The 274,536-nt window shown below is 39.1% G+C and overlaps 13 protein-coding genes, 1 non-coding gene and 1 pseudogene across 20 annotated transcripts; 6 read left to right on the top strand and 9 right to left on the bottom strand.

The window, feature by feature from the left end:
* Positions 1-3,475: 3,475 nt before the first annotated feature.
* On the bottom strand, positions 3,476-4,666 carry LOC128739822 (uncharacterized). Its single transcript, XM_053835322.1, has one exon. The coding sequence runs from the start codon at positions 4,664-4,666 to the stop codon at positions 3,476-3,478; it is 1,191 nt and encodes a 396-aa protein (XP_053691297.1).
* A 12-nt stretch (positions 4,667-4,678) lies between these two features.
* On the bottom strand, positions 4,679-9,302 carry LOC128739821 (uncharacterized). Its single transcript, XM_053835321.1, has 2 exons — positions 7,701-9,302; positions 4,679-7,654 (listed from the first exon to the last, which is right to left on the bottom strand). Exons 1-2 carry the CDS (start codon positions 9,300-9,302, stop codon positions 4,679-4,681), a joined length of 4,578 nt encoding a protein of 1,525 aa, XP_053691296.1.
* A 4,704-nt stretch (positions 9,303-14,006) lies between these two features.
* Positions 14,007-57,088, top strand: LOC128739153 (phosphatidylinositol transfer protein alpha isoform). The gene is made up of 8 exons (XM_053834570.1): positions 14,007-14,581; positions 30,077-30,107; positions 50,292-50,403; positions 50,468-50,619; positions 51,199-51,276; positions 54,001-54,110; positions 54,184-54,363; positions 55,796-57,088. Exons 1-8 carry the CDS (start codon positions 14,565-14,567, stop codon positions 55,932-55,934), a joined length of 819 nt encoding a protein of 272 aa, XP_053690545.1. The 5' UTR covers positions 14,007-14,564; the 3' UTR covers positions 55,935-57,088.
* A 7,198-nt stretch (positions 57,089-64,286) lies between these two features.
* Positions 64,287-79,876, bottom strand: LOC128739143 (cryptochrome-1). The gene is made up of 6 exons (XM_053834546.1): positions 79,707-79,876; positions 69,853-70,138; positions 66,577-66,911; positions 65,856-66,517; positions 65,543-65,791; positions 64,287-65,442 (listed from the first exon to the last, which is right to left on the bottom strand). Exons 2-6 carry the CDS (start codon positions 69,998-70,000, stop codon positions 65,202-65,204), a joined length of 1,635 nt encoding a protein of 544 aa, XP_053690521.1. The 5' UTR covers positions 70,001-70,138; positions 79,707-79,876; the 3' UTR covers positions 64,287-65,201.
* LOC128744860 (U6 spliceosomal RNA) lies at positions 79,428-79,529 on the bottom strand. The gene has a single exon (XR_008412477.1). It is a non-coding gene; the product is annotated as a U6 spliceosomal RNA (small nuclear RNA).
* A 7,784-nt stretch (positions 79,877-87,660) lies between the features above and the next one.
* On the bottom strand, positions 87,661-93,789 carry LOC128739820 (uncharacterized). Its single transcript, XM_053835320.1, has one exon. The coding sequence runs from the start codon at positions 93,787-93,789 to the stop codon at positions 87,661-87,663; it is 6,129 nt and encodes a 2,042-aa protein (XP_053691295.1).
* Positions 93,790-105,042: 11,253 nt separating this feature from the next.
* Positions 105,043-145,597, top strand: LOC128739147 (ubiquitin-conjugating enzyme E2 Q2). Of its 6 annotated transcripts, none has more exons than XR_008412178.1 (9): positions 105,043-105,111; positions 110,222-110,802; positions 119,218-119,334; positions 134,317-134,613; positions 136,336-136,410; positions 136,482-136,773; positions 136,836-136,984; positions 144,003-144,255; positions 144,343-145,597. XR_008412178.1 is itself a non-coding variant. In XM_053834558.1 (8 exons), the coding sequence occupies exons 2-8, from the start codon at positions 110,641-110,643 to the stop codon at positions 144,111-144,113; spliced, it is 1,191 nt and encodes a 396-aa protein (XP_053690533.1). In that variant the 5' UTR covers positions 105,043-105,111; positions 110,222-110,640; the 3' UTR covers positions 144,114-145,597. The 6 variants fall into 6 exon arrangements, 4 of the variants coding, with proteins under 4 accessions (XP_053690533.1, XP_053690530.1, XP_053690531.1 ...); XR_008412179.1 differs by having other exon boundaries at positions 144,325-145,597; XM_053834558.1 differs by having other exon boundaries at positions 144,015-145,597.
* A 12,242-nt stretch (positions 145,598-157,839) lies between these two features.
* LOC128742992 (uncharacterized) lies at positions 157,840-161,022 on the bottom strand. Its single transcript, XM_053839493.1, has 4 exons — positions 160,948-161,022; positions 160,769-160,865; positions 159,248-160,712; positions 157,840-158,697 (listed from the first exon to the last, which is right to left on the bottom strand). Exons 2-4 carry the CDS (start codon positions 160,829-160,831, stop codon positions 157,943-157,945), a joined length of 2,283 nt encoding a protein of 760 aa, XP_053695468.1. The 5' UTR covers positions 160,832-160,865; positions 160,948-161,022; the 3' UTR covers positions 157,840-157,942.
* Positions 161,023-168,315: 7,293 nt separating this feature from the next.
* Positions 168,316-169,533, bottom strand: LOC128739819 (uncharacterized; annotated as a pseudogene).
* A 1,047-nt stretch (positions 169,534-170,580) lies between these two features.
* On the top strand, positions 170,581-184,655 carry LOC128741436 (ribosome-binding protein 1). Of its 2 annotated transcripts, XM_053837250.1 has the most exons (10): positions 170,581-170,829; positions 172,125-172,633; positions 172,703-172,864; positions 172,921-173,742; positions 173,873-173,948; positions 174,010-174,395; positions 176,978-177,076; positions 177,166-177,678; positions 177,739-178,009; positions 182,991-184,655. In XM_053837250.1, the coding sequence occupies exons 2-9, from the start codon at positions 172,214-172,216 to the stop codon at positions 177,856-177,858; spliced, it is 2,598 nt and encodes an 865-aa protein (XP_053693225.1). In that variant the 5' UTR covers positions 170,581-170,829; positions 172,125-172,213; the 3' UTR covers positions 177,859-178,009; positions 182,991-184,655. The 2 variants fall into 2 exon arrangements, with proteins under 2 accessions (XP_053693225.1, XP_053693226.1); XM_053837251.1 differs by lacking the exon at positions 176,978-177,076.
* An 8,103-nt stretch (positions 184,656-192,758) lies between these two features.
* LOC128744389 (ATP-dependent RNA helicase bel) lies at positions 192,759-216,971 on the bottom strand. The gene is made up of 3 exons (XM_053841370.1): positions 216,420-216,971; positions 193,961-196,178; positions 192,759-193,809 (listed from the first exon to the last, which is right to left on the bottom strand). Exons 1-3 carry the CDS (start codon positions 216,462-216,464, stop codon positions 193,667-193,669), a joined length of 2,406 nt encoding a protein of 801 aa, XP_053697345.1. The 5' UTR covers positions 216,465-216,971; the 3' UTR covers positions 192,759-193,666.
* Positions 216,972-217,246: 275 nt separating this feature from the next.
* Positions 217,247-218,253, top strand: LOC128743374 (RRP15-like protein). The gene is made up of 2 exons (XM_053839935.1): positions 217,247-217,355; positions 217,406-218,253. Exons 1-2 carry the CDS (start codon positions 217,319-217,321, stop codon positions 218,251-218,253), a joined length of 885 nt encoding a protein of 294 aa, XP_053695910.1. The 5' UTR covers positions 217,247-217,318.
* A 120-nt stretch (positions 218,254-218,373) lies between these two features.
* LOC128742884 (RAB6A-GEF complex partner protein 2) lies at positions 218,374-219,831 on the bottom strand. The gene is made up of 3 exons (XM_053839374.1): positions 219,628-219,831; positions 219,316-219,548; positions 218,374-219,256 (listed from the first exon to the last, which is right to left on the bottom strand). Exons 1-3 carry the CDS (start codon positions 219,753-219,755, stop codon positions 218,397-218,399), a joined length of 1,221 nt encoding a protein of 406 aa, XP_053695349.1. The 5' UTR covers positions 219,756-219,831; the 3' UTR covers positions 218,374-218,396.
* Positions 219,832-225,855: 6,024 nt separating this feature from the next.
* On the top strand, positions 225,856-227,600 carry LOC128742441 (ribosome production factor 2 homolog). Its single transcript, XM_053838808.1, has 3 exons — positions 225,856-225,953; positions 226,012-226,227; positions 226,289-227,600. The coding sequence occupies exons 1-3, from the start codon at positions 225,934-225,936 to the stop codon at positions 227,037-227,039; spliced, it is 987 nt and encodes a 328-aa protein (XP_053694783.1). The 5' UTR covers positions 225,856-225,933; the 3' UTR covers positions 227,040-227,600.
* Positions 227,601-233,774: 6,174 nt separating this feature from the next.
* LOC128744248 (ribosomal protein S6 kinase 2 beta-like) lies at positions 233,775-270,865 on the top strand. Its single transcript, XM_053841103.1, has 8 exons — positions 233,775-234,319; positions 265,355-265,711; positions 265,773-266,081; positions 266,147-266,308; positions 266,376-266,698; positions 266,755-267,040; positions 267,097-267,672; positions 267,996-270,865. Exons 1-8 carry the CDS (start codon positions 234,254-234,256, stop codon positions 268,359-268,361), a joined length of 2,445 nt encoding a protein of 814 aa, XP_053697078.1. The 5' UTR covers positions 233,775-234,253; the 3' UTR covers positions 268,362-270,865.
* The last annotated feature ends 3,671 nt before the right edge of the window (positions 270,866-274,536 follow it).

Here is a 274,536-nt window from a genome sequence, read left to right as displayed (position 1 = left end):
AAAACTAAAAGTTTTCAAATATTAAAAAAAATCAATAATTAGGGTGTCTCTAAAATAATTTTCTACGAAAAGTTTTGTAACTATTTGAACTGTTTTTTTGTTTTTTTTGCATTGGGATGATTAGGGAAAGTAGTAATCAACTTGTAACACTCAGCAATCCATAACGTTGAGCCATATATAAAAATAGATATGAAATTTAGAAAAAAGCACTTTCTCCAGCGTAAAATCATGTTTATTTACTAAAATTTTAATATCGAATCACTACGTTTCCGTAGTACTTATCTGGTACTTACCTTTGGCTGCTGAATGCTCAAGGATTTACTTGAAAAATATCTATACTGAGATAATCTCAGACGCGCAAAGAGAAAAATTACCAATTCGGCAACATTTTTTTTGTTTATTTTATTTAAACAGTTTTGGCAACCAGTCAGAATTGGATCAATCTTCCTATCTAGAGTGACTATCCAGCTTTTTACGCGCTATAATGGTGGCCGCTATAAATTGTGTTCATAATATGCGAACAATCTTTTTGACAACTCTGCATACATCAAATCTGGCACTCTTCTCTTGCAACACTACCGTGCTCTTTCTTTCGTTTACGTCAAAGAAGGAAAGCAAAACTGTGCGAAATGTAAACAAAACTATTGCCTTCCTTCTTTTGCGTAAACGAAAGAAAGAGCAACACTGCCGTACAGTAGAAGAGTGCCCAGTTTTGATGTATGCAGAGTTGTCAAAAAGATTGTTCGCGTATTACGAACACAATTTATAGCGTCCTCCATTATAGCGCGTAAAAAGCTGGATACAGAGTGGCGACAAGTCATCCCAAATGTATGCAATGTGGATTTTCCAAGGTTTTTCTTTCTCTTTTCTGCATGCGCGTTGGATAGGTCGTCTGCTCGATTGGAATGACACTGACAGATAATTATCATTTCAATTTTGACATTGTCGCCACTCTGTATATAGTCACTCTATTCCTATCCAGCTTTTTACGCGCTATAATGGCGGACGCTATCCAGCTTTTTACGCGCTATAATGGTGGCCGCTATAAGTTGTGTTCGTAATATGCGAACAATCTTTTTGACAACTCTGCATACATCAAATCTGGCACTCTTCTCTTGCAACACTACCGTGCTCTTTCTTTCGTTTACGTCAAAGAAGGAAAGCAAAACTGTGCGAAATGTAAACAAAACTATTGCCTTCCTTCTTTTGCATAAACGAAAGAAAGAGCAACACTGCCGTGCAGGAGAAGAGTGCCCAGTTTTGATGTATGCAGAGTTGTCAAAAAGATTGGTCACATATTACGAACACAATTTATAGCGTCCGCCATTATAGCGCGTAAAAAGCTGGATAATCAGCAGTAAGTTGCGTGAATCACGAGGTATGTTCCGTGGAACTTCGCGAATTACGACGCATATTTTGCAAATTGAACAAGACAATTGAATTTTTTAAAGCATTATATGATATATCGAGGGTAACTAATCCATATGTTGTTAGAAAATCAATAAGTTTTAACATTTCAGGTAGATTACAAAACTTAGTCTTCCTCCCTATCCAGCTTTTTACGGGCCATAATGACGGACGCGTTCGTAATATTTGAACAGCATTTTTTGTTAATTCTATCTTCAATTGACGTTAAAGTTGACCGGGTAAATTGAAAACAAAAAAACTTAATGCGTTTTCTCTTGCTCAAGAGCTTTAGCAATATAGTTCATAAGGAACTTACCTCTCGCCAGCACTCAAAATAGACCATTTTAGTCGAAACTGCCAAGCCAATTTCCTATTCTACAAACCGGACTTGTCGAATTCGCACATGTTTGAAATGTTTTCAAAACGTTTGTTTTGAAATGAAATGTCAAATTTTGAGTCGAGGACATGCTGTCGCAGACGTTCACTGCAGCTCGATATAGAGATGTCGATGGGGTGCTTAAAACACATGGTTCAATAAAATTCAATATTTTGAGTCTTTGCGCAAATCTGCGCAAAATGCGGTGATGATTTTTGAAAAGTAGACTAAATTCTACATAAAGTATGAAAAAATAACGGATACTTTCCGTTCTCAAAAAAGATGCTCAACTTTGAAAATGTGAAGTCACACATATGTCACTATTTTGAGATTTGAAGTAAATATATTTTAGAGGGTATCAAGTACATTTTCGTGCTAATCTTTCCAGCTTTTTACGAGCCATACTGGCGGACGTCACGGACGTATTCTTAATATTTGAACAGCATTTTTGACATTTCCCTAATAGAGGAATCACGTTTCCTTTGTATGCAGATATCTAACAAGAAACATTCTTAAATGAGTCTACCTGTAAATAGGTCGGATTTAGTTAAAGCTACGTTGAAACAACTCAAAATGCCCTTAAAGTGTGTCCACCTGATTATAACAACTCTTGCTACATACTGTTATGGGACTCGACAGCTCAAGTCGTAGTGAAAAAGGTGGAAGCTTTCGTTAAATATTTATCAATACCGGTAAATATGTTCAGCACCCGGGTAAAAGTATGTATCTAGCTTTTTACGAGCCATAATGGCGGACGCGTTCGTAATATTTGAACAGTGTTCCGGGACGGAACCAAACTTTCTGAAGCAGTCAACTATTTTTGTTAACGACGCTCAAACTGTAATATTTATTTTGGTTAATATACAGATTTTCTTAAATTCTACTTCACTTACAATAAAGTGGTTTTTTCTCCCACTTGCAACTTCCTTTTGTTTCGCTTTAATCGCACTTAATCCTATTTTGTAATTATAATTTTAATTCAGTTTACATTTCAGATCATTCTTTGGTATTTTAAACTTACGGTTTATTTAGGAATTGTTTAGTTGCCCAACTTCGGTTCAGCTACCCTAACGTCGGATTTATGTATTTCTCCCGCTTCGTTTGGTATTTTGCTGTTGCTATCGGAAAGTCTCCGGTTAATTTGCATGGGTTTGATTAACTACATTTCTTACTTACAATCTAAATTCCTATACTTTTGGAACTTTTGGCGAGAATTTTCCTTTTCAGGTTTGCACCGCGATTCACCGTTTCTGCAGGTAAGTAAATACAATGGTAAGTATCTTTCTTCGACTTTCATCACTAAATAGCTGTTTCTTTTCACTATCTTCTACTTACAGGCTTCCAAACAGAATTACGGAATGATTTTGTCCCTCCTACAACCAAGCGCAACACGATTTTATTCGAAAAAGGCTTTGAAAACTTTTACTTTCGGCAAACTACACTTTGTTTACTTTTAGTAGTAATCTAGCTAATTCACGATGGCGATTTTATGCTCCACTTCTAGTCTATATTGCTTTACTACTACCACTACATCTACACCTACTCCGTCCTCTCGTTTATTTACATCGTCTCTCTATCCCTTTCGTATCATCAGTACTCATTTGAGGTACCGCAGCGCAGTGTTGCCAGAAATGCTTCTGCGGTGTTGCAACACCCCCGCCCGTAACATCCGGTACTTCCGGAAATCCGGATTTACTGAACCTCTAACACCGCCAAGTTCACCACACCACGTCTTTGAATCTTACGGTCTGCAGTTCTTACGTCCACCTGTCGTACTCTTCCATCTGATCCCTTGATCACTGTCTCCACTATGCCACGCTTCCAGCTCTTCCGGTTTTTACCGTCGACCACGAACACTAAGTCGCCCTCTTTTAGCGGTTTCTGGTCGTCGAACCACTTTGATCGGCTGTTGATGGTCGGCAGGTACTCCTTGATCCATCTAGCCCACATTTTGTCAGCGAGATACTGCGATCGCTGGTAGTCATTTCGCAGTACCTCCGCAAGTTCCGTTGGCCCACCTTCCGTGTTTGTATCGGCACAGGTCACTGTTCCCCTGAGAAAGTGATTTGGGGTCAGCGCCTCCGTTTCTGCCGAATCTTGCGGCAAGTAGGTCAGCGGACGCATATTTATGATTTCGGCCGCTTCCGCAAGGATTGTCGCCAGAATCTCGTCCGTCAGCTTCCTTCCATCATCCAGTGCTCGCATTGCTGTCTTCACCGATCGCACCATGCGTTCCCAGATGCCGCCCATATGCGGCGTTCCAGGAGGATTGAAGTGCCAGGCGGTAGAGGGACTGGCCATACTTTCAGCACATTGTTGATTGATGCTCGCCATTCGGATCATTTCGTTGTTTGCACCCTGGAAACACGTAGCATTGTCGGAATATATATGACTTGGCGCCCCGAACTTGTTACGGAAACGAGTGATGGCCATCCGACAAGACTCCGTCGTCAAACTGTGCACAACTTCCAGGTGCACTGCTCTCACGGCTAAACAAGTGAATACGGCCACCCAACGCTTCTCCTTTCGCCGTCCGACTACTACTTCCACCGGGCCCAGATAATCGATACCTACGGAGTTGAAAGGCCGTCGATTCGGCGTAACCCGATCAACTGGCAATGGAGACATCCTCGGCGACCTTGGAAGGCATTTATGCACCTTGCACCATATGCATTTGTCAGCTACCTTCTGGATCTCCACACGCAGATTTGGAATTTGAAACCGCTGTCTCATTTCGTTGAAAACCGTCTCGGAGTTTGCGTGCCCGAACTCCTCATGGTAGTGTTGAATCAACCGCTGTGTGATCTCGTGTGATCGTGATAGGATGACCGGATACTTTTTGTCGAAGGGGAGTTCCTCGGCATTCGCCAGCCTCCCGTCCATACGCAACACGCCTTAGTCGTCTATCACTGGTGAACATTTGTAGATGCGGCTATTCTTCCTGACCTTCTCTAACGACTGCCCAGGTTGGCGTTGCAGATTGTTCGTGAGAATGCTCATCTCATCCGGAAAACTGTCCCACTGCACATGACGCCACAGGATTTTTTCTGCTCGCTTGAGTTCATCTTGCTTGAGGGGGGTTTGCACAGTTCCAGTTGATGAACATGCCGTATCTTTCGCCGCCGCTTTCACGAGTATTCGACACTGTTTCGTCGTAGCTCGTGTCGTTAAAGTCGATTCGCCATGCCGTTTACGACGGCAATTGTCGATGAAGCGCACCACCGTAGCCGTCACTCGTAGAAGTCTTGTCCACGAAGAAATTGCTTCTACATTCACCACTTCGTGGAACAAAACTGTCCCTCGTACTTCTTCCTCCGTTCCTTCAACAATCGACTCTTTCGTTGGCCACGTATCTTCTGGCCGGTACAGGAATTCCGGTCCTTTGAACCATACACCATCGCTTTGAAGCGGTGGGCCTTGTCCCCACTTCGTCAGTACGTCCGCTATGTTGAGTTTCGTCGGTATCCATCGCCAATCTGACACCTTAGTGAGCTCTAGGATTTCTCCAACGCGGAATGCTACGAATTGCTTGTAGCGATGTTGGTCGGAATTGATCCAGCTACAAACTGTACGAGAATCTGTCCAGAAGACGATGCGAGAGATGTCGTACGAATGGTTTTCCAAAACCGACTGACTCAAGCGGGCCCCGAGAACCGCGCCCATTAACTCTAGACGAGGGATTGACTGCCGCTTTATCGGTGCAACCTTCGCTCGCGACATCATCAGATTGCAACGTACCATGCCTCTCACCACCGCTCGCAGGTACGCCACGCATCCGTACGCATGTTCGCTGGCATCAGTAAAGATGTGCACTTCCAACGACTCGACTTCAGCGCGCTTCGCATCGCCGATGTAGCAACGTGGAATTCGTATGGCTTCCACTTCTGGCAACAGCTCGGTCCACTGCTTCCACAACTCCCAGCACTTGGTATCGATCTCCTGATCCCAATCGCAGCTGGAACGCCACAGGTGTTGGATGATGATTTTGCCGTGGATGGTGAATGGTGACAACAAACCGAGCGGATCGAAGAACCCCATCACGCAGCTTGCTACAATCCGTTTTGTTGGCCTCTTTTCTTCGAACAGGTACGGAAGTAACCCTTCGCGGTGCGTCGTGGAGAATGCGAATTCATCTGTGTTCGGATCCCAGATCACTCCTAGAACTCGCTCCTTCGACGTTTGTTTGTCCTGGTTAAAGTGTACTGGTGCGACTGGTTTCGTCTCTCCCAGACTCTGGAGCACTTCTGGCGAGTTAGACACCCAGTTCCGGATTTCGAAGCCTCCCTTTCGGTGTACCAGACGCACCTCTCGCGCCAGCTTTACTGCTTCTTCGACGGATTCAACGCTGTCGAAATAGTCGTCTACGTAGTGCCGTTTAATGATGGCCGCGGCTGCTTCCGGGTATCGACCAGCGAACTCGTCTGCGTTTTTGTTTTTTACGAATTGGGCCGAACATGGGGAACATGTCGACCCAAAGGTTGCTACGTCCATGACGTAGATACTCGGTGGATCGTTTGGATCCTTCCTATAGAGAAACCGCTGCTTTTGCCTGTCCTCGACGCGAATCTTCATCTGGTGGAACATTTCCTTCACATCTCCGCCGAAAGCGAGTCGCCATTCTCGGAAACCACAGAGAACCTTTACCAACGGTACAAGCATGTCTGGCCCTTTCAGCAGCAGCGAGTTCAGCGATACTCCTAACACAGTGGCTGCGGCATCCCACACCAAGCGTACCTTATCAGGTTTTTTCGGGTTTTGTACCACATTGAGTGGCAGATACCAGACCTCGTCGGGTGAAAATCCGGACAGCTCTTCCACTGTAGCCAAATGAGCGTACCCCTTCTCCTGATACTCGTCGATTTGCTTATTCACGTTATTCTGCAGCTCCGGGTTCTTCTGTAGTCGCTTTTCCAGTTGCTTCATTCTCTTGACCGCCATGGGATAACTGTCCGGGAATCGGGGTTCATCTGATTTGAACAGTAGGCCGGTTTCGAAACGGTCACCTATTCGTTTGGTTGTCCGCTCGAGGATCTCCCGGGCTCGTCTGTCCTCCGATGATTCCTGTGGTATCTCTACCACCGACTGTTCCAGAGCGTAGTGGCTTTTGAGGAGCTCATGTAGGTCTTCGTTCGTTATGGCTTGGTGATGGCCGATGAAATTACCAGTTCCAACCGTAGTAGAGTGACGTGGGCCGTATACGGTCCACCCAAGTTTGCAGCGAACCGCAATAGGTTCAACTGGTGCCCCTACCTTGGCTTCTATCGGAGCAAACGAGTGGATATTGTTCAATCCGATTAACAATTCCGGCTGACCGTCGTATGACTCGATTGGCAGGTCCCGCATATGAGGATATTGCGCGGCAAGGTCCTGGACATCCAGTCTTTGATGGGGAAGCATCAACTTTCCAACCGTCCGGACACTGTGCAGTAACAGCTTACCGTTGGTACCGCCACTGACTCCCGACGCCCAAACATTCATTCGCCGAGATTCCCTTTCCTCGCGTGTGACATCGGCCGTCCACCTAATCGTCAGTCGCTCTTGTACACCAACGACACCTAGTCGGTCGGCTAGCTTCCGCTCCAACAGCGTTACAGAGGCACCCTCGTCAAGGAATGCCAGTACTGTGATCGAGGTTCCACCGCAGTGAAGCTGTACCGGTACCATCCGAAACATAGCAATACAATTAGATCGGATGTGTGCACTCAGGCCAACTGTGTTTCCGACGGGATGCATTAGAGAGTTGTGGTGCTCCCTACAATCTCCGATACTACAGCGAATTTTGAACCTACAGGTACCGCTGTGCTCGTTGAGGCAGACGTGGCACAGTTTATCACGGGTCACTATCTTCAACCGATCCGCGTACGACAGCTTCTTGAAATCGGCACAATGACGAAGACGGTGTTCTGTGTTTTGGCACATTTTGCATGGCTTCAACCTCTTGATCGCTGGGACTGGGCGCTGGACTCTCCTCTGCATGGCAGTACAGCGCACCCTTTTCCTTCGGTTTTTTCTTTGCGAATGACGACGACCCAGTTTTGGACTGGTACGCTGGCATGAGATTTACGTCGACATCTGCCTCACAGGCATCTTCGACAATCTCCATAAGGAAATCCGTCAGAGTGCGAAGCGTCGGCTCTCCTTTGGTCTTCCGGTAACGCACCCACTCTCGTTTTTCCCGATCAGGAAGCTTGGCGACCAAAGACTTGATAAGCAACGGGTTGATGAGATGTTGCCGAAGATCCGCGGCTTCTAAGTGTCCACAGAGTTGTTCCACGGCATTCCCGAAAGGAACGAAATAACGCAGGTTATCTGGCTTAGGTGGCTCCAGTTGGTTAACTTTGTCCAGAAGACTCTGTAGTAGTTGTTCTGGACGACCGTAATGGCGACGCAGCTTCTCGATAACTCGCGGAATCGACTCAGGGAGGAGTAGTTGACCGGCTACCAATTCGAGAGCTTCGCCTTCGAGTGATTCCTGCAATCTCATTAGGTTCTCGTGGTTCATATAGCCACAGGTCTCGTTTGACGTTTTGTAGGCCGCATAGAAAAGAGGCCATTGCGAAGGTTTGCCCGAGAACTTCGGAAGTTTAAAGGTCAACCCCTTTCTCGCAGCTAGCTGAGCCTTTGTCGGTCCTACCCGCTTTTGACTCACTTCTTTCCCACTTTTCTTCTTTCCCGGTTTGCTCTTCACCGACGGACTGGACACTTCAGACTCTTCGTCCTCCTCTTCATCGTCTTCTTCGCTATCAGCATCTTCCTCGTCCTCGGTTTCACTCTGCTCCCCGTCCTCTTCACTGTCCGCACCGCCTGCACCACCGTTCTCGAATTCTTCGGCAAGCTTCTTTACGTTTGCTTTGGTCAGCTTCAACGACTTGTTTCCTGCACCGGACGATCGTGCTTTACCTTCATCGGCCTTCTTCGGCGTGGATTTCGGCACCTTGCTTGTCGACAACTTCACCAACTCTTTATCCAGATCCGCCATCTTCTTTTCGAACGCCCTTTGATTCGCTTTCATTCGATCGATCTGCTCTTGCTTTTTCCGAAGCATCTCCTCCTGGAACACCATCTGCTGTTCTTCTTCTTCGGCGCGCATTTTCAACTCCATTTCCATCTTCTTCTGTTCAAACGCGCGCTGCAACTGTTTCTCCTTCCTCTTTAGCGTTATTTCCGCCTCTAGCTCCTGAAGCTGTTTCTTCTGCTTCTCTTCCAGTGCTTTCACCCTCGCATCTACGAGAGAGGATCCCTTCTTCGATTTGTCCGACTCTTCGGTTGTTTTCCGACTTCGAGACGACTTCTTGGCATCCTTCATCTGCTGGGCTTTCTCCTGACAATCCTTGTTTTGACAGTACCACTTTTTCGGGGCATGCTCTACCTGGATTTCCACACAACGGCAATGGAACCAAAGGAAGCATCCATCGCATCCGATCATCGGCTCGTCGCATGTCGATGGACCGCATATTTCACATGGAGTTTGCGTCAAGTCGACGCTCTTCTCCGTTTCACTTTCGATGTCGGAAGGCATTTCGTGGGGAAGGTCCGAACTTCTCACTGTACACCTCACGTGTCACTTTATTTTTGAGAATGTTCCGGGACGGAACCAAACTTTCTGAAGCAGTCAACTATTTTTGTTAACGACGCTCAAACTGTAATATTTATTTTGGTTAATATACAGATTTTCTTAAATTCTACTTCACTTACAATAAAGTGGTTTCTTCTCCCACTTGCAACTTCCTTTTGTTTCGCTTTAATCGCACTTAATCCTATTTTGTAATTATAATTTTAATTCAGTTTACATTTCAGATCATTCTTTGGTATTTTAAACTTACGGTTTATTTAGGAATTGTTTAGTTGCCCAACTTCGGTTCAGCTACCCTAACGTCGGATTTATGTATTTCTCCCGCTTCGTTTGGTATTTTGCTGTTGCTATCGGAAAGTCTCCGGTTAATTTGCATGGGTTTGATTAACTACATTTCTTACTTACAATCTAAATTCCTATACTTTTGGAACTTTTGGCGAGAATTTTCCTTTTCAGGTTTGCACCGCGATTCACCGTTTCTGCAGGTAAGTAAATACAATGGTAAGTATCTTTCTTCGACTTTCATCACTAAATAGCTGTTTCTTTTCACTATCTTCTACTTACAGACTTCCAAACAGAATTACGGAACGATTTTGTCCCTCCTACAACCAAGCGCAACACTATTTTATTCGAAAAAGGCTTTGAAAACTTTTACTTTCGGCAAACTACACTTTGTTTACTTTTAGTAGTAATCTAGCTAATTCACGATGGCGATTTTATGCTCCACTTCTAGTCTATATTGCTTTACTACTACCACTACATCTACACCTACTCCGTCCTCTCGTTTATTTACATCGTCTCTCTATCCCTTTCGTATCATCAGTACTCATTTGAGGTACCGCAGCGCAGTGTTGCCAGAAATGCTTCTGCGGTGTTGCAACAAACAGCATTTTTGACATTTCCCGAATACATCGCACGTTTTCTTTCCATACATTCTTTTAGTTTTAAGCCTAGTATCGACCTGAAAAGAAATGGGCAAAAAGATAGGCCAAGAAATGCTGAAGAAAAGATTTTCCGTTTGCGATTTCTTTACCAGTATGCACCTCACAAGAAATATTGTTTTACTTTCAGATGGCGCAGTTTTACATGCTAGTGAATTGAAACGTCACTTTTCCGTACGGAATAATATCCGGCGCAATTATTACCACAAGAAAAAATGACAGATAATTGCTTGCCTTGCAGTTGTCAAAATTTCTTCGGTAAATACCAGGATTTTTTCTTGAGCTGTTTTCTTTTCAGCTGGATATTGTGCTTTACCGTGAACACGCGGAAAGAAAACGTTCGATGTATTAGGGAAATGTCAAAAATGATGTTCAAATATTACGACCACGTCCGCCATTATGGCTCGTAAAAAGCTGGATAAATATCAAGATAAATATGCATAAATACATTGAATAAATTTGAAGTAATTCGCCCCGTGTCGCACGTTTTCTTAGTATAATCAATATATATAGAATGCCAGTGTCGCTGGTGTTTCATGGATATTTTGGTGGCAAACATGTTGCTGGTTCGTGTCATGGATACGGGAACTACATTGTCAAATTGCCCAATAGAAAATTTTCCTGCCGACGAAATACCCCAAAACGACCAAATCGGGTGATTTATCCTACGTGATTTACGGTAAAGCAGAAGGATTTTTTATTGGGTTGCTTTTTTAGTTTGACAATCAGATTCCAGTTTCGAATCGATCACTCACACATATGCGCATACAGTGTAAATACGTAATTTTCAAATGTGTGATGTTTACCACGAGCACTGCAGCGACACTGGCATTCTATCCAGCTTTTTACGAGCCATAATGGCGGACGTGGTCGTAATATTTGAACATCATTTTTGACATTTCCCTAATACATCGCACGTTTTCTTTCCGCGTGTTCACGGTAAAACTAAAGGAATGTATGGAAAGAAAACGTGCGATGTATTCGGGAAATGTCAAAAATGCTGTTCAAATATTACGAACGCGTCCGCCATTATGGCTCGTAAAAAGCTGGATATATATCCAGCTTTTTACAAGCCATAATGGCGGACGTGTTCGTAATATTTGAACAGCATTTTTGACATTTCCTCAATACATCGCACGTTTTCTTTCCGTACATTCCTTTGGTTTTAACGTGAACGTGCGGAAAGAAAACGTGCGATGTATTGAGGAAATGTCAAAAATGTTGTTCAAATATTACGAACACGTCCGCCATTATGGCTCGTAAAAAGCTGGATTGATTCAACTGTTTTCTTCCGTAAATTCCTTACTTTACCGTGAACGCTCGGAAAGAAAACGTGCGATGTATTAGGGAAATGTCAAACATGCTGTTGAAATATTGCGAACACGTCCACCATTATGGCTCGTAAAAAGCTGGATTGATCATACTTCAAAAATAGAATAATTCATTTATGAATGTGATTGAAATCATTTCTATCCAGCTTTTTACGAGCCATAATTTTTGCCATTTTAGGCTGTGAACCATTTCGCGACATATTTACAATTTTTAGGTAAAATTTGACAGTTCCATGGCTATTTCTCCTCGACTGGTTAAAATCCGTTCAGAATGCGAACCATTTCATATTTGACAGATTGAGTTGTTTTACTCAATGAGAGCATATATCCAGCTTTTCACGAGCCATAATGGCGGACGTGTTCGTAATATTTGAACAGCATTTTTGACATTTCCCTAATACATCGCAAGTTTTCTTTTCGCACATTCCTTTAGTTTTACCGTGGACGCGTGGAACCATTTAATGGTTCACAGCCTTAGTAATCAGGGTTGCCACATGCACAGATTATTCTGTGTTTAACAGATATTGCCCGTTTCTTCGGTAACAAAACGCGCTGCTCACTTTTTTGATAGTTTGAAATCGTCGCAGAAAGAATCTGCTTGGCTGTATGTAAGTTATAAGTATATATTATGCTTGTCTATAGCACGTAAGCTATTGATTTACTTGACAAAATAAACGATATTTGCCCCCGCGACGGTTCTGACGACGGTTTCACCCGCGACGGTTATAATTCATCGCGTACGAAAGGGTGGGAAATTGATAATATTTGAAAAAAATCGCCTGTACAGAATCTGTATGCACAGAATACAGATTTAATCCAAATTATACAGATTAAACAGATTTTTGAGCTTTTACATGAGAGTGAATGAGACGGAAATAGTCAGCCTAATGACTCTCTATCTCTTTTACTCTCATTGTTTTGCATTGGACAGATTTTTGCACAGATATTTTTCCTCGCCGTACAGATTGTCAGATTTTTCCAACAAAAAACACAGAATTATATGTGGCATCCCTAAAGTAATATGTCGCACGTTTTGTTTCCACACGTTCACTATGAAACCAAAGAAACGTCAAATATTGTGCTTTGCAGCTGTACCTGGATAAATCCAGATTATTTTCTCTAATGCCAATGTATACGACAAATCAAAACAGCAACATTGCAGTTGTTGCTCTTTCTCTTTCTCACTCACAGCATTCGCTCGCATTGTCGCTCTTTTTGTGCCAGTCGCACTTTTAGACTGCGGTGTCCAGTAAGGTGCAAAATGCAGGATATTGTGGCTCGTAATAAGCTAGATATGACCAACTTAAGATATTATTGCTTATTTTCTACCCTTTCGTACGCGATGATTTATAACCGTCGCGAAACCAATAATATCGTTTCTTTTGTCAAGTAAATCAATAGCTTACGTGTTAGACAAGCATAAAATATACATATAACTTATACATACAGCCAAGCAGATTCTTGTTGCGACGATTTCAAGCAGTCAAAAAAGTGAGCAGCGCATTTTGTTACCAAAGAAACGGGTTCAACATCATATTGCAAATTGCATCAAAAACGCGAAATGCAAAAATCTTGCAAACAGTTTACAAGCAAAATGCTAGCAGCGAGCTGTCAAATATTTATGTCAACTTATTGCAAGTGTCAATCCCAATAAATTGACATGAATAATTGACGGCTCACTGCTGGAATTTTGCTTGCAAAATGTTTGCAAGTTTCTTGCATTTCGCGTTTTTGATGCAATTTGCAATATAGCTTATTGCGATTATTATCTAAAATTTTTCTTTCGTAGGTTTAGTTGTGCGCCTAACAGTTGCGCGCAGCTCTGTTCTGGTTGCTCGCAGTCAAAGTATCTCTTTTACACTCACACGAAATTTCGTAAGAAACTGTCAACGCAAGAGTGATGAGAAAAGCAACAATATTTCTCTCTCGCTCATCAGCTGAATGCTAGGGTAGCTTGCTTCGTGTTTGCCCGTTCAAACATGCACAAATTTTTTACAAACGCAATCAGCATTTAAATTTTATCATTCTCGGTTAACGTAAAACATTGTGACTGTGTTGTTTGTAAGTCTGTATGTAATAGAACAAAACGAATGTTATCTAAGCAAAGAATAAGAGCATAAACATAGAAAACTTACACGAGCTTACACTGTCAATAATACATGATTTACCTTTGCGCACAACTATATAAAGCTGAAAAACGAAAGATTTTCTCGGGAAGCACAATATGCTTATCCTTTCCTTGACCGCTCTATGTCGACCATGTCGACCGATTTTTCGCCATCACCTATATTTCTATAATCTTGTACTGTCATGACATCCAGAAGTTCTGCTGAACGTGGAAGCGGAACAGAGAATCATTCAGTTCTTTGAGTGATTCGGTTCAGTCGCGTTTTAAGCTAAGTGTCCAGCGTGTGCATTGTACATTGTCTCCCAAGCGGATTGTGCTGCTGTAGAGGACATTAATTCTCCGACCCATCAAATTTAGGATTCCGCGCGGGGATTTTCGTCGACAACCTATTAGTTCACAGGTTGATCAATGCTGCTGGTCGACGGTGTCAAAAGTGAATAAAGAAAAGTTGCTGTTGAGGGCGGATTCATCTCTACAATTTTTCAGTGCTAGCAGTCGAATAACCTGTCGTTCAAGATCTATGTAAAATTTTTGCATAATCAACAACGAATGAAAGGCTCGAATTGTAAAGCTAATATTTGATTGATTTCAAGCGTCTCTGAGAAAGTGCTAAGGAAATATAAGAAAAGATTCTAGTGTGAAGTGAATGCATTCATCTCCGGTGCAGGCTTTTTGGTAACCTTGCAAACTACTTTATTAGAAACGACCGCAATTTTAACAAAAAGTGTGAATCGCAAGCCAATCTTATAAGTTGCGTGACTCATTTATACCGCAAGTCAATTCCGGCTTAACACGTCAATCGCAGAAGATGCTGATCAAAGAGTTGTAAGTGTCGTATACTCATTCGATCCAGAAAACTGTTAATACATTTGTATAAATAGAATATCATGAATTTCTACTTTTCTTTAATTGTTACCAAGTGCATTATATATTTGTGTCAAAAACATCCGTCTATAAAGTAACCACGATGGCAAAATTGCAAAATGAAGAAAATTGATTTTTCTTCATGCATGGACGAAAGGACCGAAAAGCTGGCTGAGTGTCCAGGCCGAGTTGCCATATAATATGTATTTATTTTATTTACGTTGCTGATATGTACTATCTTGTGATTGTATGTATCCCGAATTTTACACCTTACTGGACATCGCAGTCTAAAAGTGCGACACTGTGAGATTGCTATAGGAAAAAAGATAAAGAGCGACAACGGCAATTTTACTGTTCTGTTTTGTCATACACTTTGGCATTAGAGAAAATAATGTGGTTTAATTATTCAGGTACAGCTGCAAAGCAGAATATTTGTTAAAAAATGTATTTGTTTAAAGTTTGGTTTAGATTCTCAGGCTTAGATCGCCTGAGGCAGACCGGCAAAACTTGAGATGTTATTATGAAACATAAGTTACAAAAAATGTAAGTTTTTAAAATTGTCTAATGTCCTGATAAACTATAGCAATTCTAAAAAAATGTAATACACATTGGATTTGATATGTTTTTGAATTTCCACTTAAGTCAAATCGAGTTAGGTATTCTGGTTGTCCGATATTTTCCGAAAAACTTAAAAAAAACTTATGACCAGCAATGGGAATTATTACTTTTTGATGAAATGTTTTCTGTATATGTTTCCGTTTTCGGTACGTTGTGTATTGAAATTCTAAAAACAAAGAGAGTTATCAATATATTTGGAATTTGTATTCCTATTTCTGCAATTTAAATTTGGTATTTTCCATTTTGACGATGTAATTGAGAACATCAACTGCAACGTGGAAATTTTGACATGCTTGTTTAACAAGTAGGTATTTATTTTGTCTTATGGTTTATTTTATTTTTAAACAACTGTTAGCTGTTATTGGATGATTTTGATTCCTGGCAACTTTGCCATTTTTTATTAGACGGCCTTGTCATTTTGACAAATCATGCACCTTTTTATGTTGTTTCCATTTTACATCGCCTGGCTTTGCTGATGATGGTATATTGAGAGGTATGATAAAATTTAGTTTCCGTGTGCGTAATAGTTTTCGAAGGTTTTCTTGCTTTTTTGGCATACCAATAAATAAAGAATAAACACATCAGTTTGCGTTTATACCAAAATCAAATTGCGTTTATATTTCAGATTCTTTTGCAATAAGAGTCATTAAGATATTGGACATATTTGAGTGCGGGTGAAAACCTGGCAAAATGTTGCGATCTCTTGCGCTCTTTAACAAATTCCTATTCTGCTTTACCCCTACAGTCAAAGTAAATTGATATATACCAGGTATGTGACCATCGAGGGTTGCATTAGTGTGTGTAGAAAGAAGAAGAAATAGTTCTGAAATATGGTGGAACTTGCATGAAAATTAAAACTAAATTAATTGTAATTAATGAATGCAGCTATATTATTCCAGACAAATATTTGAACATTTACAATGAAATGTAAGGAATATATTTTAAAGTCATTTGCACTTGTAGCCTTCTTTATTATGCGTAAAAAATTTGAGAACATGGGTGACTAACTATTTCGATGTGCAATTGAAAAATGAATTAATGTTAATGTAATACTTCACGATCAATACGGTATACGGTTGCTTGAATTAAAACACGTTCCATCCAACATTTTGCTTGCATGATGCTCTTGAATATCTGCCTTTGATGTCTTCTTTTAAAAAATAGTTTTATTCGAATAGATGCTTGTGCTACTGCTTGAAAATCCTTAAGTTGAAGTCACTGTTCCAAGATGATACCTTTTTATCATAAATTTACCCGTCTCAACACTACGTAGAAAACGATAAAAAGGAATCTTAGATTGCTACAAAACGGTCTTAGAAGATAATTAACACTTTAAAAGCTTACCAGAAATCAGACGAAAAATATCGCGGGCGGATAACAATGTTGCTCATGCTGCTTATTGAACAATCATGTCCGAGCATTTTAAAAAAAATCTTTTTTGTTTTACTACTTGTAGGAAAGCGATATAACGACATTTCTTTGAGACATCTTGATACCGCTCTGACGAAAAAATTTCCGCTTGCAATTTGGAATGTTGCACTTCATTGTATTCATGAAAATACATACTAGAAATAATGTTCTAAGCATAAACATAAAAGCTGTAAGAAAAAAAAGACAAATCTTGCGTATCCAACGATTTTTTTAAAAAATTAACTAATGTTCCATACAAAATGCTCGAAATCTCAGAACTAGTGTAGATGTGTTAGTGCAAAGTGTATATGACAGCTCGCATTGTCATATACCTCGTATATATCAATTTACTTTGCCCTACAGTAAACTTTTGGAGGTGGCAGCAGCTTATGTTCGTCAACACGAATTGCATCGGCTATCGTTCTTCTTATTGGCCTTGCCAGCGTTGAAAGAGATTTCGTAGGCTGCTCGCACTTACAGGAAATCTCGTGCCGAACTGTCAACGCGTGAGTGTTGACAAAAGCAAAAATACTTCCCTTTCTTTTTTTCTCACGCAAAACCCTGAACAATATTAGCAACGCTGGCAAGGCCAATTGAGTAAGAATTTACCTCTTGATGTTAATGGACGGTTTGTTCGGAAATCGAACCAAAACGTCAAAGAGTCACTCATTTGGTAAATCTGAGAATGTTAGAATGTATTGGTAGCAAAAGATCTGAGCATGTGCTCGGCAAGTGTGTTCATTTTGCAGCTTCATAGTGTAAGTGCTAGCGCCGTAAGCGAATGTATATAAAACCAAACAAGATGTAGAGTTTCAAGATTAGAACTTAGAAGGAGAATAACAAAAATATGAAGGTTGGACATGATTTTTGCGATAGTTTACGACGACTTGTATGGTGAATCACGTTTTTATTTGCTTTTATATTTTTAAAGAAGCTGCATATTGCATTGAATCCCATTCTAGTTGCTGTATTGCAACAGCGAGCGTTGTTTACATGCCAAAAATTAAAATTCGTTTGCATTCAAAATTTAATCTACGCTGGATAATAAATTGGTGCATGAGATGAATGAAGAATGGCGCGCTTATATAAATATAAAAATAAATATTACAATCAATACCTAATGGTCTCCTATCCAGAGGTCAATTCATAAACGGAAACTCGAAAACCCTTATATAACCTTCCTAGGCATACTTTTTTAAATACTCAAGCATGAGAAAATCAAACACTGGCATATCTACATTCAGGCTGTGAACCATTTCGCGAAGTTTTTAACTTTTTGGTTAAAATTTGACAGTTCGATGGTTATTTCTCCTCGAGAGGTTAAAATCAGTTCAGACTGCGAACCATTTCATATTTGACAGATTGATAGTTAACTAACAAACAGTCTAAGTTAGTTAGATACTGATGAAGGTCTCACGTCGAGACCGAAATACGTATTTATCCATAAAACACAGTAGTAGAATTAAAGGATATAAATAACTTTTTGTTTTCTTTTTTTTTATTGGATTGATAGTTGTTTTACTCATTGGCTCTCAGAACTTGGTTAAAACTAACCATGCTCCCGAGTAGGGTTATTTTCAAAAAACCATCGTACTGTCAAATTTTAACCAAAAACCAGCGCACTGTTCCACTGTGCAACCTTATCAGGCGTGCTGATCAATACCGACGCCTGCCACGTCCGAATGCGGTTCCTGGTGGGATGGGAAAGAATGTTAGTCCAATACTTGTTGCTAATAAAGACCAGGAAAACCTCTGCATCTTCACAAGCATCAAGCTTGTGGCTGCTGCTGATTGAAGACAAAGAAGCAAAATAAACTTGCGTGTTTTTTGCTTACTACAGAGCTCAGTATAGCCTAGGTGCTACATTCCGATTTAGTATTTTGTCCTTCTGTTTTAATACGACAGATTCGCAGTCTGTAAGAGTACGGGACAATTGTAGGACTAGTGCTACAAATCCTTTGGCTCTTTCAGTCGAGATTCGAACATGTGACGTCTAATAGCTTCCCGATCAGATGACTCTAACAAAAATCTTACAGAATTGTTGCTCAAGTTGATATTTCTATCAAACTTTGTTTTAAATGTTTCTACGAAGATTCTATCTCGTTCTGTTACTTATAAATCGCTTTGTTACAATTTGGTTATACAGCAAGATAGAATACTGATTTTTGTTACTCATATGGATATAAACTAGATCAAATCTTATTTTGATATATTTGTGATATGCCTTGAGCAAATTTTGTTACAATTTTAGTTATTATAACTGCTAACGAGACCAAGTTTATAACCAAAGCAAAGGAGACTTTGTTATAAAATGCTTATCATTTAGAACTCATCCTGGTATAAATTTGATATATTCATTTGATCGGGTTATTAGACCGCCGTATTAGATTGCCGTACCTCGAGGCCAACTGAGAGGCTCAGACGTTTTGCTTTTCTAACACTGCAAACAAGCGACAGCGACAGCGCAGTTATTAACTATTTTATTAATGCGTGTTCTTTTAATATAACAATAACATATCATCAACAACAAGTCCTCAAGACTTAAGTTTTCTCCTAGAACTTTGTTAATAGCTGGATGCGCGAGACAAATTTCTATACTGAAATACTCCGATTCCGATTGGTACAAATTTTCGTTTTTGATATCACAAAATAGCTCACCTACCATAAATACGGTACAGCAAGATAATATTATTATTATAGTGTTTGTTTTTCTCACTTTACGCTATTTTACGCTGCACATATACCAATATGGTGTAAAAAGTTTTCTTTAATATTCGAGGTTTCTTCGCGAACACCAGCCTCACGTAGTTCTACGCCAACTACGTGGTCATGTCTGAAACACAACGTTTCTGATTTGATTTTTACTATTATTTTTTATCAAAGCATTATGAAAACGTCGAATGTGGCCCAATTTTATTGTAATTACTAGCTGACCCGACAAACTTCGTATTGCCACAAATTAACCTGTGTTGTACATAAATCATGAATCTCGGATGATCTTTGTCACAATCTCGAGTTTTGCAAGCCCCCCAGTGGGCGGCGCTTCCGACGGCGGGTCACCGGCAACACTCGCGACCGTCTCGTCCTGAACGATCTAGTGTTACTTTAGATAGTTTTTGTGGTCTTGTATTGACTAATGTTTTATGGAAGAGTCTCGAATTTCTCGAGTTCGATTAGTTTTTGAGTTTCGCAAAAATTTCTGTTTTATTTGTATGAGAGTCCATATCCCCCTACCACAGGGGTGAGAGGTCTCTAACCATCGTAAAATAAATTCAAGACTCCAAAATCTCCCACATGCCAAATTTGGTTCCATTTGCTTGATTAGTTCTCAAGTTATGAGGAAATTTGAATTTCATTTGTATGGGAGCTCGCCTCTTAAAAGGGGAAGGGGTCGTAATTCACCATAGAAAAAATTTCTGCCATCTAGAACTTCCACATGCTAAATTTGGTTCCATTTGATTGATTAGTTCTCGAGATAAGAGGAAATTTGCATTTCATTTGTATGGAAGCCCACCCTCTTAAAGGGGAGATGGGTCATAACTCGCTTTCTAAAGAAGAGAGGGGTCTCAATTCACCATAGAAAAAAATCTTGCGTCCAAAACCACTTACATGTCAAATTTGGTTCCATTTGCTTGATTAGTTCTAGAGTTATGAGGAAATTTGTATTTCGTTTGTATGAGAGCCCCCCCTCTTAAAAAGGTAAGGGGTCCAAATTCATCATAGAAAAAATGGTTGCCTCCATAAACACCCACATGCCAAATATGGTTCCATTTGCTTGATTAGTTCTCGAATTATGAGGAAATTTGTATTTCATTTGTGTAGAAGCACCCCCTCTTAAAGTTGGGAGGGGTCCTAATTCACCATAGAAAATATTTTTGCCTCCAGAAACCTCCACATGCCAAATTGGGTTCTATTTGCTTGATTAGTTCTAGAGTTATGACGAAATTTGAATTTCTTTTGTATAGGAGCCCCCCCTCCTAAAGTGGGTAGGGGTCCCAATTCATCATAGAAAAAATTTTTGTCTCCAAAAACACCCACGTGTCAAATTTGGTTCCATTTGCTTGATTAGTTCTCGAGTTATGAGGAAATTTGAATTTCTTTTGTATAGGAGCCCCCCCTCCTAAAGTGGGTAGGGGTCCCAATTCATCATAGAAAAAAATTTTGTCTCCAAAAACACCCACGTGCCAAATTTGGTTCCATTTGCTTGATTAATTCTCGAGTTATGAGGAAATTTGCATTTCATTTGTATAGGAGCCCCCCTTCCTCAAGTGGGGAGGGGTCACAATTCATCACAGAAAAAAATTTTGTCTCCAAAAACACCCACGTGCCAAATTTTGTTCCATTTGCTTGATTAGTTCTCGAGTTATGAGAAAATTTGTATTTAGTTTGTATAGGAGCCCCCCCTCTTAAAGTGAGGAGGGGTCCTTATTCACCATAGAAAATATTCTGGCCCTCGAAAACTTTCACATGCCAAATTTTGTTCCATTTGCTTGATTAGTTCTTCAGTTATGAGAAAATTTGTATTTTATGTGTATAGGATCCCCCCCTCCTAAAACGGGGAGGGGTCCTAATTCATCATAGAAAAAATTTTTGTCTCCAAAAACACCCACTTGCCAAATTTGGTTCCATTTGCTTAATTACTTCTCGAGTTATGAGGAAAATTGTGTTTCTTTGGTACAGGAGCCCCCCCTCTTAAAGTGGGGAGGGGTCCTAATTTACTATAGAAAATATTCTTGCCCTCGAAAACCTTCACATGCCAAATTTGGTTCCATTTGCTTGATTAGTTCTCGAGTTATGAGGAAATTTGTATGGAAGCCCCCCCTTTTAAAGAGGAGAGGAGTTATAATTCCCCTTATAAAGAGGGGAGGGGTCTCAATTTACCATAGAATAAATTCTTGTCACCGAAAACACCCACATGCCAAATTTTGTTCTATTTGCTTGATTAGTTGTCGAGTTATGCAGAAATTTGTGTTTCATTTGTATGGGAGCCCCCCCCTCTTAGTGGGGAGAGGGGTTTCTAGCCATCACTAAAACCTTTCCTGGCCCCAAAAAACCTCTACATGCATATGTTCATGCCGATTGGTTCAGTAGTTTTCGATTCTATAAGGAACATACGGACAGACAGACAGACAGAAATCCTTCTTTATAGGTATAGATAACAGTTGAACAAAGATAAAAGAAGAGGAAAGTTTCATAATCCGCTTGTCGATCTTTTGAGTGCACAAATTTTATGAATATTAAGCTAATGATAATAATGACCATTAACGCAAGCATAAGATGACTTATAGGGGGATTGTCGTCAAACTACATAAATGCAATACATTTCAGATCCATCTGGTACCGTCGATTCGGGCGAAATTGATCAGTCGGGTGAAATTGATCACCTTGGACCAACGAGTAAAAAACTCTTTATTCTACGTTTATACTGATTCATAAAGCTGAATATGCACCCATCCATATAAAGATTGAGTTACAGGTTAAAGTCACTTGGCTTTCAGCAAGATTGATCTTGTAAATGTCTTGATTTTTTAAAATTTACTATTTTGATCGAATCGCAATTTTCAACATGCCCGATAAAACTCCTTGCTGTTAACACAAATTTCGTTGCAGAAGGAAATTTTGATAGAACTAATTCGATTCTCTAATTATCTGGCTGTGCTTTGATAATTTCCATGAATAAAATTATGCGACAGAAATTGTTTGATTTGACCTTTTACGAAATAAAACGATTGATAACATCGTGAACTGAGGCAACATAGATTTCTAGATCGCTATGGGTGCGAAATGGAGCTGCCACCTGCGAAAGTTTATTCTTTCTGTGAAGCAGAATGGAGATTTATAAAAGGGTGCAAAAGACAGACAATACTTCGCGCAAATTTTACAAACGCTCCATATAGCAGTTGCATGAGAGTGCAAGAGATCGGTTTGTGCTTACATAGCGAAATGCAACTACACATTCAAAGAGACAGTCAAGCTCCCGTATATGAGGAGAATTAAATTATTTGTTTCACTAGATTGGTGAAGATTGTGTACGAAAATCGTACATTTACACATATATACAGCAATGTTTAAACAAAAACAAACGATTACGATGCTAAAATTGGCTTAATATCTTATCTAACGTTCATATTTATTTAGCAGATGCATCAACCATGCTAATGTAGAGCTGACTGTTTGATTTTTGTGCTAGTTGCTGTACGCGACATTGTTGCCTACATACAGGCAATATCTCTATTACGCCAGATTTTATACTTCACGTTAGGTTATTGCTGTCAGAGCGTATGGTTTAATAGCAATATCGTCTTGATTTCTACGTGATCAATTTCACCCGTTATTTGTAAATTTTCAATTTCACGATTACATTAAGTTTTATCTAAAATAAAACTATTTATATAAGATATAGATGATACTGTCGTGTAGCCAGCACTACAGTACTTATTTTAAAATTGAATCATCTTCCTAAATATGTTTCTATTCAAAGATATTTAAAAAATACTCGAAAAAGTGATCAATTTCACCCGAATTCACGGTACTAGTTGACGATAGTTTTATACTTTAACAGCTCATCATGGCGTGATCGGAATTAGATACACCTGTGATCGGAATTAGAATCACCCCTTATAATTGATGATCGGAATTAGGTGCACTGATACATCATACTTTGATGCATTTTTTTTATCTTTCGGTAAAAAATTTAGGTATTTTAGTATTTTTCCATGAAACATAATTGAAAATACTTGCTAAAGACACATACCGTGTAAATAAATATCAAAGCTATATTTTTCAGTAGGGACTCAAAGATGAATTATGCCTTAGGTGATCCGAATTAGGTGCTTTCACGGTTGCATCGATTGGGGCTCGGGAGCTTTTCCGAAATGAAAAATTCTAAAACGACATGAAAGTATATTAAATTATCTCATGTTTGACAGCGTTCAAACATAAAAGTCAAGTTTTTAGTTTTAAGTGGAAATGGAATTTTAAAAAATCGCTGCGCCAGGAGCTCTATACCCTGGATAATGCATCAAAATTGTTTATGAAAAATTTCAGCATAATTCATTAATTTGTATGAATAGAAAAGTTCGGGCTTCCTTTAGCTGCGTAAATCCTACGGCAGTAGTAAAGGAATACATTTTACGCAATCTTCCGCTTCTTGCACCAACTCGAAGGCATGGTGTCAAGAACACTTATATTGTCATATTTAATTGGTAATAAATCAGAAAATTTATTTGGACGAATGAATTTTACCGGCATGTTTTTTCAATCACCTACATTGATAATAAAACTGCTCATTATTATTTATTTAATTGTTATAAACGTGATAGAATATATATAATTTTGATTTAAAAAAGTTCTTAGCGATAAAAATAGTATTGAACAGAGATAAAACGTTGGGATGAGAACCTTAGTTTTCTTTGTATATTGTCACGTAAGTTATCCTCGTCGGTAAATTGTTGGCATTGAGACGATCATACTGTGTACGAAATAAGGCCACCGATATAGGTCCCGATGTTGATATCATCCCCTTCTACTTAGTTGCATTAGCTACATTTTTGATACTCAAAGCTGGAGTAACAGAGTGATTCTCATGCAGCGAAAGCAGTCAAAGGAAAAGGATTGGCATTCATTCGGTAGCGCACGGAAGATGTGATGGCGGGGGTAATAGTATTCAAGTCAAGGTTAATTTTACTCTATCCTCGTCCCCCTTCTTCAGTTGAAACGTAGAGTGATTGTGTGAAGCTGGTCTTCACTGGTCTAATAAAATCACTGTAATGTAAGGCACTATACTTTTACTCATCTGAATTGCTAATTCTCGTGATACATTTGTAAAATTTGAGCAGGTTTATTGTCAACAGTAAGATTAAAAAATGGTAGAAAATGTGAGAAAAATATGTTTAATGTTGTCTTGTATCGCTCTAGTGCTCAAACATTAAGTCTTTCAGTCGTGTCTTCACACCGTTTGTGTAAACTACTTTCTCAGCACATATATTTTACTTCATATGCGCCAAGTGTCAATAACTTCCGTTGATTGCGGTGGTAGTGTATCCAGCTTGCGAGAAGCTCTAGAATGACGTACATCGAAGAATCTGTCGTGGTGTTTACTATACTGGAATCTAAAAGCATATGATAATCACAAAAAAAAACGGAAGATTATGGGTACATTGATCAAACTTTGAAGTACACTAATTATGAAGGATTACGTAAGCAACTTATTACGGCACATGCTTTTAATGTCACAAATGTGTTCTTGAGAAAAAAAACGCTTCTGGTTTTAGTCATAACTTTAAGACCTATTTTTCATCAAGTAGTGTTACTGTTAAGACGTTTTACTGTATTTTAGTTCTGTCTTCAAGTACATTAGGACTAGACTCCTCCATATAAGTATGTTATCATATCCCATAATGTATAGAATGATTTTTGTTATTTCATTACGGGCAGTATCATAACTAACTCCGTATGCATGGCCTAGCAAACGACCCTATTAATCTAGTTGCTCAGCGCGAAACGTTGTAATTTCAAACTCATACAACGGTCGCCTTTTGACACGCAATTATTAACTGTGTATGTAGTTGTCGGATGAGAAAATGCTAAAAATAGCATTGTATACAAATAGAATCATGATTTTCATGGATCTCCCATCGGTTATAGAAATTGATAAGATGCTTTATGTTGACTGTAAGATTGTTGTGGTAGAAGTTCATCCATAGTGATCACTATTAGAGTATAATGTCTACTGCAATATACATATTGTTTCTGCTAAGATTTTTTTATAATATGAAGATTTCACATGATATCATGTGAATGCTGAGGAAAATTTATTCTAAATTATTTAATTTATTGGGTAAAAATCCACCGTCGAATTGTATGCAAATGATGAATTGTAGTAAAAGTGGCGTAAAAATATTGTTAATATTTCGTCTCAGGGTGAACAACGCTGATAAATGTAATGTTGCCAAAATCGAACGCTTTTAAATTTTCATTCTACTTTCAATATTGACTGTAAATCCAGTAAATTGAAGAGTTACAATGTATTATATCATCAAACATACTTTGAACTATCAGGATTGCATGCCTGAGCAGAACCAGAATAGAATGATCTCGTTCCAATGCATCTTAATATCGCATCAAAGTACTAGTTTCATCTATGCCAATGATTTTCTTCAAGTTTTATTACGAAATTTTGCACAGAACTGACCAAACCAAGCCAGAAATTACCCACGAGGCCTGCATAGTCTTGGAATGGCCAGTATTAGAATAAACCTTTTTGGGATGTCAGTTTTGTTCAAAACGGTGTGATAAAAACAGACGTTCCAAAAATGACGTGACGTACCGACACTGTATGAGATATCCCGTCAGACATAAGAGTTCCTTCTTCTGAGTGTATCTGTTATTAGTTTTTTTTGTATCTCTGTAATTTAAATCGTTTTTTGTCAAATAAATAGCACCTAGCTGAACGTTCACATGGAAGGTCACGGTGATCTCACTGTTTTGGTTGTTATTAAAGGCAACTAGGGAATTGCCTTTCCAAGACAATTAAGACTTATATATTGTCTCTTGTGCGCATTGTTACCGGTTACAGCCAATTAGCTATTAAGAAGATGTGGTAGCATAACATTACACAACACAATTGTATTCGTTAGGTTAATTATATTTATACGAATCAATTATACTCAAATTCTAGGTGGTAAAAAGAAAATCAGATGTTTATTTATAACAGTTGGCTACAATTAACGAATCTGTTCACTGCTCGTCAGTCAACTTGTCGACAGCAGCCAATCAGTTTGAATAGTACATTTCTTGAAAAATAACTATAATAGAACACGAAACAGATTATATTGCAGCACAACAATTCGTGCCATCGGGGTTCTATTGTCCAAGATACCTTTAAAACGATTATATGAGATTTTCTGCACGCCCGTCGTGTTCATCAGATTCAGCCTTCTAGAATTACACGAACGACTGAACAGCCGTCCTCCAATCACCTCGAACACCTGTTGAGCGGGCATCTTTCTCGACAGCGGATATGTTTCCTGCTCTGCTAGCTAAAGATAGTTTTGACTGCTCTTTCGTCAAGCATTCTGATCACATGCCCAGCCTAATGTACCTGCCGCGCTGCATTACTTTCACTATAGAAGCTTATTTGTGTACCTTGATGCAACGCAGTGTTCATGCTTCCTGTCCGTACAGAGTTATCGGCAGTATTAGTGTTCTATAGAGCGCTAGTTTGGTGCGAGTTTGCAAATTATGGAACATAAGCTGGTTGCGTGATCCGAGGAAAGCCCTATTCGCAGCTGCAACTCGTCGTTTGATTTCAAACCTTACGTTATTACTGCTTGTCACGAACCAATATATTTGAATTCCTCGACTACTCCAATTCATTTCCCATGGTCATCCAATTCCACCTCGGCCCAAATGCTTTTTGTATTCACGCATTCCATTCTCTGCCAACTAGGGTAACCAACGTATTTTGGACCCCATCAGCAGCTGTACATAATTTGGACACCTCCAGTAAAATCAAATGGAAGTGTCCAAATTATGTACAGTTGCTGAAAGGGTCCAAAATACGTTGGTTACCCTACCATGTATTTTGTTTGGGCAGTGTTGATGATGAGCTCCAACCTCGCTGTTTCCAGTGTAAAAGACCTAAAAGGCTCTTTCAAGTATCATTTGGGATCTCGTGATGGTGGTACCATTCCTCTGCAAGTTTCTCCTTTGTACTGCACTTTTCAAGGCAATGTGGATTAACAGATCCGTAAGAACGCATTTCCTTGCCGCAGTTTACACAACGACATGAAAGCGACCATGGTGTCATCCGCTATTCTGATACTTGATTTGGTATTTGGACCCATCTAACGTCATTCGAATCAGTTTTATCAGTTTTGTTGGACTCGGAAGACCACGTTCAAGCGTTATCTACTACAGCTTCGCTCGACTGCATCGTATACCGCCTTGAAATCCGCAAACACATGAAAATGAAAAGTCTGTAATTTATACCCCCGGAACTTATCTAGGTGCATAGTAAACATTCGGTCTGTCGTACATGGATCTTCTCGAAATCTCTTCGACGAAAGATTCCGCTAATAGTCTAAATCTAAAAAATAGGATACAGAAGAGCATTTTATACGCCGTATTGAGTTATGTAATGCCTCAATAGCCCACCACCTCTAGTTTCTGATAATAAATAACAGAACGGTTCGTATGGTGTCCTATTGTTCCTATAATCGAGTCGATATCTCTTATTGTACATCTACTCAACCACTCTGTACAACCACTCAATCATTCGTCCGGCACTCTTCAAAATTCGGTTAGGTTACCATCCTTTCCAGCAGCCTTGTCGTTCTTCATCTCACAGATTACTTTTAAAATTTGTGTTAACGTCGGTACGTTTCCTTCTTATCTGTGTGTTTGTTCATTTGATGTCCGCTGTGATTTGGGCAATTATTCCCCAGAAAAGCTTTTTTGCACCTAATTTGCATTAAAAGTATAAACTTCTACAGAAAGTTCAATATTGTGATATTTGAGATTGACGGAAATTTAAAGTTATTGAGCAAAACCTATCGCATGTCTGAAGAAAATTGTGGCATTGCATCGGAGAATGTGTCATGTTTATTTCCTTACCTAATATATTTTTCACATCCACATTACATTGAGAACAATCGAATATTGGGTTATTGAAAATAATTCATCAGCCCATTCAGTGTCAAACGTACTCTGTTTTCGGTACCATATATTTCAAGAGATATTCCACTGCTGCTGTCGCAATAACGCTTTATCGAATTTAACGAGTAGGTATTAATTTACATACTTTAGTAAGTGGTAAAAATTATTTACTGATGGCACCGAAACAGTAAATATTATCATTAATATGCGGATAGCACGTATATATACATGAAACCAATTAAGCAGTACAAAAAGTCATTAGAGACGTTATCAGCACTGTACCAGTAATATTACATCAAATCAGTGCTTCGTGTTGCTATTTGAAAACCAGTTTAACACTGAGCGCAGTTTTAACTGGGCTTTATTTTAATCGAAACCTACTTTCATCCAGTGAATAGCATGAGCTTCCATCAAAAAGTTTTGAAAATGATGCTCAATCATTCGTCGATTATGAAATATTTTATACATGTTACCTAACTAACTTGATTAATGATGACTTTTATTGTAAACAATTTACTTCAACAAGCTTTTGAGTAATAAAGTGATAGCTATTACTTTTTCGCTGCATCAATTCATCTTCGCAGCCAGCTGTTAAAATACAGGACAGCTGCAGGGCAAGCGCTGCGATCCTATTGACTCTTACAGCCTCTCTCAGCCGAGATTTGAACCTACCACGACGGGTTTGCTAGACAAGCGTCGTACCTCGAGGCCAAGTGGGAGGCTGTGCATCAGCATTGGTTGTAAAATGTTGACATTATTTTTTCTTTTAAAGTTATTGAGCTTCTTTTGGATAGTTTTTTCTCGTCGAGTCGATTTTCCAAAAAGTTACTGAAATACTTAGGTGTATAATTTTTTTCATCCACTATGGTTAGGTCGTTATAAATTTATTTAGTATAATCATAAATTTATATAATTATTCAATGACATTACGGTATTTGCACTCCACGCTGCGTGAAAACTCATTCCGTTTTTGTATTCAACATTATCTTCAACTTTATCTCAGTTATGCACTACTTTCCGATCTTCTATCTCGCTATTCGGTATCGGTCAATGAAAATAAATTAGCTGAAGGCTAAAGGCTCGAATATAAATAATCTACCTGTCTTTTAATTTTTTTCTGATCGCGTAGTGTCCGTAATGTTGCCATGATGTCTGGGTGAGAGAAACTGGATGAGAAATATTTTAGTCTCATTCACGCGTTGACGAAGGTGTGGGTGATGGTATATGTGATTCAGTCACGTCTCTTTTGGGACGTAAAAAATTGTTCGCCCTGTGTCAGCGTGCTCTTTGCTCTAACCACGGATATGGTAGTTCACTTTATGTGAATTTATGTGCTGAAGTAAAAATGCACGATGTACCCTGTCAGGCTACCTTTTCAATTATTCTTGAAATAGAAATATTCTTGAAACAACTAGCTAGTTTTTTTTTCTCACCGATCGGTGAAAATCCCACGTGTGCTGATGAAAAATAGTGCCGCAAGCAATAAAATCAATATACAATCACAAGCACAAACCAGCTGCGTTTTTATAGAAGGTACTTATTCGCATCGCGCTGGTCAATGCTTTAAATTGTTCAAATTCACAGGACTTTAAGGGTTTTTGCTTTTCTGTAGTTCCGGACATTTTTCGTATATACTTCATACTATAAATCCAAACTGAATGGATCAATAGTCTAAAACATTACATATTAACCAACAGCATTGTTGAAATTTGTTCAAATATTACTCAGTTTTTTTTTAATGCTCTTCATTTTGTTTTTCTATCGTTTTAGTCGAGTAACACTGCCACTGACGGTTGAAGAGGTAAGCGCTTTAGAATGCAGAAACTCAAAGCTAACTAGCTGATTACGGTGCAGACAACCCGCTGTAAGAGAATGGTGTTAGCTGGATGGCTTCTACTGTTTCCGGTGGCCACTGCAGATCTAACTTTTTGTATAAACATCGCACACATGCACTGCACTGGAGGTGTGGGTTGTTAAAATGAAACCAGAAAGCACTTCAATCGTTTTGAGTGAGTTTAAGATTTGCAGACAAGTTTCTAGTGGAATTGCGGGAAATGGAGCTAGATTTTGGCAGCGGTATTTACGGATAAAGAATGTTTATAAAATAAATTAGCTAAACTGATGAAGTTCAATGGGAAAGTCAGATTTGTTATTAGAAACTTTATTTCTTTCGTGGAACCAAAACCAAATGACACATTCCGCGGGCCGGTATACCAATCAGACATTTTATAAAAGTTGCTTTTAGCATAGTTGAATATTTTTCCATGATTGGGCAATGTTTGAACCTTTAAAAACTGCCATAATTGACATTCTAGCATTTTCGAAAGTTATATAAAACGTACATCGAAAATAAATGAAATTTACAAGAAATAAATGATTTTTCGTGATATTTTTAAAAATGTTGCTACAGTGCGCTAAAACATTTAATAATATCACTTGTTTTCGACCAACTTACAGAGGAATATATGCTGAATCCATTCCAAAAATAGTTTGGATGTAATTTTGCAGTTATTTTGTATTTCAAGTGGATTAAATAGGGCCATTTTTTTGCGTTGTAACGTCACGAAAAAGGTGTACTTTTTCGCTTTCGCAGAAAAGTACAAATTCGAACAATCTAATAATCCGTATTCTCTTTCTACTCAAAAATACCTTTAAAACGGTGCCTAAAGAATGAAGATAAGTTAAGTAGAACCTAAGTTACAACTGATTGAAGCTTGCGTTGTAACGTCACGGCGGGCAGCCGAACGGATCCAAAACAAGTGCGACATAAGTAATAGCATCAAAACCTATGTCTTAAGGTAATAGTTGCATAATAGTTGCTCCAGGAAAGTTTCTTCATTTAAAAAGCACTTTCTAGTGATGAAAAAACATTTGGACATTAGGGTGTCCCTAAGCAGATACAAAAATTGTTTTCTCTTTTTCAAGTCAGAAATGATTGCTGTCTACAGAAAATTTGTAGAAAAACTAATTTCAAGAAATTTCGTTGATTGCTGAAGGTTTCTATTTCTTACATGAAAGAAGTTATAGAGCCAAACTCTTAGGGACACCCTTAAAAATAGTTTTTTTTTCGATCTATCTCTTTAATAACACTTCGTACGCCTTTTAGATGTTCTAAGAAATTGGTAATCGAATTAAATTACACATTTTCGTCGAAAATAGTAGAGATCTATCTTTTTTCCTTTAGGAGCTATCCCTTGTTTCGTTTATTTCTACATGTTCACCTACGGTTGCCTTCATAATAACTTTTTTTAGATTTTCCACAGTGTTCTACCCTAAGTTGTACATGGTGGAATACAGCATAAATTGACTCACAAAAAACAAGTGAGTTTAGCTGCTCATAGCTGCTCTCCCTCGAGATACACCCCCTTGAAGAGTACATGTAAAAAAAAACAGTGATAGCTTCTAAAGGGAAAAAGATAGAGCTCTACTATTTCCGACAAAAATGGGCAATTTAATTAGATCACCAATTTCTTAGAACATTTGCAAGGCATACGAAGCGTTATTAAAGCGCTAAACAAAAAAAAACTATTTTTAAGGGTGTCCCTAAGAGTTTTTCTCTATAACTTTTTTCATGTAAGAAATAGAAATCTTCAGTATTCAACAAAGTTTCTTAAAATTAGTTTTGCTACAAGTTTTTTGTTGACAGCAATCATTTCTGACTTAAAATAAAGAAAATATTATTTGTATCTGCTTGAGGACACCCTAATGTCCGAATATTTATTCACCACTGGAAAGTGCATTTTAAATGAAGAAACTTTCTAGAAGCAACTATTATGCTATGTCTTAAGGTTTCGATGATATTACTTATGTCTCACTTTCTTAGAATTACTCCTACTGCGCGACGTAATTTGTGAACAACCCCAAAATTACGAAGTCAAAATGGTGTAAGACATACTAACAATACGTCTTTGGATTATCTGTTATATACAGAAGGCAGCAACAGCGATAATTAACGAATATGAACTGAATAGATTTTTCGTGACGTCACAACGGAGCTACGACCCTCTCTGTGTAAAACAGAGCGTTGTAACGTCACGAAAAGTAAAAGCTCGTTAAAAATTAACTTCACTGATTATCGGAATTCTGTACATGGCAAGTTGTTCAGTATTCATCTCTTATCAAATCATAGAACAAAGTTTTTAGATAAAATTTGAAAGAGAGCAGAATTTTCATGTTTTTGAACAGAAGAACCAACAGACGAATTTCTGGCGCGTTGTAACGTCACGTTACATATTTGCTTTCCAAAACAATCTAGGTAAAGCAAATGCTATTAATTTGTACACTTTTAATAGGAAATTTTATGCTCTTTCCAAATATATAATAATATTTGGGGGTTTCTCAACGATTTTCCCAGCTGAAGCACAAATACTGTGCAAAGAAGAGTCAAAACGTTGTAACGTCACGGCGGAATGTGTCAAATGAATATTGAAATTTGTTTCTTACATTCAAAAAAGTGAAAGCGCTTTGGTGTTAGAACCAGTTTGGTAACAACACGCGGTGTTTCTTTGGTAACAACACGCGCTACTAACTTTTTTGACAGCTTGAAATCGTCGCAAAAGGAATCTGCTTGGCTGTATGTACGTTATAAGTATATATTTTGCTTGTCTAGCACGTAAGCTATTGAATTACTTGACAAAATAAACGATATTTCTCGGGTACTTTTTTATTTCGACGTATCTGCAAATGAGAGATTCTCTTCGTGTCTGCTCTCATCCGCTACGGCGATACTAATCATTAAAAAGAAAATTTTCAAAACATTTGACTAGCTAGTGACTCCGGCAACCGATTCATGCAAAGCTGATGTATTAAAATGCATTAGTATCGCCGTAAACAGCGCAAGAGAGGAGGCACGAAGAGAATCACTCATTTGCAGATACGTCGAAATGAAAAAGTACCCGAGATTTGCCCTCGCGACGATTCTGGCGACGGTTTTGCCCGCAACGGTTATAATTCATCGCGTACGAAAGGGTGGGAAATTAGCAATATTACAAATGATTTAACCACTAAATTGACTGCTTGAATTGAGCATCCCGAGCAGACACGGAAGGCAAAGTAATATGTATCAAACTGTGTTATAGAAATCGAACACATCAAAATTTGGTCTTGTTTTGGCTGACAGTTGGTAAAAGAATAACTACTTGTGTTATTTGAATAACAAAGTAATAACATGACGGTATTTAGAGTTTGGAATAACATATTTTAGTATTATTAGGGTATTGAATATCAAGTGCAGTAGCCAAGGATGGTTCGATCACTTCGACTCAATTTTGATTCATTTGACAGTACCGTCTAAGCCGAGCAAAATTTGACAAAGTTGTTTGTGGGACATTTGTAGAACTAGTTATTATCTACAATTTTGCTGAACAAAGTTTTGCTGTACCGTTTGTACTTACGATGCTACAATGCTAGTACCGTCAAATGGGGTAACTTGCAACAGCGGGGTAACATGCAACAACGGTATATCAATCCAATTAACTGTACTTTTTGATCTGTTACTTTAATTTTTAAACTATATCAGTCACTGATATAGTTGGCTGGTAAATGGCTTGGTAATGCGTACCATCGGTGCCTTGTGCACTGGGCATAAAATAGACCCCACAGTGGTTCATAGCCTCTTACCTAGCAACTCCTACCCCAACCTCCTCGTGGTACCAGCCGGGATACGAGCAACCTCGGGTGGAGATCGGGTAACCAACCCCGGTGGAAACCAAGGTCGTATGCTGACAGGGGGGGAGGGCTCCTTCGAGCTACGTTGGCCCTCCGGCGATACTGTGGGGTTGGTTGCGGGCTTTGCAAGCCTGAACCACTAAAAAAACCAAAGCAATGGACTCCGTAAGTAATAATAATAACTCTAATCGGAACAATCGGCAAAGACCCAGGCGACGAAAACGGACTAACGATTGGAAATTAGGAACATGGAACTGTCGGTCTCTAAATTTCCTCGGAAGTACCCACGTGCTTTCTAAAGAAGTGAAGAGCCGCAAGTTCGACATCGTAGCGCTGCAGGAGGTATGCTGGAAAGGAACGATGGTACGTACGTATAGAGATGGTCATACCATCTACCAGAGCTGCGGCAATACACACGAGCTGGGCACAGCTTTTATAGTGATGGGCGAGATGCAGAAGCGGGTGATCGGGTGGTGGCCGATCAACCCCCGAATGTGCAGATTAAGAATCAAGGGCCGATTCTTCAATATAAGCATAATTAACGTGCACAGCCCCCACCTCGGAAGTACCGATGATGACAAAGACGAATTTTACGCGCAGTTGGAGCGTGAATACGACCGCTGCCCAAGACATGATGTCAAAATTATCATCGGGGACTGTAATGCTCAGGTTGGTCAGGAGGAGGAATTCAAACCGGTGATTGGACGGTTCAGCGCTCACCCGCAAACGAACGAAAACGGCCTAAGACTTGTCGACTTCGCCGCCTCCAAGAACATGGCCATACGTAGTACCTTCTTCCAGCATAACCTCTACCATCGGTACACCTGGAGATCACCCAACCAGACAGAATCACAAATCGACCACGTTCTGATAGATGGTCGGCACTTTTCAGACATTATCGACGTCAGAACCTATCCGGGCGCTAACATTGATTCGGACCACTACCTAGTGATGGTAAGGATACGTCAAAAACTATCTGTTGTGAACAACATACGATACCGCCGCCCGCCACGGTATAATCTAGCGCGACTGAAGCAACCAGAGGTCGCCGAAAGCTACGCGTTATCTCTCGAAACCGCGCTGCCGGAAGAGGGAGAGCTGGATGAAGCCCCTCTTGAAGACTGTTGGAATGCCGTGAAAACAGCCATTAACAGCGTAGCGGAGAACGTCCTAGGCAGTGTGGCACCGAATCGACGTAACGAATGGTTTGACGAGGAATGCCAGCAGATATTGGATGAGAAGAACGCAGCGCGGGTACAAATGCTGCGTAGAGTCACCCGTCAGAACGTGGAGCGATACAAACAGAAGCGGAGGCAGCAAACCCGACTCTTCAAGGAAAAGAAGCGCCACCAAGAGGAGAAGGAGTGCGAAGAACTCGAACAGCTGTACCGCTTTCACGACACACGGAAGTTCTATCAGAAACTCAACGGATCTCGCAAAGGCTTTGTGCCGCGGGCCGAAATGTGCAGAGATAAAGATGGAGGTATCTTGACTGATGACCGTGCGGTGATCGAAAGGTGGAAGCAGCACTACGATGAACACCTGAATGGCGTGCAGGCGGAAGACCATGATAGCGGAGAAAGTGACCACATTGGTGCAGCAAGCGACGAAGATGTGCCACCCCCATCGATAAGGGAAGTTAAAGAAGCCATCCAGCGGCTGAAGAACAACAAAGCAGCGGGAAAGGATGGCATTGGAGCGGAACTTATTAAAATGGGCCCGGACAAGTTGGCCAGCTGTCTGCATCAACTGATTGTCAAGATTTGGGATACGGAACGACTACCGGAGGAGTGGAAAGACGGGGTTATCTGCCCTATCTACAAGAAAGGTGATAAGCTGGATTGTGAGAACTACCGAGCCATCACTATCCTGAATGCCGCCTACAAAGTGCTGTCCCAAGTCCTCTTTCATCGACTATCGCCAATAGCCAATAGATTTGTGGGAAGTTACCAGGCCGGCTTCATGGAGGGTCGGTCTACAACAGACCAAATCTTCACCCTGCGGCAGATCCTCCAGAAGTGCCGCGAATTCCGAGTCCCCACGCACCACCTGTTCATCGATTTCAAAGCCGCATATGATAGCGTAAACCGACAAGAGCTATGGAAAATTTTGGACGAAAACGGCTTTCCGGGTAAGCTTACTAGACTTATCATGGCTACGATGGATGGGATCCAGTGCTGTGTGAGAATCTCGGGTGGATTGTCGGACCCATTCGAATCTCGCAGGGGACTTCGACAAGGAGATGGTCTTTCCTGCCTGCTATTCAACATTGCGCTTGAAGGTGTTATAAGGCGAGCGGCGATCGAAATGCGGGGCACGATTTTCAATAAATCCAGTCAATTTATCTGCTTTGCTGACGACGTGGATGCTGTCGGCAGAACATTTGAGGCGGTGGAAGATCAGTACACCAGACTGAAACGCGAAGCAGAGAAGATTGGATTGCAGATAAATACGTCTAAAACGAAGTATATGCTGGCGGGCGGGACCGAGCGCGACAGGGCTCGCTTGGGCAGCACCGTGGTAATCGACGGGGATGAGTTCGAGGTAGTCGACGAGTTCGTATACCTTGGCTCGCTGGCAACAGAGGACAACAATACCAGCCGTGAGATTAAAAGACGTATTATCAGCGGAAGTCGGGCCTACTACGGACTCCACAAACACTTGCGGTCGAACAATCTGAGCCCCCGTACAAAGTGCACATTGTACAAAACGCTAATTAGACCGGTTGTCCTCTACGGGCACGAAACGTGGACATTGCTAGAAGAGGACCTACGAGCACTCGGAGTTTTCGAACGGCGGGTGCTAAGAACCATCTTTGGCGGAGTGCAAGAGAACGGTGTATGGAGGCGAAGAATGAACCACGAGCTCGCGCGTCTCTACGGCGAACCAAGTATTCAGAAAGTGGTTAAAGCTGGACGGATACGTTGGGCAAGACATGTTGCTAGAATGCCGGACAGCTATCCTGCAAAAATGGTTTTCGCATCAAATCCGGTAGGAACAAGACGAAGAGGGGCACAGCGAGCGAGGTGGCAAGACCAGGTGGAGCGAGATCTGGCAAGCACTGGGTGCCCGCGGAACTGGAGATCAGTTGCCATGGACCGAAACAGATGGAGAAATTATACTGCGCAGGCCTTGTCATAAGACGTTAGGCCAATTAAGTAAGTAAGTAAGTAATCAGTCACTGAATCTTGTTTTTAATAGTTCAAAGAAGCCTTAGTTACTGTTATGTTGATTGTTTGCTATTTCGGTGATTTTTAAAAAATCCCACAAGATGATGTCAAATTCTTCGTCAATTTTTCGTCTGTGAAACTTTTGTGTCCCCCACAGCACTTCAAATAAAAGAAGCTTAACATACATTTTTTATAGTAAAATGAATATAAGGAAACAAAATAATTGATTTATGATGACTAATTTTATTTATCCTGCTTGTTACCACATTATTCATAAAACAAGTACTTAAACGGGGTAACTTGCAACAGCTGGTAGATATAAAAAGCTGTGTTCTGTTAGCTTCACGAGGCAAGCTATATTCAATTTTGCATCAAGCAATACTAAAGCACAACTGAAGAGTGTAAGATATTTTCGGAAAGTCGGAAATTTGCCAGTTTTTCTCTGGATATACCGAAAATGGCCATAGAAGAGGCTAATAAGAAAATATCCTCACTGAGAGAAATCGACCAGCAATATAACAGTGTCTAATGACGATCACTCATAACGTAATGAACATTAATATATTACGTAACCAAGATATCGATGATTTTTAACTCCCTCGCTCCACTTCGTGACGCGATTTTGCGTAGTGGATATATACGACGTGTAATGAGTTGTTCCCACAACTCCCGCTCCCCTCAGTGCATTACGTAATATGTGAATGGTCCTTAAAGAAGACAGCTCAATCGAATTCAGACAAGGAATATCAACTGCAAGAATAATATGAAAAGTTTAATTCGTATATTCCAGTACGTGGCTCATTAATTATTTTCACCAACGTGACATAGGACGTTTATGCGTATATTCATTGCAAAAGCATTAAAAATCGCACGTCGGATTATCATTTGCATATTCAAGTCAAAAGAAACTCATACAAATCATTAAATTCGTTCAATTTCCAAAATCTATTGCTTGTTGCAAGTTACCCCGTTTAAGGGGTTACTAGTAACAAATTAGTTAAAAAATTCTACAACAGCCAATATTAATCGCAAATTTTTTCTCAATATTTGAAATTGTTCTATCCTAGACCTAATAACTTTGTATTAATTAAATGTCCTCACATGTACTACAGCTAGGTTCTTACTTGCACTCATAGTTGAGAACTGTTGCACGTTACCCCGTTTTACGGTACCTCAATAGTGACTAAATGAAGGTTTATTTCATTTCATTACAACCTTAAATACAGCAAAACTTTATTCAGCAAAATTGTTGATAATAACTAGTTCTACAAATGTGCCATATGAAACTTTGTCAAATTTTGCTCGGCTGAGACGGTACTGTCAAATGAATCAAAATTGAGTCGAAGTGATCGAACCATCCTTGGCTTCTGCATTTGATATTCAATACCTTAATAATACTAAAATATGTTATTCCAAACTGTAAATACCGTCATGTTATTACTTTGTTATTCAAATAACACAAGTAGAATTATAAAAAAAACATTTTATAAAATATATCTAATGTCTCCTGGTCGGTGTTAAGTCTGACCCAAACAAGTTCAATAATGTGATTTTGAGACAAACGCGTTCAAAGTTTGCTGCTCTGTATGATTTATAGCGATCAATCGTTCAAAATCAATCTCACAACTCTGGCTGTTTGGAACATTTATGTAGTCTGATTAGAGTGAAATGTAGAAAATTAAAACATTCTTGATCGTTTACTGTCATTAACTCATTTTTTTAAATTTTGCGACTTGGTCCGGTCTGATTTAACACCGACCATTTTAAAGTCAGAATAAGATATGATAACACAATCACTCTTAAATACCTTTGGACACTTTACTTTTTGTTCTTACAAAGTATAAAAATTACCTTCGTGCCGACCGGTTTCGGGTAAGTAGTTACCCATCTGCGGGACCGAGTCCAACGTAGATGGGTAACTACTTACCCGAAACCGGTCGGCACGAAGGTTATTTCATACTTTGTAAGAACAAAAAGTAAAGTGTCCAAAGGTATTTAAGAGTCATTCTAGTTCTTACGTTAGCACGACTACGTAATTGAAGTTATAACACAATCAGTTATTAAACTCATCTTACTACCAATGTTCTAAATATCTATTCAATAACAAAATGTGTTATCAATATATCTCCATATCTACTCAATAACAAAATATAGCATTATACTATACTAGGTATATCATAGTATATATATACTAGGGTAGATGCTCCAGTAGTTGTGGTAGTACCAGTAGTGGTGGAAACTCGAAATATATCATAATTTTGGCGGATTTCGAGATAATTTCAGTTTTCTATTGTTAAATATTTATTTGTTAACAGTTTTATCTAAGATACACAGTTAAAATTCAAGAGCCTGGTGCAAAAATTACAAATTTCTTTTCAGCAGTCCAATAGAGTGCAATTGCTTAAGAAATTCGTAACAATCCATAGCATTTTAACAAGCCTACGTTGTTATCCACATGCTGCCATGCTCATTGCAAGCGTTGCTAAGGCGGTAAACAACATTCCACTATTATAGGCAAATTTTCCACTATTATAGGAACATTACCACTACTTTAGGAGCACATACTAATGTCAGGAAAATCAATATTTTAGATATATTAACCAGCAGAATGGTATAATTTTGGTATGTATTTAAAGCCAACACTATGGTGCACCATATTATCATGTAGTTCAATTGAAAACTGATGAATTGAGCGTTTAAATTGTCTTTACACACTACCCCCCGACATAATCCCTCCATTACTGGAGCATCTACCCTAAGTATATATAGCTTTAAAATTCAATCAAAGTGTAAAATTTAGCTTTTATTCCTTTACCTTGAGTTTTTCCGAAATTTACAATGTATGTCATTCAGTTCAGTTCAGTGAAGATTTCCAGTTCAGCTGCCGAAATTACTTCAAAAAACTAGAACCGCTTGAATTAAAAAAATCCTAAAACCTTCATTCCGCTAAACGCTAGCTTCTTTTCAAATGTTTCTCCGATCCAAACACTAGAACTAACACAGGTGAGTTTTCAAAAGGTAAACAAGTGTTAATTTTTGCTAGACATGACAATGACATCATTGATATATTGCCGATCGTAAATCGAATTATATCTGCCAAATGAATGTGCCAAAAACAAGTTTGAAATAATTTTTTTTGCGTGCGCTTTAAAAAATTATGCTCCAAAAACTTTGTCTGATGTATCGTTAATTTTGAAACATCCTATCCCAATATATTTATATAAACGTGAACGAACATCGACATCAGCGTTACACAGCAAATTATGCTTTACATAGTGGTAAGAAGATCTCGAATCATCATTTTTTATGGGTGGCAATCAATACAGCGCATTTTACGTCATAATGCGACCACAGCTGTTGAGTTGTTAGACCGAGGAGATTAACACATAAACAGCAGCAATGTGTATTGATAGGCAATGATATCAAACAATTTCCGCACGATGTAGCCAATCCCTTACTACAAAGTTCAATTGGTATTTAGTTTGAATTTAGGGGATTGGTTAAAAATGGTCATGCTGATTATAATTATGGTGATGGTTTGTAGGTAATCTGAATTGATGATAAGAATGGTTATCATCGAACCACTTCAGTAAGATACTCTTAGAAATAGGTACATCCTTAATACAAGCACGCTGTGAACGTTGAATTTTATAATGCATTACGAATGTGTAACGAATCAGTAAGTAGCAATGTGACAGCGATTCAACTTATTTGGAGCGTTAATTTGCTAGCTGCCGTGAATCTGAGTGTACGATCTGATCTGTACGAGATCTGCATGAGTAAGCTTTTGTTTTGCTCCTGCGATGGTTAGCATTCCCAGCAGTAAGCTTTGCATGTTTTTCCTTTTGTGTACGATTTTAGTGAGAAACACATTCGTTATCAAAAGCATATGGTCAGCTCAGCAGTGGCATTTTAAGGAGTTGACTATCAAAATTACACAATAGCCGAATTTAACAAGAATGTTCTAAAGTTAAAATTAAAAAAAAAAATTAGCAGACCGTCAATTGGGAGTCTATCTCAGGAAAAGTCACTTCAAACGCAAAGTAAGTTGAATAAGTTACCACAACAAGTAAAAGTAAGTTTAAGAGGAAATATTTATCTTTAACATCGCCTGAAGCTCTAGTGTACAGGTTTTTGGTAATATTGAACTGTGCATAATTTCCTGTAACGCATTTATGTTTGATTCATACCAATAACATTTTCTTGAATGAATTTTATCAATTTTATATTGAACTAGCTGACCCGAGAAACTTCGTATTGCCACAAATTAAACTGGGTTGTCCTAAATCTTGGATCACCTTTATCACATTCTCGAGTTTTGCAAGGAGTTCATGGATGTTTTAATATACAAATTTTCCTCACAGTAAAATAGAAAACAACTCCCCCCATTGCTTAGCCTGATAAAATAAAGCGGATAGCATTTAAATATTCGCCATCATTACAAACCATTTCGCCGAATACCATTTTGCGGAACACCAATTCTCGGTTGACCATCACGGGGAATGTAGAGTTTCGCAGAATACCATTTCGCGAAAAACTTTACACGGGATGTACCAGTTCACGGAAAATCTTTTCGTAGAAAGTACCATTTCGCAGGGGTGGCCCAACTGAAGAAAAGTAATAGAGGTCAGTAAATCTAGGAAAATAAATAAACCTAGATAGAGGTGATCTATACGGGGGGCTGTCCTCCCCCCCCCCCCTCCGCAGTGGCCGGCGCTTCCGACAGCAGATCGCCGGCAACACTCGCGACCTGTGTCCGTCTAGCCCTGAATCATCTAATGTTACTATCAATAGTTTCTGGTGGTCTTGTTATTGACTAATGTTTTATGAGAGTCTAAAATTTCTCGAGTTCGATTAGTTTTTGAGTTACGCCAAAATTTCTGTTTTATTTGTATGACAGTCCTTATCCCCTACCACAGGGGTGAGGGGTCTCAAACCATCATAAAAAAAAATTCCTGCCTCAAAAACCCCCCACATGCCAAATTTGATTCCATTTGCTTGATTAGTTTTCTAGTTCTGAGGATATTTGTATTTCATTTGAATAGGAACTCATTCTCCCTATATTGAAGGAGGGAGGGGTCATAATTCCCCTCCTAAAAAGGAGAGGGATCCTAATTCATCATAGAAAAAATTCTTGCCTCCAAAAACACCCACATGCCAAATATGGTTCCAATTGATTGATTAGTTCTCGAACTATGAGGAAATTTGTATTTCATTTATATAGGAGCCCCCTCCTAAAGTGGGGAGGGGTTCTAATTTACCACAGAAAAAATTCTTGTCTCTAAAAGCCTTCACATGCCAAATTTGGTTCCATTTGTTTGATTAGTTCTCGAGTTATGAAGAAATTTGCATTTTATTTGTATGGAAGCCCCTCCTCTTAAAGAGAAGAGGGGTCATAATTCCCCTCCTAAAGAGGGGAGGGGTCTCATTTCACCATAGAAAAAATTCTTGCCTCCAAAAACAACCACTTGCCAAATATGGTTCCAATTGATTGATTAGTTCTTGAATTATGAGGAAATTTGTATTTCATTTGTATAGGATCCCCCCCGTCCTAAAGTGGGGAGGGGTTCTAATTCACCACAGAAAACATTCTTGCCTCCAAAAGCCTTCACATGCCAAATTTGGTTCCATTTGCTTGATTAGTTCTCGAGTTATGAAGAAATTTGCATTTTATTTGTAAGCGGGTTAAAATTTTGTTCCAGTTGCTTGATTAATTCTCGAGTTATGCAGAAATTTGTGTTTCATTTGTATGGGAGCCCCCCCCCTCCTCTTAGTGGGGGGAGGGGTCTCTAACCATCATAGGAACCTTCCCGGGTCCCAAAAACCTCTACATGCAACTTTTCAGTTCAGTGAAAAGTTTTCACGCCGTTTGGTTCAGTAGTTTTCGATTTTATAAGGAGCATCCCGACAAGCAGACAGACAGAAATCCATTTTTATAGGTATAGATAACTTTTTTCTTTTCTTTTCAACGACGTATAGCAGTCGGCTTTTTACTTTTCTGTTGGGGAAGAATAAATGCTTAATGCGAGAAATGAAGATTCAGGCAAACTGAAAATTCTTGATATTAGGCCAAAAATATAGACTTAGCGAAGGTGAGAGTCGAACTAACAGCTCCCAATCTCTAGTTGAGCGTGTTGTTTAACCAATTACACCACTAATTGGCCTAATATCAAGAATTTTCAGTTTGCCTGAATCTTCATTTCTCGCATTAAGCATTTATTCTTCCCCAACGGTATAGATAACTTTTAAACGGTAAAACCAATTCTAATGAAATTTCGCAGATATATTCACAATGTTAAAACCTCCCATTTGATGCCAAAAGAATTGAAACTAGATGAATTATCGTGGTTAACATAGTTATAAATTATTGTAAATTTCAATGTGTTGTAAACGATTACTCATAACCTTCGATTTACACGTCCAATCAAAAAATAATTCAATAGTGATATAAAAGGCTATATTACCTTTAGCATAAGCATAGGATACCACCCGTGTGCTGCCACTCCGTTATTGACCAGGACTGATGAACATTGCAAAATGATAGTTGGAAAAACCATGCTAGAGGCAGCAGGATATTCCTCATTGTGCTAAAAAAAGGCTATAGGTATTACCTTTCAAAGGAAATTAATGGTGCATAAATTGGTTGGGCCATCTCTGAGATACTGGTCTACTTTTGGGGTTACATAAGTCACTCGCAACACGATTTTGTCGAGTAACTCGACGAGTCAACCGCTAAAAAGCTAGTTACTTAACTGTCAGGAAGTAACGCCTGAGCTTGCTTTGTGTTGATCGTTTATGAAGCCGCAGTGCTGTCCGTTTTTTCCGTACTCGACACTCAACAATGACTGACTCAAGTCGAGTAGCTCGACGTGGTAACCCATAAACTTCATTACATGCGAAGTGACTGAGAAAATGTTCGAAGATGTAATCGATTCACAAAGTCGGAGGTCTCCTATAAAGCAAATTGGCAATTCCATAAAATAATAGACCGAAATTGAAAATTTAAAGTTTATGCATATACTCAATTCGTCTCATATAAAGCAAATTGGCAATTCCATAAAATAATAGATCGAAATTGAAAATTTAAAGTTGAAAATACTCAATTTTACTTTTCGAATGAGTTTAAAATAACTTATTTGCTATTCGTTTAGGGTAGATGATCCATTAGTTGCGCTACTAAGCACAATATAACTTCATTTTGCTTGTTTATTGAGGTATATGCTTGTGGGATATAAATTTATCAAATACAAGGTATTTGTCACAAGGCAAGACAATTGCTTTCGTTGTACGAGAAGCTTTATAAAGAAAAAATAAATTTTCCGATTCAATTATATTGTACCAACAGTTGCGCTAATGTTTCCTTAATTAAGTTTGATGTTCCTTTAATTGTGGTATTCCATATACATTGCTAGGTTGCTAAGTGAAAGAACATCGTAGCAAAACTATAGATGAGCGCCTATAGTTGTGCGCTTCAACTGCGCGTTGGATTTTGGAAAATTAACATTTTAGCAAATAATGCTTTAATTTTAAATGGTGTAGTCCAACTACCAATACTTCTAAAAACCTGTTTTATATAATGAATGGAATTGTTTTATCTAAACTGCTACGGTGACGAAAATATGCATTAATAATGAATAGCAGCGCAACTATTGGTACTACCACAACTATTGGATCAAGTACCCTATACAGGATGATTGTGAGGAACGTGCTGCTCGAGCCAAAGATGCTGATACCCTATACAGGAATAAATGCAAGCATAATTCAATGTTAGTTATGTTTTCAACAATAATTGTTTATTTTTTATTTATTTATTTACAAGTGTTCGACTAATTCGTACAGACTCTCCCTACATAGGTATTACTTATTCTATGTTTAAAGGTTATTTTACTAATGTTAAAATCATAGCACTCTGAGATATTGTCAAACTCTCTACAGCAAACGTTAAACGGATTAGTTTGGGCATTTTGAGTACGATACACAGGAAGTCGAAGGAAATGAGGCTGGCGAGTAGGCCTTGGAGGCACGTTGATTGGAACACGGCTCAGCAAGTCGGGGCAGTCGATATTATTGCCAAGAAGGTCGAAAACAAAAAGCCGTTGCAGCAGTATCCTTCTAGTTCCTTCTAGTCTAGTTCGATTCGATTTATTTGCACAGCATGATAAGGTTGTAAGTCATCAAATAATAATCAAGTGTCTGAATCAGAATGGCATTTGTTTTTATGCATACGTAGATCATCGGTTACTTACTCGAATGTTGAAGAATCAATAATAAAAGAAAAATGAAACATTAAAAACGATAAGCAATCACATTTTATACTCATGTTTCAGCTGACAAAAGCTATGAGTTATCAACTCACCATTATCGGCTCCAATATTTACCAAACCAGAAATAGTTGGAGTCGTGTTGCAGGTCTTTAGTGGGCCTTCAACCATTTCCCGATTCATAGTACGCAATTTCAAATATGATAAAAATTGAAACGTTTCAAAAGACTTAATTTTTTATTAGTTGATTTTAGTACATATAACAATTGTTACAGTTCATGTGAAGCAAATTGAAATTCATCATCTGTAAAGGGTCTCTGAGATCAGTTTTCTATGCGAGTCCAGTAAATAAATTACATTTTGGGAATCATTTTGAAAATGTACTTTTTAGTGACTTTCAGTGACAGTTTTTGTTTGTATGCCAGAAGGGCATTGGGCTAAAAGGCCACTGCGACCATGACTAAAATATACATATTTTAAGTCGTGACTGCGACAGTCTTAATGAACGTGGCAGGCCCCGATTGTTATACACAGCTTACGGATTGCTCATACCCACTGATGGAGTTGAACCGGAAAGTTGTAATCCTGTGCCTAGTTCCTAGTAATCCACTGACTAGTTTACTCCATGATACAGTACTCGCAACCATTTCCCCTTCAAATGAAATAACAAAATACCTGAACTGTCAGGTTAAACTATTGCGACTAATGCAGCATACAACCATATGGAATGTTAACTTTTTAATAGCTTTATCAGAATTTTTACAATTCACAAAACTACAATCTTATAATTTTTACAATTTTTTATATTTTGTATTATGTATTTTTTTGTAACATTTGTAAAACATCCATGGTATATCAAGAAAGATAGATCGGCCAGGTCAACTGTTCTGTCCTGTCATTGGAAGACATAGGCTACATTTTTCGACCAATGATAACGGTCTGAGCCTCATAAATTTCGCCGTGGCCGAGGATTGGCCATCTGTAGAACTTACTTTCCTCGTATGAATATTCGCAAACACACCTGTAGGCATTCAAATGGAGACTCTAGCTCTCAGATCGAATATGTCGATCATTGATTGACAGTCGACACTTTCCGGGTGTAATCGATGTACGGTCTTTTCGGGGACCAAATATCGACTTTGACCACTATCTCGTCGTATGTAAGACTCGCGCAAGGTTGTCGAACGCACTAACAGCATAGATGCCATTTTCACAGATTTTTTCACACGCATAAATTTGGGACCTACCAATTATGTCAGTTCCTGTTAGTTCTGGTTCAACCTATGTGTCTGATCATTAAAGTACTTCATAAACTATGTATATTACAGAAAAAAATATACTAGAAAAATTAAATATTGCGGAGGAAATGATAGGGTCCCAAATTTATGTGTGTGTGAAAAAATCTGAGAAAATGGCATCTATTGACAGGACGCTACGTTTCAACATCCAGTGGTTGACGGGAGATGGCGTGATAGCGGAATACGTCAGAATCAACGAATCGCAGAACAGTAGGAAGAAAGGGAAGAAGATATAAGTGAGCTGTGGAGGAACCTTTATGGTGCCATTGAAACAACTGCGAGAGGGGCGGTAGGCACGACGCGTAGAAGACAGCGTAACAGCTGCTTTGATGCGAAATACCATAGAGTGACAAATGAGAAGAATCAGGCCAGGAGTCGCATGCTCATTGCGTACCCTTCCTTCAATGCTTTCTCTACTTTACCCACCTCTCGTCCCACATGACAGCGCTATCCCCAACTATAGCCATCCCTGGCGCAGCTAACCAGTGCATTTTACAATAAGGGTTATTTTTGCACTGCCAATAGGCCTTATTGGGATAATATAGAATTCAGCTGAAGGAAGGGTGATGAGGGGCCTGAGAATAAACCCATGCTAAAGTCACTTTGACATCGAATAGCCTGATTCTACTAAGATTCGAACCCACGACCATTCGCTTTTCAAAGTAGACTCGGTAACCTTGCGGCTACAGAGCCTCCCCCCCATGCTTTTGCATTCTATTCGGCCTATAAGGTGCTTTCCCGTATCCTATTCATAGACTGAGACCGTTACCGGAGTCCTTCGTCGACGAGTACTAAGCTTGTTTTCGTCTGGATCGCTCCACGACGGATCAGATATTTACCCTGCGTCAGTTACTACACAAGTTCCGGGAGTATAACTGACATACTCATCATCTGGTTGTTAGCTGAAGTTTAAGGCGGCGTACGACGTTATAGTCAAACGAAATGAGCTGTGGTAGATAATGCTAGGACATGATTTTTCGAAACTAATTGTGCTTATACGTGCGATGCTGGATGGGTCAAAATCATGCGTCAAAATAGCGGGTGAAACATCAGCCGCTTTCGTGACGTTGAATGGACTGAAGCAATGGGATGGACTCCGTAATCTGCTATGCAACATTGCTTTAAAGGTGCAAAACGATGAGCAGGCGTGGAAATGGATGGTACTATTATCATGAAATTTCACATGCGGAATAAATTGAAGAGTAGAGGTGGTACTGGATGGGGAATGAATTGCAGCCGCGAGCCGGGTTTTCCATGGAAAACCTAACCAGCTGAGGTCCAGTAATTTGCAAATTCGCACAAAACTTGCATTCTATAGAACACTAATCCTACTGGTGGCCTATTATAGACATGAATCAGTGACGCTAAAGGAGACCGGTCGACGAGTGCTTGGGGTGAGTTTTGAATGTTGAGTGTAATTCTGCAGTTTTGAGTGTAATTCTGCAATCAATACTTGGTGGCCAAATGGAAAAAGGTAGTACATGGGGCAGGCTGGGCACGTGACCGGAATGTCCGAAGAACAGGCAACACTATTTTCAGCAGAGAACCATTATGTTACTCTCCGAAATTTATCTATTTTCGCCATCTGGCTTTACCCATAAAAATGGATTTCTGCCTGTCTGTCTGTTTGTCGGTATGTTCCTTATAGAATCGAAAACTACTGAACCGATCGGCGTGAAAATTTGCATGTAGGGTTTTTTTGGGCCGGGGAAGGTTCTTATGATAGTTATAAACCCCTCTCCCCTAAGAGGGGAGGCTTCCATACAAATGAAACACAAACTTCTGCATATTTAGGGAACTAATCAACCAATTGGGTGTTTTTGGAAGCAAGCATTTTTTCTATGGTGAATTGGGACCTCTCCCCTCTTTAGAAAAGGAGTTATGACCCCTCTCCTCTTTAAGAGGGGGCCTTCCATACAAATGAAATACAAATTTCCTCATAACGTTTTCCCATGCGCCTCAATAAGACAATCAGTCATTTGAGGATGAGTGAATAAATAAAAAAATAACTTAAGAACTAATCAAGCAAATAGAACCAAATTTGGTATGTGGGGGATTTTAGAGGCATGAATTTATTTTATGATTGTTTGAAACCCGGGGCAGCCCCCCGCAGAAAGCTCCTCTGTCCAGGTTTATTTGCTTTCCTAGGTCTACTAACCTCTACTACTTCAGTACTTCCCTTCAGTTGGGTCCGAACGAGCGTCAGCGAGTGAGGAGAGGATCACCCATGCGAAATGGTACTTTCTGCGAAAAAGTTTTCCGTGAAATAGTATATTCCGCTCAAGGTTTTTCGCGAAATGGTATTCGGCGAAATGTTATACAATCACGGCGAATTGCTATTCGCTTCATTATCCGCTTTCTGGCTAAGGAATGGGGGGAGTTGATTTTACTTTACTGTGAGGAAAAATTGCAAATTTGTATATTAAACTACCCATACTTTCATAGTTACGTAACTGCCAAAATGAATCATCTAAGGTTGACCTCCTCAGACACTTGCATTCTGACTTGAAACATTCGAGATTGTGACAATGATCACCCGAGATTCATGATTTATGTACAACACAGTTTAATTTGTGGCAATATGAAGTTTGTCGGGTCAGCTAGTATTAGAATAAATTAGTCCTTAAATTGCAAAAAAAAAAAATCGATAAAACAACAATGCTGATCCATTAGTGAAATATATACATACGAAAAAAAAGTTATCAAATAGTGAAAAATTGCATTTTTATATTGTTTTTATGCACAAACCATCATCATTTGTTTTGCTTCATATTTTAATTATTGAATTGGCATTCACTTGATTACCAAAGTTACAAAATATTCTGAATGAACGCTATGAAACTTATTGCATCTTTTGATTGTTTGGATAAACTTGGGAACCGCCTGACCTCTCGACCTCGTACAGTTAGTAACCAAATGCATGTCGCGATAACTCCAGTAATAAAATTCTTCACGCTCTCCTACCACTATACACAGCATTGACTATTTCCCCTCAGATCTACTCAAACGCATCGTATTGTGTCTTCTTTTTGTGGGAAAACTCTACTGCTTGCTGGTCACCAGCTGATTCAGCTTCGTACGTTCGATAACACAAATACACAAAACTTCAGTTTAAATTCCACATCGAGAGCCAGCAAGCTGGAAATTTTCTAGATTTAAGAAAGAAGAAAAAAATCGCTGTGCTGTTTCCTTTTCGATGAGCCGATTTTACACGAGTCACGATGATTACTTTACCTACATACACTAGAAGTTAAAAGTTTCAATAAAAAACGACAAATCCCCTACGTCAAATTCAATCAAATTTAAATCAAAACTTTCGTTTACTTTTTGGGAGAGTGACTATTTAAATCAATATCAAATATAATATTTAATATTTAATTGTGTACTGATGACATGAAAACGATACTAAAAATGGCAAATTAAAATCTTTGCAAAGCAGACGCGCTACGTGCTTTGGTAGAAACAGTATAAGTGATCCAACAAAGCTGCCAACATTCGTGTGGCATTAACAGCCAATTACAGCTATCAAAACTCCGAGTAAAAAAATAGTATAGCTTTTAATTGTTCGTTATGTTTCTTTCTTTTATAGTACCAAGTGGCGCAGCTCTACTCAGTAGCTGAGGTGTCAAAGAATGAAACTGGCGGTGGCGAAGGAATAGAAGTGTTGAAGAATGAACCTTTCACCAACTATCCACTGCTAGGTATGCAAGGCGGAGCAAGTAATTCTATGGACACAGCTGAAATATCTTCATTTTTTCCTTCTAGGAGGCAAATATTCTTCCGGTCAGTACACCTATAAAATCTATCACCTGGCATCAAAAGTACCAGCATTTATTAGACTATTGGCACCTAAAGGATCGTTAGAGGTGCACGAGGAAGCATGGAATGCCTATCCTTACTGCCGAACAGTAATTACCGTATGTATTATTCCTGTGTTTTGTGTTTCCATCGATAGTAGGAGACATACGCAGAGAAAAACCGGAAATTTCAAATTTGTAATCTCAATCTTCCCTCGGTTTAAACAATAAATAATTCGGTGGGCGCACAAAAATAAAGCCTGCGTACAGAAAAGTTGCCATTTTCTGGATTACGTAATAATTACGCTACTGTTTGCAAGTTTATTTCAAATTGCTTTCTAAAAAATCACATGGCAATGCAATTTAATCTATTTTATACTGTGTTAGACTAGTTATTGGGAAAAATACCGTTAATCTTAGTTAATATTTTAAATGTTTTTAGTTGGACTTTTAAACATGTCTTAAGAAATTAACCAAATTTATAGTTTATCAATTATAATTTCGCTAGTTGCTAAACAGAAAATTAATTTTGATTGTTTCTATGAACTTAATTTGTTCATTAACTGACGAGAACCGCAAGCGACATTTGTACGCCTCCGAATTGTTAAATAACGCACTCCTCTAGCTCTAGTGATAGTTAAGCAAACAATATTTCAAATCTTTATTGGCAAAGTTCTATTATAATTTTAAAATACACAGAACCCGAAATGGATGAAGGAGAAAATGATTTTGATGGTGGAAACATTACATGCCGAGGGAGATGGAGAAATGGAAAACGTAAGTCACCTATCTGTTTAGATAATACTAACATCCTTCCCTTTTCTGCTCTCTTTACATGCGTAAAATCGAAAATCCTGTTCTTTTACGCTCGCTATATGACAAACTAAATTGGGCAATGCGGTGGATTTTGGTGCTACTAATTGGTTCCTGATAACATTGCATCCTTCCGGAAACGTACCACAATGTATTGTGCGCATTAATCGAATATATCGTGTGTGCGTGTGCTTCTATGTATGTGACCCTAACCCGTCACCTGTACTACCGGTGTTGGTGAAAACCGTTGGATCTTGACCTACGTATTGTGGTTGTTGTATACTTGTGCGCTATGTGATGTGGCTTTATTATACTCATCATTCAAGAATCCTGGTTATATGAAGGAAAATTTCATCATTTGTATCGAATCACTCCATGTTGCCGATGTGGGTGATCAGAACAATGTGAGTGGTGTTCAACAGCTTTAAAACAGTAAACATATTGTTTTGTAGTAAAAATAGCTGCCATAGAACTTAGCATATCTTTCGCTGATTGCTTCACACAATTCCATATATTGACTAGTAGTTTTTCTTTTTATTCGTGGTTATTTTAACACATTGTGTCATTTGTGACATATCGGTGAGGGGTTCGAACTTAGGTTATCAACGTAATTGGCCTTAATGTTAAGAATTACTCTAGGTCAAGGATGGTTCGATCACTTTGACCCTAACATGACAAAGTTATAAATGGGACTTTTGTAGAACAGGTTATTATCTATAATTTTGCTGAATAAAGTTTTGCTGTATCTTTTGTAATTACTACAATGCTAGCATCTTATTAGTGACTAAATGAACGTTCAATTAGTCACTGATGAATTACTACCGTTGTAGCACCGTAGCTACAAACGATACAGCAAAACTTTGTTCAGAAAAATTGTAGATTAGAACTAGTTCTACAAAAGCCCGATATTTAACATTGTCATATTTGGCCTGGCTGAGACGGTACTATCAAATGAATCAAAATTGAGTCAAAGTGATCAAGCCATCGCTGCTCTAGGTTAGCAGCCAGCATTTAGTTAATTGTTTCGTTTCATAACTGTTTTGATAACCATAACAGGTTCATCGGTCAATCAGTTTAGTTTTATAATCACATCATTCTAGGACCTATGTAGTCATTTTGGAATTTAAAATCGGTGCCTATTTGAAAATCATGTCCAGTATTTTGCTAAATTCCTGAATAATGAAGGCAATTTTCAACTTAATTTTGATTTTTATATTTGTTTTAGTTTAGTTTATTAACATATATGACGTATAGGTACGTTTAGTTTATTAACATATGTAACGTATACTGAGTCTGTACCTCTTAAATTTTAACATGTAGGTATTTATAATAAGTCGTCGAATGATTACATCTCTACATCTGGTTCGTTGATCTATGGAGGCACCATCATGTAAAACAATTTTACAAGGAATATGGAAACTCTATGCTCAAAATGCAATTTCTAGCAAATAACATTTGTTTTTATATGTTGGAAACAAGTATTGAGCGTTGGAACTCACACTAAACGAGTCAAATTATCGGAATGTAGAAATCATTCAGTGCTCACACAAGCTATCTATTGAAATCAGGCATCTGTTTTATTTAACATTCCTGGACTTTAAGCAGCTGAATAGCTACAAATGGCAGCCCTTTTAATAATACTGCCGTGTGTTACCCAAAAATACTGTAAATCATTCTGAAGAAATTGTTTGTTAGATTTTTAGACCTCCTTTGTCCATGCTAAAAAGTGTTGTGCTAGGTAATACTAAAACAATGTAAATTATTCAGAAATTAGCTCAGAGTCTCAGTGGAATATCCAGTAATAAGTGGAACTGAAAGCCGTGCTTGAAGTAAATAAAAAGTACTTTGTCGTGAATAAAGCTGTGAGCTAGAGTCAATTTTGAACATATTGAATAATTTTGAACATATTGAACAATTTTGGACCTATTGAACATCATCTAACTAATTAAGAAGACGATCATTCAACGATCGAGTTTAATGAAGGTTTACTCCCTTAATAGACCATTTTCCTGCAATTTCGAGTTTTTAATCGCCTTTTAGTTTTAACCTGTTGTTTCATGATATAACAGATATTCGGGAGTGTACACAGTCAATCCACAATTATGCGTTGTTTTAGCTTTATCTGCCAAATAATGCGTGAATATTATAGCAATCCTCCCAGTTGGCTTCGAGACATGGCCTAATAAGTCAATTGTCGTATGTTCGAATCTCGGCTGGGAGAGGCTGTTAGAGTCAATAGGATCGTAGCAACTGGCCCTGCAATTGTCCTGTACTCTAACAGCTGGCTGCGAAGTCTGTCGTATAAAAACAAAAGGTCAAGTTTCGATAACGGAATGTAGCACTTAGGCTTTACTTTATTTTGCTTTGCTATTATAGCAATTGATTAATAAAATTGTTACTCATAATAGCACTAATAATTTGATCAATCATTTGGTATATTTAAACGGAAATTAACAGCTAAAGCTAAAATGACCGACAATTGTGTGTGACCCATGATTGTGGACTGACTGTAATTAGGAACCTGAAATCTTCATGCGTGTAGATAGCAGAAAATACCATAAAGTCTAACAATCACATGTCTTAGTTACTAATTTGCACGGTTGTTTGCTTTATTCGTTACAATTCGTGGACAAAAATTTGTCATTATGTTGAAGCAAATATTTTTCTTTATTGTTATACTATCAACAGGCTCACGAGCTGCCAGCAGAGAAGCTGAAACAGCGTGAAGTTGTGCATATTGATATTGCTAATGACCCAGTAACCGCCGCTGATTACCGAGAAACTGAAGATCCTACCAAGTAGGTTTCATCTAATTACTTACTTGAATTGGTTATTATTGAATGATTGTTCATGCTTGTATTTTACTTTTAGATTCAAATCGCAAAAAACCGGACGAGGGCCGCTGGTCGGTCCAGATTGGAAGAAAAAGGTGCAGCCGGTTATGACCTGCTACAAGCTGGTCACCTGCGAATTTAAATGGTTTGGATTGCAATCGAGAATAGAAAGCTTTATTCAAAAATCGGAGCGAAGACTGTTTACAATTTTCCACCGGTAAGAAGCTTTTCATTATATTATTTTATCACTACTTGTCGATTCAGTTTTTCTAGCTTCTGTCCCAATGTAAGAGCACCACAATACAAATATTGATATACAAGACACAACGCGTATCACTCTTACAAAACTAAAACTAAATTTAAATAAAAATAATAAACAAAACAAAACTTTAAATAAAAATAATAACAACAAATCAGGTCATCTTTGCCCATCATCAAGGTATAATGATGATGGGCATAGAATGCCTGAAACCGGCCGACGTGAAGCAAAAATAATTTTTTGTTATTTTTATCTTCAATCAATCAATCAATCTAATGTATACCCAGCCAATTTGATCCTGGTGTTTGTTACAGCTAATCTCAAACGCACATCTTGTCTTGTTTTAATATTTACTATGTATAATTCTATATAGGGCACGGGAGGGTATTTTCAGCTCATTATGCGATGGCATTTATTTTTTCGGCCTATGGCCTAGTTCTAGTGGAAGAACAGGCGGTTTTGACGTTCTTTGAATAAAAAATATTAGATTACTTACAGTCTTGAGAAAATAGTTATAACATATTATAATTGTATGTCGGCAAAGTGTGTTTCTTGGCGAAAGAATTTAGAAACCTGCTGAAAATACCCTCCCGTACTCTACTTGGTATATGTTTATACAAAATAAATATTAAATCGGCCAAGCCCACTGAGCAACATTAACCGCAGAGATGATTCTTAAAATGTATCAAGATCAAACATAATTTGATCAATGATACATTTTCGAATCTACAGGGACAGATGAAACGGGGACAACAGCACCATCCGTTCCCACATTTATATTTATACATCACTAGTTGACCCGACAAACTTCGTATTGCCACAAATTAAACTGTGTTGTACATAAATCCTGAATCTCGAATGACCTTTATCACAATCTCGAGTTTTGCAAGTTTGTGAGGAGTTCATGGGTGTTTTAATATACAAATTTTCCTCACAGTAAAATAGAAAACAACTCCCCCCATTGCTTAGCCTTATAAAATAAAGCGGATAGCATTTAAATATTCGCCATCATTACAAACCATTTCGTCGAATATGCTAGCAGAAGATGCTTCATAAGCTAAAATGAAAAAAAAAATAATTAAAATAACTTATATTAGGCTTAAGCAAGGCCGTACGGCTCCGCCGTCTGCCCAAAACCGTGGTTTTGATAACAGGCAGCCGGGAACCACCCAGCATCGCACCTCCTAGCTTGGCTACTCAATAGAGCATTACCAGGTATGGCCACATGCAGGCGCTAGGTAGGGGCTTGGGATGGCTAGAGCTATGTTGGACGCTCCTCATTTGCCTTCCCCATTTCTTACCCTTTTAGCAACTTTATTCAGTGAACATTAAAAATCTGTAAGCGGCAAATTGCAAATACGTTCAACCGTGTTTCATTAAACAATTTCAGACAAGTGTTTTGCTGGATGGACAGCTGGCACGGCCTAACCATGGAGGATATCCGTGAGTTGGAAGACAAAACCAAAGAGGAGTTGGACAAGCAGCGCCATGTCGGTGAGGTGCGCGGAATGCGTGCCGAAACAGATTAGACTGCGCAGCAATTAAGCGCCGATTATTTGGTATTTTGGGACAACAACACAACACACCATCCTGACGGTTTATTACGGCATATGGGAGCATAAACGCTGGATGAGAGGTATAGACATTTATATTAGTTGTAAATTTACAGAGGGCAGGATGAAAAGAAAAACAACAGTTATTAAACACAAAAATAAACAGGAAAACAGCTATACATATTCAAAACGTATCGCTACGAACATTGTAAGACACACACCCAAAACTAGTGACACAGTTACACATACAGATACACCGAAAACACCTGTATTAGATACCATGTAGTAAGTCGTCAGTAAATTGAAGACTAATACAAAAAGAGTTATGTTTGAAGAGAAATCGGTACAGTAACAGCAAATCTAGCACGTAGCATTTAGAAGAGGTGAATGCAACATGTTAGGCGTTAGTATTCTGAATGATAAGTCAGTGAAACAGTAACTGCAAATAGGATACAACAATCAGCTAACTACATATTTATGATGAGAGGCAGAGAACTACGTTTTAAGTTGAATGAGTATAATCATGGTCCAAGAGTCCATGATGGATTTAGTCAAATTTGTTTTTAAATGCTAATACTAATTTAATTCAATTCGCGCCCATGATAATGCCCAACGTTTTTATTTTGATATTTAGTAGATGCCTATTAAGTCACACACACACACACTTACGCACTTATTTGAGTTTTATTGAGTTTTGCTATTATTTGTTTTAACGGCAGTGAAATATTTAGAAAGCCTACAAACAATAGTCGTTTGAAAGCACATCGTGCTCAGAAGCGTGCGCGAGAAGCAAAAATAAGGTTAAATCGAGTGTGTGAGCTATTTTAGTCCAATCGACGATATTCCGTCGATTAAGATGCGTATGTAGACTCAGTTCTAGTAGGCAAAGTTAACTAAAGCAAAAGCAAAGCAAATCAATTCTTTCCATTAAAATTAATGCGATTTAGTGAAGTACATAAAACTACAGCGACAAGCGATCAATGGGGATCCCAGCTGATCTCGGAATGTACAATAAATCCCCTCTTTTCCGGTATACTAATAGACGAAAAACTGAAGATAAAACATGCTATCCAAAAAAAAGTTGTTCCGATAACATTGGTAAGTGTTATATGAAATTAAAAATGGAGTTCGAGGAAACACATGGGTTTTTATTTTACGTATGTATATTATAGTATATTAAAGCTACAATGTCTTGTAATTCCATCGCTATTTTGATCGTCGCTATCTTCTTGTCTACAAGGTCTTCGAAAAAGTTTTGCTCGATCGGTTAAATCATAAGGGTGGCCCAAAAAGCTTAAAGAATAGAACCAACATGCGAGATATATTTCCATATTGAGATGATTAATTAAACTGCTTATAGTCTGCTCAAAACACCCAAACGTTGCTTTTGAATAGTGCGTAACCATAGGTTTGCTTACGTATCACTCCATGTCCGCCGGTCCGATTACAAAATACATGAAATCAAAGATCTCCGCTGTTGGTGGTTACCTGCCTTGGCTTTTACTTTTCGCCAGGACAGGTTTTCGTCAACAATCCAGATGTCGTTGGCTAAAGTTGCGTCGCCATGAGTCTCTGGGTCATGGGTCTGCCAATTTTTCGTTGTCCTTTCAGATTCCGGTCGAGTGATTTTCTGCAGATCTCATTTGCTCTTTTCGTCAAGGTGTGTTCGATCCACATCTACCATCTAGCATGTTCACGAATTTCTATTGCTATCATCCGTTGATGACATCGACGATGGAGTTCCTCGTTGGCTATCCGGTTGTCAGGCCACCAAATACGAATGACATGCCGTAGGCAGCGATTGATGAATACAATAAAGCAAAGCAAAGCCATGGGTATAAACGTCCTGTTGAGAACTTGACCCTTCTTTATCGACAGATTTCGCAGCCGGCAAAAAGAGTACACGACAATTACGGAACTAGTGCAACGATCCTACTGACTCTATTGCAGCACCTCCCACCTGTGAATGCAGTAGGATTTCGAATTTGTCATCAAATGCGTGTCGTCTATGTTGCCAAAATCGATACCCTTTTTGTATATGACAAAATTGGATATAAATGCGTTAAAAATTGACCATCAACCATCAACGATTTTTCTACGATTGCAACCATTTTATATCTATAAAGCTCGACAAGAGCTGTCCATTTTTTTTGTCGGAAGATTTGACCACTGCAACCATTATTTTGATCTATTATGGTATAAGAGTTGTCCATCCATGTAATTAAAGTTTTTGGAGTTTAGTTGAATATGAAACCTGAAATTAGAGAAAAGAAGACAACTTTTTCCGAATTAAATTCAACTATTTTATATTTATTCCCGACAGATACGTAATTCGCCAATGACTTGCAGGCTTCACAGGTCGAAAACAGACACAGAATTTCAGACGATCCATGCAAGTTTTATACACCCTGCGCTAAGACGTAATCCTACGACAATAGAAATAATTCAAAACTGTCTATAACTACAAACTTTTTTTCATTATTAAGGGCATCATTTTACCGTCATTTAGAATATGTATGAGTTAACTGATTGATGTTTAAGCTTATTTTTGGAAGTAAAATATGTGCTGCCAAAAACGAATACTTTTGTTGCCAAAATTAGTCCGTGCCAAAATCGAGGTATGTCAAAATCGAAATTCCACAGTTTTTGCATTTTCTCCGTTGAGAACACCTTTTACAGACGTACAGTCATACGGATTTAACGTTTAACCCATTTCCTCCCAGCGTTGCAAAAACGCAACGCGCTTTCATTCGATTCTAGAGAAGGCCCGATTTAAGATATCAACTTGGACCCTGAGAAACAAAGAAAGATTGGAAAAAAATCTAATCGACCTGTTTTTGCTCAAAGGTCAGATGTTACATGTAACATAATTACAGCTGTGACAAAACAACAGGTTTTGCTATTTTTCAGACAGTTAAAGAAAAATGCTCATAAAACTCGATTTTACCTCTATTAACGCCTGACCTATCAATCAGTTTTAGTAAGAATCGGTTGCTTGCCAAAATAAACTTTGTTTCATAATTTTGATTAGGGTAAAAGCACCAGTTTTGGCCATAGTTTGTCAAACTTTCAAGGATATCGATCATGTTTAAAAAAAACGAATAAACTAAATATGTCTAATATCATTAATAGGTAATTTTAGTCTTAATCTTCATAATGTATAAGTTTATTTGAGGGAAATTTACTCTTTTGTTTTAATTTTTGTCGAATGAAAAACCTCTGCTGGGTTCCTATTTTGGCCATAGTGTTCTTGTATTCGCCACTCTGTGTTCCTATTTTGGCCACCCTGCTGACAATGTATTGCAAAACATGTTAAACAACCATGTAATCTATTTTACTGAATTAGTTATCTTTTAATATGCAATTGCAACGGATCAGTAATGCTCCAGGAATTTTAACCTTTACTCGCCCTCATTATTTGTGCAAGTTTGCAAAAATTGGTTTTCGAGAAAAAAGTCAAAACAACAATTATTTTTTCTTTATGCTCAAGTTTATTTGAAATTATTTCTAATCGTTTAAGCAGTTTTCAGTTATAAATGCGTTTTTGGAGCAATATAAGCAAGTATGGGAAATCTTTTGGATAATTTTCATGGTCGGTGATTCAACAACTTCTGCTTTACTTTATTGCTTGCTATGAATGCATTCAGTCAAACAAAGTTATCCGATTTACGACACCGTAAATTAAGAGCGTTTACCATAAACCACTACTGCAAAAAATGGCATTCAACTTTCAGCTGTCCATAGGACAGATTCTTAAGTTATCGTAATAAATATATTGATACATTACCTACAAACATGTGAAAAGTGTGTAACAGCCTTATGACAATTTTCTTAAAATCTTGTGATCGTGAAGAGTAATTATCACTAGGTATCGTAAAGAAAAAAGCAATTAGCCTTTCTAACGATGCTGTTGTTTGAGCCTCTCAACCCATGTGTAGAAAAATCGTCGCTTATACCGAAAATAATCAAAACATGTTTAAGCTATTCTAGAAATAGATTATATTCCAAACAATATTTTGAAGCCCGATACAGTACTTCCCTATGTAATCGTGGAACATTAGAACCTATCGAGATATGAAAGTAAAACTTGACCTTCCATTTGAGGAAACTATATGTGTTATTTAATATATTCCAGTATTTACATGGCTTTCAAATGGCTTTTCAAATTATAAGTGGTCATTCAACCCCGTTCTCTTTGACCAAGTCCCCATGTACAGAACAAAGCTTGAGCGACTTTTTTTCCTGAGACGCTGTCCTGAAGGATAATCAAATCATTTATCAAAATAACCATGATTCCTTCGTGGTTTAACCACGTGAAAGCTTCCACGTCCGCCTTGCTAGCTCGGGCGCTGGCTGAAGTTACAGTTTCGGGAGTCCGAATTGATAGAATTAATGACGGGCCACAAACGTAAATAAAAGTTACCAAAAAATGTGAATATTTTGAACAATATGGAAATTACATGGAAAATTGTTTATGAATGGAGTATCACGAGGGTTTTTGGTAAGAAAATCCTTCACATTGAATAACTACGAACGGCGCTACACTGGAAAATCGCGACGTAGCATTTTTATAAGCAAGGAAATAATCTTTTACTCCTCCTTAGACAGTATCGTTCCGGTATCCCGTGTTGTGGTTTTCTGCCACTTGCCACGGTATCAAATTGTAGACCTTAGACACCGTATATTTTACGGGTCACGTGTTCCAAAGACGTTGATGTATCCTGAACACAGGATTGAAGCGTACTTTGAGTGTACGCCTGACAGGCAATGTTTTTCGATAAAGCCATTGTTTTGTGTACAATCTTGAACAAAGAATATCAAATAATTAATAACTTTATTGATAAATTATTCAATTTAGGAACTCACTGTCTTCCAGCGGTAAAACAAAAACAAATTTTGGAAATCCGCGACCACAATTTCAAAACTAAATAACTATAGACCTTTCGTATGGCGAAAACGGGCATATGAAATATGAAACCGCTTTGACGTATGGCCAAAAGCGGTACAGCAAAAGCTTTTGGCCTCCTTTGACTAAACATCTTTTATTTTTATAAAAACGGGTGCTTTACGTTTAACATATGATCGATATGGTTTGAAAAATAATCCATTATACCTTATGTGAAACCCAACGAAAAATAAATAATTTTGGATAATAAATGTAATGTACTTAAAACTGCTCTCGTGTTATGCTGGTAGTAGGTTATGTGGGAAATTAAGGGCGGCTCTTTTTATTTCTGCGATATTCATAGAATAATAGTTTTCTTGTATTAGTTTTCATATAAGTTTTACGGAAAAATATCAGAAATTTGATTTAGTTTCATCTAAAGTTGTGTTATAAGCCATATATTTCATCCATTAACACTTAAACACAAGTGTGGCCAAAACAGGTGCTATGGCTAAAACCGGTGCTTCTGCCCTATTTTTGTAATTTTAAGATAGGTTCGAAGCTTTGCGTTGCGAAAACGCAACGCTAGGAAGTAACGATATTCAAAATTTGCAACGGGAACGTTTGTTTTCGTTCGTTCGCTGCGTTGTTTCATTTGATGTCGTTGCTTTTTAGTAAACAAATGAATGTAAATCTTATCTTTCGTTTATTTAAAATATTCCGGAAACATTATAAAAGTTTACATAACATAGAATTCGCAGCTTCAAACACTGGTGGCAGATGGAGAAGCCGTTGTGATACGAGCGTAATAAAATTGTTAAAGTACCTTTGCCTCCGGAGTCCGGAATATCTGAAGGAATTGAGTGATGGCAACGACAGTTTCATGGACCCAAATTTAATGTTACAACCTTTCCGGAACGTGTTGCTGGCATTTTATCATCTGCGATGACGATGCTTTCTATATGCATAATAATGAAGGTATGCAAAAACGATATACCCTTAACGCCCAGCGTTGCGTTTTCGCAACGTAGCGTTGTGGGACACAGGGTCAAAATTAAAAATGCATGTCAGCGGCTTTTTCTTAGTTGACCTGAAAGAGAATTTTCCTGAAAGTTTCAACTTTCTATCCCTGCTGGTAAAAGTGTGGGGCTTAATGGGTTAAGTTGAAAATTCGAATTTAAGTGTGTAAAGCGATCTGGTTTGAGTGTCAAATATTTTGCAGACCTGAAAAGGCACCCCTGACATTTCTAATTCGTGTGCCTATGCCAGTCTTGGTACCACCATCGAGCATTGTCTGGCTACTAAGATATCGAAAAGCTTGCACCTATTCAACCTATTGTTCCGCTACTGCGAAATTGGTATGATTATGAGTGTTTCGCTACCATAGACTTTATACTTTGCTACATTGACTGTGAGACCTGCTCCCGGAGAGGTCTTCTAACTTACCCTACATCGATTCGGCGTTGTGCGAGCAAGACATTGTCATCTGGGTCAAGGTCATTTAGCTGCTCCATCATTAAAAAATTCCAAGGCAATCCTCGATTTTGTGTACTGTCAATAGCTCCAACTCCTTAAGTAACAGCAGCGGTGATAATATACAACCCTGTTTCACCCTAGCAGTAACCACACGAGAACGCCTTGTTTTGAGCCTCCATGAGATGGACTAGCTTATCTCAATCTCCTTTACGCCTAACTGCGCCTTAGATGTTTTCGTGGTTGAGTCGGCTTTTTCAAAGTCAATGAACATCAGCAAAAAATAGTTCTGGAATTCGTTGATTTGCTCCAAATTAATACAGAGCGTTGTGATGTGGTCTAGATATGATCCAGCTTGCTGTCGCCGCAAAGTAGCGTCGATCTTCTCCTGCATTCGGTTTTCGCCTCTTTCCGCTCGTCCACCAAGTTTTATCCGTAATCCACCCCCTCCGACTGCTGCGCACTTTGCTGAGAGTTTCGTCACTGGTTGTGATGAAGCCGTTACTGCTTGATACTGGTCCATTGCTCAGCGACAGTTCCACCAGGTCAGGGGCTCAAGTCGTTCGGTCCTTTTCTCCTCGGCAACTTTCTCCTTTAGTCGCGGGATACGTGCAACGCACAAGCGTATCTCAGCGATAACAAGGTGATGTTCGAGTGCAATATCAGCGCTGTAATTATTGCATACTTCAAGAAGGCTCCTTCTCTATTTTCGGATGATACATATGTGGTCGTCATTTTATGCGCTGGTCTATAGGGATAGAGCGATCCACCAATGACCATGTTGTTATTACCATAAAACTCTGCGAACAGCTACCCGTTTGCGCTCATCTCAAGGTCCGTGGTCTTCGATATTTTCACAATTTCATGTTGAGCTGGCTGTAGAAACTCTCTTTCTCTTGCAGCATCTGTTGGCGCATAGCACAGGATCGCAGATTTCTAACTTGTTTACTAAAATCTGGCCACGATTATCCTTTCGTTTATCGATTCCCCCTTCATCAGGACCGCATATGCCTCTGGGCTTAATAAGAATCCAACTCTTCCCTCTCGAGTAACATTTCCATCTTGTATGCCAGAGTAAAGCTAGATTTGCCCGGACGATGCCTTGTGTTTTCAAGTATACGGCCAACGGACATCACTCAGCCCCAGGATTTTAGACGTTAAGTGTTAATTTTTGCATACAGTAGGTTGTTAGGCTAAAGTCCCTATTTCACTAGTGGGGCCGCCATCTTAGAGTAGGCGGGTTTGCCTCCCTGTCTGCGTACGACAACCAAGTTAGTGGACAGAGATGGTAGATTTGCATATTTTCACTCTTGCAAGCGGTAACCATGAGCCATTTTAAAACTATCGTACAGATTTATGCCGAAGAGTGGCAAAAATATGTACACAGATATGGTTTGTGGACTTGCTAATCTAATCGAATCTAATCTCACACTAACGCAGCCAATTCTTGAAGGCATCCTGGAAAATGACGATTACTTGAATCAATCATTTTTCTTGTCAACGGCCAGGCCAACTGGGATATAGCGCCTTATTTCGCTCTCTGAAAATAGATTAGTTTGCCAAAAATATTAGTTTAAATCATATAATACTTGAAAATAAAGTCGTGTGGTTTAATGGTTGCCTAAAACTACATTTGTAAGGTTAGGAACTGAAAACCGCACGACCACACACCTCCTAGCTTGGTTACTCAATTATACAAATTGAAGTATTTCCAGGTATGGCCACGTGGAGGCGCTAGGGGCTTGGGATGGCTAGAGCTCTGTTGGGCGCTTTTTCCTAGTTGCCTTCCCCATTTCATACCCACAGATATAGTTTGTGGACTTGCGAACGAAAACAATAGTTAAAATCTTTAACAATTTTCAAGAAAACTTAATTGGAAATTTTTCTTGGGTATCGCTGATTTAAAAAATACATAATTGAATTTTTTCTTTTTTATTTCATTTTATTTTATTTTATTTTAATTCCTAACCTTTTAGTGATAAAAATTTCACGATAATGACTGAAACGAATCAATTTCTCTGAGTTTGGGATTGAGCTTGCACTTGGGTTCGGGCGTGGGTTTGCTTTTGGGCTTGGAATTGGACCTCAACTTGAACTTGAATTTAGTTTTCGACTTAGACTGAGACATGGACATAATCTTGGCTAAGCGATTACCTACAATTCTAGTCGATGTTTTATTTGTTAATAGATCCATTTGCATAAAAGACGAAGAAAACATAAAGAAATAATTAATAGTATTACACGTTTAAGACACTTAACACGTGATAATTCAGGGCGTACGATTTTGGCATATTTTGTATGTAGTGATAAGCATTACGATATACCGTGCTCCAGTGTCATTACTATGAGAGTTAATCGATCATCTACAAAACAAATAGAAAACTACACAAGTTCTTCTCTCCAGTTACATCGCACGTAACATACGAAACCCTTTTCGTTTTTATTTGAAGAAAACTTATTTAATAATACATGAATTTTTTTTTTAGATTTTTAAGAAATGCAATTTAGTGTTTACAAGAAAATTCACTGTCAAGCTTTTCTATTCCGCCACATCCTTCAAAACTTCTTGCGACAATCTATTCTTGATATATTCACTTGTTACAATTATTACACTAAAAATTTGAAGCTACAAGGTCGCATTTATAATTAGATTAGGTATGAAATATAAATTAGATTTAAAATACAACAGACGAAATGTTCATGATGTTTTGGAATGGTATTGACTATATTTATCTCATTTAATACGATAGGGGTACCGTTTGAAACGTGGCTTGTAATTCATGCTCTCAATGCAGCTGGCATAAAACAATAGCTACCGGTATCCCTTCCGAACTCTTATATGCTCTGTCATGTGATTTTCTCAGCAGGAGGCGTCAATTGGTTGCCTAACAATCGGTGACTACATCTTCAGGCAACCAGAAAAATTGGCGAATTTCGTCCATATTTGAGGGACGACAGTGCGGAGGTGTCGATCCGCGCTCCATCAGTTTCTGACGAATTGACTTCATGGTGTTCGCATTACGTTTACCTGCCTCTACCAGGTCGATCATTGGCGAAGGGTAGTCCGTGCCAATGATGCATCCACATTCTTGCTGTATTTTCAGGGGTGCTTTCCACGGTTCGTGACTAGAAAACATAAAAAAACAGCCATTGTTGTATTACATAACAAACAAGAAGTATGAATCAGGCGAAATTAATGTAACTTTCAAGGAGTTTTTGAACTTACACGTAAATAGTGGGAAATTTTCTAAGCTCTGGTAGATAGCGTTTAACGTATTCTCCCTTTGGATCTAACCGTCGGGCTAATACTATAGGAGAGGTACATGAGGATGAGTCGAGCAGCTTTTCGAAAGCCGATGAAGAAACCCACATCCAGTTACCGGCACATACGGACCAATCGGCATCTAGTAGGTGCTTCAAAAAATATTCTAAGCCAGCCTCCCAGCTAATCCACAATGCACCACGAGTCAGAAATCTAAAGCAGAAAAAAATTATTAAAAAATTTCATAAAATGTTACCTAGTGCCTAAAAATACTCACGTTGCAGTGATATTTCTCAAAATATGATGCAGCCAGCCTTCGGCTAACAATTGTCGCATAGCCGCATCGATCATTGGATATCCGGTGCGTCCTTCCTTCCAGCGTTGCAGTGAATCGTCCTTAGGTTCATACCACGGAATGTTAAGGCAGATTGGGTTCGCTTCCATTTCGGCATATTTTGGATTGTTCATCGACATAGTATAAAAGTACTCACGCCAGATTAGCTGTCCGGTAATATGATGGCCTCCGGGATATTGGAATGCACTGTTAGCTTGCACCTTTTCGAATAAATCGTGTACACACCAATAGAACATCCGTACTGACAAACACCCAAAGCGCAACGCAGCACTCAGTGATGTTGGTGGACCCACAAACTCTGGTTTAGCCTGGTTGGGTAAATAATATCCATCGCGAAACGCTTCTTCTTCCTGGCTCAGTCGACGGCTGAGTGACTCAAGTGATTTCGTTTCTCCACCTAACCACCTTAGATGCGAGATATCCGGATTACCTTCATAGTAGATGCCAAAGTCCTCCGGAGTAGGGTTTGTCGGAAACAATTTTAGTTCGGTAGCTAAAATTGCCGGTATCTTTCCAAATTCGCAAAACTCAAAACTAGGAGCCGAAACCGGCCGAGGTGGTTTACCAATTATGTTGACCGTGTGCTATGTTGAAAGATAGAAACATTACGATTATATTTGCGTGCTATCTAGAACCAACTTACCAAGAACATTTGATATGTTAGCGGTGGAATGCCACCGTTAACTTTGATCACTTGCTCGGGATCCCACAGCGTATGGGACACTTTCTCTACACACCGAACATCCATGGTCTTGCAAAGGTTCTTGATATTTTCATCCCGCTCCTTCCAGATAGGTTCACAGTCTTGTTCGAAGCAAAGCTTTCGAATGTTTAGCTCTTCAAACAGGCGTCGCATCACGTTAACCGCGTTACCTCGTAACATGTACAGTTGCCCTCCAATTTCTCGTAGCTGTCGATCCAGATCGGCCAAGGACTCCAGTAAATATTTCATACGATTGTACCCAACGAGCTTTGTACCTAAAAATGCACAATCGTTTTAAGTTATTTATGCATCTTATGAGAAGGGAAACGTAATTTTCATCAATGGGACAAGAGATTTGGATCAACCCCATTCTGAGGAGGGAGAAACGAGGCTAACGGGGACATTCGCTTATCGTATCCCAAGTAACAATTTGGGTTTTATTACACTCTTATCATGGCATTTAAGACCAAAATTGGTCTTGAAGACCACCATAAGAGTACAATAAAACTTACATTGTTGCTTGGGATACGATATTTCTCGTCACCTTAATGGTATTAGGACCAATACGCTGATGCCGCTTAAGGATAGAGCTGGTCAGTTATTGACCGATTATACGCGCCATCGTTAGTTGAAATTCAAGCATCAGTCCAACGATTGAAGTCAGAACAGCACCAGGAAGTTCACCAGCACTTCAGCTGGAATACCGACAGTTGACCCAGTATTGTCTGCATAGATAATGCATCATCTTTTTGGCAATGTCTAGGAAACCGCGCTAGAATCCGCAAGGGGAGCTTAGAAGAGGTGGACTTAGAGGATCATTGGCGAGGCTCTGCCAACCGTATTCAGCTTCTCCTAGCCGCAGGAAACCAATAACCGTGAAAAAATTGAATCAATTTCTTTCTTCTGTCTAAAAAATCAGCGGACGGCGGTAAGTGGCGTAGTACCCTATGCCCTTCGGGCAATTTTATTCTCAAACGGTTTTTTCGACACAGTTTGAGTTTTTTCGATTTGATTCGAGTTCACCTAAAACATATTAAAGAGATCAACCCCGGTATAGTCAACTTGCGTTTAAATCCCAACCAAATAGAACCTAACATCACGAATGGCCTAAGCTGCTAACGAAAAAAAATATATGGGGCAATTGGTTCACAAATATTTTGAATAAATGCATAAACCGCTTGGAGAATTGAAATCTGCAATTAAAAATACTGAGATTTTCACAAAAAAAAATTAACCTGTTTTAAACAAACAACAAAACAGCATACGTCGTAACTGCGCTTAAATTACTGGAATCACGTTTATATGATGACTAGCTGACCCGACAAACTTCGTATTGCCACAAATTAACCTGTGTTGTACATAAATCATGAATCTCGGATGATCTTTGTAACAATCTCGAGTTTTGCAAGCCCCCCAGTGGGCGGCGCTTCCGACGGCGGGTCACCGGCAACACTCGCGACCGTCTCGTCCTGAATGATCTAGTGTTACTATAGATAGTTTTTGTGGTCTTGTATTGACTAATGTTTTATGGAAGAGTCTCGAATTTCTCGAGTTCGATTAGTTTTTGAGTTTCGCAAAAATTTCTGTTTTATTTGTATGAGAGTCCATATCCCCCTACCACAGGGGTGAGAGGTCTCTAACTATCGTAAAATAAATTCAAGACTCCAAAATCTCCCACATGCCAAATTTGGTTCCATTTGCTTGATTAGTTCTCAAGTTATAAGGAAATTTGAATTTCATTTGTATGGGAGCTCCCCTCTTAAAGGGGGAAGGGGTCGTAATTCACCATAGAAAAAATTTTTGTCTTCAAAAACACCCACGTGTCAAATTTGGTTCCATTTGCTTGATTAGTTCTCGAGTTATGAGGAAATTTGTATTTCGTTTGTATAGGAGCCCCCCCTCTTAAAGTAGGGAGGGGTTCTAATTCACCATAGAAAATATTCATGCCCTAGAAAACTTTCACATGCCAAATTTGGTTCCATTTGCTTGATTAATTCTCGAGTTATGAGGAAATTTGCATTTCATTTGTATAGGAGCCCCCCTTCCTAAAGTGGGGAGGGGTCCCAATTCATCATTTAAAAAAAATTTTGTGTCTAAAAACACCCACGTGCCAAATTTTGTTCCATTTGCTTGATTAGTTCTCGAGTTATGAGGAAATTTGTAATTCGTTTGTATAGGAGCCCCTCCTCTTAAAGTGGGGAGGGGTCTTTATTTACCATAGAAAATATTCTTGCCCTCGAAAACTTTCACATGCCAAATTTTGTTCCATTTGCTTGATTAGTTCTTCAGTTATGGGGAAATTTGTATTTCATGTGTATAGAATCCCCCCCTCCTAAAACGGGGAGGGGTCCCAATTCATCATAGAAAAAAAATTTTGTCTCTAAAAACACCCACGTGCCAAATTTTGTTCCATTTGCTTGATTAGTTCTCGAGTTATGAGGAAAATTGTGTTTCTTTGGTACAGGAGCCCCCCCTCTTAAAGTGGGGAGGGGTCCTAATTTACTATAGAAAATATTCTTGCCCTCGAAAACCTTCACATGCCAAATTTGGTTCCATTTGCTTGATTAGTTCTAGAGTTATGAGGAAATTTGTATGGAAGCCCCCCCTTTTAAAAGAGGAGAGGAGTTATAATTCCCCTTATAAAGAGGGGAGGGGTCTCAATTTACCATAGAATAAATTATTGTCACCGAAAACACCCACATGCCAAATTTTGTTCTATTTGCTTGATTAGTTGTCGAGTTATGCTGAAATTTGTGTTTCATTTGTATGGGAGCCCCCCCTCTTAGTGGGGGGAGGGGTTTCTAACCATCACTAAAACCTTTCCTGGCCCCAAAAAACCTCTACATGCATATTTTCATGCCGATTGGTTCAGTAGTTTTCGATTCTATAAGGAACATACGGACAGACAGACAGACAGACAGAAATCCTTCTTTATAGGTATAGATTATTATCGTCACATATCGTCTTTGTATGTTGGAACAGTAGTTTTATTATCATTTTTTGGCCATAATGATAATTCTGTACGAATTGAAGGTGACTTCAGACCTGTTGCGAGACCCGCTGAATTTGGTATATTTGTGTTATAATCTAATACAATTGTACTTGATAATCCAGTTTCGATTGGAGAGTGACGAGACCTTGGTATGTGTGAGGAATAAACTGTCAGGCATTAGATAATAAATAGGTAACTAAATACATAGCTAAATATACACTTACCTGCACTTTCGCCATCGAAAATAAAAATCGGAAATATCCGAACCGGTTCCGTTACATCGCCACAATCAGAGCGTAGGGCCTCGAGTAAACTTGGATTGTCATGTAATCTGAGCCCATGACGAAACCAGAGAATGTGATTTACTGTCATTTTTTTCTTCCTTATTCTACCGGTGGATGTTTGGTACTGACTAAACCAGGGTTCTAATAACTCGTGTATCGAATTTTCTCCTCGAATAGCTCAGCGAAGAAAACGAGTAGATTTTAGACAATCACAATCAACGAAAATCTATAATGAAAATAAAATAATATTTTCAATCTCTTATTGTGTGTTATTGGTATTTGCAAATGCTTCTAATAGAATACTGTAGAATAGAGTAATTTTACACTAAAAATCTGATACCCTGACAAACGGTTGGACGAACTTATTGACTGCATGGCAGGAGGCTTTCCATCAGGTATTTTGCTCCACTAAGAATTTATATGTTTATTTACTAAAAGCTAGTAGAGAGGCTTGTTGGACCAAAATGTTATTACATGATATGTTCAATTCAAACTTCAACGACTCTGTTTTTCAATCACCGGTTTGATATATTCTCTCCTCTATCGACGGTACGTGATTACAACGATTGGCTGTATTGCAATAGCGTTGAACATGCTTTCTTATCTTTAAGATCTCTGCATGTGGTTTCTGGAATACCTTTCCCGATCAGAACGATATAATAAATATTACAGAATGAGTTCTGTTTTTCATGTTTTTTATAACCTAACCTCCTTTGTGTTTTGTTATAAACTTGGTCTCGTTAGTAGTTAAAATAACAAAAATTATGACAAACCTCTTCTATCAAAATTATTTGATTTAGATTATATCATGATTAGTCACAAAAACTAGTATGTTATTCTATATAAGAGAACGAGTTTCAATTATATATAACAGAACGGAATTCAATTACAACTTTTAATATGACGAATTTTTTTCGATCATGTTCATTATTATGAACTAGGATAGTAAAATTAACACGCTACGATTTAGTAATATTTTTGTTAAAACAATCTGATCGAGCTTTGGTATGTATATTATGATTTAAAGGAGCTGGTTGTGAATAAGTGAAACTGAATGCGTGAAAACATGGTAATGAAATGTATGTAAACGCAGAATCAAATATTAATTTTAAAATACTACGCGCATGAATAGACGACACGAAAGAGCATTCCCAGATGTATACAAGTTCTGGTCAAACGTACGTCTTATGAATTTGATTTATCGATATTCGTTGCGTCTTTAAGACTTGACCATTATTTATCGACACAGACTTCGCAGTCGGTTATTCGTGTACAGGACAATTTCGGAGCAAGTGCAACGATCCTATTGACTCCAGCAGCACCGCCAGCCGAGATTCGAACAGACCACGACCAGCATCGTTTGTTAGACCAGCATCGTACCTTAAAATCAACTGGGCGAGTAAAAAAGTTGTAATTGAAGTTTAAAATTTGTCTGATTTTTCATTTTGCGTAATGATTTATCGGATGGTTAAATCTAAGGCTTAAACCTCTGGTTTGCAGAAATTTTACAATTTCGAATGAAATAACTGTTCTAGATTAATTATTACATTAACTTCAAACTATGATGACTTACTTATGAGGAAATTTGTATTTCATTTGTATAGGAGCCCCCCCTCCTAAAGTGGGGGAGGTTTCAATTCACCATAGAAATAATTCTTAACTCCAAAAACACCCTTCTTCTTCTTCAGCAGCAGGGGTGGCTCGTGCTGTTTCAAGCACTCGTCTCCATTCAACTCGGTCTTGGGCCACTCGTCGCCAATTTCCTAGTCATCTCAGAAGTCGCAAATCGCTTTCGACCTGGTCGAGCCATTGTGCACGTTGGGCCCCCCTGTTCCTGGTGCCGGTGGGGTTGTTGAAGAGGACTGTTTTCGTCGCACTGTCGTCCGGCATCCTTACGACGTGTCCGGCCCACCGTAGCCTGCTAACTTTCGCTAGAGATGTACGATGGGAGTCTCCCCACTCTCCGCTTTCAGTTTGTACTCCGCCAAATATCGTCCGCAGCACTTTCCGCTCAAACACGGCAAGGGCGCGTATGTCCTCCGTAAGCAGCGTCATGACTTCAAGTCCATAAAGAACTACCGGTCTAATAATGGTTTTGTACATTGTTAGCTTCGTGCGGCGGCGTATGCTTCCTGATCGTAGCGTTTTACGAAGGGCAAAGTAGGCCCAATTTCCCGCTTGGATGCGCCGCTGGATCTCTCACTAATGTTGTTGTCCGCGGTCACCAGCGATCCCAAATACACGAACTCCTCTACCACTTCTAGTTCGTCGCCGTCAACGATTACCGTCCGTGGGAGGCGCGCATTTGTTTCCTTTGAGCCTCTTCCTTTCATGTATTTGGTCTTCGACGCATTTATTTTCAGCCCAATTCTCCTAGACTCCGCTTTCAGTCTGGCGTAGATTGCCTCCGCCGTCGCAAAGTTCCTGGCAATGATATCGAAGTCATCTGCAAAGCCTAGAAGTTGGCTACTCTTGGTAAAAATCGTGCCTCTCGTTTCGATGCCCGCTCGTCGGATCACCCCCTCAAGAGCGATGTTGAACAGCATGCAGGATAGACCGTCACCTTGTCTCAACCCTCGTCGCGTCTCGAAGGAACTCGAGGGTGTCCCAGAGATGCGTACGAAACACATCACTCGATCCAATGTAGCTCTGATGAGCCGCGTCAGTTTATCCGGAAAACCGTATTCGTGCATTATCTGTCATAGCTTGTCTCGATCGACTGTATCGTATGCTGCTTTGAAATCAATAAAGATGTGATGCGTGGGCACGTTGTACTCCCGACATTTCTGCAAGATCTGTCGGATAGTAAAAATTTGGTCCGTAGTTGCACGAGCCCCCATGAAACCCGCCTGATAATTCCCTACGAAACCTTGTGCTATCGGTGACAGCCGGCGTAACAGGATCTGGCAGAGTACCTTGTAGGCGGCGTTTACCAGCGTAATACCACGATAGTTGCAGCAGTCTAGCCGATCACCCTTTTTGTAGATGGGACAAACCACTCCTTCCATCCATTCCTCCGGCAGCTTTTCCTCCTCCCAAATCCTCGAAGTAACCCAGTGTAGAGCCTTTGCTAGCGTTTCTCCGCCATGTTTATAAAGCTCTGCCGGTAGACGGTCCTTCCCAGCGGCTTTATTGGTCTTCAGCAGCCTGATTTCTCGTTTGACTTCTTGGAGATCAGGTGCTAGGACATCACTATCTTCCATGGGCGCTCCTAGGTTAATTTCCGTTCCGCCTCCTTCTGCGACTTCGCCATTGAGGTGTTCATCGACGAACTGCTTCCACCTGTCGACCACCTCGCGCTCGTTTGTAATTAGATTCCCTCCCTCGTCCCTACACATGTCAGGTTTCGGTGTGTAGCCCTTCCGAGTTTGGTTCACCTTCTCATAAAACTTGCGCGTGTCATTAGCTTGGAATAGTTGCTCTAATTCTTCACGATCTCTGTCCTCCTTTTGGCGCTTTTTTCTCCTCAGGATCGTGGTCAACTGGTTCCTAGCTCGTCGGTACTTGGCCAGGTTCTCTCTAGTGGCAATACTTAGATAATTCGTGATGTTAGAGAAGAACCGGCCCTCTATGAGAACGTGGTGAATTTGGTTCATTGTACGTTGGTCAGGTGATCTCCAGGTAGGCCTCGGGAAGCTGCGAAGTTTATACATCGTTGGCCGTTATCGTTTGTGTCGGTGTGCAGGCTATGGGGCCCTACCACCGGTCTATACATTTCTTCCCTACCGACCTGGGCGTTCATATCCCCGATGGCGATCTTGATGTCCCGTGACGAGCATCTGTCGTACGTTGCCTCCAGCCTCGCGTAGAACGTTTCCTTCTCATCGTCGGGTCTACCTTCGTGCGGGCAGTGCACGTTAATGATGCTATAATTGAAGAAACGGCCCTTTATCCTCAATACACACATTCTCTCGTTGATCGCCTTCCAATCAATCACGCGATCCTGGATTCCGCCCAGCACTACAAAGCCCGTTCCCAGTTCGTTGGTAGCGCCACCGCTCTGGTAAAACTGGGCCTTTCCGCCACGGATCTTCCATACCTTCTCTCCTTTGCGACAGATTTCCTGCAGAGCTACGATGCCGAGTTTGCGGGGTTCCAGCTGTTCAATCAGCACCCGCTCGCAACCTGCGAAATTTAGCGATCTGCAGTTCCAAGTCCCGAGTCTCCATTCGTCGTCCTTATTCCGTCGCCTAGGTCGATGCCGAATATTCCGCTCCGTATATGCTTGAATGTTGTTAGTTTATGTTTAATTTAGGTGTGTAGCCGTACTGGGGCAACACTACCGAGTCTCGTGATGGGGCTACCATCTTATAGTGCCGAGACTCACTATACCTCCTTCCCGGTTAGTATACGACCCTAGTTTCCACCGGGGTTGGTTACCCGATCTCCGCTAAGGTTACTCGTATTCCGGCTGGTACCACGAGGAGGTCGGGATCGGAGTTGCTGGATAAGAGGCTAACGACCACTATGCACAGTGGGGCGACTCCATACAAATGCTAGCCAAGCAAAAAAATCTCTTTAAATCTAGGATAATATGTGGTTCTAAGTAATTTTGGGGTGCTGAGCCCGAATTTCAGGTTTATTTTGCATTAGAACGTATATTTTTTGTGTTAGGGAGATTTTTCAACTATTTTTCAAGTATTTTTTAAGTATAATGACGTATAAGAAATGAGGGTCATTCAGAAAACTATTGCAGATGGATTTTTATTGGATAAAACATTATATAAAACAATACAAAGTAAGTATGAGCCTGTGACACTGCGGAATCGAGGGCAATGAATTTGCTGACAACCTAGCAAGACAAGGATCAGCTCAGCAATTTATTGGTCCTGAACCGTTTCTGGGCACCTCCACATCCGCCGTGAAAGGCGAACTGATGACATGGGAAAAGCTAGAAATAGCATCCCGTTGGAATCAAACACAGGGTTGTAGACAAGCTAAACAGTTTATCTACCCAAACCCTGCAGTAGCTAAAAAACTACTCCATTTAACTCGTAGTGAACTACGCACGATCACGGGACTCCTAACAGGACACAGCCCCGCTCTTTATCATTTAAAGAATATCGGCAAGGTATCATCTGACACCTGCCGCTTTTGTAACTCAGAACCTGAAAGTTCAGCGCATCTGCTCTGCTATTGCGGAGCTCTTGCATTATCAAGGCACAACTTCTTAGGAAGTTTCCTTCTTACTCCATATCAGGTATGGAGCCTAAATCCCAAAACGATCATTGGCTTTATAAACCATGTAGTACCGAATTGGGGCACAGGATTACAACTATTCCGTTCAACTCCATCAATGGGTATGAGCGATCCGTAAACTGTGTACAGCAATCGGGGCCTGCCACAAAAGACGATCATTAAGACTGTCGCAGTGGCCTTTTAACCCAATGCCCTTCTGGCTCACAAAAAAAAAGTATGAGCTTTAATAATCAACACTAAATCCATAGTCCAATCCATATATCCAAGTTAATATTAATCAAAAATCTAAACTTTTCCCCTTATTAGTTTTCTTAATCTTCTTTATGTCCATCTTCTTTTTTTTCTTCTTCTTCTTCTGCAGAATCACCCGTTTTACGTTTCGTCTTCAATAGTAATATAGCGTTCTCAGAAAGATTATTCTAATTACATTTTTCCGTTTTTGAAGAAGCTATAAGCTTTATCCTAAGGATAAAGATCCTAAGACTTTATATAAGGAGAAATAAGAAGACGAATAATTCTATCACGATTTGTATTTTCACACTCATTTTTGCATGTAAAATATTGTCTTGTGTTTTGATCGCTAGTTTTAGCATAAGGCATAAGTGTAGTGGCTAGCATTCACGCCTCTCACACCGAGGATCGTGGTTCAATTCCCAACCCCGCAGAAGTCACGAATGACCCGAGTTGTTAAAGTGACTATAATTAAACAAAAAAAAACTTATTTTTATGCTTCTTCTGTCATTCGTCCTATCAGCAATATAGTTGTCTAGATTCATTTATGACCGCGAATTCAAATTCTTTGCATTGCAGTGGACGTATTATATGAGGACTATACCCTGACAGGTTTTTGGTATACAAACAATAAGTTTCGAATTTTTCTGAAATAATGAGTTCAAGAACTTGCTATAAGAAAATTTCTCAACCTTTTAATTAATTTCATATCTATACCCGTGATTTCAGAACTAATACCAGGATTGGCAAAAGATCTACGAGCTGTATTTCCGTCATTACTATCGCTGTATCCTCCAGATTTCCTTCAACCTCTAAAATCTAGTCAATATGCAATATGGACCATACATTCGAAGCAGCTTATCCAACTATGTAAAGGAGATATCCCATAATTAAGATATCCTACGTTTACTTTGAGTGTTTGCATTTTGTCTATATTGTTGAATTCTGATATAGTAGCCTTACAAGCGTAACATCCATGCTCTGCGCTACTCTGCGCTAAATGAGACTATATCCATTTAAAAGCTCATATTTTACGCTAACTTTTACCGGTAGTGTCAATAGTGGCGAACCTTGGCTTCAAAACTTTTAAGCGTGTTTTACGCGAAAATATGGCACTTTTTTAATGAAAATTAAAATTGTGGCATACTATGATAAAATTACTGCATACTCAATCAATGGGCTTTATTCAGCTATATTTTTTGAAGAACTTTTCCTTAGACACCGTTGAAATCCGAGCTACCATTAGACCTCTAGCATGTTTTGAAATATTGGGTTATTTTTCAAAAAAACGCTAAGCTGCTGAGATAGCATACTTTCAAGATTCATATAAAATTCAAATTTTGTCATATTGATCTAAAATTTTGGATTTGAACACTTCAATAGTATAGAATCACAGGAAAAATACAACGGAGAGTCGAAAAGAACTTTCATTTTTTGGCTGCTGGCCAGCGATTCCCCACTGTGCTATGGGGTCTATATTCCGCATTATCCAGCCGTTTACCAACACCCACATGTCAAATTTTGTTCCATTTGCTTGATTAGTTCTCAAGTAATCCAGAAATCTGTGTTTCATTTGTGGGGGGAGGGGTCTCTAACCATCATAAGAACCTTCCCTGGTCTCAAAAACCCCTAAATGCAAATTTTCACGCCGATCGGTTCAGTAGTTTTCGATTCTATAAGAAACATAGAGCAGACAGAAATCCATTTTTATAGGCATAGATTTGTATGGGAGCCCCTCCTCTTAGTGGGGGAGGGTTCTTTTGCCATCGAGAAAACCTTCCCTTGCCCCAAAAACCATTGGCGGAACTAGCGCTCATTTCTAGGGGGCGGCTATAGCCCCGGAATTTTTTTCGACCGTTTTATTGGTCGGCCAAGTCAATTTTTCTAGGAGGGGTAAATCTCTCCTAGGGGGGGCTTAAGAGCTATCCTTGCCCCCCCCCCCTCCCCTAGTTCCGCCAATGCCAAAATCCCCTACATGCAAATTTTTTCACGCCGATCGGTTCAGTAGTTTTCGATTCTATAAGGAATAGGGACGGACAGACAGACAGATAGACAGAAATCCATTTTTATAGGTCTTGATTGCCTTGCGAATATATGCCCTCCTAATACTGGCGTCATCCTAATCATACAATCACTTTCCGTTATTTTTGTTCCATAATTTTCGTCAGATTACGTTTACGTTTAAATTTCGTCGTTTTCAATTGTTTGTATATATGTTATGTATATATGTATATATGTTTGTACAAATATCTTAACATTTATCCCATACATTTCAACGAACAGAAAGGGTACAAATAAATGGAATTGGGAAATCTTAGAGGCAGCTGTATCTGTAGTCACGTGGCAGTTACGGTTGCCGCCCACACCGCAGGATTATATCGAAGCGTCACAACCGGATGCGTGTAATAACTTTCCTTCGAATGTTGCCGACGGCTATGTTGCGATAGAACCCTCTGGAGACTGCAATCGTAATAGAGCTAGAAGCATCACATTCGACACGAAAACGTAACAGTTTGTGGCACACATCATAATAGCAAACATACCTGTGGTGTGTACCCAACATAATTATTAATGTGTCGAAACGCTTCAAGTATCTTTGGATTGAATTTCATTTAAATGATAATATAAATAATTTATCTTTGCTGCGATCAAATTTTCAATAAAATCGACCATTTTAATACAGGCTGTTTAAAGGGCCAATAAACGTTAAAAAAATATAAAACATTGTTTCAAAAAGTTGTTACTTATAAAATAAAATTGCAGACAAAATTCACTCTATAGGCTTTATAGATTTTGCGCGGATACAAGATAAAACATTTTCAGAAAACATTTGGAGACTCGCAGTAGCTGGTGGACACCGGAGATATGCCGGGTTAGTCGATTTCTTCTACTATGGAAATTTATTAACATTAATATTTTGTCACAAAACCAAACTTCATTCCCAGCCATTAGTTAGTGGAAATAGAGCGGTAATCCATTGAGGTACAACCGAATTGTAGCCATTTCAGCAAAATGGCATCTATCACTTTGTCCATTTTAAGACATGGCGCAATCCTGCATGTCCGCAGTTTGCCCTGGCAACTCTGTAGCAGGACCTGAGTACCTGCGATAAGAGTCGTTTATGAGCATGTCCGAAATCTTATCAATATGGGTGTCAAACTTCAAGATTTTCAAGACTCGTAAAATCTTGAAGTTTGGCCCCCATATTGATATAGTTTTTGTTTTTTTGTCATGTTCCAAAATGACTATAAAGGTAGCACGTTACTGACAACATTTCCAGAACTGATTTTGTAGGTAGAGATGTTGAGGTAGAGTAATCTTTGATATGGAATGATGTGAAATAAATGACTCAATAAAACTGTTTGTGCAAAATTGTTCACATAATGCATGTCCTTCATTTTATTTTGGGCAGAATTGAGAGAACCAAGACTGACATAGTCCCTTTACAGGTCTGCGAAACATCTTGCGCTTAAACTAGAAGACTCTACACACTAAAATCCAAATTTTCAACTCAAACGACGAATTCGTATTGCTGTACGCCTGCGATACGTGGTGCGTCTCAGAGGAGAAAACTTCAAAACTATAGGTATTTATCAATCACTGCCTGTGATATATCATTCATGCCTGGTGGCCTGACAACGGGATATCCAACAAGGAATACCATCGTCGATGTCATCAATGGCATACAGGAACAGGAATTCGGGAACGTAGGTGAAAGTAAATCGTACGCAACTTGAGGACGGTTACTGTTGACGAGAATCTGTCCTGGCGACTGATAAAAGCCATTACTAACTAGAAAAATATGCTGATAGTTTTTTGCGTGGTCTTTTTGGGCCGAAGCGGTAAAATGGCTAGGACAGGAAATGAGTCTCTGCATCAACATCTTGAACATCCGTTGATTCAGATGTTTAAAGCCTAAATTACCAGTTGATTAAATCGAACGAATATTTGTTCATCACTCTAAATATTGCAACTTCTCATCGGTCAGTGTGAAATTTTTTGTCTATATTTATTATTCACTATTGAAAAAAACCTCTACTAAGAGATTGTGAGACTAGATTTTTTGCAGATTGCATTGCTCAATTTGTTTTTTTTAGCGCTTCACGACTTTGCGTGCTATCCTTGCGCAGGGGCCATGCTAATCGCCATGTATCGTTCCAATTTAAGATTTAGATTTTTATGAATTATGATCATAGCATAAATATTTTTATCAATACAATTTCATATGTCCAAAAATCAGTACATAGTTCGTTTCTGGGGTTTTATGAAAAATTAAAATTTTATGTTTAATATTCTTGCCGGCTTGACAAAGTTTCAATCCGCTTGTATTGATTTTAAACTCAAATTCATAAAAAGAAGCTCACCTGAAGACCTATAAGTTGCGCCAACAGATGTTTCCTAGTAGACACACTCTGCTAAATACGTATATATAACTAAGTAAGGGTAGCTACTTTGCTAGGTTTCGTAAACATCAATTGTATGCACTGAGACACTGGTCGTGTAAATACTTGATACAGAGAGCAGCAACACACGTACTACTTTCTCGTGTAACGTTGTAACGAGAAATGATCACAAATCTACAAGTGGCAGTCGACAGAATAGCAAATGCGAAAGCCTGTTTGGCGCATGCGCCCTCAGGTGCATTATATAAATGTTTCATTCATTCTACCCTTTGCTGGCTGGGAATAACACAAACACAATTGTATGATATTCTAAACTACCCCAAACTTGTAATTAAGCGGTGTTTGAGCATTATCAGTATCAATGTATCGACAATATACAACAGTATAATTGTTATCCAATGATTGGATTACATCACATAAACAACACTCACTGACTGATAAAATCTGAAAACAATTTTGTCATCGGGATTAAATTTGAAGCAATATGAGATTAGGTTTATTTTTAATATTTTGCCATTTATTAGAAATTTTAAACACAACACAACAAAATTTAAATTTCCACAGAAGAATTTTGTTACTGGAGTCCTAAGACAGGACTCTGCTGTGCAACGAACAACAATCCGTGAAATATTTATCACTAAGAGATTGGGAATTAGCGAACAAAAAGAAATCCAAGATTTAGAATATAAGTTTTCAAATTTTGTTGGTAGTTTTCCACCACCGTAGCAAATTTTGCGAGTAAGCTTTTTCCTATTCACATTTTTTTGACGTAGGACTACGTCTTACGGCAAGTTTGAGATAGGGTGTCATTCCAAAAAATCGAAAAATGCGAGCGTCACGAAAAATGAAAGGTTTTAAGCGCTAATAACTCAGCGGTTTTCCGATCAATTTTCAATATTCTTACACCAATCGATCGGAAAATCTTCTAAGAATTGACCCAAATGAAGAAAAGTATGGATTGTTGATGTTGAACTATTGAAAAATTGAAAATAATGAACCTATGTTTTACCAGAGTTCTCGCTTCGTGATTGGTTGGAAGATTCTTTACGATGATCTAAACCTATACCAATTTGATATCTGTGCTTAGGAAGTAAGCCAAAACAAGTAACAAAGTTTCCTCATTTCAACAAGATTTCTTAACACCGCGGTCACCTAGACCATTTTGATGTCCTTGCTTGGGAAGTACTCCAGAGAGAGTGACAAAGCCCCCTCGTGCCAACAGATTTCTTACGAACGCGATTAAACCTAGTCCAATTTGATGTCTGTGTTAGGGAAGTGTGCCAGGAAAAATTGCACAAGTTCGTTGTCCCGACAGATCGCAAATTCTTTACTGCGAGACGATTAAACCTAGACAAATTTGATATCTGTGTTGGAAAAATGTGCTACAGCTGTAGTGTTCAGTTATAATACGACTCTTATGAATACGCATGCTTGCCGTTTCATTAGAAGTGTAGTGAAAAGATGTGCTGTTGATAAAATAGGATTGAATTGGTAAAATCCCTTCAACGTGGGAAACCATGGACAATAAAAACAATCTTTAATTTCAGTGAGGTAGCAGGAAAGCAATAGTTTGTGTTCTTGATTTTGTTAAATTGTTTTCAAATGCACAATCTTTTGAGAATGCAATGTTACTACTTTGATAAATGTTACATACAACGCATGTAGCATGTATATATGTTGCATACAGCATGTATACATGAAGAATCGAATGATTACAAGCATGAATACATGCTACTATCACTACAAAGAAACTTACGTAGTTCTGCGTCACTTATATATGTGGTCGTGTCATGTACACAACCCCTCTGATTTTTTATTTATTTAGTTTTATTTTATTTAGTCTTAAGACGCAGTATAATTTTTCCATCTGTTTCGGTCCATGGCAAGTGGTCTCCAGTTCCGCAGGCACCCAGTACTCGCCAGATCTCGCTCCATTTGGTCTTGCCACCTCACTCGCTGTGCCCCTCTTCTTCTTGTTCCTAACGGATTCGAGGCGAAAACCGTTTTTGCCGGATAGTTGTCCGACATTCTAGTATCATGTCCTGCTCAACGTATCCGTCCAGCTTTAACCACTTTCTAAATACTGGGTTCGACGTAGAAGCACGAACTCGTGGTTCATTCTTCGCCTCCACACACCGTTATCTTGCACTCCGCCAAAGATGGTCCTTGGCACCCGCCGTTCGAAAACTCCGAGTGCTCGTAGATTTTCTTCTAGCAGTGTCCACGTTTCGTGCCCATAGAGGGCAACCGGTCTAATTAGCGTTTTGTACAGTGCACTATATACCGTGAACGTACAATATTCTGCGCAGTTAAGACATTTTTATGATTCTTCCGCTAGTATAAGTATTCTAGACTTAAATTAATAACGGTGATAACAGCAACGTGTAGTGCTACGGTCTATAGTATCTGGGAAAAAACATGGGAATTAAAAGTCGACCAACAATTGAGTATATTTTTTGTTTTGTAAACTTATCCACTGTGCCTAATTCTGCGCACTTTCTTGCCCATGTTCCTAATTCTGCGCACCCAAAAAGTAACAATAAACACTCATACCATGTTGTTTATGTCTTTATACGCTAAAAGCACGTCAAAAATCCGGCATTAGCCATTACCATAAATAAATCCATGATTTGGTGTTCTTGTGCTGTCCAGGCGGCACAGGAATATTGTTATCATTTTGATTGGCTTATTTTAAATATTTTATTGTCGTTAACATATAGGGCGAATTGATTCGGGTTTTCTGCATACTGAATATTACACTTTAGACAAATATTAAAAATTGTGTTTTCATGTAGAAACCACTTCGCCACTGCCTGACAGCTCCATGGACATTAAAAAAAAATCAGAGGGGTTGTGTACAGGACACAACCGTATATATAGGTGACGCAGGACTACGTAAGTCTCTTTGTAGTGATAGTAGCATGTATCCATGCTTGTAATCATTCGATTCTTCATGTGTACATGCTATATGCAACATATATACATGCTACATGCGTTGTATGTAACATTTATCAAAGTAGTAACATTGCATACGTTCAGGCCTCAAAAGATTTCAGAGTTATTTCTATGTACATTTGGAAACAATTTAACAAAATCAAGAACACAAACTATTGCGTTCCTGTTACCTTACACAAATTAAAGATTGTTTTTATTACCCGTGGTTCCCCACGTTGAAGGGATTTTACCAATTCAATCGTATTTTATGAACAGCACATCTTTTCATTGCACTTGTAATGAAACGACAAGCATGCGTATTCATACAGAGTCATAATATAACATTTTTCCAACACAGATATCAAATTCGCCTAGGTTTAATCGTCTCGCAGTAAAGAATTTGCGATCTGTTGGGACAACGTAGTTGTGTTAGTTTTTCTGGCACACTTCTCTAACACAGACATCAAATTGGACTAGGTTTGATCGCGTTCGTAAGAAATCTGTTGGCACGAGGGAGCTTTGACACTCTTTCTGGCGTACTTCCCAAGCAAGGACATCAGAATGGTCTAGGTTTAATCGCGGTGTCCAGAAATCTTGTTGAAATGTGGTAACTCGGTCACTTGTTTTGGCTTACTTCTCAAGCACAGATATCAAATTGGTATAGGTTTAGATCATCATAAAGAATCTTCCAACCAATCACGAAGCGAGAATTCTGGTAAAACATAGGTTCATTATTTTCAATTTTTCAACAGTTCAACATCAAGAATCCATAATTTTCTTCATTTGGGTCAATTCTTAGAAGATTTTCCGATCGATTGGTGTAAGAATATTGAAAATCGATCGGAAAACCGCTGAGCTTTACCGCTCAAAACCTTCGTTTTTCGTGACGCTCGCATTTTTCGATTTTTTGGAATGACACCCTATGTCAAAACTTGCCGTAAGACGTAGTCCTACGTCAAAATTAGAAAACATGGTTCCATAAATTGGCGCTCGTATGTTCGGACCCCGAGTCACAACACAGGATCCTAATCAATGCAATTTAAAGGTTGAATTTTCATGCCTCAATACGTCAGCCATTTGGGTGAGGTATTCTTTCGCGATTTCTTCGAAGGATACATTACTGCGCAGAATTTGGAACATGAATAAAATATCTGAGCCTAAATCTGCGCACTACTGCGTCGCATTTTTCCAACGAAAGCAAGGCATGCAATCACTCTTTTTGTCCAAAACATGACTACAACTAATTATTCTTTCTGACTATGCTGGGTAATTTGATCATTGCAAGGAATTTCGATCATAAATTTGTTAATTTTCTAGCATGACAGGTTTAGCGTTGGCGCTAACGACGTTGTTTTCTGACATATAAAATACTTTTAGTTTCAGTTTAAATTATTTCGCTATCAAATATTGTGGCCCTTTTGTGAATAATGGCGTAATATTCAATAGGCATGTATAAAAAAACAACTCAATGGTCATAGTTATGCGCAATGTTGAAAAATGCATATATTAAGAAAAATGCGCAGAATTAGGAGCGGTCACGGAACTAATTACATTGAAAATATGCGAAAATATTACATTGAAAATATATTCCGGGAGTACCGCAGGGTAGTCATCTAGGGCCATTGCTTTTTGTACTATGTGATGAACAGGCTTCCGGATATGTTGTCCAATGCTACAATCTTAATATACGCAGATGATGTAAAAATCTTTTTACCTATCAAGATAGACAGTGATTGTCTTAAGCTACAACTTGACGTGGATAACATTGGAATATTCTGTTCGAATAGCGGCTTGAACATCTGCCCAGATAAATGCTCCGTTATGACTTTTTCCCGAAAACTACGTCCAATCGAATTTCAATACTCCTACAACGGAATCGTTTTGCCACGCAAGGAAACCATTCGTGACCTAGGAATCATATTTGATCGTTCACTTTCGTTTACAAGTCACATAGACAACGTTATTAAAAACTGCTTAAAGCTATTCGTTCTTGTGAGACGATACGGTCGTGACCTTAAGGATCCATATGCAATACTAGCAATATATGTAGGCCTTGTGCGAAGTCAATTAGACTTTGCAAGTGTAGTTTGGCGTCCGCAATATGTAACCTATATACAACGGATAAAGACATTCCAAAAAAAGTTTGTTCGTTTTGCGTTGCGGAACTTGAGGTGCAATGGAGATGAACTACCGACGTATCACGACCTATGCTCTCTAGTCAACATTGACACAATCCACTGCAGACATAAGATTGCCGACATAGTGTTCTTCACAAACATCCTATCTGGACGAGCCGACAGTCAAATGCTTGCTTCAAGGTTGCACTTAAATCCCAGCCAAGTTGCACTTCGGAATACCCGGGTGTTTAATCCACCTCATCGAAACAGGAATTACTCCCAACATGAGCCAACTTGTCGTTTCATGAAAGCTTTCAACGATCTACAGCATATAGTGAATGATACCATGGCACCAGCGAATATTAAAAATAGGCTTAGCTTGTATTTTAGGGGACAGTTGCATCCCATTTGAGTTTTTGACGTAGGACTACGTCTTACGGTAAGTTTTGAGATAGGGTGTCATTCCAAAAAATCGAAAAATCCGAGCGTCACGAAAAATGAAAGGTTTTGAGCGCTAATAGCTCAGCGGTTTTCCTATCGATTTTCAATATTCTTACACCAATCGATCGGAAAATCTTCTAAGAATTGACCCAAATGAAGAAAAGTGTGGATTCTTGATGTTGAACTCTTGAAAAATTGAAAATAATTAACCTATATTTTACCAGAATTATCGCTTCGTGATTGGTTGGAAGATTCTTTGCGATGATCTAAATCTATACCAATTTGATATCTGTGCTTGGGAAGTACGCCAAAACAAGTGACAGAGCTTCCTCATTTCAACAAGATTTCTTAACACCGCGGTTAAACCTAGACCATTTTGATGTCCTTGCTTGGGAAGTACGCCAGAAAGAGTGACAAAACCCCCTCGTGCCAACAGATTTTTTACGAGCGCGATTAAACCTAGTCCAATTTGATGTCTGTGTTAGGGAAGTGTGCCAGAAAAAATTACACAAGTTCGTTGTCCCAACAGATCGCAAATTCTTTAGACACGGCGAGACGATTAAACCTCGGCGAATTTGATATCTGTGTTGGAAAAAAGTGCTACAGCTGTAGTGTTCGGTTATAATACGACTCTGTATGAAGGTGAAATTAGTCATCATCGAATCTGCCAATTTCAAAAGCAGTTTTTTTGTTTGAAACAAAAATTCGGTTTATGAAAATATATTCGCTGTGTTCAGAATGGCAAGAATAATGCAGTATATACATTTTTATAAACACAATCCCCCTTTTGGGCCGAAAAGCTGCTTCCGAAATTGGGCTTTCCGACGAAAAGTCAATGACTGCTAGTTTCCCGTGAATACGCATGCTTACCGACCGTTTCATTATAAGTGTATTGAAAAGATGTGCTGTTGATAAAATAGGATTGAATTGGTAAAATTCCTTCAACGTGGGGAACCATGGGTAATAAAAACAATCTTTAATTTCAGTAAGGTAGCAGGAAAGCAATAGTTTGTGTTCTTGATTTTGTTAAATTGTTTTCAAATGCACAATCTTTTGAGAATTGAACGTATGCAATGTTACTACTTTGAAAAATGTTACATACATCGCATGTAGCATGTATATAAGTTGCATAGAGCATGTATACATGATGAATCGAATGATTACAAGCATGAATACATGCTACTATCATTACAAAGAGACTTACGTAGTCCTGCGTCACCTATATATGCGGTCGTGTCTTGTACACAACCCCTCTGATTTTTTTTAATAGTTAATGTTCATAGTTACTAAGTACTTTTTTTTATTGGAAAACGGGCTTGAAGCCTAAACCTTAACTGAGCAAATAAATAAAGCTTGTCAAGCAAGGAGGGGTGCAGTGGGGAGGTAATAACGAAAAACTGATAGTTCAAAATGCTAAATTGCAAGCATGCGTGGTAAACGCAGAAAATAATCACGCTAATAATGTTCGCGTGGGACTCTAAATAGGTGGAAACTCCGTAATATAACTATTTAATTTTTTGACTTTTTTAAAATGGCTTATTTTTCAAACTTTTGAAATAGGCAACTTTGACGGCTTGTTACAACATGATATTTTTTTCTATCAAAATTTTATTCCCAAATCATAAAAATATAAACAATTTATCACAAAACCGCTTTTAAGCACGTGCTAAAATGTGAGATTTTATTTTCGGCAATCTTGGCTGCTACTTTATGTGGAGCGCTTCTTATGTGCAGTGTGCACTTTGTATGAAGGCTCAGATTGTTCGACCGCAAGTGTTATTATTACTTACGGAGTCTATTGCTTTGGTTTTTATTGGTTCAGGCTTGCAAAGCCCATTACTAAACCCGCAGTATCGCCGGAGAGCCAACGTAGCTCGAAGGAGCTCTCCTCTCCTATCAGCATACAATCTATCCTATTGTAAACCCCAAAGGGTCTGTTGCAAACGGCAACAACAGAGGGGGATTTCTTCCGCTACTATAATACCAAAATCAGATACGGATTTGTAGGGATAGTAGCGGAAGAAATCCCCCTCTGTTGTTGCCGTTTGCAACATTTTATAATATTCGTTTAGTCCCCTTCTGTAGTTTTTATATTTGTATCTTCGCAACTGGAGCCCAAACGCTACCGTACTTTTGTTCAGGTTATGTAATTTAGTAATAGCACTTGCGTAGGCTACCGATTAATATTAAGGATTTAGATAATCAATTTAAATATAAGCCAATATTAGCAGCAAATTTAATACACTGGATGGGTTTGGGTTTAGTGCCCGAGAATTATTCTCTATGATCGCCTGTGTTATGATGACTCACCAGAATGATGACAGACCTCTTCATCGTCACTGACAACTGCCTGTAGCATCGATCTCGTTGCGAGGTTGATCGACTAATCGAGGGGGCTATTTTACAGTGAGATGCGTGGTCAGCTAGGGATGGCCAACACTCCCCCCGGGTAAGCCGAACGCCTGTTCGCCTTGCTCTCTTCCGCGTCGAACGTCCAGAACCGCCAGTTTTGTTACAGGGCGATCGTATACGCCACTCGCAGTTCTAACTGTCGCTGATCGGATTCGACCGTCCTTGCTGGGATGAGTTGCGATGACCTTACCTTTCGGCCAACAGTTCCTGGGTAGGTTGGAGTCTACGATGACCACTACGTCGTCTAGCGCAATCGGCTTCGTATCGACGAACCATTTCGTCCGTTTTGTGATGTCGGGAAGGTAGTCGGATAACCAGCGCCTCCAGAACTGGTTGGCCAGCGCTTGGGATGTACGCCAGTTTTGCTTCAGGAGGGCTCCGCTGTCATCCAAAGAAGTAAAGGGTTTCGAACCATCGGATGACCCCACTAGAAAGTCATTCGGTGTGAGTGCTGGTGACGAATCCTCATCGATGGGCACATGGGTGAGCGGTCGGGAATTAAGTGTAGCTTCCACCTCCGTGAGCATGCTTCTCAATACCTCTTCGGATGGTTTTGTCAGAGGACAGATGGCCATTAAGTTTTTCTTCACACTTCGAATCAGCCGCTCCCAGCTACCGCCCATATGGGGAGCCAGAGGCGGGTTGAAGTGCCAACTCGTCTCAGCGGTTACGAAGTTGCTGCTAATTTGGTCGTAGTCAACTGCGTCCTGAAGCTTTTGGAGTTCTCGACTAGCGCCAATGAAATTGGTCCCCCGGTCGCTTCTAATCGTTCTTGGAGTACCGCGACGAATGATAAAGCTTCGGAGTGCAATTATGCACGAGTTGGTGCTTAGCGAGCTGACCAATTCTATGTGAATCGCTCGCACCGTGAGACAGATAACGATCATTCCCCACCTCTTCTCCGTTCTGCGGCCTATTACGACCTCCATGGGCCCGAAGTAGTCTACGCCCACGTGTGTGAAGGGCTGTGTGTAAGCTGCTAGCCGTTCTGCGGGAAGGTCGGCCATAATTGGAGGTTGTGGGACCGTGGATTCGTTTTTGCACCTTTGGCAGTGTTTTCTGACGGTTGCGTACTGGACGCGAATGCGAGGAATGACGTATCGTTGACGTAGTTCGTTCACGACAGTGTCATGGTTTTGATGATTGAACTTTTCGTGGTAGTGGGTAATCAACAGGGTGGTCACAGGGTGTACGGGAAGGATTACCGGTCGTTTTTTTTCTTCGGTAACGTAGTCGCAGGCAGATATTCTACTACGCATCCGCATTACTCCGCGGTCATCCAGCCAGGGTGATAGCTTGTACAGTTGGCTATTTTTGGGGATGATTCTATCCGCATCGTTTCGGTTTTTGGTAAGTCGGACTATCTCGTCGGGGTAGCCTTCTCGTTGAGCTAGGCGGAACAGAGAACCTTCGGCCTCGTACAGTTCCTCTCTGGATAATGGGCCGCCTACGGCATGCTTTTTCAATCTCTTGCGATGGCAATTTGCGATGAAACGGTGCACGTAAGCGGTTACGTTGGTTAGCCGTTTCCAGTTTGAGAAATTCGAGATGGTGATGACGGAATCGGGAGCGAGGTGATGAGCCACAAAGGAGGGCCGCAACTCGTTGACTGTATGTGCGGACTTTGAGGGAACCTGGGGCCATTCCGCTTCACTGTGGTAGAGGAAGTCGGGACCTCGGAACCATCTGGATTTCGGGGTAGTGTCGGGCTGCGTTTCCCACTTGGTGCCATCGTCTGCTACATTCAGTTTTGACGGTACCCAGCGCCAATCTGCTGCTTCTGTAACGTCGAGTATTTCGCTAACCCGAAAGGCAACGAATGTGTTGAATCGTCGGTGATCTGAATTTATCCAGCTTAGTACGTCGCGTGAGTCGGTCCAATAAAATTTGCGGTGTATTGGGGTTAAGAGGGATTGCGTAACCGTTCGTACCAACCTAGCACCTATGAGAGCTGCTTGTAACTCCAGCCTCGGGATGGAGTGGAATCTTAAGGGTGCCACCCTTGTTTTGGCCGCAACTAAAGAGCAGCAGATAGCATCATGGTATTCAAAGCGGAGGAACAGAGCTGCAGCTATACCATTCTCACTGGCATCTACAAATAGATGCAATTGTACATCAGAATTGCTAGGAATCGCTGGCGACCGAAGACACCGTGGAATTCTGACGTCTTCTATATCAGGTAACACTTTCAACCATTTTAGCCATTTTTCGTACAGAGTGTCGGGGATCTCCTCATCCCATTGAACGCCGGCTCGCCACACTTCTTGGAGAAGAACTTTGAGAAACATAAGAAAGTGCGAGATCAAACCTAGAGGATCGAAGATGGTCATGAGAACCTGCAGCATCTGTCGTTTTGTCGGCCGACAACGTCCGGTAAGCAGATCAGGATTGTAGCGATTCCATCCTATTTTGTACACGAACTCGTCGGATGTTGTGCACCACCACATGCCGAGCACTTTCTCCGTAGCCATTGGTCCCACTGATAAATCCATACTCTTCTCTGCAGTACTGGTCTCATTTAAGACAGTCAACACTCGTCGCGAGTTGCTCGTCCAGTTACGAATTTCAAATCCACCCGCAGAATGCAATTGTCGAACTTCTTGTGCCAGACGAATAGCATGCTCAGGCGTCTCGGTACTGAACATCGCGTCGTCCACGTAATGGCGTTTCTTTATGATGTCGACTGCCTCTGGAAACTCTCCTATAAAGCGTTCCGCGTTTACATTTTTTACGTACTGAGCGCAAGCTGGGGAGCAACTAGCTCCGAACGACATTACGTTCATTACGTACACCTTGATCTCGCCAGCATCGTCCTTCCAAAAGAACCGATGACATTGTTGATCTTCCTCTCGCATAAGAACCTGGTGGAACATCTCCTTTATATCCCCTGTTACGCCCACACGATATTCACGGAATTGCAGCAGTATCGCAAACAAGGAGCACAGCTGGTCGGGGCCTGTTAACAGAGTTGAGTTTAGAGAAACACCGAAGACTTTTGCAGCACCGTCCCATACGATTCTAATTTTCCCAGGCTTATTGTGGTTAAAAACCGGAAAGACGGGCAAATACCACACTCTTGGATAGTTCCTGCTCAGCTCTTCATCGGTAAGTTTACGCACGTATCCTTTGGCTTGGTACTCCAACATCTTCTGCTGCAGAGTACGGGCTAGTTCCGAGTCTTTCTGCAACCGCTTTTCGAGGTTGTGGTAACGACGTAGTGCCATTTCCTTATTGTCTGGCAAACGGACACCATCGTATCGCCATAAAAGCCCGGTTTCGTACCGAGTACCATTGAATTTGGTAAGCGATTGAAGAAGTGAGCCGGCTCGTTGATCTTCTGTTGACAGCAAATCTTTACTCATTTTCATAATGCCCAGACTATCTATCGAGAAATACTCCTTGACCATTTGATGTACGCCTTCATCAGATTGATGACCGCAATCACTGACGTGAAACGTATAGTGGACGAAGTTTGAGGCAGTATCGGCGCTACATCCACCACAGATTGTCCACCCAAGTCTAGTTTTGACGGCAATAGGTTGATCCAAGCTTCCTTCCTTACTTTTAAGTACGAGGCTGACTGGAGCATGTTTTAGGCCGATAAGGATCTTCGGGCGAACATCAGAATACGATTCGATGGGCAAGTTCCGACAGTGCGGATACTGTTGGGCAATCTCGTTCATGTCGAGGGATTGGAATGGCAATATAAGCCGTTTCACGGTCCGGACTCCCTTGAGTTCAAACTGCTTGGCATGATTCTGAGTTCCAGTGATTTTCAGGTCCACCACACACGAGCTCTCCTCGTTACGTTCGGTACCTGCTGTCCATCGAAGGCGAAGCGGGCTGACAGGACCCTCTAGGTTTAATTGGTCAGCTAGATCTTGATCCATCAGAGTTATAGCGGAGCCCTCATCGAGAAAGGCGTACGTTCGGGTACATTCACCGTTTCCATACAGAATAACAGGAAGATAACGAAATAGTACGGCATTAGCCGCAGACTGGTGTGTGTTGCATCCGTGTGCTGTACTAGTTCCTGCTAGGTTGGCGGGTGGGGCAGAAGTTGACGGCTTGCTCGGTATGTAGTTTAGCGACCTATTGTCGTTGTGAAGCAGCTCGTGATGATAGAAGGTGCAACCGTCTTTCCCACATGGCTTTGCGTTGCATTTCCCTTCGTGGCGGCAGAGACAGCGACGACACAATCCAAATTCTCTCACGGCAGCCCACTTAGAATCTCGAGAGAGCTGAAGAAAGCGTGGACAGTTCGACGCCGACATACACCCTTCGCAGCACACCGGGCAACTGTAGGTACTAGGCTTCTTCGATGTATTTTCGTTAGCACTTGACTCGGAGTGAGTATACAGGAAAGTACTAGTCTTCCTTGACGGGTTGGTCACGGTTTTTGGTGGGTCGTTTTGCAGTGGTATAGACGGTATCGTTAAGACGCTGGCTGCTTCTGCAAGTGAGAACAGCCATTCCCCAAAGGTTGCTAGGTTTACCCTCGGAAGCGTTAGGCGGTATCGAGCCCATTCTAGCTTCAGAGTTGGCGGTAGCTTGGTTACCAATTGGTGGAGAAAGGAGACGTTGTACATATAGTCCTCTAAACCGCATGCATCGACCGTTGCGCAGAAGTTCTGCACTTTAACCGCGAGATCAACTAGCATCTCCAACTTGTCTTCTTTGATCACCGGAATAGCATTTATTTTTACAATCAGCGAGTTAACTATCGCTTCAGGCTGACCATATAGCACCCTCAACGTGTTCATTACATTGGCTACATTCGTCGGATGCATCAGGCAGCTCTTAACAGCCTCGTATGCCGTTCCCCTGAGGCACTTTTGCAGGCGGATTATGTTTTCTTCATTAGAGTAACCACACATTGCTGTGGTACTCTCGAACGTGGAGACGAAGATCGGCCAATCTTCAGGGTTTCCAGAGAACGGCGGGAGATCTTTAGAAACAGCCTGCCTAGAGGCGAGTTGGATTTGCGAAGGAGGAGTATTGTTGTGCCAGCTCTGTTGTAGATTATACGATGGGTGATTGCCGTTACCACGTAGATATGACACGTTGCTTTGGCGAGCGACTGGCTGTCCCAGCTGGAGGTGATCGCGCGTTGCTTGAAGTCCTGGTTCAGGTATGCAAGAAGATCCGATTCCAGGGGAATTTGATACAACTTCGTAAAAGCTTCTAGCCCCATACAATGGGGTACTGTTTGGATTCCCGGGGTGTTGGGGGCCGATACGAGGCTGTCGTTCGCCTGCATACGCAGTGGAATGCTTAACTGTACCGAAATCACGGACCACCTGATTATCACGTACACCATGCGTGTTGCGACGTCCATCGACAGGATTGAGCAGGTTAGAGGGTGTTCCACCGTTGACAGTAGAATTCCCTTTAGGGATAAATGGTTCGGTTGCACATTCAGTCACCTTCCCGTCAGGCCCGAGATCGTTAACATCCTCAACCCATCTCCGAACTCGGCTACTAGCTTTGCTGTGGCCCGAGCAGGAACGTTTCGACATTTGCTCCAGCAACTCATACTTCTCCTTCAGGTAATCGCGGTGTTTTTTGGCTTGTGCCTCTTCGAAGGCCCGTTCCTCCTCCAGCTTCATTAATTGCAGCTTCAGTCGTGTCTGAGATGACGCTTTGGAAGATGCTGGCTTCTGAGGTACTTGCTGCGACTTCACAGAGCGCGCGTCATCACTGGCGGAGACCACTATCACCTTTGGTACACCGGTACGTTGCTGGTGCTTTGCATTCCGATCCACAGATGGCGCCTTAGTGCCTTGCATCCGTTCTTCAATGGCACTGACTTCTAGGCTGACCACTCCTATGCGATGACCCGATGTCGAATGTTGTTGCTGAGTTGCCTTGGCAGATTGGCATTTGTGGCAAACCCAGCTCTGGTTTTCGACCTCTTCAGTGACACCCGCACACATGAAATGGCTCCACTTGTCGCATTCGTCGCACTGGACCATGTCCATGGTGTCAGGGTTATCGCAAACCTGACACGAACACCCTTGATTGCTTCCACTAGCAGACGGCTCCAACATATCACCCACTGTGACCACCTCAACCACTTGTTTCCTCTCACTGTTTGACTGTTTGTCGTTCGCGGACGATTTACTTCGTGAACCGGGCATGATTCGACTCACTCGCGTAAACGAATATTATAAATCGTCCGCTACTATAATACCAAAATCAGATACGGATTTGTAGGGATAGTAGCGGAAGAAATCCCCCTCTGTTGTTGCCGTTTGCAACATTTTATAATATTCGTTTAGTCCCCTTCTGTAGTTTTTATATTTGTATCTTCGCAACTGGAGCCCAAACGCTACCGTACTTTTGTTCAGGTTATGTAATTTAGTAATAGCACTTGCGTAGGCTACCGATTAATATTAAGGATTTAGATAATCAATTTAAATATAAGCCAATATTAGCAGCAAATTTAATACACTGGATGGGTTTGGGTTTAGTGCCCGAGAATTATTCTCTATGATCGCCTGTGTTATGATGACTCACCAGAATGATGACAGACCTCTTCATCGTCACTGACAACTGCCTGTAGCATCGATCTCGTTGCGAGGTTGATCGACTAATCGAGGGGGCTATTTTACAGTGAGATGCGTGGTCAGCTAGGGATGGCCAACAGGGTCCATTAAAGGAAAATGGACATTCCAATCTGTTTTCGGAAAATATGGAAAATATAGTGATTTGCAACATAAGATGGTATTTTTGTCAGCTTACTAGAATGTTACTGATATTGTAAGTGCTATTAGCTGCGTATTCTGTAATGCCAAAAATTTAAAATAATCCATATAAGAAGTCAACTCTAGCACTAAAAGTGTCTACTACTGGTAGTTATACCCTACTTTCAACTATTTTTAATCAAAATTTTTGTTATGTTTAGTCACGCGGTAAAAAGTATAGTTACTATAGAGTAAGGAAGGGTAAAAGTGCGATGAGGGTAAAAGTGCGATTCAATGATTTATCAGTGCGGATTCCGAGTAAATTGACTACATTGACATTAAAGGGTGACTACTTTGACAGCTTGAATCTAATGTAAACTTTGGTTGCTTACGAAGCATAGTTGCTGAGTTATGTGCAAATGTTATTTTAGGGCGGTTTAGATGTAATTTTTTGTAGCAGTGTTCCACATCACATCATTCATCATCATTCACATATCTGTTTTGAAAATACGGTGAAAAGAGTTTACAAAATATATTTCGCTTTTCCATAATTTAATCGAACCCCGTCAAGCGCCTAGCGGGGTAAAAGTGCGATTCACGGACGGGGCAAAATTGCGATTCAAGGACGAGGCAAAAATGTATAGCTAGTTATATACAGCTTTTGGCACTATATTACAGATACTAGAAATGGAAGATCTGCAGAAAACTGTGTGCTCTACAGATGTTGGTCGAAGGAAAACAATGTTTTTCCGCTGAAGTAACAAAAAACAAACGTTTGAGAAAGTTTCGATCTGTCGGAGGCTTCAATTCACCAGCGCAAAATAGAAAAGGTGCAAATTGAGAATATTCCTTACCAAAACATACCGCAGATTGGAGATAATAAGGTTTTGTTAGCTACTGTTGTGCTAATTTAATGGATTCGAGCTTCGCACTTTTGCCCCGCGGTATTCGAACTTTTGCCCCGCTAGTGGGGTAAAAGTGCGAATCGGCACTTGATCAGAAGAATGAAGAATTTATACAGCAAAGTTTCGTTAATTGGTGGTTCGTTAATTGGGCGGTTCGTTAATTGGGTGTTCGCTAATTGGGCTATATGACAACTTGAATGTCAAAATTGTATGGAATTTTCGAGTTTAGAAATTTCTAACAACTGTCAGTCGACCCAATTAGCGAATCAGCTGGAGTGCAATCGTGGCCCAATTAACGAATTCAGGCTGTATTACAAAACACTATTACCGCAGATGATTTATAGTTGAATGTAAAGACATTGAGTTACTGCATCACTATAAAATATATTCTGTTGTTGTCCTTCTTTATATCTCACGATAATTGATGGCAACTTAAAACATCGCACTTATGCCCCGCCCTACTCTATATAGTTCAGCCAGGCCAGGTTATACCAGGCGAATTGGCATCCCTGATTTTTAAAATTAAATTTGAAATTATGGAGAAATGTACAGGTTTTTACGGAAAAATCTCCAGCGGGTGTTGAAAATGACTAGTTCTATAAAATGTGTTTATTAACATTAATCCCACAATTCGAATTTTGAAAAACGTTTGGCTCCGCTTTTGACGTTTAATTGGCTCCCGATTTTTGTATCCGCCGAACTATATATATAGTAACTATAGTAAAAAGCTACTAACTAATAAGTGTATCCAGTTTTTTCGAATACAGTTTTTAAAATACCCACAACTCAAAAGCGAAAGGTTGAATCAATAAGGTGTTGTAGGAAGTTAAACGTAGTTATATTTGAAATTTTATAGAAACAGTGGAGCAACTGGAGTAACATATGAAAAAAACATGTAACATAAAAAATTAAATCTAACTTTTTCTCCAAATATCTCAAAAACGGCTGCATTTAGAAAATAATTATGACCAATTTTGTTGTAAATGACATAAAGAATTATTATTTGTATTACAAATTCATATATTGCTTAAAAAATCCCAAGTTTGAAAAAAATCATGAAAGTCGTTGTTCTGCGAAGTCCGTCCATAAAAGTTGCACCATCTTAGAGTAACTTTTAAAAGCTTGCAAATTACTTCTATTTTTTCCAAAAAAAATAAAAAATTTCAAAAATGTTATATTTTTGATATCTTGATTTTAAGTTTTATTTTCAAATTTTTGAAAAATTGGTAGAATATTTTTTCAGTGGATATTTTTTTCATGACATCAAGTTTTAGTATAGTGACTATATATATAGAGTGGCGACAATGTCAAAATTGGAATGATAATTATCTGTCAGTGTCATTCCAATCGAGCAGACGAGCAATCCAACGCGTATGCAGAAAAGAGAAAGAAAATATAAAATAAATACGCATTGCATACTTTTAGGATGACATGTCGCCATCTACGGGGTGAAGTGGCTGTCAAATTCATACATTTTCGATGTCCCACGCATAGGTACCAAACTGTTAATTTTGACAGGAGCCAAAAAATTTGCTGGGAATTTCCCTTTACCGAGGACCATTTGAAAGTTGCTCTCTTCACTCCTACATGAGAAAGAGATAACAACACACCATGTCCTTGGTCGCTACTCTGTATATAGTCACTCTAAGTTTTAGCATAGTTTTATAGTTTGCCACTCACAGTTAGAGGGGTTCTCCATCGTAGGATTACTCGTTGATTACATAAAAACTTTTTACACACTTCTCGTCACACGTCTCGTTCTCTGCGTTAGTAGAACCAGAAATCACAGCAACTGCAGCAACTAGAATAATTGATAGGTCCCAAATTTATGCATGCACAAATATCTGTATTTGTGGCAGCTCTGATCAGCGTTGCTACAAGTGCACACGCAGAAAAATGATGATAGTTTGAAACAACAATCCCCTGTTGTTGAGTTCAACTTGTATCATATTTTTGAATCAAAAAAATATTGTTTAAACTGAATTCATACTCCTTTTGCTTCTACTAGATCATTTATAAACCCAAAAGTACAATTTTTTCTTTGATAGAAACTAGCAATTATTCGAAATAATAAACCTTATTGTTGAACTAAAAAGTCAAACAGTTAGAATGAAAAAAATATCTGGGTTAGCCTTCAGTCTTTTTTTGTTGAATTTATACAGAATTTTTTTGCATTTGCAATATTTTTTCCGCGTGCAGATATTTGTGCTTGCATAAGTTTGGGACCCTGCCATTTCCTCCGGAGTATTTTATTTTCTCTGTCTAATCTTTAATCTATACCTATAAAGAAGGATTTCTGTCTGTCTGTCTGTCTGTCTGTCTGTCTGTCTGTCTGTCTGTCTGTCTGTCTGTCTGTCTGTCTGTCTGTCTGTCCTGTGTTCCTTATAGAATCAAAAACTACTGAACCAATCGGCGTGAAAATTTGCATGTAGAGGTTTTTGGGGCCAGGAAAGGTTTTAGTGATGGTTAGAGACCCCTCCCCCCACTAAGAGGGGGGGCTCCCATACAAATGAAACACAAATTTCCTCATAACTCGAGAACTAATCAAGCAAATAGAACCAAATTTGGCATGTGGGTGTTTTCGGTGACAAGAATTTATTCTAGGGTAATTTGAGACCCCTCCCCTCTTTATAAGGGGAAATATAACTCCTCTCCCCTTTAAGAGGGGGGGTTTCCATACAAATTTCCTCATAACTCGAGAACTAATCAAGCAAATGGAACCAAATTTGGCATGTGAAAGTTTTCGAGGGCAAGAAAATTTTCTATGTTGAATTAGGACCCCTCCTCACTTTAAGAGGGGGGGCTCCTGTACAAATGAAATACCAATTTCCTCATAACTCGAGAACTAATCAAGCAAATGGAACCAAATTTGGCATGTGTGTGTTTTTGGAGACAAAATTTTTTTCTATGATGAATTGGGACCCCTCCCCACTTTAAGTGGGGGGGGGCTCCTATACAAACGAAATACAAATTTCCTTATAACTCGAGAGCTAATCCAGCAAATGGAACCAAATTTGGCATGTAGGTGTTTTTGGAGGCAAGAATTTTTCCTATGATGAATAAGAACCTCTCCCCACTTTAGGAGGGGGGGCTCCTATACAAATGAAATACAAATTTCCTCATAACTCGAGAACTAATCAAGCAAATAGAACCAAATTTGGCATGTGGGTGTTTTCGGTGACAAGAATTTATTCTATGGTAAATTGAGACCCCTCCCTCTTTATAAGGGGAATTGTAACTCCTCTCCCCTTTAAGAGGGGGGGCTTCCATACAAATTTCCTCATAACTCGAGAACTAATCAAGCAAATGGAACCAAATTTGGCATGTGAAGGTTTTCGAGGGCAGGAAAATTTTCTACGATGAATTAGGACCCCTCCCCACTCTAAGAGGGGGGGCTCCTGTACAAATGAAATACAAATTTTCTCCTAACTCGAGAACTAATCAAGCAAATAGAACAACATTTGGCATGTGGGTGTTTTTTTTGGTGACAAGAATTTATTCTATGATGAATTGAGACCCCTCCCCCCTTTATAAGAGGAATTATAACTCCTCTCCCCTTTAAGAGGGGGGCTTCCATACAAATTTCCTCATAACTCGAGAACTGATCAAGCAAATGCAACCAAATTTGGCATGTGAAGGTTTTCGAGAGCAAGAAAATTTTCTATGGTGAATTAGGACCCCTCCCCACTTTAAGAGGAGGGGCTTCTGTACAAATGAAATACAAATTTCCGCATAACTCGAGAACTAATCAAGCGAATTGAACCAAATTTGGCATATGTGTGTTTTTGGAGACAATTTTTTTTTCAATGATGAATTGGGACCCCTCCCCACTTTAGGAGGGGGGGTCCTATACAAATGAAATACAAATTTCCTCATAACTCGAGAACTAATCCAGCAAATGGAACCAAATTTGGCGTGTAGGTGTTTTTGAAGGCAAGAATTTTTTCTGTGATGAATTAGGACCTCTTCCCACATTAGGAGGGGGGGCTCCAATACAAATGAAATACAAATTTCCCCATAACTCGAGAACTAATCAAGCAAATAGAACCAAATTCGGCATGTGGAGGTTTTTGGAGGCAAAAATATTTTCTACGGTGAATTAGGATCCTTCCACACTTCAAGAGGGGGGGCTTCTATACAAATGAAATACAAATTTCCTCATAATTCGAGAACTAATCAAGCAAATGGAACCATATTTGGCATGTGGGTGTTTTTGGAGGCAACCATTTTTCCCATTATGAATTAGGACTTCTTACCTTTTTAGGAGGGGGGGGGGGGGCTCCCATTCAAACGAAATACAAATTTGCTCATAACTTTAGAACTAATCAAGCAAATGGAACCAAATTTGGCATGTGAGAGTTTTAGATGGCAGAATTTTTTTTATGTGGTGTATTACGACCCCTTTCCCTTTTAAGAGGGTGGGCTCCCATACAAATGAAATACAAATTTCCTTATAATTTGAGTACTAATCAAGCAAATGTAACCAAATTTAGCATGTAGGAGATTTTTGAGTCTTGAATTTATTTTATGATAGTTAGAGACCTCTCACCCCTGTGGTAGGGGGATATGGACTCTCATACAAATAAAACAGAAATTTTTGCGAAATTCAAAAACTAATCCAACTCGAGAAATTCGAGACTCTTCCATAAAACATTAATCAATAACAAGACCACAAAAACTATCTATAGTAACACTAGATCATTCAGGACGAGCCGGTCGCGAGTGTTGCCGGTGACCCGCCGTCGGAAGCGCCGCCCACTGGGGGGCTTGCAAAACTCGAGATAGTGACAAAGATCATCCGAGATTCATGATTTATGTACAACACAGGTTAATTTGTGGCAATACGAAGTTTGTCGGGTCAGCTAGTATAACATAAATACTATAGTTTATGGAATACTTTAAAGTTCAGGAACAATAATAGTAGCACCGGAACTCACAGGAACTAAAACAATTGATGAGTTTGGGATTTATGTATGCACAAATATCTGTACTTCCCGCTTAGGCGCGTCCGGCAGAATTCGAACAAAAATCTGGCAGCGAAAAACTCTCTGCCGGATTTCTGGCCACCGTCACCCGTGAAAACTGGCAGGAATGACATATTCGATTCGGGCAGAAATTTCGGTTTGCGGTTTTTCTGCCGGATTTCTGTTTGATTTCTGCCAGAGGTTTCGAATAAAAACCAGTTTTGTATCGATTCAGCTTTTCCTCCTTTTTTGGAGGGTAGCAGCAGCGGATTGTAGCAGCAAGAAGTGCGCAATAAACAGGTTAACAATTAAATTATACATGCTTTGTCATGTTCCATATTATTCTCTTACCTTTTGCCTGAAACTGCAAAACTGATGAACCACTTCTCTCCTGCTTCGAAGTGTCACATTTGACATAAAGAGTATCGGGCGAAAAATGAAGCCTGGTTCTGTTCGATTTCTGCCAGGCATCCGACTTTTTCGTAAGCGGGTTGTGGCAACGCTGGCTCTGATACAAAGATTTCATCTTTGCACTATCTATAGAATGAGCCATTTTGCCCACCACTACAATCTGCACTACCATGCCCAAGGAGCAAAACGGCAGCAGTTAAAAGAGCAGGTGTAGAATAAGAGTTGCGTGGTAGCATCCAGTGCTGAATAAGCGAATTTGCTGAAGTGCGTGTTGTTTAAACGTTATATCCCACATTTTTCCTAGCTTTTAATCAACATCTACATGTTGTTATTTAAATGTGGAACGAGAGTCGAATAGGCATTGTGCAAACGTATCAGCAGCACAGCTAAGAGCAGGTGTGGAATACCGGTCGCTTAAAAGCTACCGTATCAGCTAAGAGCAATTGTGGAGTAAAAGTGGAATAAGAGTGGAAAAAGCATTGCGCAAACGTATCAGCAGTATTGCAGAAAGCACGTGTGGAATAGTAGTGGAATAAGGATGGAATAAACGTGGCGCAAACGCTGCTGAGAGCAAGTGCAGAATAAAAGTGGAATAAATGTTGCGCAAACGAATCATCAGCATTGCTGAGAGCAAGTGTGGAATAGTGATGGAATAAGGGTCGAATGAAAGTTGTGCAAACGTATCTGCTGCATTGTTGAGAGCAAGTGTGTATTAAAAGTGGAATAAGGGTGGAATGAAAGTTGCCCAAACGCACCAGCTGCATTGCTAAGAGAAATTGTGAAATATGTGTCGATTAATCGTCGTACAAACGTATCAGGTGTGTGCAGGTGTGGAATAAAAAGTGCTTGATGGCAGCTTGATAACACCAATAACTTGAATGACACTTTATACTTTATACTTTACACTTTATAATTTATATAAATAAATTTATATTAGGTACACTTTATTTCTTTTTTTTACAGATTAAGAATAGAAAAAATTTGCATAACCACTTTTAGCCGAGACAAATCTTTGCTGGTTGTGGCAATCCTTTTATTTGTTGTTGTCTGGACGGTATGTATCTTCTCCCTCGGCGTGTCGTTATCCCTCGTCCAAGGCAACCAGCTCTGCTTGACACTTTGCGACTTACTCACAATAGATTTGCTCAGCCAGATGAATTCCGTCGGGCTAAAGCCGCCATAATTGTTATGATCGGGTGGCATAGTGGCGATACCACCACTGCTGGTAGCGCCGTAATCGTGTAACTGGCTCCCGCTACCGGTGCGCGAAAACACTACTGCTTATCGTGCTATCCACTGCTGCTTTTTGTTTTTTGGATGAAAAAAAAACTAAATCCGACCCGATGACAAATATACGTTCACAGACAGCGAGCAGCGACTTAAAGTAGCGATAAGCTCAGGAAGCAGTACTATCTACGTAAACTAATGACGGGGTACCAAAAGTACTATTCCTCTGCGGTGCTAGCACGAACCACTTCTGCTGTTAACTAATCACTGCTGCTGCTAACTAATTACTGCTAACTAACTGAACAATCGCACACAATGTTCGCAGCTAGCCGAAAGTTCTGGATTTCCAGTTTCCAGTGAATTTCACTCAGTAGCACCGCTCACCGTCGTCAATATTCAAGAGAAAAAAAAACCTTTGCATTGTGAGTGTGTTATGTTGCTGGTATTGCTGGTGGTACAAGCGAAATACTTTAGCACAAATAGTTTATTAAATGTTTAACATGTGCAGAATAAATACTTCTAAAGCAATCTTGTACAGCAGATGCCAAACATGATTTAAGAAACTACTCTTCAGCGCTTAAATGTATTTTAGCCCAGTGTTGTTCCACGCTTGACAAACTTAAACTGGTAAATACACATCGGCTAAAAACTCGGCGCCTGTCATCTGTCAGATTATCTCAGATGTGTTCGTCGATGGCTTCCGATCGTCAGGATGTAAGTTCGAATCCGGATGAATGAAAAAAGTATAATGGCAGGCTTGATAAATTTTGAGTCAACCAACGATTTCCTACTAAGTCTCTCATTAAATTATAAAAATACGAATACAAAAGTGAACATGAAAATAACGAAACCCACAAAATAAAATAACAGTAGCTACTTCCTGCATATTTTATTCTTTTTGCTTGTCTAAATATTGAACTGCTGTGCAATAAACGTAACTTCAGTGTCATTAGCAGCAGTTTAATAAACATCTCTATGCGTACTGAATAAACGTTTTACTATACGTTGATTAACAGTCATACAAACGCATCTTCCACGTCCATATTCAGCACTGTGCTGTTTAAATTCTCCAAAACCAACTGTATAAGCATTGAACAGAGGTGTTTAGATATACTTTAAAAACAGCTATACTGCATGTGCTGCATAAAAGCTGTCGGTGAAACGTTCAATAAGCGAAAATTGTTCCTTGGGTGTGCCAAGTTTTGTATGCACTGCGTCGTATTTTAATATTCGGGAACTCAAGTAAGAGATTGGTAAAAGTAATTTACTGATTTGGTTATCTGTGTTATCTGTCAAATAATAAATTGAACGAAGTCAAACGACCATGAACCTGCACCATTAAATAGAAAGTGTTCATGCTCTTTAGGTTTCGTTAAATGTGAAATGATGGACTTGGCAGTTCTCTTAATTGAGTTTCTCTAGTTCATGGGTAGCATGAAGAAGAGTTCATGCTCATTTAGTTCCATAAGGTTTTGCAAGGTGACGTCACGAATGAACCGGAATGAACGCAATTCACCCATTTGACATCCACTCGTGGTGTTGGGAGCACTGCACTGAGCGCAACTGACAGAGGATAGATTGCGGGATGCGTTCTCAAGCGGACGTTGACAGATAGGTATGCTCGATAAAATATAAACAAAAAACATAGATTAATAGAAGGAAAAAAAGTGATGTGAAGAAAGTAAGTAGGAAGAAAAGTTGAAGATTAAACGGACATTTTGTGGTTAAAAGCGCTAAAAAGTTAGTTAAAAGGAAGAGGATAAATTGTGCCTAGTTAGCGGCGAATTTGCTTAAAATTAACTATTGTTTGTGGCTATATTTTCTAGTGAGTGAGATACGAAGAGGAAGTATTATTATTCTACTTACAACTAAAACGAAATTAAAACTTACAGCTAGAAGATTAAAAATTTGTACGACAATTAAAAGCTGGTGTGACGATACAATACAGAACACGTTAAAATCAATCGATTTGCTGCTCTAAAATAGCTGGAAAAGAGGTTATATCTGCAAGAGGGAATAACGAAACTAAAATTGTAAGTCCACATTTTAAAAACAGAAAAACTTAATCTAATACCATTTATTTTATAAATAAACATTTAGTTTGATCTGCTATTATTATAAAGCCGATTCAGAAACGGTTTCGCTTCGTTCAAAAACAGTCCGAACACGTGGTTTGTTTACTATTTGTTAGACGAACGCGATATGCATAAATTGAAGTTAAATGTTTTAAAAGCGTATTGTCCAGCAGTATCGCCCTCTAAACTACTCGGAATGGCAGTTTTTGTGCTTTTCTGACCGCCGTTAAGGCCTTTAAGCAATATTCAGTTTCATCATGTTAACCCATGTTCTAAGTCCATGTAAACAAACCACTGATAGACGTCAAAGAAGTGAGGTTATGCCAAGGGGTCGGTCACTCGACACAGCCGTTTTTATGTTAGGCGACTTGAAACGAACCGAGCTGTGCCGATGCTGTACCGAAAGTGCCGAATTGCAAGATTTGTTAAATTCGTTAAAATCTGATAGATCTGGCAACCGTGCGAGATGATTTTGACAACTGGCAGTGCTCCCATTTCATATGTAAAATTGAACCGGAGGTGTGTAAAGCCCTGTAAATGTTATTTTTATAAGGCTTTAGAGGTGTGCCGTTTGATATCTCTGCAGTGCCGGGGCACTATGTGCTGAGTGTCCGACCCCTTGGGTTATGCTCGCCCGTGCAAAACCTTATTATATGCGAAGAGTTGCATGACCAATCTCTTATTTTAGTACACTGGGAAGACAGAAAGAATTTATCGAGGAGTTTAAATATGCTCGTTTAGTTATGTAAAATGCAAAATGAGTTACGAAGCTGTTCTCTAATGTTAGTGTTATTTCTAATTTCCTGTCATTTTGTTTTATTATATTATATCATAATGAAGCTAATAATGATCATAATAGCTTCTTTAATATTTTCGGAACAAAATAAGACAATAAATAAAAATATGCAAACACTGCACAGAAGATGTAATTTTTGTTTCTGGAACCAAGTGATGAACCCTTCGTTTTTCGTTAAAAATCGCTATTGCTGTTGTCCTACTTTATCAATCACTGTGGACGTATTAAGTTATCCTTCTCTGTTGTATTAAGGCCCTGATCCGGATGATTGCGATGCGAATGCCCAATGCACCTCACTCAGTCGTTTCGTTATTCTTTATTGTACGCAGTGTTGGTTAGACGTATTTTCTCGTTCGAAATGGTAGTGTGAGGATTGAGTAGTCGGATGGTGATTTTCGGTGCGTTTTCCGTTCATAATTGCTACTGCTTGAATATAATGCAAGAAGAATAGTGAAATCTGATTTATTCAATGAATAGCAATGGCTGAAATGTATATGGTTTTATACGAATAAGTGCCAATAGTTTATCAATTTTGATGAATATCAAGGGTTTCTAGGCCCATCATCAAGAAAAAAAGTTTTCCGTGTTGCTTTTTCTGCGTGTTCTAGTAGTGTTGGTGTGGTAAATTGGAAGAAAGAAGAAAAGGAAGATTTTCCTAGTTACACTTACAGTAGTTGTGTTATGTTTAAGTGCATTGTTGCCAAATATACTGTTTGCGTCGACTGCATTAATCTTAAATTGACCGAGAATTCAACTAGCCGGAGCACTTGGTTTTAAATATAAAAGTGTTTAAATAAACATTTCAATTTGTGTAAAATTGTATAAATAACGTGATGTGGAGCATTTCATAGTATTTTGAAAGGAACAATTGGCCGGTGATAAACCAAACCGGACCAAGCCGTCAAATTTATATGAGTTAATGACAGTAAACGATTAAGAATTATCCAAGCTACATTTTACTCTAATCAGACTACATAAATGTTGCAAACAGCTTGAGTTATAAGATGATGTCGGACGATTGATAGCTATAAACCATACAGAGCAGCAAACTTTGAACGCGTTTTTCTCAAAACCAGAGTTTTGTCACTTGGTTCAGTCTGACTTAACGCCGACCAATTGAGACTCCAGAGAGTTCGAAGGACTCGATTCGGGTATACTCAAATCCCGGTAGAGTACCCGGTTGACAAAAAACATTTTTAGGTCAAGGTTGATAATCGACTTTGCTAAAAAGAACTCAGATTTGGGTAACCACATGAACTCAACTGAATTTGTATTGAACATCGGGGTAAATTATGCTTAATATCCCATTTAATGTGCTCTGTCAGTCTACCGAATAATCGTTATACGTAATAATGAAATATTAAGCCTTATTATGTAAGTCACATCGAGCAACTCGATTCGACCCGCTCACTGTTCAATGTCAAGTGCGGGGAGAACGGGAAGCATAGCGGCTCTATGACTGACCAATACAAATTTCAAGCAAACTTCATTTGCTGAAGCTGAAGTCACCAGCATTTTAGCGATCAACTCAGTCGAGCTACGCGACGGAATAGTGTCGCGTGTGACTTACATACTACTAAAAGTAGACCAGTCGAGAAAAGTGACTTACATCATAAGGCACATAACCACAATTCTGATATGTACATATTAGTTGCTGAGTTGTTACAAAACCCAAAGCAGCATAAATCGGAATAAACATATTTACCATACCGACGTTAATGAGAACTATTTTTAAATTAAAACTGGGATGGACGAGTTGGTAAACTCTTAAATGAATTTATGTGTAAATATTGAATGAGCTAAGACTAGGTTGAAGCTACTCATAATGCCCATATAGATACGAAGTGATTATACAAGATTCTGAGCAGCTTTTGAACCAAAAAGTTGGTAGTAGAAGCACAAAACCTTGTTTTTTTTGTGTTTCTAAGACCGCTAAGACCATCGTTGGTTCATCTTGCCAACACAAAACTGTTATTTATCACAGCAATTAAATCGATTATTGGTAGCAAGTAACCAAAATTTATTGAATTTTCTACTTAAAATCTAAGTTGGACCACTTTAGGGTTGTTTTGAACAGTGTTAGCCAAGTTATAGCTAATTCCAAACTATTTAGTGATAAACTCATTGAAGACTATTGCATGAATTTGTGATTCTGCAATTATTTAATATTAATAGGAGGACCCGGGGCTTGATATTAATAGGTAAGGGCAAAATTGCCACTGGTGGGGAAAATGGGGAACGCGGATAAATGATTAATTTTACACTCCGTCTATAGGAATTAGATCCAGTTAATATGCCATATTGAAAACAATACATATAAAGACGAATAAGGTATACTTATTTTCGGCGTAACTATTATTACTTTTTGCAAATTTCAAAAAGCAAAACTTGATTTTCAAGTCTGCGTATATTTTTTATCAATCCAGTTTCTACAACCGGTAACGGCGACTGGTGGGTAACACTTTCTGGAGGGTACAGTTAGGTGTTGGTATTCATTGCAGGCGCGGTTACTATTGGCCTATTCGAGAGAAACTTATGCGCTGACGTTGGTGGTCTTTAGAACTAGCCGAACGGTGAGAAAGTTGATAGTTTGCTTGAAGAATCGGAAAAAAGTTCACTTTTTTAATTTTATTAATGTAGTGAAACAATGTGCAAGCGAAATTATTTTTGCAAAATGTAAGAAAATTGAGTACTTCATTTTTGGTATATACTTTTCAGTGGTTTGTTTACAGTATATACGAGAAAATAATGTTTTTGTATATTTGTGCGACAAAAGACAGGTTATATTTCACGACAAAATTATATAAATCCACGTGCTCAAGTGGTAAAAAGCTTGTTTTTTGTGAACTTAACATAAACCAGGTTATTGCAAGCAAGATACTGGATAACCAAAGAGAACATTCATATTTTCATGCAATGCCGGTGCAACGTGGTTCGCCAGGACTGACAGATGTTTGAATCTCTAGAACTTTGACTTGAACCATTACAAAACAAGCATAAAGATTTTGCAAAGTAGCCCGTGGTTTAACTCTTCAACAGTAAGTAATCGTTTGCTCGCACCTTAATTTAAAAGCTTCCAGAGTTTTCATTTCTCCATTTCCAAATTTTGCATGCTTCTAGAATGACAAGCAAATGTTTAAAATTAAAATAAGTTTGTACAACTTGAACTATCGAAAAACAACCAAAAGAAGGTATGCTATCATAATGCTTACCGATGCTGGGTGTATGTATTCAATTTGTGAATTATCCAACTTCTGAACATCTCTGAATTGCATATAACTCTAATAATGTATATAATATTTTATCATTTTATCATATTTTATGTCATAAAAAATGATGGTCATGCTTTGTCATGGAGCAGGATTATTTTCGAAGAAGGTGAAATAACTATCAATCTGTCAAATTTTAACTAAACTTTCAGTTCTTTGACGTTGGATTTTTACTGTATAACAGCCATTTTCGTGAGAAGGATAATGACATTGTCCGTTGTAAAGTAACATATTTTTTCAGACTGTTACATACGCACTTGTGGTATTCTTTTTTCTCAACAACTTTCTCAAATTTTTGTCAGTCACACAGAATTTATATATTATAAAGTTCAAAAAATTTCTTACTATCTAAAAATATTACCCAATCTGATAATTGATTTAAAGGTTTAGAAAAGTGATTTTACTGTTTATTCATGGTCAGGAAATATTAACATGGAATAAGAAGCTATATTGATTAGGTGGAAGAAGAAAATTGATGAAACAGTCTGGTATATCTCTGTCCAAAGGTGCATTTAGATGGGCAACATGTGGCATGCAACTTTTTCAAAACGGTTGTCCGATGTTTTCAAGCAACTATGGCAACGTATCGCAAATGTTCGTGTGGTGCCAGAAGCAACATTGTGCAACAACTAGCAGTATGTCGTATACCACATGTTGCCAAAAACTTGCCCAGTTTAAACGCACCTTAATGTAATTCGTGGTGCTTATGTTGCTGATACGTTTACAATTGGTAAAATAGTATAGTTATAATGGAGTTAAAATAAAAATAAGTCCTGATCGAGTAACTCTAAACCTCTAAGACAAACTGCATTACTGTGTCCATCATCGGTCTTATGTGGCAATGTAAAGGTCCAGACACAATGCATACGGATTTTACTACATTGCGGAAATTTGACAGAAAACCTATGGAAAAACTGTCAAATTACCGCAACGTATAGTAAAATCCGTATGCATTGTGCCTGGGCCTTAAATGCAAACAACGTAACTAACGCCTAAACTAGTAAAAATGATCTTTATTTAGAAATGATGAATTTAATATTAGATTCCGAACTAAATGAAAAGCTATCTTTTAAATTATCGTTATTAGGGTGGTTTACTTGGTGATTTATCTATTTTTGACAGGCGTTACGCGCTGAAAGAGAGGAGCCAGCTCAGTGACAGATTGATTGTTTTCGTTTTTTTCTTATATTTGATGCAAAAAATTCAAATAGCACCATCTAAATCAAGTCAGCAGGCTCCGGTTGCGAGGGGTTTGAAACTTCATTGCAAATAAATACCTTCCCCTGTTTTATTCAATCAACTATAATATCCCGGTTCACAGTGACAGTTTAGTTTTACCCGACAGTTCAATGCACAGTCACAGCTGGCTCCTCTCTTTCAGGTTACACACGTATTTTATTTGGACACTTCCATTTGATTTGCCAAAAATGTCCACAATAAACTATGCGTAACGCCTGCCCAAACTAAGGCTGTGAACCATTTCGCGAAATTTTTAACTTTTTAGTTAAAATTTGACAGTTCGAAGGTTATTTCTCCTCGAGTGGTTAAAATGTTAAAATCAGTTCAGAATGCGAACCATTTCATATTTGACAGATTGATAGTTCTCGGTCCCGATTGATAGTAGACTCGGCCCCGTAGATGGGTAACTACTTACCCGAAACCGGTCGGCAAAAAGGTAATTTTTATACTTTGTAAGAACAAAAAGTAAAGTGTTCAAGGCATTTAAGAGTCATTCTAGTTCTTACGTTAGCACGACTACGTAATTGAAGATTGATAGTTATTTTACTCAATATAAGCAAATATAAGGTGAGGATGAAGTTATGTTTCTATAACAGCGAATTTATTTATTCATTCCAGGTTGGAATTGGATGAATTTTTGGTGTTCATTTACTCCTATTTGATACATAAAATTTATCTCATTTCATTTCGGGTTGAATAAACAAATTTGTTATATGTTAAACATCCAGACATTGAAGAAAAAATATTCAAGGAAAAATCAGTGAAACACATCGAAGCTTTTTCCTCACCTGTGGCATACTCATTGGCTCTCAGAAGCGAACCATCGAACTGTCAAAACTAACCATGTTCCTGAGCAGGGCTATTTTCGAAAAACCATCAAACTGTCAAATTTTAACCAAAAAGTTAAACAAAATCGCGAAATGGATGGTTCACAGCCTAAATAAAATTTATTTCATTTCCTTTCATATTTTCAACATTTCCGGCAACACTGTAATTATAGAAACTCAGGCTTTCTGGGCTTTCCATTGACGGCTCGCAAAAAACAGCAGTTTCGTGTGGTGTGTCATAAAGTGAAGGAAGTGAAGGAGCATAGTGTCTGAAAGTTTACTTGAAACGAGGGTAGGAAAACTTCGATTTGTACGATAAATTGCTAGCCCCAGAATCCAAAAGTATAAGACATGTGTTAAGAATTCTTAGCTCATTAGCAAAATACGTATTGTTTCGGGGTAGCGCTGTAAATTGCTACTGGAAATCAAAAAAATATTACCTATTCAGTGTGTGAAAACAAAGAAAGAACCATCACCAGGAAGAAGTGATCGGTCGTCATCGGCAAAATCGAGAGTCTGTCCTAGTTGTGGCGAAGAAATTCCTGGCAGTGATAAATGTGCTGAGTGAAGGCAGAAAAGGGGTTTATAGGAAATGGCGTGTTTAAACACCCTGAAACTGGAGATAAAGACGCTGGAGCAGATATTCACCAAAAATCATGAACGGTTCCAAATCCTTAATGCTTCGGTGGATGAGTTGAGTTGCCGTTTCATTGGCCGCAACGGAAAGCAGTACGACATTCATGCTAATATTACGGTGAGTGCGCTGAACCTTGGCTTCGTTTTTCTCTTTTTTTGTCTTGTGAGCTAAAACATACTTCGCACATTGCTCTTTTCAATTCATTCTCTGTCTCAATTGTCGGTTCTCGGAATCCGTTTGCTTATTCGTTCGTCTATTGGAATTGCCTGCTTGAATTTATATCGACAAAAATATGGTTATGTGAGCGAAAGCCTTATTTGCCTTATTTTGATTTTAGGCTGTCGCTGACCGAAAACGTTTTGTCAGTTTGGTAAATCTGCAGATTATAAATTGAAAAACGCAATGTGAAAGTATTTCGAGGTTTGGTTGGTTACGTTGAGTGATTAATTTTCTTAATGAATACTGGTAGAAATAAATCGATTAATTGTTTACACATGAGTTTTATCAAATATTACAGTGACATAAAAATGCGGACTAGGCCCACAACGCCCGTGTATTTGACGTAGAGATAACAAACTATTCTGTTCAATTTTTTAGTTTGTCCTTCGAATCAGAAAAACAATTTCGTATAAATTGTGTTGCTCTAAATTTGATGAAACTCTACTTATCTACTTAGCAGTAATGATGTACTACCGAAAACACAAGCATTTGAGCAAATTGAGTGTGGTCCTGAACTCTAGCAGTTGGCTGCGAAGTCTGTCGAAAGAAAATGGAAGGTTAAGTTCCGAAACTTAATGTAGCACCCTTAGGAAAGTGCTGCCCATAACCATGCGTGCTGACCTCGAAAAGTTTAGCCGACAAAGTGAAGCAGCATCGTTATGATTAGGAACAAATTCAAAATGTTAATATCTAATTTATTATTCTGCTGAACCTTCGAGCATAAAGTAATTTTTGGGCTCTGCTTAAATCCTTGAAGTGCTCGGGACTTTAAACAACAGCACATATTACTATAAGAATTAGAGCGTTTCTTTTACATTCCTTATATTTGAGATGTTACTGAGTCACTCTCAAAATATAAATCAAAATAACATTTGATATTTAACAGTTTTAAGTTGATTTTCCTATCAGACCGTGGAACGACACAATCGGATTTGAGCAATCGTTAAAAACTCAGATGTCAGATAACGAAAACGGAGAAAGTATCCATGTGCTTTTCGAAGAAGTGCAGAACCGGAATTTCGATCTCGTATCGCTGCAGGAGATATGTTGTAAGGGGACGATGATACACACGAACTTGAAACAGTTGGTATTGTGATCGGCGAGATGCACAAGGGTGTGATCGGGTGGTGACCTAATATCTCCCGAATATGTAGATTGAGAATTAGGGGCCGAAATTTCAACGTCGGCGTAACCATAATAATGAGAGCACCGATGATGAAAAATACGAATTATACATGACATGATGATGACAAAGACGAGGACAGTGAACGTTCATTGAGCTATTATGGAGTTAGCAGCATTGTGGCACCGTGAATACAAAAAATAAAGTAAAACTTTTTTCAACAAAATTGTAGATAATAACTAGTGCTACAAACTTTGTCAAATTTTGCTCGGCTGAAACGGTAAATGAATCAAAATTGAGTGAAAGTGATTGAATCATCCTTGCACGGATCAGGAAGGCCAGGGGTGTCTTTGCAGGTATGCGAAGCATATGGCGTTCAAACCAGATCACTCTACATACGAAAATCCGAATTTTCAACTCAAACGGTAAATCCGTATTTATGTACGTGTTTAATTACGTATGTGGCCATGTCCACCGGTCCGGCAGAACAAAGGGATGAAATCAGAGATCTCCACTGCTGACGGTTACCCGCCATGGTTTTTTCCTGTCGCCAGGACAGGTTCTCGTCTACAGTCGTTGGCTAAGCTGCGTCGCCATGAGTTTCTGGGTCTGCCTCTTTACCGCTGTCCTTGCGGATTCCAGTCGAGTGCTTCTCTGCAGATCTCGTGTGGTACCTGTACACCTGCGAAATGCGGTACGTCTCAGCGGAGACAACACAAAACTAGATATTTGTTAATCGCTGCCTGCTATATATCATTCTTGCCTGCAGACCTGGCAACTGCATATCCGATAAGGAAGTAGGTAGGTAGAAGTAGATCAAACCGGTGTTGAAGAAAGAAGCGAACGAGATCTGCCGAGAAGCACTCGACTGGAATCCGCAAGGACAGCGTAGAAGAGGTAGACTCAGAGGCTCATGATGACGCAGCTTAGCCAACGACATCCGGGCTGTTGGCAAGAATCAGTCTTGGCGCCATTTTTTACATTAAATTTTACAAAGAAGGCGAAAAACGTAAGCCAAGCTGGGCCCATCAGTAAACTTGAAATTGGATTTGACACTTGAAACTGAACTCGACATTAGATTCGACTGTGGATTTAAATTTGAATTCTAACTTCAACTTTGACTTTAACGAAAAAGAAGAAAAGATGACTAAAAAAATAAAATTTTGTCTTCTTTTTCTTTTTTCTCAAGCTGTATTTCGTTTACAAAACTCAAAAGTTATAAAAGTAAAAGTCTTTGCCAAGCTCCTACCAATAAAACAAAAAAAAAGTTTATTCCAATACGTTGTGTAGTTTCTGAGGAAAAGGTACATAAAGTTTGAAAATCGTGGTTTTTCAGGAGCGGCGTTTTATTCCGTCGAGGTTGTTCCACGCCGCACTGGAATGTTTATGTGTATGATCGTTTTTCGGCCACTTCCCGTGGTCGGATCATTACAAAATTACTATCAAAATAAACGGAAAAGATTGCAGAACCAAAATCTGAAATTAAAAAATAGTAGAGTTTTTAAAAGTTTAAGAGGTCTATGTCCCCTTAAATATTAAAAATAGGTGCACTGAGTGCAGGACAGCCCTGCAGGACAACTCCAGACTTCCGTGTTATACTTGGAGGAATTATTTTTCTATATACTAATTTTTTTTAAAGAAGGTGGGGCACGTGGTCCAGCCTGGGCATACAAGTGGGTAATCTCCGTTTTTTCTACTACGCATGAAATTTGCAGCGAAACTAATGGAATTTTTTCGGGTGGTGATAAAAAAACTAAGACAACTAATTGAGTTTGATAAATTTTCCATGGATGGTTATTATATTAGCTTACTTGCAACCAATACGCCCTCGCGATTGGCCTTCCAACAGTTAACCGAAACATTCGCCATGGCGGACGAAAACATGCGTGTAGGCATATTTTTGAGTTCTTTCTTCGTTTTATTTTTGGAGTAGATGTTACACTTCAGATTTACCCAGAAATTCTCGATGAAACGCAGCTGAAGCACGTTGGGCGGGTTCGCGAACTTGGATACCAGCCGCTCCATATCTAGTGGGCCGACGCCAGATACGGCTAGTAGACCGCGTATTCGCTCTTATGGTATTTCTAGATTAACAACGCAACTTCCGGCAGGCACTTCGTACTATAAAATTCCCCGTTCACCGGAACTTCACCCGTTCTTGAGGAACTTTGTGTGTGAAATGAACATTACCTCGGAGCTCTCTTCTTTCGTTGGGGAAGTAAAATGCGAAATGCCCTGCCAGTCGTTGCCATCCAGGGTGAGGTCTCGTCGTTCATCACCACCGCCACGTCGTGATTCGCCGGGAAAATCGTGTTGACCATCTTATTCAGCTGTCTTTGCCTGCAGCTCCGAGACTTGTGGACGGCACTGCCACTTCCTGACATGTATGTCCATGTTCGCCAGGTACTTTTTCACTGGTTGCCGTTCACCGACTTCCCGATCAATCGCACTCAGCGATGTAACCACTTTTCCCTCGGTCTTCCTCTTCAACATCCTTTGGTGCTTCTTGTCGCTCAGAGTCGTCGGCTGGCCGGAACAGGGATTTCTTTCGATGCTCTGATTGTTGTCCAATAGTGCCGAGATGTTATAGATGCCGGAACGGGTGTATCCGGCGTCCACAAAGTGCCGCACGATGTTCGTTTTCGACGCGTCGGGGTACCGTTCTTTGAACGCGCACACTTCTAAACGGAGTAGCTTCACTGTTTTCGCCATCACGGTTAGAGTTCGACTGATAGAGCTGTAGATTTGTTATGCAAGTAAAATAATATAATAACCTTCCATGGGAAATTTATCACTCTCAATTAGCTGTCTTAGTTTTCACCATCACCATCCGAAAAAAGTACATTTATTTTAATGCATACGTTACTGAGTTTACGTGGCTTGGGTACATACCGTAAGAAGCGAAGGCCGCCCCAGACAATTTTCAAAAGGGCGTTGAAAGTGTTTTGAACACAGCGTGACTGTCAATCGAATGCAGATATTAAGCTATTTATATTTCCTTTGAAGGCAGATATTTTAAAATTCTATTGCAACAAAAATAAGATCGATAATTATCGACTTATGTCGTAGAAGAGGGGGGAGGATGTTCTCAGCTGAAAAGAAAATTTGTAATAAATGGTGTCCCACCTCAAATTGCATGACGGAAAAACGCTGTAGAAAATTACCTAGTTGACCGATATTTTTCAAACTTTCAGACAATAAAAAATAACCCATTAGTAATCTTTTGACATATTTATTTTATTCAACTTCAATGCCATAACCGTATGCTCGCACCTTACGCTTAACTCCATTCATAAGGTTCTGTACATCATCTGGATGCAGCTTCTTCTGTACGGATATTCTATTTTTCTTCATGTATTCCTCCGATTTGACCTCCTTGGGATGCTTCAGTAGTGCCTGCTTCATAATGGTTCAGTACTTTTCGATGGACCTTAGTTCCGGTGCGTTGGGGGAGCCCATGCCTTTGTGTACGAAAGTAACCCCCTTGGCTTCGTACCACTCCAGGACATCCTTTGAATAGTGGCACGAAGCTAGATCCGACCAGAAGTCCATAGGGCCCTCGTGTTGCTTCAACAGAGGAAGCAGACTCTTCTGTAGACATTCCTTGAGGTAAGTCTGCCCGTACAGTCCCGGTAGTCACGAACGGCGCACTTCGTTTGCCACACGAGCAGATTTGAAAGTTTCAGCTTCCTTATTTCCTCCGGAATATCAAACTTGTGCTGGAAGCTGCAGGCTCACAGTTGAGTGCTCAATTCCGAGTTTTTTTTCTGATGTCCCGATAAGATGGTTGAGGATTTTCCAGGCGCAAAATCAATTCGCGACGTTGCTTTTCGGGTGACGTCATTTTTTTTCAATTTTCGAAAAACTGACAGCGCTAATATGCAGTGTCAACACTCAGTGTCAACACTCTAAACTACAGTCAGTCCACAAATATGGGTCACACACAATTGTGGGTCTTTTTAGCTTTATCTGCTAATTTACGGCTAAATATCACCTAATGATTGTTCAATTTATTAGTGCTACTTAAGAGTAACAATTTTGTCATGTAGTATGTAGTATCATGTAGTATAATATTCACGCATTAGTTGGTAGATAAAGCTAAATTGACCCATAATTGTGTGTGACCCATGATTGTGGACTGGCTGTACCTCCTCAAATTTTCAAGAAAAAAGGAAAATTAAACGCTTAAGAAATATTTTGTAATTACTATCATGTTAACTAATTGCAGATTATTTTTTATGAATATAACTTAAAATTTATCGCGTTCCTAATAGAAAACTATCAAACTCACTTTGGGGTCGGTGCAATAAATTGCATGTCCAAGTCCAAACAATGGACAATGAGTGTCCAACTATAGAACAGTGCGGTTTTAGCACTGTTTAACGATTGGGCATTCAAGTGTTGTCAAAAAATCGCGTATTTTTCCACGAACAGTTCATTTATTCGATGCAAATCACCTTGTAATGTGATCATATTTTGCATCTGATTCAAAATTTTATGATTCTGTCTATTTATAATTATTTGTTTCGAAAAAATAATTAAAAATCAAAATTCAGTGGCTTAGCTGTGCGATCATTGGCAAATTACCCTAGTATAATAAGTGATGCAATGTTGCATAATGTAATTTTCACTACAATAAAATTAAAATTGTTCTAAATTATTTTACCTTTCTAAGCTCATAACATCTTACCCATCCTATCCTTTCGAATGACTCTTTATCTTTGTAAACCTTAACATCTCGTTTTATCCAGCCTTGCCTAGCAACTCGGTTTGGTTATGCCGAATCAATTGTAATGTTGAAATAATATAACGCTAATACTGCAAAATGAACAGAATTTGAACAATATAAAATGAACTATACCTGTAGATCATCGTTTTCATTGGTAAGATTAAATCAAATATGTAAAGCTTAGCAGGCTTGCAGCTGATAGAAAGACTCCATTTTAAACCAAAAATTCCAATATAGGTATATTGTATGATAGTCTTTACATGCTTACATATATATGAAAAATGAGTATTGTTATAAATGAAAAGAGAAAAACGTTAACCAATGCTAGCATTACTATCAGTAGTATTCAGTTATTATTAGTAGTCGATGATATAAAATGTTTTACCGATTACTCTATGTGTACCATTATTCTGTTTGTTTTTCACGCATGGCGCATGGCGTCTAGTAAATGTATCGTTGCCTCTTCAGTCGGACAGCTTCATGGTAGCTTGTATTATATTGTGAAATAATCATTATGCACGGCTAGACGGGCAATAGAAGAGGTGATTTAAGCAACATCAACAGCTGAACAAAAAAACAAGCAAACTGATTGAAAAAGTGTAATTCGTTAGTTTTTTTATATTCAGGGACGTTTAGATTTCAGTCTCAACTAAATTAAGGCTAGCGAAACCAAAGCCAAATTAAGGTGGGTTTGGTGAACATTACTATTTTGCATCAAATTTCATCAAAAATGAATTTTTAGATTTTTAGAAATAATGTTTAACTTTTGTTAATAGTTGTTAATAGACAAATCATAAGTGAAACGTTTACATTGTACACCCGTTGATTCAGTTTAACAAAACCAATCTAACAAAACCAGCTGTCGTATGTTCGAAACTCGACTGGGAGGGAAGGGACAGTTAGTGTTAATAAGATGGTAGAATTCACTCCAAAATTATCCCATATACTAACATCTTAGAATAAAAATAGGAAACTGTTTTATTCAATGCTACTTGTAAACACAAATAAGTTTGTTCATCCGAATTTGATTACTACATTGATATTGTTCAGCCAAAAAAGGATAATTAGAGGCTCATACATATGTGTCTGTCGGTTTATTCGATGAACTGCATGACGGACGGTGTCAAGGACCTTGGCCCATTAGGCTCAATTCAATGTACCGGAATACGATAAAATGCATTTTTATTTAGCAAACCATGCAAGCGAGACGAAGTCAAAGCAGCAGCTGAGTGTACATGTACGCAACGGACGAGCATGTGAAAGTGTGAGAGAGAGCATTATGCACTTCTCAGCAAAAAATAAGCAAAAACAAAATGCACCATATGCCTTCATGAAGCCATGCAAAGATCGCATCCAAATTCAAAAGAATGATATGACCTTGCTTCGTAAAGAGACTACAATTGATCTAGGAAAGATATTAGTTTATGGGTTATATAATTTACTTTTATGGCTCTACTTTACGGTCTAGCACTTTCTAGTCGTCGAAACTTACATATTTAGCTTTTGGAAACATACTAGAAGTCCAAACATACTTAATGAATAGCAATAAACAAGCAAGTCTAAGTCTACCGTGTGCTCGAATAAAATGGTGCCTCCTCAGTGGATGAACCTGAACGTCTCAAAATACAATGTACTTCGCACAAAAGAAAAAAATTGACTTCAAAACGATAACAGGGACTAGCAGCGTGCGAAGCAAACTGTTCATGAAACAGATGTTACGATTTGTTTATAAATATGTAAATAGTCGACGTGCATGCATCTACATTTGGTTTGAGAATTTGGTCTCAAATCGGAAATTTAATATCAAACCGTATAGCGGTCAATTTAGTCACGCTTTTTACTAAAACACTAAACAATAAATAAATACAAATTATATTTTTCAAATTGAAGTGTAATTACTGTTTCTTACCTATTGTAAGACCTGTACCATTCGTTAAATGCTGCGTGCTGCTTTCATACCATTCGTGGATAAGGAATTAGATTCCATTCCCATTACCTCTTTATAACAGATAAATTGTGTATTTTTCAAACATATTTTTTAAAATTATATAAGACGGTTAGAAATTTCCACCGTTCATACCGGTGGTGGAAAATTCGAAAAAATTATCTAAATCATGTACAAATTTCAATTTTTTTTTCTTGTCCGCCAATTCCTAATTTTTAGGTGATAAAAATTCACGATAGAGTTGTGACCAAAAAACTAGCGACCATTATTTAATTCGGAGTCCCTTCGGCCCAAACTGTATTTTTATCTTACCACGCTTGTGCATTCTTTTCTCTACTATGGGATATTGTGGGAAGCCGGTTAGAGATCAGCTAAATCTTATAAGTTGAATCACATAAGTTGATATTAAATGACAAATTTATTTGAATTACATTGCACACCCAAAAATATAGTTCATACTGCATGCTCCAATTTTGACAACATAATAGTAATAACACATTTGCCTTTTCATTACAGGAAACATACCCCTCCACGCCGCCAGTATGGTTTGCAGAGAGCGAAGAAACCAGTATAACCAACGCTGTACAAATACTTACAAACACCCGTGGCCACGATAATCATGTTATAAATCAGGTAGGATAAGCATCGTAGAAAAATCGAAACCTCTTGTGATTCACTACCTATTATTATCATCAGTATTTATCTTTTGTTGAATACGTTTGTGATTTACAACTGAACTGTTGAATACTTTAAGCGAAACTGCATTCAAAGTTTATTTTTCGACCAAAATTTTACTCTTCCAACGTGTCTATGTGTAGGGTAATGTTAACCCTACCGATGGCAGTGCCCAGTGCTTGTCTTTAGTAAATTTGATAATGAGTAATTCTCGTTGAAACGGGAGCAATACTGACACGTGGTCTTTAAATATTGGAACTCAACTTTTGTAATTGATAAAAAATGAGAATTACACTTTTAGTACTGTAAAACGGGATAACATTAACCATCGGGGTAACATTGATCAGTTCAGGGAAGTTAACAAAAGTTGTTTATTTCACTTATTTATGAGAAGGGTCTAACTGATCAACGTGACCCCTTTTTACTGTATCTCGAAACAGTAGATCCCTTCTTTTTTAGAATTTTTTTTTCATGTTGGGTATTTTTATCACTGCGACCATTTGTTTGATCTATTGTGATATATTCCCCGTTTTATTATAGCTATGTTGTCAAGATGACGCACCACTAGCAGAAGTGATTGTCATTGTTTGACTAATAGCATTTGTCCAGCCCGGTGATGCACTTCGGATGAAGTGCACTACTGCGCTGGGAGTTGTTCTCCAAATATCAGAGGGTTCTAACAGCCCTCTTTCGAAGAACCTTAATCTTTTATTGAGAATTGCCGGACATCGGCATAACAGGTGTTCCGAGTCTTCTTTTTCTATGCCGCAAAAGCGACATATATCATCATGAAGTTTTCCCATTAGCTTCAGATGATAGCGGCTCGGACAATGTCCTGTTATAAGACCAGTATAAATGCTTAGATCTTTCTTCGAAAGCTCCAGTATTTTGCGAGTAATTGAAACGTTTGGAGATATGAAACGTTTCGACTGCCTAGCATTGAAAGTGTTATTCCAATTTGATTCCACTTTCGTTCATTCCCATGCTTTTAGCTCCATTTTTAAAGCAGAAGCAGATAAGCAACAGAAGGGCTCAGGTCCTACAAATTGATGAGATGATCCGAGTCTTGCTAGTGCATCAGCTCTCTCATTTCCATCAATTCCACAGTGACCTGGGACCCAGTACAAGTTGACTTGGTTACGACGAGACAATTTTTGGAGTGATTGAATACATTCCCAGACAAGTTTTGATGTGCATGTCGCCGACTTTAGAGCGTTTAGAGCTGCTTGGCTGTCGGACATGATGCATATATTTGAATGTTTATAGTTCCTGCGCAAGCACACAGTCGTACATTCTAGAATTGCTTGTATTTCAGCTTGGAAGACAGTTGGCCATCTGCCCATAGAAATTGACATGTCTATTCCTGGCCCAGTGACTCCTGCTCCCACTTGATTGTCCATTTTTGAACCATCTGTATAGAAAACTGTCGAGCCTGGACGAATATCGGGACCACCATCTTCCCAGGAATTTTTAGAATTAATCACCGTACACTTTTATATCTTAAATTCGTTTTAGACCAAACCTCGTGTTTTAGTCTTGACCTTGATATGCGGTCAGGCATACATTAATTTTTTTTTTTTTTTGAAACTGGTTCTACAATTGATGAAGGGACGGTAGGGGAAAGTAATGCAGAATTTTTGAATGGAGAGGAAAGCGTGGAAATTCTTCATTACTTTCCCCTACCGTCCCTTCATCAATTGTAGAACCAATTTACGAATTTACGTTCGCCAAATGGCCCGACAGATGAATTTTTAGCAAATTTTGAGATCTATATTATGCGATATTTCATAAATTTGCAGTGAAATAACTAACAAATGACATGGTCATGTAAAGAAGACGAACAGAGTTTTCAAATGGAGTAAAAAAAATTTTTGGCTGACATCTTGGGTTTGGTCGCCATATTGGTTTTAATCGCCGTTTTCACCATGAATCCCCAAAACGATTTTTATTTTAAGACCACCATTGGACATTCGAGAAAAATGCTAGGAAATGTAATTATCAAATTAAGTATGCATTAACAGTAACTAAATGAAACATCCAATTGTCTGTAACAAGGTTCACAATTTTCATATAGTTTATTGTGATATTTTCAAAAGTTGCTATGAAACAAACAACAGACTGTCGTCTGTTTTGAAAAGAGCCTTCCTCTCTCAAATGAAATATAGTGCAAAAAATATTCACGGCCATATTGAATTTGGCCATCATGGCCACCAATCGCCTTTTATGGCATAAGCACCAGTTAGCTCACCAGAACCGCCCAGTTAGCTTCGATGTACTATGGTCGTCTGACAAGCCAATCGTCGTATGCTCGAATCTCGGCTAGGCGCTGCTGCTAGATAGAGTCATTAGCGGAACTAGCGCTCATTTGTAGGGGGCTATAGCCTCCGCCATTTTTTCGCCATTTTATTTGGTCGGCCAAATCCATTTTTCTAGGGGGGGGGGGGGCTAAATCCCTCCTAGGGGAGGGGGGGGGCTTAACCCCCGGCTGGATCCGCCAATTGATAGAGTCAGCCTATAGTGCTAGCCCTGTGACTGTCCTGTACTCTAATAACCGGCCGCGAAGTCTGACGATAAAGAAGGGTCAAGTCTTAGAAGACGTTTAAACCCACAGCTTTGCTTTGCACCAACCGATTTCAAGTTAAGACTTACCATTGGAACGCTAAGAAAAATTGCTATGGGGGAACTGTTGGTAAGACGAACAAGGTGGGTAAGACGGACAGGTGGTTGATTTTACTACTTAAGCATAAAAAATGATAAATGTTATGATGGGTATCCAACCTTCGTGATATCTCATGATGATATCATGCTTATTATTTATTTACTAAAAATAAAAAATAAGTAAACTTATCCAATTTAATTCTACTATGTGTATTTTATTCACGACAGATACGTATTTCGCCTACGACTTGCAGGCTTTCTCAGTGTCTGTTTTCGAACTAAAAGTTCGTTTCGAACTAAAAGTTCGAAAACAGACACTGAGGAAGCCTGCAAGTCGTAGGCGAAATACGTATCTGTCGTGAATAAAACACACACAGTAGAATTAAATTGGATAAGTTTTCTTATTTTTTTATTTTTAGGTTTCGTATTCTACTAAGACGCTCCAAAAACTTCAGTCATTTATTTAATGTCTGAACATTCCCATCATCATTTAAAACTTTCAAATTTTGATAACACACAGAAAAACAGAAAATCGAAAGTGATTCTGCGGGCGAATACAACTTTTATGCCATCGAAATCAAGGAAGCTTTTTGAGTGGTTTGATTCTAAAATGTTACCCATAAGCATAACATCGAGTATTTTGATTATTTGCCTTTTCGAGTAACGTCTGCATTGAATACATTCACTCACAATAATTTTCACGTCGAAATTATAGGAAAAGTTTTTTTAATTAACCCTCCACACCCCCCCGTTACCAAAAAGTTCACACAGAGAGCCCCCTGGTATCGGACACTTACAGAGCTCAGCTAGTAGGAAATGCCGGACAGCGAACAAACTAAACACAAATTTATAGCTGAGGTATTAACAAAAATGGTATAAATACTAATTTTATTACACAATGAGTGTAATTCCACCCAGTGGAATTTATGATTCCTTTTAAGGGGCTCAAGTTATGTGAATATTTTCCATCCTACTTTTCCTGCACTATTTACGCGAATTTCAGGTAGTTCGCACGCATACTACCTAATGCATTAACATGAAAATCAGGTGGATGTTATTATTTTTTCCTATAAAAATCAGCTGAAAATCTCCCTGTAATCTAAGAAATCTACGTGATTTTTCACGTGGAAAGGACCTTTCCGGAAAGGATTTAAAAAAGTTGTTAGAAAAACTTTTCTTTAAATATGCCCATTTTGCAATGGAAGAATTGTAGACCATATAATTATGCCATTACAAATATTTTATAAAGTTTTTGTCCTTCCGGTGTTGAGCCACTAAAGAAGGGGGGGGGGGGCGAAAAAAACAAAGATATTTTTAATCGAGCAAAAAAATATTGTTTTTAAGCATTTTTATTTAAAGTTTAAATGTGAAAGCTGCTCCAGAGAATCATCATACAAACTATTTTTTTGCCCCCCGATTTTTCAAGCCAATTTCAAAGGGAGGGGGGGGGGGGTGACAAAAACTTTAAAAATAATTTGCAATGGCCTTATCTATCTTCAGAAAAAATTTCATCAATTTCTGAGATGGTCTTTTTTGGAAAATCGATTTTTAATTTTTAAAATGCTTTTTTCTCGGTGTAGAAATCAATTTTTATTTTTGTCAGTATTTTTTTATGAAAATTCAGAAGATTTTCAAAAAGTCACCCATAGATCATTTTTTTGTAGGTCCTGTAATTTTCGAGTTATATTTTTACCTTTGTTATACTATAACAAAGGTTTAGGAATTGGTCGAAAAACACGAAATTGATCCGAGGCCCGGAGGGCCGAGCCACATATACCAATCGACAGGGTTCGACGAACTGAGCAATGTCTGTGTGTGTGTGTGTGTGTATGTGTGTATGTATGTGCGGGGCGCAACTTTTCTATCGCCTGTTTCTCGGAGATGGCTGAACCGATTTGTTCGCTATTACTTTTGTTTGAAAGGTATTATTGCCTAGTATATCACTATTGAATTGTTTCAAGGTCCGACATTTCGTTTAAAAGTTATAAGTAAAAAAGTAAAAATTACGTGACATGATTTTCTCCGGACCCAAATGACCGATTTCAACGATCTTGGTATCGAATGAAAGCTCTTATTAACACTAAATTTTTCGGATAAATTTTATTGAAAACAAACAATCAGTTTAAAAGTTATGCTTAAAAAACCTGTTTTGACAAGGTAATAATTATCGCCTGTTTCTTAGAAATGACTAAACCGATTTAGACGCTATTAGTCTCATTTGACAGCTAACATAACCTGATAGATCACTATTGATTTGTTTTTTGATTGGACGTTTAATTTGAAAGTTATGATCAATTGAATACAACACATTAAAATTTACAATAAGTTATAACGATTTCGTCAAACATGATTTATCTAGTTTGAATTATTTTGGCATCAAATTAGAGATTTTAATGCTACAAATATATCTGCAAAATTTCAGAAGAATCGGTTTTGCCGATCAAAAGATATTAACCCTCCAACACTCGCGCCAACTTTTGTAATACGGGTTATTCGCGCGCACAATGGCCCAAAGCCAAAGAGACATGCGCACTAGAGTTTTGACTGGGAAAACTTGGTTTTAGGTTTATGGAACCTTTGGAAGAATTTCTTAAAATTGAAAGTTCTATCGTCTGGTGCAATTTAAATTTTGATTAATCCCCCTAAAAGTGGAATAAAAAAATTATTTTTCTTCAGTTTCAATATAACACATTGATGTATTTTGCAAAGTTTCAGAGTATATTATTACAAGAAATTTTGCTGAAGACAGCAACCCCCTATCTCTTCAGCGAAGATAGAAAAATATTATTTATTGTATATGAATTAGTGAAATCAGTTTTTTATTTTAGCTCTTTTCGTAATTGTTGTATGACTTTTTCATGTATTACAAAGTTGCACAAATAGGAAAAATACACAACTTTGCTGAATATAGTATACCTCTATGTTTGCTTGTTTAGGAACTGTAGAACTTTGATTATAAAAAATACCCTAATTTTGACCCCGAATTACTCGACTACCAACAGACGGATACATTTTAAACATTTTACATTATTGCTGATTGTTTTGATGCATACAGACACCATTTTTCCATATGAAGAAACGAGAGAAAATTCCAGGCCAATTCCGGTACACCTCATATGCTGATTGCTTCATTTCTGTGATGTCAGTTTATGCTGATCAATTTTCCCAACAATTTAAAGTATTAATGCATTGAATAATTATGACATTTTGCTCATAACAAGTTTATTGAAGAATATACGTTAGTTACACAACAATTTGTAACTTTATAACAATATGGCGTTCAAAAACCTACACGTGTTATATAAAATACAACAGCGTGAGTAACCGAAGGTTAATAAAAATTGATGAAATTTATTCTAGAAAACTTTATTGGTGTGAATCAAATAGGCATTACAGGAAATTATGCATAGTTCAAAAATCTATAAACTAGACCTTTACTACGCAATGTATATGTTAAAGAATAATATTTGCTCTTACAACCTACTTTTACTTGCACTTACTCAAATTATTAACAACTTACTTATCCTTATTCAGCAATTTCATGAAAAAAGGATCTATCAAAATTTATAAGTGGTCATATTTTGTTCAAATTTTGTAAACGTATTCAATTTTCAAAAATTTTATGTAAGCCAACGCACTATGCAACGTTAACCAATAGATGGATTATACTCCGAAGACGTGTCGGTTTCTATCTCAAATAGCAAGTAAGACCGTATAACAAAGGTTCCTTTCACCACTAGGTGGATTAAATCGGGTTTTTATAATAAAAAAGAGAGAAAAAATTAAGCCCTTTCCAAATGTTTGTCTAGACCAATTTTCGAAAAACTAAGTATGCAAGGTTGTTTATTTACATGAAATTTTTACACACAAAAAGTTTCATTGAAATCTGAGAGGGTGCTGCCAACCCCTTTCCCTTAGACGAGTTGGCGTGAAATCCGTCATATGCTAATTAAATTCTATGTATTCCTATGTATATTGGGTTTACCCTTCCTCAAAGCTTGCTCTACTACCTACTCGTTTCTAACTGCCAGTACTATCCCATATTACAACTGTCCCTGTCGAAAACCCATTGCGTTCTTCTGGCCAGTACACTTAAAGTATAGGGTCAGGTGGGGCAAAACGGGTCACCTAAGGAAAGTACCCGATGCGTTTTTCTACGAATTCAATTTGAATCCGCTTATCATTTATTTAGATGGTGTCACTAATAATCTCTTCCGAAAAAATCAACAAGTCTGATTTTTCGAGGATTATATATTTTTTGTGAATACATTTAAAAGACATGTTATTTTAAGCTCTCAAAAAGTACGGGACAAGACGAGTCAAAATGCGGGGCAAAATAGGTCAAATAACAAAAAGCGAAGTTTTTTGTATCGAAGTCCGTTATGAATTCTTTACAGAAACAAAATTATTCATTGTTGCTGAAGAAAAACGGCTTACATATTTCAAAATTGGCGACAAAAATAAATAAAACGAAACAAAATAAAAATTATATCAGACAAAAAGTTAAATGTCGCAAAACTAACCTTTTGCCGCATTAACTGTTTTGAGGATAAAATATATGCCGGGCCAGCTAAAAACTTACTTAGGTGGCTTGCCGTCCTAAGACAAAGCCTGTTGAACAAAGTTTCTCCATGTAACTTGGTTGAGGGCTACCGCTCTCCAATTTTTCGGACACCAAGTACTCTCCGCCAGATCTCGCTCCACCTGATCTAATCATCTTGCTCGCTGCGCTTCTGGTCGTCTTGTTCCTACCGGATTTGAGGCGAACAGCATCTTTGCAGGATAGTTGTCCGGCATTCTTGCAACATGCCCTGCCCATCGTATCCGTCCAGCTTTAGCCACCTTCTGGATACTGGGTTGGCCATAGAGCTGTGCGAGTTCATGGTTCATCCTCCGCCTCCATACTCCGTTCTCCTGTACGCCGCCGAAGATCGTTCTTAGCACTCGTCGTTCGAAAACTCCGAGCACTCGCAGGTCCTCCTCGAGCATTGTCCATGTTTCATGCCCGTAGAGAACAACCGGTCTAATAAGCGTCTTGTACAGGGTGCACTTTGTACGGGGACTTAGTAAGCCCATAGTAAGCACGACTTCCGCTGATGATACGCCTCCGAATCTCACGGCTGGTATCATTGTCCGCCGTTACCAGTGAGCCAAGGTAGACAAATTCATCGACTACTTCAAACTCATCGCCGTCGATCAATATAGTACTGCCCAAGCGGTGTCGTTCGGCCTCGGTTCCGCTGGCCAGCATGCACTTTGTTTTAGACGTATTTACCGTTAACCGTAGTCTGGTGTACTGTTCAGCCATCACCACAGATGTATGTTCTGCCGATAATATCCATGTCATTGACTAGACAGTTTGATGAGCTTCCTGGGGAAGCTGTTCTCGTCCATGATTTTCCATAGCTCTTTCCGGTCGATGGTATCATATGTGGCTTTGAAGTCAACGAACAAATGATGCGTGCGAACTCTGTATTCACGGCCTTTTTGGAGGATCTGCCGCAGTGTAAATATTTGATCCGTTGCAGAGCGACCTTCGACGAAGCCGGCTTGATAAGTTCCCACAAATCTGTCCGCAATTGGTGATGGTCGGCGGAAAATGATTTGGGACAGCACTTTATAGGCGGCATTGAGAACGCTGATCGCTCGATAGTTTTCACAGTCCAATTTGTCGCCCTTTTTATAGATCGGGCAGATAACCCCATCTTTCCACTCCTCCGGTAGCTGTTCCGTATCCCAAATTCTAACGATTAGTGGATGTATACAAACGGCCAGCTTTTCTGGTACCATTTTAATAAGTTGTTTCTGGTACAACTTTCGCGTTTCTTGAGAACGATGCAGCCGCTCCAAATCCGCATATTCCTGCTCTTCCAGGTAGCGCTTTTCTCCCGAAAGATTCGGTTTCGCTGCATCTTCTTCTGTTTGTGTCTTTCCACGTTCTGACGTGGGGCACTGCGCATCTTGGCCGCCCGCGCAGCGTTCTCCTCATCCATCACCTTCCTACATTCATCGTCAAACCAATCGTTCCGCTGATTCCGGGCCGCATGCCCGACGCTCTCCGCTACACTACTGATGGCTGTTTCGATAGTGTTCCAACAGTCCTCGAGAGGGGCTACGTCCAGCTCGTCCTCTTCCGGCAGCGCAGCTTCGAGTGAATGCGCGTAGTTTGCGGCGTTTGAGTGAATCCGCTGGTGTGCACTGAACCTTCCAATCATCGGTTTGTATTCCTCCTCCTAGCCGACCTGAGCATTGAAATCCCCGATGATGATCTTGATATCGTGTTTTGGGCAGCGGTCGTATTCACTCTCCAACTGAGCGTAGAATTCATCCTTGTCGTCATCGGTACTTCTGAGGTGAGGGCTGTGCACGTTGATGATGCTTATATTAAAGAATCGGCCCTTGATTCTCAATATGCACATTCGAGAATTGATTGGCCACCACCCAATCACCCGTTTCCGCATCTCGCCCATCACTATGAAAGCTGTACCCAGCTCGTGTGTGTTGCTGTAGCTCTGGTAGATGGTATGTCCATCTCTGAACGTACGTATCGTTGAGCTCTTCCAGCAAACCTCCTGCAGCGCTACGACGTCGAACTTGCGGCTCTTCAATACGTCGGAGAGCACTCGAGTGCTCCCTTGGAAGTTGAGAGATCAGCAGTTCCACGTCCCGAGTTTCCAATCCATAGTCCTTTTCGTCGCGTGGGTCTATTCCGATTGTTACAGTAAGAATTTCCTTGTTTTTCGTTCCGTGCTTTAGTATTTTTCGTGGTGACGGCTTGCAAAACCTGCTACACCAACCCCCTGTTTCGCCGGAGGGCCAACGAAGCTCGAAAAAGCCCTTCTTTCCTGTCGGCATACGACCTTGGCTTCCACCGGGGTTGGTTACCCGAAAACCCGATCTTCACCAAAGTTGCTTGTATCCCGGCTGGTACCACGAGGAAATAGAAATAGGAGTTGCTGAATAAGAGGCTATGAACCACTGTAGGGTCTATTTTATGCCAACACGTGCACGAGGCACCGACGGTACGCATTATTCAGCCCTTTACCAACCAGCTAAAAACTAGTCACTTATTTAATAACAACAATAAAGAAACTCAAAAATATAATAAATGGACAAACATAGGGTGCCACACAAGTCTTTTTAGATGTGACCCATCTTTCCCCATATTGAGCTGATAGAACAAAATACATCTTTATTTAAAAGTTTTGTAGTATATAACAATTTTTGTTATCCTATGTGGTTTTAGAAATGATAAAAGTACACAGAAAACATGAAATGAAGCGATTTTCCATTCAAATTTTTCTATCGAAAACGGGTAAAAGATAAGTTGCGAATTATGATGATTATAAAAGAACATTACTTTAGGTGTACTACCTAGTCGCTTTTTACGCGACTATTTTTACGCGAATTTTTCGGAATTTACGCGGTTTTTTACGCGATTTTCGGAATTTACGCGGATGTGCTCAAAACGTCTATTTTTTCGCGTAGTGTTGAAATCCACAAGTTCGCGTAAACAACGACTTGACTGTATATGAAAAAATCGTTGGCTTGGATTAAGCTAAAACTTTCATGTTAATGCAACTGACCTATCTTACCCCGTGACCCGTCTTACCCCACCTTATCCTATAAGTGACTTTTGCACTGCCAAGAGGTCGCATCGGGGTTATATAGAATTCAGCACAATGAAATGGTACTTATTTCGCTTAAATCCCTTTGGATCAGGTGAATCTCATTGGATCCCCCTTTTCTCACTTCTCCCTGTTTTTCTTCTTTCTCCATCTCTACATCTCTCCCTCTCTCTCCCCTTGTCTTTCTCCATCTTACTCTTCAGCTCTTTATATTTATCTATATATCTATCGAACTCTCTTTCTATGTTTTCTCTCCCTCTCTCCTCTGTCCGTATGTCTCTCTAAAGTTCCTCTCTCACCTCTCTTTGTTAAAAATGCTAAATGGCAGAAAACCAACCCCTATCTCTCTTTCTTCTCTGTCTCTCTCTCGCTCCCTCTTTCACTTTTCTTTATGATAATTCTTCATTCACACATCCTTCATCCAAGCCACCATCCAATCACACCCCTGCTACTCAATCATCCACCTACGGTTCCTCAACCTAGCCCCATCGCTCATTCACCGACGTCTTCACCCACTTGCCACAACACTTACTCACCGACCTCACTACTAATAGAATTATGCATCCATCCATCTTATCACTCATCTAGTCACCAAGCTCACCACTATCTCACTCCATCACTCATTCACCTTATTGCCGAAACGTCCCACCACCACCTTTCCACACCAGTTTTTCTTTTAGCCTCTCCTAGACACTTGTGCGTCTGTCTGTTTTCGCTTTGGAAATTCACATAATGCAACAGACACCAGGCAGCTTTCCCTTACACGGATCTCTCCTCCTTGAGCCCAGCCCAGTTCTTTTCGGAAAAGTAAGAGAAACAAAGCACTTATTTTTTATTTGGACCTTCTCCCCCTTTCAGGGGCCATTCTCCTATTTGACAACGAAAATGAAATGGCAATAAATATATTTAGGTCATTCGTATATTAATCCAGTTTTTGTACTTTATGTGGGTCATCCCCTACGATAAAACTGAACCTTGTCGTGGTGTAGGGCTTTTTAACTAATCAGTGAACATGAACAGTGAAAATGAACAGCGGTCACGTTTACTTCTGAATGTGGGTATATATCAAAATACTTTTGTGATTTCAAGTGGGACTCGGGGTAAAGATTTACCAAATGTGATTGTTGCGTTGTTCAGAAAGTGCTTTTATTCCGTTTAAGAATAAGGCCAGTATGGGGATCTCTGACAATAGATGAAGTTTTCTGGGATTCATCCCTATTTATCACAACTGTCACAAATATCTCCGAAAAATGTCGGATTGATTGAGTTGGTCGGGGGCTTAGGGTTAGTAAGGGGATGTAAGCGGGATACCAGATCCGATTGGATGCCGAAGGACCACTCTGTAATGATTACGGGTAATAGCACTTCTTAGGTAGCAGATGGGAAAATTGGGTCAATTCGTGTCGCGTGTTCGAGTTTCGGCTAGGCGGTGCTGCTAGATAGAGTAGGATTTTTGCACTGGCCCCGTGGCTGTCCTGAGCTCTGATGGCCGCCCGCGGGCTCTGTCGATGGGAAAGGGTCGAGTCTTAAAGAGACGTTTAAGCCCAGAGCTTTACAGCACTTTGGTCTCGAGGGTTGGAAGGCGGGCGAGTCTCTATATTTTGAAGCTTCTGTCGACTACCGCGAACGTCCAGCTTGTGCTGCGCTCAATTTACTTTGTATCGTGGGAATACATTGTGAATGCTAAGGGGATGAAAGATTAAATTTGCCCTGATAAGTTGATAACCACTAATGCTCCTAAATTTGTCTTACCTATTGGTTCATTTGTGGTTGTTTGTGTTGGAAAACTGAAAGCGGGCGCGCGGTTGAAGACCGGTGTCAGGCGGGGCTGACGAATCCTCCACTTCTTCACTATACCACATATTGCAACTCGAGTGGTACAAAAAGTCCAAGCACATTTACAAATTCGATTCGATTTTTCTTCTCATCATTATCATCATCATCGTCATCATCATCATTATATTTAAAATATGACATTCCGGCCTTTGGCAGAGAGATCTTAGAGTCAGTTCGTGGAGTCCGCGCAGGGCCGAAACGCCTCCGCCTGCGGGTATAGGCGAGACGGCTATGCTTGGGGCTCTACCTGTGTTTTAGTGGGCGACAGTGCCTGTCTCGTCAGGTAGAACTGATGTTTGAGGTCTCCCTGACACTTTGTTGACATCACAAAAGGGCCCAGCGCAGAGTTTTATACGCTACTAGCTGACCCGACAAACTTCGTATTGCCACAAATTAACCTGTGTTGTACATAAATCATGAATCTCGGATGATCTTTGTCACTTCTCGAGTTTTGCAAGCCCCCCAGTGGGCGGCGCTTCCGACGGCGGGTCACCGGCAACACTCGCGACCGGCTCGTCCTGAATGATCTAGTGTTACTATAGATAGTTTTTGTGGTCTTGTTATTGATTAATGTTTTATGGAAGAGTCTCGAATTTCTCGAGTTGGATTAGTTTTTGAGTTTCGCAAAAATTTCTGTTTTATTTGTATGAGAGTCCATATCCCCCTACCACAGGGGTGAGAGGTCTCTATCATAAAATAAATTCAAGACTCAAAAATCTCCTACATGCTAAATTTGGTTCCATTTGCTTGATTAGTACTCAAATTATAAGGAAATTTGTATTTCATTTGTATGGGAGCCCACCCTCTTAAAAGGGAAAAGGGTCGTAATACACCACAGAAAAAAAATTCTGCCATCTAAAACTCTCACATGCCAAATTTGGTTCCATTTGCTTGATTAGTTCTAAAGTTATGAGCAAATTTGTATTTCGTTTGAATGGGAGCCCCCCCCCCCCTCCTAAAAAGGTAAGAAGTCCTAATTCATCATGGGAAAAATGGTTGCCTCCAAAAACACCCACATGCCAAATATGGTTCCATTTGCTTGATTAGTTCTCGAATTATGAGGAAATTTGTATTTCATTTGTGTAGAAGCCCCCCCTCTTGAAGTGTGGAAGGATCCTAATTCACCGTAGAAAATATTTTTGCCTCCAAAAACCTCCACATGCCGAATTTGGTTCTATTTGCTTGATTAGTTCTCGAGTTATGGGGAAATTTGTATTTCATTTGTATTGGAGCCCCCTTCCTAATGTGGGAAGAGGTCCTAATTCATCACAGAAAAAATTCTTGCCTCCAAAAACACCTACACGCCAAATTTGGTTCCATTTGCTGGATTAGTTCTCGAGTTATGAGGAAATTTGTATTTCGTTTGTATAGGACCCCCCCTCCTAAAGTGGGGAGGGGTCCCAATTCATCATTGAAAAAAAAATTGTCTCCAAAAACACACACATGCCAAATTTGGTTCAATTCGCTTGATTAGTTCTCGAGTTATGAGGAAATTTGTGTTTCATTTGTACAGGAGCCCCTCCTCTTAAAGTGGGAAGGGGTCCCAATTCACCATAGAAAATTTTCTTGCTCTCGAAAACCTTCACATGCCAAATTTGGTTGCATTTGCTTGATTAGTTCTCGAGTTATGAGGAAATTTGTATAGAAGTCCCCCCTCTTAAAGGGGAGAGGAGTTATAATTCCTCTTATAAAGAGGGGAGGGCTCTCAATTCACCATAGAATAAATTCTTGTCACCAAAAAAAACACCCACATGCCAAATGTTGTTCTATTTGCTTGATTAGTTCTCGAGTTATGAGGAAATTTGTATTTCATTTGTATAGGAGCCCCCCCTCCTAAAGTGGGGAGAGGTTCTTATTCATCATAGAAAACATTCTTGCCTCCAAAAACACCTACATGCCAAATTTGGTTCCATTTGCTGGATTAGCTCTCGAGTTATAAGGAAATTTGTATTTCGTTTGTATAGGAGCCCCCCCCCCTCTTAAAGTGGGGAGGGGTCCCAATTCATCATAGAAAAAAATTTTGTCTTCAAAAACACACACATGCCAAATTTGGTTCCATTTGCTTGATTAGTTCTCGAGTTATGAGGAAATTGGTATTTCATTTGTACAGGAGCCCCCCCTCTTAAAGTGAGGAGGGGTCCTAATTCACCGTAGAAAATTTTCTTGCCCTCGAAAACCTTCACATGCCAAATTTGGTTCCATTTGCTTGATTAGTTCTCGAGTTATGAGGAAATTTGTATGGAAACCCCCCCTCTTAAAGGGGAGAGGAGTTATAATTCCCCTTATAAAGAGGGGAGGGGTCTCAAATTACCCTAGAATAAATTCTTGTCACCGAAAACACCCACATGCCAAATTTGGTTCTATTTGCTTGATTAGTTCTCGAGTTATGCAGAAATTTGTGTTTCATTTGTATGGGAGCCCCCCCTCTTAGTGGGGGGAGGGGTCTCTAACCATCACTAAAACCTTTCCTGGCCCCAAAAACCTCTACATGCAAATTTTCACGCCGATTGGTTCAGTAGTTTTTGATTCTATAAGGAACACAGGACAGACAGACAGACAGACAGACAGACAGAAATCCTTCTTTATAGGTATAGATTAAGCGACCAGTTGGATAACCCGAAAAAAAGGAAAAAGTTTTTGTACTTTATGTGGGTCATCCAATTTGGTAGATTTCATGTTCTGTTGTTTGTGTATTATTGATTGCTCGAATACATTATACTAAACGCTCCATTTTTTTACGCCAAATACTGCACCTAAAGTCAATTTCCTTTACTGCTTGCTCACTGTTATTTGTTCTATTTCTATTATCTCTTCGCAGGTCGACATACTACTACGTGAACTGTGCCGGCTTCATACAGTTCCACTACCTCCAGATTTGGACAACCTAAGGATACCGTTTCAACCTCATGCACCCGGCACACCTTCACCACATCAGGCAGCCTTCCAAGGGGCTCGTCAATTGCATCAACAGCAGCAGCAACAGCAACAACAACAGATCGACGAAATCGATTCGGACTGTGATGACATCGAGGATGTGGTGGGTGAAAGTGACCAGGAAAGTGAAGGAGAGGAAGATCTTCCACTCGAGATGGACGACGGTCGGAATCCGTCTAAGGTAAAAAAAATATTTTCGCATAAGAAATTACATAGTTTTGATTTAATCAAACATATTTCTTGGTATTCTGTCTTCATGTATTACCTGCTTATATTTTACATTTACTGTTTTGTTGATATTCCCCCGGAAGGAAACTGAAGGCCATTTAACGGTGACCGACAAAAGCTAGACTAAGAACACACACGTCGACCCATAAATAAAACAAAAGTTATTGTCAATTAGCCGGGGTTTACGGTTTAGCTTGTCTTGTTTGCCGCTAGATTCAGTAGCAGGAAGAGTTATAATTTGTAGGTTTTGCATAAAGCCTTTTAATAGTAGCATATATTTACAATGCCCTTTCATACATAAATCAATGCATCAAGCTGCAAACTAGCTGTCGATGTCAATGCTGTAGGGGAACCCGTGGCAAAATGAGCATCCTGCCTCGATCCGCAAACCACTGTATTTTTATCGAATGAAATGAAAATTTTCTGTTTTGCTAGCTCGAATGCCAAAGCTCCAAGGCGGTCACTCCATACCAACATTTTTAATTTCAATGATATGCTAACCTTTCCTCTTGTTTCTGGCTAAATATGGATGGTCTTAAGCGGCCTCATTCCATTGGTACTCGTCGTTTATTCATGCCACTTTGAGATATCATACCAGAATTTACCTCGACATGCCATAATTTTATGCGTCTTCCAATGGAATGAGCTTCTTCATTTAACGCGTCAATGGCAACTCGAAGATCATTACTAATTCACTGTTTTCGTTCAGAAATACGTTTATGACGATGGAAACAATTAAATTTGTCGATTATTTTTTTGCAAGCTATGTTGCAAGAGTGCCCTCTTGCTCGGAGAATGGTGCTCATTTTACCCCGGTAAAACGAAAAAGTTATAAAAATGAAGGAATTACTAGAAATTATTTTGAGACGACTTAATTGATATTCAATCGTAAAATAGTTCAAATTTATAAATAAGCTTCTTGTATTATTTTATTATGCTTATTTTCTGTCGGTAAAATTTTATAAGAAATCATAGCTGTCATACCGATTATTGGTTTCATGGAGTTTTTTTTCTAACAAGCGCATGATATTTATGTTCAACACTAAAACATTACTTTGTTTCTACATAACTAAATAGCTTGTGGGAGTTTTTTGACCAACATCGGGGTGCCCATATTATCCCCGCTCCCCCACTGTTGTTGCTTTGCTAATCCATGCAATGATAAAGCCAGTTCGTTCACTTTTCCCGAACTGGGTTCAATTAATGGATTCGGCAAAAGAGTAGAGCCTGAATTTCGATTTTTAATATGATTTTTTCAAATACCTGCAAGATCAATATATTATGTAAAGCACACAAGATGACTTAAAACACTGTGTTAAATTGTATTATTCCTGCTTATTTCGTTTGTTTGTGGGCTTTGTTATTTTTTGCATTATGCACATCGACGCGTTAGAAGAAAGGACTATTTTAAGCATTCCACTATTCCGTTTTTTAACGAATGAATCTATTCTTCTGCTTTAGCCGCATTTCTTTATTCTGGCCATACGGTCCTAGCCAGAATTTTATAATCTCTTAGGGAAAATGCAAAGAAATTTGTGGGAACTGTTTTGCGCCATGGGTATAGTCATTTGTCAACTGAAGTCATGTTACAACTTAAAAAATGTTGAAAACGCAAACAGAAGTTTTTCATTAATAACAAATCGTTTTAAAAATTTCTTTTGTTTCGCTTTCGCAGAAAGACGAAATGGAAGTGGAACATTTAGCAACGCTAGAAAGATTACGACAAACTCAACGGCAGGATTATTTAAAGGTAAATTTAGCTTTAATGATTTCATGATCAAACTATCATTAATGATTTCTTTCGTACTTGGCTTGAAACAGGGTTCGGTTTCAGGTTCGGTTCAAGCCACCGACCGACTGATGAAGGAGTTGCGAGATATTTACCGATCCGATTCGTTCAAGAGCAACATGTACTCGATAGAGCTGGTTAACGACTCAATTTACGAATGGAACATCCGACTGATGTCCGTCGATCCCGACAGTCCTTTGCATAACGATCTCGTGCTGCTGAAGGAAAAAGAAGGCAAGGACAGCATCCTGCTCAACATTATGTTTAAGGAGACATACCCGTTCGAACCACCGTTTGTGCGCGTCGTGCATCCGATCATTTCCGGTAATATTGCAGTTTTGAGGGGTTTGCATCTTTTTTATCCTTAAATTTATGTTTTGTTCTAGGCGGTTATGTCTTGGTGGGAGGTGCAATCTGCATGGAATTGCTCACAAAACAAGGCTGGAGCTCCGCGTACACCGTGGAAGCTGTTATCATGCAGATAGCAGCTACACTAGTCAAAGGCAAAGCGCGAATACAGTTTGGCGTAACAAAGGTAAGAAGATACTTTAGTTGTAAGTTACTGTTTTAGAAAATTATTAGCGTATATTTTCGTCGTTATAACAAAATCGTATGTAATACAGCAATCTGTATTATCTGCTTATCATACTGTCGCAAAGACCATTAAACAATATATCGAAACCTACACAAAAATAACTTAATCGAATGACAGAGATACACACAGTTATTACCCTCGATTATGACATTTTCTGGGTTTCAAAATGTTTTGGACAGCGATCCATGTTCATTCCATGCAGGAATGTTTGTTTATTTGTTTTTTTAGTACCATAGCATATATTGTTGTGGTAAAGTTAGAGAAATTCATTGAATAGAATCTATCATTCGAATTCCTAACTCAATTTTTAAAGAAGTCTCGCGAATTGCGCCTGTGGGAGAGATTTTCCGCCTCCATACGAACGGCGATCCCTTGTGCTGACGTTTCCTATAACTCTAGAGTCTCCGTTCGATAGCCGTAGCATCTCGAAACCACTTTCGGGTCTGGTATGTCACAATTGCAGCTGCCATTCGCGTTGACGGCATTAAACGATCTCTTGCACTCATAAAAATGCCCGTATGTACGTGTGGGTGAAAATCTGCCAAAATGTTTCGATCTCTTGCACTCTTTAAGAAATTCCTATTTCGCTTCACCCCTACAGTAAACTTTTGGAGGTGGCAGCAGCTTACGTTCGTCAACGCGAATATGAGCCCAAGCTCGGTTTTTGGCGTCGGTCACTCGCTGGTAGGCACTCTGCGTCAAACCGGCTGTTGGAAACGGCAAATGGCTTCAGTTGTGCTACAGATGTTCGCTAATGTTTTTTTCGCTGCTCGGCCAGATTATCTCAAACTGGCGCAAGAGTTTTTTTGTGAGTATGCTACAGCAACTCTTTCCGCTGATAATAGCATAGCATAGCATAGCATAGCATAGCATAGACAACCGTACACATCATGGGTGGCTGATATGATGCACCCGTAAGTACACCATACACCTGGCCATGTCCTTACGATTGTAGAAATGGGTACGTTAGTTGACCACCTACTTTAAGAGGATGCGCAAAAACTCACGCAATCTTCATAGGTGTTCTTGTACCCAGTAATATACGATATGAATAAAATATTAAAAATAAAATGAAATTTATGGAATGGAAATGGAGCATATATGGGAAAAATAGAACAATCTCACCATCAATCCTTCAAAGGATAAATAATTGCGTCAGTTTCCATCATTCTAATATCCAATAATTAATTTAATTTTTCCTTACGATATCCATGTGCTTGTTACGATTAGAGTCTTAATTGTACAATAGAAAGTGCTTGATGAGCTAAAACGAAACAAATAATTAAAATAACATATTATACTTACCTGCTACCAAGGCCGTGTGGCTCAGCCGTCTGCATCTGGGAACCACGCGGCATCGCACCTCCTAGCTTAGCTACTCAATAGAGTATTACCGGGTACGGCCACGTGGAGGCGCTAGGTAGGAGCTTGGGCTGGCAAAAGCTATGTTGGTCGCTTTCTCGTTTGCCTTCCCCATTTCATACCCAGCAACTCTTTCCGCTGATAATCACCAGATATTCAACCTTGTCTTCCGGATTGGTTTCAATTTGAATACGATGGACAGCTGGACGCGAATCTTACATACTACAAGATAATTGTCTGAGTCGCCGTTTAGCCCCGAAAGGATCACACGTCTGCGGCATTCGAAATGTGCCGACCAGCAACCAGAACGTGATCGATATGAGAATAAGCTCTCCATTATGGTGTTTCCAGGTATGCTTCCGAATGTTCCGGCGAGCAAAGTAGGTGCTACAGAGGGTTATTCCAAGCAAAAAATCTAACCGAGTCTATACCGTCGCTATAAAATATAAAATTTTGCCATAGACCATATCGCGGACTACTGTTTCATGGAAAGTACTATTTCGCAGAAAACCGTTTGGTAAACCATTCTGCCGACTATTTAGCGGAGTACACTACTGCTCGAGCATGGTCGATCATGCTCGATCATGGATTCATAGTTGACGTAAAAGCCAAAATTACAAAAATGCACTCAAACAACATTTGTTTGTTCGAAAATATTCGAGAAATTTGGAAAAATAGAGCTACTCTGCATAGTTGACGTAACTCCCCGCATAATCATCTACCATAGAAACCTGCTTTTCATGGGTTTTACGCCAAGTTATGAGAATAAGCAGTCTATTTATTCGCATAAATTGGCGTATGCATTTTTTTAAATACACTAAACTAGATATGCATTACGAAATCCCATCGGCCCTCTTTTGACTAATAATCTCTACTAAATTGACAGAACATTTGATAGGAAAAGTAAACAGTTAAGATTATATGGCCTTAAATATTTTTCCCGATAAAAATGCGCTTTCTGAACAATGATGGTGTAGGTCGTTATGTCAACTATGCATCCATGGGCAGACTACTCTGCGGGAACCTCTATAAGAGTAAATTGGTTTACCGTGCAAATATTGTTGCCGAAAAAAGGTATTTTCTGCGTAATAGTGAATTTGTACCTCGTTCTCTTCTTCTTAATTGGCATGCTGTCCTACGACATAGATCTGATGAACAAAATTTCTACTACTGCTCTCCAATTCCATGGACACCGTGTACTCTCCGCCAGATCTCACGCTACCTGGTCTAACTATCTTACTCGCTGCGCCCGTAGTCGTCTTGTTCATACCAGATTTGAAGCAAACACCATTTCTGCAGGGTAGTTGTCCGGCATTCTAGTAACATGCCCAGCCAATCATATCCGTCCAGCTTAAGGCACCTTTTAAATACTGGGTTCGCCATAGACTGTGTGAGTTCATGGTTCATCCTCCGTCCTGCTGTACGCCGCCGAAGATCATTGTGAACACTCGTCTTTGGAAAATTCCAACCACTCGCTGGTCCTCCTCGAGCATTGTCCAAGTTTCGTGCCCGTAGAGAACAACCGGTCTAATGAACGTTTATATACTTCTTACGGGGGCTTAGTCTGTTCGACTACAATTGCTTGTGAAGCCCATAGTATATTCAAGACTGATATACAAGGCTGATAATACGCCTCGGAATCTCACGACTGGTGTCATTGTCCGCCGTTACCAGTGAACCAAGATAGACAAATTTGTCAACTATCTCAAGCTCACCGCCGTTGATCGTTACTCAGCTACCCAAGCGGCATCGTTCGGCCTCGGTTCCGCCAGCCAGTAAGTACTCTGTTCTATGTGTATTTACGTTTAGCCCAATCTTTTCTTCTTCGCGTTTTAGTCTGATGTACTGTTTAGCCACCGTCACAGAAGTTCTGCCGATAGTCTCCATGTCATCCGCAAAGCAGACAAATTGACTGGATCTGTTGAAGATCGCGCTCCGCGTGTTGATATTCGCTACAACTTGGAGCGTTATATAAAACAGCAGGCATGAGAGACCATCACCTTGATGAAACCATCTGTGTGATTCGAATGAACTCGACAATCCAATCGAAATCCGAACACAAGTCTTTGTCCCATCCATCGTAGATTGAATCAGTTTGATCAGCTTCCTGCTTAAATCGGTCGTTCTCGTCCATGATTTTCCGTGGCTCTTTTCGGTCGATGGTATTATATGCAGCTTTGAAGTCAACCAACAAAGGGTGCGTGGGAATTTTATATTCACGGACTTTTTGGAGGATCTGCCGCAGTGTAAATATTTGATCCGTTGTTGACCGACGATCAAAAAGCCGGCTTGATAAACTCCCACAAATCTGTTAGCAGTTGGTTATAGTCGACGGAGAATGATTTGAGACAGCACTTGGTAGGCGGTATTGTGAACGTTGATCGCACGATAGTTCTCACAGTCCAACTTGTTGCTTTTCTTGTAAATTGGGTGGCTAACTCAATCTTTCAAGTTCTCCGATAGCTATTCCGTATCTCAAATTCTAACAATTAGCCAGTGAATACAAACGACCAGCTTTTCTGGTCCCATTTTAATAAGGCTCTGCTCCGATGCCATCTTTTCCAGCCGATGTATTGTTCTTTAGCTGCGTGATAGCTTCCTTAACCTTCCGTTACTCGCTTCAACTTTTGTAACACGGATACTCGCGCGTTGTATTTTGTACAACACTCTTTATCTCGGAATATCTCGGAATCTTGGCTATATAGAAAGTTACTGTCTACAACAAAGTTAATCAACAGGTCAAGACCTTTCGGTTGAGGGATAAAATTTTATAAGTTTGTCACCAGGCGGCGCTAAAATGTACTGCAAATTGTACACTTTACAATTGCGGCCGTATACAGCTTGTTGCATTCGGAAAGATCATTTTATCGTTCCTAAATAAGATAGCATTCTATTGACTAGATTTTTTTTCTAGAAGTTATCATGTTTTCTTAGATGTTTTTCACATAAAACATAGTATGATATCATTTCTGGTGTTGGCATCTTGGAAAGTAGGGCTGATGTAGCGTTTTAATTCGCTTGGTCAAGAATGTTTAGAAAGTTTACCGCACAGTAATGACACATAGTGAGAAAATTTGAAACTTCCGTTCATCAGCCTAGCGTTTTTGGTCTATTACAACATTTTCTGAAAACAAGTCCTTACAAAAAAACAGATTCCGTAGATATAACACAGTCAGAAAACTGACCCATATACTAGCGGCTTGAAACCACGAAATTGTGAACTTTTTCACACCTGCGGAACGATCATCAACTGATGAATAACTTTACTGGATACAGAAACCATTTTCCCTTATGAAGAAACGAGAGAAAATTCCAGTAGGGACCAACTGCGATACCCCGCGTACCGCGCTTGCATCATTTCCGCGATTTCGGTTTATGTTGATCTATTTTTCAGAGCAATTTAAAGCATTGATCTATTTAATAATTATGTCATTTTGTTCATAATGAGTTTATTGAAGAATACGCATTGGTTTGACATCAATCTGTTACTTTAAAACAAAATGGCATTCAAAAATCTACAAGTGTTGTACAAAATACAACAGCGCGAGTAACGGAAGGTTAACTTCGCCTATCGTTTGGGTTGGCACCTCTTCTCCATTTGTCGTACCGCACCGTTGAAATTGCTATCTCCGCCTGGGCGCTATTCAGGTGCTCATCGAAGAGCTGCTTCCACCTTTCGGTCACCTGACGATCGTCCGTCAACATACTGTCATTCTTATCCCGACACATTTCGGCTCGCGGTACAAAGCCTTTGAGGGATCCGTTTAGTTTTGGTAGAACTTTCGCGCGCTCTTCCAGCCAGCGCTTTATCTCCCGGAAGATTTGTGCTCGCTGCATCTTCTATCGGTGTTTTTCCACGTTCTAACGTGTGATATTGTGTATCTTGGCCGCCTGCGCTTCGTTCTTCTCGTTTATCACCCTCCTATATTCATCATCCAACCAGTCCTTCCGATGATTCCGTGCCACGTGCCCGATAGGGCTTTCCACTACGATGCTATTTACTGTTTTGATGGTGCTCCAAAAGTTCTCGAAAGGGGTTTGGTGCAGCTCGTCCCTATCCTGCAGTGCAGCTTCCGCGTTGTTTACGACGACGTCTAGCTGCTTCAGCCACGCGAGATTAAAACGAGGCTGGCGTTGGTTGGTACCGAATGTTGTTCACGACGGAGAATTGCGGGCGCATCTTAATTCCCACCAGGTCCAAATCAACGTTAACGCTTCGATAGGATCTGACGTCAATGATGTCTGAGAAGTGCCGATATTCGATCAAACATGGATTCTGCTTAATTTGGTGGCCTCCACGTGCGAAAATGTAGCAGCGACAGTGCGCTCTATTATCAAAAGCACCAGTTATGGTGCGTTTTTGGTTGGGTAGCAGCCGTGTTGCACTAGACGGTGTTTATAACAAGTCTGCTTGCCGGAGCGATCATGCCTCGAAGCTCATAGAACTCTTTCTGTTTCCTATGAATATAAAATAGACGCCACGTGCCACCCTTTTGCCACCACTGTTGTAGAATTAATGTCGTAGAATATTCTCAATTCACGTTTTGCCATTTTAGGCTTTCACAGTTCCTGAATTGCTACTACCTTGAATTTCGTTTTCCGCGACTCTTTTGCCAGGATATCCACGCGTGGCGGGTCAAGTAGAGTCCTGTTATTGCCAGTATCAAGTATCCAATAACCCTTGTGCTTTTCGCTCGCCTGGGTCCGGGTCAATTATTCTATTGTGGTTTGTTTTCTAATTTATTCGCTGTGTAGGCTTTTTAGACATGCCGTCTTATTGGGGGTGTCGCATTTCGATAACCAGTCGTCCGCTCCGAACCGGTCACTATTGTCCGTCGCCCCTTACCTAGGATGCAACCGCACATCCGGTAATGAAACGACAATTCAACTTGCAGTGGAATTATCGCCCCTGACCTGGGAAAAGACTTTCACTAATTTTGGTTGGAGAATGAACAAATTTGTTAGCAGTTTTTAGTGAAATAATCATATGGTGTATCTAGATATGGGGTGTACAGGGATACCTCGATATAAGACAACCTCGTTATAAAACAACCTCGATACAAGACAATTCGATATAAGACAATTTTTACCTCGATATAAGACAAATCCCTTTGGCATAGTTGGTAACGACATCAGAGCACATTTTTTATTCCAAAAGCGGCACCATAAATTTGTTCATTATTTCAAAATAATCCTAAAAATTGTCAACAACAAATAGTTCAAAAAACATAAACACACAACACCGAGTAAAATTGGTGACTGCTAATGCCAAATTTTTGTGAAAAAATCATGTTTCGATATAAGACAATTTCGATATAAGACAACTTTTTGAAATTATAAATTGTCTTATATCGAGGTATCCCTGTACTTAAAATTGTGGTGATATTATGTAACCATTAATAAATGGATAATAAATGGTCAATAAAATTGACCTCGTGATAACCCATGGATCGTGATAACCATGTAACCCGTCTTCATTCATGTCAGCAAATTCCTTATATTATGAAGATATAAGTTAAAAATAATCTAAATTTCAAAATTTTTACATAAAATAGTCATGCTTTCCACATCAACTAATATACTAAAGCAACTGTAGTCTTTTTCGCAGGGTCAGTACAGCTTGGCGCGTGCACAACAGAGCTTCAAGTCGCTGGTACAAATCCACGAGAAGAACGGCTGGTTCACCCCGCCGAAAGAGGACGGATAAATTACACGAGCAAACGTAGACCGACTGCGTGGGTGGGGTTGGTTGGATGGAGACCCACAACAACTAAGGTTCTTCCGCATTATGTTCATTAAAATAACACCTCTGTTCGCTATCATCGTCATCATAAGCGTTTCGTAAAACGGTATTCTGTCCAATCGAATGGCTGCATTATAACGCCATTGACTAACTATTAAATCAGCATAATTAGTAGAACTTTATTTGTTTGCAGTTCGTGGATTGATTTACCATCGCTAATAAAGAGCAGTGTGGAAGAATACATTAGAGAAAAAAACTGGTCGTCCAAACGAAAAGGCATTAACTTTCTATGTATTTGCTTTAAATTGAATGGATGATGATAATTCAAGATACAATGTTATTGAATGATTGCGTTGAAGTATGTCTGAAATATACGCGATAGTTTGAATGAATGTATGTGTAGAGAGAAACAGGCTGCATATGAGATGACGAATAAACTGTAATAGGTTCTATAAAAATCGAGTGTTCGTTTGAAACATATAGAATAGGCAATGAGATGAATACGTGAATGTGTATACATTAGAATTAGGAATAGAAACGTTATCCTTTCTCGCAATCTTCTTCAAACGGACGAGGACATCTTATTAAGAAGAGTTAAGTGAAACAATAAAAGTTACAAGTTGTTTTACTTCGTGAATAGGTAATACCATGGAAAGCAAAGAAAAAGTAAAAAGCATAACAAGCGAAGGATTCTCACTATCTCTTAAAGAGGTAGTGTCTCTTTTAATCTATTTCCTGTAGAAGAAATATTTCAATGGAATAAACGTGAGCTAAGAAAATGTGTTTGTAAGCTTGGACTGTTGTCAAATATGCGATTTAGGAAAGGCTGGAAATCTTAAAATTATAACGAGGAAGAATTCCCTCACAGGAAGTAAACTTATTAGGCTTTCTCATCATTTCGCACTTAGGACCAGGCAGCGGAGGCAATAAGTATAAAATACATTTTTATAAAACCTCAGGCAAAGAAAAGCTCTCTCTGCCAGCGGTTAGCAGCACTTGCTACAAAAACTCAGAAGTGTCGAAATGTAGGTAACTGAAAAAGTCTACGTATAAAATCTTTATAACAGCAATGAAATACCTACTGAAAGCAAACAAGAAGATTACACTATCAGTAAATCCGTGCGTAATACTAGATGCCTGCACCGGGCCAAATTTCGATACAGATATGAAATAGTGCTCCGGTAGAAAATATAATATTTGTCTTAAATTTAACGTATTGATTGGTTTTATATTTCATGAATATGATAGCCAGAAAGCAAACAGAAATATCAAATTGAATAAAAAGCTAATTTGCTTATTTTCAGCTTCTCGGAGGTCACAATCCACATTAAATAAGCTGGCTCTAGCAAAAATGAGATCCGATCAAGTGAAAAGTTTTCTTTTTATCAGACTGTGACATATGTAAAATATAAAAAAAGAAAACGACAAAAACAAGAAATTAATAATAAGGATAGTTTATATTAATAGAATAATAAACAAAATTTCTGAATTTCAGGAAAGGAAAAAAATATCGAAATATTGAATTTTGTTTTTGATACGAAAGTTCATCTGTTCTCATTTGAAACATAGTAATTTGGAAAATTCTCTCTAATCTGACGGTAGCGAACTTTGAGTCGACAAATCAGGATGATGGCTGGTTCGCTAAATTAGTTTTTATTTCGATGCTTGTTACATGATTTATGTAGTTAAAAACGTACTAGATTTACTCACATCGGCGTGGTCCGTGCTTTGGCAAGGAATCATCTTCTCTCAACTAAACTTTCGATTTAGTGTAGCCATTGTTCACTTTGCGCTACTCTGGTTCTGAAGAGAACCTTTTAAGTTCGATTGTTGTTCGATATAGGTACCTACTCGCTTTGTGACCAGCCCAGCGCAGTTTACTGACTTGCCAGATGTGCGATGCAGTAATGTACCAATGTGCGGTTTTTCGATGAAATTAAAAGAATCGGCAGAAAGTATCGACTTCCGGCAGAAATGTCGGCAGTACAACGTTTCCACGCATAATATTTTCATGGATTTCAGAGCAGCTTACGATACAGTCGAACGTGAATAGGTGAATGAATCTCCGGACAAGCTGACGCAGCTGATCAAAGAAAGTTACTGTAGAATGAATAAGTGATGTACTACGTGCGTGTTCTAGGGATATCCCGCAATCTCTTCGAATCACGAGGGTTGTGGCAAGAAGATAGACTATCTTGTATGTTGATCGACATCACCACTGAGAGTGTGATTCAGCGAGCGGATATTGAAACGAGAGTCATGATTTTTCAGTAAGACTTACCAATTCCTAGGCATCGTGGACAACAACGTGAGTAAGAAGATCATATGACGGCTTTAATCTGTAATCTGTAAATTTGCCCTCCGCTCCGCGTTTCGATAGAGGAGCGACGTTGCACGAAATTGACCATGATACGAAATACTAATCGAAACGGTCTTTACGGACTTGGGACTGTAACCATGCGTACGGAGCACATATCTGTACTTACTTACTTATTCAGCCGGGGTGGCTCTTGCCGACTTGCCGTATGAAGGATTCCTCTCTATTGTACTCGGTCCAAGGCTACTCGTCGCCAATTCGTTGCGGCTTTAGACACACGCAAGTCGGCTTAAACCTGGTCGAGCCATCTAGCACATTTGACCCCTTTATTCCTGGTGCCGGGGGGTTCTTGAAGAGAACGGATTTCGCTGCACAGTCGTCCGACATCCGTGCGACGTGGCCGAGCCACCGTAATCTCCCAACTTTCGCTAAGTGTACGATGGGAATCTCAACAAGTAGTGCCTATAGCTCGGGATTCGTACGCCTCCGCCACTCTCCGCTTACTGTTTGTACTCCGCCAAATATAGTCCGCAACACCTTTCGTTCAAATACGGCAAGTGCACGTATGTCTTCCGTAAGCAAAGTTACTGTATCAAGTATGTAGAGGACAACCGACCGATTAGCGTTTTGTACATCGTCAGCTACTTGCGGTGGCGTATACTGCTCCTTGATCGAAGCGTCTTACGGAGGGAAAAGTAGACTCGACTTACAGCTTAAATGCGTCGTTGAATCTCCTTACTTGTATTATTGTCGGTGGTGACCAACATTGGCGTAGCTAAGAACTTTCCCTGGAGGGGGCCTAGAGGGTGCCTTCCGAAAAAATTTTGATTATGATCTTGTTACTCTGGCTGTCACCGATAGCACAAGGTTTTGTAGGGAAATACCAGGCGGGCTTGATAAGGGTCCGCGCAATTACCAGATATGTCGGGAGTACAACCCGTCCGCGTGATTTCAAAGCAACATACGATACAGTCGATCGAGACCAGCTATGGCAGATAATGCACGAACACGGTTTTCCGAATAAACTGAGCAGAGCTACATTGGAGAGAGTGTTGTGTTTCATGTGCATCTCGGGGATACTTTCGAGTTATTTTGAGACGCGCCGAAAGTTGGGACAAGGTGACGGCTTATTTTCCATGCTATTCAACATCGCACTTGAAGGGGTGATCCGACGAAATCGGAATCTAGCACAAGTGTTCTAAACGTAAATGCGGTCAAGACCAAATAGCAAATACTCAAAGGAAACAAACGCGTGCCTCTCGCGGATGGTAACTGTTGTTGGCGACGAAGTAGAAGTGGCAGATGGGTTCGTGTATTTGGGATTGCTGGTGCACACGGACAACAACACTAGTAAGAAGATCTAGTTGCGCATTTAAGCGGGAAATTAGGCTTCCTTAGCCCTTCGCAAAACGCTAGGCATACGCTATTTTCGGTACTGCGGACGATATTTGGCGGAGTACAAAGTGAAAGCGGAGAGTAACGGAGACGTATGAATCATGAGCTACAAGCACTATTTGGAGAGATTGCCATCGTCATCTGGCGAAAGTCAGTAGGCTACAGTGCGACGAAAATAGTTCTCTTTAACAACTGTACCAGCATCAGGAACAGAGGGGCTCAACGTGATGGCTCGACCAGGTCGAAAGTGATTTGCGACTTTTGTGAGTGGGAAATTTGCGACGAGTGGCCCAAGATGTAGTTGAATGGAGACGAACGCTTGAAACAGCATGAGCCGGAGTGGCTACTAAGCTACTGACGACGACGACAACTAGGCTTTTGCGATGCCTAGTGAAAAAGAAAATATCTACACAGCGGGAACATATACACTGAGTTTTTTCCCGGTTTCCAATTCCAATGAGGAAAATTTCTGGAGGGGGCCTGGTACCCCAGGCACCCCCTCTAGCTACGCCAATGGTGACCAAAGATCCCAAATATTCGAATTCATCAAACACTTCCAGTTCATCGCCGTTAATAGTTACTGTCCGTGGGAGGTAAACGTTACTTTCTCTGGTGCCTCTTCCTACCATGTATTTAGTTTTCGACGCATTGATTTGAAACCCTATCCTAGCCTTCGTTTTTAGTCTCATTTGGTCTCCATGGTCCCTAGCAGAGGTGGGCACAATTCCGCTAATCCGCTAACAGCTAATTAGCTCAGCTAACATTTTGGTTAGCGGTTAGCGTTTTCGCTAATTTTTATAACCGTTAGCGTTTTTGTTAGCTTCCGCTAAATTTATGTACCGCTAAATAAACCGCTAACTTTTTTTTGGCAGAAGGAAAATTTGTGAGAAATGTCACACAGGCTTCGGTCGAGGGATTCCAAATTCCAAACTTTTGTACGTACTTTATCAGCCAAGAGCCGGAGTGGCTCTTGCCGTATTTAGAATTCCTCCCCATTGTACTCCTGGGGTGACATTGCGATTGTCGTTTCGAGTGATTTTTGTTCGTTTCGCCCATTCGTTTAACGTGGTCGAAACGAACCAAAATCACTCGAAACGAGAATCGCAATGTTACCCCTGGGTCCTGGGCTATTCGTTTCCAATTCGTTACGCGTCTCGGCACATGTAAGTCGGCTTCAACCTGGTCAAGCCATCTAACTCGTTTGGCCCCTCTATTCCTGGCGCCGGTGGGTCACCAGATTTTACTGTACAGTCGTTCGGTATCCTTGCGATGTGGCCTGCCCAGAGTAGCCTCCCAACTTTTTCCAAATAGTGACTACAACTCATGGTGCATATGCCTATGCCACTCTCCGCTATCCGTTTGTACTCCACCAAAAATAGTTCGCAACACCTTTCGTTCAAATACGGCAAGTGCACTTCCGTAAACAAAGTTACTGTCTCAAGTCCGTAGAGGACTACTTTTGTACGCGGGCTCAAATAAATCGATATTTAAAAAATTCGAGGCCTCCTACATTTACTAAAAACATCAAGGGAGATTTTTCGATTTTCTCGGACATCACTAGTTTTATAAATTCATAAGTGTTGGGCCAAGTATGAACGCAATAAAGTTTTCACAACAGGAAAAGGAAAATTATTATCTACAAAATATTTTTTACACATTATCTACCTGCTGATTCCTTTTATTCTGATTTCATTGTATTTTTACTAAAAACTTGAAATTTTATTACTAGGTACGCCACTACTGGTACGCTTACCGGTAATGCTCAAGTGTAAACCCAACAAAATGTAAGTAACTTTTTATTAAGCGATCCAGAGAAAATATTATTTGGAAAGGTTTTACAAAAATTTTCACAGCGATGGAAAACTCCAATGAAAAATTGAGAAATCTATGTCACTATGTAACACCTATGTTAAACCCTTTTAATGTGCTAATATGGTAAGCGATAATGTCCTTTAAACATTTTTCATGAATGCTTTGCACGGAATTAACTCAGGTATTTTTTCTTAGACCTTTGTAACAAAAATTTTCTTTTATTGCCGAAATCAGCGCTTATCAAAGTAATGTTGATACTACAGTGCTAACAAATTTAGCTGTTAGCGGTTAGCGTTAGCTTCCGCTAAATTGTTGAGTGATTTAGCGGTTAGCGGTTATCGAAGCTAACGTTTTGATTTGGCGGATTAGCTGTTAGCGAAGCTGAAATTTCGGTTAGCGGTGCCCACCTCTGGTCCCTAGTAATGATGGCAAGGTCGTCTGCGAAGGCTTGGAAGTTGGCTACTCTTGCTGAAGATCGTTCCTCTCGTTTCGATGCCCGCTCGCCGGATCACAGCTTCAATGGCGATATTGAGTAACATACAAGACAGTCCAATCCCTTGGTGCAACCCTCTGCGCGATTCGAAAGGGCTCGAGAATGTTCCCAAAACGCGCACATAGCGCATCACTCGCTCCAGAGTAGCTGTAATCAGCCGCGTCAGTTTGTCTGGAAAACCGTACTCGTGCATTATCTGCCATAGCTATTCGCATTCAACTGTATCGTATGCTGCTCTGAAATCCACGAAAATATGATGCGTGGGCACGTTGTACTCTCGACAGTTCTGGAAGATTTGTCGGAGAGTAGAAATTTGATCCGTAGTAGCACGGTTCTTCATAAAGCCCGCCTGATGCTGCTTTACGAATTCTCTTGCTATTGGGGATAGACGACGCAACAAAATCTGGGAGAGCACCTTGTAGGCGGCGTTGACCAGCGTAATGCCGCGGTAGTTACCACAATCTAGGCGGATGGATGGGACAGACTACACCTTCCATCCACTTCACTCCAATGAAGTGTCACAGCTAACGGTTCTTGGCCATTTTTGTAGAGCTCTGCTGGGAGTCAATCCTTTCCGGCGGCTCTATTATTGCTTATTGTACATTAGTTCATCGACCTTTTTGGGTTTCAATGAAACTTAGAAGTGGGGAAAAGCCCACTTGAGCTCGACACGCGTAAAAACCCCACTATCTTTTAACACTAATTAATTTCAATATTAACTCTACTCTACACTACACCACATACAATTACAATATTATTATAGCACATTTACCCATTCTTAACTTAGCGTCTTACAGTATTTGCCCTAGTCTATTCTTAAAAGTAAATACAACATAGTATAATTTTTGGCAATACGCAGTTTGTCGGGTCAGCTAGTTTTTAAATAAATGTAAATAGCGTCCCAAATCTTACTCAAAACATCAAACCTAAGTCTTCCCTAATATATATATTGTTTGTTAAAAGAAACTAGGAGCTTATCTTCTATGTAAATCGAGTGGGTCATAAAAAAAGACAAAAAAAATTATTCGGAACTTTTTCGAGCCAATATTTTTTTGTTTTCCTCCAAGAATCGGTGAAGGGTTTTTATGTATTTGATAAGTTTTGAAGGGCTCTTCAGCATCAAAGATTATTTACTTATCTTATATATAAAAATGGATTTCTGTCGGGATGTTCCTTATAAAATCAAAGACTACTGAACCAATCGGCGTGAAAATTTGCATGTAGAGATTTTTGGGGCCAGGAAAGGTTTTAGTGATGGTTAGACCCCTCCCCCCACTAAGAGGGGGGCTCCCATACAAATGAAACACAAATTTCTGCATAACTCTAGAACTAATCAAGCAAATAGAACAAAATTTGGCATGTGGGTGTTTTTGGCGACAAGGATTTATTCTATGGTAAATTGAGCTCTTTAGAAGAAGGATTATAACTATTCTCCTCTTTAAGAGGGGGGACTTCCATACAAATTTCCTCATAACTCGAGAACTAATCAAGCAAATGGAACCAAATTTGGCATGTGAAATTTTTCGAGGGCAAGAATATTTTCTATGGTGAATTAGGACCCCTCCCCACGTTAAGAGGAGGGGCTCCTATACAAACGAAATACAAATTTCCTCATAACTCGAGAACTAATCAAGCAAATTGAACCAAATTTGGCATGTGGGAGATTTTTGAGTCTTGAATTTATTTTATGATAGAGACCTCTCACCCCTGTGGTAGGGGGATATGGACTCTCACTCATACAAATAAAACAGAATTTTTTGCGAAACTCAAAAACTAATCGAACTTGAGAAATTCGAGACTCTTCCATAAAACATTAGCCAATAACAAGACCACAAAAACTATCTATAGTAACACTAGATCATTCAGGATGAGACGGCCGCGAGTGTTGCCGGCAACCCGCCGTCGGAAGCGCCGCCCACTGGGGGGAGGCAACTTCCCGCAAAAATCACTACTGTCTAGGTTTATTTGTTTTCCTAGGTCTACCTGGATTTCCTGGAACGAGCGACAGCGAGTAAGGAGAGGATCGCGAAATGGTACTTTCCACAAAAAAGTTTTCCGTGAAATGGTACATTCCGCAAAATGGTTTATCGCAAAATGATATTCGGCGAAATGTTTAACAATCATAGCGAATATTACTATCCGCTTTCTGGCTATGCAATGAGGGGACAGGGGAGTTGTTTTCTACTTTACTGTGAGGAAAAATTGCAAATTTGTATATTAAATTACCCATTCCAGGTAACTAATAAGCAGCAAATCAGCGTATCTGGCATTTTATGCTGCACGTTGTTGTATGTTAGCTTTTTGACGGCATAGGTGTTGTAAATTGGCATCCAAAATTGTATTCAAATTCTTCGTGTCGGTAATTAGCTGTAAATTAGCATTGTCAGCACTATAAGAAGGTTATCAGTAAAGTAACTGTATATTTTGCCAAAATAGCATTGAAGTAGCATTTATGGCGACTTAAATGCTTATTGGCCTATATTTGAATAGCATTGGTAATGCTTATTGGTTACCTAGGATGCTTTCATAGTTACGTAACTGCCAAAATGAATCATCTAAGGTTGAACTCCTCAGAAACAGACGGTCAAATAAACATTGATGTCCCTACCGGTCGCTATTGTCTTGTCTTGTCCATTATGTTCGACAGAAATTATGGTCTAAATTTGACGCTTGATGTTCGAGAAATACCATACGTACAAATAATATGGATTTTGTTTTTATTATTGTAAAAACAAAAATGTCTCAACCTGCAGCAGTAACGGTTTTTCGCAAATTTTTGGGACCTTCACGGAAATGACCATAATTTTTTTATTTTTCTAAAATCAAATATTTTGCAATTTTTTCTGTATAGACAATAGAAATACCTTTCCAATGATGTATAACACTCATAATTAAAACATTCTGATTAAGTTTTATGGACCGAAAACAAAAGTCTCAACCTGCAGCTATCTCCCCTGTGCATCAATTAATAATAGACTATTGGTAAACTACTCCAGTTAATTAAAAATGTCAGCCCCACCACCAACTTTTTTTTACTAATTCAACGCTTTTGGAACTTATGTTTAGTAATTCAGGTTTTTCTAAAAAATAGGAATGTAACTGGCTGGTAAACGGCTTGGTAATGCGTACTATCGGTGCCTTGTGCGCTGGGCATAAAATAGACCCCACAGTGTTCCACAGCCTCTTACCTAGCAACTCCTACCCCTACCTCCTCGTGGTACCAGCCGGGTCTAAATTTCCTCGGTCTCTAAATTTCTAAAGTGAATAGCCGCAAGTTCGACATCGTTGCGCTGCAGGAGGTATGCTGGAAAGGAACGATGGTACGTACATATAGAGATGGTCATACCATCTACCAGATCTGCGGCAATACACACGAGCTGGGCACAGCTTTTATAGTGATGAGCGAGATGCAGAAGCGGGTGATCGGGTGGTGGCCAATCAACCCCCGAATGTGCAGATTAAGAATCAAGGGCCGATTCTTTAATATAAGCATAATTAACGTGCACAGCCCTCACCTCGGAAGTACCGATGATGACAAAGACGAATTCTACGCGCAGTTGGAGCGTGAATACGACCGCTGCCCAAGACATGATGTCAAAATTATCATCGGGGACTGTAATGCTCAGATTGGTCAGGAGGAGGAATTCAAACCGGTGATTGGACGGTTCAGCGCTCACCCGCAAACGAATGAAAACGGCCTAAGACTTGTCGACTTCGCCGCCTCCAAGAACATGGCCATACGCAGTACCTTCTTCCATCCTTAGTACCAGATGGTCGGCACTTTTCAGACATTATCGACGTCAGAACCTATCCAGGCGTTAACATTGATTCGGATCACTACCTAGTGATGGTAAGGATACGTCAAAAACTATCTGTTGTAAACATACGATACCGGCGCCCGCCACGGTATAATCTAGGTAGTAGCAAATTTGAAAAAGGTTTACCTTTACGCTACTGGGTAATAAATAAATACTAAAAAAAATACTAATCTAGTGCGACTGAAGCAACCGGAGGTCGCCGAAAACTACGCGTTATCTCTCGAAACCGCGCTGCCGGAAGAGGGTGAGCTGGATGAAACCCCTCTTGAGAACTGTTGGAATGCCGTGAAAACAGCCATTAACAGCGTAGCGGAGAACGTCCTAGGTCGTGTGGCACCGAATCGACGTAACGCATGGTTTGACGAGGAATGCCAGCAGATATTGGCTTAGAAGAACGCAGCGCGGGTACAAATGCTGCGTAGAGCCACCCGTCAGAATGTGGAGCGATACAAACAGAAGCGGAGGCAGCAAATCCGAATCTTCAAGGAGAAGAAGCGCCACTAAGAGGAGAAGGAGTGCGAAGAACTCGAAAAGCTGTACCGCTTTCACGACACACGGAAGTTCTACCAGAGACTCAACGCATCTCGCAAAGGCTTCGTGCCGCGGGCCGAAATGTGCAGAGATAAAGATGGAGGTATCTTGACTAACGACCATGCGGTAATCGAAAGGTGAAAGCAGCACTACACGATGAACACCTGAATGGCGTGCAGGCGGAAGACCATGATAGCGGAGAAAGTGACCACATTGGTGTAACAAGCAATGAAGATGTGCCACCCCCATCGATAGTGGAAGTTAAAGAAGCCATCCAGCGGCTGCAGAACAACAAAGCAGCGGTAAAGGATGGCATTGGAGCGGAACTTATTAAAATGGGCCCGGACAAGTTGGCCAGCTGTCTGCATCAACTGATTGTCAAGATTTGGGATACGGAACGACTACCGGAGGAGTAGAAAGACGGGGTTATCTGCCCTATTCACAAGAAAGGTGATAAGCTAGATTGTGAGAACTACCGAGCAATCACTAACCTGAATGCCGCCTATAAAGTGCTGTCCCAAGTCATCTTTCAGCGACTATCGCCAATAGTCAATAGATTTGTGGGAAGCTACCAGGCCGGCTTCATGGAGGGTCGGTCTACAACGGACCAAATCTTCACCCTGCGGCAGATCCTCCAGAAGTGCCGCGAATTCCGAGTCCCCACGCACCACCTGTTCATCGATTTCAAAGCCGCATATGATAGCGTAAACCGGCAAGAGCTATGGAAAATTTTGGACGAAAACGGCTTTTCAGGTAAGCTTACTAAACTTATCATGGCTGCGATGGATGGGATCCAGTGCTGTGTGAGAATCTCGGGTGGATTGTCCGACCCATTCGAATCTCACAGGGGCTTCGACAAGGAGATGGTCTTTCCTGCCTGCTATTCAACATTGCGCTTGAAGGTGTTCTTATAAGGCGAGCGGGGCACGATTTTCAATAAATCCAGTCAATTTATCTGCTTTGCTGATGACGTGGATGCTGTCGGCAGAACATTTGAGGCGGTGGAAGGTCAATACACCAGTCTAAAACGCGAAGCAGAGAAAATTGGATTGAAGATAAATACGTCTAAAACGAAGTATATGCTGGCAGGCGGGACCGAGCGCGACAGGGCCCGCTTGCGCAATACCGTGGTAATCGACGGGGATGAGTTCGAGGTAGTCGACGAATTCGTATACCTTGGCTCACTGGCAACTGAGGACAACAATACCAGCCGTGAGATTAAAAGACGTATTATCAGCGGAAGTCGGGCCTACTACGGACTCCACAAACACTTTCAGTCGAACAATTTGAGCCCCCGTACAAAGTGCACACTGTACAAAACGCTAATTATACCGGTTGTCCTCTACGGGCACGAAACGTGGACACTGCTAGAAGAGGACCTACGGGCACTCGGAGTTTTCGAACGGCGGGTGCTAAGAACCATCTTTGGCGGAGTGCAAGAGAACGGTGTATGGAGGCGAAGAATGAACCACGAGGTCGAGCGTCTCTACGGCGAACCAAGTATTCAGAAAGTGGTTAAAGCTGGACGGATACGTTGGGCAGGACATGTTGCTAGAATGCCGGACAGCTATCCTGCAAAAATGGTTTTCGCATCAAATCCGGTAGCAACAAGACGAAGAGGGGCACAGCGAGCGAGGTGGAGCGAGAGCTGGCGTGCACTGGGTGCCCGCGGAACTGGAAATCAGTTGCCATGGACCGAAACAGATGGAGAAATTATACTGCGCAGGTCTTGTCGTAAAACGTTAGGCCAATTAAAAAAAAAAATTAAAAAGGAATGTAACTATTAGCAAATAAACCTCGGGTAATTTTTCAAATAGACCTACGTGACAATGAGAGATTCTCTTCGCATCTCTTCTCTTCCGCTTTTTACGGCTACATAAATGCATAGAAAAGAAAATTTTCAAAACATTCAGCTACCTAGTGACTCCGGCAACCGATTCATGCAAAGCTAATGTGTTAAAACGGATTAGTATCGCCGTAAAAAGTGGAAGAGAGGAGACGCGAAGAGAATCTCTCATTCTCACATAGGTCTATTTGAAAAATTACCCGAGAATTAATTTATTAAACGGGTGCCCATCTTTTGCTCCGTTGGGGTGCTCGTCTTGCTCCGGTATGTTTTAGACGAGTGAAAAAACAACTGTTTTCCTCACTTTCGGAGGATTTTGAAACGCGGACTTTTTTACAGCGATGTATATTTTTAGCAAACCGAGCTTCTAAATGACCTTATTTTACTTCCATCAGTCTTATTTGAGCAAGCCAATGTGATTTGATGTGTCGCAAGATGACTTATCATAAAAATGTCTCCGAAAATCGGGTACCGGATCTTCCGGGACCAATGCTGATGTGGCCATTTACTTTCATAATGTCTTTATTATACTTTCAATAGTCTTATGGGCCCTATTCTGTAAGTCACGTCGAGTGTCACTTTGCTCGACTAGTCGACTTTTGGTATTGTGTAAGTCACACGCGACCCGATTTTGTCGAGTAACTCGACTGAGTCCACCGCCAAAAAGCTAGTGACTAAACGGTTAGAAAATGACGCCTGAGCTAGCTTTGTTTTGGTCGTGCATTGAGCCGCTATGCTGCCCGTTCTTCTTGAAGTCGACACTCGACAGTGACTGAGTCGAGCCGAGTTGCTCGACGTGACTTACGGAATAGGGCCCATGTCATCAAGTTGATGTAATTCGGCGTGTCGCAAGATAAATCATCCTAAAATTCAAAATTGTCCCCTAAAACCGGGTACCGGAACCGATGGTAAAGTGACCATTTCGGTCCAAAATGTCCCCATTGTACTTCGATTAGTCTTATTTTATCAAGCCAATGTGATTTGATGTGCCGGAAAATGAATTATCTCAAAGTATACAAATGTGGGTGGATCTAGATCCTCACGCCCATCAGAGGGTTGGGATACCTAACCCCACTCTCTAAGTTGTCTTCTCAGGTGTCTGATAGTACTGTATCTTCTAAGGTGCTCAGCAGATTTCCCTACTCATAAAAAAAAGTATACAAATCCCCTTAGACCTGGTAGTGGGTGTTCTGGAACCGACGCAGAAGTGGCCATTAGTCAACAAATATTCCCTAGCATACCTTGGGTGCCAGTTTTTGACCATACCTTTCAAACGAGGTAAAGAAAACGAAATTCGGATTGAAAATGGATGAATGAGAGCAACTTCAAAACTTGACTCGTTTTCGACCCCAATGCATAATATGTAACTTTTTTCTAATGCATTAGGAAGGTCAATTGAAACTCTTTGTCATTGTCATTGTGTTTTATTGTGTCGGTCAAAGTCAGTGATAGTAAGTAGTTAACTTTTTTGGATCGCCAATAGAATATTCACAATAGCATAAATATTAAAGCGTGTTTTAACTATGCTTATTAGTTTCTTACCAACTATTCAAAAAATCAATTAAAATAATCTCTAGCAGGTTAGAAGCCTTGCACATACTTTTTTCTAGCTGTCTTACTTATGGTTTTGCTTCTTTCCAAATGCACACTTTTAAATGCCATATTTTTTGCAGCTTTATCTACGGGAATGGAAACCATGGGTATCGTCTCCTCAACCATTTCCACGGAATTGTTTTCGTCGTCACTTGGAGTGCCTAGCTGTACTATCGGTTTTTCTTCAACGATTTCATCTTGTAGTATGAATGGTTCTGTCATTTCTTCTGTTTGCTCCAACCAGTTAGAGATTCGATCGGTTACGTTGATTGGCAGTTCAGTAGACAGTCGTCGTTCCGGTTGAGCCACATTTGGTCTGAATCCCCATATCGATAGCATATCTGCCGCCAATAAATCGCGATATTGGCCAAGCTGTTCTACCGTCTGTTCCCAACGAGGTCGCTTGCGGAGAGAATGTTTGTTGTTAATTGATTCAGTGGATAAAGGATTAGAATACGAGGTTGATTGGAAAATTTTCTTAAATCCATGCAGGTTTTTAAAATCAGTCGCTACCGGCAGAGACACGTTGAGCGAGTTAAGTTGAACCATCCATGCTTGTATACTAGTTGATACTTCGGAGCTGTTAGATTCGCTCTGGTCGTAGATAATTTTCTGTTGAAATATGTCCCCTAGAGAATTCTGGAGCAGGAGATAAAGTTGATCTGAATCGGCTATTATGGCTATTCCAGAATGAAACAACTGCAGGCGGCGACGTAAAATTCTTGCGGGAAAGATGCATTTACCTGAAATTTAAATGGCCCTATTTAGCTAATCCGTTAGTTCAAGTATTATTGATGGTAATTGTGTTTATTTGTTGAATGGTGCGATGTTGAAAAATATTGCTCATAGAAATGAACCTAAGTACTGATTTGAACTGAACCAAAAAACGTGTCTTTTCTAGAGGATACAAAAATAAAAGGAATTGTATCAATCAGTGGTCGAAGAAACGGTGCAGAGTTCATCGTAAGGAATCGAACTTTGAGGTCTATTTTGCGACACGAGTGACGTGACAGTTCGAATTTTATTTGTGCTGTCATTTGTATCTATTGCGACGTATGTAAATCAAGTCACGTGCCGTGAAAGGTACTTTAGGAAACTCTCATGACATTCGATTCGAATCCACTAAAACTGGAGGACACGCAAATGGGAGGGAATCATAATGCGCCGAGTCGCGTCCATCGCCTCGCAGAATAAACTCTTTTGTTCGATAAATTATATTATGATTTAAAATAGAAAAAGAGACCATTTGAATGCCACGTGAACAGAAAAATAACAATTGTAATAAACATTTACCTTCGGTTCGCGCGTAAGCATATGACTCCTGTATCGAAAGAGGTTTTACCGGGATGTTCTTAGTTGCAAAACGTTTCGGTGGCACTTTTGCAAAACAACACAGTTTTGTATCACCGGGCAACTGAGAAGAAATCCAGACGTAATAATTTTCGTCCGAATGTAGAGCGAACCGAATCATTGTTGGATAATGTTTCAGGTTGTGGGTAAACGTAAGAATTTGTTGGAAGTCTTGTGTTTCGTTATCCGACGATTCCACTAAGCGCAAGAGAAGTAATTTATGAGTGGTTCCAATAAAAAGGATGCGTTCTTCTAAATTGACTTCTAAACTTGACGCTCTGTCACACGTCCATAGCCAACTTGCAATGCTGGAAGTTTTATCGATTATTATGTCTTTGCGGATAATTTTAACAAACCTTATTACTGTTCTTTCTAAACAGATAAGACGGTTTTGTCCAAAAGGTCGAATGCAAGACCAGCCATCATCGGCAGAATCTTCTCTAGCAAGCTGAAGTGATCCTAACACTACCATTTGATTGTAATTCCAGATTTTTAATTTTTTTTCCATATCTGACGTGCACATGACCCATCCGCTGGACTCAACTAGGAAGCAACTAGAAATAAATGGAACTTCCGTGCAGATAGTCTTTTGTTTTAATACTGTGTGGTTGGATCTCCCCCATAAAATGTTAATTTGTTTCTTCCGTCGGAAACCTATTTTAATGTTTCCTAATTCAGTTGATTGGCAGATATTAGATTTATCCGGTACAGACCAAAAAGTTTCAAATATGGGCCCACAATCAGCACCCAAATCATAATCCTTTGTATCACTTGTATCCATTAGTAAATTATTCGCAACATCAACAGGGATTATTTTGACGATATGCATCGTTTCGCCAATGATATTCACGATCCATCGAAACTTTTTCGTTTCAACGACAACCAAACTACCGCCGGTAAAATAATGGTCATAGCCGTATTTGTCTGAAAACCATTGATCTGGATCTCTTTCGAGTTGTTCCGCCAATTTGAAAAGCAAATTCGGGTAAATATTGGCACGTGTTTGCATTTTACGCATCAGTTTAAAAGATCGCTTTTTCCGTAGATAACTCAACTTCATTCTATTTAGTGTACTCAAGAAAGACTTTTTTGCTTTTACTAAATGATACATCGGGTCAATACGTTCGCTACAGTTACTTTCTGTACATACGATATGCTGAGATATGAGAGGAACTGGAAATGTTGTACTCCATGAGGTACGTTGAAAATGATCATGTAGAGATTCTTTCGTCACAATTCCTGGCTGTAGCGGCAGTTGAAGTATGTTAGAATGAACATTGTGGTCTAACGAATATTCTCGCGGATGCCCAACGTCAGCTTGGACAGATTTAAGATAGCTATTTGTCCATTGAATTGTTCGATCAGATTTAAATTCTGAGGTGTTTTTGCGACGTCGTTTTTGCGTAACCTTTAAAAGATATATTTAACTAGACAACAGAAATCACGGCCATTATAAATACAAACCTCAACTGTGACGGCAGTTGTTTGTTTTTCTCCATTTTTGGATTGCTCTCCCGAACAGGACATTGAAATCGAAACAAACGTAGACCTGAACCTGAACCTTGATTGCAATGAACCAGTAAATGGTTGTATAAAATTAACTAATACCCAAATTCATATGTTATTTAACACTTAATAACTACCTTAATTATTAAATTTACTTCTCCTTCGTTTTTGAACTCAAACTTGAACTTGAACCATAACAATAACAAAATATAAGTCTTGATAAGTTTGATACGTTTGATAAGTCAAAACCGTCAAAACGGTCAAAACCAGGGGCTGATATGACGTCACATTTTCGTTGCTCACATCCACTAGAGTGACTATATACAGAGTGGCGACAATGTCAAAATTGGAATGATAATTATCTGTCAGTGTCATTCCAATCGAGCAGACGACCTATCCAACGCGTATGCAGGAAAGAGAAAGAAAAACCTTGGAAAACCCGCATTCCATACATTTGGGATGACTTGTCGCCACTCTGTATATAGTCACTCTAACATCCACATAAAAAAGGTGGCAAACGCATCAAAGCGATTTCACAAAACGAATTTAACTGAAGATAGAATTAACAAAAGGGCGAATGTCGCAAGCGTAAACAAACCGAGTGAGGGTTGATTTTCCTATGCTAATCCAGCAAAAAATAACTCTCACTCGTTTTGTTTACATCTGCGACATTCGCCCTTTTGTTAATTCTATCTAGAACTAACCATTTTCACAGTTTCATGTATAGACCAAATCAAGGTGACGTCATCTGACAGATACTAGCGCCCTTGTTTACAAACAGACCGCAGAGTCCAAAAAAATTTCAGCTGTTAAACGGCAAGTTTGTTGTTTAAACAGCATTAGGACTAAATTTGAAACGCAATTATGCCTGTAACACGTTAAAACACATGCTACATTCGCTGTAAACGAAAAGGTAAATTTTCCAAAATGTAAACAAGGGCTCCAGTATCTGTCAATTGACGGTATGATGATTTATAGTCTATAGATCATTACACGGGAGCTCCTAACCACACTTTTTTGACAGCACTTGGTGGTTTGTTTACATGGTGTTAAAGTTTGAATTGAGTTTTCTATCTTTGTCCGGCAGATAATGATAAAAAATTATAGTTTTTATTTAAGAGAAAGCACCTTACATGCATTTTAAAGCACCTGATGCAGTAATCCTTCACGAAATTTCACATCGAAACCGCTGGATGTGACAAAAAACATGTAAACAAACCACCAAGTGGTGTCATTTGACGGCAAAATGACGTCATCGCAAAATGATCTATAGACCAAATCATCATACCGTCAATTGACAGATACTGGCGCCCTTGTTTACATTTTGGAAAATTTTCCTTTTCGTTTATAGCAAATGTAGCGTGTCTTTTAAGATTTTAAAGGCATAATGGCGTTTTAAATTTATCCTAATGCTGTTTAAAACAACAAACTTGCCGTTTAACAGCTAAAACTTTTTTGGACTCTGCGGTCTGTTTGTAAACAAGGGAGCCAGTATCTGCCAGATCAGGACACCTTGATTTGATCTATTGTGCTTCCCGAGAAAATATTTCGTTATTCAGATTTATATCCAGCTTTTTACGAGCCATAATGGCGGACGTGTTCGTAATATTTAAACAGCATTTTTGACACTTCCCTAATACATCGCACGTTTTCTCTTCGACTGTCAAACACCGTTCGTTAAGATAGGGATAGCACCCCGCTGATTCTTTGCTTATAGCGAATTCATAAATTAACCTGGCTCAGGTCGATTAGCACTCAGTTTTAATCGAAGTGCTGTCAAAGTGTTTATAAATTAACCGAGATTGCATCTCGGTTAAACTGACAGCTTTCAGTTTGAAGCGCAGGTTAAAACTGTCTAGCATTACGGTTTACGGGTCGATCTGTCAAACTGCCCGTATCGTTCGTAAATTTCGGGTTCGAGTTAGCACGAACCCATCAGGTTAATTTATGAATTCGCTATTAGATAACATTTGAAGATAGAATTAACAAAAGGGCGAATGTCGCAAGCGTAAACAAACCGAGTGAGGGTTGATTTTCCTATGCTGGTCCAGCAAAAAGTAACTCTCACTCGTTTTGTTTACATTTGCGACATTCGCCCTTTTGTTAATTCTATCTAAATTTGTTTTATTCTATTACGTACAGACTAACACAAACAACACAGTTACGTTAACCGAAAATGATAAAATTTAAATGCTGATTGCGTTTGTAAAAAAATTATCCATGTTTGAACGGGCAAACACGAAGCAAGCTACCCTAGCATTCAGCTGATGAGCGAGAGAGAAATATTGTTGCTTTTCTCATCACTCTTGCGTTGACAGTTTCTTACGAGATTTTGTGTGAGTGTAAAAGAGATACTTTGACTGCGAGCAACCAGAACAGATCTGCGCGCAACTGCTAGGCGCACAACTAAACCGACGAAAGAAAATTTTTTAGATATTTCGCAATATTTATTTCGCATCAATTGCCTGCCTGGCATTGGCTATGCGACGCTAAAAACTTGGCTAAAATCAAACTAAAATCACTGACGAACTGACATGACACATAGAAGAAAATTCTTCGAAAACCATCGTCCTGATCGTCCTACACATTTTGCTTGCACACTAGCGTCCTCTGTTATGCATGTTCCGGAGTAGCTTGCATTTTCAGGGTTTTACACTGATGGTTTTTTACATTTGCAGGGTTTTATACAGTAGGTTTTTTACATTTGCATGGTTTTATGCTGGAAACTTGAAGCAACACTCGAGTGCAGCGGTGTGGCCATGTTGCGAAACATCGTTTTTTGAAAAATAACTAGTTATTGAATGGACGATGGAACTAACGCGAGTGTCTCGTCTGTTTGTCTGTGCTAAAACTAACAAAACTTAACAATTTACCCAAGTAACCACAAGCAATAACCCCATATTGGCTGTAGCTCGGCATCGCTAATACCAGACAGCGGTATATCAGCAATTCGCATGGTTAAAACTTTTGTATAAACATTGCTAATGCGTTTAAGCATTATCGTAAATTAGCATTATTAAAAACACTATTCGCGTATATAATGTTACAATATGTTGCTTACAAGTTTTAGGACAAATCTTTAAAACATACCGTAAATGGTAATAAAATGCTTATACCTGACTTCATTTTTGCTTATTTACGGCCACTACTCATTCTCTGTTTCACCTAACTGCTGCTGTCTTTTTTCAACCAATTGAATTCTTAAATGAACTACGAACGACGATTTAAGTACGACTAATTATTGCGGAGTTTCCACCTATTTAGAGTCCCACGCGAGAACTATTAGCGTGGTTATTTTCTGCGTTTACCACGCATGTTTGCAATTTAGCAATTTGACCCAAGTAACAATTTCAGGCTGATCAAACGCTTTTATAGCTGATTTTATTCAACCTGTGGCTGATCTATGGTTTAGATTTAGAAATGAAAACCTTTTTTCAGCTCTTAAACATCTAAATCTGGTGATTTTATCAAGCTTCAGGCTTGCTTAATAGCTCCTTTCAAAGCTACAAAGAAGCCTAATAGAAACTTTTTTGTACTTTTAAATAGCCAATTTGCGCAATGCTGTCAATTCTATTTTTAGAACGAGAAATAGTTTTGCAATCTACTTTTCCAGTCGCTTAATCAACGCTTCATCAACCTTTATGCAACAAAAAAAAATCTATTTTTAAATTTAAAAAAAATGGAGTGCCTCATTTTATTTCGCCATCAATGCGATATTTTTTCGTTTCGAATAACTTTATAATTCGTACAAGTAGCTAGCTAATTGAAAATGCATGTCTTTTTTTCCGGGAATTGAACCCGCCATCTTTTGATCCATAAGCACTCACCGTATGATCCACCCCATTTGCATCTGTAGAACAGACAGTGAGAATATCTTTACACCTGAAGCCTAGCCCGCCTAGCGTGAAGCAGTCGATAATGTCGATAACTGACAAACTTTTGCTGTCAGCCAAATTGCGAAATTCTACACTCTTAAATGATTCTACCTGTAAATTGGTCGGATTTAGTTAAAGTTAGGTTGAAACTACTCAAAATGCCCTTAAAGTGTACAAACTCAGATTTTGAGTAGTTTTTCAACCAAAAAATTGGTAGAAGGAACTTAAAATTGCGTTATTTGTCATAGAGAATAATTCAATTATCGGTAGAAAGTAGCCAAAATTGGTTGAAATTTTTACCCAAAGTTTGAGTTTGTACACTTTAAGGGCATTTTGAGTAGTTTCAACCTAGCTTTAACTAAATCCCACCTATTTACAGGTAGAATCATTTAAGAGTGTATGATCTGACAGTATGTGTGCTGTGAGTCGAAAGAAAACTTGGTAGAAGTTTAGAAAGCCACTTTAACACCCTTAAGCAGACTTAAAGTAGTTTGAAAGCTGTGAGCCTAATGAAAGCTTCCACTCTACACTTTAACACCTTTAAGCAGCCGTAAAACGGTTTGATGTTTATGGCTGTTTATAAACAGATTTTTTAGTAGAAAACTCCGCTATTAAGCTTGTTTATCAGCTTTTGGGAGAGAACTGGTTTGAAAAACTTAAAGTAGCTTAAACATCGCTTATTTAAACACCATTTAAGTGCTTACCCAAGTAACCAAGAGTTCGGATAATGGTGTCTAAGAAGGGATATTAAGCTTTATGTATATAGATCAATAGCTTACTAAGCAGCTTCCTTTTTAAGTAATTAACCGAACTTTAAAGTTGCCCTGACTTCGCTGCATAGACTCCAATCCAGCTTCCTATTTGACGTTTTAAGAAGTACAAAAAGATGCTATATATGCTATAAATAGAATTCTTAGCATTTACGAAAGCAACCTTGTCAAAATAAAAAATGTTTTTAAAGTTTTATTTTTTACATTATTTGCATTACCGACGCACCCTGACGAACCCACCCGTCTATCTTTCGCCAAGTTTTATTTCAATCGATTTTTTTATTTCTCGTGGACACATTGGAGCTATAACATTTTAGAAATATTCAAATACCTTCATCCATAACATATACCTGTACCTGGGTGCGAACTCGGGTGTTCCGCGTGATAAAGCCTTTCCCTATCCATTGCGCTATCTGTAATGCATGCAATGTGGGTGAGTTTTACCGAAGTGTTTATTCTTGAGCATTTATGCGAGTTTGCTTTTAGTGGGGCAATTGAAAAATGATGCGCGCCAATAAGCCAGGAAATGATGTCGATAATGTGAGTGAAACCCGAAGGAATGCTTAGTTTAATTGAAGGATATAAAATTTTCAAATTAATCTAATTTAGATGAGCAGAACTAAGTTCTAACTTTTTTCTTAGTATTAGCTAAATTTCAAGAAGTTCTGCTAAATTTTTAGAAAATTTATAATGTAGCTTTTGAACAACCCCAGTACAAAGCGAATAGAAGTAAACGTCAATAATTTTATTCACTGTGTTCAATTTTTAGTAATATTAGCTTTCAAGTGTTTTTGTGGTGTAAATCCTTTGCATTCTTACTGACAGTGAGTCATCAACAGATAAAATTGTAAGAATGTCGTCATCGCATTTCGAACAAATGTTGAAAGAAGAAACGGATACGACTAGCATTTCCACAATCACAGCTACTCGTTTTAATATACCATCAAAAGCATCTCGCAACGACTTCGGCTGCAATTATTCAACTTTACAAAGCAGATTTGATGATGCTCCATTCATTGAGTCAACTAATTCGTATTCCAGTTATGCTGTTGCCCAGGAACATTTCTCGGAAGAACCAAACTCACAGCATAACAGCGAAACAATTTTAGAAGAGCATTTAATTACAGAATCAGGCAATGACGTGGTAGTGGGCTACCTACAGCAGATCATTGATATGCTACACAACACAAATTCACGTTTATCGAAAATCGAAAAGCGTATTGCCCATCAAGCGGTTCAGATCGACTTCATCCTAGATTCGCTCAAAGGAAATGCGACTCAAAATATATATACACCAGTGACAACGTTCAAGATTGAGCCTGTTAAAGATACGGATATGTTGACTAAGCTGGAGGATATGCTGCTGGACGAATCATACAAATCTGATTTGGTAGATTTAATCAATTATCAAAAATTTCGAATATAACTTTTTTTATTTCACATATAGATGCGATGGCTGCGGATCAACGTAAGCGGGGATTCAGCTGACAACCGAATGCTTGCAACAATGGATCTTTTACTAGAAAAAAGCTTCCAAGCAAAGTGCACCTGGACAGGGGCAAGCCGAAAGGGTCCCAAAGCTGCCATTATGCAGCAAAAAAATATCCTTAGGGTGTTTCAAGAAATCGGAACGTCCGAAACGGAAATAATTACACAATCGAAGCTGGCATCATTCTTCATGAAAAAGCTTAAAAACTCTTCAAAACGGTTGCAAACATCCGGTTTGCGGCGTGGCTCTCGTCACGTTGTTCGTAAACATGGAATACATGACGTTGCTAAGCCTGATGCAACCGCGGACTCAGTTGAGGAAAAATTCATCAGTGAGGATCATAAGTCGATAATAGAGGAAATGTATGACCACGATGGTCATTTGGATGACAAATGAAATAACTTTTTTTAAACTGGTGATCGGAAATGTATTTTCTTTTCGTTTATTTGCAATAAAAACAGTACATTTCACTGAAGTTTTGGAGCTTTCTTCTTGTCTTTAATTTCATAATTAATTTCATTTTTTGCCTGTTTGCTCTTCGAAAGTGTGAACTAGAGGAATGAATATATAATCATGTTTCGTTTGTATTGCAACCAGCTTACATTTGATTTGATTATATAAATACAACGAAACAGACTTATCTAAATTATTGATAGTTGTTGCAAAAATATTTAATATCGAAAGTTTAAATGGATAGTTGAAAAATTCCCATTTATTTTTTATTGTTAGTCCACGAATACTTATTGGATTTTTTGATTTATCTAAGTCAATAAAGCGAACAATTTGTTTATCATTTGTTAAAAACCCGAGGGGCAAGACACTGTTGAAAATATATTACTTTTCCCTATGGAAATATTTTTTCAACCTTAATATATTGACCTTTCCCACCCATAATATAACCTAAAGCCCTATAAAGTTACATCTATTTATACATTTATAGAGCTTTAACAGGGCCTAAAATATTAATATATGATAATATTATGAAGTGTCTTGCCCCTCGTAAAAACCAGCCATCTCTATCGGTATTGCTTAGAAAAAAGGATCGTCTAGGATAAATTTTAAAGTTCTGACCGCATTTCTCAAGTACCGGATATGATTGTTGTTTCGTAGCTTGCGGGTTTGTGTAGTATTCGTTTGATTGTATTTCAGACAACCTGTTTACTACTTGTTCTAAGCTTCGCGAACCACTTCGAAGTAAGTGTTTTATTTTCTGAAGTGCATTTTCAAATGGATACGCAGATATTGAAGATAGCGATCCAAATTTTTCAGTTTCATCAACAATGTGTTGCAGGTTGTGAACGTTGCTCGTTGCATAACGTTCCCCGTAAATACTCATAAAGTCTGATATAAATGTTTCTAGCATTTTTCTTGCTACGTGCCAATTATTCTTGTATACATCAGACTGTCGTCTGATTCGTCTGACATTGTTATGGAACAAAATAGAAGAAGATAATGATTATACACTTGTGGAGTAACAATGTCCTTCAGTACAACAATGCTTGCATAGTGAAGAAAACTGCTGAACTCGGAACCTTTCCAAAATAGTAGGTTATCCAAACCGCGAAATTTACGATGCACCTCCGATGGTAATTTAATATTTACCAGCATGCTGGAAATTTGATTGATTTGATGGCTAGATAGTTTCCTATTATAACCAAGAGTACCGTCTCTCCAACCGATAAGTAAGCGTTTTACGACTCCCAGGTCAATAAGATGCAATCTATCTGCAACAATTACATCCTCTATAATATTTAAATTCGGTATGTCCAATAGCGGAGTAGCAGTTTTATGATGGCGATCATAAGAAAACTTTCTAAATTCTCGATCTGTTCTCTTTTCGCTATTAAGCGATTTGAAAATTACTGTGCGTGACTCGTGTGAAAACTCGCCTTCGCACACGCATTTCAGGCAGCCATTCTTAGAATTGAAACAAGCGACGCCTAAAAAATAGAATGTTACATTACGATTGATTGGAACAATTTCACAAACCTTTAATAAAGGCACGAGCTGGGGAGTCGCAAATAAAGCATCTCAATCGAACCTCAACGTTGTGACCATTTATGGTTACACCATTTGCAATCACATTTATGAGTTCATCAACGAAAGGACGTAGGAAATCTTCGACACTACCGGGCTTCGATTTTCCGTAAAAAATTGCGATAGGCATAGGAGCAACGAAGTCTGCCATTTCTGAAATGTTGAAAAGAATTGGCCACATTTGCGATTTACTGCTCTTGGAAACCGGAATTCCATCTATATTAACATTAATAGAAATGCAAAGAGGACTTTTAATGTCACTAAAAAAAGAAAAATAAGAGGCTATTGTAAAAACGGGCTGAAGCTATAATAATATTGTTACCGAAAGTAATCCTGCAAACATTTCCGAACTCCATTATACCAATATTGTCCTCCTGGAATATTTACAATATCAGTTGTTGCAATACGATTAGTTTTTAGCAAAGTTCTAGCTGAGCGTGGTAACAGTTTTCCATCAGTTTTTGTTCTTATTATATCCATGATTAGATTAATAGATTCGTGTGATTGATTTGTTTTTAACGCCCAGTATCGAATACATTCTCCGAGATCCATTTCATCTGTTACTGAAGAAGAGGGCTTTGAAATATTCCAGTTGCTAAACAAATCAAGATCATAATCGCCATTGAATGAAATGGTATCATTGATACCACTGGAACAATACGAGTCAGAATCACTTTCGATACATTGATCCACTGACTCGCATAAAGGATTAATAGCCACATTTAAACACGACGACGATGGAGGTATTGCAAATGATTCCAGTCCTAATCAAATAAGAGTTAAACTAAAATCACAAACAAATGAAATAAAAACTTAACCTTACTTGTTTGATTTAATTGGTTTTCTAGCTCCCATTTGACTTGTAGTTTCCGCTGACGGTAATAAAATAGTCCAGATTTTCTAATTTTCTTGGAAAACTCCATTTTCTTCGACACGAAAATGATTTCTAAGAACTAAAAAGTTGCTTCTTGATTTCTATTAAAGTGGCCAGAAGCACAATTCAACACTTGTTAGCTGCTATGCTACTCCAAAACTTCATGTAGCGTCATTATAGCTTTTGAAGTATCGATGAGGTACTCACAGTACTTTTTTAAGCATTTAGTTCCACGTGCACCTGATGCACACTATTAATCAGCAAGAAAGTTCCACGGAACTGAATTTGAACCAGTTCTGAACTTTCGAGTTCGCTCTTCAAGTAAAATTCGAACTTTTGGTTGCTTGGGTACTTTATGCAGCTTTGATCGCCTTAAACCAACCCGTAAACAGCCATTGCTCTTGCGATTCAGCTACCGTTGTTACTTGGGCGATTTTTGCTACTAATTCCATCAAATGTCTTCTTCTTCCACACCTTTTTAAACCACATTGGTCGGGATTGACGGTCAAGTGTAATATTTCGTTTAAACGAAATATTTCACTTGACATTCTAACGCAACTGATAAAGAGAGAGACAGATCGATACAGCATATACATGCGTAACTGAGATGGGTAAATGCGATGCAGAATCAAACTCCACATGTATATGCGCCGATTGCTTCTGTGTTGACGTACGTTGTGTGTATTTGTTCTCCTACGTGGTCAATTTACGTGTGCAAGGCGAAGAAGAGTGTCACTTACTCCTGGTAGATTGTCGCATCCGTTCCGACGGTTTTGTGTATTTATTGGCCTTCGTTACTGCGACGGTGTTGCAAAAAGTGCAAATAAACTTTCTTTCCGGTGGATCTTACATATAGGAAACAATTAAAACATACGATCAAACGCTAGTGAAATTCGTCTGCAAGGAATTTACTTCCTCCGGCTTCATAGCGAGGTCCATCGGCAAGGCACTGCCTAGCGCAAAGAAGTAAAAATGTAAGTTTTCGTCTTCGGTGATAAGCCAAAGGTGGCCTAGAATTTGTTAAGTTAGCGCAATTAGAGCAGAATAACAGAATTATTCAAAATGTTAGTGAGGATTCCTCAGCAGGAACTATTTTCATTAAACGGCTGTTCTACGAGAGAGATACAGCCTCTCGGTACCGTGAAGCATGATGGCGGCCGTATATGAACATTCGTTTTTCGTTTTATGAGGAATGCGTAAATTTAGCGTATGTGAATAAATCATTCCTATTTCAACAAATTTTGGGATTAATTTGCCTTTTGTAATACACTACGTAAAATCTATCTTAATTAGCAAATCGATCGAATCCATCCGGATCATCTGAACTGAAGTGGTATAAGAATGACTAAAGCGAAGAAGTTGTGAAAGCGAATGAACTCTCCGTACGCTTGCCACTGCTCTGTGTAGTCATCATTGCACAGTCACCTATCGGCTATCGTTGCCTTCTATTCGCTCATGGTAACTATAAAACAGAAGAATGTGTAGATGGATAGAAGAATCAAAAAAGTAGCAGAGAACCGTCGTCGTCATCAGGTTTTTCTTTTTCATGCTGCCGGCAAATTTAATGCTAAAAGAATTTGTGACGGTTTAGTGTACTTTACTTATGGTGGATTAGCTAGTTTAATGTTAATTTTTTGTGCGCTAAGTCGACCGTTATGTATGTTGGAAATTCAATAGCACATTTTTCATAAAGATTTACAGCATGCATGATTCTCTGTATTAAACGGAATGCTAAATATTCTTAAGGCTAGGTATCCTGTTAGAAAAGTCAGGAATTACGTAAATAATATATTTTAAATTATATAGCATGACAATGGTATCATACCAAAAAAAAATTCAAATTCGCCAATAACATTTTGACTCAAAAGAAATTATGTGCCCAAGTGCATTATTATTTGCGGTGAAGGAATACTTACTTGAACATGTTAGTGTAGAATTCAGCATTGAAAAAAGTATTTTGACTGGTGACATACCTAATTATTTTCATTTTGTGTAGCGTAGAAATAGGTAAAACCTTAATTCATTTCAAAGCAGATGGTCTTTTCATTTTATGTTAGTTCATTATGACTGTTAGGTGAACGCTACATGTGTTTTAATAGTATCAAATGAATTTTACTTATTACAACTTTACAACCAACAATGCCTCTGTGACTTTAAGAAACGTCAACTTAATTACTCAAACATACCTATTAAACTGAATATTGCAAATTTGATAGTTTGATTAATCGTCTCAATAAAGTTTTCATATCTTAACGGTGATTTTTTTCAGTGTTCAGCTTCAACGTGTTATACTAATTTGTTATACCGTCAAGCGTGTCACCATAAAATAAGAACTGCGTGAAAGCAAAACATGCAAATATGGATCTGTCTATTTTTGTTGTAATCATTGTTGGAACCCTGCTTTCACTGTTAGGACTCCACTTCTTTCTGTTAAAACCTTTATCTGCGAAGTCATACGAAGAGATGGTTAAGGAGAAGCGTGAAATGCGTGAAAAAATTCTGGGAGCTGCTAACGAAAGCGGTGGAGGCACAAAGTCATCTAAGGAGTCTTCCAATAAGAAAGTTAAAAAGGCTAATAAAAAACCTCAACAGCAACAACAAAAACAAAAACCAAAAGAAGTTGAGCTGGATTCTGCGGAAGTAGAGAGCGACTCTAATTCATCCGAGAGCCCAATGGAAGAGGAAATCAACCCACTGACTTACGCAAAAAAGAAAGCAAATGCAAGTGTAGAATATGCTGAAACCGAAAGATTTGCATTGAACGAAGCTCAAGGGAAGGTAATACCGAAAATATGTTTATTATGAAAAAATATTGTCATGTCATTATATTTCAACTCATTTTATCAGAAAAAGGACAATAAACCAGTACAAGGCAAGAAAAATAAACCAAAAAGTGGTATACTGCTTAATAAAGCTGAGCCTGTTTTAGTTAAGCAAGAGCCTGCTCCGGAAATCAATCATTTTGAAGTGATTCATCCGAAGGATGCCATAGAAATAGCTCGTCAACAGGTTCGTCTATACGTTTCTAGTTAGTACAACAATTATAAATCAACTTTATTTTACAGAAGGAAGATGAGTCGAAGAACAAATCTCAACCAAAAGAACAACGCAAGAACAAAGCTAAGGAACAGCCGAAGTCATTACCAAAGACCAGTGCAGTAGAAGAGATTCCAGTTGTCCCAGTTGTTGCTCCCGTTGTAGTAGCTGAAGTTCTCAAGGCAGACATAAAACAAAATGTGGCTGTTGTGACTAATAAAGAAAAAACCAATAAAAAGAAGAAAAATGAAATAATCACTAAGCAACTAGCTGCAGAGGTACAGGACGCAGCTAATGTGCAAGCATTGGTCCAAATATTAGCGAAAGCAGACCTCCCACGTAACGATATACAGATCTTGATTGATTATTTGCTTAATAAGCAGCAAGATACTTTGACAAAGGATCCGTCAGAATGGAACGATCCGTCCGATCAGTTGCAAAAAATCAAAAAGCAGCTACAGGACAAAGACAATCAGCTGCAAGAAGAACAGAAGGCCGCAGTTGGTTTGCAGGGCAAACTCAAGGAACTCCGTCAGGAGTTGAACAATGAAAAGGTTCTTCACAGCTCGTTAGTTAAGGGGTATAACGAGGAATTGCACGCTAAGCGGTTGGAGTTACAAAATTTCCAACAGCAGTCTCAAATTATATCGGATAAATTAAACGCTGAAAAGCAGTCGCTTTCCCATCAATACCAACAATTGCATTCCAAATTTGTGCAACTCTCTAAAGAGCATGCTGCCGCCCAAGAGAATATGGCTTCTTTTCAACAACTGAATGAAAATCAACAGATGTTGCAGCGTGAACTTATGACTAAGGGTCAGCTGTTGAATGAAAAGTTGCAAATCGAGGAGGTAAGTGTAATCAGTTTCACTTTTTTTGTGTTTACGAACCCTATCTAATAAACAAGCAAGTGTACATGTCCTATCAAGTGAATTGTTGATAAGATTAGCTCTATTGATGTATTTTACTCTCGTTTTTTAGGAATTGCTCAAGAAAAATGCTGAATACGAGATGTTACTCCGTAACAAAGATGATTTGATTCAGCAACGTGTGCAGGGTGAGTTTTGAACGAAGTCAACAATAAACACATTGATCATGGTTTCTTATCTGTCCCATAGATATCAACGCATACGAGAGTGAGTTGCAACAGCTACGAGTTGTTGCTAGCCAGAAGGATGAGCTCGTCAAAACTTGCCAGCAGCAAAGCTACGAGATAGAACAAATTAAAGCACAAATGGATGACCTTCAGGCGAAGCAAAAACAAGCTGCGGCTGCCGTAGCGGCTGCGGCGGCGGTCAAAAATCAAGTTGAAGAAAACAACAAGGTGGAAATCCGCAATCTCCAGAATGCCTTAGATTCCAGCAAAACTGAATTGGTCGTGTGCCGTACCGAACTCGTCGACTATCGGTCTAAGCTGGCCGATCATGAGCAGCAATTGCAAGAGCTGCGTTGCCGCGAAGAAGATTTGCAAAAGCAAATCGAGGAACAAAAGGCCAAAAACAACGTAAGATTTTTTTTAGTTATTTTTTATCAATAGCACTGGTACTTACAACTTTCGAAATCATATTCTCAGTTATGTTTGGTCATGTTGATAGAAAGAAATCGATCGATTTACCCGCATGTTTTTACAAAAAATATTAGAGTTGGTCAATGCATGGCGTTATTACCACAACCTCTTAAATTTCGGTATGGAATGTGGCTCAAAAGTTTGTCCAACATAAAAAACGAGCAATAAATTCAATGAGTCGTTATTGTGTAAACCTTGATGAAACTCGCAACTGTCTCATGGTGTTATCAATTCTTGCATCGTTTTTATTGAATACTGTATTGATGATTTTATTAGAAACTACAAAATTTTAAAGTTTAATTTTAAAGTTGAACATTCATTCCTTGATAAGTTGATAAGCGATCCAGGTATGCATATGTTAAAATTAAAGTAACATTAATTTTTCAAAATATTTTATCCTATTTTTGCTTTTGCCATAGGCACTAACCTAGTACATAAGGTAAATGTACCACATTGAACCGCGTCAAACAATAATATTAACGTGATTTTTGGGGCGACTGACCGTTCAACGGTTTAAGCCCTGTAACAAAAAAAAAAAATTAACGTGATAAGCCTACCACTGGACTTGAAATTTTACTTGAAACTGGACTGAAGCTGTACTTCAAATTAGAATCGGAATTGAACTTTGAGGAACTATTGGGCTTGAAATTATACTTCAAATTAATCTTGAAATTTGATTTAAAAATCGGACAATCAAATATGTTATTGGACGTCAAATTGGCATGGAATTGAGCTTACATATTTAAACTAATGTAGATTTGAAACTTTTGTTCAAATTATACTAGAAATTGGACTTAGAATTCCACTTAACTTTGGACATGAAATTGATTTGAGATACCGTGACCGCTCCTAATTCTGCGCATTTTTCTTTATATAAGTATTTTTTAACATTGTGCATAACTATGATCATTGCGTTATTTTTTTATAAATGTCTGTTGAATATTACGCCATTATTCACAAATGGGTCATAATATTTGAGAGCGAAATAATTTAACGTGAAACTGAAAGTGTTTTATATGTCAGAAAACATCGTCGTTAGCAGCAACGCTAAGATTGTCGTGCTAGAAGATTAACAAATTTATGATCGAAATTCTTTGCAGTGATCAAATTACCCAGCACAATTAGAAAGAATAATTGGTTTTAGTCATGTTTGAGACAAAAAGAGTGATTGCATGCATTGCTTTCCTTAGAAAAATGCGATGCAATAATGCGCAGATTTAGGCACAGATTTTTTATTCATGTCCCAAATTCTGCGCAGTAATGTATCCTACGAAGAAAGCGCGAAATAATACGCAACCACACCCAAATGGCTGAGGTATAGAAGCATGAAAATCCAAGTAGAATCTTTAACTTGCATTAATTTGAATCCTGATGTGCTGTGTCTCGGGGTCCGAACCCACGAGCGCCAATTCATGAAACCATGTCTTCTATTTTTTTAATGTATAAAATATTTAAAATGAAGCAATCAAAATGATAACAATATTCCTTTGCCACCCGGACAGCACAAGGAGGCCGGAGCATGAATTTAATTATGGTAATGGCTAATGCCGCATTTTTTGCTGTGCTTTCAGCGTATAAAGACATAAACAGCATGGCAGGAGTATTTATTTTCACTTTTTGGGTGCGCAGAATTAGGAGCAAACATGCGCAGAATTAGAAACATGGACAAGAAAGTCCGCAGAACTAGGCACCGTGGATAAGTTTACAAAACGCAAAATATACTCAATTGTTGGTCGACTTATAATTCCCATATTTTTTACCAGATATTATAGACCGTATTACTACACGTTGAGGCTATCCACGTTGTTAATTTAAATCTAGAATACTTGAAATAGCGGAAGAATCATAAAAATGTCTTAACTGCGCAGAATATGGTACGTTCACGGTAGGACCTATTTTGACGCAATTAATTTGCTGGTTACAAAATTACTGTTAATCCTCCCTGTCCCATGGTAGCACGGGTGATCCATGACTTCCGGTACTAAAACCAGTCGAATAAATTTTTAAGGCATTTAAATAAGCATATTTTTATCTCAGAACCTAGTAGAAACATTGTTGTATAAGCTGCATAGTTTTGCTTTACAAATTGCTTATAAATAACATTTTCAAGTTGCCAAAAACTGTAAACTGACAAAATACCCTTGGGACAGAGAGGGTTAAATTTAAAACTTCTGACTTCCAGGTTACTTCCTGAGAAATTAGTTTGTTTTACATTAAATTTCATACGAACACGTGCCCCACGCCTTGGCATGTCAGTAATTGCTTGAAAGAAACATACAGCACTTAACAATTTAAAAGAAAGGTATACTAAAAGCTCCTCATTTTTTTAAATATATACCATAATTTTAATGACTTATGTAAATAAATATTAGCTTTCATTCTTTCGTTTCTATTCCAACTCAACCTGTATCGATCCGCTACCAACCTGTTTCCCCCATACCACCACATCACGATTACTTTGGATCATGATGAGCACCATTCAATTTTGTTCGACTGTATCTACTTTCTGTTGGCACTAGGATTTACGCATGAAGAACTGGAAACTGATAGAAGCACTTCAAGTAGTTCAAAATAACAGTACCAAAACAAGCACTAACACAAACCCCGGTATAAAGGTTGTAAGTTTCAAGTAGCCTTGTGAAAGTCACAATCGTTAAATTTTAACCATAGATAATTTGACTAACATTTTGATTGTACAATGTTTCAGGAACAGGCGGTATCCAGTAATAATTCAACAAATCACGTCAATGAATCGCCAGTCGTACCAGTGGACGTGGATAAAGTTATTCTAGAAGAACAGGCAAGAACTAAGGATCTCCTAATAAAATTGCTTCCATCAGAGATAGTTTCGTCACTGCCATTGGATGCAACCAACTTCCAAAGCTGGCTGGAGTCCACTGTCACCTGCATTCGGGAACAGCAGGATAACCTTCGAATTTCAAGCGCTAGCAACAGCAGCAACAACACTAGTAGCACCGAGGTGCATATAAACTGCAATAACAATAGCAACAATAGTAGGAGTAGTAATAATGCAAACAATAATAATAGTAGTTTTCTCGAGAAAAACGACGCCTACGCCGGAAAGGACGTAGATGGCAGTAGCAGTAGCAAAAACGGTACAGCTGAAGTTGATCCAGCCGATGAGTCGCAAATTTTGGCGACGAAAAACGAACAGCTGCAAAAAACCGTAGATCAGTATAAAATTATTATAGCAGAAACTGTAAGTTCGAAGCTAATTAAAAATTAGTTTTTTATTCTTAACTTCATCTCTTATTTACAGGAAAACATGCTAAAAAATTTAGAATCGAAGGTAATCGAACAGGATATACACTGGCGATCAGTGGTGCAAGCAAAGGAGAAAGAATTAAACCTGCTCAAATCGGCCGGTGCAATGCAGTAGTAGTTTGTTGTACTAGAAATAATGGTGACAAATCGAAGAATGCAAAGGATGGTATGGTTGCGTAAGAATCGCGAGTGCGCGTTGAGTTGACGAGATGATGAAGGCGAAACGGTTAGGATAGACAGTAACTTGGACACCACCATCGTTTAAGGTAAGTCCAATTTCCTGCAACCATATGCCACTATGCCATTGTTGAGGAAACTGAGATTTGATCACTGTTCTCAACGACACGATTGTTTCCAGTCTCCTTTATCTTTGGTGTTTTGTACTATGTATTATATTACGCTCCATTTTCTTTGTCTTAAATTTATGAATTCTACCCGTGAAATTGTTCTTGTTTTCGCAAACACTTATCCGATAAGCTACAGATCTTGCTTGTAAATGTGGTCTTGCATTCATATATGCATTTGCTATATTACTATTGAGAATGTAACATGCAATTTTTATCCATTGTTTCTGTATGTGATATCTTCAGCTTTAGCTTTCAGCTTATTCTATAATAGTCCATATACTCGACAGGATCGTCCTCCTTAGTCCAATTATTCTGCCTTAAGAGGAGACCCTACTCTGGAAGGTCGAAAAATAATAGATTTTCGTAAATTTTTTAAGATGCTAGAATTATAGTTAAGTGTTGGGGTATTCTGGATCATGGTTAAGGTATATTTAAAGATACCTATATGTTTTTTTTGGATACCAGAAGAGTGATCATTATGCTGGTGGCAGGTGAGCGCGTGGAAGCTCTCTAGAAAACAGTTCCTTGCTAGCGGTACGTGCCGGGAACCAACGGAGTATCGGAAAACAAACAACACCCAAATTGTTACGCAGCAGTTTTTGAAAATTCGAAAAATTACCAAATTGGCGACAATTTTTACAAAAGAGAGGTGTTTTTCCATCAAACATCGCCAAATATAGGTGATAAAAAATTGAGATATCAAAAAACGGCTACGTAACAATTTAGATAATTCATTTTTAAATGCTGGAAAAAAATTTCTGTCAAATCGGACCACTTGATTCTGAGATACACGTACCTACCGCCAACTGAAAAAAATGGTTTCGAGTAAAACGCGTTTAAAGTTTTGTACAGCGACGCACTTCCTTTGAGGTGACCCCACAGATTTTGCCGTAACTTTTCAACAAGATCAGATATCAAAAAATCTCTTTGGCATGACATTTCTGAAGGTATAAGCGTTTCGAAAATGCAAAAAAAAATAAAATTTGATTTGTCCGACTTTCCAGAGTAGGATCCCATGCGTCTTTTTCTGCTGGTGTAATATGGTCGGCGACTGTTGGTCGGCGGTGAGACCGAATCACAAGCGCGTTTCCACTCCCTGATTCCTAGTTGAAGGCTGACGTTTCTCTTTTTGGAGCCTCTTCTTCGCTTGTAGTCTCAGCATTTAGTTTGCGCGTTCGTTAATATATTTTTCGTGTCTCGTCTATCTCCATTGTTATTGCGTAACTCGAGGACCCGCCGTGACGCACTGATGCGAATGATGAGTGGTGGTGCGAATGATTCCACTGCAAGATTGAATATCGTTCCCTTAAAGAACGTTTCTCGACAGCCGTCTGCTGCGGAGTGGGCGGCTGAATAAAGAAACGTGCTGTCTCGAACACTGAAGCCGGGATGGCAACCCTCGCGGTAACCGTATCACGCGGTGCAGTATCATGGCCATACTAAGGCAGCCGAACTAAATATATTAAGTAGTATGAATAAACGAGTTTGCTTTACTTATAAGGTTTAGACGGGAAAAGCAAAGCAAACTCAAATTAACTAATGTTTATTTGAGCGTCTTAGTAGAATATGCTTTTTATCAAAGTTTTATTATACGCCCAGATAGGAACCTGTCAAAGCTCCATCCCATTCACTTCTATTACCAGAATGTTGGTGGTATGAACGCGAGTGTTTCTGATAACTTACCTGCTAGCATGCGCTGACAGTCAGCACGAGATATCTTTGCACTAAACTCAATATCAAAACTGTTTGCGTTCGTTTTGTATGCATCTGTATTCGCATTCTTTAAGCAGTACATCGTAGACGATCAACACGGTTTTATGCCTAAGTTCCCAAGCAACATTTTTGTTGTATAATAGCTTATTAAACGAATGTACAGCTAATTCCCGTGGAACAAGTGCTTGATAAGCTATAATACAACAAAAATGTTACTTGGGTTGATCCACAACAACCAATCTTCTAATTCTTACGCCCGTCCGGTCGCAGACGTATGCTATTTATACGAACCCATCTGCTACTTTCGATAAATTGAACCATCAAACCGCAATCGATAAACTGGGTGAGCTCAGAATCTGATACCTGTTGCTACGATGGTTTAATTCATACCTCTCCGATCGCCATGTAGAAGTAAACATCAACGGTTTGATCTCCAGATCTATCACTGCTTACTCTGAAATTCCACAAGGTAGCCATCTTGGACCTTTGATCTTCCTCGTCTTCTTCAACGATGTCAATTTCCTGCTTAAATATCTAGGACTCTCGTTTGCTGACGATCCTAAGCCTACGTAAAAGTTGAGAAACCGTCCAATGTCGCGGTTTTACAAGTGGATTTTCGCGAAATTTCGCTGCAGGAGCCTTGGATTTTATTATGCACATCGCTCAAGAGCTTCTACCAGATCTACTTTCTCAAAACTTTGTACCGTGCACTAGTCTGCTTCAATCTTGGGTACTGCGCTCTAGTGTACACTACCGCAGCTTTAGTACGATCTCTGGTTCGCAACGCCATTTCAAACGCTTCAAATCTAGCTTCGACTTGAATGGTAGCCGCGAGGTGCCGATACCTGATACTAGATACCTGACAGCAGCTCGTACACTCTAGGTTAAGTGTACCAGTAGCGTCATAAGTTTTGTTGATATTTTTACATCAATAAACAAATAAACAAATCGCTGCGATTAGTCCTACTCTGGATATTTTGTGGTATAGTCCAGTTTTTACGGCATTTCTTTTTGCTAGAAGTAATCGCCATTGAGTGAGTGAATGCTTATGCGATTGGGGTTCCTTTTGAAACTTGCTTTACGTCACCTACTCGTTCCTCACTCCATTACTATCTTTAATTATAGTCGTCCTTAGTGATGCCCATGACTTATTGCGTTTGTCTGTCCAGTACACTTAATTATAAGGGCGCCTTTTGCACGTGTCAAGAGGCGTCATCGGGGCAATATAAAATTCTCGCGTAAAGGTGCCTTTAAACTGGGCAATTTTTTGGCAACATGTGGTACGCGACATATTACTAGTTGTTACTCAAGCCTTCGCACCCTCTGCAAGTTATTTCGATCAAGCAGCATACTCCGCCGCGCAAAGCTGACGAAATAAGATTGATAGTCCTTTACTGATCTGAGAATGTAGCTTAGCCATACTTTTGTGACACCAACGACATCAAATCTCCCAAGGTTATCGGTGTTAAACAAGTGTCTGCAATGCTCACTAGAGTGCACGAATAAGGTGTAAAGATTACGTGCATACTTTTTTACTTACTTTTTCGGCGACAATCCGCTTACCAAATCTGCGACGAATTTGGGAGTCGTCTCCACGCTTCTCGTTTTTGAGCTGCCGCTCTCCAGCCGCCCCTAACGCCCGCTGTTCTACCATCCTCGTCAACAGCGCCCATCCAACGGGTCCTCGAAGTCGACGGCCTCTGTAGGGTTCTTTGCTGAGTATTGTTGAATATGATCCACGCTTCGTAGCCTTAGAGTACCACCTATAGAATTAGCATCTTGTAGAGCGCGAGTTTCGCACAGAGTTGCAGGCTACGGGTGCTCAACTAGCTGCGTAATCCGTAGGAGGCCCTGTTGGCAGCCGCTATCCGCCTTTTTTACTTCACGGCTCAAATCGTTGTCACATGTGACATGTCACTAACACTCTAAGGTAAAAAAATTCGTTGACCAAAAAAACATCTCCATCTATCACCACCGCAGTTCTAACTCCCGAAGGGCTACCACGCTCTCTACCAGCAACCATATATTTCGTTTTGGCAGAGTTTACGACAAGCCCTATCCTCGCAGCTTCCTTCTTAAAATGCGTGTACGCCTCTTCACTGCTCGATGGTTAACACCCACCGATGATATCGATGTTATCCGCGAATCCTAAAAGCATGTAAGATTTCGTGATGATGGTACCGCTTTTCTCACACCTGCTCTTCGAATAGAACCTTCCAATGCAATGTTGAATAGCAAATTCGATATCCCGTCACCTTGCTTCAAATCATCTTACGTCACAAATGAGGTCGATGTCTCGCCTGCTATTCTGACGCTTGATTTTGATCCATCATGGGTATCATGTATCAGCCTAGTCAGTTTTGTTGGAAAACCATGTTCAAGCATAATCCGCAACAGCTCATTTCGTTTAACAAAATCGTACGCCGCCTTGAAGTACATAAACAAATGGTGAGTCTGCAAGTTGAATATTCGCAATTTATCGAGGATTTGTCTTGTCGCAAGGTGAACAGTTGGTCCATCGTGGAGCTTTCCTCTCGAAAACCGCCCTGGTATTCGTCAACAAAGATTTTCTGCAACGGTCTTAGTCTATGAAAGTGGAGAGAATTTTGAATGCAGAGTAATGCCCCGATAATTGGTTGGTGGTCCTTTTTTTTAAATAGGTCATATGGACCTTCCAACAAGGTACCTAGTTCCTTCTCAGTCCATACCTTCAGTATAACCTGATAAAATGCACAATAAAGCCGTTCGCTCTCGACTTTCAAAAGTTCGGCGGGGATGCCGTCCTTTCTAGCTGCTTTGCCGTTATCAGCTCTTTAGTTGCTTTTTTAACCTCGCCCAAGTTGGTGTTCATCGTCCTCAATTATTATCCTCTCTCTGTTGACAGCATCACCATTGTCGTTGCACATAACAGGAATTGGCATGGTCCAGTTCCTGATTCCGTTGACCATTTAAAAGAAACAATGTGCATAGTGCGTGTTAAAATTAAAAGTGTTAGCTCTATTTTTCGATGTTTAACACGCAATTTAGAATAATCGATTCTTCCATTCATATAATGATGGTTATTTATTTAAATATAGTTTGTTTAAATAGTCACAATAGTCAATAGTGATGTTAGCACTGCATTCGTTGATTTTAATTCTTGTTTACAATACATGATTCTACTTATAATTATAATTTTTATCCGCAGACCACTGTTATGAGAATGTAAACAAAGCATCGTTTATAGTCTACATGGATGACGCAATAGGAAGTCTGTCGATGGAAGCAGAGAATGCATTTGTCAAGGAACAAAACGGTTCACTATCAGTGCTAAACCAGTATATAAATTGTGTGCTCTCCAATACATACTTATTTTTTGTGAAAGTATTTATCGTTTCACCCTCGATTGTATTTTTTATTCGACGAAATTAGCGAAGTAGCAAGTATGAAATATAGCAAGCAGGGTAGTCTTGTTATCCTGATTTCTCCAGCTCGACTTCCAATTGCTTGTTTGTCCAAAGCATTTCAATCGCTGTTGTTATGAGATATGAGTTGGACTATGAAAGTAATTCTGACCCTTAAAGAGAGGTCATTATTGGAGGTCGAATAATATAAATTTTACATTTTGATTTATGTGAGAATCAATATTATTGTAAAATCTGTTGTTATATGTACGAATTCGCATTTTTTGTGCAGTTTAAAACTATTATTCAATGATTCTTATTTAATAAAATTGCATTTGCGCCTACAAAATATTAGATTCGAATGGAAGTATATAATGTGCTAGACTCAGGCACATAAACTCCTCTCAAGAAAGCACACTAGAAATAAATTTGAAGGAAGTTTTTTCAGCGCACAGTCCTATACCTAGTGATTTTCATGTGACGAATGCATTTTTTTGGACCGTATGATGGATTAAAATATAACAAAATTTGAGAAGCCAACTCATCACGTAAAGTCTTGATTACTAATTTACGTTATATGAAATTATCAGTTCCGTTCCTCGTAGAGTTAAACCATATATGCGATTTATTTCGACACATGCTTAGTACTGACTAATGAATCGAGAAGGCAATCTACGCGTAATTGCAGTTTCCAGTATAATTTGAGGAATGAATAAAAATGAGATCAAATGTGTCCTGATATTTACTTGCTATATTTTTAAGTACATTGTAAGCAAAATTCTCAACGAAGCAATCAAACACCACTTATGTTTTCCCCTTATCGCAAAAGCATAAAACGAATATCAGAAGTACTACAAAACACTATCTTATTATTAACCCTAATATACGTTGTAAGCAAATCGTTAACCTTATTTGTGCATTGTTCTCTATATTCTACGATTACATTGAGATTCGCTCTTGCAGTAAAAATTAAAATCGGCGTTTCTTATTTAATTTCAAGAAATAAACATAAAAGTTAAATGAAATGTTGATACTGACACAAATGCAAACTCACCTAAAAACTTCAACAGTGTAAGCATCAATTGCTATCGAAAAAACCAGATCTGCTTACCAAGCGCAGTACACGTCATTGAAAAGACATGTGAGAAATATTTTTATACATAAAATGGAAAATACATATAAAAAATAAAATTAGATATATACATATATACTTTTTTCTTCTAGGAGAAAATAATAATTAATTACAGCGAACGAAACTAAACTAACCGCGCAGAGCTAGGTATGCATAGTAACGCGAAAAGCAGGTACAATGGTTAAATAAAAGCCTTTCGGTTAAATTAAAGAGTCGAATAATTGGATCCTGTCAATGCATGAAGCCCTGATTGCAACCAACTAGCACTATTTGAAAATGATCAGGCTGAGAAAAAGCAACTGAGAATTAATAAAATCCAAATGGAATAAATTCTAATGCAAACTAAATGTCTTGATTTGTATTAATCCGAAAATGTCTAACTGCTATCTACTAGAATGGTTTGTTTGTTTGTTTACTTGTTTATTGTCCAGTAGCGTAAGATTAATATCCTTTTTAAAATTGCTACTTCCGGTTCTAATAAAAGGTACATCATTATAATAATTTAATTAGTTTATTTTTGTTCAGATTTGAGGTGTTTAATAAGTCGCAGAAATTTAACACTGTTGTTATGGTCAACATATTCAAATCTAAATGCGGTCTATTAAAAGTTCTCTGCTATGTATTGCGTAAAAATTGGTAAATTACCGTATTGGATATTTTCCCGATTGGATATTGGATTTGCCCGAAAACCATCCCCCAGAATTTTTTTGCCAGAATGCAATTTGCCCGAAAACCATTCCCCAGAAAAAATTTCCCAGAATGTACCATTCCCCAGAAATATTTTTCCCAGAATGTACCATTCGCCAGAAAACCATTGCCCAGAATAGTTTATTCTCCAAAAAATTGAATAAATGGAACCATTTTTCGCATTTTGGTGAACACCATCTTGCGAATTTTATCATTCTACGACGTTTCTCGTACGACTTTTCCTTGACAACGATTTTCCATTTTCCAGACTATACTATTTTCCTAAAAAACCTTTACGCGTAGTACAAAGCAAAGCCTTGGATTATAAACTTCATAAGACTTGACCGTACTTTATCGACAGATTCCGCAATCGGTAATTAGGGTATAGGATAATTACGGAGCTAGTGTAACGATCCTACTGTCTATATAGCAGCGTTACGCGTAGTACAACTCTCCCGAATAGACTGTTTCATCTCTTTGCTCCGTTTCCCCGTTTTCCCGATATTTTCTTTTCCGAAATTATATTTTTCCTGAAAACTTTTCTCGAATAATATCATACTTTAATAAGAATATATTCTTAAAGTTAACATTGACCGTCATAAAACCAATTCAAAGTTAATCTTTTGCGTTTAAGCATAATATGGGATAACGAAGAAAAGAAAAAAGCATTTCTCAAGATCTACTGCTTATGGTATATGGTTTATTATGGTATTTATTTGCATTGGTTAGCGGGACATTGGATTTTACATGGCCATACACAAAAGAAAATATATTACTTGCACTACAAATCCTTTTTTCTTTCCCTTAAATGCAAATAAGTTATGCTCGTCACAAGGTGTGACTTATTTACCGTCTTAGTAGCAAGTGTTTCCTAGATGATTCAAGACGAGGCGGCCGGGCGAGTGTCCGCCGGCGACCCGCCGTCGGAAGCGCCGGCAGCCCCCCCGCAGAGATCACCTCAATTTAGGTGCAAGCATTTTTCTAGGTTTATTGACTAGTAGCGGCTATCCCTTATAGCGTTTTTGTTTTTTAACCTGGGTTTATTCCAACCGACCACTGAATAAACAAACATTTTCACGAGCATAAACAAACGTTTTCGGGTTGTTAGTGTATTGGTTATTGCGAGGTTCAAACTGTGAAAAAACTCAGTGCGAACCCGTCGTCTAAAAAGTGCAACCCAGAGCGAAACTAAGTTCAACCTGAGTGAAAAAACAAACGTTTTGACAGCCGTTCGATTGGAACTAGAGCGAACCTAGGTTGGACCTAAGCAAAAACAAAAACGGTATTAGTTAAGTCCGAACGAGCGATAGCGAGTAAGGACAGCATATACTCAATAGGTTAGTAGGCCGAACATGCTGTCGCAGTTTTCGAACAGTAATAGTTAAATCCAAATTACTACAAGTTGATTTTAGAGAAACTGTTAATAGGAAATTATTCGAAAACTAGGCAGCAAGAAACATTTTTATTGTTTCAAGTATTTATCATACACTTGATCCATGTATCCAGCTTTTTACGAGCCATAATGGCAGACGTGTTCGTAATATTTAAACGGCATTTTTGACATTTCAGTAATACATCACACGGCTTGTTTCCGCATGTTCACGGTAAAACTAAAGGAACTTGCGGAAACAATGTACTCTTCTTCGGAAGTTTCCTTCTTACTCCATATCAGTTATGGAGTTATGGACTAAATCCCAAAACAATCATTGGCTTTATAAACCATGTAGCACCGAATTGGGACACAGGATCCATCAATGGGTATGAGCGGTACGTAAACTGTGTACAGCAATCGGGGCCTACCATAAAAGACGATCATTAAGACTGTCGCAGTGGCCTTTTAACCCAATGCCCTTCTGACATACAAAAAAAAAAGAGTCAAGAACCAATAAAACGCTTAATTGGTTAAATGGTTTATTCTGCGGAATGGTTTTCTGGGAACTGGTTCATTCTGGCAATAATTTTGTGGCAAGTGGTTTTCGGGCAAATGTCATACAATCGATATTTTCCGTTCCAGTGTTCAAAAAAGTGATAAACGGGACGTGCAGAATTACAGAGGTATTACATCACTTTGTGCATGTTCGAAGTTTTTTGAAATCATGAAACCATGCATAAGGTGCAAACACTACATTTCGTCGGAGCAACACAGTTTCTATCCTAAACGTTCGACAACCACTAACTTAGTGAACTTCTCCAAAACATGTTTGTTAACTCGAACAATCTTACCGATCTTACCTGACGAACTGCACTCTTTGGATGAAAATCAAATTGCATCTGTCAGCACAGTTTATGAATAGTTTAGAAGTACCGCAAGGTAGTAACTTGGGACCACTACTTTTTAAATTATTCATCAATGATATATTGCTGCTTCCGGATGGTTGCTGAAAACTCTATGCAGATGATATAAAAATATTCAAAGTCGTTCGAAACAGTCTGCATTGCGGTGAGCTTCGACAACTCGTTGACATTTTTCACAATTGGTCGGGGTTCTGCCAAAACGAACCAAGCGCCAATTTTCCAAAAATTGAGTTATTTACACCATTGGATGGATGCAAAAACTAATAATCTATTGACCATAAACTAATCGTTCCATTCAAACAAATAACAACAGTTATTTGTTATAAATTTTGTGTAGCAGACTGTAGAAAAAACCAAATTGCATCCAAGCAGAGCAAACCAAAAACCAACCATAAGAGCCTGGAATACTGCTCTATGGCTGCCCTGCAGCATAAAACAGCGATGGTAGAGCTGTATTGCATTTTTTAAGTTTGCTTTCAGCCAAAAGGAACCAAGTACAATTTGTTTTAAAATAAATTTATTTTCATTAATTAAAATAATATGCTGCGAGAAATACCAAAAATCAGTCAATATACATACAATATATGAAATTAATCAATAGCCGTTACAAAATACCAATGCGTTGTATAATGATACCGTGTTAATTATTAGCATGTATTTGGTACACCCTGGAAAAATGAAGTTATGTATGGCTGAAAAGAAAATGCATATAGGATTTCATTCTCTTTAATATTCAGAAAACGAAATTGTCGACGATATCGAGAATGACTTCGCTATGGAGGACAGAAATTCAAGAGGTTAATACCTGGTGAACCTGGTTCATCTTGACTGAGAAATTTTTTAATTCCCTCGAACATAACTTTTCAGAAACAGTAGAAAACGTTACTTTTGAGTCTACTGAAAAAGTTTTGGATTCTCACCAGAAGAACGTTGATTGGACGCCTCGGCTCAAAACATCTAAACACGGTGATGTTTTATTATGGAATAAAAACTCACGTATACGGAATACTTGTGCTTAAATATAGCCACGACCCAGATGCTCCATTCTTTAAGCCGGATTCAAGAAAGATATTGAGAGTCTTCACCAATCTTTAGTCAAACCGAAATGGAACTTCTGCATGCATCATAAGTTGTTCTCAACCTTGTAAAAATGACATAGCAATGTTTGTCATGACAATGACAAAAATACTTCCAACCAGATTGAACTGAAAACCATATTCTTTCATTTTCATTCTGCCAAAGTGAACTCAGTGCATACATACCAATACTAAAAGTTAATTATTTCGATAATAACATACTATTTTACGGATATTTATAATCTCATGGCATAAAAGACATCCTGTTTATGATATGTGAGTGATAAAATTATTTATTAGGTCAGCTACAAACAGTTGATGGGACGATAAAGTTAAAGATTGAATTACTCAAAATAATGTTTTTGGCGCTTGGTTCGTTCTGGCAGAACCCCGGCCAATTGGTGTTCGCAAAATTTTCTGACCGTGAGCATCCAAAAGGTGTCGCGTTACCTCCTTTCATCGGATGAAAAATCCTTTTTATTTATTTACTAGCTGACTCGACAAACTTCGTATTGCCACAAATTACCCTGTGTTGTACTTAAATCGTGAATCTCGGATGACCTTTGTCACAATCTCGACTTTTGCAAGTTTTTGAGAAGTTCAATCTTAGGTGATTCATTTTGGCAGTTACGTAACTATGAAAGCATCCCAGGTAACCAATAAACATCACCGTTACCAATGCTATTCGAATGCAAACCAATAACGCATTCGATGTGTGATTATGAACCCATTAGTAATTGATAATTTTGAAAGGCTAGTTGAACTTCAATTTCAGTCTAAATTTATGATTTTATATTTTGACTACATTGCTCAAGATATCAACCCTTCCCAGTATGTCCCCATAAGTGTCGCATAACTAGATACTTCTAAATCTGCTATATTCATCGACACTACTATGAAAGAAGAAACTCTCGGTATCCCGGATCAACTGCGTTCGCAAGAGATTCCCAAAATTTTTTTCAATAAGTTTAAAAGAGTTAGTTGCGATAAGATGTTCTACACTACGGATCCTGCCTCGACGAGTCCACTGGTTTCGGTGTTTTCCACGAAAACTTCACTGCCTTTTTCAACCAGCTCTTGCTTCAGTGCATGTCGCAGAATTTGCTGAAATTCAATACTCCCTTGGGATCATCGAAACTATGCCCACAGACCACTAATTCATCTTCACAGATAGTCTCAGTGCCATTGAGTCTCTGCGATTGATGAAGATGGTAAAGCACTCCCCGTATTTCCTGGGGAAAATACGGAAGCTATTGAGTGCATTAACTGATAAAAAGTTCAAGGTTACCTTAGCCTGGGTCCCTTCTCATTGCACCATACCGGGTAATGACAAGGCTGATTCTTTATCTAACGTGGGTGCGATTGATGGCACATTAAAGCGTACGAATGCTACATTCGTTTCAGTGTTGTTATATAGTGGCAATGTTTTTATTTGGGAAAGGGCAGCAAGAGAAAGGGAATGTAGGCCGAAGTTAGTAGCGTGCTAAGGGTACCTTCCGGTACCCTATATCGCAAAGCAACTTTCAAAAATCTTAGAAACAGATCTTCCCGGTATTTTCCAGCTAGAATAGATTTACAACTTGACGAAGTAGCTAGTTCATTTTATTCTTTATCCCTTGAAATGAAACACGAATATTGCCAACGAACCCGATTGCTCTAAAGTGACAAAGAATAACGCTAACACCGAAATATTTTCCTAAACGTCGTAAAATATCTTAATGGCTGATTCTTTATCTAACGTGGGTGCGATTGGTGGCATTACTTACGATAGACCAATTTTTTATAACGAATTTTATAGTATCTTGCGTTAGAGGTCGCTCATTAGTTGGCAAACATCATGATGGAATATAGATTAGTTGGGACGATGGCTACACTCCATCATTCCTAAGGTTTCGACGAAAGCATGGTTCAAGGGATTGAATGTGAGTAGATATTTCATTGACGTGATGTCTAGACTTATGTCCAATCACTACACGTTGAATACGCATCTCTTTCGTATTGGGCTTGTAGAGAATAACCACTGTATTTGTGGCGATGGCTTCCATGACATCGAGCACGTTTTCTGGTCGTGTGATGAATTCTGTGATGCTACATCTAAGCTAACTGATACTTTTCGGGCCCCAGGAAGACAACCTAACATCCCTGTACGAGATATTCTAGGTAACCGAGATCTCCAGTGTATGAGTTTCATATACGAATTCCTTCAATATCGCTATTGAAGGTGTGATCCGGTGAATGGGCATCGAAACGAGAGGAACGATCTTCAACAAGAGTAGCCAACTCCTAGCCTTCGCAGACAACCTCGACATCATCACCAGAAACCTTGGGACGGCGGAGGCAATCTACGCCAGACCAAAAACGGAGGCTAGGAGGATAGGGTTACAAATCAATGCGTCGAAAACCAAATAGGTATATGGTAAGAAGAGGTGATGGTGATGAACTGGAAGTGGTTGTTGAGTTTGTATATTTGGGATCTCTGGTTACCGCCGACAATAATACGAGAAAGAAGATCCAACGACACATTCAAGCTGGAAATCGAGCCTAGTTTTCCCTCCGCAAGATGCTTCGATTTGGGAGCATGCGCCGCCGCACAAAGCTGACGATGTACAAAACGCCAATCACACCGGTAAACAGTAATTTTGTTTACGGAGGACATACGTGCATTAGCCGTTTCTGTACGAAAGTTGTTGCGGATTATTTTTGGCGGAGTACAAACGGAAAGCGGAGGCGTATGAATCACGAGCCAGACTACAGATACTGTTGGAGTCGTCGCGTATCAGGTGACAATTGTCACCTAGGTGACTCGCTTTGTCACCTAGGTGACACGGTTTGTCACTTAGTCGACAAGGGTTTGTTACCTAGGTGACAAGGGTTTGTTACCTAGTTGACACGGTTATCATCTAAGTGACTCGACTCGCCGTGGCGAGTCACGGCGAGTGACAATTGTCGTGTTGAGTCACGTGACTCGCAGAATAAGAGTGTCAGAGTCACCTGGAGTGACTCCGCTCACATGGGTGACTGTACAAGTCAAATGGGGTTGACTGTGAAAATAGGGCCCAATGGCTTTGCTGTTCTTTTTATGTCATTTCAATAGTCTACACATATAAAGAAGGCAGGACTACGCAACCGTCGCAAGTTTATTCTGCTTCTTTGCCTTGAAGCAGCAGCAGCAGCCACAACCACACAAGCTTGGTGAATGTAATCGTCGTCCGTCGACACGAAAATGTATGGAAAAATTTTTACTTGAAAGTTTCCGTTGATTTTCACTATATAGCGATTAGAAAACACTCCTTTCAAGAAAGCCATACAATTACTGTATCTTTTATAAATCGAATGGTATGCGAGCCATCAAAATCCGTTTTAAATTGGAAGAGATAGAGTTTTTTTTCTAATTCCTGTCGTAATAAGTAAAGCCATTCTAATTTTCATCATTTATTGGATGGATTTAATGAATACTCCAAAAGTTCTTGTGCTGATTTGACTAAAACACACTTACCTTCCGATCCGTGAACTTTGAAATCACTGAAAAGCGACTATTAAAGCATATTATTGAAATTACGCAACTGACTTTATTTCTAAAATTTGTCGTACCGTTTTAAAAATCCGTCCATCAAAATGTTTCATCGTCCGAACTAAAAATCACAAGAATGTTTACGAAGCTAACGCGCATGTATTTGTGTAGGACGGCATGACAAATGTTATTCTACAAAATTTCTACAGGTTAGGCAAGTTTTCCTGGCTGTAGAATAACGACAATGCCTTGCGTGAGTTATTTTCATTTATGAATGACGGAAATTAAAACGATTAGTCGATATTGTCTTCTTCGTTGCACGAAAAAACGTAAGAAATTTGGCTGGTAGGACTTCTTTAATGATAAAAAGCATTTAAATATATTTCACCTCACTTTGATTGATCGCGTATGATAGACATTGAACTAAAATATTAGGGAATAACTAGTTTTGCATTGTGTGTCATAAAAATGTTGATATTTTTAATAATTTGTGTTGGATAGGACGGGAATAGGCAATTACGACAATGTAGCAACATACCCTATTCGCGTTCAAAATCTTTCATTCCTTCGTGACGCTGGCTTGAATCCAAATTTTGGATTGACTCCTGCGGTAAGACGAAGTTCTACGTCAAAAAAATAATGCAAAACCTAGTTGCTATATTACGTTCTCGCAATCTGACCTTCTAGTGTTATTCAACGGACTTTACAGCCAGCTGATAGAGTGTAGGCCAATAGGCGGGGCTGTGGTATGATCCTATTGAGTGTAACAGTTAGTTGCGGCCGATCAGGATATAAACTTTAGTTTCGGATAATTAATGGTAATGTGATTTCGAAGTCTTCTACAATGAATTACACAAACTACTTGTCCGTTTTGCATCGAATTATCTATTGTTGTTGCTATTATTGAAGATAATTTGTCACAATCGGTTGTTGGTTTCTGTACGGAATTTAGTACATATTGAGAAAGTGCAATTATTTGTTTTTTTTTGTCTTACCAGTTGTTTAAAATTCATCTTTTCACGTTGGTTTCCATTGCCACTTTTGACGATTCAAAACAGTCCTTTTCAATCTGCGCTATCGCTTCTTGTGTTTACTATTACATCAAATTGTTTATCACCGTGACATAGGTAGTTCTGCTTTCAAATTTAGTCACGGTTGGTTATGCCTGTTGGCTGCGGCTGACCGGTGTAGAAAGAAGCGATTGGCAGAATAATCATGAAGGTTTTCCCTTCAGGTTGTATTATTGATAGACTTATTTCGCGATTTTTCATTGTTGTGTTCTCTTTATCATGATTATATTTCTTTCTTCTGTTGGGTATATTCATGTGGGTTTAAAGAATGCTATTAAATTCACTGCTTTATATTTCTTCATAATTCTGAATTCCTAAGTGGGCCTGCAAGATGTTTTAAAATGCATATAATTTCATAAATTAGGAATTTTGCTATAATTTTCTCGTATTTAACAAAGATTTTTTTGATTGGTTTGATTCTTTGTTTTACATCTTCTTTTGTATGATTAAAAAAATTACTGAAAAGTACTTTAATTACTTCTGTTGAAATGATTTGCCGTTTGGATATATTCATCTATTTCAATATAAACAAAACTATTTTTTTTTTCTTTTGCTTGTGTTGAGTGTTAATTTAGAGCGGGCGTTAATTCTGTGTTCTATTTTGAATGATCTGTGTTGGTTTTGTGTGTGAATGTGCATCCTTTTCCAGTTTCCGTAGCTTGTCTGGAAATGTTTTGCTAGCAGATTCCTATCTGTGGAACCTGATCGCTTATTCATTCCACCAATCGTGGCCAGAGTTACTGTTGTTATTGTAGCTTCCACCATAGCTTCCGCCATAGCTTCCACCACCGCTGCCACCGCCACCACCTCCACTGCTGCCACCATTACGGAAGTAGCCTCCATCCTCGCGACCTACAATGTGTAATCAAAAGGAATGTCTTGTTAAAATAAAATTATATCGAAAACTGATAGCTGAGAAATCGTAGCTTTTAAAGATTTGTTTTTCCAACATATATCAGTTGTTAAATATTGACAAGTTAGAAAACAAGTTTGCAAAACTCACCATAGTTTCCACCGCCGTAATTGCTGCGGCCACCGCCGCCGCCTCCACTGCGCTGATCACGATTGTTGTTGCGAGAATTATTCTGTTGACGGTAATCCCGAGAGCCAAAGGTGGAGGTTGTCCCACCATAGCGTTGGTTGCGTCCACCTCCGCGACCACGGCTACCCCAAGAACGATCGGTGGTCATGTCTTCCAAAAATGACGGAATTTCCTGTTGTGTTTCCTGTAACAATCGGACCAGTCCATTGGCTACGTTGCGATTCTTCTCGTTGAAAAAGCTAGTTGCAGTTCCGAGATTTCCCATACGGCCAGTTCGACCGATGCGGTGCACGTATTCTTCGACTTCTGCCGGCAGATCAAAGTTAATAACATGCTTCACATTAGGGATGTCCAGACCACGAGCGGCGACAGCTGTAGCGACCAAAACCGGGCAACGGCCAGAGCGGAAACATTTCAGTGCTTCCTCTCGTTCTTTCTGGGTACGATCACCGTGAATACTAGTTACCGGATGATTATAATTGTATAAGAAGTCCTCTAGCGAATCCGCCGACTTTTTCGTCTCCACGAAAATAAGTGTCAAACAATCCTTATCGTCACCCTCGTTCTGAGCTTTAATGTTCGATAATAAATCTAATAGATGGGAACGCTTGTCATTTTCATCCACCCAGAAGATCGATTGGGTAATATTGACCGATGTAGACCCGACACGACCAACAGCTAAGAAAATATAATTGTGAAGGAAATCACTAGCAAGTTCCTGGATTGCTTTCGGAAACGTAGCGGAGAACATAAGTGTTTGGCGATCTCCCGTTGGAGGCATCTTGCTCTCCTCTACAATTCGACGAATCTGCGGCTCGAATCCCATGTCCAGCATACGATCGGCCTCGTCTAGTACAAGGAAACGAATATTATCCAGTCCAACCTTGCCACGCATAATCATATCTTCTAAACGGCCGGGTGTAGCCACGATCAAATGGCAGCCACGATCTAGTTCGCGCATTTGCTCTTGGGTGTTATTACCGCCATATAAAACAGCTGGACGCATGCGAGAACGGTAGCAGAATTTTTTAGACTCTTCGAAAATTTGGGTAGCCAACTCGCGAGTTGGAGCCAACACCAAACCAAGTGGATATTGTTTACGACGATTAAAAGGACGATTTTGTGGTGGAGGGCTAACTCCATGCTTGTACATTTGATTGAGAATCGGTACTAAAAAGGCGGCTGTTTTACCGGATCCGGTTTGCGCACAAGCCATCAAATCGCGTCCGCACATGATAATTGGGATGGCATACTTCTGAACCGGTGTCGGAACATCGTAATGCGCTAATTTTATGTTGTTCTCTATAATCTCTGTCAGCTCGATATCCAAAAAGGTTGCGATGTGTGTCGGAACTTCGTCTCCCGTCGCCTCCACGGGAATATCTTCGTACTTGCTGAAATTGATACCGGTATTACCGTGTTTGAAGAGCTCGGCTTCCAGACGTTCGTCGCGACTGGTGAGCTGCGTGTAATCGACATCTCCTCTTCCGCGGTCGTTCCAGCGTCCTCCCATGTTTTCTCTTCCACCGCGGCTGCCTCCGAAATTACTTCCGGTGTTAAACACTCCTTCTCTAATGTCCATCGATCCTCCGTTCGCGGGAGGCTCCTGCCAACGGTCGTTCTGTGGTGGACGGCTATCCACTGGCTTATCATTATAATCCCCTCCGCGACCGCCGCGAGAACTGTTATTCCAGTTACCACCACCTCTTTGTTCAGTACGATCGACAAACTGACCGTCGCGAGGTTCTTCGCCATTTTGTTCAAATGTTGATTGAGGCTGCTGATCAGGGCCTCCGCCGCTACGATTGTTGAAACCGCCTCCACGGTTGTAGTTATCCCTTCGATCGTTCTGGAATCTTCCGCCTCCTCCTCCTCGACGATTAAAATCTCCGCCTCGGTTATTGTAGGAATCTCCACGATCGCGGTCCGAATATCTCGAAGATCCTCCGGAATAATCGTCTCCACGACCACCACGATCGTAGCCTCCACGGCCACCTCCACGGTTATTTGGCCACGGGTCACTTTCGGAGCCACTTCCGCTACCACCACCACCGCCACCTCCACCTGTACCACGGCCACTTCTCAGTTGGGGCGGAACGTAACGAGCAGCCGAAGATTTAAAATTTCCAGAATCTTGCTTGATCAGCTGCGGCTGCTGCTGCAAGTCCAGACCAGCAAACTGCAAAAAGATAGACAGAGAATGGTCAAAACACCTAGTTAAAACGTATAAATTATGAGCTTCTGAATTAAAATAAAAATTTCAAAGGAAACCAAAGAAGACGATTTCGCTTGGAGGTGCGCTTTGCTTATCATTGCACAAATGCTGAAAAAAAAACTCTGTTGTGCCAGAGTTGAAATTGCATAACTTATTCTGGCTAATAAAAATTAAGTGATTCTGCAGACGATCCATATTTAACGGACTTATGAACGAAAAAAATATATAAAACTAACTGACCCGACAAACTTCGTATTGCCACAAATTAAACTGTGTTGTACATAAATCGTCAATCTCGGATGACCTTTGTCTCGAGTTTTGCAAGTTTCTGGGGAGTTCATGGGTGTTTTAATATACAAATTTTGCTCACAATGAAGTAGAAAACAACTCCCCCATTGCTTAGCCTGATAAAATAAAGCGGATAACATTTAAATATTCGCCATCATTACAAACCATTTCGCCGAATACCATTTTGCGGAACACCAATTCTCGGTTGACTATAACACGGAATATAGAGTTTCGCAGAATACTATTTCGCGAAAAACCTTACGCGGGATGTACCATTTCACGGAAAATCTTTTCGTAGAAAGTACCATTTCGCAGGGGTGACCCAACTGAAGGAAAGTAATAGAGGTCAGTACATCTAGGAAAATAAATAAACCTAAATAGAGGTGATCTCTACGGGGGGCTGACCCCCGCAGTGGTCACTTGCGGCCTGTGGCCGTTTCGCGCTGAATTATCTAATGTTACTATTGATAGTTTTTGGTGGTCTTGTTATTGATTAATGTTTTATGAAAGAGTCTAAAATTTCTCGAGTTCGATCAGTTTTTCAGATACGCAAAAATTTCTGTTTTATTTGTATCATAGTTCTTATCCCCCACCACAGGGGTGAGGGGTCTCAAACCATCATAAAGAAAATCCTGCCTTCAAAACCCCCCACATGCCAAATTTGGTTCCATTTGCTCGATTACTTTTCGAGTTATGAGGAAATTTGTATTTCATTTGTATAGAAGCCCCCGCTCCTGAAGCGGGTAGAGGTTTCAATTCACCATAGAAAACATTCTTGTCTCCAAAAACACCCACATGTCAAATTTTGTTCCATTTGCTTGCTTAGTTCTCGAGTTATGAGGAAATTTGTATTTCATGTGTATGGAAGCCCCCCCCCCCCCTCTTAAAAGGGAGAGGGGTCATTATTCCCCTCTTGAAGAGGGGAGGGGCTCAATTCACCATAGAAAAAAATGCCTACAAAAACACCCAAATGCTAAATTTGGCTGCATTTGCTTGATTAGTTCTCGAGTTATAAAGAAATTTGTATTTCATTAAAAAGGTAACGGGTCTCAATTCGTCATAGACCAGGGCTTCGACCGATCCTTTTTTTCTACCGCAGTCACACCAACGCGCATTCAAGTTCACACCGTCCGTTTAGAGGTGGAATACGAATGCTATGCATAACACAACTGGCATTTTGCACAGTCAAACGCCGACTGCACGCTGCAGAACGAACGGCTTCTAAAACTTTTTGACATTTTCGTTTCGATCAAGTTGCCTTTACCGTTTGGAGCAGCGAATGACTGCAAAACAGTCAAATGACTGGCAATCACCACGCTACGAAAAGCAACCGCACAATCGTATGATTCAATACTACAAAAAAACAACCACTACATGTGCATGGAAGAAGTCGGTCGGACTCCGTCCAATACAAACGAATATTTTGCATGCGTCGGACCGACGTCCGGGTGACAAACTATTACTGTGAGCAGCCGATTTGGAGACAAAAAGAGAAACGAAAAAATACGTCACCGTATGCTTCCAGTCAGTTTGCAGTTTATATTCTCAAAGCGCAAAGCAAAACGGGAGATCGACTGTTTGCTTTTGCTGAGATGCCGCATGAATTGTACGACGGCAGCAGCGCAAGCGGCATATTGACTGGATTAAAAAAACGGTCAAATGATCGTTCAAAAATCGGAGTTTGAATGCGGAAAGTTCGCATTCACGGCAGTCACATTCAACTTGCGATCCCTTTTTAAGCCCTGTCATAGACAAAATTCATGCCACCAAAAACACCCACATGCCAAATATGGTTCCATTTGATTAATTAGTTATCGAGTTATGAGGAAATTTGTATTTCATTTGTATAAGAGCCCCCCCCTCCTAAAGCGGGGAGGGGTCTCAATTCACCATAGAAAAAAATCTTGTCTACAAAAACACCCACATGTAAAATTTTGTTCCATTTGCTTAAATAATTCTCGAGTTATGCAGAAATTTGTGTTTTATTTGTATGGGAGCCCCCCCTCTTAGTGGGAGGAGGGGTCTCTAACCATCATAAGAACCTTCCCTGGCTCCAAAAACCCCTATATGCCAATTTTCACGCCGATCGGTTCAGTAGTTTTCGATTCTATAAGGAACATTCGAGCAGACAGACAGAAATCCTTTTTTATAGGTATAGATATTCAAAGTCTCTCATTTGCCCATAAAACTTCAAGAAAAATTTTATCATTTTTTCGGACATCGCATATTCAAAAAAAGTCATAACTCTTTAACGAAGCGTCGTGGAACACACTTTTTTTTATTAAAACGGCAAGACATTTTTTCTCAGCACTTTGGGAAAAATATTTTTTGGAAAAAAGTATCCACAACTGAACAACTCCGGAGAAAAGTCGGATAAACTATGGGCTTTATTATGGAAGTTGAATCGAGTGAAATGGTCGAATTAATAGCGACACGATTATATTGAGTAACTGAACTGAGTCGATCGCTAAAAAAGCTACTGGCAGTAGATGACGAGTTAGTCTGTTTTGTTCTGGCCGTGAATTAAGCCACTATGATGTTTGTTTTCTCCGTACTCGATACTCGCCACTGGCTGAGTTGAGTCGAGTTGCTCGAGATGGCTAATGTAATAAGGTCCTATATACAAAGTGGTGGTCTAAGTATGTACATATACGACGAAGCAGTGGTCTAAGCATATCCGCTTATCGGAGAATAATAATCCCAGGAGGTAGTCTATCCGATCCAGGATTTTTAGATCTATTGCGCCATTTTTATCCTTAGAACTTAGAACAGTAGTAATTGACAAACAAAAACCCAATATTTTAAAAAAATTCCAGGGAGAAAAACAGTGTTTGCAACTTTTCTTTGGAGTTTTCCGACACATTAAAAATTTTGTGGAAAACTTTCTCTGAACATTTTTCTTGAACTGCTAAGAAAATTTGCTTGCATTTTTATAGAGCAATGTTTGTTCTACGAACCTTATGAATTTTTGAAACAAACGATGTCGGAGCAAATCTGAAATTTCTCTTAGAGTTCTCTGAGAAAGTAGAATACCTCAAATTATTTAAATACTATGCTGCTTTTCTTAAGATTCTAAGACCTTAGGCTCAAACCCATGTGACGTTTTTGAAAAATCATCCTTCAGTAAGTAGAGGAACGTATTCTGAAGTAAACTTGACTATTGAAGAGAAAAAATTATAGAGCATCAAATTTTAACTAGAGGTAAAACTGACAAATTGTGCAATTAATCGAAAACCTGCGTCATTCTATCTACAAATTCTACTGAGACGCTCCGTCGATGGAGCAACATTCAGTGATTGCATAATTTTCTTCTAGTTTTATTTTCCAACCACTTCTAGTGACAACCATTGGGTCACAAAATAGAGTTATTTAGTATTTAATTTTCTCTATCAAATGAGGCATTGTTTAATTTGCATTCCGTCCTCTACGTAATGTTTTTCATTTTATTTTTATGCGCTGCTAACAGAGGTATATACAGAAACACTGTGCATGCTTAAATTTGGTACCCAATCACACAGTTTCGACTCTTGTGAGTTTCAACAATTACGTAAGTATACGTTAAGCGAAAGGTTTTGATGTGGTTTTCAAAATGAAACACTTCCAATAAAATTGTTTGCTTGTGTGTAACTCTGAATCTTTGTTATTTTAAATGATCAATTTTACCAAGAATAAAAACTAAGCCCAAAGTCTTCAACACATAATGTAACTTATTTAGCCGTGCCCTTCTACTGTCGGTACTACACGCTCGCCTATGGATGAAGAAAATTCGATGCAATCAGCAGTTCAAGCGGCAGTGTATGGAGCTTGAAGACTATAAAAAGACTACAAGCCAACCTTGAGTCGAACAGACTGAGTCAGGTTTAGTTCAGTGCCAATCGTATATGTATGGATGACATTGGTGTAATATCGGCTGGTATGCTACCTGTTGCAAAGCAGTAGCAAATAATACCTGCCAATGATTCATTGAATAAAGTTACGCTGTAGAGCAATTGATAAGCAGCAACTGCGAAAGCGAAAATTCACACATAAAACGATTAGATGTTTGAAGCCATTTTACTTATACTGTCAATAAAAAAAATAGACAGGCAATCAAATTTAATTCCGGTATTAGCTACACGATAGTTACACCATTGACATTCTTTAGACATAATAACGCTAGTCAATATAACTATTCAAGAAAATATAAAGTCGCCTCAAAGCTACATGAACAAGTATGTGAATAACTGGCATCGTTGTTCGCAGTAGTGGAAATGTTACTCTTTACAATCGAAAATATTTGCGCAGTAATAAGCCAGTTCCACAATGAGTCGAACAAATAAGTGTGCCACATAATGGAGGAGAAAGCTTTTCTCATTCCTTTGTTTTGGCTTCCTCTTTATGCTGGTACAGTCAACGACATCACCCCCCTGCTTACTGTTTCCCCATGTGCTATGCTGTATCGTAGAGGTTTGAGAATTAAAAGACCGCTTACCAAGTCTGAGTGTAATTTCTCAAGTTCAAGCTGAAACATGTTTCAGTTTGGCTGGTTGCGTTTGTTACTGATAGATGTTGGCCCTTCTTGAAAAGCAACTAGTAATGACGTTTCGCCTTCACGCAGCCACCTCATGATGCGACTGAGGCAACGTGGATACGACTTGTCTCTTGACGATGACTAGTCGGTTCTGATGCGAAGTGGTACACTTATCGGTCACGTTGTGCGAATCCAGTTAAAACTGCCAAGCTTAGATTACCGTTAGAAATACTACATAGTGGGATTTTGCCTTTCCGGCAACTGGCAGCTAAACTGTCGCTGCGAAATTGAGTTTTTCAGCAAGGCGAACATTCATTTTGAAAACTGAGTAATTCTCGACCAACAATTGAAAAGGGCCCAAGTCCAAAATGTAAACAAACCGAGTGAGAGTTATTCCTTGCTGAACTAGCATAGGAAAATAAACCCTCACTCTGTTGTTTACATTTTCGACTTGGGCCATTTTCAATTGTTGGTCTTCAATTCAACAACTTACTATCGGAGTATCGGAATAATAAAAAATTTTATATGAAGCGTAATTACGATTGAGATTTGAGATATTTTGAACTGTACCATGGTAAAACAGGAGTTTAGTTTAGTAACCCTGTTTAAAGCGTTATTGTTACCAAGATAATGGGTAATGGTGAAATCACTGATTATTCGTATGCTGGTTTAAGACTGCCTACACTATAAACGATTGGTGGAAGCAACAAATTGAGTTTCTTTGAGTTACGCAACGAACGACAGGAGGTTCCAAAACTGAAGCGTCACAAGTGGGATAGAAAAGCTTTTGAGGGTATGTTGTCTAGTTTAGCTATTCATAGCTTGTATGTTCAAGAATTTATAGAGAAACTACATCAACCTGAGCACGCTAATTGCAATATAATAGCGAACGAAGGCAGTACGGTCATAGATTTAGGAGAAAGTACGGATGACGAGCGTTTTCCGGCTCTTGGTCTTCAGGTAGTTGAGAAGGGGATCGATTAAGCCGCTGGTAAAGACAAATTACGGAGCAAGCTACTAAACTACGGTGATGAAGTACCGGCTAGGGTGCTGCATCTGACCATTACCAAGATTTGGCTAAAGGAGTCTTTATTGTAGAAGTGGCCATAACGAATCGTATAAAAGCAAAGCAAAGTTCTGGCGCAAATAGTCAACTGCGATTTAAGGTTAAGGTTATTTGGGAAGCCAAGGCTGAGATCCCAACATCACAGATTATGCTTTGGCGAAAAAACTGAATACTGACAGCTGTAGTCCTATGCGGCGAATCCATTTTTGGCTACAACTGCTACCGAACAAGTCAGAACCCAACTGAAGCTCAACTCAAACAACAAACGGTTTTTTTATAGGAGCCTAAACCACCGCGACCATTAGTTAAATCTATTGTAGTATACTCCGATTTGCTGTTTATGGATAATCAGGTCGACTATCAGTAAAAATGTTGGTCGTCCTATGAATTTGCATTTTCCCCCAAGAAGGCATGACTTTCTTAATGAACTTCATTGTCTTTTTTGTTTCAGCTCTCGGACAGTGTCCGGTTAAAAGACCGGTCAGTGTACTCAGATCTGCTTTATTCAAACTGCGTGTGATGTTTTGGCATGGCGTAATTTGATTGCCGTAATGTTGGAACAGCTCTTCAATTGGCTTCAATCAACGATGATTCCCCGACTTTAAGCTCAGCATTTAAGCAGGATGTGTGTAATCGCCATCGATTACTTTGAAGGGTATATCGAAGTTTGTCCTAATTTTCATCCAGTCTTCATTCATGATTACCAGGGTGTTCAGTTAAAAATCTCGGAGGATTCGTAAATGTCCATTGAGATCTCCATCTTGAAAATGTTTAACACGCCGAAATCTAAGAGCACCTTTTTCTGCTTCAAGTTGTGCGAATAGCAACGGTAGAAGATATAAAGAGCATCTAGAGCTTTGGAAAGTGTTTTGGTCATCTCCATCTTCTTCTTATTCTTCTTCTTATTCTTCTTCTTCTTCTCCTTCTGCAGAATCACTAGTTTCACGTTTCGACTTCAATAGTAATATAGCGTTCTCAGAAAGATTTTTCTAATTACATTTTTCCGTTTCGAAGAAGCTATAAGCTTTATCCGGAGAAATAAGAAGACGAATAATTCTATCACGATTTGTATTTTCACACTTATCTGTGCATGTAAAATATTGTCTTATAAGCTTATTTTCGTGAGGGTCAATACCGGTGCAGAGGCTACCATTCACGCCTGTCACACCGACGACGTTGGTTCAATTCCCAACCCCGCAGAAGTTACGAATGACCCGAGTTGTTAAAGTGACTATAATTAAACAAAAAAGCTTATTTTTTTGCTTCTTCTGTCATTCGTCCTATCAGCAATATAGTTGTCTAGATTCATTTATGACCGCGAATTCAAATTCTTCGCATTGTAGTGGACGTATTATATGAGGACTATACCCTGACGTAAAGGTTTTTGGTATACAAACAATAAGTTTCGAATTTTTCTGAAATAATGTGTTCAAGAACTTGCTATAAGAAAATTTCTCGAACTTTTAATTAATTTCATATCAATACCCGTGATTTCAGAACTAATACCAGGATTGGCATAAGATCTTCGAGCTGGATTTCCGTCATTACTATCGCTGTATCCTCGAGATTTCCTCCAGCCTCTAAAATCTGGTCAATATGCAATATGGACCAGACATTCGAAGCAGCCTATCCAACAATGTAAAGGAGATATCCCATAATTAAGATAACCACCGTTTACTTTGAGTGTTTGCATTTTGTCTATATTGTTGAATTCTGATATAGTAGCCTTACAAGCGTAATATCTGTGCTCTGCGCTACTCTGCGCTAAATGAGACTATATCCATGTGAAAGCTCATATTTTACGCTAACTTTTACCGGTAGTGTCAATAGTGGCGAACCTTGGCTTCAAAACTTTTAAGCGTGTTTTACGCGAAAATATGGCACTTTTTTTAATGAAAATTAAAATTGTGGCATACTATGATAAAATTTCTGCATACTCAATTAATGGGCTATATTCAGCACTATTTTTTGAAGAACTTTTCCTTAGACGCCGTTGAAATCCGACCTACCATTAGACCTCTAGCATGTTTTGAAATATTCGGTTATTTTTCAAAAAAACGCTAAAACATGCTGAGATAGCATACTTTCAAGATTCATAGAAATTTTATCATATTGATCTAAAATTTTGGATTTGAACACTTCAATAGCATAGAATCACAGGAAAAATACAACGGAGAGTCGAAATGAACTTTCATTTTTTGGCTGCTGGCCAGCGATTCCCCACTGTGCATACGTTGTAGTTTTCCAAGCTTTTTGAGCTGTTATTTGTGTAGTTTCAGGCCACCACACTAGCGAAGCATATGTTAATCTGGATCTCAAAACATAGCCATGGGTCTAAACGTCCTGTTGAGAATTTGACCCTTCTTTATCGACAGACTTCGCAGCCGGCTATTAGAGTACAAGACAGTTATGGGGCTAGTGCAACGATCCTGCTGACTCTATCTAGCAGCACCGCCTAGCTGAGATTCGAACATACGACGACTGGCTTGTTAGGGCAGCATCGTACCTCGAAGACAACTAAGCAGTAATCTGGCTTGCACAATTTCCGAACAGATCCAGTGAATCATCATCGGCTCAAGTCCCCACTTTTTACCAAATGATGGGCTGCAATCTAAAAGAGGATTATTTGCTGATGGAGATTGCATACCCTAGATGATCGTTTCAATTTAGCTTATAAGGTCAAATATAACACCCAGGTATGTTTGGATAGCTGCAATTGAACTTCCCCCATGCTGTAGAGCTGCAATACTATATTTCCTTCTTCTTGCAAATGGTACTTATGACTGTTTTAGAAGATTTAATATTTAGTACTTCCAAGTCACACCATTTAAGTGTGTAGTTTAGGAAATATGCTTACTTTCTATTGGAAATAGTTCGCGCATACTTTCCCCTTACTAAAATTTCTATATCGTCAGTGAATCCTATGACTACATAGCCTGTGTCAGCCAATTTATTTAGAAGATCATCGACATCGAGAGATCACACAGCATAGGAGACAGGACAACAAACAGTTACCAGAATTCAGTTTCGTCAGCTGTACGACTGGGTTGACGAAACGCGATGGATGTGTCTTGCTCGATAACCACACTTCAGAGAAACCCGTTGGCAATCCAATCCCAGGGGTTCTACAGGCTCCGGTTCGCGTTAAACTCCGTAGCAGATTCAAGTTTGTTATCGCGGATAACGGATGTCGGAAAATCGAAAACATCTAAATCATTAGCAGGGAATTTTTCAGTGGGTGGTTTTATCCAAATACAGTTCTTTGTCTAACAGTTAATATTCTCAAACTTTAGCGGGATAGACACGCTGAGACGAAAACCTTTGCTACTCGCAAGAGGTTTGGGCACTCAATTCAGTCATAGTCACTGAACATCAAAAGTAAATATACAAAAATATCCTATGCTGTTCGTACGGTGGTAATATTTGTGGCTCATTCCATGGTGGACGTCGCAGCGCAAAACGAATGAAACAACGTTGAACAATTCAAAACAGTGAGCCGTACAGTTTATTTAAGAACGCTTCGTTCAAGTCAGTAGTAGAGCGTATTCAGGCCATACACGCCGTCAAACTCGCTTGCGTTACGGTGGATAAAATCAAATAACGCAAAAGACTCGGAGGTTGCGCTTCAAGTCTTTTATCGACATAATCCTAACTGAAATAATTTACTCCATAATCATAGTTTAGTCGTCACATCCGTGTTTCGTGCTTTGACAAATTTTATTATTTTGAGTTCGTTGCGTTTATCTACATGCCATTTGAGACACTTCAGTTACGCTGTCGATGTCCAATGGTTCGGGAAATTGCAATTCGTTGATAAATACAGGGGTTAGACAAAATGATCCGGACAGGCAAAATTTTGAGGAAATTCAAACGGCTAAAACTTCTACAAAGTAGGACATCTTTAGATGAAACCAATTATGCATTCAACGGGAAATTTTTTCTAGTATTTCTAAAATAAGTCAAGATTCGCAATGCCCAGTGGGCACCGGGGATATTCCGAGTTGTTCAGGGGTATGTCAAAAACTGATTTTTTCCTCGTTTGTATCTTTTTCTGTCATGGAAAATTAATCAAATTCATAATTTGTTCCAAAACTAGACTTCATTTCCAGTCAATTGGTGAAAAGAGGTTGAAAATCTGTCGAGAAACAACCAAGGGCCATTTCCGTGAAATCAGTACCAGTAACATCTATTGCATCTTTATGTGAAGAAGGAAGCAGAGCTCGGCGCACTACGGTTGCAAAGGAGTAAAACTAAACTCGAAGGTGACCAAATCGGTCATCTTCGCATACTTCGGGAGTTAAATCTGACACCCTTAGTAACTTCAGTCTCTGACTATGCACGGAAGCCAGGCCCAATATGGACATTCCATATGAGGTGATTGAAACAGATCGCTCAATGTGGAATAATTGAGGGTCCGATCTTCCATCTGGAACCATCTACCTTTTTACAAATGGTTCAAAAATGGGGGCCTGCACACGCTCCGGAGTGTACGGACCCGGCATAAGGGAAACTATCTCATTAGGAAAGTGGCCCACCGTTTTTCAAGCAGAAGTATATGCAATATACATCTGTGCAACAATATGGCACTCAAGTCCGCCAAATGCGTGTCCAAATTAGTTTGGGAGTGCAGCACGGCATTGAGGGAGCTCTCCCGTCAAAACAAAGTTTTATTACTTTCGATGCCCGGTCACTGCGGAATCGAGGGTAATGAATTTGTTGGCAACCCAGCAAGACAAGGATCGGCTCAGCAATTTATTGGCCCTGAACCGTTTCTGGGCACCTCCGCATCCGCCGCGAAAGGCGTACTTATGATATGGGAAATGCTAGAAATAGTATCCCGTTGGAATGCAAACACGGAATGAATCCCGTTGGTTGCAAACACAGGGTTGTAGACACACTAAACAGTTTATCTACATAATCCCTGCTTACAGACTGAAATCGATATTGATTGCGTTATTGTTACTGCGAAACACGTTATTGTTACTGCGAAACTCCTAGAACGTATTTAACTATTGTAATACGAAGTGTAACTATTCAGCTGAGCTAACATAGTCCAAATTTACCCTCCCAATTGCCCTTGAGGTATGATGCTGGCCTAATGAGCCAGTCGTCGTATGTTCGAATCTCGGCTGTTAGAGTTAATAAGATTGTTGCACTGGTCCTGCAATTGTCTTGTACTCTCTAACAGCTGGCTGCGAAGTCTGTCGTATAAAAACCGAAGGTCAAGTTTCGATAACGGAATGTATCACCAACTTTTACACATTGTACATTGCATTAACGATTTTAGGTAGAATTTTTAGCAAAAGCTTTCAACTACACAATTGTGTAGGTTGGGGCTTGAAGGGTTATGCTAATTTTAAAATGATCTCTGCCTACGTGAAATCGAACATTTCTAAATTGTTTACCAAGTTAAAGCAGTTCTATGCCTTACAACGTGGATCGATGTGGTGGGACGAAAAAGTTTGCTAGATGCAAGAGTTCAACAACATTCGTTGTTGGTGCAAATGCTCCAGTATTATGGGAAGGCATCTCTGTTCATACGGCGGTAATTTTTGCGGGTGATTCCATGGTATTCGTCGTAATACAAAACGAACGAAAACACGTTGCACTCTTTCAATACGAGCAATGTCAATTGCGTGGTAAGGTGTCCAGATCTGAACAGCATATTCGAGACACGTCAAACGAGAGAGCAAAAAGCGTACATGTCACGAAATTCACGTGCGTTACGGCGGATGAATTCAAGCATCGCAAAAGCCTTGGAAGTCGCACTAATGTGTTCGTTGGAACAGACTTTGCTGTTCATCGTCACTCCCAAATCTTTTATAGATGTAACATGATCCAAATTGAAACCGTTTACTGTGTGGTCATAAGTCACCTGCGTCCGTGCATTAGTCAAACTTATTATATTGCACTTTGTTGCGTTCATCTCCATGTCATTTAAGACACACCAACTGTCTATGTTGTTAATGCCTTGTTGTAAAACAGCGCAGTCGACCATTGAGTTAATAGTTCGGTAGGTCTTCCTGTCGTCGGCGTGAATATCAGAAAGACCTTAAACTGCAGTTCTACCTGACGAGACAGACAATGTGGGTCATTAGAACACAGGTAGAGCGCCAAGCATAGCCGACACGTCTATGCCCGCAGGCAGAGATGTTCCGACCCTGCGCGGACTCCACGAGTTAACTCTGATATCTCTCTGCCAAAGGCCAGGTTGTCATATTTTAAATGTCATAGTGATGATGATGATGATGTAGAGAGGAAAAATGATAGATAAATCGAATTTGTAAATGTGCTTTGTCCTGGACGTACTGTACTACTTGAGTTGTAAAATGTAGTACACTTAAGTCTTCTTTTACACGTTTTGTTTTTTTCGATTAAACAAGAACGGTGCAACTTAGGGACAATTTACAAAATACGTGACGAATGTCGGGCCTCTCCCAAATGTGTTGAGAAATAAATGAATGGTCTCTATATTGCCCCGTTCTTAATACAGTGAGATTTCGAATTTGGCATGGTTCGATTTTGGCACGGCTCGATTTAGGCATGTCTCGATTTTGGCAACAAAGGTATCCGTTTTTGGCAATACAAAATATTTCACTTTCAAAGGGTATGAAATGGGGAAGGCAACTAGGAAGAAGCGCCCAACATAGCTCTAGCCATCCCAAGCCCCTACCTAGCGCCTCCACGTGGCCATACCTGGAAATACTTCAATTTGTATAATTGAGTAGCCAAGCTAGGAGGTGCGGGGTCGTGCGGTTTTCAGTTCCTAACCTTACAAATGTAGTTTTAGGCAACCATTAAACCACACGACTTTATTTTCAAGTATTATATGATTTAAACTAATATTTTTGGCAAACTAATCTATTTTCAGAGAGCGAAATAAGGCGCTATATCCTTGGCCAATTGCAGCCTGGCTTCTGGTCTAAATACCATTAGTTCATCCCTGAGGGTCCGGAGTATCACTTAACCTTTATTAGCAAAGATACTCCCAACGATTGTAAATAAATCATTATCTATGTGTACGGGAAGCGTATGGTACGGGAGGTCCACGCTTTCTTCCTTCCCCTTGATTTCAAGGAGTTAAATGGAATTAGATATTTTTTCTGGTTCCACTTGATTCCTTGGAATTCTCTCTGCGGTACATGCTGCGCAGTTGGCCTGGCCGTTGACAAGAAAAATGATTGATTCAAGTAATCGTCATTTTCCAGGATGCCTTCAAGAATTGGCTGCGTTAGTGTGAGATTAGATTAGATTAGATACAAAATATTTCACTTTCAAAAATATGCTTTAAATAACGAAAAAGTGATGCCCTCAGTGTGTTCATGAAAAAAGGTTTGCAGTTGTAGAATGTTTCGAACAATATTTTTTTTTGCCGTAGGACTACGTCTGACCGCAAGCTGCCAAACACTTATTTGCACCGGACGGATAGCTCTTAGAGGACCTTTTAAACATAAAATGGTTGCAATCGTTGATTAATAATATTTAGTCAATTTCTGATGCATTTCTTACATTTAATTTTTTTATATCGAAAAAGGGTCTCGATTTTGGCACGACTTCGATTTTAGCGTAGGCGACACGCATTTGTTGCCAAATTCGAAATCCTACTGTATTCCATAAAATAAACCGTGTAAAAAGTACTTTTGTGTACAGTGAACAGTGGTTGGAGAATTCGCGAAAAAGTGATCATTTGAATCGATGAACATCCCTCATGAACATACACTATTCGCCTGCCTCGCCGATGATGCACGCATCGGTTTTGAATTTTATCGAACAGAACCTCAATTTGAACATCAGAATTCGTGCAAAAATTGAATATTGAACATTGAGTGTGTTCGATTTTTCGGATATAGAATGCCCGGGGACGTCGGAAATTATTCAAAATAATATTACCACGAAAAGGGAATAGTTTAAAGTAGTGTTAGTGGCTTTACAAGCAGCAGAAAGCGTCCATTCGCACTTTTGCGTTGCTCACGATATTCGTATATTCATCGATGCTACGAAGCGTGAGTGTATGTTGCTCATTGTTATAGGCGAATTGAACCACTCGCGTAGCTGTTTTATCATGATAAAAACCGTTTGCCGATGCTCGGCGTATCTATTCATTTTGCAAGTTTTCCAACCTCTGATAGTGAAGAAGTGGAGATCTCGTCAGCCCTGCGTAACACCGGTCGTCCTCAACTGCGCACCCGCCATCAATTTTCACGAAAAACAACCACAAATGTACCACGGAAAACAAATCTCGGACCATCAGCGGTTATCAACTCGGCACCAACTTTTCAAAAGGAAGGGCTCGACGCATAGAACAAATTTCATCTTCCAACCCCTTGATCCCCAGATAGGTCTACAAAGCAGATTAAACGCAGAACGACGTGGACTTTCGCGGTAGTCGACAAAAGCTTTAAACCATAGAGTCGCACCCGCTTCCCAATCTTCGAGACTAAACAGCTAGGCGAGGTCTTTATAACAGGAATCCGTCACCGAACCCGAAAACCCGACCGCTAACAAGCGCCCCGCTCTTCCCACACAATCAAAATGTTCAATGTGCAAATGAGAGATTCTCTTCGTGTCTCCACTCTTACGCTTATCCCGCTGATGCAAATGCATTTGAACGCATCTATTTAGCACGAAACGGTGGCTGGCGTTATTGGCTAGCTATTCTTTAAAGAAAAATTGGATCGAAATGAGTTTATGCCGCCTTGAGAAGCATAATAGAGGAGACGCAAAGAGAATCTCTCATTTGCACATTGGACCTTTTGACATGTTGCTCGTGAAATAATCATTTTTAATGAATTCTCGTGGATTCAGCGTATGCCTGGTGATAAGTTGACCGCTAATATTGATATTCTTTTCCCGCATTAGTTCAACACGTTCTGTCAAAATTTCATTCACAAAGCAAGCGATTAAATGTTCTGAAACGTTCCATGAAATGGTCTATACAGAACGGAAAAATAGAAACGAATTTTTAACCGTGCAAATCTAATGTTATAAGCGTCTTATTTCGGCTGTATGGCAAACCAAGCCCTTGATAGGACGTCATGTTTTCATAGCGAGAATCGCGCTCGCTCCCTTAATTAATGTTTTACACAAAGCTGAAACTAATACATGTGCGTCTAAACTACAGCTGGCGTGAACACTCTCTTATCCGGGGCAAGATTTGTAGTGGGCCCGAAAAAGAAGTTGGTGTCATAAACATAAAAAGACTCAAACTAATTATGCCAGATCGCAGTCAAGAAGAGCATCAGTAAAGAATTTGCATCTAGCGTTAGTGGCACTTTTGGACGTTTTGGTCATATACTTTGGTTACTTCCGTCAAAGTGAATCAAGATTATCACAGCAAAAAAAGTGTATTTTCGTCAATGTTATAGAAAATTTGCTAGAGTATCATCGATTCGTTCTCAATTAACCGCGAGGCGACGCACGCGAGCTACTGCTAGATACACAATATGTAATATAATATTTTAAAATCTGGATTTTTTTCCCTTATATAAGGATTGCGCCTGAGATGTTGCACAAATTCTTAAATATTGCAAACAAGCATCTAAATTAAAACACATACGTTTAGCACAATTCTTTTTCCTAGTTGAGAATTGTCATGGATCTTATATTGGAGCTTCTGACTAAAATAGAACAACGAATGCAAGAAATCATATAGGAGGTCTGTCTCAGGCCTTAATGCAATATAGTGTTAAAAGTATCATACAGGGATACCTCGATATAAGACAATTTATTATTTCAAAGAGTTGTCTTATATCGAAACATGTTCTTTTTTTTCCTTTTTTTTGGGTCATCTAACTGGTCGCTTAATAGCGTATAAAACTCTGCGCTGGGCCCTTTTATGATGTCAACAAAGTGTCAGGAAGACCTCAAACATCACACTTCAACCTCAAACAGGTAGAGCCCCAAGCATAGCCGTCACGCCTGTGCCCGCAGGCGGAGGCATTCTGGTCCTGCGCGGACTCCACGAACTGACTCTAAGATCTCTCTGTCAAAGGCCGGAATGTCATCTATACCTATAAAGAAGGATTTCTGTCTGTCTGTCTGTCCGTATGTTCCTTATAGAGTCGAAAACTACTGAACCAATCGGCATAAAAATATGCATGTAGAGGGTTTTTGGGGCCAGGAAAGGTTTTAGTGATGGTTAGAAACCCCTCCCCCCACTAAGAGGGGGGCTCCCATACAAATGAAATACAAATTTCTGCATAACTCGACAACTAATCAAGCAAATAGAACAAAATTTGGCATGTGGGTGTTTTCGGTGACAAGAATTTATTCTATGGTAAATTGAGACCCCTCCCCTCTTTATAAGGGGAATTACAACTCCTCTCCTCTTTAAAAGGGGGGGCTTCCATACAAATTTCCTCATAACTCGAGAACTAATCAAGCAAATGGAACCAAATTTGGCATGTGAAGGTTTTCGAGGGCAAGAATATTTTCTATAGTAAATTAGGACCCCTCCCCATTTTAAGAGGGGGGGCTCCTGTACCAAAGAAACACAATTTTCCTCATAACTCGAGAAGTAATTAAGCAAATGGAACCAAATTTGGCATGTGGTTGTTTTTGGAGACAAAATTTTTTTCTATGATGAATTGGGACCCCTCCCCGTTTTAGGAGGGGGGGATCCTATACACATGAAATACAAATTTCCTCATAACTGAAGAACTAATCAAGCAAATGGAACAAAATTTGGCATGTGAAAGTTTTCGAGGGCAAGAATATTTTCTATGGTGAATAAGGACCCCTTCCCACTTTAAGAGGGGGGGCTCCTATACAAACGAAATACAAATTTCCTCATAACTCGAGAACTAATCTAGCAAATGGAACAAAATTTGGCACGTGGGTGTTTTTGGAGACAAATTTTTTTACTATGATGAATTGGGACCCCTTCCCACTTTAGGAAGGGGGGCTCCTATACAAATGAAATGCAAATTTCCACATAACTCGAGAACTAATCAAGCAAATGGAACCAAATTTGGCATGTGAAAGTTTTCTAGGGCATGAATATTTTCTATGGTGAATTAGAACCCCTCCCCACTTTAAGAGGGGGGGCTCCTATACAAACGAAATATAAATTTCCTCATAACTCGAGAGCTAATGAAACCAAATTTGGCATGTGAAAGTTTTCGAGGGCAATAATATTTTCTATGGTGAATTAGAACCCCTCCCAACTTTAAGAGGGGGGCTCCTATACAAACGAAATACAAATTGCCTCATAACTCGAGAACTAATCAAGCAAAGGGAACCAAATTTGGCACGTGGGTGTTTTTGGAGACAAAAATTTTTTCTATGATGAATTGGGACCCCTACCCACTTTAGGAGGGGGGGCTCCCATACAAATGAAATTCAAATTTCCTCATATCTCGAGAACTAATCAAGCAAATATAACCAAACTTGGCATGTGGAGGTTTCTGGAGGCAAAAATATTTTCTATGGTGAATTAGGACCCCTCCCAACTTTAAGAGGGGGTGCTTCTACACAAATGAAATACAAATTTCCTCATAATTCGAGAACTAATCAAGCAAATGGAACCATATTTGGCATGTGGGTGTTTTTGGAGGCAACCATTTTTTCTATGATGAATTAGGACCCCTTACCTTTTTAAGAGGGGGGGCTCTCATACAAACGAAATATAAATTTCCTCATAACTCTAGAACTAATCAAGCAAATGGAACCAAATTTATCATGTGGGTGTTTTTGGGGGCAAGAATATTTTCTATGGTATATTTTCTATGGATTTCCCCACTTTAAGAGGGGGAGGGGGGGGGGCTCCTATACAAATGAAAAACAAATTTCCTCATAACTCGAGAACTAATCAAGCAAATGAAACCAAATTTGACATGTAAGTGGTTTTGGACGCAAGATTTTTTTCTATGGTGAATTGAGACCCCTCTCCTCTTTAGAAAGCGAGTTATGGCCCATCTCCTCTTTAAGAGGGTAAGCTTCCATACAAATGAAATGCAAATTTCCTCTTATCTCGAGAACTAATCAATCAAATGGAACCAAATTTGGCATGTGGGAGTTTTAGATGGCAGAAATTTTTTCTATGGTGAATTACGACCCCTTCCCCTTTTAAGAGGGGAGCTCCCATACAAATGAAATTCAAATTTCCTTATAACTTGAGAACTAATCAAGCAAATGGAACCAAATTTGGCATGTGGGAGATTTTGGAGTCTTGAATTTATTTTACGATAGTTAGAGACCTCTCACCCCTGTGGTAGGGGGATATGGACTCTCATACAAATAAAACAGAAATTTTTGCGAAACTCAAAAACTAATCGCACTCGAGAAATTCGAGACTCTTCCATAAAACATTAGTCAATACAAGACCACAAAAACTATCTATAGTAACACTAGATCATTCAGGACGAGACGGTCGCGAGTGTTGCCGGTGACCCGCCGTCGGAAGCGCCGCCCACTGGGGGGCTTGCAAAACTCGAGATTGTGACAAAGATCATCCGAGATTCATGATTTATGTACAACACAGGTTAATTTGTGGCAATACGAAGTTTGTCGGGTCAGCTAGTATTTTAAATATAATGATGATAAAGATGATAAGAAAAATGATAGATCGAATTTGTAAATGTGCTTTGGATTTTTTGTACTACTTGAGTTGTAAAATGTAGTATAGTGAAGAAGTGGAGGATTCGTCAGCCCCACCTAACACCGGTGCTCAATCGCGCGCCCGCTATTAATTTCCAACACAAACAGCCGCAAATGAACTAATAGGAAAGACAAATTTCGGAGCATTAGTGGTTATTAACTTATCAGGGTAAATTTAATCTTTCATCCTCCAAGTGCATAAATGGCACTGTCCCAAGATACAAAGTAAATTGTGCGCAGCACAAGCTGGACGTTCGCGGTAGTTGACAGAAACTTTAAAATATAGAGGCGCACCCGCCTTCCAACCCTCGAGACCAAAGAGCTAGTGCAGCAAAGCTGTGGGCTTAAACGTCTCTCTAAGCATCGACCCCGTCCCCATCGACAGACCCCGCGGCCATCAGAGCACAGGACAGCCGCGGGGTCAGTGCAACAACCCTACCGACTCCATCCAGCCCCCGACCGACCCAATCGATCCGACATTTTTCGGTGATATTTGTGACAGCTGTGATAGAGATGAATCCCAGAAACATTCATCTATTAATTATCAGAGATCCCCATACTGGCCTTATTCTTAAATGGAATAAAAGCACTTTCTGAACAACGCAACAATCGCATTTGGGAAATTTTTACCCCGAGTCCCACTTGAAATCACAAAAGTATTTTGACATATACCGTGCAAGCACCATATTCAACACAGTACCTATTTCTGAAAAGTTGCAAATTTTTCTTAAATATTGATAGAACTCTAGCTATTTAAACTATTTTAATAATATGAAATCATCAGATATAGTGATTAAATTGTTTAAATAGCTAGAACTTTGTCAATATTTATGAAAAATTTGCAACTGTTCGGAATTAGGCACTGTTTTGAATATGGTGCTTGCACGGTACCCACATTCAGAAGTAAATGTGACCGCTGATTAGTTAAAAAGCCCTACACCACAAGATTCAGTTTTATCGTAGGGCTAGGGAGAATGGAAAATTAGCTCTGGTGTCGTTACCAGCTATATCAAAGGAATTTGTCTTATATCGATGTAAAAATTGTCTTGTACAGGGATACCTCGATGTAAGACAATTTATAATTTCAAAAAGTTGTCTTATATCGAAACATGATTTTTTCAAAAAGAAATTGCATTGACGGTCGCCAATTTTGCTGTGTTGTATTTACGGTTTTAGAACTATTTATTGTCGTTTGGATTATCAGTTTTTTTAGAATTTTCAGGGTTATTTTGAAATAATAGCGCTAATTTTGAAATGGAAAATTAGCTGTGGTATCGTTACCAGCTATGTCAAAGTGATTTGTTCGATATAAGACAAAAATTGTCTTATATCGACGTTGTTTTATAACGAGGCTGTCTTAGATCGAGGTATCCCTGTATTGAATTTATTTTATAACGAGGTTGTCTTATATTGAGGTATCCCTGTATTATGATATTATAACCTGTTGCGTTGTTTGATTTCATACTTAAAGCGTACTTTCCGTTTCTTAAGCAATCTAAATGCATTTAAAATATAGTATAACTTCAACAAATCGGAAGTGGATTTTTTAACAAATTATGGAAAGTTGTATTTACTATGAAACCAAACTGGCATCACTGGTTTACAAGTCGGAAGCAGAAAAAGAAATCAGGTTAGGGGAAGTTCATTGTGCAACACTTTCAGCTATATGCAGCGCATTGCAAAGCGAGATCGACGGAGACATAAAAGTAAACGGGAATCAGTCGTCATATCAATGATCGCTTACCTGCTGCTCTAGACCTGTACCATTTTGGTTAATAGCATTACTCATATTACTACCAGCGTTCGTATGGGTTTTGTCTTCCTTTCTGCTAGGCTAGGGTCAATAATTAGTATACGGTAGTTTTCTCGATTCGTAAAACTTGAACAGTCTTAAAAAGTGCCTTCTAAGGCACTGTTCCACTCACTTTACGGTAGTTCAGCGGTAGAGTAATATTAACAGAAAATTACGGGGCTTGGATTACACCACAGACAAGTTTTTTTTTCGCTTCACTTGAGCTTCTTCTTGTCAGCTGTCCTGCTAATCTTCTTCCTTCCAACACACTCCACGCACTATACTGCAGAATGAGAAATTGCAGTCCTAAGCTTAACGGATTTCCACTGCTTTTTCTGGCCACTTCCAACCAGTTCCGGGTGGTGCAAATATCACACGCGCAATGCGCAGCACTTCCGCGACAAATTATAAGCGTTTCTGCTTCCGCTTGAAACTTTTAAAACACGATTTTCACCTCTGAAAGAATCGAATGACGAATTCGTCCAACTTTTTCTCTGTTCGGAGTTTTCTCCAAAGGGAACGGGGGCCACAGGGTCGACGCTAGGAAAAAAGCGTTTTTACAGCTCGTCAAGGTTGGCAGCGCTGAGCCACTTTTCGTAAACGATCAGTCGAGGGGCTTCATATACGATGCTGGTCAAACGGGCTGACATCGCGTCACGATATAAACTATAAGCTTATCGAAATGTCACGACAACGAAGCAGGTGAAACACGATTATTTATTTTTTGTCATTGTTTTGTGTTTCGTTTTCGTTTCTTTGCGCGCACGTGTGATCATTCTCATCTTTAGTTTTCTAAAGTTTAATTTATAAATTTACAGTCTAGAATTACATTTGCTGATTTACGAACCGCAATGACAACAGGAATTAAATTTGCCAAAAAAGCGAAGGGTAATTTAAGTACGGAAATATAGATTACTATTAAATGTTTCGTTTTACAGTTACCATGTCGATGCGCCAACAAAACACGGACAGTGAGGAGAGCGAAATAGCATCGGATAATGATCAGCATATATCCGATGAGGAGTACCCCGTTTCCGACGACTTCGAAGAGGAAAGCCAAAATGAAGCCAACGCAGATGAAAATCAGCCAGCTGCTTCCAAATGGGCTCTTACGATGGCAAAATACCTCCGGAAAACCGCCGACGCTCCAATTCTGTCTAAAGCAACAAAAGATGTCGATGTTGAGCGTAAACGCAAACAAAGTAAGTCTGCCAATCAGTTTGAAGTTGTCGGTCAAACGCAAGAAGAAACTAAGGAAGAGAAACCCGGAGATTTGGCTATAGCACAGGAATTGCTACGTCAAAGGGCAATATTGAAAAAAGAACGACAGAAGGATATTCTAGGATTACGGGTAAGACCTTCAATTGGAGATTTTGAGCGCGAACGCGCGTTAAAAAAAATTGCCACCAGGGGTACGGTTCAATTATTCAATGCCGTTCGTCAACAACAGCGCGATGTAAATCAGAAATTACAGGACGCCGGCAAATTAGAATATAAACGAGAAAAAGTGCTGAAAAACTTGAGCAAGAAGGAATTCTTGAATGTGTTGATGAACGGCCCGCGTGCCAAATCAGAACTTGTGGATAATCTTGTCAAAAAGGAAGAAACCGAGTATGGGGTTAAATCTGAGGACGAGTCTGACGACGGAACTGAATCCAAAACAACGTGGGCTGCGTTAAGGGCTGATTTTCTGACGGGTAAAAAATCTGGTTGGGATAAAGAGGATAACGAAAACAGTGAAAGCTTTGCTCAGGAACAGATGGACGGAAGCTCAGATTCAGAATAAATAGTTTAAGGTTTATCATTTGGTTGATAACTACATTTAAGCCGAAAAATGATCCAGTAATTTACGAGTATATGTACTTGGCTTGGCTTGGCTAATTGCAAACGTTAATTTGATAGCAACAATAATTTATTAACTCTTCAAAATTATTTTATGTTCAGCAAAAACTGCCCACTAGCCTGCGGAATTTGGACTGGCGCTGTTGGGTAAATCGTCACTGGTAGATTCCAAATCATCGTTTCGATCGAAATGTCCGTCGGTGCTTGCCATTCCAGGGTTTCAGTATTAATATTGGTATTTAATTCATCATTGGTACTAGTCACAAACTGGAAATGAAGCCTCCACCTGACAGTGACCAGATCGGTTTCGAACGAGGGCGTCACGTACAGTGGAATCGGTAGGATCATTTGCGTTTGTAGTAGGCCAAGACAGACTTCGTGATGTTTGGTGAAGTTGGTTATGCGCCCAGTAGGACTGGAAGACTGATCTTTCTCTAGGTTAGACGATCCATTAGTCTCGGGAGATTTCAATGCTTTCTTTTTCACAATTTCCTCACACTGTAGTGTGACGGAAAGCTGAACACATTTAACTGTTCCACAACTGAAGTCTAATGTTCCAACGATGTCTTCTCCCAATTTATAAATTGGTTTGAATAAACAAAACCTTCCTACTTTTCCTCTCTTGTTCGATATTAGGTAAAAGTTTGGTCTTCTTCGCGCTGTAATGTTTTGCAGATAATGAAGAGCATACTCGATCTTAGAAGGAGACTTTTTCTTCTCCAAAAATGGATTGTTTGGCGCTAAGTCTTCGTTGGACTCATCGTTCAAAGTAATCGTTTCGTCACTACAATTTATTGGCGGTAGCGGCAGCACTCGAATAGGAATGTATAATGCTTGCACCGTTGATCCAACACGTTGGGTGGCGACGGTGATTTTGTAATAGTATTTGACCATAACACCTCGGTATGTGGGAGGAGTATTCACAGATAGTGTTTCGCGAAACATAACTACAATACAGAAAGGAAAACTTTCTATTTGTCGATTGTGTACTAAGGAAAATAAATACATTGCCTGAATTCACCCGGTGATAATCGTAAATCACAAAACAGTATTTTAGGGTCAGAAGATTTAAGAACTTCACCCTTCAATTGATTGCTTGCGTTAAGTGATGTTGAACCGCTGACATTTTTATTGATTGTGTTGGACGTTTCCCCTGCTACTCCGGATCGATCTTGGATTGTCGAGTTGCAATAGCAATGAATTTGGGCAGTTGCCCAAGCCAGATTCTCTAAGATATCACTGTAAATAACCCAACATTTGTACATATATATAAAACTTCACAATATGAAGATAATATATATTATTGCCTTAAACATACTTATTGCTTTGTGAGGTTGCGTATTCCGACAACTTCGGATTAGTAAATGTTATCAGACACTCGACTACTTCACCGCACAGAAAAACAGCGCTTTGATCCCGTATTAATTTAGCTGTAATCTCAATCATTTTGCAAATAAAATACTGCGTTAGTTTATTACATTATAAAAACAGATGAAATATTATTTTTCTCAGTCAACATTCAACATGATGATGCGTCAAGCCGTCAATAATGGGTGACGTCATATGTTTACTTATATGTCAGTTTTAAGGTTTTTACCGTTTTTAACGTTTTCGATATGTTTGACAAAAATCGCCCTCGTGGCTTATCCAGCTTTTTACGAGCCATAATGGCGGACGCGTTCGTAATTGAGCTTGCTGACGTTTTATCGTACGCATCACACATCGACGCGCGATTTGTTGTTGCTGTTGTTAGATTTTACATTGATTTTACACGTTTGTTTTTATTTTCCCCCAGTTATACCCCGGTAAAAAAACATACGTTTGAGTGATAAACGATAAGTTTTTGTAGCCTTTTGCACTGGGCTTAGCAAGCTCTATATTTGAACAGCGTTTTCGACATTGAGCTTGCTGACGTTTACCGTACGCACACATCGATGCGCGATTTGTTGTTGCTGTTGTTAGATTTTACATTGAGCTTGCAAAAGGCAGTAAACAATGTTTACATTTTTACACTAGAACAACAAACAATCATGAATGTATCCATAGTAACTCCGTCAGGGCGAACTTGACGCTCCTCCAATGAATGTCAAAATATTGTGCCCACTTGTGCTCAAAATCCGCCATTATCCAGCTTTCCACGAGCGATAATGGCGGATATTGAGCACAATCTTTTGACATTCATTGGAGGAGCGTCGAGTTCGCCCTGACGGAGTTACTATCCAGCTTTTTACGAGCCATAATGGCGGACGTGTTCGTAATATTTGGACAGCATTTTTGACATTTCCCTAATACATCGCACGTTTTCTTTCCGCGCGTTCATGGTAAAACTAAGGGAACGTACGGAAAGAAAACGTGCGATGTATTAGGGAAATGTCAAAAATGCTGTACAAATATTACGAACACGTTCGCCATTATGGCTCGTAAAAAGCTGGATGGATACATTCATAATTGTTTGTTGTTCGAGTGTAAAAATGTAAACATTGTTCAATTTTGCAGATCAGCTAAAGAGGAACATGATTGAACGGACAAGTTTTATGGATTGTGGCTTTCCAGTTTTCGCAAATTTCAGGGAGAATGTCCAAATACGCAACGGAAAGTTTCTTATCAAGTCGAGACGCTGTTCGAGAGCAAACTTGACAACGGCTCGACCAACATGAAGTTAATGTTTGCGTTAATGTGTAATGTTTCGAATGTTTAATTCGCACGATTGCCTTCAGCAAATTATGGCCGCAAACCACTATAAAAGTTTGAATCCGTTTAGTTATGTTCCACTTCAGCTGATCTGCAAAATTAAACAATGTTTACATTTTTACACTCGAACAACAAACAATCATGAATGTATCCATAGTAACTCCGTCAGGGCGAACTCGACGCTTCTCCAATGAATGTCAAAAGATTGTGCACACTTGTGCTCAATATCCGCCATTATCGCTCGTGGAAAGCTGGATAGGACTGGGCCTCGAACCTGGGTTAAGTGTCATGTAGCCTTATTCATTTTCCTTGCACATTTGCTACCTCAACCACAGCTGATATAAATGTGCAGGTCGAAATTAGTCGCATTTAAATATTGGTGGCACACGCTCCCACAACATAGCTACCTGTTCTGCAAAATCAGTATGGTAGAAAAAGACAGCATCTGTTAAATGGAAGAGGGCAGCAATAGTAGTTCTACAAAAGCTAAATATGGAGTCCACCAGCTATAAGTATAAGTATAATAGCTAATAGCTATAAGTACCAGCTATTTATTAACACTTACGACTTGTTTTAATGCATTTGTATAAAAGCCTTACATTGAACGTTATATGCGTATATACTGCTTTCTTTAATGTTATTTTTGTTAATGGTTGTTTGCATTAACATTGTTAATGCTGTTTGCATTAACAATGTTAATATAAGTTTTATAAGCAATAAGCTTACTGATATACAGTAGTTTGGCACTAGGTATGCTGAATTATTCTCAATATGCGGTTTTCGGTTAATGCTTATTACTTGGGTTTTCGAGTTTAGAAATTTCTAACAACTGTCAGTCGGCCCAATTATATATATATATATATATATCTATACCTATAAAGAAGGATTTCTGTCTGTCTGTCTGTCCTGTGTTCCTTATAGAATCAAAAACTACTGAACCAATCGGCGTGAAAATTTGCATGTAGAGGTTTTTGGGGCCAGGAAAGGTTTTAGTGATGGTTAGAGACCCCTCCCCCCACTAAGAGGGGGGGCTCCCATACAAATGAAACACAAATTTCTGCATAACTCGAGAACTAATCAAGCAAATAGAACCAAATTTGGCATGTGGGTGTTTTCGGTGACAAGAATTTATTCTATGGTAATTTGAGACCCCTCCCCTCTTTATAAGGGGAATTATAACTCCTCTCCCCTTTAAGAGGGGGGGTTTCCATACAAATTTCCTCATAACTCGAGAACTAATCAAGCAAATGGAACCAAATTTGGCATGTGAAGGTTTTCGAGGGCAAGAAAATTTTCTATGTTGAATTAGGACCCCTCCTCACTTTAAGAGGGGGGGGCTCCTGTACAAATGAAATACCAATTTCCTCATAACTCGAGAACTAATCAAGCAAATGGAACCAAATTTGGCATGTGTGTGTTTTTGAAGACAAATTTTTTTTCTATGATGAATTGGGACCCCTCCCCACTTTAAGAGGGGGGGGGGGGCTCCCCAGATAACACAAAATCGTAATAGAAAGTTCACATTAAATCGTTTTCATGTCAATTTCACATTGGAATTGTATAATGCTTAAAGTATGTCAAATCGAAGTGAACAATAAGTTGTTTTACAGTCGTGCGTGTCTTCATATACAATTCATGACTGTGAATTATAAAGTAGGATAGACAATTGCAATATTTGATTATATCTTAATCATATATTCAGGAGTATTTAGTTGCGTGTTATAAAAACTGCGCAAAATAGAATTACAAATAGTTGTCAAAATTTTCGCACGTATATCGCCTCCACTTTGGTACATATATGTTCTTATATGGCGTGAAATATAACTTTTTCGTTCAGATATGATTTCGTATACCTCAGTTGCAATCGAGATATACAAACCAAATGGTTTACTGGGTCCTACCCAGATAACACAAAATCGTAATAGAAAGTTCACATTAAATCGTTTTCATGTCAATTTCACATTGGAATTGTATAATGATTAGAGTATGTCAAATCGAAGTGAACAATAAGTTGTTTTGCAGTCGTGCGTGTCTTCATATACAATTCATGACTGTAAATTATAAAGTAGGATAGACAATTGCAATATTTGATTATATCTTAATCATATATTCAGGAGTATTTAGTTGCGTGTTATAAAAACTGCGCAAAATAGAATTACAAATAGTTGTCAAAATTTTCGTACGTATATCGCCTCCACTTTGGTACATATATGTTCTTATATGGCGTGAAATATAACTTTTTCGTTCAGATATGATTTCGTATACCTCAGTTGCAATCGAGATATACAAACCAAATGGTTTACTGGGTATACAAACGAAATACAAATTTCCTTATAACTCGAGAGCTAATCCAGCAAATGGAACCAAATTTGGCATGTAGGTGTTTTTGGAGGCAAGAATGTTTTCTATGATGAATAAGAACCTCTCCCCACTTTAGGAGGGGGGGCTCCTATACAAATGAAATACAAATTTCCTCATAACTCGAGAACTAATCAAGCAAATAGAACCAAATTTGGCATGTGGGTGTTTTCGGTGACAAGAATTTATTCTATGGTAAATTGAGACCCCTCCCTCTTTATAAGGGGAATTGTAACTCCTCTCTCCTTTAAGAGGGAGGGCTTCCATACAAATTTCCTCATAACTCGAGAACTAATCAAGCAAATGGAACCAACTTTGGCATGTGAAGGTTTTCGAGAGCAAGAAAATTTTCTACGGTGAATTAGGACCCCTCCCCACTCTAAGAGGGGGGGCTCCTGTACAAATGAAATACAAATTTCCTCCTAACTCGAGAACTAATCAAGCAAATAGAACAACATTTGGCATGTGGGTGTTTTTTTTGGTGACAAGAATTTATTCTATGGTGAATTGAGACCCCTCCCCTCTTTATAAGAGGAATTATAACTCCTCTTCCCTTTAAGAGGGGGGACTTCCATACAAATTTCCTCATAACTCGAGAACTAATCAAGCAAATAGAACCAAATTCGGCATGTGGAGGTTTTTGGAGGCAAAAATATTTTCTACGGTGAATTAGGATCCTTCCACACTTCAAGAGGGGGGCTTCTACACAAATGAAATACAAATTTCCTCATAATTCGAGAACTAATCAAGCAAATGGAACCATATTTGGCATGTGGGTGTTTTTGGAGGCAACCATTTTTCCCATGATGAATTAGGACTTCTTACCTTTTTAGGAGGGGGGGGGGCTCCCATTCAAACGAAATACAAATTTGCTCATAACTTTAGAACTAATCAAGCAAATGGAACCAAATTTGGCATGTGAGAGTTTTAGATGGCAGAATTTTTTTTCTGTGGTGTATTACGACCCCTTTCCTTTTTAAGAGGGTGGGCTCCCATACAAATGAAATACAAATTTCCTTATAATTTGAGTACTAATCAAGCAAATGGAACCAAATTTAGCATGTAGGAGATTTTTGAGTCTTGAATTTATTTTATGATAGTTAGAGACCTCTCACCCCTGTGGTAGGGGGATATGGACTCTCATACAAATAAAACAGAAATTTTTGCGAAACTCAAAAACTAATCCAACTCGAGAAATTCGAGACTCTTCCATAAAACATTAATCAATAACAAGACCACAAAAACTATCTATAGTAACACTAGATCATTCAGGACGAGCCGGTCGCGAGTGTTGCCGGTGACCCGCCGTCGGAAGCGCCGCCCACTGGGGGGCTTGCAAAACTCGAGAAGTGACAAAGATCATCCGAGATTCATGATTTATGTACAACACAGGTTAATTTGTGGCAATACGAAGTTTGTCGGGATATATAGAATGCCAGTGTCGCTGATGTTTCATGGATATTTTGGTGGCAAACATGTTGCTGGTTCGTGTCTTGGATACGGGAAAACATTGTCAAATTGTCCAATAGAAAATTTTCCTACAATACCCCAAAACCAAATCAGGTGATTTATCCTACGTGATATACGGAAAAGCAAAAGGATTTTTTATTGGGTTGCCTTTTTAGTATGACAATCAGATTCGCGTTTCGAACGATCACTCACACTTATGCGCACACAATGTAAATACATAATTTCCAAATGTGTGATTTTTACCACGAGCACTACAGCGACACTGGCATTCTATCCAGCTTTTTACGAGCCATAATGGCGGGCGTGTTCGTAATATTTGAACAGCATTTTTGACATATCTCAAATACATCGCACGTTTTCTTTCCGTACATTCCTTTAGTTTTACCGTGAACGCGCGGAAAGAAAACGTGCGATGTATTAGGGAAATGTCAAAAATGCTGTTCAAATATTACGAACACGTCCGCCATTATGGCTCGTAAAAAGCTGGATACATAAAGCTGTTTAACCCTCGTTAGACACCATTATTCGAACTCTTGGTTAAGGCTAGTTCGGAGTTCGGAGAATTGACTCCGGGATTTGGCCTCCTATGTGTTTTAAATGGGCATCGTGAATTCAATTCCCGTGACGGGAAATGAAGTCTACATAAATATGACAGTTTTCTAGAAGTGTAAACCAAACAGCAGAATTTGCGCTTTCGAAAATGTATCTCTACAAACTCTTTTTCCAGCGGAAAAAATACATTCTGAATTGTTTCCGAGCGGAAAAGGTGAACCACGGTTAATTCACATTCTAATTCGCAAAACACTCTTCCCGCGTAACGTAAACCAATCTTAATTGGGTAGGAAATTATAGCAATATTGTGAAAATTTCTTCAAACCCCGCCCCCTGCTGTGTTACGTAATATTAACCCGAGACCTAAACGAACTTTTCGACATGAAGATTTTATCGATATTATCGTTAATATCAATAGCTCTCTCATCCCTTACGATGTTTTCATCTGCGACTTTCCTTCGTCGTTTCGTAAACGATCAAAACATAAAAACGTGTTTGCTAAGTCCAAATTGATCCTGTTATATTAAGAGAACGTGTTGAATTGTATTAAACTATGTCGTCTGCTCGAATAAAGTATATTACGGTAAAAAAAGAGCCGAACTGGAAAATAACAGAGTTTTATCGATTTTAGGAAACCCGTCACTCGCCGTGGCAAAAGGGCTTTGGATGAGCGGGAACCCAAAACGATTGAAAATCCCAAAAAGACATTGATCATGGAAGGTCGAAAATGCTCCAATGAAATTCGTCAAGCATTGAAAGATCTTTATCTATTTAAAAAGCCGCTAGCTAGTCTGATGCGACGGAACAACGATGTTACGCTGTTTGAAGATGCAACCCCTTTGGAGCAGTAAGTACATTCAATCTATCTTTATTTTGACCCATCTTGACTGATCGAATTTGCCTTGCAGGCTGGCCAAATCTAATGACTGTCACTTGTTTATGTTCGGATCTTCCTCGAAGAAACGCCCAAACAATTTAATACTTGGCCGAATTTACGAAGAGCAGGTTTTGGATATGGTTGAGTTAGGAATAAAAGAGTATAAAAGTCTACAAGACTTTAAGAACGAGAAAATTTCGGCATTTGTAAAACCGATAATTGTTTTTAATGGATATAAATGGAAACTAACCGAAGAATTACGTAGAGTCAGAAGTTTGCTGCTAGATATTTTTCACATCGACAATGTTGATTCCATTCGGCTACAGGGATTGGAGCATGTACTCAGCTTTACGATTACCGAGGATCTAGATATTTTGATGCGATCCTATCGGATGATGCTGAAAAAAAGCGGTCAGCGAACACCACGCATCGAATTGGTCGAAATGGGGCCTCGCATGGATCTAACAATTCGGCGCACCAAGATAGCCTCAGACGATCTGTACAAAACTGCCATGCGACAACCTGCTATTCTGAAGGTGGCCAAGCGGAAGAACGTCAGTCGAGATGAGTTGGGCAATGTTCACGGAAGAGTACACGTTGGAAAGCAAGACATAAACAGCATCCAGACCAGGAAGATGAAAGGCTTGAAGAAAACTGCAGATGAGAAGAAAGAAAACCGTGCCGCCAAAAAGCGTAAGCTTACAAATAATGAGTCGGAAGGTGACGCTACGGATAACGACGTTGATATGGAAGATAATGAAATGGAAGATGACGATGTGTGATTATAGGTTTAGTTTGTTTTTGCTATTATAATCCATCAGAAGTTATACATGTACGTTTGTTCAGTTTCGAGTTTTTTTTATCAGACGCACTATACTGCCGCTCTTCGCATAACAGTCCCATGGCGAAAAATAGCAAGCGTAGAAAACGGCGATTGAAGTTTTTCGTCAGTTTTACTTAATTACGCTCCCACAGGTTATTTTCAAGCGAACCTTTACTATAAATTTGTTAAAATGAACACGTTCAAATGTTTTAAACAAAAATTAGTTACAGATTTTCAATTATCATCAGTTTATCTTAACAAAATAGCAAAGGGACTGACATGCGAATAATTTTCGATTGAATCAGCAAAATCTTCGCATAACCGGCACACTGTCGATAATGTATGGTATGATTTTCGAGATTTACTTGCTGCTTTTATTAAAGAGAACTAAACTGAAGACTAAAAGATAGTTACGTCCAACTCAACTCCCCTCTACCCCCACCCCCTCAGTTCACATGATACCATATTCCAAGTAATAGCGGTGATAGGGGCAATATTGGCCGCTTACGCAAACCGCGTCACAAAACGTGTACCGACTTTTCCAAATTATAATAACCGCCATTAACTTGCGATTTGATATGTCGGCAATGAATTAACAATGCATAAAATATTGATTGACTATGAATAGCTATCAAATTTAAATGTTTAAAAAATGATTCTTTTTGCTACGATCAATATGCTCGATTAATCAAAATTGAGTCAAAGAGATCGGACCATTCCTGTGTATGTTCATATGTCAATATTTGGGCTGACCTGTAATTGGTTCCAGTTATTAAGAAACTGGTGATAATTTTCACTAAAAATGTAGTAAAATAACTGAAACGAATTAAATATGAAATGGAAAAGTAAGGCCCCGTATAGAGTAAACGTGACAGCGACGAGACACGACTTCGCTCACATTCGCTTAAATACGCAACCCTGCTTCCGGCGAAAAAGTGCTGCGTATTTAAACGAATGTGAGCGAAGTCGTGTCGCGTTTAGTCTGGCGGTACCCTAAGGGTTTCAAAAACTGTTGTCTCTCTTAAAAATCTAACGATTATAGTTATCGGAGCAAGAGTGACCAAATTGATCATTTTCAGAATCATCGAAAATGTTTGATTAACTATAAAAATATCGATAATTTAAAAGGGCCATAAATGAATTATCTAATTTGAAACTAAATAAAATCCTTAAGCACATATGCAAATATGAACGCAAACGATATGTCGCAAACGATGCGTTCCAAAAAAATAAGACTTTATTAGCAAATGACAATAACAGGTACAGGTGCAAAAGTTGTTATATTCCCTATTTAATAATACAAAATAAGTATATCTAGAAACAATATGGTCAGTTTATTGAATATAATGCATTTATGAGGCATTATTTCAATTTAATAAGGGGCAGAAATGGATGTGACTGTTATGCGAATATTTTTGAAATGGGACAACACAAGTGGGTTTTGTTTTTCTATTCTTCGCGAACAAAGCCTACTATTTTATAAGTTTTTCTTAAAGTACAGACAAAATCAAACTAATATTCGCAATAAACTCAAAATCACCAAAAATCGCCATAGGACTGTTATGCGAAGAGGGGCAGTATAACAGTTGTTTAAAAAATCATGAAAGCATGGTTCATTTCTCCTGAACATGAGCAGTACATGTATATATAATGTCAATAATGTAAATCAACTGTCGGTCTTTGATTTTTTGAGAACCGCTTATGAAAGTCTTATTCGTAGGAGCAGCATTAGCATTACTATAGCGGCATTTGAAAATGCCCAAATTATATTAGCGTAACGCTCTGTCCAAAATAGATTAATCACCCTACTAGCGACCCTGCCGATGGAATAGGGCGGAGCGAGTGTTCTGTTCATGGTGCTGTTACTCCTTTTTAAGCGAAAGCCTTCCAAAAGAAGCACAAAATTAAAAAGGCGTTACCACTTTTTGATAATCGCATTGTTTGAATTTCCACTTCAGTACTACCGTGTGAGTATGAGCTTAATAAACGTTGCTACGTAGGATTTTATGAAACCAATTTAACACCCTTTAGCAACATAAACTTGGGAAACAGTGATTTGAAGAACTTAATGCTTAAAGTAGCTTCACAATATTTTGTCGAGTGGTTGAGGTCCTACTTATGTGTTCAAATACTACGTGTATAGTTCCTCGCTTTCCTCATCGTTCTCAAATAAATCAGATGTACCATAGGCAGCGATGTGGGCCCTTTGCTTTTCTTGTTGTATTTTAATGACGTAACAGTAACAGTACTCCTGGGAGGCAGATGTAAGTTGCTGCGGTATGCAGTGGACCAAGAATTGTATTTAGCGGTACAGTCAATTGAAGACTGTCGTAGTCTCCAACAGCTGTCGGATATTTTCGTCAATTGATGCCACAAAAACTGATTGATCGCTCTTACTTCAAGGTGTCATATCATGGAATTCCATCGCATGGTTAACCTAATTATATTCGAATATAAAATTGATGAATATCTAAAACGGTCGAACTTGTCAAAGATCTCGGTATTTTTCTCGATGCTAAGCTTAATTATTTAATTAAATTTGAAGCGCTCGGCAATTAGCTCTTAAGCAACTCGGCAGCTAAGTTCCATTTTCAAGAATTGGAAGAGATTTTAAAAATCCATACTGTTTAACGACTTTGCACTGCTCTTTAGTACGACCTTGTTTATTTCTGGTGTTTGATCTCCCATCTTCCTACCAACGCCATCTTTTATCTCAAGGGAGTTGCTACTGCTTAAAAGTGTTAGTGATCGCAACCATATGAAAGAGCGTGTGATGTTAATGTACGATATCATCCAATGATGTCGGTGTGTTTTTTTTACGAGTGGGGAAATCTGCTAAGCACCTGAGAAGTTACAGTACTATCTGACCTCTGAGAAGACAACTCAGGGAGTGGGGTTAGGTATCCCGACCCCCCTAATGGGGCGTGAGAATCCCGACCCACTAAAACCCTACTCGAGTCTCCAGCCTCAATCCTCCCTGGCACCACCTTATCGGTATTACTTCAGGGAGGGGCTATTGTGCTTAACGCATCTGGACTATGGTAGTCATGCTGTTTACTCGCCGTTGGTCGGCTCTCCAGCAGTTTTGAAACTCAAGTATAATCTGGGTAGCAGCCGCATTGACCGCTCCCTAGACGTCCGAGCTAGAACACATCCTTTGGACTAAATTATCCGGAGTAGTGTCTGTAGGGATCGAGCGGGGTGAACAGAGAAAAATATTATGTATTGTGAAAAATTAGAAGCAGCAGCGATAGGGTCGTATTCCCTCCGCACCGAGAGAGCGGAGTCGTTACAGAAATGGAAAGAAGAAAGGGAGAAATAAACCAACTCAGTCTTGTGATTGATTGTGCCGCGTAAAGACGTGTTTTATTAAAGCAAAGTTCGCAGTTGAGAAAATGTCCGTTTATTCGCAAAATCACCACAGTGTCCTGTCCGCTTACTGCCATCATGTTGCTTCTAGCGCCCACGAAACCCCACGAGAGCATTCAAAGAAAGCATGTTCTGCATTTTCCTCTACATCCATGCATTCGGGATACACGGGGGACTCCGCATGCCCGAATTTGTGCAGATACTGTCTAAAACAACCATGCCCTGACAGAATCTGTGTCAGGTGGAAGTTGACTTTGCCGTGGCGCCTGTCGACCCACCCGAATATTTCCGGGATAAGTCGACGTGTCCACCGGCCTTTTGTGGAATTTGAGCATGCCCGCTGCCATGTGATTATTGAGCCCGATCTTGTGGTACTTCGTATGCCTCTAGTTCCACGTTGGTTACAGCATTCTACGTCCTCGCTGATGATGATGCCAATAGGCATCATACCCGCTAGGACGCAGATGGCGTCATGAGAAACTGTGCGATACGCACTCGCCACTCTCAAGCACATGAGACGATAGGTACTTCCCAGCTTACTAGGAAGTTTTTGGTTCTTAACGCCGATGACCACACCGGCCCGCCATACCTTAGTATGGACGGGACCACATTGGCTAATAGCCTTCCAGCGCATCCAATCTTTAACAATGCTTATAGAGTGGACAACCGTCAACTCAACCTCTCTGATAGAGTCACCGTAGACTTCCAACGTGATGTCTGCAAAGCTGACAATCACCACCCCTACCGGGAACTTTTAGCTTCAACACGTCGTCATACATGACGTTCCACAACACCGGGCCCAGTATGGAACCTTCCGGAACCCCTGCGGTGATTGCAACGCGCTACTGATTCTCCTCTGTGCTTTAGCATAGCACACGTTTCTGGAAATAATTTTCCAGAATGCTGTACAGCGACACAGGCACTTGGACGTTCCGAAACGAGTTGGCTATAGAGTCCCAACTAGCGCTATTAAACGCATTTCTCACGTCGAGCGTGACAACTGCGCAATAGCAGATACCCGTCCGCTTACGCTGGATTGCCACCTCGGCTGTCTTAGTGACAGACAAGATGGCATCCACCGTAGATTTGCCTTTTCGAAAGCTGAATTGGTTCCTTGTACCCTCCGTGTATTGTACGAGTCTGTTAAGGATAACCCTCTTCAGCACCTTACAGACTAACAGATGCAACACTTCGAACAAATTTTCTAACAAAACATCGTTTCAATGACACCCCTAAGACTTGAAAAAAAAAAAACACTAGCATCAGCTGGTGCAGTCTTCGCGCTACGCAAAGTAGGTTGCTATAAATTTAGCAATGCTATAAAGTTACTTGTACATTATCTCATAACAGCGCCAGCGCAGGCGAGTGGCGTTCTCGCGCAGCGACTGTTGTCTGAGTCTTGGCTTAAGCGAAAATTCAAAATGATCGTTTTTATTGACGATGGAATAAAACTTCACTGTTACGTCTGTTAGTTTGTGAGCACCTTGTCGGCAGTATCGAGCAGCAGATCGGCCTATATGACGACGGGACACCCGGAGGTTTTCCCGGATTCGGCAATAGGACCCGGATAATTCGGGAGCCATCAAAATAGCCGCTTTTATGGCCGCATTCGGGATTCCGTCTGGTCCCCGTGCCTTGCTCACCTTCAGGGATCTAGCGATCTCAATGAGTTCCTCGTTCGTAACTGTCGCTTCCTCCCCGACCTCTAAACCGCCGTCGCCCACGTTACTTCGGATGTTTGGCATGGAGGCTGACCATCTTAGGCTATGGTGTGAGATACCGGGACGTCGGCCGTGGGACGGCTTAGCGGCCCGAGGCCAGGGCCTTGGCTCGTGGCGAGGAAAGAGGCCCTCGATGATCCGCTCCAGCACCTCTGGAGATCGCTCTGCGGGCGCCATCACGCCCTTGGTCTTTGTCATTACGACCCTGAAGGCATCACCCCACGGGTTCGTATTGCACTAGCACATAACCTTTCAAAGTAGCTTACTAGTAGTTCACTAGCTTTTATTCCACTCTTAAGCGCTGCGCGTGCAGCAGCAAGTGCTACTCGACATTCAGCCTTGCCTTCGTCCGAACGAGCATAATTCTCCTCGCACGAAGGCACGCTCCGCGGAGTTCCGCAATTTCATGTGTCCACCAGTAAGCCGGTGACCTCCCATACCTCAACCAAATGATCAGCGTTCGGATCGAGCATACCGGGATCACCGCATTCTTTTCGTATCGCTTCCACAAACACTTCGGGATCGAAGTATGATGTGTTCCATCCACGGGTGATTGGAGTGTTGGCTCTACCCGCCACCTGCCGCCTTGTTATCTGACCGACACCATAGCGGACCGCCTGATGGTCACTTATGAGTGTAGCCACTGTCTACCCTCCAGTCTGCTATCAGATCAGGACTGCCGAATGCCACGTCGATGATAGACTTCGCACCATTCCTACTGAAGGTACTTATGGTGCCGACGTTGACCTGAAAAAAAGGTTTTTATTTCTAAACCTAAACCACAGAACAGAAGTGGAAGTCTGAACGATTCGGCGAGCAAAACTGGTAACAGAGTCTTTTTTGTTTTCCTTTTTCTTTGGGAAGGTTTTCGCATAGATGCAAATAACAGCAATATAAGCAGAACGCTCGCTGCCAATCGCATAGCAGCTTTCACATGCTCTCGTGTGTATTCGTATGCGTTCGTGTGTTTTCGTGGAAAAAAGTGACTCGCTACCGCCAGGTTCGCTAGTATCTGTAGAAAGTAGCATGTACGAGTTTAGATTTCTACTTTCACTTCTGTTCTGTGCCTAAACCATATAGTTCAGCCACCGTCCACAGGTTGAATAAAATCAGTTATACAAGCGTTTGATGAGCCTGAAATTGTTACTTGGGTATGCCCAGTCCTGAGTTCTGTAGTCTTCGTTTTGATGTTGGTTATAACGGTTATAATCACGAATTCTTAGGTAATTTTTCAAATAGACCTATGTGGCAATGAGAGATTCTCTTTGCGTCTCCTCTCTTCTGCTTTTTACGGCTATATAAATGCAAAGGAACAGAAAATTTTCAAAACATTTAGCTAATTAGTGACTCCGGCACGATTCATGCAAAGCTGGTGTGTTTAAATGCATTAGTATCGTCGTAAACAGCGGAAGAGAGGAGACGCGAAGAGAATCCCTCTCATTGTCACATAGGTCTATTTGAAAAATTACCCGAGAATTGGTATGTTTTACTCTATGTCGTCACTTTACATACAGGCACTCTAATATTGGTAAGCTCTGCATCTGCAAGGAACAACGAACAAGGAACGCGAGCGAAATGAATCATTTTACAAAGCGATCCGGTCGAATCAAGTCGCTGGTTAACTTCGCGGTGTGTGCATTGTGCGGATTTTTTAGATAAGAGTTGATATTTAAGCAATCGATTAGCACGTCTAGTCGCCTCACAAATAGTTGTATTCATGACCTTCTGAATTGTGTTAGCTACTAGCCATTAACAAATAGTGTTTGTAAATTTCCATAGAGTGCATGAATCATTTAAGTGACCAGATTGTCTGATAAAGCAAAGAGTGGACAAGAAAGAGTATTAGTGGTGTAGGGGCTTGGTCTTTTCAAGTGAAGCCCATACTATCTATTGAAGCGTTTCGATAAGGCTGGTTGCGGCTGTGTTGGAAATTCCTTTAGCCTGTAACTCACTTCCGGTTTGGTGTCGATTGTGTTACGAAGAAGTCAACTTTCGATGACTAGCAGCGCTGGAAGAGATCACATCCGTTCAGTTCCCCCGTCCGCGTCCCGTAGTCAACATTATTAGAGCAAACCAATCGAGAATGCCATTAGCAAACTCGGTGGACCCATGGAGAGAGAAAGTCCCACACAATATCGGCGGTACCGAGGTAAGTTTTTATGGATGTTTCCGTCCTTTGTTGACAATTTTAGATGTTTGCTGTGAAGTACTATTTTACTTTTAGGTTTACTAAAAAACTTTTGCGTGTCAAAATTGATCTTCTTAATCTGTAACTTGCTTTCGTTGTCTGTTGTGTTGAAAAACAAGTTGTGTACATATATTGATAATTTTGCCTTTTCTTTGCTGAACTGTCAAATCTAATGTTTTAACTTTGGTTGAGCAATGACAAATGTGCAGTCTAAAGGTTTCTTATTATTTTGGAGGAAAATTAGCACTAAACGGAAAATACCTGGCTATTATACTGAGGTAATACAGGCTAAAGATATATTACTATGTTTTGTTGTGTTCATTAGAATAATCAATACAGAGGCAGGTGCGCTATTATTGTCCTCGCAGACATACAGACGGTACAGCAATAAGTTCTCAAGAAAAAAGCTGGTTCTTCTGGTTGATTTTGATAATATTTAGCACCAGCAATATTATTTGTAACAAAAAAAACACATTCCCCTCCTGACTGTAAATAGTTACTTTCTTTACAAAAAATCCTGGCATCTACCGCAACATATGAAACCACAATAGCACCTCAAGTGGATTGATTTTTTGTTAGGTTTGAGAGAAAAACTAGACGATAATTTTTGTATGTTTTTAATAGAGCATAATAAAAGCTCTATCACAGATTTTATGAGAGTTGAACAATTTCTTATTCTTGCATCGAACGATTTTTTGACGTGCGGGACTACGCCTTTGTTTACTAGTAGCGTGCTGTTTACAAGTACAGAAACAAAATATGTACAAAACGGAAAGAGCTCATACCTCTGTCATTCCTCAACAAGCTTTTAAGATATTCGCATCAATTGAACAAACATTTTCTTAAGCATTGATTAACATAGAGTATATAAAATATACTCAGAACGTCCCTATTGAAAAATGTCAAGGAATAGTGAAACAGCCAATCAGATCCTTTTGCTTTCCAGGTTGATAATCTAATACACCTGTGACTTCATTTGCATCTATTTTATTAAAAAAGTAAAAGTTTTCTTGTCCCAACAGAGTGTGGATTATTTAATTCGATCTAGATTTAGACCAAATTTACATCTTAAAAAATAGAGTGTTGTGAAAATAATCAACCATCGCTTCTTTTCAATCCATTTGATCTATTTGTTACTGTGATTTAAACAGAACTGAGGTCTTGTTTGAAAATTTGATGGATAGGTTCCAAGTTTTTTAATGAATTTGTATTGTAATACAGTAATGTTCCGATTTTGTCAGCTCCATGTTGAATTTTGGGCTGACAAAATGGGGAAACTGATAAAATCGGGAAATTTTTTTTCGAACATTTTTTCACTTAAAACCTTGCAATATCGAAGACTTCTACTAAAAATTAAACTTTAACCTTCAATTGGTCAACCGAAAGCTCAATGAACCGGGCACAACACACTGGTCTAGAACCTTTTTTGGTGCGCATTAGCTTTGAGCGGGAAAACTTGGTTTTAGATTTATGGAACCTTTGGAAGACTCTTAAAATTAAAAGTTCTATTGTCCAGAAAAATCGTTAAAATCAGTTTTTCTATTTTAGCTGTTTTTATAATTGTTGTATGACTTTTTCCTATTTCACAAAGTTGTACAAATAGTAAAAATACACAACATTGCTGAATGTAGTATATCTCTATCTTTCCTTGTTTGGGAACTATAGAACTTTTACAAAAAAAATGCCCTAATTTTGACCCCGAATTACTCGCAAGAAGGCATCATTTTATTCAAAAACTCTTCCCAGAGAATCAGAATAGTTTCAAGCAGGATGAAGTTTTATAAAAGCACAAAAGTTAAGCAAAATTTATAGGCTGACCAAATCGGGATAAAAATCTGATAAAATCAGGGGTAGACAAAATCGGAACATTACTGTATTTCCGAAAAATTAATATTTCATTACTTTTGATCTAAAACGAAAAATGCGAAAACTAAAGTTGAAAAGTCGTATAGTTTTCAAGTAGGAATCGGAAAAATCAAATCGCGTGAAAAGTGACTTTACTGTAGTGTGTAGTCTGGATTGTGAGTAATCGCGCTAAAAGTTTAGCGATAGTTTTACTTAGAATGAATTCTGATTAGATTTTGGCAATTACAGCATCAGTCTGCTTTTAGAACAAGCTTGAAAAATTATGTTATGTACATTTACTATCATTGTACGATTGTACTATGATTGCAAATACAATAAACTAAAGTGTTCCAATGTATTATAAAGATCATCATAGATATTTTTGTTGAACAGCATCCTAAATCTCGGCGATTCTCTCACTAACCTGACTATTGGCGATCCCACTTTGAAGTCAAAAAGCCCAACTTCCAGTAGACCGCATGGCATACCTTCAATCTTTCTAAAGAACTACATCGATGCCTTGGCTGCTTCAATCCGACGTCTATTTAACTCCACGATTAGCTCAGGATATTTCCGTCTGCTTAGAAATCCGCTTAGATGTTTCCAGTACATAAGAAGGGGAATAAAAGAAATATAGACAACTACAGAGGGATCTCTGCTTTATGTACATTATCGAAACTCTTCGAGCTCGTTGTGATCGTGCCAATTTCCTCGTTCGCCCAGCAATACATCGCTGACGAGCAACACGGATTCATGGTCAAGCGCTCAACGTCTGCCAACCTACTAACACTCACTACGTACGTAACGGATTGCTTTGACGACCGTTCTCAGACAGGCGTTATCTACATTGACCTCGACGCCGTTTTCGAAAAGCTGAATCAACAAATCGCCGTTGCAAAACTGGACAAACTGGGCATTGGAGAGCCGCTGCTTCAGTGGGTCAAACCGTATCTTACGAACCGTTCTATTATTGTGTCTATCGATGGGTTCACCTCACCGGCTTTGACCGCTTTTTCTGGAGTCCCACAAGGTAGCCATCTCGGAATTTCAACGGCGTCAACTTAATGTTCAAGGTCCTCGGCTTGTGTTGCCGACGACCTGAAACTGTTCTCGAAAGTTAACGATTCATCGGACACTCTCGCACTCCAGGTGCAAATGTTGATATTCGCTGGATGGTGCAAACACAATCGCTTGGTACTAAACCCCGACAAATGTGAAGTGATAACGTTCTCGAGAATGCTGAATCATATAATATTCGATCACCGATTATCAAGCATACCTTTACGTCGTGTAGATTGCGTCAAGGATCGTGGGGTACTGCTGGACTCTAAATTGACTTTCAAACAGATATTCAAATTCAAATGATATTTATTGTTTGAAATCACTCTTCTGTGCGTTGATTCGCTCCAACCTCGAGGATTGTGCTCCCGTATGGAGCCCGTATTACCAGAACGGTGCCAGTCGAATAGAGTCGATGAAATGAAGTTTTATCCGCTTTACCCTCCGTAGGTTATCATGGAATGATCCGCATCGGTTACCAAGCTACGAATAGCTCTGCGGATCAACTTGGACAACCTGGAAACACGTCGGGACGTAACTAGAGCCGTCTTCGTATCAGGTATTCTGACTGTCTGACTGACTGATGTGCTGTATCGGTGTTCATCTTCGTCGTGGTGCTGCTACCATATTGATGCATGATATCTGCTTTTCTATACCTTTTCTCCTGTTCAGCAAAGTTCCTGCAGGCCTACGACTTCGAAGTGACAGGGTTGAAGTCCGTGGTAGACAACCCTTTCGCAACTCGCGAAGCAGAACGATTTAAAGATCCATATTCTGAGTTTATAATCGTAGCTCTTGTTTCGTCGCCTAGATCTGTGTCGATTTTTCCGAGCCATAATTTCTTCTGCGTCATTTGCCACTTTTCGTTTAGAATCAGCCAATTTTTCACTGTTATCGTGAGTTTCCTAAAGGGTGTCCACGGTAAAATTGAAACACACAAAATTGATTCGCAAACATCAAGTTTTTATCCGATTGCTATCAAACTTTCAGGGCATCAAATGAAACAATTAAACTTAGTTTAAAGTATTTATTTTATTAAATTTTGCCTCCGAATCTGAATGCCCGTACTTCGGCCAAACCCCACCCATGAGATTTTGCACAACCTCGAAATCGACCTGTTTTGCATATTTACCCATATTTTGTATTCGAGCGGTTATGGTCTTTCGACTCCAAATCGACTTTGTTTGCCTTATGCCACTCCAGCACGGCTTTTGCGTAATGGCATGAAAACAAATCCTACCAGAAGATCGTAGAACAGTAGTGAGACTTCAGAAGAGGCAGAAGTCGCTTTTGGAAACACTCTTTCAAATACACCGGTTCATTCATGGTATCTGTGGTCACGCAATGCGTATTCCGCTGTCCACATGAACAAATTGCTTGCCAAATCAAGAATTTCTTGCCAAACTTCGACACCTTCTGTTTTCGGAGGTTCTCTGGAACATCAAAATTATTCTTGGCAGTGAAATATTGGCTCCCCGGAATCTGGTTCTAGTCCGCTTTCACGTAGGTCTCGTCATCCATAACACATTTCCGATGTACTTGTGCAGAATTTTTTCACAAACGAGCTGTTCTTTCGACGCCATTTTTCAGATCTTTGCACACCTGATCAGAAGACTTACACGGTGTAAACAATACATTTTGAACTTTCTCCATGCAAAATTTCATTTAATTTTGCCTAACGGTTCAAACGTTATAGCAATTTAAGAGTGTTGCAATTTTATCGTAGACACACTTTAATACCAAAAAACGGGTTTCACGATATCGAAAACCGCTATTTTTATGTATTTTGTTCATAATTTTAAAGTTACATTTTGGACAACATACTTAGTAAAACCTAGGAATAATTTTGAAAATTAACATTCCGTAATTTCCAAGGTCTACGATAAAAAAACTGACTGAAAATCTAAAATTGAACATGGCTGGTACAACACAGTTATAAAAATCAGAGGAAACAGATAGGATAACTTTTTCTTTACAAGGCACTTTTCATCCGCTTTTGTTGTTCGGTAATTTGGTTAAATAAACTTCATCAAAACCTAAATGTTTAAATGGATGGCTGCATTTCACGTTATACATTATAGCGGTGAAACGGAAGCGCGGAGCTTTAGAAGAACAATCCATTAAAATTCTATGTAATTTGATTAATTTTAAAGACAGCTCAATAAGGTCGGATTCCGAGAGAGGGGACCGAACAGGACAGGATCGATTGGAGGTTGTGCATATCAATGGTTTTCTTAACTCATGAAGGCAAAATTTAAAAGATTTTTACTTAAACTTTACTGCTTCCGATTAACTTTAACTTCAACGCCAGCAAACAATTCAATTGGACCTATCGTTGTTCGAATTTCAATTGCTGTAAGTAATTACGATTCAATGGCAACCCTCTTTCAGTTTCACCAAAATTAGTATAGTGATTATTATCAAAACATTTCAGTAAAATAGTTATAAAACAAACATAAACAGTTTTTATATTGTTTCATTTATTTGCTCAATTTCACATTAAAACATCCCGCGGGCTTTTCCCTGCTCTGTAAAATGAAATGTATCCTTTAAACATTTGAGCATAAGCCAAAGTAATAAACCAGATTGACAAAAATTTTGCAGTTAAAAGTTAAATGCTTACTTCATTAGACGAGCAGAATGACGTCACTTTTGCGGTATTGAAGAATACACACAAGTTTTTATATTAGGGTAAAATCACTAAATAAGTATTTTTATCCGCCATTCTCAATTCCTCCATCCTCGAACGCTACGTTAGTGCAAATTTCCCGATGCATTGTATGCCTTTTCCTGATAAACTTCCTGTAGTTCCTTCTGCTGGTTTTCCCACTAAGAGAAACTATCAACAAGTTGTTGGTAATGCAATGGTTGGATATAGTGAAGTGAAATTGATTTTCTTCATCCGCATTGTCGTGAACTCTGAAATTGTTTGCTTTTGGGAAACTTCGTGAGTAAAATCCGTTCTCATTTGGAACGGTATGCTTGGTTCGTTTTCTTAAATTTCTTTTCACATGGCTGATCGATTAACCAAGATTAAACAAGGTAAATATTTGATTGACCCAAAAGCTTTTACTCCAAATTATATTTTTAAAGCTTTTCCAACCGCCGGTTTTTTCCGGTTTTATTGGTAGGAAAACTTTGGGAAAAATTGACTAACAATTTTCATAGAAGGGCTATATTTAGTCCCTGACTGAAAATAACGTAAAAATCGCCTACACTGACAAAATACACTAAAAATGATCTGTAATAAAGCGAGAATGCAACAAAAAGTATGGAATTTTTCGAGTTTTCTCGGCTAAAACACTAATTCCGCCTGCGTAATTTTACAATGACTGTCTCTTCAGTGCTGACCGGTTTTGTATTTATTTTGATAGCGGTTAAATGGCTCGGAACGAAATAATAAGTACAAGGGGGTGGTAAATAATACAGTACTGCCAGCACATATAAATTTGTTTGTTAAAATGATTTCGAGATTTGTGTCCGTATTTGTTTGTTCAAGACAATGAATTGTACCATTGAAAAGAAACTTCATAGTATCATAGTAAAATCCTTATTCTAACAATAATTCGTAAGAAGAGAATTTCTTGAAAAGCTCCTAGAATTCGCCTATAGCGTTTCGCTGAGTGTTTCAACATGCAACTGGCAGTATGAAAAAATTAATGCGGGGCGCTTTCCGGATACTTGGTAATCCGGAAGAAGCTTTTCAAATCGGGAGCGTCCGGTAAGCGTAGGTATACCCGCCTTTTAAATCAATTTTCTTGTCCCAGTTTGCTCTCAATTTTGCTGAGAAGCTTTTTCGATATAACTAGTGTGGTGAAAGAATCGTCCAAATCTTTTTTTCCCTAATATTTAAGTGGCAGTTTCATTTTATTCGCTGTTGAAAGTAATATAGGAATATTGTTTTGAATAACAAAAGAGTTTTCACCGTTTTCTGCAGTCGTGTAAATTTCTATTTCTCAGCGACAGCTTTGCTGTCAAGCGAGCGATGTTGATAGCAAATGAAAGGTCTCACTATCGTAACGCCCGATAAGATAGGATGTGTAAGTTTAAAAGTTATGGGTTGAAATATTGATTTCCCCTTACATTAAACGGGCGCCTGTTTTTCATAGAGTCACTTTAACATACAATATTTATGATGAAGATTAAAAAGTTAAAAATGGATATTTATGAATACAATCCTAGCTTTTCATTTTATCACTTCAGAGTTTGATCAACGGCAATGAAAATGTAAAAAATTGTAAATTCTAACTCGCGTCCTATGTTCCGGTAATTTGCAATTTTTGTAAGAATTTCGGTTTCGTCTTGTGGAAGCTACTGGTTGGTTAGTGCTGGATTTGTCCACATATCTATACCTTTTCGCAATTCCGTTTCCAACCTTTATCGCTGTATAATTTCGTTATGCTCTAATTCTTTTTCCAACCGACTGCTGAGCAGTAGCTCCGTTAGTCATCGTATCACTTTTATCTAATCATAATTTTCTCACTGTCGTTCGTCCGTCTACCTAGTGACATTTTTCCAAGCCATATGCTGCACATATCTGTTGATATCCGCGTTCAGCTGCTTCCGCCGAGCGCGTCCAGCAAGGCTAAAGCGCGAGGGCAAGGGCTTGTGGATTACAGTGATCCCATTAATTCGGGATTGTTGACCAATTTCGTTTTGTTAGCTGGCACAATTAGGAAGTCGCTGCATGTTTCAGTGTGATAGCGCTTCAAAAATGATGTGGGCGGAAAAAGTGGGTGTTTCATCCGGAATTGGAGAGGCGTATTGATTTTGTTCTCTTTGTACTTGGTGTTTCGGTTCGTGCCCCCAGTGAAAATTTCTTCCCACACAAATCAACGGCATGAGTGAGAAGCTGTTCCGTTGCCAGGCAGAAGAGCGGCAAGGGAAGGTTATGGTGTGTTTGTCTTTGGAAGGCTTCACCACAGTCTGGGACTTTTGTGCTGTAAAACGTCAACAGTAAACAGAAGCGCATATACATACTTTTATTTTGCAATTATTGTCTTATATTGCCGCGAAGTCAAGTTATGCGGAGGGAAAAACGCGCTGGGGGCGTCTTGCACTTCCATTTTCTATTATGCAATACAATCTTTGTTAACAGTGCCACTTTCGGCTGTTGAACAAGATATCTATTTCTTGTATAAAACAAAAAGAAGTCTTGTGAGAATAAAAATTTTCTTTTCTGAAAACCGACTAAAGTTGCTGAAAGCGCCACAATCCAATCGGTTTTCTCATGGGCCCATGGATATGATTTTCAAAAGAATTGTTCAAAATAGGCGGCAGTTTTCTAAAATTTCATAAAATTTTATAAACGGGGATAGTAAATGCGCTTATTGAAAGAAATAATATCAGAAATCTGCCAGATTTCCTGTTTTCCTAGATAACTTCGAGGGGATTTTTTCGATTTTTTCTCGAATATCACTTGCTTTAAAAAAATTTGGTGGTAGTAGTAGTAGTAGTAGTATTAGGGGAAAACTGCCATCACTTCAAGGACTTGCCAGAGTATCTAGGTAGAATTACAGTACATCCAAATTTGATTATCAAATGAATATCACACTAATGCTGTTACAGAAGGGCCAAAAGGGATTGGGCGGACCTACAAGCAGAGGCACTTGTGCGCATTCCGGAGTTATAAGAGTTGCCTTCCAGCATTAGGATCCTTTCATGAATAATCAATTTCGCTGTACCAATTTTAACCCTCTAACGGGTAAGACCGTCTGTAGACGGCCTTCGCTTTTGGAGCTCCAGAGCCACATACGAAATTTGTCTTGAATTGGTAATATGAGAAATATGTTCAGAACGGATTTCCTGACATGTTGATACTAATATCACAACATTCTGACCGTGCGTTCAGAAGTTATCATCTTTCAAAAACAAGAATTCCGAAAAATTCCGAAAAAAATTATGGTGCGAATATTTCCTTTTTACGTTTGAAGAAAAAGGACATCTAGAACAAAATGTTCGATCTCAAATTTTTCCTATGAGTAATTTAATAAAATATTTCGGTAGAGCGTTAGGCATGAAAAACTAAAAAGAGAAATTGGACTATTTCATACCTAGTGGTCCTCCAGATATATATTTTCCCATGAAATGAACATTCGAGCATCTTTTAAGTGTACTTTCATGATAAAGTAATCATTTATTCGATCGCATCGTTTTTACGATGTTGCCCGTTAGAGGGTTAACCCCTGTGATGATTTGTTTGTGAGAATTGTGAACTGCCATATTTGCTTCAGACCTTACGGATTCAGATTGGCAACTCCATCATCCAGCCTTCTATATGTATGATATTAATAATACTATTAATAATATGATATCAAGATGAAATGTGCTATATAGGGCAAAAATATAACAATCTCACCAGCAGTCCTTCGAATGGAATATAGTTGCGTCCTTTGAGGTTCCATAAGTGCTTCTAATAATTAATTTAATTTTTTCATCTGGTATCAATGTGCAGTATTGAAACTCGTTTTGGCCAAAGTTTTTAATATATAGCAAGAAATACTTCATAAGCTAAAAAAAAATTAAAATAACTTATATTAGGCTTACCTATAAAAGAGGCCGAATGGCTCCGCCGTCTGCCCAAAACCGCGGTTTTGAGATCGAGCATCCGGGAACCACCCAGTATCGCAATTCCTAGCTTGGCTACCCAATAGAGCATTACCAGGTATGACCACGTGGAGGCGCTAGGTAGGGGCTTAGGATGGTTATATTGCAATATTGGACGCTCCTCATTTGTCTTCTCCATTTATTATAGCATATTGGACGCTCCTCATTTGCCTTCCCCATTTCATACCCTGCTTTAAAAAAATTTGATGTCGGAAAACTCCAAAGAAAAATTGTAAAAAAATTTTTTTTTCTACGTTGCTAAGAAACCTTGCTTTCATTTTCATAAAAATGTATGTTTTACCATGCCTTCCCTTAGTGTTTTCTGGAATACACTGCTCTCGATTTTTTTAAACTTAATTTTTGTTCGTAAATCCGAAAACTGTCCGTGCACAATGTTTTGTCAAATTCTTCGGCCTTGGTTTAATATTTACTTCAGCTCTACCTACCACATAAAGTTTATTTAGTTGGAAAACAAACAACACTCATTACTTTACTACTTTCAAAGTCTTCCGAGCAACAATTTATCGTACATTATGAGGTGAAAGAGCTCAAAATTATACAAATAAATGGGTGCCCTCCTCAGTCTGTTCGACTGTTAAGTAACGTCTCGTTCTGTTCACGACAATAGATGGCAAGCAAAAACGCATCGGCAATAAGTCAGTAAAATAATTTGATTTGAATTGAAAGAAGTTGAAAGTTTTTCAGTTGCATAGACGAGTTTTAATGATTGCACAACTTCAGTTCAGTTGTAAAGGTCTTTGTAGCAATCTCTCCAGCAAACGTCTATAATGATGGTTTCCTTTTCTTGCTAAGTTGCAAAAAGAACTGCAAAAAGTTGATGGTCGTGGTTTTCGCCACGCCAAACATGATCCGTACTTTATTTCGATTAAGTATATCCAGAAGCACTGTTTTTGGGACGTGATAAACTTTACTCTTCTTGTCTATAGATTTTGATATCAAAATTGTAAGACTCACTTGCTCAGAGTTATCGTCAGCAGTTTCCTTCGTTGAACAAGTATGAATATCAAGAAGTTTTTTATGTCATGAAAAAATAGCGAAAACAGTGTGAAAAACAGTTTTGTTGATAATGCTTAAAAAATTCAAAAATATTCGTGGTCAGTAATAGTTTGACTGCAATTCGCACCAAAGTTATTTCTAACGTTTGTTTTTTAGTCGAGAATGACATTTATAGCATAAAGACAGTTGGCATAACCCCATTTGGCATAACGGTTTTGCTGTTTACAAACGTTAAATCCATACTAGATCTAAGGAAAAGAGAACTCGTAGAACCTATTGAACCAAATTCAAGAATAATAACTTTACTGCGAAGCACGCACACGATGGCATATAGACTCCAACTTTGAAGAACACCACAAGCAATATGTGGTAGTAAGTTGTTCAATGGTATCGCTGAACCAGCTAATGAGAATTTTTTGCGAATGATGCATGCAGATATAATAACTGCGCAACTGTTTCATATTTTCTTTTTTCTTTCATTGATACTGAATTAGCACCAGGGACAATATGTTGGTATGCTTGTTCAATGAGATCGCTGAACCACACTCTCGTCGTGTTAAACGGTTTACTCATTAACTTCGTAGCTTAATGAAATAGAATCGAAGCGCAGGCCATAGGAGCGTGTAGTAGTAAGTTGTTCAGTGAAATGCCTGAACCAGCCAATGAAAAATTCCATATTGTGTTTGCACCAATGAAGTAACGAGTATTTCAATAAGAAAGTATTACCACAATAGATCATAAGCATAATGGGCGCAGTGATCTAACCTTCCGACGAAAAAGAAAGTATATTGTCTAAATACAATTCGTATTGGGTATGCGTTGGTGCAAACGAAATCATGAACTATCGACGAAAATATTTTTATCTCGGAAGACAATGGATATCGTTAAAGAAAAAGATCAATTAAGTTTTACTATTGTGGAACAAAGAATATTAAGTCCACGTCTAATGTTTAGATCCGCTTAATTTTATTGTTACTTACCATTTGTGACAATGTAATATGATTATCACAGCAATTAGGCCCGTGCTCTTTTCACTACAGGCACAGGTAATTATCCAATAATTTGATTCACGGTTTAATCTCTCGTGTGTACTGCCTGCGACTGTGCATCTCATAATTGAATCAATATAAAACCATAGAAAGATCAAAGGGCTGCTGTTGCTGCTGGTGCTGAACTGAAACCATCTTGGCTTGATTGGATGGTAACACCACGGCCGACACATACATATTACATCACCCGCATTACATTATTATCTATAAAGGGGCTTATGTGGAAATACGTCAGTAATTCTCCTCACATGTGCGTAAATTAATATGTTATATTATATGGTTTTCATTACGGTTTTCTTGAATTGCAAATATACGAGAACAGGTGATTTAAATGTTTATGTATTGACATTTGGACTCGCATCGTTAATTTGACGTATAATAAACTACAATGCAGTTATAGTTGAAACATGCGTGACAATTGCTTAGGCACGAATTTAATGATTCGAAGCTCAAGTCAATGATTCAAAAATGATTTCGCCAAATTTTAAGATATGAAACAACAAATATTTTTAAATGCCTTTTAAGTTGTTCCGAATGTAGAGTGCCACTGGGCCAGATCCTTCCAGGAGTTATTGTTTCCACTCGTCCAAGGCCAGGTCCTACGACATGTTTTTGTTGCGTAGCAAATTATAAATTTCTAACGGTATAACAGTTGCAATTGCAAATACCCCATACATAATGTTCGTTGGAAGCTGTTCTGATTCAAGCGCGCGTAATTTTTTGAGATCACATAATCCGTCAAGATAAATCCCTCTTATATTAACAGCAATCCTCTTACTGTGAAGCTGGCGAAGGTGATGGGAGAGTCCTTGGTTTCCCGTAGCATCAAGTATTAGACCGTCATTCTTTTCTGTACTTCTGTATTGGTACGTGACTACTGGTGCCGGTGTGCAGAGACCTAATGGGGTTTTGACTGAAACTGCCTAATCCCGGCAAATATGGTACCGAACAGTCAGATTTGTTATCATCACATATAATTAAGAAAGATTAATGACATTGTTGGTGCTACTGAATGGTCTCTGGATGATCCGGGAGAACATTTGACGTGATACTAAAAGTTTCTAAGAAAGTCTCATGAACACGAAAATTTTAAGTTATTTAAAAAGCAAAATTCACGCAAAAATTCTCGTACAAAATGAGCCGAACTTTATTAAAATTTGGAATACGGGCATAGTTTATGAACTTATTAATCAAAACAATTCTTAAAAAATTTGAGCTCTCTTATTTTCTCAGTGAACTTAAAGAGAAATTTTCGCGGATACCGCCTATTTGAAAAAATCATGACACTAACTTACTTACTTAAGTAATATCATGGTGCGATGTCCCTTAGGATTTCACCTGCATAACAATGTTCCACCAAAACATATTCGATCCACTTTCCAGGTCTTGCTCCACTTGGTCGAGCACCATCGAGCACGCTGCGCACCTCTGCGTCTAGTACCAACCGGATTCGAGTCGAGTATTATTTTTGCGAGGAGGAAAGATAGAGAGATTAAAATCGGTTTGATGCAAACATGCGAAAAAGACGATTTTGTGACCAAATCAAATATGATGGCAAATCCATGTTGTCTGCTACAGATTTTTCATTTTATTTGAAAGCTTTATCCTGCCTCTTCACAAAATCGAATCATTTGTCATTTTTTAATGAGAACAATTTACAAAATATCGCATTATAAAGATGTCATTATTTACAAACAAATTAAGTTTTGTGAAAACTGTCTGATTCCTTGGTAAACGAGAGGTCCATTGTTTCGAGTTAGTAAAAGTGTAATTCTCAGTTTTAACTATTTCATTCCAATGAATTAAGCATTAAAGTTTCAATATTCAAGGACCTCGTGTCATTAGTGTCGCATTTCAAGCAGAATCACTCACCGCTAAAACATACAAATTAATTTTTTTCCGATGGATTGTTTTAAAATTAGTAGATTCTGAATCGTGAAGGCCTGTACTAACATGCTGTGAAAGGCAGTTTTATGTACATCAAAGTTGCTTCATGCGTTTCAGACAGACATAGCGTGACGCCCGTGATATAGTGTCACGATTCTGTAATAAAAATAGCCACACACGGTATCAATATCAGTAAACCAATGTACATTCTAAAGCTGACATAACTTGTGTTCGTAGAAAACTGCAATGCATTATCATATTATTGATAAGATAATCTGGGAAGGTATTTTTCAGGAAAGGCAGCCAAAGCTATATTTTAATATTCTGATGATTCAGCGGAGTAATGAAGATAGCTTTGTTGATCTAGTAGTACTTGCGCAAAAAATATATTTAGCGAAGCTAACATCCTGACAGTAAATTCTATGGAATGAACGTTATATTTTTAAATGCATTGATGCTAAATTTTCAATCTTCGCACTGATGCGAATCAATCTTCGAGCGAACATGTTTGATTGTTATTTATTCGAGGTGCCCTCAATTAATAAAACACGTAAACTGATGCTAATAGGATCAAAAAGTTGCGAGATTTGTTAGTCTCAAAAGAATCGAAGAAGTGGGATGGTACCGCTCGTGGTATCACCGCATTGTTGACGCAAGCAAGATACATTATTTGGTTAAACTTACGAATGAAAATGCGGTAAATATGTTTACAAAAGTTTTATTAGTGCCTTTTAGCCAGTAGTCGTATGTTCGAATCTCGGCTGGGAGAGGCTGTTAGAGTCAGTAGGATCGTAGCAACTGGCCCTGCAATTTTCCTGTACTCTAACAGCTGGCTGCGAAGTCTGTCGTATAAAAACAGAAGGTTAAGTTTCGATAACGGAATGTAGCACCTAGGCTTTGCTTCCCTTTTTATGATCATTGAAAAGGCTTGCTATTGAAATTGTAAAGGGTCATCATTGCTTTCCCCTCTTAAAAGACACTTGATTGATTGAATATGATTGATTTAATATGAATGTTTGAATCTAGATTTAACCAGAAGCTGAAATGTCCTATAAATCTTGTGAGTGATACCTAGAATTTTAAAACTTGTAAAAACTATAGCTTATATAAAATATTTTTTCCTATTTTTACAATGAAAAGTTAATTTGGCAGAACCTTTCCGCACACTTCGAAAAATACTCGTCATACTTGTTTTGTGTTTGATATGCGAGAACATACCAGCAACATTTAAAGCAAACAGGAGAAATTTCCAAGCGCCTTGATATGAAGCAACATACATATGGGTCATTCCACGGGAAATTTACAGTCAAAATTTTTTTTCTCTTCGGAATATTTTTTTTACGTTCTTTGTTCAAAAAAAATCGACACGTATTTTTGTATTTCGATGTTGCTGTTGGAATTCGCAAGATATGATTTCTTAAAGTATTGTAATCCGAAAAAGTCACTATTTTTTAAATACTGATTGTAAACATAGTTTGTAATATCAAAAAATGACTTTCTACCAGATGTGTTCACTATTCCACAAGCTTTCAAAATTGGTATACCATACCTCCTCTCGATTGTTTTTCAATAGTTAAATAGTGCATTTTTATAAACAATTGCAATTTTTTCAAAGTTGGAACTTTTTTTTCTCGATTTTTTTTACTTTAAAATATTTGTTCATCTTTCTCGAAGAAGCATGCAAAATTTGGAAATGGAGAAATGAAAACTCTAGAAGTTATGAATTTTTATATCGAAGCGCGCACATTAACGCAAACGGGCGGACGAACGCGTGTGCTTCAATGACACGTTACACTTAATAGCATCAAAGGCGGCTTCGTTATGAAGCTGCCCGTGGGTTAGAACATCGATTGAGCATTACCGCTCGCTTCACATTAACACACGCGCTGAGACATAAAAACTCATAACTTCCAGAGTTTTCATTTCTCCATTTCCAAATTTTGCATGCTTCTGCGAGAAAGACGAACAAATATTTTAAAATAAAAAAAATCGAGAAAAAAAAGTTCCAACTTTGAAAAAATTGCAATTGTTTATAAAAATGCACTATTTAACTATTGAAAAACAATCGAGAGGAGGTATGGTATACCAATTTTGAAAGCTTGTGGAATAGTGAACACATCTGGTAGAAAGTTATTTTTTGATATTACAAACTATGTTTACAATCAGTATTTAAAAAATAGTGATTTTTTCGGATTACAATACTTTAAGAAATCATATCTTGCGAATTCCAAGAGTAACATCGAAACACAAAAATACGTGTCGATTTTTTTTGAACAAAAAACGTAAAAAAAATATTCCGAAGAGAAAAAAAAATTTGACTGTAAATTTCCCATGGAATGACCCATATACTCTCAGCGTCAGTAAACCAATTATATTTACTGTCGCTTCTATTTGTTTATAAACAACACCCGGCACGTGTTACACTGATAAGCAATATTGCTTTTACACTTTTTGCGCTACCTAGTCATAGCTTATATAAAAGGGCTTTTAAACCTTACATATCCTGCGCTGCATGTTGTTTATTCTACTTTAGTTTCTTCTAATTACGGCCACATTTTCTTTCCATTTCTCAAGCACACACACGATTGGTGGTTTTCCTTCTCATTTAATTTCTGTTGATGCATTCTAATTTGTTCTGTGAATAAAACTGGTTTTCATCTGCAAATGGCTCGTACTGCGTTTCCGCATTTACGGATCTTTTTCGCAAATCAATACTTTCTCGCCATTTCTTCCGGGAAAATGGCCGAGAAAGTATATGAGAAACTGCGGAATCTGCTTGTACGAGATCGACCTTGCCAGCAAGCGGAACCGTACATACCAACATATAAGCATAAGTTCATCGAATCTCGCTCTCATTCACTGTATTGTGTTTTTCAGCGCACGGCGTGTCTAACTCGATTTCAGGTCTCCGGATAGTTTCTGTACGTAAACGTCATCACATTACAATTCCCTTTGTTTTTATCGATATTTCTCTTTACTATCTCTATCACATTCAATATCTTATTCCCTTCGCCCCATCGCTGAAAGTTTGCATTTGAGTTTTTCTTTTCGTTTTTGGTCATACGATATTCTGGTTTTACATAGTTGTTGGTTTTGTTGATTCAATCGCAACGCATTATCGACTTTCAAAGCGAATTATTTTATTTCCCATGTTATGTGTCATGATATTATGAGAGATGTTTTATTTGTATTTTGGATCTGTCAACCTTTTTTTTCATAGATGTTGGTACGTGTTTCAATGTTACCTAATGGCGAAATATGTTAAAAAAGAAAGGACTTTACACCAGACTATGTTTTTCTACAGATGTGCATGATTTACTAATTTCGTTGCATACTTTCGTTTTGAGTTTACTATTGTTTAGCATGCATGAAATAAATAACTTTTAGTTAGTACTATATTTCAGTTCTTTATTTTTAAATATGCTAAGGCACATACCAATATAAATAGGGTTATTAAGACAATAAGTATTGTAATGATTATTGTAATCTTATTGTTGATTGTTGTATGCCTAATACTTTGATCGTGGGAAAAACTCCTTGTTGTTCCTAGTTTATATGGTCTCAATGTTTGAAAGTAGTGTAACATAAGATGTATAATATATATGAAACTATTTCATAGATACGTTATAATAAAAGTATGCTGTTGTAGGATTATATTTAAACAAAATTGGAATTAGTCTTTCGTAATCCAGGTAAGTTTAAAATTCATGTTAGTCATATCGCGATAATTGATCGGGGATCGTAGCGTATATTAGTAATATATTTAAATTTTTTCAATATTTAAGGGTCATCCCTCGTCAAGTGACCGAGAAAAAGTACAAACTTGTAATCCACCTTCTCGGATTTGAACAAAATTTTGTCAGATTGTTCGTTTTAGGTCAGCAAGAAAAAATTCTAAGCTTGGTGCCGATTGGACGTCCCCTCGATTAATGAGAGTGCCTCCATTTTTAAAGAAAAGACACGTTTTCATCAAATCCCCTTATTTTCTTTTGCTTGTAACTCTGAAAACACTAGCTTTAGAACAACAATGTTACCATGTTTCCAAAGGAAATTGTCCAAGGAATCCGAAAAATATTAATTTCTAGGAGCAGTGCTGCAAAATATTTTTAAATTCGATTTAAAAACTAAATTAGCATTTCTTTTCTTTAAAAATGGAGGTACTCCCATTAATCAAGGGGACGTCCAATCGGCACCAAGCTTAGGATTTTTTCTTGCTGACTTAAAACAAACAATCTGACAAAATTTGGTTCAAATCCGAGAAGGTCGATTACATGGCACTCACACACTTGACGTGGAATGACCCAGAAGCATTACATAGGACCTTTGTAATTGGCAATCCGTTACAGGTGCTCAACGTAATAACTTTTAACCAGTTAAAGTTCTGTTGTTTTGTGTAGAGCTAATGTGCCTTTTATGCAATTAACACTATTAATATATTAATTAATTAAATAATTGATTAATTAATGTTGAAACCTACATGTGCAGGAAGAGGGAAGGAAAACTCACCGCTTCGCCTTTTTCTTATTTAGGATTATTAGCCTAAACCCTTGTTGTTGAAAATAGCAGAGCTGGTAATAGGGGTAACAGCGGGTAGTTTCCACACCTGTATTTTAACATTGAAGAAAAACATGGATTATACGATCTCGGATTGTACACATTAGACTAGGGCGGGGCATAAGTGCGTTGTTTGAAGTTGACATCTATTTTCATGAGATATAAAGAAGCACAACAATAAAATATATTTTATATTGATGCAATAACCAGCCAGGTAGCCAGAGGGCCCGGGGGCCTTGCCCCCCTCCCCCCGAAATATTTTGGCTTACTTTTAAAAAAAAATTCAATGCAGAATAACATTACATCAAGCTAAAACTGTAGCACAAGTATATTTTTGATGAGTACGCCTTTGAATAACAATATAACCGACATCGTTTTGTATCTCTTGTAGTCTGTAAAATTCTCAACTATGTAGCGCTCCGTTACGCGGAACATTCGGCATGGACAAAGGCGACGAAATAAGGACATGGAATGAGGACTTGGTACCTGGAACTGCAGATCCCTAAATTTCGTAGGTGGCGACAGAGTGCTGCTCGATCAGTTTCAACCCCAAAAGTTTGGCATCGTGGCACTACAGGAGATATGTCGTAAAGGCGAGAAGGTGTGGAGGATCCGTGGCGGTAAAGCCCAACGGGCTGGGAACAGGCTTCGTAGTGTTGGGCAAAATGCAGGATCGCATAATGGACTGAAAACCGATCAACGAAAGGATGTGCGTGTGGAGGATAAAAGGCCGTTTCTTCAATTATACTATCATAAACGTACATTGTCCACACGAAGGTATATCCGTCGACGAGAAGGAAGCGTTCTATGCGCAGCTGAAGGCAACGTACGACAGTTGCTCACGACAGGACATCAAGATCGTTATCGGGGCTATGAACGCCCAAGCCGGCAGGGAAGCAATGTATAGACCGGTGATCGGGCCCTATAGCCTGCACACCGACACGAACGACAACAGCCAGTGATGCATCAACTTTGCAGCTTTCCGAGATTTGGTTATCAGAAGTACTTTCTTTTCCCACAAAGATATCCACAAAGCCATCTGACCAACGAACTTCGAACCAACTCGACCATATTCTTATCGGGGGCCGGTTTTTCTTGAACATCACCAACGTACGCTCCCTACGGGGTTCGGATATCGACTCGGACCATTACCTAGTAGCAGTACATGTGCGCTTAAAACTATCGACGGTTTATACCTCGCGACAAAACCGCCCTTCTCGGTTAAACATTCGGCAGTTAAACAACCCGCCAGTTGCCGAAAACTACGCGCGCGTACTGGATGAAGCTCTGTCTTCTTCTGCGGAGCTAGATGCTTCGACCCTCGAAAAAGGATGGAGTATGATACGCTCGGCCGTCAACGAGGTCACAACAACCGCGGTGCTAGGAGTGGAAACCTCGAGTGCACGAAATGATTGTTTGACGGGGATGCCATCAAGCGTTAGAGAGGAAAAAAAGAGCTTGGAAAAACTATCTAATGATATCCACGAGAGAGATTTTGGCAAAGTATCAAAGAGCGCGGAATGAGTTGGCCTAAGGGGGGGGGGGGGGGGGATTGTTCATGTGCTTGGGTACGAAAGCGACCCAGTTGCCTCCAGGACATCCAGCTAGATCCGGCGAGAAGATCGTAGGGCCTTCGTGTTGATTCAAGAGAGAAGCAGAAGCTTCTGTAGACACTTCTTGAGATAGATCTGCCTATTTACAGTCCCGGTGGTCACGAACGGCTCACTCCGTTTGCCACATGAGCAGATCACTTGCCAAATCATGTATTTCTTGGCAAACTTTGAAATGCTTTCTTATTTCCTCCGGAACATGAAACTTGTGCTGGGAGGTGAAGAACAGTAACCGCGGAAGGTACCGGTAGTCCGCCTTGACGTAAGTCTCATCATCCATGATGAGACAATGAGGCTTCGTCAGCATCTGGATGTACAGTTTCTGCGTCCGTGACTTTTTGCCGTTCGTATTTTGCCACCGTATTTTGCCGTTCGTCATGATTTGGAGCCGTCTGTACTTTGTACGTATGCAGTCCCTCTCGTTACTTGGCTCTCTGAACGAAAGACTTGGACAGATTCAACTTTTTGGCCACATCCTTGACCGAAGCATTGGGATTCACCTTAAACGCTTCCACGACACGCTTGTATTCCTCATCACTAATAAAACATCCATTCTGACCGCATTTCTCCTTCCGTTCGATACTCAGAGTTGACTCACAGTTGACTGCACGATTCCGAGTTGTTTTCCGATGTCCCGATAAGAGGGTTGAGGATTTTTCAGGTGCTTGCGCAAAATCAATTCGCGACGTTCCTTTTCTGGTGACGCCGTTTTTTCCTATTTTCGAAAAACTGACTGCGATAAAAATACAGTGTAATCAATACACTCTAAACTAGTTCTACACAAATTTTCAAGAGAAAATACCCAATGGGCAATATACTGCTTCAAGAAAAAGTTATTTTGCTCTTAGTTTTACATTAATAATGGGGGATTGGCAAAGAATACCTCGGGGCGATGAGTGATTCTTATGTAAAAAAATCTGCGAAACACGATGAAGTTGGAATTTTTGAAATCAAATTGTCTTCATTGAAAGAAAAATTTACATTAGTTTTCGCACATTACATTAGTTTTCAAATTGAGTTTAAAAATATTTGGCAACTCTGGTGCTCAAAAATAATATCTTTTTCGAATTCCCTGGGTATTTTCTTTGAAAATGTGAAAATAGTTTGTTTCTAAACTTTATATTTCCGGAGATATACGCAAAAGAAAATAAGAGGTTTTGACAAAAACGGGTATTTTCCTTAAAAATGGAGGTACTCCCATTAATCGAGGGAATGGCCGATCGGTGCCAAATTTTGGATTTTTTACTTTATGCCCGAAAACGAACAATCTGGCAAAATTTGGTTCAAATCCGTGATGGTCGAATACACGGGTCTCGGACACTTCGCGTGGAATGACCCGTATACAATTATATAATACAATTTACTCAATTTGTTTATACCTACAAAAGAAACACAGCTTGAGAAAAAAGAATGCGTGGAATGGGTGGTGTGTTTTCTTCTTTTCGCTCCGGCTGGCTCTGGTTTAGTGAACGAAGCTCAAAATCTTACTTATTTACTTATTCAGCCGAGATCCGGGGTAGCTATGGCCTTATCAAGAATTCCTCTTCATTGTACTCGGTCTTGTCTTGGGCTACTCGTTGCCAATTCGTTGCGCGTCTCGACATATGCAAGTCGGCTTCAATTTGGTGGAGCCATCTAGCACGTTAGGCCCCTTTATTCCTGGTGCCGGTGGGGTTCTTGAAGAGAACGGATTCCACTGCATAGTCGTCCGGTGATGTGGCCGGCCCACCGTAGTCTCCTAACATTCGCTAGGTTGTACGATGGGAATCTCTCCAAGCAGTGCCTGTAGTTCGTGATTCATACGCCTCCGCCACTCTCCGCTTTCCATTTGTACTCCGCCAAAAATAGTCCGCAACACCTTTCGTTCAAATACGGCAAGTGCACGTATGTCTTCCGTAAGCAAAGTTACTGTCTCAAGTAAAGTCCGTAGAGGATTATCGGTCTGATTAGCGTTTTATACATCGTCAGCTTTGCGCGATGGCGTATGCTCCTTGATCGAAGTGTGTTACGGATGGAAAAGTAGGCTCGATCACCAGCTTGAATGCGTCGCTGAATCTCTTTACTCGTGTTATGGTCGGCGGTAATCAGAGATTCCAAATATACGAATTCATCAACCACTTCCAGTTCATCGCTGTCAACAGTTACAGTCCAGTGGCAGGCAAACGTTGCTTTCTCTGGAGCCTCTTCCTACAATATATTTGTTTTCGATTTGAAACCCTATTCTCCTAGCCTCTGTGTTTAGTCTGGCATAGATTTTTCCCCGCCGTTCCAAGGTTTCTAGTAATGATGTCAAGGTCGTGAGCGAAGGTTGGGAGTTGGCTACTTTTGCTGAAGTACATTTTGTTAACAAACCAGAAAAAATATCGTTTGTTAGAAGTTTCAATCAAAGTTTCACTCAAAAATTTCTACAGCGGTGTAAATTTCCTGACCGGTTGTTTGTTAGGAAAGAAGAACCAGGAAGCGCAGAGCAAAACAGAAAGATTTGCAAACACTTGGAATCGGAATTTGAATAAAGTAGCGAAGAATATGTGGAAAACCAAAAAGTAGTAATGTCAATGAAGCGAAAATGATTTTGTGTTAAAGTTGTCTAATATAGATAAGTAGATATATCGAGCTGGTCAAATCAGAGAAAATATATTGTTGAGAATATTTCATACAATAAGTGAGGCATCCAGTGGGATTTGAAATGTCATTTCGCGATTATGCACAAGTAAAATTTTATTCGAATTGAGAAAGGGTACCTAATAGAAAAATTTATTTTCTGTTAACTTTGCTTTAAGAATGCTTCTGCTCTTTAGCTCTGATTGTGATACAATCTAATCACTAAAGGACTCACAGCAAATGTAGCAGTTTTGCAGCACGCTATAGAAAGTTTTCTTTTCTGCTTTTCAATCGAACGGGATCACAATGTACTTTTTCAGGGTGTGCGTGGGTAGAGCTACCCTGTTGCTGGGAGATAGTTCGTTGCCACGCGCCAGTTTTCCCATCTTTCGTTGGTTACTGGCATGGCAACTAATTTGTTGGCGTAGCAAAATATCTGGATTCTTACTGGGCAAAATTGACATAAGTCAACGCCGCTACTAAGTGTACGCTCACGTTCCAATCGGGACACAATGACTATCTATGTTTATTGTTTCATTTCCCTCCCTAAACAGATACACTGCTAATTAGTATTTTTTTCAGAAGGCGGAACCTGGCTCTATGCTAGGTTTCTAGGAAACTGACATTAAGTGTTCAATAGAATGGCAAGTAGTATTTTTTGTAAAAAATCGATAAATGTCTTGTAAAGAAGCAAGTTGAATTTATTTGATTGAAAATCAATGTAAATGGTAATTTTAAACATGTAATGTTTATAATGCATATTATTTTCTATGTACTTTGGTACAAAAGTGGTGATCGAATTTTGTTTCATATTTCAAGCGCTCTCGCTAGTTGCGGCAACGTTTGAACAACAAAATCGGAAAATTGTATTTTAGATACAGAAACAACATTACTTTTCTTAATAGATGTACAGTCAGTCTTCAATCATGGGTCACATACAATTATGGGTCATTTTCTCATAAGGGGACATAAAAGACTAAATTATTTTAAAAAGTCATAAATTTATTATTCCAGATTTTGATTCTGCAGTCTTTTCCGCTTATTTTGATACTAATTTTGTAATGATCCGACCACGGGAAGTGGCCGAAAAACGATCGGACACATAAGCATTCCAGTGCGATGTGGAACAATCTCGTCGGAATAAAAGCTGCTCCTGTAAAACCATGATTTTCAAACTTTATGTACCTTTTTCTCAGTAACTACTCAACGCATCGGAACAAACTTTTTTTGTTTTGTTGGTAGAAGCTTGGCAAAGACTTTTATAACTTTTATGCTTTGTAAACGAAACACAGCCAGAGAAAAAAAAGAAGACAAATTTTATTTTTTTGGTCATCTTTTTTTCTTCTTTTTACTTTTTTCTCAAGCTGTGTGTAGTTTACAAACCTTGAACTTGAACTTGAAAACTTACTTTTATTAATAGGAAAAGAAAAACCCCTGGGAATGAAGCAATAGCCTCTTTTCCCACAGGCACAAAACCTTTTCATCATTTCAACACAATTACAATAAAGTGCCCTTCCAGTGAGCTTAATACTCTTTTAAGGAAGGGCAAGAACTATTACAATATATGATTACAAATAATGATTGATTAAATTACGTATCACAGACGGAGACGGACATTTCAGGGCCTGATGGTTTTTTTGACGAATGAGAATCACCGGTGATGCGAAGTAGGTTGATGAGCTCGACGTAGTACTGGAAGTTGAAAAACTTCAGGGAGGGAAAGATCTTGAAATCACGCATACTTGCCTAAAAATGTAGGCTGAGAGACCCCTGTTTCAATCCCGACCTCAGGACCGGGACGTCATGGATGGCACCAAGCAATATGGCTGTAGTGGTTCTTTTTAGTCCTTCTTTTTAATCGTCACGAATAGGCGAATTTCCGCTAAAGGTCATGGCTGGGTCAGAGTGAACAGGGGCTCTCATAGTGCCTCGTTGCGTGCGTCCCGGTCGAACTCCCACAGCTATTCGTTGGAACTGGGTTGGTAGATTCATAGCCATTCTCCAGAGATTCATCGCTGTTTATAGTATGTAGCAACGTAAATTTTTCCGCAAGTGAGCTTTAACATCTCTTTTGAATTTCCATTGAATTCGTTCATTTTTTATTGAGACAGGCAACGTGTTGTAACGCGATATTGCGAAGTAAGAGAAGGACTTTTTCAGCAGCTCCGTGTTCGGCCTTCTAAGGATTAGATTAGCTAAACCTCTTGTACCGAAATTGTGACTTGAGATATCGATTCGCATGTTGTGGTGCATATTTGTATTGTACAACATACTATGTATTTGTACTAAGCACTGTAACTCCCGTAACGCTGATATTGGCAGTACAGATCCATCAGATTCGCTGTATAACTGGAACCTAGTTATAAAAGTCTTTGCCAAGCTTCTACCAACAAAACAAAAAAAAAGTTTGTTCCAATACGTTATGTAGTTTTTGAGAAAAAGGTACATAAAGTTTGAAATTCGTGGTTTTACAGGAGCGGCGTTTTATTCCGGCGAGGTTGTTCTACATCGCACTGGAATGCCTATGTGTTCGATCGTTTTTCGGCCACTTCCCGTGGTCGGATCATTACAAAATAAGTATCGAAATAAGGGGAAAAACTGCAAAATCAAAATCTGAAATAAAAAATTTACGATCTTAAAAAAAATTTAGTCGTTTATGTCCCCTTAATCTGTCGAATAATGCGTGAATATTATACTAATTGATTGACAAAATTGTCACTCATAAGTAGCACTACGAATTTGATCAATCATTAGGTGATATTTAAACGGAAATTAGCAGCTAAAGCTAAAATGACCCATAATTGTGTGTGACCCATGATTGTGGACTGACTGTAAGGTAAGGCTCATTGATGGTGGCATCTAAAGCGAAATTAACCAAGTTAGTTTCGAACATACAAGATCTAGTTTGTTGACCAGTACCACGTCTAAAGGCTTGGTCACTAATGTTAATAATAATCACAGATGCGAATTCCAAATTAGGCAAAGTCTCTATAAAAAATAATAATAATCATTTACCTAAGTGCAGAGTTGGGCAGCAGTCTTTGCTAACGAGTACAGACTCTAAATATCCAGCAACATAGTTTACATGAAAGTAATCCATTGGTGCCCTTTTATATACTTGGGAAAATCGAAGTATTTCGATACGCTAGGAACAATTAGGTATAATGATTATTAAATGTTAATAAACCCAATGAGCAAACTGCATGTTCCTACCGGCTTGCAATCCACTGATCATAAAAAGCAATTGGCTGAAGTTGAGAAGACAGTTTGTTATTTCTGCGAATCAGATCATTGTTGCTACATTAAGATCCAAGTATTGATACGTTTGCGCTTGTATTCCGGAAATTTGATAGTTTATCCATTATATTTCATCTGACAGATTATGTGGAACGCATACGTATCAATTGTGTTTGGATCTTAAGTACGTAAATGCTTTCCAGGGAAAGTCACACTTCGTGAACTTCATTGAATCGATCTGAATAAACATATACCCGTATACATATATCCGTGCTCTTGTTTTTCAATCTAAGAGAGACAATGATATCTACAGTGTGTACAACGCACTTATAAATAGCTGCAGATTGATTGCCGGCTGGGATTTTTCTTTTCCATTTCCATTACTATTATTGGCCGTAGATGGTTTCACGGTTACTGCGGTCATATTGTCGACCGAACTCGAAAGCTTTTTACACGTTGTTACGGTGGATATGTGGCATTGATAGCACATAAATAGGATATATGCTGGACGTCGTTTCTCGTAGGAACTGCTCCGTGCAATAGCGTTTGCAATAAACGACCTAGTTTTATGCCCATATCGGAACGAATGGGAACAGCACGGAATGCACAATTTTCCTTTTTCTACTGCCATCGGGCGGGGCGGCGAGGCTGTTCGAATTAAGCCCTTTGGACATGCAATTAGCACATCTGTCGCCCCGATTCGAATTTAGCCGATTGTATCGTACGTGTTTTGAGTTTAATATTCACATACTGTTATCATCTTCTGTTATTTTTTGATGCCACAAAGTATTTCGCCTCATTTAGTAGTAACCAGATTTGCTGCTATGATGCTTAAGCATTAAACATTTTCTTTTAGGAAATTTCTCTCGAGACTGTTAAGTAGCATGTAATATTACGTACGTCTATATTAACAATAAGGATAGAGAGCGGTTGTGTAAATTTATTTAATAAACAAAGCTTTTGTTTATTTTAACAACTATTTTTCAATAGCCCCACCGCCATAATTTCGGATTAATTCCTAGTAAATAGCTAAAGAAAGTCTTTTTATTTTTTATGGCTCAATAAGGGGCTGATCACATTTAGTGTAGATAGTAAACGTATGATATTTCAAATACCTCAGGCACCATTTTATAAAGTAATATTAGCGTGCACCACGCGCCTCCATTGAAACACATTTTCTTTGACATAGGAAAAAGTCAAACAGAAAAATTCCCGCCATATAATTAGCTTTCATTCGTTGTTGAAATCACATGGTAATGGTAAGTAAAAGTACTATTTTGTAATTGTCTTTTTCGTTAAGAAAAGGTAAAATATTGAAAAGATTAATTGTTAACGCAATTCGCCGTCACAACTATAAAGGTTGATAAAAAAATTTGGAATAATTTTTATCTACCAGTTTGGATATTAAAGTTAAAATTTATTAAAATATTTGAGTGGATGATATGTATGATATAGATGAGTGGTGGCCACGGTATAAGCAATCAGATCTCCTCAATAGATCCGCGGCCCGAAATGACTTCTAACAAATTCATCCGACCCGTCCATCCATCGAACGAGTTCGCGGGCCGCAAGGACCATATTCAAGAGCCGCATGCGGCCCGCGGGCCGCAATTTGGCCATCACTGATATAGATGATAGAAGGGAATATTATAAAAGCAAAGATTTAAGTTAATAATTCTTGCAAATGCAAATACATATTGATAATTATTAGTTGTTGAAATTAAAGGAAACTTTTTCACAATTGCATTCCACTATTAATTGACACTGACGCCTAGAACGCTCAAAAAACTTCAATTGATTAACGAACATTTTGTATTTTTTTTATTGGAAAATTCTAATTGAAAATTGTCACAGATTGGTTTGAGCGGATGGTCATCGCATCGGTTCGAACCTTACTACAATTCAGGCTATTTAATGTCAGTTCATTAAAGATTAAAGGATTTTTCCAAAATTCAGTATAAATCAAGCTTTGACTGCAGGATCGCATAATTTTATGAAATTATGTATACAGGTTTAGTGAATTTATAAACGATAAAAATGTTTCAAAATTTTGGTCTTCTATTTTTCTATAAAACTCAGGCAAATTTTCTTATTTCTCGGACATCGTTTATTTAAAAAAAAATCATAAATAATTCAATAATCATCGCAGCACCGTAAAACAATTTTTTTTATGAAAATGTATATGTAACTAAATTTCATCCATAATCAGGAAAAAAATGTTTACAGTGGAGGAAAACTTCAAAGAAAACTCGGGAAATCACTTTGCCTGATTCTGAATTAAATACATATATGTTTTGCCTTTCTACTATATAAATATATAGTAGAGTAACGAGGGGTGCGATTGGGGTAAAAGTGCGATTCAATGATTTATCGGTGCAGATATCGAGTAAATTGACTACATTGGCATGGATAGGTGACTACTTTGACAGCTTGAATCTAACGTAAACTTTGATTGCTTACGAAGCATAGTTGCTGAGTTATGTGCAAATGTTATTTTAGGATGGTTTTGATGTAATTTTTCGTTATACGGCAAATACGATATCAACAGGAGGATATTATTTGTTGAAAATTTGTAGCAGCGTTTTACATCACTCACAAATCTGTTTTAAAAATACGATGAATAGAATTCACAAAATATATTTCGCTTTTCCATAATTTAATCAAACCCCGTCACGTGCCTAGCGGGGTAAAAGTTCATGAACGAGGCAAAAATGTATAGCTAATTATATATAGCTTTGGGCACTATATTACAGTTACTAGAAATGGAAGGTTTGCAGAAAACTGTGTGCTCTACAGATGTTGGCCGGAGGAAAACAATGTTTTTCCGCTGATGAAACAAAAAACAAACGTTTGGAAAAGTTTCGATTTGACGGAGGCTGCAATACATCAGCGCAAAATAGGAAAGGTGCCAATTGAAAATAATCCTTACCGAAACATAGCGCAGATTAAAGATAATACGGTTTTGTTAGCTACTGCTGTGCTAATTTCAAAGATTCGAGTTTCGCACTTTTGGTCCGCGGTATTCGCACTTTTGCCCCGCTAGTGGGGTAAAAGTGCGAATCGGCACTTGATCAGAAGAATGAAGAATTTATTTTGCATAACACTATTATTCCGAATGATTTATAGTTGAATGTGAAGACATTGAGTTTCTTTATCACTATAAAATATATTTTGTTGTTGTCCTTTTTTATATCTCACGAAAATTGATGACAACTTAAAACATCGCACTTATACCCCGCCCTACTCTATAAAGGTATAAAAATCACTTGGAAACCGAAAATGGAAAGAAGGTTCTGTTATGTACAAAAATACGAAAAACACGAGACATCATCTTCTCACGGGTCCCTAGATCGATTTGAACAAAACTGATTGCAAATGAAAGAAAAGCCTTTAAAAACTATGACCTCCTATTTTCATGATAATTGGGGTAGTGGTATGAAAGTTACAGAAAGAAATATGAGAAAAAAGTATTTAAAACTTATTTTTGTTACATATAAGGATTAATTCCATGACAAATATTCTACAATTTATTATTATTTTAAAATTCCTGTTGAGATCTATCAAACGAAACCGAAAACGAAACGAAAGTTCGATTTATTCAAAAGTTATTCAAACTTTCACACTTAAACATCGTACATTAAACCGTTAAAACGTGTAAAACCAAAATATATCAATCAAGTATGTATGTATGCGTGTATGTATGCATGTATGTGTGCAAGTGTCTATGTATGTGTGTACAATTTTTCAATCTGCTTTGAAATACAAGAAAAGTGATGAAACATTTCAATCGTCAATTTTCAATTCAGTTCATTTTATTTCCATTTATCAAAATTTCAATTTAATTTAATTTTCTCCACCTTCTGTTACTCAGAATTGGACAACTATACGAACCTTTAACCTACGGTCACTCGCGCTTTTTTGTTAGTACAACGCCTGTGAAACGACAAATTTATATTGGTATATGTTGCAATAAAAACGTTACTGTTTTTTAGCAAAGTTAATCAATAGACCAAGGTCTTCCAGTAGATAGACAAAGTTTCATAAGTTTTTCACTAAGAGGCGTTAGTATTCGAGTAAATGCTGTTTAATTTTAGCATGGCAATGAATTGAATTTGGCGCGAGTAACGAAAGTAGATGGGATGGATATAAAATGACGTATAGGATTGAAAATGCTAATAGGTTGATTTTCTTATATAAATATATACAAATTTCAAACCAATTGTGTGCATATGGGACCGCTTATGCTATCAAAAAAGAGTAGCGCTGGGAAAACGATCATTTTTTCCATGCTCAAGCATGTTTACTATGCTGCTTTTGCACTATTTTTTTGTTTTCATCTTGTTTCTTTAATTTCTAATTTTCTACATAATTGATTTAAAAATTATATTCTGCAAAAATTATCTTGTGTTATGTGTTATATACGTGTCAGATAAATATTATCACGTAAATATTATGTCAATAAAACAAATTAAATGATGCTTGCAAATATTTGCGAAATAAATATAATTATCGCAGTACGTTCTTGTGAATTTTACCGTTAAATAAGGGTTTTGATAACTGATATTTAAAAATATAGTCATCTTAATTACAGATGGTCCAGAGAAACTAATAAAAGAAAAAAATGTTGCAGTAGAAAGGCCACGTCACACAGCTAGGTGGATTAATTCAAGTTTTTTTATGAACATACAACAAAATTTACTCAGTCATTCCGATCCAATCAGGGGCCGTCGTGATTCGATAGTGTTTCATAAAAATCTATTGTTATTCTACTCGATTGTTTCCAGAGTCTCGAACTTAGTGAAATAAGTGATGTTGGAAAATCGTTAAATTTTCCTTGGAGTTTTCTGGGAAAATAAATTTTTTAGATACTGTTTTCATTAATAAGTCTATAAACTATGCCCGTATACAAAACTTTTGGATTCTTGGATCCTTCAGTCAAAATCTGTACAAAATTTCAAAAATCCCCATACTTGGTTAATGAATTATGATTGTTTAAAATAGTCGATGTCCGAGAAAATCGAAGAATTTCTTTCAAAGTTTTCTGGGAAGACGCAAAAACTCGATCACCTAGTTGTCAATGTTGAATGTTGTTGTTCTATTATAACCACCAAAGGGAATCTAAATTGTTTGCCGAAGAAGAATAGAATCGGTTCAATTTCATGTTCGCTGTTAGAGTTCGGTTTAGCATGTGGTTTTAACAAGATGAATTGTGATTATTGCCATAAAATTTCGTTTCTGCATGTTCTTTTGCTATTTCTTATTTTTCAGAATGTCTCTTGTCATAAACTTTCGTATTATGAAGCATTAACATTTTTGGTATTACTCAGTTTGCAGTTTAATTTTCTTGTAAATATTTCCTTCGTGTTGCGTCCTGCAAAGATGAATATTTTATGTCGAATGAAATTCTTTTGTGATCCTGAAGTTCTCTCTCCCGGTAAATCTAACACGAAGCCCGTACCTCTAGTATGTACTGTTAAAGGTTTCTACTGTTGAGATAGTTTAAATTCAGTTGTTTTTTAATATTCTTCCAGTCATCATCGCAGGACAATGTCGAGATGGTTGTTGATGAAAGCTACGATGCGCTGCTCGGTCAACAGCCACCGCAGCTCGATCCCGGGGGGCAGCTGCATCAACACAATCAGTATCAGCAGCTGTGTTCCAGTGGCATGGATGTCGAAGCAATGGACCTGGACTCGACGGAAATGGCAATGATGAAATCCGGCGATGAACAAGAATATGACATTCGGGATGTTGTGCGCGAAGGTCACGAGAAAGCTGATCCATCTCAGTTTGAGCTGCTCAAAGTACTCGGGGAAGGTTCGTTTGGAAAAGTATTCTTAGTTAGGAAAATTGTCGGCAAAGACGCTGGTACACTATACGCAATGAAAGTAAGTTTTCTCTTAGCGCTTATTACAGTGGAATACTGTAGCTGAGTTCTGTTGATCGTAGGTATTAAAAAAGGCCACATTGAAAGTAAAGGATCGGGTTCGCAGTACCAACGAACGCAATATTTTGGCTGATGTGGGTCATGCATTTATTGTTAAGCTGCATTATGCCTTCCAAACCCCGGGAAAACTGTACCTTATTTTGGACTTCCTACGTGGCGGCGATTTGTTCACAAGATTAAGTAAGGAAGTAATGTTCACCGAGGAGGATGTCAAGTTTTACTTAGCAGAATTGGCGCTTGCCTTAAATCATTTGCATAGTCTTGGTATCATATACCGGGACTTGAAACCAGAAAATATTTTGCTGGATCAGGTAAGATAATTTTCTCAACCTTTTTTATGTCTATTCAACAAAGTTTTATTGCATCGTTACTACAGGATGGTCACATAGCTTTAACCGATTTCGGACTATCAAAACAACCGCTGGACGGTTCGAAAACGTATAGTTTTTGTGGCACTGTCGAGTATATGGCTCCAGAAGTAGTCAACCGGAAAGGACATACATTCGCGGCAGATTGGTGGTCTTTTGGTGTGCTTATGGTAAGCTTACAAACATTCCTAAATTGTTGTGTTTAACAATACTAATGAAGTTTTTTTCTTTGCACAGTTTGAAATGCTAACCGGAAACCTTCCTTTTCACGGTAGTAACCGGAACGACACAATGAATCAAATTTTGAAAACGAAATTGGGAATGCCGGAGAACTTAAGTCCTGAGGCCCAAAGTTTGTTGAGAGCATTGTTCAAGCGGAATCCTCAGAATCGGTTGGGAGTGGGTCCGAACGGAATTGAAGATATCAAAAAGCATGAGTTTTTTGCGAATGTCGATTGGGTTGCATTTGAGAGGAAAGATGTTCGACCTCCATTCATACCGGCTGTTTCTAGAGACGATGCATTTTACTTTGACTCGGAGTACACGAATAAATCCCCAAAGTAGGTATTTTTTATATTAGAAGACCGATAATTTTTTTAATTGCTTTATTATTAAGGGATTCGCCTGGTGGACCGGTCAGTGCAAGCGCGCATGAAATTTTCCGTGGTTTTAGTTTCGTAGCTCCAGGACTATACGATGAGACGCCGAATTTTGCGAATGGAAGTGGAAGTCTCATGAATCAACAGCCAGTAACTAGGTCACCGTTTTCGAACGAAATCCCAGGCGTCAAACCAGGAGCCTTTGGTGATGAGTACACACTGATGCAGGAGTTGGGCCGAGGAACATTCTCTATCTGCAGACTCTGTGAAAGTCGGACTACGAAAAAGCATTATGCCGTTAAGGTAGTAGATCGTTTGGATTTTGATGAATATTTATTATGCAAGCATTTATCCAACAGATTATTGACAAATCGAGCCATGACTGCCGGGAGGAGGTAGAAATCTTGTTACGTTATGGAAATCATCCGAATATAGTTTCTTTATATGGTGTTCATGAGGACGTCACCTACGTATATCTAGTGATGGAATTGCTGAAAGGAGGCGAACTGTTAGATCGGATTCTCGCCATACAGTATATGAACGAGGTAGAAGCTAGCGCGGTGCTAAAAACAGTAGTTTCAGCCGTTGCGTATCTACATGAGCATGGTGTAGTGCACCGAGATCTGAAGCCTTCGAATCTGCTATACGCGTCGGTGAATCATACGCCAGAATCTTTGAAACTGTGTGATCTAGGCTTTGCCAAACAGCTACGAGCGGACAACGGGTTGCTGATGACTCCGTGCTACACAGCAAACTTTGTGGCACCAGAAGTTCTGAAAAAACAGGGCTATGATTTGGCTTGCGACATCTGGTCGCTTGGAGTATTATTGTACATCATGCTTGATGGAAAGACGCCGTTCGCTAGCACGCCGAATGACTCTCCGGATATGATTTTGGCGAGAATAGGATCCGGGAAGGTGGATTTGGAGACAGGGGTGAGTTAGTACAAATAATTGTTTAAGCAATTTAAATTTAAGGGATTGACAAAAGCAATTTCAAATTTTGAGGTATAATTTTTAAATACCAGATGGTCAGGAATACATATGTGTGGATTACATATTTAAATAAAATATATTTTTTTTACCTCCAAAAGAATTTGAATGGTTAACGTATAAATAAAAGATTAGAGTATAACTAAAGTATAGAGTATCATCTGTTCATCCTGACTCGACTGTAACTTTATGTTTTACATTTAGATGCTCACTCCCGACGATACTGTGACGCGTATATTACATTTATTTAATTTATCTATTTAAAGAAATGGCCCAGTATATCTGAGGAAGTGAAAGAGCTGCTTCGACAGATGCTACATATCGCCCCGCAGCGTAGGCCTACAGCGGCGCAGATTCTGCGGCATCCATGGCTTTCTCGATCCCGGCTGTTATACAATCATCCCGGCTTGCAACACCAAGGGCAACAGACAGTTATCGATTCGGCAGCTGTTACGTCTTCGGCAACTGTGCCAACAATTTGCGCCCATTGCCCAGCAGACAATACGGAGGCCATCAAAGGTGCCGTTAACGCTACGTTCCGAGCTATCTCTTCTCCCCAGGCAGCTAATCTTGGACCGGTTGGAATGTCAGATTTGGCAAGGAGAAGAAAGGACAAGATGAACAATTCGTAATTTCAACGATTGCAGTTTATGTATGTGTGTGTGTTTGTAAGTTTGTTCAAATGCGTGTATGTATGATCCTAGTTGAGCCATATTTAGTATAACTGTTGTATGGTATTGAGAAAATAATGTGTGTGGGGCAATCCGGCTTATTCCGGACAGTTGCGAGTTTTCGTCGATCGATTAATTTGGAATGGAATTGGTCCTCACGCACTTTATGCATGTGTATGAAATCCTTCCAGAAATAGTGTAATGCGAAAGCTTTTTTATCCAGCCCGTATAATGGGATTGTTTTGTAATCAAGATAGAAACAGTTTTACAAACCTAACCAAAATATATATCAGAGCTGTACGTTTTTTAATATACAGGAAAATGAGTTTTGATCACATATTGTAATAAAATACATTTTAGTTCCATTTTGTTCCTTATTACTTTGCAGACGTTAAGATATTTTGATATCTGGACTCATAGTTTATCGTAAGTTAAAACCCTTATCACTACATAGTACAAAAATCGTTATTCGGCAGCAATTTAAACACGTTTTTAAAGGCTGTGCAAGTCCACTTGCAAGCAAATTTTCACTTTATGGTTTGGAAAATCGAGACTATTTTGCTGATGTTCTGTAACTTTATTAAAGTTTATTTTTATCCAATGGTAAAAAAACTAAGCAAAAAAATCAGTACAGCTCCCTATAGCGTATCTGTCTCAGACTCACTTAAATAGTTTTTCAAAGAGATTCTTAAACAGGTAACCATCAGTACAATCTAAACGGCACTTTTATAAAGTGCTTGATGCTAACAGGCATCTGCTCTTCTGTAAATTTGCATGTTTCTGTCAGTTCTGAAAGGGTTTCAATCGTGATATATCCTTTCTATTCATTCGTTATTCGGAGAAAATAATTCATGCAAAACCCACTAATATATTGTCGCTGTTACTTATTGTGCAAAGGTTGTCCATTATAAAGCAACACAAAGCTGTCGAAATTTTGTATCGTTACTGTACCTACACTCTCTCTCGCAATTCATCGGCGCTGTTTGTGGATGTGGAACGTCTTCGTTGCTTTTATTAGAATACGTAAAGAACATTATGAAATATTAGTAACTAGAAGTAAATCACTATACACAAAATTTAAAGTTCAATTAGTATTTTAATATGGAAAAATTATCAGAGAATACACTATTGTGAAACTATTAAACGATATTTGAAAAAAAAAACCAACCTAACGAACACTTGAAAGCTTCTCTATCCTTTTTTCAGATATGTTTTCAAATCACTAGAGTACACTAGCAAAAAAGATAAACGATAAAATGAAACTACTGAAAATTACTATATTTACAATAATAAATGTGCCATACACTGTGACTAAATAGACAAGCAGAAATTACGAGTCACACACCAAAAAAAAAAGCATAAGAAAACTAAACAGAGTTGTTGATTCGAGCGGGTGTTCACTTGCAATCGGAACGTTTTCGAATTAGTCAGCCGAGATTGATACAAATCTAATAGGTCAGGATCTAGATGTATTTGAGCATTCTTGATAGTATTTTGGATTCGTACGTGACATATTTGATTGGTAGAGGTAATGATTGTAGAAGTGATATGTGATAGGCGTTATTATTTTAAGATAGTATGTGTTTTTGTTTGAGCCTACACCTTTTGATGTGCAGTCGCTTGATATAACAATGGATTGAATTTAGCAAAAAAACAAAACAAGAACCTTAACAAAACCTGCACACACATGATCTTCGCATCACAGTTGGACTATCAAAAATCAAACCTTTATCAAAATTGTTATATGTATATTCAATATAGATCAACCAAGCAACGTTGCCTGTAATAATGGTCGAGCGATATATTTTAGAATTTTCCGAGATGTCGTATAAAAGGGATGTATGGGGCAACAAGAAATATTTTTCAGTGTTTTTTTACTGATTATTTGATAGATTTTATCAACAATCCTCGATTAATACTTTGAGTGGGATAAAACAAAACTCACTCATTTTTTCTAGGTTACTGCTAGCTACTGCTTCTAGGTAAAGCTGGATCAAATCCAGTTGCATTTTAGATATGATTATTATAACAAATGACCCTATGTCAAAAGGTATAGCCGCTATTGTTTTTACTAATTTTTGGTTAATATATATATATTACATTGTTTCTTTTTGTCATAAGTACTATAAAACCTAGGAGAAGTATTATGTTTTAGTATCTTTTATGTTTAATTGTTAATACGTTAGAACGAAGCTTTGTTATATTTTTTTTATCAGTGGAGGAAATATTTCAATGCTAAGAAAAAGAATAGTTTGTATATTTTTATGTACTAGTGAGTAGCTGAATTTAATGTCAATAATTTAGCATTATTATGAGCAGCACTTTGAAGAATCGATTCACACTCTTGTGTATAAGGAATCCGGACGAGAACAAAAATAAATCAGTTCCCAGTGCGGCATATTGAAACAAAAAACTAATCAGCAACGTTAATAAGTTTAATGCGCATTGCAAAGAAAATATAAATAATAAAGTATACATCCAATTCAAATGTACTGGAATTTTCAACGCACAGGAAAAGAAACATGCCTGGTTTGTTTTTTGCTTATTTTATATAGTTTATATTTTATATATGGTTATTTTGCGTAATTTAAACTTCATGTTTTGGGTATTTTAAATTGAATTTTAAATTAACACTAACTTATCTGTGCTGTGTCGTTTGTCGGTGTATAATTCTTAATTAAGCTGTAGTTGAAAAATTTGTTCTTAATTTATGGGCAGGGTTGCCGCGATCATTTATGCTCACTTACGCTTATTGGACTGTACTACCTCACAGAAGCATAATCTATAAAAATTATGTATGTAACATTGGTAGAAATGAATGTAATCTACAATCTTTCTAAGCACTGTGATGGGGGGGGGGGGGGGGGGGTGGGGGGGGGGGGGGGCTGTGGGTTCGAATCTGAGTAGAATCAAGCTATTCGATGTCAAGTGACTTTAGCATGGGTTTATTCTCAGGCCCATCCATTTACCCTTCCTTCATGCTGAATTCTATATTTACCCCCTGACGCCTCTTGAAAGTGCAAATGTCCCTCCTATAGTTAAGTGTACTGGTCAGAGGTACGAATGTGTCCTCGCCAGGGGCGGCTATAAATATGGGATAGTAGCGAGGAATAAGTGGGTACAGTAGATCAAGCTTTGAAGGGAAGGGTAAACCCCAGTACACACAAGCACGCATAAAATTTAATAAACATATGCAGTGCAGGTTATATAGCAAAAACCTGGGCGATATCACAATAGATCAACGAAACTGGTCGCAGTGACGAGTCCACACATGAAAAAAAGGACTGTGATATTTTTTACGCTTTTTTTTATTGGTAAACGTAACACTTGACCGATGGATCAGCATCATCATCACCACCAGTATCGAATGATCGGAAGTGTCCTACTACTTTCAAGGATCGAGTAAATATTTCGAATCATCATTATCATGCCGATTCTGTCATATCACTTGAGCGGCAATAAATCAGAAGCTATCAGAAGTATCAGAAGCTGACTCACTGGGTCCCTGGACACTATAGTATTTCGGCCAAAAGGATTTTTTCTGTTTATATCCATGATGAAGTTGAGCTAGATCGTTGTGATACTGTGTTCCAATTTGATACTAGGGTAATTTGCCTATCATTGAACGATTCCATTGATTGGACGGTGATCAGTAAAACGCAATTGCATGCACGCATAAATCCTATAGAGTTGATAGGGGCATAATGAGAATATGAAGCATGATGGTTTGAGTATATTGGATAATCAATTCCACTCATTTGTTCAATGAACTTGTAAAAAATGTTTTCAATAAGAAATAAGTGTCTCCGTGAAAACCGCATCCAAATTCATTGCCATGTCTGAGATACTGAGAAAAACTTACCCACACTCAATATTGTAAAAATATTATAAGAATTGCAACCCATAAAATAAGCTCTATTGCCATATGCTGTATGCTACAGTTGCCCTAAGCATTGTACATAACCTGAAAATGTGCATTACTTCATTTTATCGGTCAGTATTTGGCAATTAATCGTTGCATTTATGGTTTGTTTATTCGCACGTAGTATTCTTAAACGTACTCTTGCACTATGGAAATACAGGTAATTTATCAATTTTTTACTGTATATGCATGCGTTACATTTTAATTTATTCTTGTGTGTGTATATATCCTACCTATCTCCCACTGTACGGCAGTGTTAAAAAAGGTAACTGCAGTGATGGTTAGTCCATGCAATTATCTTAGTTTCGGGTTATAGATGGTGTTAGCTCTACTGACTATTCAAAGACCCATGAACAATGACTGAGTACTTGCAGCGCATTCCGGAATCATTTTCTAGTCAGCAAGCCCCGCCAGAAGGTAATACTAGAATCATTTGGATTTTACTATTACATTCGGACTTTCAACTCGTTTGGTATGTTATTACCAAAAAAGTTGACCCGTATATAGTAACATGTGAAAAAAATTCGACTTGAAACGATCTTACCAAATTGCTGATTGAGCCAGTATAAAATTTTTTACTAATCGCGTCATTTGAGTTTCCATCAGTGCGTCTTATAGCCTATAATTATATTAATTTTTCCTTCTTTCCATGTGCATTATTTAAACTTATTACGGCCAAACTTTTACTGTATAGATGATGAGCAGATGAGCTAAAACGAAACAAATAATTAAATTAAAATAACATTAGGCTTACCCGATAACAGAGCCATGCGGCTCAACCGTCTGCCCAAAATCTCAGTTTTGAGATCAGGCAGCCGGGAAGCATGCAGCATCGCACCTCCTAGCTTAGCTACTCAATAGAGTATTACCGGGTATGGTCGCGTGAAGGCGCTAGGTGGGAGCTTGGGCTGGTGAAAGCTATGTTGGACGCTTTCTCGTTTGCCTACCCCTTTTCATACCCGCGTTACATTTTAATTTATTCCTATAGCGAAAATCAATTGAAACACACCGACAATAGAATAGAATAGAATCAACCATATTTAGAGCACCGGAAGAACCTGCTAAAACAAAATATGCAGAAGCAGATATCGAGAGCTGCATTTCTGCTATCCTACAGTACCGGGTGTCTATGGGGGAAGCGTCCCGAACATTTGGTGTTCCAAAATTGACTATTAATTTTCACACGAGCAAAAAGTAGACTGGAAAGAAGCGTCTTGGTCCGGGTGCAACAATATTGGCTATTGGGGTAAAGAAAGTGTAGGGAACGAGCCGAGCTAGATGAATCAGCGTAAAATAAATCTAATGAAACTGAATTATTTACTTGAGTGTAACTGAAACCCCTTGCATAGGAAGAATACCGTCACACGAACGATAAGAGACAAGGAGAGAAATGAATCGTTACGCATACTGTGGCATGATATAGCATGCTTCAAGCAAGAGTCAGTTTTTGGACGAACGTAGACTTTGACGGACGTTGTTCCGTGAGGACTCGGTTGAAAAGGTTGAAATAACCGACGGACACGACAGAAAGCAAACTTGTTAGGTGGATCCAGGAGATGGAAAGACGTGCTTTTTCTGTGAGTAAATACGCAATATTCGCAAAAGTTAAACATTATTTGGATCAGAACTCTCGTTCGACTAGTTTCAATGCTGTTTTAATAATGCTTCATTTGATATTTGAACATTCTGATACATTTGCTTTTTTATCCTAGAACCATACATTTACGATTGTTTCTTCGATGACATAAACAATTATCTCTACGAAAACCAGAAAATGTGACTATGGCTGCTGTTACTGTTTCTGAAGCACACATCTGTAAATGGTTTACTGAAATTTATTGCTACATATTATGCAACTTGCGGGCGTTGCTATTTTCAAACTTTTCAAAGTGAGTTGGAATAGCTGCATGGAAGCTGGAAAACGAAACCAAAAGTTTGACTATCGAACAGTTCGGAGCATTTCTTCAAAAAGCCCCTCAGTGCACTGAGGTATTTCAGTTGCTACGATACATGCAGGGTTTTGAAAATTCTGCAAATGAACGAGTACATCAAAACGATTTAAAAAACGCGATTCAATTTATTGGCCCCGAGAGAATAAGTTCATTTAACGGGAAATTAGCAGTCATCAACTTTTCGTCGGGAAGCCCAATTTTGGAAGCAATTTTTGGGCCCAAAAGCGGAGTTTTGTTCGTAAAATTGTAAATACTGCATTCT

This window comes from Sabethes cyaneus, chromosome 3 (genome assembly GCF_943734655.1).
Source record: "Sabethes cyaneus chromosome 3, idSabCyanKW18_F2, whole genome shotgun sequence".
Taxonomy (NCBI): Eukaryota; Metazoa; Arthropoda; class Insecta; order Diptera; family Culicidae; genus Sabethes; species Sabethes cyaneus.
This window is presented reverse-complemented; position numbering and strand designations above follow the sequence as displayed.

Excerpts from the sequence above, each read along its gene's own strand:
- LOC128739822 (XM_053835322.1), bottom strand. The coding sequence starts at position 4,666 with ATGGACGGGAGGCTGGCGAATGCCGAGGAACTCCCCTTCGACAAAAAG.
- LOC128739821 (XM_053835321.1), bottom strand. The coding sequence starts at position 9,302 with ATGCCTTCCGACATCGAAAGTGAAACGGAGAAGAGCGTCGACTTGACG. Across the intron at positions 7,655-7,700 it reads AGGTTGAAGCCATGCAAAAT|AAGCTGTCGTACGCGGATCG; the intron begins GTGCCAAAACAC and ends GCCGATTTCAAG.
- LOC128739153 (XM_053834570.1), top strand. Across the intron at positions 50,404-50,467 it reads CACCAACTATCCACTGCTAG|GAGGCAAATATTCTTCCGGT; the intron begins GTATGCAAGGCG and ends TTTTCCTTCTAG. Across the intron at positions 50,620-51,198 it reads ACTGCCGAACAGTAATTACC|AACCCGAAATGGATGAAGGA; the intron begins GTATGTATTATT and ends TAAAATACACAG.
- LOC128739143 (XM_053834546.1), bottom strand. The coding sequence starts at position 70,000 with ATGACAGTAAATCACATTCTCTGGTTTCGTCATGGGCTCAGATTACAT. Across the intron at positions 65,792-65,855 it reads TTGAGAAATATCACTGCAAC|ATTTCTGACTCGTGGTGCAT; the intron begins GTGAGTATTTTT and ends TTTCTGCTTTAG. Across the intron at positions 65,443-65,542 it reads AAATTTCCCACTATTTACGT|TCACGAACCGTGGAAAGCAC; the intron begins GTAAGTTCAAAA and ends TATGTTTTCTAG.
- LOC128739820 (XM_053835320.1), bottom strand. The coding sequence starts at position 93,789 with ATGCCCGGTTCACGAAGTAAATCGTCCGCGAACGACAAACAGTCAAAC.
- LOC128739147 (XM_053834555.1), top strand. The coding sequence starts at position 110,641 with ATGGCGTGTTTAAACACCCTGAAACTGGAGATAAAGACGCTGGAGCAG. Across the intron at positions 110,803-119,217 it reads ACATTCATGCTAATATTACG|GAAACATACCCCTCCACGCC; the intron begins GTGAGTGCGCTG and ends TTTTCATTACAG. Across the intron at positions 134,614-136,335 it reads ACGGTCGGAATCCGTCTAAG|AAAGACGAAATGGAAGTGGA; the intron begins GTAAAAAAAATA and ends TCGCTTTCGCAG.
- LOC128742992 (XM_053839493.1), bottom strand. The coding sequence starts at position 160,831 with ATGTCCTGTTCGGGAGAGCAATCCAAAAATGGAGAAAAACAAACAACT. Across the intron at positions 160,713-160,768 it reads CAACTGCCGTCACAGTTGAG|GTTACGCAAAAACGACGTCG; the intron begins GTTTGTATTTAT and ends TATCTTTTAAAG. Across the intron at positions 158,698-159,247 it reads TGCTTACGCGCGAACCGAAG|GTAAATGCATCTTTCCCGCA; the intron begins GTAAATGTTTAT and ends TTTAAATTTCAG.
- LOC128741436 (XM_053837250.1), top strand. The coding sequence starts at position 172,214 with ATGGATCTGTCTATTTTTGTTGTAATCATTGTTGGAACCCTGCTTTCA. Across the intron at positions 172,865-172,920 it reads TAGAAATAGCTCGTCAACAG|AAGGAAGATGAGTCGAAGAA; the intron begins GTTCGTCTATAC and ends TTTATTTTACAG. Across the intron at positions 174,396-176,977 it reads AACAAAAGGCCAAAAACAAC|GATTTACGCATGAAGAACTG; the intron begins GTAAGATTTTTT and ends TGTTGGCACTAG.
- LOC128744389 (XM_053841370.1), bottom strand. The coding sequence starts at position 216,464 with ATGAGTAATGCTATTAACCAAAATGGTACAGGTCTAGAGCAGCAG. Across the intron at positions 196,179-216,419 it reads GTACAGGTCTAGAGCAGCAG|TTTGCTGGTCTGGACTTGCA; the intron begins GTAAGCGATCAT and ends ATCTTTTTGCAG. Across the intron at positions 193,810-193,960 it reads TTACGGCGGTGGAAACTATG|GTCGCGAGGATGGAGGCTAC; the intron begins GTGAGTTTTGCA and ends TACACATTGTAG.
- LOC128743374 (XM_053839935.1), top strand. The coding sequence starts at position 217,319 with ATGACAACAGGAATTAAATTTGCCAAAAAAGCGAAGG. Across the intron at positions 217,356-217,405 it reads ATTTGCCAAAAAAGCGAAGG|TTACCATGTCGATGCGCCAA; the intron begins GTAATTTAAGTA and ends TTCGTTTTACAG.
- LOC128742884 (XM_053839374.1), bottom strand. The coding sequence starts at position 219,755 with ATGATTGAGATTACAGCTAAATTAATACGGGATCAAAGCGCTGTTTTT. Across the intron at positions 219,549-219,627 it reads GCAACCTCACAAAGCAATAA|TGATATCTTAGAGAATCTGG; the intron begins GTATGTTTAAGG and ends GGTTATTTACAG. Across the intron at positions 219,257-219,315 it reads ACCGGGTGAATTCAGGCAAT|TTATGTTTCGCGAAACACTA; the intron begins GTATTTATTTTC and ends TCTGTATTGTAG.
- LOC128742441 (XM_053838808.1), top strand. The coding sequence starts at position 225,934 with ATGTCGTCTGCTCGAATAAA. Across the intron at positions 225,954-226,011 it reads ATGTCGTCTGCTCGAATAAA|GAAACCCGTCACTCGCCGTG; the intron begins GTATATTACGGT and ends TATCGATTTTAG. Across the intron at positions 226,228-226,288 it reads GATGCAACCCCTTTGGAGCA|GCTGGCCAAATCTAATGACT; the intron begins GTAAGTACATTC and ends TTTGCCTTGCAG.
- LOC128744248 (XM_053841103.1), top strand. The coding sequence starts at position 234,254 with ATGCCATTAGCAAACTCGGTGGACCCATGGAGAGAGAAAGTCCCACAC. Across the intron at positions 234,320-265,354 it reads ACAATATCGGCGGTACCGAG|TCATCATCGCAGGACAATGT; the intron begins GTAAGTTTTTAT and ends ATATTCTTCCAG. Across the intron at positions 266,309-266,375 it reads GGTCTTTTGGTGTGCTTATG|TTTGAAATGCTAACCGGAAA; the intron begins GTAAGCTTACAA and ends TTCTTTGCACAG.